This window comes from Anabrus simplex, chromosome 6, assembly GCF_040414725.1.
Source record: "Anabrus simplex isolate iqAnaSimp1 chromosome 6, ASM4041472v1, whole genome shotgun sequence".
Lineage (NCBI taxonomy): Eukaryota > Metazoa > Arthropoda > Insecta > Orthoptera > Tettigoniidae > Anabrus > Anabrus simplex.
Genome location: NC_090270.1, coordinates 271,484,722 through 271,773,079, shown reverse-complemented (window position 1 = coordinate 271,773,079; position 288,358 = coordinate 271,484,722). Strand labels below are relative to the sequence as shown.

Here is a 288,358-nt window from a genome sequence, read left to right as displayed (position 1 = left end):
GGATTCGATTCCCGGCCAGGTCAGGGATTTTTACCTGGACCTGAGGGCTGGTTCGAGGTCCACTCAGCCTACGTGATTAGAATTGAGGAGCTATCTGACGGTGAGGTAGCGGCCACGGTCTCGAAAGCCAAAAATAACGGCCGAGAAGATTCCTCGTGCTGATCACACGACACCTCGTAATCTGCAGGCCTTCGGGCTGAGCAGCGGTCGCTCCGTAGGCCAAGACCCTTCAAGGGCTGTAGTTCCATGGGGTTTGGTTTGGTTGGTTTCAATTTCTCATTGTTACGCTCTTTTCGTTTGTTTTCTTTTATTCTTTCATCATTCACTTTTCTCTTTTCAACTCTTACTTTTGCACTTTTTTGCACAATCCTCGTCAAATCTCGATTTTCTATTATTAAATTTGTTATTCTTTACAATCGACCATGATGTATTTACGACAGCTAACCTCCAGCTGAGCGCGCGAGTCAACACAGCGCCATCTTGTGACAGAGTATGCGTGTGACGTCACATATTTAGTACAAATTTTGCTTTACTTTGAAGCGCTTTTCCGTGAAAACTACGTTTCGGATTTTCAATATATTTTCTTCAACAGGTAGCCCCCTCTTTTTTCTGTCAATTGAGACATTTAACGTAATCGTAAGTTAAATACTCTTGGCGATAATCGCGTTCTACGCAAACACTCAAAGCATCCGAAAATTTTTCTTTCAGTGCACCCGTTGTCGAGGAACGTAAGTCTACGTTAAAACATTAGGAACGTGTGTTGTGACTTGATGGTTTTCTTCGTTACTTATCCACAGCTAGACGGGACTCTCGCCTTATGTTAGCTTTACAGAATTTTCATAACGTTTTGCTCAAGATGTGAATTCGGTTCCAGCCGCGGAATTGAGAAAGAAATACACGTTTCAGCTTGGCCCTTCATTCATAGAAATGTCCAAATAAAACGTACCGGGCGAGTTGGCCGTGCAATGTGCAACTGTGAACTAGCATCCGGGACATAGTGAGTTCGAACCCCACTGTCGGGAGCCCTAATTTTCCGTGGTTTCCAGTTTTCACACCAGGCAAACGACGTAAAAGCAAATTGTAAAATAATAATAATAATAAAAATAATGCTAATTAAGATCTGATGATGAAATTTACAGGAACATAGAAAACATAACAGAAACCATAAGGAAAATGAGATTGCAATTTTTTTGACATATTTTCAGAATGGATGATTCCAGATTAACAAAAAGGATTTTCAAGTACTTTTGGGACAAAAAGGCAACAACTGACTGGATTCAAGAAGTAAAGAAAGATTTAGAAAGAAATAATACAATAGAAGAAGAAATTATGGACAGAGAGATTTATACAAAGAGGGCAGTAAGTATGGAAGGATTCCAAGGAAGATAGGACAAGAAGCCTGGTGCAAAGTGGTCAGAGAACAGAAAGAAACAGCATAGTGAAAGGATGAAATGAAATGGCGTATGGCTTTTAGTGCCGGGAGTGTCCGAGGACAGGTGCAGGTCTTTCAATTTGACACCCGTAGGCAACCTGCGCGTCGTGATGTGGATGAAGACGACACATACACCCAGCCCTCGTGCCAGAGAAATTAACCAATGATTCCCGGGACCCCTGTGACCAAAGGCCACCACGCCAACCATTTAGCCATGGAGCCGGACAGTGAAAGGATGAAAGAATATTGGAAGGACCGGAAAAGAAAACAACGAAGTATGAGGAACTGAATTGAAATGTGCACGTGGCCCTTAGCAGGCTGAAAGAAGAAGAAGAAGAATACGTTTTCCTGGAAAACATTTTTTTCGTTTTGTTTGTAAAGTATTACGGAAGGGAAATCGATGATGTGTCTACGTTCTGTGAGTGGCATGTCTTCTAATATTAATGAAATTAAACAGATGCAGCACAATGGAGGCCATTGATAACAGGCCCGTGTGATAACGTTCCTCGGGTCACTCGCACGCCATTGTATGTCTTGTCTGACCGCCACACAACGACAGCGGAAATTAAGCCGGACCACGTTTACAGATAGCGCCACGTGTGACAGGACCGAGGTCACAGCCATGTCCTGGCTTATATTCTGAAAGATTTTATTTTTTTAAATATGATAAGTCCGCCTCTGTGGTGTAGTGGTTAGTGTGACTAGCTGTCAACCTCACCCCCACCCCACCCCATGGATGACCCCGGGTTCGATTCCCGGCTCTGCCACAAACATTTTAAAGTATGAGAATCGGAACGGAGTTCATCGGGAGGTCAACTGAATAGAGGAGCTCACCTCACCTCAACCATCCTACTTCAATCAATCAATCCAATCAATCAATCAATCAATCAATCAATCAGTCAGTCAGTCAATCAATCAGTCACTACTGATTTGAATTTAGGGCAGTCACCCATGTGGCAGATTCCCTATCTGTTGTTTTCCTAACCTTTTCTTAAATGATTGCAAAGAAATTGGAAATTTATTGATCATCTCCCTTGATAAGTTATTCCAATCCCTAACTCCCCTTCCTATAAACGAATATTGTCTAATTTGTACTCTTGAATTCCAGCTTTATCTTCGTATTGTGATCTTTCCTACTTTTGAAGACACCACTCAAAGTTATTCGTCTACTGATGTCCTCCCACGCCATCTCTCCACTGACAGCTCGGAACATACCACTTAGTCGAGCAGCTCGTCTCCTTTCTTCCAAGTATTCCCAGCTCAAACTTTGAAACATTTTTGTAACGCTACTCTTTTGTCGGAAATCACCCAGAACAAATCGAGCTGCTTTTCTTCGGATTTTTTCCAGTTCTCGAATCAAGTAATCCTGGTGAGGGTTCCATACACTGGAACCATACTGTATTTGTGGTCTTACCAGAGACGTACATGCCCTATCCTTTAAATCCTTACTACAACCCCTAAATATCCTCATAACAATCTGCAGAGGACTGTAACCTTTATTTACAATCATATTTATGTGATTACCCCAATGAAGATCTTTCCTTATAATAACACCCAGGTACTTCAGTCGGATAAGTATAGCAAATTTCAAGAAGGGGGTTGAATTATTGACACCAGGCAAACACCAGAAGAATAGAGTTATAGCAATAAAGGCAGATATATGTAACGTTAAAGTGAGTGAGGTTGAGAGAGAGCTTACTCATTGAGCTTGAAAACCGACTTAATTATGAATATCTTGTTTGAGCACTTACTTGGGTAAGGAAACTCTCATTATGGATCTTACCTTGAGGTTAGTTTGTTCATGGTTATCCCTAATGATTTAAATATGTAGGTAGCAAAGTTGACAGCAGTGATGAGTGATTAAAAGAAGAGAATAGGGCGACGATATTTGCTTTTCAGTGGGTAGCCTTACGTGTCGTGTATTATAGCTCACTGTGCGGTACAGATGGATTTCTGCGCGTTCTGAGTAAGTGTATTAACCTATTTTATTGCTAACTGAACTGTCGTAATCATAAACAAATGGCTGATTCACAATGGTAAAAACCGTCCCCGCGAAAGTCCTATTCTCCCAGGAAAATACCTGATGATACACGATGTGAAATTAGTTGTATATTCACCTTCCACAATCTGCTTCAACTTTCGCCGGCAAGGTTAACTACTCGACCAAAAAAAGTGCCCAATATCAAGACGATTAGGCTACGTCAAGCTAGGCTTCACTTACATTTTTGTGAATAACCACAGTGTGTTCTTTGCATGGATATTTTAGCCAGCGATAATTCGAAACCTGTAAAACGTACAAGACACTTCCAGATAAAACATCCAGAGTATGTGAGCAAACCTATCGACATGTTTAAGCGTTACAAGCGACAGTTGGGAGTAAATGTCAAATTCATAAAAAAGCATGTTACAGGTCCCAAGACAGGGCGAGTTGGCCGTGCGGTTAGGAGCGCGCAGTTGTGAGCTCGCATCCGACAGATAGTGGGTTCGAACCCCACTATGGTTTTCCGTGGTTTCCCATTTTGCCACCAGGCAAATGCTGAGGATGTACCTTAATTAAGGCCACGGCCGCTTCCTTCCCATTCCTAGGCTTTTCCTGTCCCATCGTCGCCATAAAACCTATCTGTGTCGGTGCGACGTAAAGCAACTAGAAAAAAAACAGGTCCCAAGAAAGTACTAAGAGCGTGCTTAAAGGTTTCAGTTAACATTATTTCCTGCCAGTAATTATTATTATTATTATTATTATTATCATAAACAAATAATAATTAATAATAATAATAACAGAAGTTCTCGCGAGCCGGACTTCTCTGCAATGGGTAGTAAAAGAGAGAGAAGATTTATTTTTAATTTTTTTAATTTTACAATTTGTTTTACGTCGCATTGCATCGACACAGATAGGTCTTATGGCGACGATGAGACAGGAAAGGCTAGGAGTGAGAAGAAAGCGGCTGTAGACTCAATTAACGTACACCCCAGAATTTGCCGGGTGTGAAAATGGGAAACCACGGAAAAACCGTCTTCAGGACTGCCGACAGTGAAGTTCGAACCCAATGTCTTCCGAAGGCATGCTTACAGCTGGGCGACCCTAACCGCACGGTCATTTGCGGTAGGAAAGGAAGGAAGAAAGGAAGGGTAAGTAAAGGTGGCGCAAGAAACATTATTACCGAGAAGGGGGGAACGACATAAAATGTTTGTGGAGGACTAATGATGATGATGGTGATGATATACGCAGAGGGTAAAACTTGGTGTCAGCCTGCTCCTGTCGAACAGCATCAAGGCGTCTTTTTAAGGCTTAACATCACCGTCTGACGGATAAATTACCGTCATCAGAGTCATATGTCTTCCCTCCATAAGAGCCCTTCGGAGAGGTTCTAATGGAATCTAGGCTCTTCGCACGCAATCCAGTGATGAAAAATTGAATACAGTACCACCACCTCTTCTATTCTGCCGGCCAACATTCTGACGGTGATATTCTTTTCCATCCACGGGACTCGAACTGGCTCGTCTTAAAGATCATGACCGTCGGGCGGGATATAATAATAGTAATTATTATTATTATTATTATTATTATTATTATTATTATTATTATTATTATTATTATTTTCAACGTGCACTTGAAGATCGGAAGAGAGAAAGGAAAGTACTCAGAAAAATTCTAGGCTCAAATGTAAGAAAAAATATGGAAAGGAGACTCAAATCTAACAAAGAATTGTATCAAAGAACAAAGAGTGTGTTTGAATTAATGAGGAAGAGACACTTGTTGAGGATGAGAATTTTTGAATTGTTCAGAAAGCGGAAGACAGTTTGAGTGGTGTCTTTAAAAGTAGGAAAGATCACAATATGAAGATAAAGTTGGAATTCGAGAGGACAAATTGGGGCAAATATTCGTTTATAGGAAGGGGAGTTAGGGATTGGAATAACTTACCAAGGGAGATGTTCAAAAATGTGTAATTTTTTGGTAATCATTTAAGGAAAGGCTAGGAAAACAACAGATAGGGAATCTGCCACCTGGGTGACTGCCCTAAATGCAGATCAGTATTGATTGATTGAATAACTGATTGACAGAGCTTAAATGGTTTCGAGAAGTGAGTTTGGTCTTGATTAAGGGTTCGTCTACGGAAGATGATATAATGGACAGCAATTTAGACCACTCGTCAAAAAGTTTCACGGTTTCAAAGAAATTGGGGAGACACTGTTGAGAAAAGGGAGATCCTATACAGTAGAAGGAAGCAGGAAAAAGTATGAAAAGATACTGACAGTGAGTGAAGGTAGAAAAGGCTAAAATAATGCATAGATTGTCAAATGTGGTCCAAAGAAGAAAGCAAACCACAGAACGGGAGAATAAAACAGGAAACTGATCACTTCTGTTTCATACGTGTAATTGTACGTCCAGCTGACATGGTGAGAGGAATGACCTTCAGCCTCTGGACACAAAGAGCTGTGGGCACAGACTTCTTGTAAAACGAGGCCGAAAACCACCAGTGGTCGTTCTTGACGGCACTCAAGCATCGAACTGTTGCCAATTCGACATCTGAACAAACTCAGAAAATATTCAATATGACTGCGACGTTGTCATTACCCATGTAATATGTTCCAGGAGAACGTTCACTTCTGATTGATGGACATCCCCAAGGAGAGGTCAAGGTGATCGGGACATCTCTAGGGTATCATAAATGTGAGGTTAACCTCTGTAAAGTCATCCACTCAGAATATAATAACGGTAAAGGAAATTATGGGGCCGTAGCTGAGACAGTAACAGAGGACATCGAAAATAATGTCGCAGTTATAGCCCATAAAGTTGGGTAAAACCAAAGATTATAAACCATAAAGATAGCTACCTCCCTCGCTCGATCGCTGTTACTAGCGTTCCAACTGGTCGTCTCGCAAACCAACTCCCCCTCGTGTATTTGGACATTTGAATAGATACTCGGATATCATCCATCACTGACAATTTATTTTATTCATCTGCGTGGGCGAAACTGCTATGTTAGACTCGAAACAGGATTAAGAAGCTGGACATTCAAAGATTCAAATGTCGAAACCAGATATTGACAGCAACAAGGCTACACAGGTTAGTACACGGCGCTAGTGATTGTTCCAACTTCTTTATTTTCGGAGATCATCATCAGTCTATCAATCAATCAGTCAATCAATCACCATTGATCTCTATTTAGGGCTATCGCCCAGTTGGTGGATTCCTTACCAGTTGTTTGTCTAATCATTTCTTAAATAATTTGAAATAACTTGGAACTTTATCGAACATTTCCCTTGATAAATTATTCCAGTACCTAAATACTCTTACTATGAATGACTTCTTCTTCTTCTCCTCCTCCTTAACCTTAAGGCTGGTGGACAACTTGCATGTCTTTCAAGCATTTCCGTTCTTTGGTCAGTGGCAATAGGTGTGCTTGCCTTTAATGCTGTCGATAAATTGCATTCTAGGTCTTCCTTTGGTCCTTCTACCTTCCATTTTCCCTTGAAATAGGATGGTGCACCAGTCAGAATGACAAAGCAAGATATGGCCCTGAGATTCACTCAGCCTACACCAAAAATGAGTATCAGGTTAATTTATGGGGGCAAAGGCGATCGGGCGTAGAGCTAACCACTCTACCCCATCACATGCCGAGGTTAACAATGGTGGAAGCCTTTACCTTCCACTCCTCCAAGGGCCTTCATGGCCTGTACGGAGGTGACTTTACTTTGCTTGCCATGTGTGTGAGCCATAGCTTGTAACACTTCATGCAAAACGTTTCAGGAAGTGCTTTCGTACCTTCACGCAGATGGTCTTATATGTTAGTAGAGGATTCGGGAATGCTCCCGTCACCTGTGTTATCCGAGCGTTTAGCCTACTTCTCTCGTACTTTTTCCGTCAGATGTTATCAGACTTCTTAGAGGTTTGAATTCATTTACTTGATCTAGTTTTCTTCATCCATTGGCAATTTGGTAATTATCATCTTAAATTCAAAATTTATCTTCATATTATGAGCTTTCCTCTCTTAACTCAAGCTTTTTCCTCTGCTAATGCAATTGCACGCCAGCTCTCCTCTGACAGCTCGGAACATTCCGCTTAGTCGGGCAGCTCGTTTCCTTGCTCGCAAGTTTTTCCAGCCGAAAATTTTGCAACATTTTCGTAACACTACTCTTTTGTCGGAAATCACCCAGAACAAATCAAGCTGGTTTCCTTCGGATCTTTACCAGTTCTTGGATCAAGAAATCCTGCTGTGGGTCCCATACACGGAAACAATCCTTTAATTGGGGTCTTACCAGAGACTTATATGCCCTCCCGTTTAAATCCTTACCTCAACTCCTAATTACCACCATAGCCATAATTATGAAGAGAGCTGTAACCGTTATACCTGTATTTACAATCAAGTTTATGTGATTATCCAAATAAAACTATATATTAATAACACCTAAGTACCTGCTCACCTGATGAATTACACTGAGCACTGTCCCTGCATTGCAGGAGGCCATGGCCCTTAGGAGATTCACAAGGCTATTTATTTATTTATTTATTTATTTATTTATTTATTTATTTATTTATTTATTTATTTATTTACTTAAAGTGGTCCCTGTGAGGTACTATCACCCTATCAACGCAATAATTAAAACTGAGGGGACATTTTCCCTCGGTTAAACTCACAACCTGACTGTTCACCCCGTTTAACATGGTATCATTGTCTGCTGTCTAGTTATTGTTGTTGACATTCTTGTTATGGTATTATTATTATTATTATTATTATTCATGAGTTCTATTTTTGGGCTTATGCCGTGTAAATAATTATAAACACACTCAACGTTTCAAAAGGAACCTTGCCTTTCTTCATCAGGAGACAAAAGAGAAGAGAAACGACGTATTGATGGTCGCTAGGAGAAAGCAACAAGGAAGCTTCAAATGGTGCCCAAAGATGTAAAGGGGACGCCATTTTAGCCCAATGCTAGAGACAATGAATAGTAGCAGCAAAGCATTACTCTCTAATGGTTCTGATTATAGGTAGCCATGATTCACTGAGGTTGTAACCTGTATCGCGGTTGAAATTATCTGGATGTTTACGTATTTCAACCGCCTCCCTGATAATTCTTGGGCGATATTGCTTTATACGGGCAAGAACATCCACTTCTTGGAACAAGACATCATGACCAGGTGTTAGGGCATGGTCGGCAACAGCTGATTTATTATTATTCCTTTTCTTCTTCCTTTACTATCACTTCTCTGTTTCGCTTCTCCCACATCCCGGTGAGGACCGTCGGCGTGAACTGTGCCGCACATAATGGATTTACAGTCCGCGCGGAACTAGAATGGGATTGGGAGATGCTCCGTGTTGCCAGGTCGTGTTACTCACCGACGGCCTATTCGTGGCAAAGTCAGTACCGTACGTTAAAGATGTATTTTAAAGAATTCAAGCAGATATTCAAATTCAAATATAAGAATAAGCATATGTAATGTATAAGTAAGATTAGTATTTGCGGCAAGAACAAATATTATAAATGTCAAAAAAATATAATTCTCCTACGACAGTTGCCCGTTTACAGTAATCATACTTGTCTTTTCCTATTTGAACTACAGGTTGTTTTGTTTACTCTAAGAGCAGCTGCAGTTCTATCTAAGACTTTATTTACAGAAATGAGAGGACCATTATTACCTTTCTCCCATTCAAAGTATTCTCGTGCATAACAAATTACGTCCCGAATTTGTCCCTTTAGAGAAATGCCTTTGCCGAAACGATTTCTCTCTTCACTTCCCGCTATTCGATTAAAATTAGAAGACTTCGGGAATCGAATATAAACCAACCATATATATTAGAATCTGCTTTCGTCGCACCGACACAGGTAAGTCTTATGGCGACGATGGGATAGGAAAGGGCTGGGAGTGGGAAGGAAGTGGCCGTGGCCTTTAAGGTACAGCGCCAGCATTTGCCTGGTATGAAAATGGGAAACTAGGGAAAATCATCTTCAGGATTTCCGACAGTGGGGATTGAACCTGCTCTCTCCCGAAAGCAAGCTCACAGCTGCGCGACCCCAACTGCACGGCCAACTCGCCCGGTCAAACAATACTTAAAACTTAACTGTACCACTGTAACTACGCCATTATTGTACACACACACACATCTTTAGAGAAACAGTTTCTGAATAACAGTAAAGTTATACCCACAAATACAGTGAACACTGCTGGAAAAAGTTTCTAATTGATCCACTGCAGCGCGTTGCAGTGTGATTGTGTTCGTTTCATTTTCATTTTCCTAGCGGCTGAGTTACGTCCTATCAAAGCCACTTCGTATTTCTATTGTTTGTGTGTAGCAGGCCGAGTTTCTTTCAGAATAAGGTTGTGTCTACCAAAGACGCACCGCCGGGTGATACGACGTAAAAAAAAATTAAAATATTAAAATTTGTCCTCGATGAGGCTGTTAAAGTGGTTGTAATTTGAGCTAACTGCCTTCACCGAGCTACCTGCCACTATATCATCTGACGACACCTTTACGCGGAAGACCAGCATACCTTGCTATCTACCTTGTTATCTTGTTAAGCTATTTCAGCGAGTGTGTGTATATGTTTGCTATCACTTGATGAAAAATTTAATACGAGCACTTCTTCCAACGCGTAAACATGCAGTCAAAAATTTTACGAACTTATTTTATGAGATGTTCTTATCCTGGAGGTGCGAGTGTTGTCACGCGCGACCTCAGCAACAACACCGATAATTCCCAAATAAATTTCCAATAGAGCTTATCATACATCATTAATTTGAGCCTTGGTGTTTGTTTACACGAGAGATAAAGCTCAGGTATTATCCGGTACATTTCGACACAGCTCGCCATGTCGTGTGCACACCCTAATAATTTTACACGAGGGATACTTTACGTCGGAGTCACTTAAGTGCTAGAATGTTGAATTCCCGAGTATGCTATTATTTAATGTTCGTTGTATCAACGGCCCTAACAAACGCGACGGGATTTCTTAATTTTATCCACTGCAACTACCTTTCTTTCTTTCTTTCTTTCTTTCTTTCTTTCTTTCTTTCTTTCTTTCTTTCTTTCTTTCTTTCTTAAATAGCCAACGGCCGTAGCCGTGTTGAAACAACGGATCCCGTGAGATCTACGAAGTTAAGCAACATTGGGCGTGATCAAGATTTGGATGGGTTGCCACGCGCCGTTGGTTGGGGGTAAGGGAATGGAGGAGCGGAAAGGAACTGGCCACCCTACCGCACGTAAACTCCGGCTCAGGCACTCCTCTGCGGAGGTTCGGACCTGCCTTCGGGCAGAATACACACTTACCTTTCCTTTCTTAATCCGTTTACCATCAAGAATTGTTTTTTTCCTCGGATTCAGCGAGGAATCTCACCTCTCCCGCCTCAAGGGCAGCGTTCTGAGAAGGATGACCAGTACCTCTCACAGGCGGCCTCACTTGCTACGCTGGACAGGAGAAATTGGAAACCACCGAAAACCACTTCGGGGATGGCTGAGGTGGAATCGAGACCCCCCTCTACTCAGATGACCTACCGAGGCTGAGTGGACCCCGTTCCAGCCCTCGTCGCACTTTTCAAATTTCGTGGCAGAGCCGGGAATCGAACCCGGGCCCACGGGGTTGGCAGCTAGTCACACAAACCACTACAACACAGAGGCCGAAGCAAGTTCCTTAAGGGTGGCAAAAGCGTTTTCGGTTCACCAATAAAGTCGTGGGTTCGATTCCCCACTAGAATGGAGGCTTTCAATTCTGGAGAGGTACATGTCTCTGGTTAACTCAGCCTAGATCAGAAATGGCTAAGAAGTTAACTTCTATAGAAACAAGAAAGTGGCCTCGTGGTTTGGGTCACGTAGTTATCAGCTTGCATTGAGGAAATAGTGGGTTCGAACCCCACTCTCAGCAGCCCTGAAGATGGTTTTCCGTGGTTTTGTATTTTCACACCAGGCAATTTAATTAAGGCCACGGTCACTTTTTTCCCACTCCTAGCACTTTTCCGTTCCATTGTCGCCTGTCTGTGTCGGTGCGACATACTAAAGCTGCTTGTAAAAAACATAAATGTATAAAGCCACATGGCTAACCGGTGACATTAATGTTTACCCACTTACAGATGAGCTAGAAATGTTAAGATTTTCAAACTTATCATTTTTAGCCTGTAACGGACGAAAATAGTCCAAAAACTTCAAATGTTTCAGTTGTTACCTTCCAAAAATCAAAATATCATATGCAATTTTCCAGATGAACTAGAAACTTTACATTTAGCAGAATCTTAAGTTTTAGACTGTAACTAACGAAAAAAATCCAGAAAGTTCAAATGTCTCAATTTTTATCCCCGCAAAGATCAAAATGATGGACGCAACATTAAAATCGGGCTAGACATTTCTTGGAGGTTTCTTGTGGCGTACGTAAGACGTACCAAAAACGTACTGCACAGTTGGTACCCGATATGGAGAGCTCTATAAGTTTGGTCCTGCGACCTTTTTGTCGTATCTCCATCGGTTGTACATTGGAATGAGCTACATTCTTTATGGCAACACTCCAGAGATAAAATTTATATTTTACCTAAAGCATGGATTTTCACGAAACCTTATGGAAATATCACCTACATAAGAGTAGAGATATCACGAATATTTCTTTCATATACAATTAATAGTTTTTCCAAAATATTCTTTTTTAAATTTTTAATTCCATTTTTCATGAAATTTTATTAACACGTTTATGTAAATTCGTAATTAGGTAGATAATACTTCTTTTAAATCCACTACGAATCGATTTTTCTGCACATAATTTATATAAGGAGATATATCGTACTAAAGTTTGTATTTTTTTGTTCCAAAATTTTGGACTTAAAAATCCCTACTATTTGAACAAATTCTGCAATCAAACATTCCATACGCAGGTTTCTTAATATAGCTGTGATACATATACCATACAAATTTGGTTACATTTGGCAGAATATTATGGGAGAAAAATGGGATTTAAATGTAAAATTACAATTGGCAAACAAAGCATTATTACATTGATAAGTTGTTTGAATTCAGCGGAATAACTTCTTAACAAGAAAAAAGAAATGCAATCCTTTCAATTTCAGTCATCAAAAAATTTCGCATAAATGACTAAAGTATCGATTTTTATCTGCGGATAAATTTACGTAAAATTTTGTACTTTTCCCACAAATGATTCCGTTTCTGACACACTTAGGCCAAAGACACATAGATTCATAAAACTCGGTAGGCATATTAGCACGTTCAACTATCATCGGTGTGCCAAATTTGAAGATTCTAGCTATCAAGAAAGATGGAAAATATGAAAGAATGTGTGAAAAATGAAATAAAATTAGACGAAATGTACGCTTCTAGTTCAATCCAAAGTATATCCGATGGTGATATGACAAGATTTCAAAGGACCTGAAGTGTAGATTCCTTTGTTTATGATAGATCTGCCAAGTCTGAAGACTTTTGCTGTCTATTATGTATTGCAATGTAATTTACAAACTTGTGAAAAGGTGCAATTACAACTCTGCAATGATATTAGTTTACACCCCCATACAAAGAAGAGTTACCGGGGGTTCGTGCAAAGTGATTTTTTTTTCTTGGCGTATATTCGAGTATATGTGACAAATTTCGCCGATTAGTTGACATCTCCCAACTGCTTCTTCTACTTTACTGACTTTTGTGGCGGAGTACAGTGAATAATGGATTTTCCCCAGTAAAATTTATTTTTCAAACTAACATAATTAAATAAGCGTTAAATGTTATAATATTTTGGGGATCAGAATGGGATAATATGTCAGTGAAAATTAGCATAAGTGAATAAATGATGTAGTCTTGAAGAAACTACGAAATGCTAAAAAATATTGCATTCATTCAGTGAGTGATAATTCGATTTTGTCAACATGTCCCATCGTATTCTTAGCATTCATTTTAAGTTTACGCAGTACTTATTAATACTTATCTTACTTAAATGTATGAACATTACAGAAAATGGAAACACCGGGCGAGTTGGCCGTGCGGTTAGGGGCGCGCAGCTGTGAGCATGCATCCGGGAGATAGTGGATTTGAACCCCACTGCCGACAGTCCTGAAGATGGTTTTCGGTGGTTTCCCATTTTCATACCGGGCAAATGCTGGGACTGTTCCTTAATTAAGGCCACGGCGCTTCCTTCCCACTCCTGGCCCTTTCTTATCCCATCGTCGCCATAAGACCTATCTGTGTCAGTGCGACGTAAAACAAATTATGAAAGAAAAACAAAGAAAATAAAATGGAAACATATTTACGAGTAAATTCGGCCCTCGTCTTACAGAAAAATGATTTACTTAGCTAGCCACGGTCTCTCCTAGGACAGCTCTCCTAGGGACGGTGGTTAGGCTCGGTTTCCATTGTAAGATTCGTAGAACTACGCGACTCCTAAGATGAACGATCAGCTCTGTGGTCTTTGATTCAGAGGGCCTGTGTTCGATTCCCGGCCGATGATTTTAACTGCGTATGGTTAATTAGTCTAGCTTGGGGACTACATCTACTTACAACCGCCATGGAAGCACGCGGTAGTGAAGACATCTTTCCACCTGGAGTTGGCACTGATAGGGAATTTGCTACTCGGGCGACAACACTAAATGCAGATTAGTTCGATTGCCTAATTGATTGAAGGTCGTTCGGCCAAAAAAGTTGGTTCAAATCGACATGAAGATTCATAAAATGGCTGGGAAGAAGGAAAAGAGGCGTAGACCTAGGCGAGGCCAGAGTGCTGGTTGGAAATAGTATGTTTTGAAGGCGATTTGTTAATTGACAGTCGTTTGATGGTTCAGTGCGGAAGGACATAATAGCCTACAATAAAGATGCACATTTATTTATTTATTTATTTATTTATTTATTTATTTATTTATTTATTTATGTATTTATTTATTTATTTATTTTATTTATTCTTCTTGCGTTCCAGCCTTCTAAGGACCACGTTACAATTTTAATTCTTCCTCCTTAGTTGTTCTTTCCTTTTCTTCCAGTATTCTTTCACTGTTTCACTGTGCTTATTTTTCCTGTCTTCAGTCCACTTTGTGCCTGTTTTCTTTTCCTTCCTCCCTTGAAATCCTTCCATTTGTAGGACTTTCTTCCTAAAAATCTTTCTTTCCAATAATTCTTCTTCTCGTATGTTGTTCCTTTCCAGGTCTTTCTTGACTTCTTGAATCCAGGTGGTGGTTGATTTCTTTTCCCAAAGGTACTTGAAGATTCGTTTAGTTAGTCTATTGTCATCCATTCTATAAATGTGTCCAAGAAATAGCAATCTCCTTTTCTTATTGTTTCTGATATGTTTTCTATGTTCTGGTAAATTTTATTGTTACTTCTTAATTTCCAAAACTCTGCAATTCTTAGAGGACTTCATATTTTCTTTATAATTCTTCTTTCTAATTTTTCTTATTTATCAAGCTTGTAGTTCAGTGCTAGATATTCGCTGGCATACAGGCAATCTGGTTTCACTACTGTGTTGTAGTGCTTTATTTTAAGTTTTGTTGATAAGCACTTTTTGTTGAAAGTATTCTTAGTTATACCGTAAGCTCTTTCCATCTTTTGTATCCTCTCCTCTATAGCAGATTTTCTAAACCATTTTCTTTAATTGTCTCACCCAAATATTTGAATTTATTTACCTTTTCTATTTGACCAATATCCGTTACTATAAACTTCGGGGCACTTTTTATATTCGTCAATAATTTTGTTTTCTTGGCAGAGATTCTCAAGCCTGTCATGTTGGCTGTCCTTTCAAGGAGATTGACTTGCAATGCTGCATCTGTAAGGCTTTCTGAAAGTATGGTAAAGTCATCTGCAAGTGCTGGGCAATTTATTTCAACACCTTTCTTCTTTTTCCCCAGCACGAGTGGCAATAATTTGGATTTTTTCAGTTTTTCATTCCAAATTCTTACAATTTTTTCCATGACAATTGAAAAGGAGTGGAGATAAACCATCTCCCTGCCTGACACCTGTGTTTATTTTGAAAGGTCGAGATATTTTACCCATAAATTTTACTTTCGAGATAGTGTCTGTAAGGGTTTCACGAATTAGGTTTGCAAATTTAGTTTTAGCTCCAAATTCACGGATTACTTTATCTAGGATTTCCCTATCAACAGAGTCAAAAGTTTTTTTAAAGTCAATAAATGTTACAACTATGTCTTTGGAGTTTATTAATCTGTGTCGAATCCTAGATTTTAGGTTGAAAATCTGTTCGGAGCAAGTTCTTTCCTCTCTAAATCCACCTTGATATTCACCCAATTGACTGTCCAGTGTTGATTTTACTCTGTTTAGTAGTATTGTTGAGAATATCTTGTAAGCAACTGGTAAGAGAGATATACCTCTGTAGCTGTTGACATCTTGCTTGTTACCCTTCTTGTGTAATGGGTGTATTAGAGCCATTTCCAATCCTCTGGGATAATTTCTGTTTCCCAAATTTCTTCAAAGATGATTTGTAGATCTTCTATAATTTTTAGTTCAGCCCATTTTAAAAGTTCAGCTGTTATGGAGTTTTCCCCACTAGCTTTGTTATTTTTAATGCTTCCTTAATTTCTTCCGCTGTTGGAGGTGAATCAGCTTCTAGATTTTCGTGAATTTCTGAAAATTTTAATTTATGATTTGGCTCAGGGCAGTTCAGCAGGTGTTCGAAGTGTTTTCCCACAATCTCACAATTCTCGGCATTGTTAAGGTCAATTTTACCATTTGCATCTCTGAAGCAAATACTCGAGGATTGATAACCTTTCAGGTTACTCTTAAATGTCTGATAGAAATTTAGGGAGTTATTCCTTACAAAATTATTTCAATTTCTGCTAGCTGCGATTTTTCAAAACATCTTTTAACCTGCTTTATTATTCTTGTTGTTTCTTTTCTTTGTAGTTTAAACAGCTCATGGTGTTCATTCTTTCCGGAACATTTCCATTTTTTCCACTTTTTCGTTTTTTCGATTAGTGCTTCCTCACATACGTTATTCCACCATACTTTCTTTTTAGTTTTAACTCTTCCAAATACTTTCTTTGCTGCACTGTTAATCTGTTTAGATAATTCTGACCATTTGCCATGCTGAGTTATTTTAATTTCTTCCTGAAAATTTTCTATAGTTGCTTGTGTAATGTTGAGCCTATATATGTTGTATTTCATTAATTTTCTCGGCCTTCATTGCTTCATGCGAGGTAGAAGCTTTAGCTTAATTTTAGAGAGGTAGTGATTGGAGTCAAACTCCCCACTTCTTATTACTTTAACGTTCATAATTTCCTTAATACTTTTATGAGAAATAGCTGCATGGTCCAACTGAAACTCACCTAACATCGGGTTTGGGGACACCCATGTTTTAGCGTTTCTTGGAAGTTTCTTAAAGAACGTCGACATTAATTTTAGGTGAAATGATTTACAGAGATTAATTAGTCTCATGCCATTTTTGTTTGTTCTTTTGTGTGCCGAATATGCTCCCAATGTTTTGCTGAAAACTTTTTCTTTGCCTATCTGTGCATTAAAATCGCTTAGTAGAATAATAACATTTGATTTTGGAATTTTTGATATTTCATCATCTAGAAGACTCCAGAATTCTTCAGTTTTATTTGAGTTCTCCCTATTGTCTTCCTTTATTGGTGCATGACAGTTAACAAATGTATACTTTTTGTTCTTGCATTTAAGTGTGAGAAGAGAAAAACTTTCTGAACTAGATCTGAATTCCATAACATTATCAACTATTGCTTTATGGACATAAAAGGCGGTACCTAGTAGTGGAATTCCTTTCATAATTTTGATTGCTGGTTTACCTTTAAAGATGCTATAATCTGTTACATTCTCCTCCATAAACCGTGTCTCTTGAGCTGCTAAGATCTGGATTTCATGTCTATCTAAGAAAATTTCCAATTCTTTCTGTTTGCTGGTTTTTAGCAAGGAATTTACATTAAGAGTGCCTACAAAGAATTTCCTGTTAAATTTAAGTCTGAAAGGATTCCAAGGATGCTCCGACTCACCCTTATTGCAGATGTTGGGACTCCCCAGAACTCTAGGTCCCGATGCATTGCATAACGCAATGGTGGATTTCTCTTCCGAGCTACCACCTGGGGTAGTGTTTTCATTCAGCGGACTTTCCATTCTGCAATTGAAATTGTACATTGTACAAGGTAGGAGATTAATTCCAAGATAAGATCGGATTGTTAGTGTGAAATGATTTTTTATTCGTGCTTTACTCCACTAAAGGTACGATTTGGAACATCACCGCCGTGGCCGCGCACTGCCGCTGCCAGAGGCGGCCCGACACTGGCGGCGCCGCCTGAGCAGTTGTGGTGTATTCGTTCCTCTCTTCCTCGGCAGCGCAGTTGGTGTGATTCACCCGTTCAGTACACAAATCATGTTCGAAATGTAAACAAAAAGAAGACTATTGCAGGAAGAGGAAGACGATGACAACTTGATGCTTCTAGCTTTATTGCTCCGCAAAAGGAAAAGAAAAGTGACGAACGATATGTACAAAAACCGAGAGGATGAAGGGTGCTTTAAAATATTGATTGAAAGACATCTAAAAAGAGATGGAGATCTGTTTAGACAATACTGCAGACTCAACTACGACCAATTCGAGATGGTATTGACGTTGGTTGCCGAGGATTTGAAGCCTTCTACACAGCGGAAGTGCATCAATGCCCAACAAAAACTTTTCCTAACCCTGCGGTAAGTAATAGTTATTCCGTTCAGGAAAACAGCTGAAAATAAGTGTGAATGTCTCTAAAGTTGTAATAATCAAGTAAGAATGAAATTCACATTTTATTGCATTTGTCTCTGTAACTACATTCCATTTTAAATCACATGTATCCACATTGATTTAATAACCAAAAGAGTGTACAATTTCAATGTAGGTATTTCGAAATAGTAAACAAGAGATAAAATTTTTACGACATTTCATCACTAAGTGTATAACTCCAATAGCTGTTATTAATATGGACCTTTGGAGCCTGAGAATCTTTGTCCGTATTAGCATGAAGGTGTACAGGCAGATTCATGGTAGGTATTGTTGCCGTGTGACGATGTTGTGCTCTGAGGAGAGGAGAGTTGCATAAAATCCTCGGAGACTGATGTTGACTGAGAGTTTATTCCGGCGTGCTGAAGTTCAAACTTCGTTAAAATATTAAATATTTCAGTTTTTGCCTGTATTATCGATGTTGGAGAAAGAGTATTTAACACTGCTTTAACATGTTCCCCGAAACTTTCTATCGGAGAGCTGTATCTTGTGGAATTCAAGTTCTCCATTTCTTTCTGTCGCTGCTCCTCCCTTCTTTTCATGAGCTTGATGAGTTCATTGTGTTGACCATCGTCACTGTTTGTTTTCCTTTTGAGATATCTGCGTGTATTTGTTATTTCACTGGAAATGCTCGGTATAGGTTGGTCTTCAGTACTCGGTGTTTGGGTGTCTGAAACACACTGCGTGGGTATTTCTGAACCGAGGGATGGTGTCACGTCATTACTGCTCTCTTGTGATGGCTCATGTATGTTAGAAATGCTTATTCGCTCTCTTTGTACCGCATTTAAAAATGTCAGTCGGTCGTAAAGATGTCATTTTGGTACTTTGCTAGCTGCTGAGCCCGTTACCTTCTTTTCTTTATTTTTACATCTGAAATAAGAGTCCCTCAGAGACTTCCAACGTTTCTTGCATTCATCATCTAAAATTAAAAGAAAAAGAAATTAATGGATCTGATATAAATGTAATTATGTACTCCTAAATTATACATAAGCAACTGTACACACAGTAAATTCATTGAATTTGTTTTAGGTTTATGGCAACGGGAGAGTCCTTCAAATCACTGGCATTTGCATATCGCATTTCACCATCCTATGTCAGCGTCATCCTGAAGCAAACATTACCGATAATGAGTACAAAACTCATTCCAATGTTCATACCTAATCTGACAGTGAGAGACTTCAAACGTATAGCACACGATTTCTGGTATCAGTGGGACTTTCCAAATTGCATAGCCGCAAGTGATGGTAAGCATGTTCGTATTAAGTGTCCCAATAACAGCCAGTCGCTATTCTTCAATTATAAACAATATTTTTCCATTGTTCTTCTGGCTGTTGTAAGTGCAGATTACAAATTTATAGCAGTGGATATAGGTTCCTATGGAAGAGAAGGCGACAGTGGCATTTTCAAGAAATCTGCCATGCGAAAGAAGATTGCGGCCAGGCAGTTCAATATCCCTGAAGAAAGTGCCTTACCAGGTAGTGATGCAATAGCCCCATATGTTATTGTAGGCGACGAAGCCTTCGCTTTAGATACATTTATGATGAAACCTTATTCCAGAGAGGACGCCAAACGGTGTTTAACGAAGGCAGTTTTCAATTATCGCTTAACTCGAGCAAGGAGGGTATCTGAAAACGCATTTGCAATCCTTTGCCAAGTTTTTAGAGTATTTTACACACCCATTTCCTGCTCGCCCCAAACATGTGATTATCTCATATCAGTCGCATGCTGTTTGCACAATTTATTACGGGAAGGGTACCTAGAAAAACGATGTAAACCGCATTACGTCATATCTGATACAGCTAACCTCCCATCAGATAATATGATACCTTTTCATCGAAGGGGTGGATATGCAAACGCTAGTGGCTTCGAAGTGAGGAACAAATTCAAGAGCTATTTCTCAAGTCCACTTGGGCAAGTACCTTGGCAACATGACATCGTTAACAGAACTGGCAACTAGTAAGTTTCTGCCAATGATTGTGTTCAAAGTATGCTTTGTTCCCAGTGTACGAAACGGAATGTGTCAATGAGTGTGTACAATAGTAACATATGTATATGTATAAAAAATAAATGTTCAACTTACCGGGTTTGTTTGATTTGTCTCCAATCTCCTTCCAAATATTGTCTCGCAGTACTGCGTCTTTATAACCTGCCACCTTTGCATCGTACAGAACTGGATATCTTGATACATGCTCCACGAGTTTTTCGTCATCTGACGGTGAAAAAGACATTATGAATGCTTGTTCGGCGGCGCGCGACCGAGCTGCCAGACTGCTACTGGCGCGGCTGGGCAACCCCACTCCAAACGCGGCGCTGCTTTGGCAGAGGAGTTCCAAATGCATCCCGGAAGGATACATGTGAAGCGGTAGTGAACTTCCGCCGCCATGGCAGCGGAAGCGTGCGGCCACGGCGGCGAGGTTCCAAATCGTACCATAAGTTCTTCCGCTCTCTCACCCGTTGAAACACTGAATTCCTCATTCGCCTTCGAGACCTTTGACCAGGTTTCACCTGTAACCCTAGGCAGGGGCCCTTACAGAGTGCTACCATCCGGAGCCAGATGGACCCAAGTTGTTTTTTTTTTTTTTTTTTACGAGGCTGTTACTCCACCCCTCCTCCTTCCCTATCACTTGCAAGATGAAGCCCCGGGCTTGGGACCGGCAATGGCGGAATTTATTTATTTATTTATTTATTTATTTATTTATTTATTTATTTATTTATTTATTTATTTAAGTCGGGTTGTAAGCTTCACCAAGAGTAAAATTCCTCTCTGTTTTACTTGCTGTGTCGATGAATATTGAATTTTCACGACCGCATTGTAATCGAAACCGACTTTCAACCTATTAGGTCGTAGGTTGAAAGTCGGTTTCGATTACATATTAACGATGTTGTAAATCAAGGTTAAAGATCTCTTCATATGATTGTGAGAGTATCTACGGATGTAAAGAAGAGGGTGTATTAGTAAGAACCTAATTAGAGTATGGTTCCAGTGTATGTGAACCACACCGGGCCTTTTAAAGGTAGCGAAGATCAGAATATAAAGGTAAAGTTGGAATTCAGGAGAACAAATTGAGACAAATCTGTGGCTTGGTCCTAAAAGGGCCAATGTCATTTTTTTTCCGAAATTGAGATATTAACTGATACAAACGCGTTTTATCCTGGCTCACAACATGTTAAAAGGGCCAACGTCTCCGTTAAGTACTAATCGAACAGTTACCGTTTAATTAAATAAGCCCTTGCCAATAATGTTAGATTACCAATAAAGATTAGAGACCTGGCAATTTTGAAAGAATATGATAGAAAAAATTAGCGTTTAATAAGGTATCTTCCACAAAGAAAGTATAAAGTTATTTAAAGTTAGTTGTTGAATATAAATAGTTGGAAAACTGTAAGCAAAACTTCAAATGCTTATAGCTCAAAAACAGGTTTTTTGACATTGGCCCATTTAGAACCAAGAGACAGAAATATTCATTTATGTGAAGATGACTAAGGAAATGGAAAATTTGTCAAGGGAAATTTCTAAGTTCTTTGAAAAAGTGTTTAGAAATGTACTTGGTAAACAACTGATAAGGAAATCTGACACCTGGACTACAGCCATAAATGCAGACCAGTGATGATTGATTGATTGATTGATTGATTGATTGATTGATTGATTGATTGATTGATTGATTGATTGATTGATTGATTGATTGATTGATTGATTGATTGATTGATTGATTGATTGATTGATTGATTGATTGATTGATTGATTGATTGATTGATCCTCCTCAGAAAGACCAGATGAAGTAAAATTGAAACTCGTTTATTACCATTCCTAACATCGAATGATTTAAGTAACTCATGTTTAGCATTAGTAAGCCTATTCCTTTGATAGACAGATATTCCACATTGTGTACAGAAGTATTAACATTAAATTATAATGCTTTACGATTTATTATTGAAAAAATTGCTTAATAAATTCATCTGGATGGTGGGATATACATATTTTGAAGTCACAACACCGTATAGCATTACATTACTGACTTGCTCGGAGGTATGTTTTGTCTGTGCACCATCCTGACATTACTGAATATATCCATCCAGCGTAACCAACCTCTGGTATAAGTTACCACAAGTACCTCAGTTGTTCCTACAAGTCATCCTCGAGTCGAAATTTACGTACACAGGCAGCCACTGACCAAATAATTACGAAATAATTAAGAAATAGAGTGTACACTTATGTACCGAGGCTTTCAAAAGGTTGCAGAGGTAATTGTATTATTATCAACGTATTATCCGGCTACATGGCTAAATTGTTATTAGCATGCTGGCTTTATTTCACAAAAGTCCCGGCTTTGATTCCCATCCGGGTCGGTGATTTTAACTTTCGTTAGTTAATTCCTATGGTTCGAAGGCTGGGTGCCGAATTTAGCATTAGAAATCATCATAGACAGGGGCCCATTCTCACAGACCCCCAGGTCGCCTATACGGCCTGACCTGCAACAGGCCTCTCCGAAGGTCACACGTCATTTATTGTTATATCAACGTATTTGCTGGGAGTGGACGTAGCGACCGAACACGGATTACACATTACGCAAAAAGTGTCTATTTCTGCTGCGTGCTAGCCACTGGATAATGCACGAGTCTGGTCGATTGATATACAAGGAATCACTATCCAGGCTATTATTAATTTATACTAAAAAGTTGGACATATAATCGTTTGCAATTCCCACCTACGATAAACATGTTCTGCATAAAGCTTTACTAGATGCCCTGGCATTGCTAAAAAAAGGAGTGAAAATTACACCCATTGTAGTAGAGAGGAATGAACGATGCGCGCTAGAAATAATAGAATTATTCATTTCAAAATTTGTAGTGCAGTGATGCAGTGCAGGCAGCTGACCGCTGATACTACCGTATTCGCTTTGAGGGCACATCTACATTGACAATGAGCACCATAACCTTATTTCCCTTTTCAATGATGCAACAAAGTCTGCCAACAGAACGCTAATGGCCTCTGTTTGTGGTCTGATTAGAATTAAAGAGGTAGAGGCCTGAGTGAACTTCAGTTACACTCATGAGTTAAAATAATACCAGAATTTACCTGTATATGTACTATTACAATTTTATTTCTACACTTTAAATTTTGGCAGCAAACTTTGTTGTTATATAGGTTTAATTAGGCCCTGTATAAAAGTCGAAACTTCAGTTCCAGTCTGCCTGTTAGTTTGTTTGTCGGCTCCGCGGTGTAGGGGTAGCGTACCTACCTCTCACTGAGAGGCCCCTGTTTCGATTCCCGGCCAGGTCAGGGATTTTTACTTGGATCTGAGGGCTGATTCGTGATCCACTCAGCCTACGTGATTGCAATTGAGGAGCTATCGGACAGCGAGATGGCAGCCCCGCTCTAGAGAGCCAAGAATAACGGCCGAGAGGATTCGTCGTGTTCACCACACGACACCTCGTGATCTACAGGCCTTCGGGATGAGGAGCGGTCGCGTGGTAGGCCAGGGCCCTTCGGGACGGTTGCGTCATGGGGTTTCGTTCGGGTTAGTTTGTTTTCCGTCTGTTGTTTGTTTGTTTTGTTTTTCGTTTTTACGTGGTTGGTTGGTTGGTTGGTTGGTTGGTTGGTTGGTTGGTTGGTTGGTTGGTTGGTTGGTTGGTTGGTTGGTTGGTTGGTTGGTTGGTTGGTTGGTTGGTTGGTTGGTTGGTTGGTTGGTTGGTTGGTTGGTTGGTTGGTTGGTTGGTTGGTTGGTTGGTTGGTTGGTTGGTTGGTTGGTTGGTTGGTTGGTTGGTTGGTTGGTTGGTTGGTTGGTTGGTTGGTTGGTTGGTTGGTTGGTTGGTTGGTTGGTTGGTTGGTTGGTTGGTTGGTTGGTTGGTTGGTTGGTTGGTTGGTTGGTTGGTTGGTTGGTTGGTTGGTTGGTTGGTTGGTTGGTTGGTTGGTTGGTTGGTTGGTTGGTTGGTTGGTTGGTTGGTTGGTTGGTTGGTTGGTTGGTTGGTTGGTTGGTTGGTTGGTTGGTTGGTTGGTTGGTTGGTTGGTTGGTTGGTTGGTTGGTTGGTTGGTTGGTTGGTTGGTTGGTTGGTTGGTTGGTTGGTTGGTTGGTTGGTTGGTTGGTTGGTTGGTTGGTTGGTTGGTTGGTTGGTTGGTTGGTTGGTTGGTTGGTTGGTTGGTTGGTTGGTTGGTTGGTTGGTTGGTTGGTTGGTTGGTTGGTTGGTTGGTTGGTTGGTTGGTTGGTTGGTTGGTTGGTTGGTTGGTTGGTTGGTTGGTTGGTTGGTTGGTTGGTTGGTTGGTTGGTTGGTTGGTTGGTTGGTTGGTTGGTTGGTTGGTTGGTTGGTTGGTTGGTTGGTTGGTTGGTTGGTTGGTTGGTTGGTTGGTTGGTTGGTTGGTTGGTTGGTTGGTTGGTTGGTTGGTTGGTTGGTTGGTTGGTTGGTTGGTTGGTTGGTTGGTTGGTTGGTTGGTTGGTTGGTTGGTTGGTTGGTTGGTTGGTTGGTTGGTTGGTTGGTTGGTTGGTTGGTTGGTTGGTTGGTTGGTTGGTTGGTTGGTTGGTTGGTTGGTTGGTTGGTTGGTTGGTTGGTTGGTTGGTTGGTTGGTTGGTTGGTTGGTTGGTTGGTTGGTTGGTTGGTTGGTTGGTTGGTTGGTTGGTTGGTTGGTTGGTTGGTTGGTTGGTTGGTTGGTTGGTTGGTTGGTTGGTTGGTTGGTTGGTTGGTTGGTTGGTTGGTTGGTTGGTTGGTTGGTTGGTTGGTTGGTTGGTTGGTTGGTTGGTTGGTTGGTTGGTTGGTTGGTTGGTTGGTTGGTTGGTTGGTTGGTTGGTTGGTTGGTTGGTTGGTTGGTTGGTTGGTTGGTTGGTTGGTTGGTTGGTTGGTTGGTTGGTTGGTTGGTTGGTTGGTTGGTTGGTTGGTTGGTTGGTTGGTTGGTTGGTTGGTTGGTTGGTTGGTTGGTTGGTTGGTTGGTTGGTTGGTTGGTTGGTTGGTTGGTTGGTTGGTTGGTTGGTTGGTTGGTTGGTTGGTTGGTTGGTTGGTTGGTTGGTTGGTTGGTTGGTTGGTTGGTTGGTTGGTTGGTTGGTTGGTTGGTTGGTTGGTTGGTTGGTTGGTTGGTTGGTTGGTTGGTTGGTTGGTTGGTTGGTTGGTTGGTTGGTTGGTTGGTTGGTTGGTTGGTTGGTTGGTTGGTTGGTTGGTTGGTTGGTTGGTTGGTTGGTTGGTTGGTTGGTTGGTTGGTTGGTTGGTTGGTTGGTTGGTTGGTTGGTTGGTTGGTTGGTTGGTTGGTTGGTTGGTTGGTTGGTTGGTTGGTTGGTTGGTTGGTTGGTTGGTTGGTTGGTTGGTTGGTTGGTTGGTTGGTTGGTTGGTTGGTTGGTTGGTTGGTTGGTTGGTTGGTTGGTTGGTTGGTTGGTTGGTTGGTTGGTTGGTTGGTTGGTTGGTTGGTTGGTTGGTTGGTTGGTTGGTTGGTTGGTTGGTTGGTTGGTTGGTTGGTTGGTTGGTTGGTTGGTTGGTTGGTTGGTTGGTTGGTTGGTTGGTTGGTTGGTTGGTTGGTTGGTTGGTTGGTTGGTTGGTTGGTTGGTTGGTTGGTTGGTTGGTTGGTTGGTTGGTTGGTTGGTTGGTTGGTTGGTTGGTTGGTTGGTTGGTTGGTTGGTTGGTTGGTTGGTTGGTTGGTTGGTTGGTTGGTTGGTTGGTTGGTTGGTTGGTTGGTTGGTTGGTTGGTTGGTTGGTTGGTTGGTTGGTTGGTTGGTTGGTTGGTTGGTTGGTTGGTTGGTTGGTTGGTTGGTTGGTTGGTTGGTTGGTTGGTTGGTTGGTATTTAAGTTCAGGGTTCTTTATTACGCTATATATTTTTCGATTATTATACAGAGGCGCACCAATTCAGTTAAACCTCGTTAGCACGAACTCGCTTAAGACGAACACTCGCTTAAGACGAAAATGTTTCCGTCCCGCCAGGTATATATTATTTCTAATGGCAAGTCCTATCGCTGAACACGAATTTCGATTAATACGAATTATGAATAGCTGGTTCATTCCTCGAGCTTAGCCTGTATTTAAGGTGAATTCTCTTCGTAATCGTCTTATGTATTTAAAGTCAAACTTCACAAAATCCTTCGGGAATAAAGCAGATAGCAGTATTTCCAACAAACCGTGTTTACAAATCTCTAAAAGTCAGCTAAAATATCGCTACAAAGTCGCTAAAGTATAAATAGTCCATTAAAACTACATACCGTACATAAAAACACAAGACCTAGCAAGTTGGTCGTGCAGTTAGGGGCGCGCAGCCGTGAGCTTGCCTTCGGGTGATAGTGGGTTCGAACCCCACTGTCAGCAGCCCTGAAGGTGCTCTTCCGCGGTTTCCCTTGCTCATACCAGACAAAAGCTGGGGCTATACCGTACCTTAATTAAGACCACTGCCGCTTTCTTCCCACTTCAATCAATCAATTCAATCAATCAATCAATCAATCAATACTGATCTGCATTTAGGGCAGTCGCCCAGGTGGCAGATTCCCTATCTGTTGTTTTCCTAGCCTTTTCCTAAATGATTTCAAAGAAATTGGAAATTTATTGAACGTCTCCCTTGGTAAGTTATTCCAATCCCTAACTCCCCTTCCTATAAATGAATATTTGCCCCAATTTGTCCTCTTGAATTCCAACTTTATCTTCATATTGTGATCTTTCCTACTTTTATAAACGCCACTCAAACTTATTCGTCTACTAATGTCATTCCACGCCACCTCTCCGTTGACAGCTCGGAACATACCACTTAGTCGAGCAGCTCTCCTTCTTTCTCTCAGTTCTTCCCAACCCAAACTTTGCAACATTTTTTTAACGCTACTCTTTTGTCGGAAATCACCCTGAACAAATCGAGCTGCTTTTCTTTGGATTTTTTCCCATTCTTGAATCAGGTAATCCTGGTGAGGGTCCCATACACTGGAACCATACTCTAGTTGGGGGTCTTACTAGAGACTTATATGCCCTCTCCTTTACATCATTACTACAACCCCTGAACACCCTCATAACCATGTGCAGAGATCTGTACCCTTTATTTACAATCCCATTTATGTGATTACCCCAGTGAAGATCTTTCCTTATATTAACACCTAGATACTTACAATGATCCCCAACAGGAACTTTCACCCCATCAACGCAGTAATTAAAACTGAGAGGACTTTTTCTATATGTGAAACTCACAACCTGACTTTTAACCCCGTTTATCAACATACCATTGCCTGCTGTCTATCTCACAACATTTTCGAGGTCACGTTGCAGTTGCTCACAATCTTGTAACTTATTTATCACTCTATAGAGAATAACATCATCCGCAAAGAGCCTTACCTCCGATTCCACTCCTTTACTCATATCATTTATATATATAAGAAAACATAAAGGTCCGATAATACTGCCTTGAGGAATTCCCCTCTTAATTATTACAGGGTCAGATAAAGCTTCACCTACTCTAATTCTCTGAGATCTATTTTCTAGAAATATAGCAACCCGTTCAGTCACTCTTTTGTCTAGTCCAATTGCAATCATTTTTTCCAGTAGTCTCCCATGATCCACCCTATCAAATGCTTTAGACAGGTCAATCGCGATACAGTCCATTTGACCTACAGAATCCAAGATATCTGCTATGTATTGCTGGAATCCTACAAGTTGAGCTTCAGTGGAATAACCTTTCCCAAAACCGAATTGCCTTCTATCGAACCAGTTATTCTTTCCCAAAACCGAATTGCCTTCTATCGAACCAGTTATTAATTTCACAAACATCAAACTTCTAGCCCTTTCCTTTCCTATCGTCGCCATAAGACCTATTTGTGATGGTGTGACGTAAAGTGAATTGAAAAATTTCTTGAATATTTACAACTGACTAACTACAAAAGCTGTCATTCCGTACCCTGAACGGGTATGCTGGACCTCTTGGAGGGTTTAGCCCTCTCTGAGGCCAGGGGTGGTGATATGAGGTGTGGAAAAGGTAAGGGCCTATCAAAGGATCTGCCGCGGCATTCGCCTTAGTGCAGCAGAATGGAAAACTTTATTTTTAACACCTTTTCTAAAATATATCGAACAGTGACATGCACCGTAACTGCACGCTACAATAAATAGTGACCGTTTGTTTACTTCCCTTTTATCAGTTGTGTTTAGTTCAGTCCGGCCAACACAATTGCTTGGAAAAATGACAAGCACGAAACGACAGTCCGGTCAATAGCTTTATCATAAATGAATATAAATGTTTCTATGCCGCTAAAGTTGTAATAACTGCTAAATTCCTACAAGAACACCGCAGTTTTTAAATTCCCCTTGTTAGAAACATTTGGAATCCGCTAGGTCTAGTGGAAAATTCGCTACATTGGCGCCACTGCTTTAGTTCACTCTAAAACAATGAAACCGAAATACTGCACGAACATTTCTCCTATCGGCTTATATTTTTATTCGCATTATTTTTCAGTTTCATACATTTTCTATCATGAGAAAGGTTTCTTCATTTGTGAAAGTGGGTTGGATATTTCTAGAAGAGAAAGCAAGGAATTTTTTCGACCTACGAGACTGCTCTAAAGAAAGTTATCAAAACTCTTCCTGTCACCATCTAGTGTACGGAATATCAACTATGCTGAAGATCTATACAGCGCTGAAGTGTCAAGTCTCAAAATCTTTCTGAACCTTATTGTCAGTGCCGGGCTGAGTGGCTCAGACGCTTGAGGCGCTGGCCTTCTGACCCCAACTTGGCAGGTTCGGTCCTGGCTCAGTCCGGTGGTATTTGAAGGTGCTCGAATACGACAGCCTCGTGTCGGTAGATTTACTGGCACGTAAAACAACTCCTGCGGGACTAAATCCCGGCACCTCGGCGTCTCCGGAAACCGAAAAAGTAGTTAGTGGGACTTAAAGCAAATAACATTATTACTTATTGTCAGTGGATTTTACATTAACCCCCTTCCTCCCGTCACAGCTGTGAGTAATGGTATGGTGCTGGTGAATGGGACAGAAAGTCCACAACTAGAATGTGACCATTGCTATGTCGCCAAGTTTCTTTCAGCATGCGCTAAAAGAGCGTAACACGTAAACGCTCTGAAGTGAAGCATCTATTAAATTAAAATAACGTCATAAATGCGTGTTCTTTTAAATGCTTCATGGCGGAAGGGCATGTGACCGTCTGAGCTAAGAGTAGAATCGCACCTGTTAACACTCCAGTGATTTGAATACCATCCCGAAAAGTTAAATATTAACCCCTTTTAACATAAATAAACAATTTTCCGGTCCCCCCGAGTTCGTGGTAACGAGATTTTGCTGTATTAAGGGACCAAATGAGGAAATCAAATATCGAAAAGCTCTACATAAAAGATTGTATAAAACGTAATTTCTAATTTCGTACGGTTTTGGTGTACGAAACATAACATCGGAGATACGCGCAATTATTATTAGGGTTCGGATGTTTAGGAAAAGTCATATTTTTTCCTTGTCTCTGTTTTGTTGCCTGATAGGAGTTTGGTGCAACTTAAGTGATTTTCGTCGCAATGAAGTATTTTTTGTTTGTCATATAAATGCATATTTTGGCTATTTTTGTCATAATATTATATTTTGAACTATTTTCATAGAAACGTCATATTCGGTTATATTTCGGTCATATTTTGGCAGTTTAATGACAGCTGTAGCTGTACAAAATCAACTTCAACTTACCTCATGCGAACTAGTATTCACAAAATTGCTTCTCTGTATCACATCTGCAGTTAATACAAGTGGAATACTCTGCCTCTTTTATCAAGAAGGCGCAGGAATTGTTTTCCAACAGTTTTTCAGAAAGTTTGGCATATATTAAGCCCAGCTTTGGAATTATATCGAGTGCAGTTAGTCGTTTAGAAGCTGCTAGCTTAGAAATTCATGCAAGTATCGAAATTGTGAGAACTTTCAGTACAACAATCACATGGAATAGTTGGCGACAGTGTAAAACAGAAACTTCAGAACGTGTTTAATCGAAATGACTATTTTTGCTGTGTGTGCAAGGTAAATTATGTTCTTAGAGGAGAAGTACATTTCAAGACTAGAAGAATGAAAAAGTATGTGAGTTATCACTATATGCCCTGCCACCCTACCATAACGTATTGAAAGACATCTACTTAATTCGTTTCGTGGTGCTCATTTAAACTTTAACGCATTTTGGTAATCTTAACGAAATCTGTGCTTGAACGTTCCAAAATTTTTTCAAAATATATTCATTTCTAATTTTCTAGTATTTCAAACCACCAGTTCGGGGAGTAAACATGTTTTGACTTTTAAACTGTTATGAGATCTCATTATCTTAGTGAAATTAGTACTTTACAGGTATGTATTCACAAGTGTTTGATAAATGAATCAAGGACAATAGACTGTGAATAACTGCTAAACAGGTATATTCAGAAAATTAATATGAAAGTAAGAATAAAGTTAACAAATATGTATCCAAGGAATTACCGTTTCGACTTATAACTTGTTTTAAAGTAGCCATATTTATATTAATAATTTCCAGGTCATATTTTATAGTTTGTACGTCATATTTCGTCACTTTTGAGGTCATATTTGCTTGTTTATTTGGGCTATTTTTAGGTCTAAAACATCCAAGTCCTAATTATTATATTTTTCACAAACAATCAGGCATCTCTGGAAATATTAGTTCCATCTCCATTTCACATCTTCTACAGGATGTAACAATAAGGTGCACCCAGAATTTCAGGGCACATTCCTCACACGTGGAAGAAGAAAATATTGTACCCTTTGGTCCATATTGAGGGATACCTACCTTTCTTACCTATCAGCAAAGTTCATGAGATCTGTCTCTTGGGTCGTATCGGGTTCTTCACTTGCTGAGGTAAAGGTAGGGTTCAGTAATTCTAATCTATCTACTGGAATGAAAGGTCTGTTTAAAAGATTCCTATTTATTCAGGAACTTCTGAAGCAATCTGATATGTCAACGGTATCATAGAAGTCAATTGTGTCCACTGGACACCACAATCATTTTTACATAAAGGTCAGAACACTGGTGTGAGACTTTAACGTAACTGCCTGATGGGCATTCTTACTAGAAACCATTGTCTCAATTATTAATCATTTAAGAAAGGAAAGTCTGGAAATCCTTAAATTCGGCTTCCATGTGAGACCACATGTACCATCATAGTGATTCGTTATGGTCCAGCCCTCGTAACACGAACTCCGGACTCTGGGTATAATTAAGGTAGTCTAATTGGTGTGTGCCACACAGTGGTTCTACGGCATGGACCCTTAATTGAATCGATGTGACCTGCGTCTATGTCATGGACCGACATCTAATCTTCTAAGTTACTTTAAAGTCATTGTGGATGATGACCGCAATGAAGTGATGCTACAATGGCATATGGCCCTAATCTAAGTCACTGAGGTTGATGACCCCCTGACCATCCAAGTTTCGAGGCTGAAGGCTAAACACAATTAAGTTACATCGGTTGATGACCAAAGTTTCCACTTTACTATCCCCAGCACATTCACTGCTCAATCAATCAAAGTTCAATAATTACAACAATAGCAATGCTCACAAAATTTGTGGCAGTAAAATCCATTTCCTTCGGATATGTCCCCTTAATCGTTACTTTACATTTAAATATTACCCAGAAAACAAACTAAAATTTCCAGAATGCATCTCCAAGTTATTCGCCTGATTAAAGTTATTTCAAAATGCGGTTTCACTGAATTTAATAATTAAATAAATTTAAATGATTTAACGAAATGTTAAAGAACAATAAATTTTATCTCCGCGGACTCTGGTTTCTTCACAAATTCCTACGCAGCTGTGATGTGAATTCAATCTTGTGATATTTATCTGGCTGGAAAAGAATTGTTACATAATTCATGTCCAGTTATATATCTTGTCTCATGATCTCACACTTTAAAATCTAATCTGGTCCTAACCGTTATTAACACTTGGATATCCTAAGAATCTACGTACAAACCAAACAACTTGCCATATAATTACGATGTCATATCTCGTCATACCATTTATGAATTTTGCACACCCCTCACAGATAAACCAATCATCACAACCATCGCTCTATATTTGGACAACCCTGAATTTGGTTACTCTGTTCCTTATACTCAAAGTTCGTGATTTCAAATGTTCATTACGTCCCCAATTAAACAAATTTTACAGTATTTCACAATACTCAGATTATTACCGGCTATGAATTTCAACTAAATCCAGCATTTTAACGTTCTCCTCGGCCGAGAATACAATACAATCTCAATTCCACGCCTGTCCCGTTATCACAGCTGAGGCCTGTCGTCCCCAAGTTCGCTTGGCAGTAACATTAAACACCTGGTTTGTTCCAGTTGACTGGCTTCTCAAAATGCTCACCTTTAAACTCTGCCGACATAATTAAACAAATACGATATTCTAACCACCAAAAATGCACAGATTATGCTTCAAGATGCCCACACTAATTATACGCGTCGCCAATTAATACCGCTATGGATTTCTATGTATTTCTTTCCAATCTCAACATTATAAAATATTCCTCGGGCTATCATGTCCCGGCTTCAATGACAGGTCCAACCTGATTCACACATCTCATCTCAACTCATATAAAACATTCCTCGGGCTTCCATGTCCCGGCTTCAATGACAGGTACAACCTGATTCACAAACCTCATATCAACAAAACTAACCTCTGTTTCCCAGCTCCACAATTATCATCGACAAGGAACTGGAATAAAATCCTTACTAGAAATCTTGACGCCTAATATCGCACAATGCATTAATCATGAATAACTTCGCATAAAGGATATCGTATTTAATAACTTGATTTTTACGAAAAATGACTGAAACATTCTACTAGATCTTTTTATTGTCAGCCAGACATAGTTTAAAATGGGCCTAGAAAAACGTTTCTCTCCGTGACCAAATTCATCACCCTAGATTCTCACCTGACAGCGCGCTTCCACTCGATTGAAAATGAGTAACCATGGATTCCTACATTATTAACGTCAAATTGCAGACAGGAAAAATTTACGTCGAATGAACATCTTAATTTGACATCACAAAATATAGGCAGTGCACTCACACGGATGACGATATACATTGGACGTGATATCACTTCGAAACCCTATTCAATAACTTTTTACAACATTATACGGCACTCGCAAGACTTCAAAAATTGTATCCAATTGGAAAATAAAACAAATGACTCTTTTAGGCGTATTCTCACATTTACAAAACTTAGTAGGGGTGACCACTGCGTCGTATATCCCCATTCAAATACACTTTTAGAGATCATGAGGCAAGATATAAAAGGTAGTAAGATGGAAAGTCACATTACCTTATGTAGTCACACCATTGTTCGTCATAGGGCTCACCTGCGACCCTGGCATTTTATTTAGCCATTTTTACATTCATGGCTGTACAGGTCATTATTATATTTCTCCAGGTTTCCTGGAATAAAGCATAAAAAATTACCCTTCACTTGTTTGCTGAGCGCACACGATGGACTATAATTATTTCCGCACGCGAATTACTTAATCACATTAGAATTTATTCAGTACTTTGACCGTCCTATCTGGTACAATTATTTCACTCAAGAAAACTATCTCCTCATGGAGTCAAGACCTAGCCACAATGGCTAAAATCTGCAGTTGAACTCAGTCTACTTTTGTTGTTTGATTTCGCAGAGCAGCTCAACAATTTTTCGTCCGCTTTGTATCACAAATGCCGGAGAAGGAGACTTCGTCATGGCATCCCTTCATATTTATAGCAGTTACCCCCTCTCTTCGGATATCTCCCTTTGCCGCCAAGAAAATTTCTATAAATTTTCTGACTTAACTAAACTGTAATTTCAAGAGTTTTGAAAGTGACTACATGCTTGCTACATTTCTGGCGGTAGTGTTCATGGACATTTAAAATTTTTAAGGGGTCGATTTGTGAGGCACTATAGGCACAATAGGCACTATATTTTTTTGACTTGGCTTGGGTCACGCCATGTACACGCGCTTTGAAATAGTTCACAAAACTGACTTGAGAATTCTTCCGCCGTCGACACGTGTGGCTGACGTCACGTATCCCAGAACGTGGGACCGAAGGTAATCACCCCCTCGTCACGTGTCAAATCCATGCTATCAAGAATCCAACTTTTAGTTTAATTGTTAATTTATGCATAATGTTCTTAGGGCACAAAGGTCATGGGTTCAATATCTTATATGGTTATGGATCCGGAAACTTTTTACTTCTTTGTTATAACTCATTTCTACACCTCGACATAGTATATTTATCATGGGAAACACACAAAAACAGAATGTACCAGCATATCACATGAAACTCTCTGGCTAGTTGCTTTACGTCGCACCGACACAGATAGGTCTTATGGCGACGATGGGACAGGAAAGGGCTGGGAGTGGGAAGGAAGCGGCCATGGTCTTAATTAAGGTACAGCCCCAACATTTGACTGGTGTGAAAATGGGAAACCACGGAAAACCATCTTCAGGGCTGCCGACAGTGGGGTTCGAACCTACTATCTCCCGAATACTGGATACTGGCTGCACTTAAGCGACTGCAGCTATCGAGCTCGGTATGAAACACTCTCTTACATGAACTGTTAATAATAATTTCCGTTAGGATTGATACATGAATCGACCTGCCGTCGCATTGAATCCCGGATCTCCTGATATAATTCATGCATCATGGAGCTCCTCCTCATCTAAGTGTTAATACCCGCCAGTTTCTAAATAACAGATTCGGTGACAGATGTATAGGAAGAGGTGGACTAATTGCCTGGCCTCCACGTTCTGCGAACCTAAACCCACTAGAATTTCATTTATGAGGGCATTTGAAAGCTCTTGTGTATCGAGCCCCGGTACTAGATGCAGAGAATCTTCCCCATATTGTAGAAGGCCGCGAAACAACACGCAATACCCCAGGGATACATCAGCACATCCGGGGTTAGACTAGGTTATGGAGCACCGAGCTCGATAGCTGCAGTCGCTTAAGTGCGGCCAGTATCCAGTATTCGGGAGATAGTGGGTTCGAGCCCCACTGTCGGCAGCCCTGAAGATGGATTTCCGTGGTTTCCAATTTTCACACCAGGCAAATGCTGGAGCTGTACCTTAAATGAGGCCACGGCCGCTTCCTTCCCACTTCTAGCCCTTTCCTCTCCCATCGTCGCCAGAAGACCTAGCTGTGTCAGTGCGACGTAAAGCAACTTGCAAAAAAAAAAAAAAAAAGTTACGGAGGTTAGATTTACTTTGTTTAGATATTGGGTTGAGAGAAATAGAAGATGATATTCCCTTGCTTGTTTAAATATCTGGAGTTTTGTTAGTAAAATCCTTATAAAGACAGGTTATTATACAAGTTACACGTTCCACAGTTTTTCCATTCGTATATATCTAAGTACTAGATAGATAGATAATGCCTTCTTTGGTGGCGAAGTTAGGGCTCAAGGCCTTCTCTTACACTAAACCACTAGAATAGTATACATGTACATAGCGTATGCAGTACTTACAAATACAAATAACACAAATAATATTAACAGCACAAACAATGGTAATAATATTAGTAATGACAATAATAGAATCCTTAATTTTTAAGATACACAAAGTAAAATACACTTAAATGATGTAACTACACTAACCCATTCATTCATCTCATTCATTCTTTCATTCACTCAACAATTATCCAGCAAGTCAGCAGGATCCACTGAACAAATACTCGCGGTACGCCACTCTAAACTTGCGATGAGAGGGATTGTCCCCACATCGTATAGCACTTCAAAACCCGTCCCAACTGTCACAAAGATAATACTGTATGTATGTCGAACCCTTGTCCCGTTTGTCTACGGGGTTGAGTGTGAAGAAGTCAGTTCAATCTTCGTAGCGAGTTTTTACGACCGGGTGTCATTCCTGACGTTTAACTACACTGACTTAGCAAATGTCATGGGATAGTCACCTAATAGCGTGTGGGGCCTCCTCTGGCCCTGCGACCTGCAGTAAAACGCCGTGGAAGTGAGTCGACAAGTCCCTGGTAGTCCTCTGGACCCAGCTGACACCAAATCGTTTGCAGAGCGGCCGCCATTGCTGGTCTGTTCGTGGGTGAAGGATCCATGGCACGGAGCCTACGTTAACACCGCAGAACCGTCTGGGTGCTGGAAGGCCAAAAATGGGTGGAGATGATCTCCGAGCAGCTCAACATACCGCGTACCATTCAAAGTCTCTTCCAGAACAACTAGGGGGCCCATTCCATACCAGGAAAATGCACCCCAGACCATAACAGAGACACCAGCACCCTGGACCACACCTTCGAGGCAGACGGGATACATCGCTTCATGTGGTCTGCGCCATACACGGTGCCTCCCATCGGCATGGTGCAGTTGAAATCGTCATTCGTCCGACCATATCACGTTACGCCATTGTTCCAGTGTCCATCCCTGGTGACTGGCGACAAAGTCGTTGTGCCCGATGACGTTGGGTTAACAATGGCACCCTGTGCGGCGCCGGCTCCCATACCCCATAGAACCCATGTTCCTACGGATTGTCCACTGGGAAACGTGTCCAGCACGGCCTGTGTTGAATTGAGCCGTGATTTGTTGCACGGTTGTCCGTCTGTCACTACTGACAATCCGTCTCAGATGTCACCGGTCACGGTCATCGAGGGTGGCTGGACGGCCGGTCGTTCGTCTGTTGTGGACGGTGACACCCGCATTCAACCACGGTGGTCGTGTGAAGCCGAATTCCCGCACCACTTCCGAAATCGCACTTCCCATCCGTCGGGCACCGACCACCATACCCCGTTCGAACGGTGTCAGCTCACAACGACGTTCCATGTTACACCTGTCACATGCACAGCCACTGCTCACAAGCTCTCCTATACAACTGCTGCTGGCACAGGGGGCGTGTGGTGCGCAGACAACACACCTGCACATCACTGCTCCGCTATCCCATGACATTTGCTCAGTCAGTGTACATCAGAGGAGTTAATGTGATGAAATGAATAACTGAGGTATGATATTAGTAGGAAGGGAGATGGTGAAACCCGGTGCCGGCACATAGCCTACTCCTGTCGAATAGCACCAAGCGGTATGCTTAACCTCTCCATCCAACGGACGAAACACCATCATATGCCCTTACTCCATATGAACACTGAAGACAGGTTTGGAACTGAAACCAGGTTTTTGGCACGAAATCTAGTGATTAGAAATTGTTTATCACCACCTCTCCCACCCTGCCGGCTGACATTCTGATGGTGAACATTTACCCACGAATAGGACTCGAACCGGCTAACCACTCTCTCAGAACATATAGACTTGACGCCTTAACGACTATGGCCAACAAACGAGCTAGAAAAGTCCTCAGAAAGAGGGTAAACATAACCATATAGTTTGTGACACATACAAATGGCATTACGAAATTCTTTGGCAAAGTACAGATTCACCGCAGATGACCAAGTTCAGAGTATTCTAAAAAGCGCCTGCGTTCGTACAGTTACTTATCTTTGTGCTTGATAATTTCGACTTCTTTGCCTCACGTTGTCAAGCCGACCATCACGGTGGAAACTACAATTTATCAAATACAAATTTATAACTACTTAACCCGTCCCATGAAACCAAATTATGCAGTCCGCGGCTTGTAACCATATAAGATTCACGGTTGAGGCAAAGTGGGATTCTAGCCGGATTCAAAGCTCTGCAATTTGTAACCTTTTCCGACGTCTTGCAGCGCCATTTCACAACAGAATGATATAAGGAGCCATATTCGTTTACACGTTTACTTAACCTTTTTTGCTTCTATGCTATAGAAAATAACATTTTTCTTTTAGCTACCCGCCTTTTCGGATTTCTCACTTTTCCTCTTGGGATATTGACTTCTTTTTGAGACCCCATGCATTAGCACTTTACTTTTTTCTCTATTCCCCCTACAAGTAGAAAAGAATTTCTTTCTTTATGCTCCCTTTTAAATCCTTGATCTATTTTCTTCTAGAGTCTTGTCACCTCCATATACCTTGAACCTGTCAATATCTTTTCAGTTCAGACGTACTGGGTTCACTTATATTTCACGGACCACAATCAACTCAGGTTCTGATCACCAGTATATGTTGTGTAGAGCGCGATTATTATCTGATGGCACAGAACCTTAGTTGTGCACTAAATTCGGACGAGTCCATATGATGCAGCCTGAGTGAGAGGGGAGGAACGTTCACTTCGCTGGTTGCTACGAAAGTGTTCACATCAGCTTCTAGCGACTAAGTTAGTGTGACAAGTATTCATTTCGTACCCAGTAGCACACAATTAGTTTCCCCCTAAACTAACTTCCTCCCCCTCCAAGCTCTGGATTTCGCACAGGTTTGTACTATCAGTAATCGCATTTTACCTGTCGTTGACGGGTTAGTTTTTAATGCCATCTAACAGAGTGAACCGGTAGCACCTCAATTAACAGAAATATCCAGTCGATGTATTGTTTATTTATGTATTTCCCCTCTAACGTTTGAGGTTGCCAGTCTGACAATATCATACAATACAAATTCAGTAATCAAAGTACAATTTATAATGAAAGATACAATATAATGATGTCTGTATGTATGTATGTATGTATGTATGTATGTATGTATGTATGTATGTATGTATGTATGTTCAGTCCTCAGCCCGAAGGCTGGCTGGATCCTCAACAATTCCACCTTCAGCGGTCATAGATGGCCTAGACGTCACTGAAGAGGAGTAGTAGGAAAGTGAAGAGTGAGGTAGTTTCCCGTTGCTTTCGTCAATGAGCCAGAAGTTGTCATTCCATATCAGTCTGCCAAGCCTAATGAAATGCATGCACCAACCGACCCTATGCAGGGACTGGCTGCACAAGGAATGGCATTACTAGCATCACTCTTACCTTAGTCACTTTCATATTGTCAAAGCCAAGGATAAGACTGAGACGGATCAATGACAGGAACTAAATTGCTCTAGTCCATTCCAGAAGACATAATACACTGTAAACATTGGGCCTCGCCAGCAAAAGTTTAGTCTCATTCAGCACATCAAAGCGTCGTTCATTTTACGATTTGCTTTACGTCGCACCGACACAGATAGGTCTTAAGGCGACGGCAGTATAGGAAAGAGCTAGGAGAAGGAAGTAAGTAAGGAAGGAAGCGTCTGTGGCCTTGATTAAAGTACAGGCCCGGCATTTGCCTGGTGTGAAAATGGGAAATCTCAGAAAACCGTCTTCATTGCTGCCGACAGTGGGGTTCGAACCCATTATCTCACGAATGCAAATTGACAGTTACGTCAGCCACTCGCTCGGTCTAAAGCGTCGTAAGTAGGTGACCACTAGTGCCCGTTGCACCTGGCACGAGCCCTATGACCTCGATATCCTCAAAGTTGTACTTATGGAAATTAACAGAGTAATATCAGAGGAAGTTCTACACATGCCTTCTGATCATATGATACCAAATTACAACTTTGAAAAACCATTGAGACCCAGATAATTCAAAAAAGAAGACTGCGATATCAACAAATGGAATACTGAAAAAGATATAGTGTGGTGGACTGATGGCTCAAAGACTGTGGATGGCACAGGAGGAGGGATCAACGGGGGAAGACTTGAGGGATCAATCCAGATGAGCCTGGGCAGACACACTACAGTCTTTCAAGCTGAAATGATAGCTATCACAACATGTTGTGTTGTATACAAGGAACTCGATATACAAAGCACAACACAAAAGTTTATTATTTGTAAATATTTACACAGTATATACAAAAAAGGAACGAAAACTGACTTGATGCTTGAAGCGCTGCACACGTTAAATAATGACATAAACTAGTAGGCTGATGGTCTGTGAAATATGTACAATCATTTACATTAATATTTATATGTACAATGCCGTCTATCTTGATAAGATGGGACGCTTGAAGGAACGAATGCCCGTGATAGCTGATGACTATCTGTAGTTTGTAGAGTTATACAGGGAACTTGGATTAAAGTTCGAGGTAGCAGAATGCTAGGCCGAAGTTGGGGAACTTGCAGAGAACTTGTGGTAAAGTTCATGAGTAGCAGAATGCTAGGACAAGACGCATATCGGTGATACGGGAGGCAGGTTACTTGAGGTGGAGATGTCCTCAGGTGAAACCTCCCGACCAGAATTAGTCCACCTGTTCAGAACACTTTTTTAAGAGGGTACCTCCGTGTCTGACATACGGTGTAGTCTGATCGCTGGACACTGTGGGAGTGCCTGCAGTGGAGAAGACATCGCCCAATTTATATCCGCTGACTGACTTCACACACGATTACGTCAGCGCGCAGCATTCACACCTCGTGGCATCTAGAAGCGTTGATGCTGGGCGCGTTGCGGAGCTTGCAGGCGGCGGACGACACACACAACAGTCGTGAAGAAGATCTGAAAATGAACTATATGAATAAGAACATTTTCACTTTTACGGACAGCCAAGCTGCCATTAAGGCACTAGAAGCAGTCCAGATAATATCCAGAATTGTTTGGTATTGCCAATCACTTCTCCGGAAGCTCTCAAAGTACAACATTGTCAAAATAATATGGGTACCAGGGCATGCAGGTATAGAAGGAAATAAAAAGGCAGATAAACTGGCCAGGAAAGGAGCAGAAACACATTTTGTAGGCCCAGAACCTGTATGCGGGACTTCCTATAGACAAGCCCGACACTGCGTAGAAAAATGGGTAGAAAAGAAACAAATGGAGAACTGGAAAAATACTACATGATGGAGGCTTGCAAAGGAACTGATAAAAGGACCAAACAAGAAGCATACTAAAGAACTGTTGAAACTCAGCAGAGAAAATATAAGATGGGAAGTAGGACTGCTGACAGGACACTGCAATCTAAAGAAAAAACCACCTACATAGAATTGGAGTACTAAGAGACAACATATGTAGGAAATGCAATGAAGCAGAGGAATCTGCTGAACACATACTTTTCGAATGTGAGGCGCTGGTAGAATCAGACTCTCCACTCTAGGACTACCAGGTGAAGACAGAGAAAAAGTCCAAGAAGACCCAATAAGAACAACCTGCAGCTTTGTGAAGGGAACAGGTATATCTAGGTGGGAATGAAGGAAAATCATTGTAGCAAAAGATCTTACAGGTCGACGCTAATTAAGAACTAATATTTACAGGACTCATGAAGAAAATAAGAAGAAGAATCTACTTATGGAGGTAATAGGGAAAGGTTGGTGAATATAGTCTCTTGTTTCAGGTCTCTCTTACACACTCCTCAATGAGTTAATCGGCTAAGTAGGTTTTAATCAACTAAATAGTCAGTAAATCGTTCTTTTTCAGTACCGGTAGTTAATATAATTACGCCACAAAGAGTATACCTACATCCATCACAAGCCAGGACACGTCACGTCAAACTCCGTGGTTTCGTTATTTTCACCGCATGTGGTAGCAGTGGGCGAGACATGAAGCGCGCTCTATCGGAGGCAATAGGAACTATCCTGCAGCCAATAGCAACTCAGGAAATGGCCGCACATCGCAGACTATCGTAGTAGTGTTGGATTTATTTTTTCTATATAATAAAATGTACTTCTTGGTTTGGGGTGGTTGGTTCCTGACAAACATAAAGGAATGATCTCTCCTCTCATATACTTAAGGTATCTTTTCGTATCAATTTTGTATAATGTTCACCTTCCTAAAAAAAAAAAAAAAAAAAAGCGAACTAACTAGGAAAGTGTAGCCAGTAATGGAGATATAAACTTCATTTTTATATCTCCCACTGTAAAATGTATAAGATTTAAGATATTGAGGGTGTTCAGTTAATTACAGAGGCTTGCAGGCTGAACACTGAAAGGCATAATGATGAACCTTATCCGATGAAAAGTATCCGGACATTAACCTCTAACAGAAGACAGTGTTTACACGTAACATACTCTCTAATAGTCGATATTAGTATGAAATTGTCCGCCATCACAGCCCTGACTCTGCTGGGGAGAATTTCCACCAGGTGTTGCAATGTTTCCACGGGAATGGCATCCCAATCCTCCGGAAGAGCCGTAGCCAGGAACGTGTTGATCTTCGACGGTGAGGCCTGGAACGAATCTAACCCACCCCACAGGTGTTTTATTGGGTCTCGGTCGGGACTCTGGCCCGACCAATTTAGTTGTGGATTATTACAAAGGTGCGTATTAAAAGTTCGTTGAATGATGCCATAACACAAATAAAACGGAAGTTTGAAACAAAATGAATTTAGTCTTCGAAGTATTCTCCAATGACCGCCATACACTTTCGGCAACGTATATCCAGCTTTTGGAAACTGGCAGTGTGCTTCTCAGAATTCCCTTCAGGCGGGGAAACAAACATAAAAAGTCTGCTGGCGCCAGATCGGGACAGTACGGTGGATGTGCAAGACCAAGACATAGCGTATCATCAAGCGTTTCCTCTCCATTCCAAAAGCGTTTGGATCAGTCTTAAACACATTATCTGCTCACGGCTTCTATTCCGTACCCTTGTACCAACATCACATGGGTCGCCGTCGCCAATTTGTAACAAAACTTGATTTTCTGCGTTTCTCCATTGCACGGAGACACGACTCTTCACACGCTCTACGTTTGACTGGCTGTATAATTCTAACCTGCTTCAGCTTCGTGCCTTCAACGCTACGTGGAGCTTCTCGAGATGTTCCTCTATTCACATCACGGCTGACTTGATGCGTCGCTCAAGGAGCGCAGCGAGGGATCTAGTCGGCCGTGATTCACATGAGCACTGCCTTCATCACGAAGGCAGTGACTTAAGTGTGTAAGCAGTGTTACCACGCGTTGCATTGCGATATCGGTCCATTCGCCGTACTTTTTAGACGCACCTTTACGATTCGGAGGGTTATCATATTGGTATCACGGAACTTGCATTCAAAATATGTTCATATCCTTCCGCGCTTACTGTGCCTTGCCTTCCTACAAGAGGGCCGAGTCCGCGCCATAAGAAACATCACCACACCACAATGCCACCTCTTCCAAACTTCACTGTTGTTACTAAACATTCAGGGAGATAGCGTTACTCGGTCATTCTCCGTACCGAAATTCTCCCACAGATAGCCCAAATTTATAACGCAAATTACTTGTTTCCACTGTTCTGATGAAATGAAATGTCGCATGGCTTTTAGTACCGGGATGTCCCAGGACGGGATCGGCTCGCCAGGTGCAGGTCTTTCTATTTGACTCCCGTAGGCGACCTGCGCGTCGTGATAAGGATGAAATGATGATGAAGACAACACATACATCCAGCCCCCGTGCCGTAGGAATTAAGGTTCAAATCCTCGACCCGGTCGGGAATCGAACTCGGGACCCTCTGAACCGAAGGCCAGTACGCTGACCGTTCAGCCAACGAGTCGGACACTGTTCTGGTGTCCAGTGTCGTACCTCTTTAAACCACGCCAGGCAGCCCCTTTTATTGAGAGGTGAAATGTGTGGTCTGTGGACAGGTCTCCGATGATGAAACCCTGTTCTTTTAAATTCCGACGAATAGTCATGGGACTGGCTAAATTTTCCGTAATACTTTGAAATTCTCTGGAGATTCTTTCTATAGACAAGCGACGATTTTCTCACACTACCTCTTTTAATGTTTGTTGGTTCCTGGGTATCGGTGCATGTGGCTGACCATATCGTGGTTGTGCGGTGGGTGTACCATCACGTTTCCGCTTTACCATTAAGTCACTGTCAGTCGATTTGAGTGCATTCCTAAGATTAGAAAGGTCCCTTACAGAATTCTTGGGTGCAGCTGTGAGCTTGCATGCCCAGAAAATGTAAAGTGTATTTTATGAAACCTATTTTAGGCCTATACTTGCTATTCCTGTTTTGTTTGAATGTTTGACTGTGGAGTTCACTTGTATTTTGAATGTTTATACATCCTTCTTCTTTTCATTCTTACTGAAGCACATCAACTAGCACGAGTAAGAAACTGTTAGTTTTTGGTGCAACGTTTCGAAGGACACGATAAATTGAATAATAATAGTACTAATAATAATAATAATAATAATAATAATAATAATAATAATAATAATAATAATAATAATAATAATAATAATAATAATAATAATAATAATAATATTTGCTTTACGTCCCACTAACTACTTCTTTTACGGCTTTCGGAGACGCCGAGGTGTCGGAATTTTTGTCTGCAGGAGCTTTTATATGCTGGTAAATCTACCGAAACGAGGGTGACGTATTTCAGCACCTTCAAACACCACCGGACTGAACCAGGATCGAACCTGCCAAGTTAGGGTAAGAAGGCCAGCGCCTCAACCGCCTGAGCCACTCAGCCCGGCTAAATTGAGACAAATATGGTATTGGGGCCAACGGCCGCAGCCGTGTTGAAACACCGGATCCCGTGAGATCTCCGAAGTTAAGCAACATTGGGCTTGGTCAGGAGTTGGATGGGTTGCCACGCGCTGTTGGTGGGGGGTAAGGGAATGGAGGAGCGGAAAGGAACTGGCCACCCTACCGCACGTAAACTCCGGCTCAGGAAAACCTCTGCGGAGGTTCGGACCTGCCTTCGAGCAGAATAACCCTTACCTTATGGTATTGGGATCAAGTGAGTTTCTGTCTCCCTGCACCTTTGAACAGGCAAAACGATCGCTGCTCGGTGAACATTTCAGAGAATGATCTGCTTATGGAAATTGATAAGCAATAGCCATAATGTCCTGCGGTGCGGTCTCCAGATATGGCAAAACAGAATTGCGGTTTATTGAAGCCGCTGCTGGACAAGAACATCTACCGAGGTACACAAGAAAGAAGAAACAGTAAACCAGGTTGTGTGTAGAGATGAGATGTGCACCGAAATGATTCAAGATGTAAGCAGAGTAACGGACTGAGATGAATGGACGTGGCAATAGGACGGAGCAGGGACACAATGGCATGGCTCAGAGCCGATACTCCTGACTTTATTGAAACTAAAGACAGGCCGTAAAAAAGTCCAGACCTTAAGGTCATGGATTTTAGCATTTGGGATATTCTCCTACACCAAGGTCAAGTAAAGAGGAGATGAACCACAGACATTGATTGCTTAAAGAATATGTTGTCATAAGCTTGGAACATTATTCCGCTGAAACTATCCAGAATGCCACTACAAGTTTGTTAAAACGTCTATGTCGTTATGAGGCAGCATTTTGAATATTTCAATTGAATATCGCAAAGTCTAACAAAGGTACGGTCTTTTTAAATTAGCCGAAATAAATTTCCTGGTTTTCTTGCAGGGGGGGGGGGGCACCTTGTATTTTTAACATTGATTTGCGATGTTTTACATGTGGCGTATGGCTTTTACTGCCGAGAGTGTCCGAGGACAATTTCGGCTTCCCAGGTGCAGGTCTTTTAAATTGACATTCATAGGCGACCTGCGCGTCGTGATGTCGTGGTGGTGGTGGTGATGATGATGACATGATGAGGGGGGCGACACATACACCTAGCCCCTGTGCTTGCGGAATTAATAAAAAATTCTAGACCTTACCGGTAATCGAACACGGTACCCCTGTGACCAAAGGTGAGCGCGCTTACCATTTAGCCATAGAACCGGACATTGACTTGCGATATTAGATGTACATAAATAGGGACCCTCATATACATGTGTGTGACTACTTTTATGTACAGTAAGTGAGAAAATAAATCATCATCATCATCATCATCATCTGTTTACCCTCCAGGTTCGGCTTTTCCCTCGGACTCAGCGAGGGATCCCACCTCTACTGCCTCAAGGGCAGTGTCCTGGAGCTTCAGACTCTTGGTCGGGGGATACAACTGGGGAGTATGACCAGTACCTCGCCCAGGCGGCCTCACCTGCTATGGTGAACAGGGGCCTTGTAGGGGGATGGGAAGATTGGAAGGGATAGGCAAGGATGAGGGAAGGAAGCAGCCGTGGCCTTAAATTAGGTACCATCCCAGCATTCGCCTGGAGGTGAAGTGTGAAACCACGGAAAACCACTTCGAGGATGGCTGAGGTGTGAATCGAACCCACCTCTACTCAGTTGACCTCCCGAGGCTGAGTGGACCCCGTTCCAGCCCTCGTACCACTTTTCAAATTTCGTGGCAGAGCCGGGAATCGAACCCGGACCTCCGGGGGTGGCAGCTAATCACGCTAACCACTACACCACAGAGGCGGCGAGAAAATAAATCATTATTACAATAAAGGGAAAAAATTAAAACAAAGAAACTAATTAGCTAAGAGGCCTCTCCTCCATTCTTCCTCACGAACCCATACATCCCCTTCAGCCGTCTCCTAATATGAATCACTCCTCCATAGCAGTCCCGAATCTCCTGGTCAGAAATGTGTTTCCCGTTAGGTGACCCATTCCACCCGTTCAGGATTAGAAATCATCATCATCAATCCTGTATTCTGATTTCAGTGAGCAAAGAAATGAACTAATTCACACTCGTACATTTTTTATCTATACGGAAATCATGGATATGCTTTTGAGCTTAGAAAGACGAGTGAGTGAGTACAGACTCTTTGGTTGTTACCCGCTTAATAGCCTATTTTACACGCAATGGATACAGATAATGCGTAACTTGACCCCACCCACCGGTGAGGTAAAGAGTTCCGATAAATAGACCGAAAAATAAGTATATCCACAAATTAATGGTAAGATTCATGAATTGTGACAAAATGAAAGACATTCTCATATTATTATTATTATTATTATTATTATTATTATTATTATTATTATTATTATTATTATTATTTCGTTATGACCGATTAAGGACCGTAATTAAACTTATTTAGCAGATGTCGTTGTCTTTTTCTTCTCTCAAAATATCTTCATCTTCTCGCTGTGGTTTTTCCTGGGACCTTCTGAACAGGTTTTGTTAGTGGTAGTGCTTGGATGGTGTGTTAAGCGGTGATTGTTGACTAATTTTCTGAACTTAGATCTGTCTTATACAGTGTCAGCTGTGATGCCTACTTCCTGAAGATTTTTTCCAACTTCGAGCAGCTAATTATCCTTTTTACTTCCATTGATAGGGCAAGGTTCAGAAGTATTTTGGTCAATCTCTGATTACTCGTTCTGAGAATATGTCCGTTAAAATTCAAACGTCTTCTCTGAGTGTTGGTACAGGTCATGGGATTTCTTATCATCCACATTACCCTGTACTACTGGTCCAAAACTTTTCCTTAAGATTTTTCTTTCTTGCTTTTCTAATTTATTATTATTATTATTATTATTATTATTATTATTATTATTATTATTATTATATGCGAAAAAGACCAGAAAACTGATCACGCAAAGCTCACTTAGAAGTTGTGCATTTCCTTCTTTGCCAGCCAGCCTTCAGCTTTTCTCTCATCGTGGTTCTTCGTTCTTCTGTCCACTTAGCTCCTGTCTTCTTCTTGTGGTTTCTCTCTGACTCTACTTCCCACTTGTTGATTTTTGTTCTGTAGCAGGTTCGGTTAGCGATGTCAGCCACATTGATTCCTGATTTTTTCAGGTCTTGGCGGATTTCCGTTGTCCACCTATTTGTTTTGATGTTTTCTGTTGCCTCAAGTAAGATTCTTGTCAGTCTGTTTTCTGGAAGGCGTTTGATGTGTCCGTAAAATTTCAGGCGTCTTTTTCTGATGTCGGCCGCAAGGTTTGAGAGCTCCTCGGTTTTTGTACGAGATTGCAGTCTATATCCTTCGTCAGTCAGTTTTGGGCCGAGAATTTTTCTGATGATTTTACGTTCCTCTTTCAGGATGTCTTCGAGTACTGTTTTCCTGTGGAGATCCAGTGTTTCACTCGCGTATAGTATTTCAGGTTTGATCACAGTGTTGTAATGTCGAATTTTGGTGAAACTTGAAAGGCATTTTTTGTTGTAAATGTTTTGCGTTCGGCCGAGGGCTCTCTTCATTTTCTGGATGCGGACCTCGAGGGCCTTCTGTTCTTTTCCTGTTGGTACTATAATTTCTCCGAGATATCGGAACTCAGTTACTTTTTCAATTGTGCCAAATTTCGTGTTCAAATTCTGGAGGCTGCAGTGGTTGCACATGACCTTGGTTTTTGAGAAGGAGATTTGTAGGCCGAATTTTTCTGAGCATTTCTTGAGAGTTTCGATTTGGCTGATTGCCTGTTGTTCGTTTGTTGCAAGGATCACGAGATCATCTGCGAAAGCCAGACAGGAGATTTTACATGTCTTCTTGTCATACTTAATGGTTGCCAATTTCCTTGAGCTTTTAGAGCTTGTTCCCATTCTCTCATGATTGTGTCCAGGGCTATGTTAAAGAGTAGTGGGGAAAGTCCATCTCCTTGTCGGACACCGGTTTTTATCTGAAATTTTTCAGATATATTTCCCATGAATTTTACTTGGGAGGTTGTGTTGGTGAGAGTTAGTCTGATGATTTTTTGAGTCTTGTTGTCCAGTCCGTACTCACTCAGTGTTTGGAAGAGAGATTGCCGCTCAATGGAGTCGTATGCTTTCTGGAAGTCCACGAAGGTGCAGATTGTGGGTTGTTTTCTTGTGTGTCGTAGTTTCAAGATGGGTTTCAGGTTGAGTATCTGTTCTGCACAGGATCTGTGGGGCCTGAAGCCCGCTTGGTATTCGCCTATGAGTGGTTCTAGTTGTTCCTGTGTTCTTTGAAGGAGGACTGCAGAGAGGATTTTGTATGTGACTTGCACCAGGGAAATTCCCCTGTAATTGTTCACATCTGTTCGGTCACCTTTTTTGTGAAGTGGAACGAGGAGGGCGTTTGTCCAATTTTCTGGTAGTTTTTCCGTTGTCCAAATTTCTTGTATGATTTGTGTGAGTTCTTGGAGAGAATTCTTTCCTAGATGTTTAAGAAGCTCTGCTATGATGCCGTCGTCTCCGGATGCCTTGTTGTTGTTATTATTATTATTATTATTATTATTATTATTATTATTATTATTATTATTATTATTCAGCCCTGTGGTGCAGATATATAGCTATTTCAAGATGGATATTCCACGGCCCTGGGCTCGTTTACCGGCCATTTCAAAGCTTGATACCGTAATTCTGGACTGAGAAATACAACGGGTTCACTTCATGCGAGATTTCCTCAAGCTCTTAATTACAGAAAGAAAACGCACAGTGAAAAGATGACACTACTGACCTAGTATACATAGACAAAAACTGCTTGCCATGGCTACAGTGGTGTCTGAAAATGTATGACACTAATTTCAAGTAGATCTCTTGCCCAAAAACATATGCATGTTAGAATGTCGTCTGTATCTTTTCATTCCAAGCCTTCTTAAAGGTACTTCCAGTTCACACTGTTGAAGCCTATTTCTATAATCAGTTAAACTACACAAAGTTGTACAAACACTATAGTCACACAGGTTATCAGACAAACTTTACGGTCACACGCTCTATATTCTAAGCCTTTAATTTTAAGGAACAAAACCACGAACAACTTTTTGTATCAGCAATGTCCTCATTTCGGTAACGTATGGCCTCCCTTTCATCCCGGGAGCAGACTACAGTAGCATATCAAATTAACATCTTTAAAATACCTTATCCGTTGTGTAGACAGCTCGTACGTCTTCCCCGCCACGCGCCATACTTCCACGGCCTGCCTGCTCATAATAATTAAAAGCTGCCATCTCCCGCTTCTTGCCCTGATGCATGGTGGCCTTGCTGAGGTTGCTAGGCAACGCGTAATTCACTTCTCTTATAATTAGAGAACACGGGGTTACTTCATAGCGTCTCCAGAACACGCATTTCACTGTCCCAGATGTCTTTTTATATTGTGCTATGAACCGTGCTCGCTTTTATCTTGACTTTTCAGAGAACAAAGACTTACCCATTGTCAACAATGTGTTATTACATGAAGCCGGGATGAGTAGCTCAGACTATAGAGGGCTGGCCTTCTCAGTGGTGGTGGTGGTGGTGGTGGTGATGATTATTGTTTTAAGAGGAAGTACAACTAGGCAACCATCCTCTATATAACACTAATCAGAGGGAAAAACGGAAGGGATCCGACACTTCGAAAAATGAAGATATCGGCCAAAGGAAGACAAGGGCCACGAAGGGCGTGAAAATGAAAGACTCCCTAGCCCTCGCAAACCTAATAGCGTCGGGGTCGGAAAAGAACAAGAGTTGACCAAGGAAGCTCGCATAGGATAGATGAAAGTGAGGAGCCTGGCACAAGTAAGTGGAAGCAATGCCAGGACTCAGCTAAGGGCCCCGTGGTCGCCAACCCACGCTCCAAAGTTCAGAGCCCCTGAGGCTCCTTTTAGTCGCCTCTTACGACAGGCAGGGGATACCGTGGGTGTTATTCTACCGCCCCCCAACTTCGCAGGTTCGATCCTGGCTCAGTCCGGTTTTATTTGAAGGAGCTGAAATACGCCAGCCTCGTGTCTGTAAATGAATCAGTCATCAATTATCTGCATTTAGGGCTGTCGCCCAGGTGGCAGATTCTCTGGCAGTTGTTTACTTAGTTTTTACTTAAATATTTTCAACGAACTTGGAAATTTATCAAACATTTCCCTTGATAATTTATTCCAATATTTTACTCCTCGTCCTGTAAATGAACATTTGCCCCAATCTGTCCTCTTGAATTCCAACTTTACCTTCATATTATGATATTTCCTACTGTTAAAGGCTCCACTCAAGCTTATTCTTCTACTTAGGTCATTCCACGCCAACTCAGCACTGACAGCTCGAAACATACCACATAGCCGAGCATCTCTTCTCCTTACTCCCAAGTCTTCCCAGCCCAAAGTTAGCAACATTTTCCTAACACTATTGGTACTCCTTTGTCGGAAAGCATCCAGAACAAACCGTGCTGCTTTCCTTTCAGTTTTTTCCAGTTCTCATATCAAGAAGTCCTGGTGAGGGTCCCGTACACTGGAGCCATATTATAACTGCGGTCGTACCAAAGGCTTATACCCCTCTCCTTTATATCCTTACTACAACCCTCAAATACTCATGTGAAAAGATCTATGACCTTTCTTAACAACCTCGTTAATATGACTAACTCGATGAAGATCATATGAGGTGCTATCACCCCATCAACACAATAATTAAAACTGAGAGGACTTTTCTGTCACCTAAAAGAACTCCTGTGGAACAAATTTCCGGCACCTCGGCGTCTCCGAAAACCATAAAAATGTAGTTAGAGGGGCGTAAAAACAAATAATGTTAATTAATTTACTTATATGACTTTAAGCAGACCCGGCCAACAGCTGGGAACTGCAGATGATTATGGTGATGATATGATATTATTTTATTCAGTTTAATTGTCTGATACCTACATTAGAATGTTAGCGAGATCGAATGAAGGTGTAACAAAGCTAATAATGCGAGCGCGCAGTTGTGATGAACAGGATTCTTTCAGTAAGAAATAAGACAGCATTCGGATCAAACCACCCTTACATAGGTCCATTTTCAGACCGACTTTGTTGTACAGAACTGCTCGGTGGACTCAGGATATCTTATTCATAAGTTAGAAGTGAAAGTAGCGAGAATGACTGCTGATGCAAACACGTTGGAACAAAGGCAGGAGTGTACTCGAAATGGGATATAAAGGTTAATTTAGGAATAATCTTGATTGATGAAGCTGTGGGTATAATGGGTAAAAACCGGCTTCGGTGGTGGAGTCATGTGAGGTGAATGGAGGAGGATAGGTTACCTAGGGTAATAATGAACTTGGCTATACAGGGTAAAAGAAATAGGAGGAGACAAGGTGGCGATGGTTAAATTCGATTTTAAATGATTAACTTGCAGGAGTTGTGGAATTAGCCGAGATCACAGAGCTAGTTGCAAAGAGAGTATTTTGTTGAAGGGGGGAGGGGGGGTATTTAATGTCAGTGGCTTGTGAACTGAACGTTTAACAGTCTATAATGAAGACGTATTTATCTGTGTGTATTTTAAATTAATTTCATTTCATTTCATTTCATTTTGTAATATAATATAGTCTACAATTCCACCTGTTACCATTTCTTGATGAATCCAGTATTTTTGTATTCATCTCTTGTCACAGGCCAGAGAAAAGTGTAGCTTCCACCGAAGTCCCAGTCTCATCCATGGCTGTGATAATATGGAAGCTGCTGGGGTATGGGTGGTGCTGAGTAATGACATCCAGAGCACGACTAGTGTCTGAGTGTTATGAAAGGATTTGCTCATAGGGTCAGTCGTGCTGCAATAGTACTTTCTGACCCAGTGAGGAAAGCAATGGCAAACTACCTTACTCCTCATCTTGCCTCATTTGGGTTATTTGGGTTTTTTTGCGGGCAGTTATTAGAGAGAGAGAGAGAGTGAGTGAAAGAGTGTGTGTGTGTGTGTTTTTTTGTAAATAAAAACATTGCACACAATTGACAGAATTTCGTGTGTGCATCTTTGTGAATACAAAAACCATTTAGCCATGGACCCGGAATAGTTCTAAATAAAGCACTTCCAAAGCACTATAATGCAAAGCTTTGTGCGTTGGTATCTGCACTCTTGCGGTGATTTCAAGAAACATCACTTCTCTGCGTTCGGCCAAAGCGAAGCAAGGCGAAGCATAGAGCAGGCAGTGTATAAGGGTGCAGATGGCTGTGGTATTTAAGTAGCTCTTTCACATACATTGAACAGTTTCTGATGCCATATTCTTATGTTGGTAGAAGTTCAATGTCGTAAGTAACTATAGTATCCAAATTAATTTGAAGAAAGTATACGCAAACACATAAAATCCGACAGTAAAAATAAATAAAAGTTGAACGTTTGAACAAAAAGGAAAGGCAACATTTGTCAGGAACCAGAATGTTTCTGTCAGTAGCTACTAGATGGAGCCGTAATGTATATTGTAATGCTCGATAAGAATATCTATCGGATTAAGCTCTTTACTCCTAGTTTTAGTGTTATATTTTTGTATAAAAAGAATAACAAAATATAACTGGAAGGAATACGGTCGTTGCCAATTGCTCCTTAAATATCAATGTTTAAAAGTTCTGAATACAATCACATTTCGCGAAGATGTACGGTAAGTAAAATCATATGTGTTGATAAAATTGCGAAATGAAATGCCACATTCTTCGCTGAAATGGAATTGATGTAGGCTATTTATATTGTATATCGTACTAGTTAAAGTGCTCCTCTTGTGAGAAGGAATCGAAAGTGGTTAAATCAGACGTCGGCAGGTGCAGAGTTGATCTCGGCCAGTGTTGCCAGATTGAGGGAAATTTCCCTCGAACAAGGGAAAAACGGACGTGGTAGTGGAGCCGTGGGAATAAGGGAAAACTGTTAAGAATGTACAGAAAACTGGGGAAATTCAACATCGTCTCTCTCTAGTTTCGTAAAATATTTTACTACTCCACCAGTTCAGCAGTTATTAATTGTTACCGCCCATTGTAGCAACACGAATATTAAAAGAGATTATTATTATTATGTGTGAGTTATACGACCCAACTAGAGAAAAGCTGGATATTCCGGGCGAATTATCGACTAAGGTATTGGGAGAATATCTGGTATATTAGATATAGGCCTAATATAGCAGTTACCGTTTCTGTTTAGTTTTGTTATACTGTATCAGCGAGAAGCTTAGCTTGATATTAGTTGATTATAAGCATCAGACATGTGGGAAAATGTAGATACATGAGGAATTTTTTTTTTTTTTTTTTTTTTTTTGCTAGTGGCTTTACGTCGCACCGACACAGATAGGTCTTATAAGCGACGATGGGATAGAAAAGGCCTAGGAGTGGGAAGAAAGCGGCCGTGGCCTTAATTAAGGTACAGCCCCAGCATTGCCTGGTGTGAAAATGGGAAACCACGGAAAACCATCTTCAGGGCTGCCGACAGTGGGGCTGGAACCCACTATCTCCCGGATGCAAGCTCACAGTCGCGCGCCCCTACCCGCACGGCCAACTCGCCCGGTGAAGGAATATTTAACAATGTGATTAGAATTCCAATTGTAAATATTTGGCAACACAGGTCTCGGTCCACAAGTGGCCACGGCTGCTCCGTGATCCAACAGCTCTGCACTCCAACCGGCCAACCGAGCAGAGGAGGGGTGGTCACGGCTCTACCATGACTCTACTCCTCTGTATTCGGGAGACGGAGAAGCGCTGGTCTCCACCGTCGGCTGTTCTGAGAATGGCTTTCCGTATTTTTCCACTCTTCTGCACTAAGGTGAATGCTGCGACAGTTCCTTGTATAGCCCACGGCCGCCAACCCTCTCACTTTCTCCGTACATCTCCTTCTCCGATACAAATATCCTGGCCTTGTCCAGGAGGCCCGCCTTCCCCTTTAGGGGAGGAATGAAAACATATAGTAGTGGTGGTTAAGTTATGGTGGAGGCTGATGACCTAGATGTTAGGCCCCTTTAAACAACAAGCACCATCATCATAAATTATGGTGGCCCTTAATTGTATGTAAATAATGACGAACTTGTTTTCACGTGACATCTACCTTATACGCGAAATGAGTACCTATTCATTGGAGAACCCTTGCGCAGAGGCACTAACAATGATAATACCAATATCGTCATGGAAATTCGACTTACCTGTAGAGATTTCAGAGGTCCAGTGAGGGAATGAGTCCGTACCGCGGTATTTCGCCGTGGACCACCGCTAAAAACTCAAGAAAGCTGAATTTTCTCGAAAAGGGTTACGGAGAACATGCATATGTTGTTTCTAGTAGAAACTTCAACAATCAATCAATCAATCAATCAATCAATCAATACTGATCTGCATTTAGAGCAGTCGCCCAGGTGGCAGATTCGCTATGTGTTGTTATCCTAGCCTTTTCCTAAATCATTTCAAAGAAATTGGAAATTTATTGAACATCTCCTTTGGTAAGTTATTCCAATCCGTAACTCCCCTTCCTATAAATGAATATTTGCGCCAGTTTGTCTTCTTGAATTCCAACTTTATCTTCATATTGTGATCTTTCCTACTTTTATAAACGCCACTCAAACTTATTCGTCTTCTAATGTCATTCCACGCCATACCACTTAGTCGAGCAGCTCTCCTTCTTTCTCTCAATTCTTCCCAGCCCAAACTTTGCAACATTTTTGTACGCTACTCTTTTGTCGGAAATCACCCAGAACAAATCGAGCTGCTTTTCTTTGGATGTTTCCAGTTCTTGAATCAAATAATCCTGGTGAGGGTCCCATACACTGGAACCATACTCTAGTTGGGGTCTTACCAGAGACTTATATGCCCTCTCCTTTACATCCTTACTACAACCCCTAAATACCTCATAACCATGTGCAGAGATCTGTACCCTTTATTTACAATCCCATTTATGTGATTACCCCATAGAAGGTCTTTCCTTATATTAACACCTAGATACTTACAATGATCCCCAAAAGGAACTTTCACCCCATCAACGCAGTAATTAAAACGGAGAGGACTTATCCCATTTGTGAAACTCACAACCTGACTTTTAACCCCGTTTATCAACATACCATTGTCTGCTGTCCATCTCACAACATTTTCGACGTCACGTTGCAGTTACTCACAATCTTGTAACTTATTTATTACTCTATAGAGAATAACATCATCCGTAAAAAGCCTTACCTTTGATTCCACTCCTTTACTCATATCATTTATATATATAAGAAAACATAAAGGTCCGATAATACTGCCTTGAGGAATTCTCCTCTTAATTATTACAGGGTCAGATAAAGCTTCACCTACTCTAATTCTCTGAGATCTATTTTCTAGAAATATAGCAACCCTTTCAGTCACTCTTTTGTCTAGTCCTATTGCACTCATTTTTGCCAGTGTTCTCCCATGAGACTACTGGCAACCCTTATCCCGTTTCTCTACGGGGTTGGGTGTGAAGTGAGATGACTCTGTCGTAGCGGGTTTTTATGACCGGATGTCCTTCCTGATGTCAACCTCTTTTTCCTTTCTTTACCCGTTATTTTCGTTGATGTAGGGCAAACATTGCCCAAATTTGGAGCATACCCCTGTAAAATCTCCACTATATGAAACGGTGAAATATATCAAAATCATAAATTTCCCTTGCATGATTTGGGACTTCAAGCAATATTCTTACCGTATTACAGCTCAATCGGTCCAGTAGGCCTATAGATGGTAGAATAGGAATACATTATAATTACAGTCGAATCTCGATATCTCGAACCCCCGTTATTCGAATTTTCAGCATCTCGAAGTAATTTAAATTTCCCTATTCTTCACATGTATTTATTTCTCTATTACTTGAAATTCGGTTACACGAATTTCTCGATTTCTCGAAGCAAACATTTCCTCTCTTGGAGCAAAATATACACTGTAACTTGATTTTTGTACAATATTAACTGTGCAATACAGCATTTCTGGTTTGTGAGGAACAGTTAACAAGTAAAGAAAGGGTTACGGTGATGCTGGGAGCTAAAGTTACGGGAACCGTAAACTAAAACTTCTAGTGATCTAGTGTTTCTCGGGTGTGAATAATCAGTCACGTACGAAAGCAACTGCCGAAGTCGCAGATGATAAGCTCCATTTACGAATGTCGTTTGCGTCGTATTGATGAGAAGTTCCAACGTGAAGGGAAGAAAGGTTAACCGTAACAAACAAATAGAAGAGACTAACGGATTTATTCCAAACGTGTTAACGGAGGTAAGCCCTATGTTTCTTGTTTCACAACTGTATGTACTGTATCCTGCCTTACAAGTGATAAGCTTTAACAGCTTCATTTCAAGTAACACTAATCCGGTATTGACTAAAATAAATCAATGAATATTCAAGATAAACTTCATCATCATCATCATCATCATTATCATCTGTTTACCCTCCAGGTTCGCTTTTTCCCTCGGACATAGCGAGGGATCCCACCTCTACCGCCTCAAGGGCAGTGTCCTGGAGCTTCAGACTCTTGGTCGGGGGATACAACTGGGGAGTATGACCAGTACCTCGCCCAGGCGGCCTCACCTGCTATGCTGAACAGGGGCCTTGTGGAGGGATGGGAATATTGGAAGGGACAGGCAAGGAAGAGGGAAGGAAGTGGCCGTGGCCTTAAGTTAGGTACCATCCCGGCATTCGCCTGGAGGAGAAGTGGGAAACCACGGAAAACCGCTTCCAGGATGGCTGAGGTGGGAATCGAACCCACCTCTACTCAGTTGACCTCCCGAGGCTGAGTGGACCCCGTTCCAGCCCTCGCACCACTTTTCAAATTTCGTGGCAGAGCCGGGAATCGTACCCGGACCTCCGGGGGTGGCAGCTAATCACGCTAACCACTACACCGCAGAGGCGGACACCTTCAAGATAAACTTAAATATTATAATTAAGCGGTCCGCCTTGTAAATACAATATATAATTTATTATATCTAGTACAAGTTTCGTCCCTTAAGGGACATCATCAACTAATAATAAATTAACATTACTATATCAGAAATAAATATTAAAATTGGAAAGACACCTTAAAATTTTTGACATTTAAAATAAGATCTTCGAAATTTTGTTAAAATTGTAAGTCATAAGACAGATAAAAACAGTTAAACTGTCCATATTTCTCTTGTTGATGTTCTTGGAAAATACCAGTTTTGCTTATAAAATCTTAAAATATCATTTGTTGTAAATAGCACACTTGATTTATATCTCTTGGTAAAAGAGATGCACAATTACCTCGGTAGAAGTGAGTCCTTCTCCGCATATCGGGGCCAATAATAAGGAATAAAATTATATCCATTACCACACAGAACTTTACCATCACGGCCCCGATCTGACTTTTAATTCTGAAGCATTTACATTTTATTATACCATCTAAGGAATGCTTATTAAGTTTCAACAAATCTTTTACCAAACAGAACTTTACCCTAAACAGAATAAAATGTTAAAAATAAAGAATAAAATTTTCCCACTTACCTCCACTAACAGCATGCTTCTCTGTCATGTTTGTTGTTTATCTTCATAATTCACTAATGTGTTGGTAGATGTCACTTCAACCAATTGAGAAACAAAGACAAAGCATAGAAGTCTCAACCAAGATAGAGAACTCCCCTATTCACTAATAATTCTTGGTGCTATAAGCTAATGAATTTGATGTACAGTATACTGTACACCTGGACTGAAAGGGTTAAATCAAAACTTCATTGTTAGAGAAGTCTTGATCGTGAACAGACGAGGTTTTCTTCTGAAGACGCGGAGCACGTTCTCAGCAAAACGTAAACAATTTCACCTTGTTTTCTTGATATGGCAAGAGCCCAAAAGATTATTATTATCATATCTACAATAATATTTATTAATGTGGCCGTGCGGTAGGGGCAAGCAGCTATGAGCTTGCATCTGGAAGATAGGGAGTTCGAGCCCTACTATCGGCATCCCTGAAGATGGTTTTCCGTGGTTTGCCATTTTCACACCAGGCAAATGTCCACCTCCGTAGTGTAACTCTTAGTGTTATTAGCTGCCGTCCTCGGGGGCCCGAGTTCGATTCCCGGTACTGCCAGAAATTTAAGAATGGCAGGAGGGCTGGTATGTGGTTGAAATGGTACATGCAGCTCGCCTCCATTGAGGGGAGGGGTTGCCTGAAACAAACTGCACCACCGCGGGATGAGGACACGAGTTAATTTTTTTACCAGGCAAATGCGGGGACTGTTCCTTAATTAAGGGCACGGACGATTCCTTCCCACTCCTAGGCCCTTCCTATCCCATCGTCGCCATAATACCTATCTGTGTCGGTGCGACGTAAAGCAGTGGTAAAAAAATATTTATTAAATCACCCAGTCCGCCTCTGTGGTGTAGTGGTTACTGTGATTAGCTGTCACCTCCGGAGGTCCGGGTTCGATTCCCGGCTCTGCCACGAAATTTGAAAAGTGGTACGAGGGCTGGAACGGGGTCCACTCAGCCTCGGGAGGTCAACTGAGTAGAGGGGGGTTCGATTCCCTCCTCTGCCATCCTAGAAGTGGTTTTCCGTGGTTTCCCACTTCTCCTCCAGGCAAATGCCGGGATGGTACCTAACTCAAGGCCACGGCCGCTTCCTTCCCTCTTCCTTGTCTATCCCTTCCAAATGTCCCATTCCCCCACAAGGCCCCTGTTCACCATAGCAGGCGAGGCCGCCTGGGCGGGGTACTGGTCATCCTCCCCAGTTGTATCCCCCGACCCAGAGTCTGAAGGTCCAGGACACTGCCCTTGAAGCGGTAGAGGCGGGATCCCTCTCTGAGTCCGAGGGAAAAGCCAACCCTGGAGGGTAAACAGATTAAGAAGAAGAATCACCCAAATTAACTCTTGTTCTAGCTTATAACCATTATGATCTTCTATTAAAGCATGCCATTTTACTAACACTAATGTGTACCGTAACCAATTGAACCAGTTCCAAGAGGCTCCTGTTAAGAAGTCAAGCACTTCATTATCGCCGTCTAGCACGGTGAGATGGTGTACCACAGATAACCTCATGTAGAGGAACTTTGTAATTTGCAGCAAGAACTCACATGAAGACGAGTCCAGCCCAATTACTGGAGCACAATAGGGTGCGTGTGTGTGTGTGAAGACAACACTGCACTTATCTACCACCATAGAGCAAATTGGTTAGCTCAATGGAAATATTAAAATTCCCCGAATAATGAAAAACTTTAGATAAGAGCCTTATTTCAGAAATCTAATTTGCTATCAGTTTCTGCCTGTAGAAGATGCCGCTTCATCTCTTTCTTTATAGATGAAAACTTTGTGTGGAAGGGATATCGACTCAAGAACTTCTTCGATAATGAACTCGAACAGTATGCTCGGAACGCTCTTTTCGACTTCAGAATGAACTGATTATGATCGGTATCGACAAGCAGATTTAGAAAGTATCGCCAACAAAGAGGGCATTCGGTTGGATACAAAATGTGACGTGAAGCTGTACTGTTACGATATCATCCAGCATTGGAGTTTGTTGTTGTCGGGTTATCAGTCTTGATGCAGCTTTCCATGCCGTATTAATATTTTCATTTCTAAATAACTACTATATCCTATATCTGCTCTAATCTCTTAGTCTTACCGCCTACATTTCCCTCAAAATCCAACTGAACAAGTCCTGGGAGTCTTCACATGTGACCTATCATTCTTCTTGTCAAATTTAGCCAAATAAATCTTCTCTCACCAAATCGATTCAGTATCTCTTCATTATTGATTCGATCTACCCAACTCAGCTTAAGCTTTATTCTGTAATACCACATTTCAAAAGCTTCTATTCTCTTTCCTTCTGAGCTTGTTATCGTCCATGTTTCACTTCCATACAATGCCACGCTCCAGACGAAAATCTTCAAAAATATATTTCTGATTCCGATATCAATGTTCGAGGTGAGCAAATTTCTTTCCTTAAGAAATGCCTTCCTTGCTTGTGCTAATCTGCATTTGTCGGGGCGACGACAGGTTAATATTATAGTTTGATATACCACAATAAAATAAAATGTACCATAATTGATAAGATAACGTTAGGTGATCAAACGTGCTTTATAAAAATATAATAAGAAGTAGGCTATGATGAGGAAAATCGCGCAGTAAGGAATGAACTGGGCCCAAAAGAAGATGACCAGAATAACAGTGCAAAATAATATATAAATATATTTTAACAACCATAAGCTAACAACCAGATAAAAATTTGGAAATGGAAGAAAAATCTAAAAAAGATGTGCCACATTTACAAAAGAATACAATATGCATCGAAACCAGAACCCTGAAAAGAAAAAGGACTCTTGGGAAGGGAAAAGGGGGCTAGGATGAGAAAGGATCTTCTTCACCGGGTAATTGAATAGTTTAGCAGTAGCAATAGATCATAAATGAGAACTGAAGAAGCTTTCTGTTTGCAAATAGTCCGTAGCGCAGTTCATAAGTAGAAAGAGTCTATGTGAAAGTTTTAAAGCGAAGCATTGCCACTCGACTGAGTAAAGTATTTATAATAGGCAAATGCCAGAATGAAGGTAAAGTCCAAATGTAAACAAATGTGTTATAAGCCTTGCTCACCGAGTTGTAGTAGATAATGTCCAGCTGAAGTTGACATAATAGCACAGCACACAGTTGTTAGCGTGTATAAATCCACCACTCCGCCACGAAAGCCCGACTCAAAGATGGATGGGCGGAGAGAGCTATTTAAAGAGGAAAGGAAGTTTCCAGAAACGAAGCGAAAGCTATACACATTAGCGAGTTCTAGAAAGAATAAAGTCACGTGGTGCACAGTACACAAGCACGGCAAAGTGTAGCACAGCTGACGTAATCAGTCGAGTTGACAGTATGTGAGCAGAGTACATCATGCGGCGAGCGTAGAATTGAAGCAAGCAGCGCCAAGCAAGGTAGGGAAACGTAGAGTATATAGGGAGATCGTAATACATTTTATGTCCTCTTTACTTCTGTCATCGTTAGTTATTTTACTACCCAAGTAACAATATTCATCTACTTCCTTTAAGACTTTATTTCCTAGTCTAACTTTGTCTTCATCACGAGACTTCGTTCGACTGCTCTCCATTTGTTTTGGATTAATTTATTTTTATCTCGTACTACTTCTCCAAGACTCTGTCCACAACATTCAGATCTCCAGATCTTATGCACATTTTTTCATACCAAACCCCATGGCACAACAGCGCTGAAGGACCTTGTCCTATCAAGCGTCCTCTGCTCAGACCGAAGGCCTGCGGATTACGAGATTTCGCGTGCTCTAGTGTTGGCTACTGAATGCATGATTCGAAGCAGTGTATCGATTCATTCAAGTGTCCGAGTGAATCGATTCACAGGAACGGCGAGCTCGCGCACACGATTCAGCTTACTCCCAGCGGACAGTGCTGACTGGCGCACTCACGGCTCACTAGCGGGACACTGGACATTGGCGGGGAGCCAAGCTTCTGCTGCAGCGAGACAGTGAATCATGGCACACCGAAAGAATCGTACGGCTCAGTGAGAGACAAAATATTCGCGGCTCCTTATCGGCACACTGTCCGACTCGTTGGCTGAACGGTCAGCGTACTGCCCTTCGGTTCAGAGGGTCCCGGGTTCGATTCCCGGCCGGGTCGGGGATTTTAACCTTAATTGGTTAATTCCAATGGCACGGGGGCTGGGTGTATGTGCTGTCTTCATCATCATTTCATCCTCATCACGACGCGCAGGTCACCTACGGGTGTCGAATAGAAAGACCTGCACCTGGCGAGCCGAACATGTCTTCGGACACTCCCGGCACTAAAAGCCATACGCCATTTCATTTTTTTTCATCGGCACACTGGACACTGGCGGAGAGCCGAGCTTCCGCTGCAGCGAGACATACAGTGAGCCATGGCACACCGAAAGAATCGTACGCAGTCACGGATCAGTGAGACACAACACACACACGGTTCATTATCGGTACACTGGACATTGGCGGGGAGCTGAACTTCCTCTGAAGCAATACATACAGAGCCATGGAACAATGAAAGAATCGTATGCTATAATGGACTCTCGAGCTCAGCTCATTTGAAAATAATACCCACTTGCATTCACTGTCCTCTTCTTACAGGGATATTTAAATAATAGATGGATTTATTTGCAGTGTTAAAAAGGTAGTCAAAACATAATTCTAATGTAGCTAGTAAGTAGGTAAACTATTAGGTTATACTATTTATTAGTTTAATGAATCTTAGTATTATAACTTAGTTGACATTTGACAATTAATTAAACTCGACTCTAGCCTGCCCTGTGACTATGAGTCATGCTCATGACCACTCAAAAGTACCTGTTTTATATTGAAAAGAACGGCTCAGTATTCTCTCAGTTCATATGTCACATCGCTGCACAAGACTCTAATCATATGTGAACAGTAAGTGAGCCGACTGACGCAATAACTTAACCAACAGTATGTTGAATCAGAAAACCAGTGGGCTACTGTACATCTCGGGTAGCCTATACAAAATATGACGATTTAAAAAAATCCTCTGCTGAGAGAAAAATACATATTTTCAAAAATGACTGAGTGAGTTGGACGTGCGGTTAGTATCGCGTAGCTATGCGCTTGCATTCGAGGGAAGGTGGGTTTGAATCCCATCGTCGGCAGTCGTTAAGATGGATTTCCGTAGTTTCCCCATTTTCACATCAGGAAATGCTGGGAGTGTGCCTTAATTAAGGCCATGGCTGCTACCTTCCTAATCCCAGACATTTCCCATCCTGCGTCGCCGGAAACCTTCGATGTATTAGAGCACGGCCGACTGAATCCCTCGCTGCGCTCCGAGTGACTAGCATTATGAAGACCAGATGGCAGCAGCGAGCACTGAATGCTGTTGCTGCTGTCTTACCAGTACATACTACACAGATGCAGTAGGAGTGTTGACTCTAATATGCCGTGAATCGGATCACTGTATCGATTCAGTAACGTGAACGGAATTAAATGAATCGATTCAGTAAAATGAATCAAATGTCCCATCACTAGTGTGGTCGACCCTACGTATCCTCTCGGCCGTTATTTTTGGCTTTCTAGACCGTAGCCGTTATCTCACTATCAGATAGCTCCTCAGTTGTAATCACATCGGCTGAGTGAACCTCGAACCAGCCCTCAGATGCAGGTTAACATCACTGACCTGGCCAGGCATCGAACCCGGGGACTCCAGGTAAGAGGCAGCCACGCTACCCTTATATCACGGGGCCGACCAACTGATCCTCTAGGAATAATAAAAATACAAAATGGAATGTGTATTATTTGCTGTCACCTTTACGTATCCTGCCAGAACTGTAAAAATAGACTCAATACTTCAGGGACGACTGATAAAATACATTATTTGGAAATTTTAAAGAGGCAACTAAAAACTGGAGTACGAAAGTAGTTTTACAAGAAGCAGTAAAGTAGCAGCAAGTCTGATCCCAACACCTGTATTTTCAAGCATAGTTTTGTCCGCTTTCTTAATTTTTAGTTCAGTCATTTCTAACAGCGTGTAGAAATCTTGTGAGGACGTGCGAGTACAATTAAGAAATAAAATATCTACATGTCCGCCTCTGTGGTGTAGTTGTTGGTGTAATTAGCTGCCACCTTCGGTGTTCGATTCCCGGCTCCGCCAAAAGCAAAGCAAAGCAAAGTCATCTCCGTACAGGCCATGAAGCCCCTTGGAGGGGTGGAAGGTAAAGGCTTCCACTATCCGTAACCTCGGCACTTGATGGGGTAGAGTGGTTAGCTCTACGCCCGGCCACCTTTGCCCCCAGGAATTACCCTGGTACTCATTTTTGGTGTAGGCTGAGTGAACCTCAGGGACATATGCACCTCCGGAAGTGGAAATCTCATTTCTTAAACTTTACAACTTCCTGACGGGGATTCGAACCCACGTCCTTCCGGGCGAGCCGAGCACGCCTTTACCGCCTCGCCCAGGCAGCCCCTTCCCGGCTCTGCCGCAAAATGAAAAATGTGGTAAGAGGATTGGAATGGGGTCTACTCAGCCTCGGGAGGTCAACTGAGTGGAGGGGAGTTCGATTACGACCTCAGCTATCCTCGAAGTGGTTTTGAATCGTTCCCACTTCTCCTCCAGGCAAATGCCGGGATGGTACCTAACTGAAGGTCACGGTCGCTTCCTTCCCTCTTCCTTGCCTATCCCTTCCAGTCTTCCCAGCCCCCACATGATCTCTGTTCAGCATAGCAGGTGAGGCCACCAGGGCGAGGTACTAGTCCTCATTACCCAATTATATCCCCGACTAAACTTCGCACACTTCAGGATACTGCCCTCGAGGGGATAAAGGTGGAGTCCCTCGCTGAATCCGAAGGGGGCAGGGAGGGAGGGAATCAACCCTGGAGGGTAAACGAATTAAATAATTAAAATGTATTTGTTTATTGTTTTACAAATGGCTTTACGTCGCACCGACACAGATAGGTTTTGTGACGACGATGTGATAGGAAAGGATAGGAGTGGGAAGGGAGCAGCCGTGGTCTTAAGTAAGGTACAGTCCCACAATTTGCCTGGTGTCAAAATGGAAAACCACGGAAGACCATCTTCAGGACTGCCGACAGTGAGGTTCGAACTCACTACTATATATATATATATATATAATTTCTGTTCACCCTAAAGTAATTCTTAACCCATAAAAAGCAAAGCAAAGTCATCTCCGTACAGGCCACGAAGGCCCTTGGAGTGGTAAAAACTTCCACTATCCGTAACCTCGGCACTTGGTTGGGTGAGAAGGCTAGCCCTACGCCCGGCCGCCTTTGTCCCCAAGAATTAACCTGGTACCCAGTTTTGATGTGGCCTGAGTGAACCTCAGGGCCATGTGAACCTCCGGAAATGGAAATGCGGACTTCCTGACCGGAAGTCGAACCCAAGTCCTTCCGGGTGAACCGAGCGCGCCTTTACCGCCTCGGCCAGGCAGCCCCTTCTTAACTCTTCTTTGCGGAATTTCTTAATCTCGTGCTCGCTTTATTATCAGATAAGCAGCACCTGACAGCATTCGCATCGCCCATCGCGATATAACTGACGATGCGGGGCACTGGATGTTCACGTCCAGTGCGCACGCTACGATTTATTTTCCGTCCGTGCGTTCTTATTTCAAGAGGCATGCACTTTTGCGTGCGCCTCCATTCTAATGTCTTCCACGCTGCCCTCTGCTGTGTCCAGTTCCTCCTGGCATGACGTTGAATGACATCATGTCATCGTGTCTGTGGTCGGCAAGCGCTTCTCCTTAACATTCAGGTTATCCGCAGTACTACAGGTTTGGACCACTCGAAGTTATTACTTCTTGTCACATGATTCGCCCACTGCCACCCGCTCCACCACAACTGCGATTCCTTTCCTTCTCATCTCCTCATTCCGGATTCGGCCACGTAAGCTGACCCCCAGCATCACCCGCTCCATTGCTCGCTGCCAGACTCTTGAATCTCTTGACACTTTTCTTCGTGACAGTAGCAGGTTCGAGCCCATGTCGGAAGTTGGAAGAGGCCTACATTCAAGAGTGGATGACAACCGACTGAAATGAAATGGCGTATGCTTTTAGTGCCGGGGGTGTCCGAGGACATGTTTGGCTCACCAGGTACAGGTATTTTGATTTGACGCCCGTAGGATGAAATTATGATGAAGACGGCACATATACCCAGCACCCGTGCCAGCGAAATTAACCAATGATGGTTAAAATTCCCCACTCTGCTGCCGGGAATCGAACCCGGGACCCCTGTGGCCAAAGGCCAGCACGTTAACCATTTAGCCATGGAGCGGAACACAGCAGACCGAAGAAGGAGAAGAAAGCACTTCCTAATAGAACAGAATAGAATACTCCTATCTCCTAGTTTCGGATCGCCAGGAACTGGAGAGAGAGAGTAATCATGTATTGCAATCCAAATGATTTGATACATGAATGGTTTTGCTCGGCTTAATTTTATATTGCTGCCTTACTCACTAATTACACCCGATCTCTAAATTTTAGTTTTTAAGATTTATTTTTTAATATTTTTGTCCTAGACATTAACATTGTTATACAGAATGTCCGAAAATAAGTTACGAAAAAATATATTGGCATAATAAAGCCAATAATATAGGAGAGAATCCGTCATTCATATTTTCCTGAAACGTTTGGTTAATCGTCAGGGGTAACTGCTACATATCCCTTATGCCACTGAATTCGCTATTGTGGACCGCACGGCATCGGCTGTTTACATGTGATGTGTAGTAGGCAAGCAATGCAGTAGAGTGTATTGAGTGATGCAGCACATGTAGGGGAGGAGAGGGGAGTGGACAAGGAAGGCAGTGGGAAGAAGAAATGTAAAGCACCTGTAACTTCTCGCGCTGGTGCTCTGCGCCAGGTGAAACAAACTGCAAAAATGAAAAAAAGAAATAACGTACATAATAGACTATGTACGTTACATAAACAATTAAGAGAAATAAATATTATCACCAAATATATTTCCTCGAGCATCCGTGGCTCAGGCGGCAGCGCGCCGGCTTCTCACCGCTGGGTTCCGTGGTTTAAATCCCGTTCAATCCATGTGAGATTTGCGTTGGAAAAGGCGGAGGCGGGACAGGTTTTCTGCGGGTACTCCGGTTTTCCCTGTCATATTTCATTCCAGCAACACTCTCCATTATTTCATCTGTCATTCATTCATAATTGCCCCAGAGGAGTGCGACAGGCTTAAGCAGCCGGCACAATTCCTACCCTCGCCGCTAGATGGGGCTTGATTCATCCCATTCCTGCCCCAGTCCAATGACTGGAAACAGGCTGTGGATTTTCACTAAATATATTTCTTCAATGGTCTAAGGAATACAAAGTCGATCGGGCGAGTTGGCCGTCTGGTTAGGAGCGCGCAGCTGTGTGCTTGCATCCGGGAGATAGTGGATTCGAATCCCATTGTCGGCAGCCCTGAAGATTGTTTTCCGTGTTTTCCCATTTTCACACCAGGCAAACGCTGGGGCTGTACTTTAATTAAGGCCATGGCCGCTTCCTTCCAACTCCTAGCCCTTTTCTATCCCATCGTCGCCATAAGACCTATCTGTGTCGGTGCGACGTAAAGCCATTAGCAAAAAAATCCAGAGTCGAACTGTAAAGACCCAACCTCTTGTGTCAGGATATCTAAATAACGTAAAGGTGATGTTTGGCATTAATACTGATGTACATGTATAATTATTAACATTTATGGTAGCGCACCAGGCAAGGTTATCAAGAAGAGAGCTTGCACAGGCTGACACAGAAGTTGCCCACGATTGAACTTACAATTTCTTTGTCGGTTTTCTGGTGAGTTTTTCAATAGGAGGAAATAAATTACGCCAGAAATCCATTTTTGATTCAGAACACTATGTCCTCTTGCAATTTCAATAACATTTATTTCCCTGATACACGGTGATTACTAACCAGTACCGTAGTTATGAACGTGTAATGTACACCTCTCCAGGCTTGCGCTATCTGTCCTGGCCTAGCGCTCGTAACAGGTGTTTCTCGTGCACGCAGAGTTGTCACTTAGTTGACATGACTGCGGCCTGACTATAAGGATGGAAACTTTCCTTTCGGTCTACACGGGAGTTTCCACGGCGGGCTCCATAGGCGTTTAAACAGCTACAGGCGGTGGCAACGCTTTCGGAGGCGTTGCAACTGCTGGCGGCAGGAACGCGAATCATTCTACACGAGGAAGTAACAGGTAGTTACGGTGACACTCCCGAGGTAAAGAGATATTTTTACCTAATGCATGAATTTTCACGAAACTTTGCGGGAATTTCACCCACATAAAAATAGAGATATCGCGAACATTTCTTTCATATTCGTACAATTAATAGTTTTTCCGAAATAAATTTTTGAAATTTTTTATTCCATTTTTGCATCAAATGTAATTAACATGGTAATTTAAATTCGTGATTAGGTAGCTAATACGTCTTTTAAAAGCAGTACGTATCGATTTTTTTTCTTCTTCTTCTTCTTAATCTGCTTACCCTCCAGGGTTGGCTTTTCCCTCGGACTCAGCGAGGGATCCCACCTCTACCGCCTCAAGGGCAGTGTCCTAGAGCTTCAGACTCTGGATCGGGGGATACAACTGGGGAGGATGACCAGTACCTCGCCCAGGCGGCCTCACCTGCTATGCTGAACAGGAGCCTTGCGGGGGGATGGGAAAATTGGAAGGGATAGACAAGGAAGAGGGAAGGAAGCGTCCGTCGCCTTAAGTTAGGTACCTTCTCGGCATTTGCCTGGAGGAGAAGTGGGAAACCACGGAAAACCACTTCCAGGATGGCTGAGGTGGGAATCGAACCCACCTCTACTCATTTGACCTCCCAAGGCTGAGTGGACCCCGTTCCAGCCCTCGTACCATTTTTCAAATTTCGTGGAATCGGACCTCCGGGGATGGCAGCTAATCACACTAACCACTACACCACAGAGGCGGACACGTATCGATTTTTCTGTACATAGTTCATATAAGGAGATATTATATCCTATTAAATTTTGTGTAACTTTACGTTCTAAAATTTTGGACTTAATAGTCCCTACTACTTGAAAAAATTCTGTAATCAAAAATTCCATTGGCAGGTTTCTCAATATAGCTGTAATACATGTATCATGCAGATTTTGTTACATTTGGCAGAATATTTTGGGAAAAAATGGAATTTAAATGTAAAATTACAATTGGCAAACAAAGCATTATTACAGTGATAAATTGTTTGAATTCAGCGGAATAACTTCGTGACAAGAAAAAAGAAACTCAATACTTTCAATTTCAGTCATAAAAAATCACCAATGTGACGAAAATATTGATTTTTATCTCCGAAGTGTCGTCGTAAGCAGCTTCCGCACAGTATCTGTCGTCTGCTGGAGTGCTACTGTTCCTCATAACGGTATCAGGTTTAGCAGTATTATCACCCACAAAATGAAGTAGTTCACCGTATGAAGAAACTGACATCCTATAGAACTGAAAGAACTAACCTGGATACATTCTACTTTACCGAAAATGAGAAGAAATTGTCCCCCAGCGAGTGTCTGCACTATTTCGGTAACGTAGCTCTCAGCTTGCGTTCGGGAGATGGTGGGTTCGAGCCCCACTGTCGGCAGCCCTGTTATTTCCAATTTCACACCAAGTAAATGCTGGGACTATACCTTAATTAAGGCTACAGCCACTTCCTTTCCACTCCTAGCCCTTTTGTATCCCATCTTCGCTGTAAGACCTATTATATGTGTCAGTGCGACGTAAAACAATTTTTTTTTTCATGAAAGGCGGTTAGATAATGTGGGGTGAGTGCACCAACGTCTCTCTTCACGAAAGATTTCTCTGCAAATTTCTTCCACCGAAATAAATCCCGCAATTCGCTCGATATGCGCAGAATCCTTTTTGAAAGTGACCTGCTCAATATCAGTGCTGTAACTATTCGTGTAGAATAACCGAGTGTTTTGATCGCTGTTTAACAGGCGAGTTTTGGCGATCACATGTAGTTTTCAAATTCCAGCCGGCCGTAAAATTTACTTTGATACTGTTATAGTTTCAGGAATTGCCGAGATGCTGGAATTTCGTCCCACAAGATTTATTTTACTTTCCGACAAATCTGTCAACACAAGGCTAGAGTATTTCAGCACCTTTAAATATCAACAGACTGAGGCAGGTTCGAACAGGCTAACTTAAGCTCCGAAAACCAGTGCTTTACTGCCAATATTAAGGTTCATTGTCCATTATACTTGCTTTTAGTACAACAATCACAAACTCGCATTTCTTCGTCTTTCAACTTTAACCGCGTCATTGTTCGAAAGACCACAGTACCCCTCTTCATTAATATGAGTAATGACCTTGATAAGCTGATCGTTAAGATTCCATTCTCTTCTCATTAAGTTAATGTAACTTCCTCAGCCGTCCAATATTAACAAGTATGGAGTGGAGGAGGAATTCTGGTTACAGCAGACATTATATCCTGTAGACGTCTTGACGCTAGTGAACGCTAGGGGATAGAAGTAGGTCATTTCATCGAGACGCTTTAATTAATATTTATTACTTTTGCTCCCGCCAGGGTTGGAATCTAGGTCAGATACTGTTTGCAGCCCCTGTAGCACCTTCTGTCATCGCACTCAGAAATACATTAATCTACAAGGTGGTAAACAGAGTTGTAGGCCGGGTCTGTCAAAAGTAAGTACGAGGTCCATTCATCCGGGTGAGTTGGTCGTGCGGTTAGAGGCGCACAGCTGTGAGCTTGCATCCGGGTGATAGTGGGTTCGAGCCCTATTGTCGGCAACCCTGAAGATAGTTTTCCATGGTTTCCCATTTTTCACACCTGGTAAATGCCGGGGCTGTATCATAAATAAGGTTGCGATCGGTTCCTTCCCATTCGTAGCCCTTTCCTATCCTATCGTCGCCATAAGATCTATCTGTGTCTGTGTGACGTAAAGCACTGTAAGTATAAACAAGAAAATTAGCATCAGAATGTTGACCAGAGGGTTGAAGAGATGGTGGCATACAACTTCTAATCACTAGATTGCGTGCCAAAAACCTGGATTCAATTCCAAAATTCTCCGGAGTGTTTTTATTTTGTTTTACAATTTGTTGAACGTCCCTCCGAAGCGAATAGGTATCACGGCGACGAAGGGTTAGAGAAAGGGTAGAAGCGGGAAGGAAACGAAAATGTCCGTAACTAGGGTACGGCCCCGGCATTTGCCTGGTATAAAAATGAGAAACCACGGAAAACCATCGTCATTGTAGCCGGCAGTGGGGTTCGAAGCCACTATTATCTCCCGAATACAAGCTGACAGCTACATGACTGAAACCTTGAAGCCACTCGCACGGTTTCGGCAGTGTTCATATGGAGCGAGGATGGTGATTCGTCCGTCGGATGGTGACGTTAAACTTTGAGCAGACCGCTTGATGTTATTCGACAGGAGTAGACTGGTGGTGGTGGTGATTATTGTTTAAAGAGGAAGTACAACTAGGCAACCATCCTCAGGAGTAGACTGTGTGCCGACACTGGGTTTCACCCTATCCCTACATCATCATCATCATCTCCTCACAGCCACATGCGCAGGTCGGCCATGGGCATCAAATAGAATAACCTGCACCAGGTTAGTAGAACATATCTTAGGAAATAAATAAAAGTGTGTCCCTAATTTCCGCAGCGAACACATCTCACTCTTACAAATAATATGAGGTAAGATTTATATGATTTACGAGCCACCATGGCTCGGGCGGTAGCGTGCCTGCCTCTCATCGCTGAATTCATTGGTTGAAATCCCGGTGACTCCATGTGAGATTTGTGATGCACAAAGCGGAGGCCGAGCAGATTTTTTCCGAGTACTCAGGTGTTCCCTATCATCTTTCATTCCAGCGATATTCTCCAGTATTATTTCATGTTATCTGTCAATCATTAATCATTGCCCAGAGGAGCGCGATAGGCTTCGGCAGTCGGCACAATTTTTATCCTCGCCGCTAGATGGGGGCTCCGTTCATTCCATTCCTTGCCCGGTCAAATGACTGGAAACAGATTTTCATTTATATGATTTACCTTTCAAACTAGTATAGTTTATGCTGTGGTCACTAATAAACTTTTACCCGTCTTCTCACCAATTTCTGGAATGCCCTTATATGATATCTTGCTTTACTGTTTCTGACAAACTGCACAGCATTCCAGTATTGGAGCACAATGTGTAAAGCTAGGGGCGAAATATATTGTATGTTTACTAGCTAATTTATATAGATCATGTTATCACAGCGATAAAACAAAGTTATAACACGGGACAAAACAGTTTTTCGCATATATCAACTTCACTTCGTTTACCTACCAACAAGTTTATCATACTGTTCAGCGAAACAGGTGATGTTATCATTAGTATCAGTCACGGAACTTGTATCAGTTGATAAGACTGCTGATAGAGCGACCGGGAGTCATGTTTCACGCTCTACTCAAGGATCGTATAGTGCGCCTCTGCCTTCAAATGCAGTAACTTATGCATTAAATGGGGCGCACTGATTCCAGATCTAATGCACATACAAGACCAGGCACATGACGTGACAAAACAGGCGTGATTTTAGTCAAGAACCTCGAAATTTCCGACATATTTGTTTGTTGTATATATCAGTACCTCATGCCCTACAGATCGAATGATGGTACAGTTATTTAGGCTTGATACGGCAAAGTTCAGAGCGCAGTTTCAATGCACACATTGTATTAAATTGTAATGTTAAAATTGATTAATAATAATAATAATAATTATTATAATAATAATGCAGTGATACAAATCAAGCGCTTGGAAGAAATAGCCAACAGAACACGTTTAAGATTTCTGTATAAAAAAACAAATTTATAACAAATATAAAATATGCTAGTCCGCCTCTGTAGTGTAGTGATTAGTGTGATTAGCTGCCACCCCCTGAGGCCCGGGTTCGATTCCCGGCTCTGCCACGAAATTTGAAAAGTGGTATGAGGACTGGAACGGGATCCACTCAGCCTCGGGAGGTCAACTGAGTAGAGGTGGGTTCGATTCCACCTCAGCCATCCTGGAAGTGGTTTTTCGTGGTTTCCTACTTCTCTTCCAGGCAAATGCCGGGATGGTACCTAACTTAAGGCCACGGCCGCTTCCTTCCCTCTTCATTGTCTATTCCTTCCAATCTTCCTATCCCCCCGCAAGGCCCCTGTTCAGCATAGCAGGTGAGGCCGCCTGGGCGAGGTACTGGTCATCCTCCCCAGTTGTATCCACGACCCAATGTCTCTGGCTCCAGGACACTGCCCTTGAGGCGGTAGAGGTGGGATACCTCGGTGAGTCCGAGGGAAGAACCAACCCTGGAGGGTAATCCGATTAAGAAAGAAAGAAAGAAAGAAAGAAAGAAAGAAAGAAATGCTCCATAATTTCTATTAGCAGAAATTGGTCGAATAAGGGAGGTGAAGGAATTAGGACAAGAATTGTGTCCGTGTATTCACCATGTGAGGGTGCAGATGAGGATGAAGTTGACAAGTTTTATGAAGCATTGAGTGACATCGTGGTCAGGGTGAACAGCAAGGATAGAATAGTCCTAATGGGCGATTTCAATGCGAGAGTTGGGAATAGAACTGAAGGATACGAAAGGGTGATTGGTAAATGTGGGGAAGATATGGAAGCTAATGGGAATGGGAAGCGTTTGCTGGACTTCTGTGCTAGTATGGGTTTAGCTGTTACGAATACATTCTTCAAGCATAAGGCTATTCACCGCTACACATGGGAGGCTAGGGGTACCAGATCCATAATAGACTATATCTTAACAGACTTTGAATTCAGGAAATCTTTTAGGAATGTACGAGTTTTTCGGGGATTTTTCGATGATACAGACCATTATCTGATCTGTAGTGAACTAAGTATCTCTAGGCCTAGGCTAGAGAAAGTGAAATCTGTCTGCAAACGAATAAGGGTAGAAAATCTCCAGGACGAGGAAATTAGACAGAAGTACATGGATATGATTAGTGAGAAGTTTCGAACAGTAGACAGTAGGCAGGTTCAGGATATAGAAAGTGAATGGGTGGCATACAGGGATGCTGTAGTAGAAACAGCAAGGGAATGCCTAGGAACAACTGTGTGTAAAGATGGGAAAAGGCGAACATCTTGGTGGAATGATGAAGTGAGGGCAGCCTGTAAACGTAAAAAGGAGGCTTATCAGAAATGGCTCCAAACAAGGGCCGAGGCAGACAGGGATTGGTACGTAGATGAAAGAAACAGAGCGAAACAAATAGTTGTTGAATCCAAAAAGAAGTCATGGGAAGATTTTGGTAATAACCTGGAAAGGCTAGGTCAAGCAGCAGGGAAACCTTTCTGGACAGTAATAAAGAATCTTAGGAAGGGAGGGAAAAAGGAAATGAACAGTGTTTTGAGTAATTCAGGTGAACTCATAACAGATCCCAGGGAATCACTGGAGAGGTGGAGGGAATATTTTGAACATCTTCTCAATGTAAAAGGAAATCATCATGGTGGTGTTGCAAACAGTCAAGCTCACGGGGAGGAGGAAAATGATGTTGGTGAAATCATGCTTGAGGAAGTGGAAAGGATAGTAAATAAACTCCATTGTCATAAGGCAGCAGGAATAGATGAAATTAGACCTGAAATGGTGAAGTATAGTGGGAAGGCAGGGATGAAATGTCTTCATAGAGTAGTCAAATTAGCGTGGAGTGTTGGTAAGGTACCTTCAGATTGGACAAAAGCAGTAATTGCACCTATCTATAAGCAAGGGAACAGGAAGGATTGCAACAACTATCGAGGTATCTCATTGATTAGTATACCAGGCAAAGTATTCACAGGCATCTTGGAAGGGAGGGTGCGATCAGTCGTTGAGAGGAAGTTGGATGGAAACCAGTGTGGTTTCAGACCACAGAGAGGCTGTCAGGATCAGATTTTCAGTATGCGCCAGGTAATTGAAAAATGCTACGAGAGGAATAGGCAGTTGTGTTTATGTTTCGTAGATCTAGAGAAAGCATATGACAGGGTACCGAGGGAAAAGATGTTCGCTATACTGGGGGACTATGGAATTAAAGGTAGATTATTAAAATCAATCAAAGGCATTTATGTTGACAATTGGGCTTCAGTGAGAATTGATGGTAGAATGAGTTCTTGGTTCAGGGTACTTACAGGAGTTAGACAAGGCTGCAATCTTTCACCTTTGCTGTTTGTAGTTTACATGGATCATATGCTGAAAGGTATAAAATGGCAGGGAGGGATTCGGTTAGGTGGAAATGTAGTAAGCAGCCTGGCCTATGCTGACGACTTGGTCTTAATGGCAGACTGTGCCGAAAACCTGCAGTCTAACATGTTGGAACTTGAAAATAGGTGCAATGAGTATGGTATGAAAATTAGCCTCTCGAAGACTAAATTGATGTCAGTAGGTAAGAAATCCAACAGAATTGAATATCAGATTGGTGATACAAAGCTAGAACAGGTCGATAATTTCAAGTATTTAGGTTGTGTGTTCTCCCAGGATGGTAATATAGTAAGTGAGATTGAATCAAGGTGTAGTAAAGCTAATGCAGTGAGCTCGCAGTTGCGATCAGCAGTATTCTGTAAGAAGGAAGTCAGCTCCCAGACGAAACTATCTTTACATCGGTCTGTTTTCAGACCAACTTTGCTTTACGGGAGCGAAAGCTGGGTTGACTCAGGATATCTTATTCATAAGTTAGAATTAACAGACATGAAAGTAGCAAGAATGATTGCTGGTACAAACAGGTGGGAACAATGGCAGGAGGGAACTCGGAATGAGGAGATAAAGGCTAATTTAGGAATGAACTCGATGGATGAAGCTGTACGCATAAACCGGCTTCGGTGGTGGGGTCATGTGAGGCGAATGGAGGAGGATAGGTTACCTAGGAGAATAATGGACTCTGTTATGGAGGGTAAGAGAAGTAGAGGGAGACCAAGACGACGATGGTTAGACTCTGTTTCTAACGATTTAAAGATAAGAGGTATAGAACTAAATGAGACCACAACACTAGTTGCAAATCGAGGATTGTGGCGACGTTTAGTAAATTCTCAGAGGCTTGCAGACTGAACGCTGAAAGGCATAACAGTCTAAAATGATAATGTATGTATGTATGTATGTATGTATGTATGTATGTATGTATGTATGTATGTATGTATGTATGTATGTAAGAAATTCAGATGTTTGGTAGAAACAATTCAAGAAGATGGTTTGGAAAAATACGCTGTAGAAGAAAAAATACACAAAATTGTAAGATCATGCGGTATAACTAGGAATATCTACAACAAAATGTGTTTTTCTAAAAAGCTCAAACTACAACACAGTAATCAAACCGGAATACCTGTACACGAATGAATGTCTAGTATTAAATTTCAAGCTGAATAAATTAGAAGTAGGCTACTGGAAAGAAACATTATACGGAAAATACTCGGTCCACTATGCACTACAGAACTCTGGAATTTGAGAAGTAAATATGAAATATACCGGAATATAGAAAGCGTAATAGAAACAATGCGGAAGAGGCAATTGATATTTTTTTGGACATTTATACAAGTGAACGAAATAGATCTTCAAACATGTTTGGAACAAGAGTCCTGCTCCATGGCTAAATTGTTAGCGTGCTGGCCTTTGGTCACAGGGGTCCCGGGTTCGATTCCCGGTAGAGTCGTGAATTTTAACCATCACTGGATCATTTCGCTGGCACGGGGGCAGGATGTATGTGTCGTCTTCGTCATCATTCCATGTTCATCACGAAGCGCAGGTCGCCTGTGGGAGTCAAATCAAAATACCTGCACCTGCCGAGCCGAACATGTCCTCGAACACTCTCGACACTAAAAGCCATACGCCATTTCATTTCATTTTGGAACAAGAAATCAACAACAACCTGGATTTATGAAGTCAAGAAATATTTATTTTAGAAGGAAAATGTTAAAAATAGAAGGATTCCAAGATCGGGAGGGAAAGAAAACAGGCTCAAAGTGGTCCGAGAAGAGGAAAAGTAGACGTAGTAAGCAGATGAAGGAGTATTGGAAGAAGAAGAAGAACGAACAACAAACGGTGAAGCATTGGAATTGTCACGTGGTCCCGAAAGATCCTAACGGATAAATAATAATAGTAACTGAGGTAAGGGGAAAATGGTCAACGGCCTCGAAGGCAGAAGAGGATGTATCCCAATGGCAGAGAGGACGGAAGAGCCAGCTCAAAACCACTTCGCGTCTGACTTGCAGCAAGCGCAAAAAAGTCAGCGTCTGATCACCAGAGGTGCGGCTGGAAATTCATGTTCTGGAACTCTCCCCTCCAGTCCCAAGAACTGGACCTAGGTCCAAACTTGTGATGACTGATGATCAAGTACCATCAGGCGTGTTAGAAATCAAACTTTTACCCCAGGTGGTAACCAATCCACTGATGTCAAGAACAGTACAACCAGACTGTCGGATTCCGGGGAGTCTGGACTGACACGCAAACAGAGGGAGTCGAAGAACTCGGCCCAAACAGCAAAACCTTTTTCGGAACACTAAACGAGCGGGAAAATTGTATGAATTAAAGCAAACCTTAAACGAACAAGAAATACAGATACTGGCACTACAAGAAACAAGACTGCTGACGAGAAGATAATGGATTTCGGAAAGTACAGACTATTCAAAAGTAAAACATACAAACGAATTCTCAACAACACGCTACTTTTAGGAGTCGCTTTTGCAATCAAGAAAAACATGCTCAACTCAATAACAAACGTGAAGCCTGTAAACAAGACTAATGACTAATGACATTCGCCGTAAACTGTGCAAATAAAACATACACTCTAATTAACGCACACATGCCAATCGACGAGGACAATAAAACAGACCGCGAAAAAGACAAATACTGGGAAACTCTAGAAGAAATAATATCCAAAATTCCTACAAACCACGTCCAAGTCTTATTAGATGAGTTCAATGCACACAATTAGGCAAAGAAAAAAACACGAAAAAAATAGGAAAACTTCTAGCACATAAATGAACCAACCAAAATGGACAAAGATTAGTCGAACTCTGCAGGATATTCAACCTTAAATCATGTCAGCACACTTCAAAAAGAAACCATCGGAACAAATGACATGGGGATGCATGAGTAACCACTTCTTAGTCTTATTCTGTGTCTAATGAATGGTAGTTCTTTCAGATCTGGTGACAGTTCACTGAACATGTTTAACACCACAATTCAATTGCAATACATAATGCCCTTTTCTGGAGAGGCAAAACTTCAGAAATCCGGCTGTAGTTTTTCCATAGTAGAATTCTATCCCGAACCTGTCTTTTATATCCTATAACGAGGTACATAGACTTGTCCGACTCATTGGCTGAACGGTCAGAGTCGAGGCCTTCGGTTCAGAGGGTCCCGGCCGGGTCGGGGATTTCAATCGTGTTTGATTAATTCTTCTGGATCGGGGGACTGGGTGTTTGTGTTTGTGGTTGTTCCAACATTTTACTCTTCATATTCAGACAACACACTACACTAACAACCACCACAGAAACACGTAATAGTGATTACATCCTTTCATATAAGGTTGGCGTCAGGAAGACAATCCGGCCGTAAAACAGGGCCAAATCCGCATGTGCGATACAGTCAGCGCTCGCGACCCCACAGGTGTGGGAAAAGCGGTAGAAGGAGAAGGAGAAGAAGAAGAAACGGGCTACATAGACTTGATTATTGAACATCACTTCTGAGCTTGATTTTACCGATTTCTCCGTGGACCTTCAAAACTGCATTACAAATATGTCTTCACAGTGGAGAATTTTAATAAAAAGAGAGTCCTACAATGGACAGTCATAGGCGTTACAGTTAGAAGTGAGCTCTTCGGGAGAAGTAAAACTTTAGAAATCTGGATGAAACTTCCGCACAGTAAAATTTAATAGTAAATAATTCCGTACTGGAAGAATAGAAATGGAAATCCACAGTCTATTTCCAGTTATTCGACTAGGTCAGGAATGGAATGAATGAAGCACCAATCTGGCGTCGAGGATAGGAACTGTGCCGGCTGCCGAAGCCTGTCGCACTCCTCTGGGTCAATGATTTAATGATGGACGGATGAAATGATACTGGAGAGTGTTGCTGGAATGAAAGATGACAGGAAATCCCGGAGTACCCGTAGAAAAACCTGCCCCGCTTCCGATTTGTCCAGCACAAATCTAACATGGAACCACGGAACACAGCGGTGAGAGGCCGACGCGCTTCCGCTTAAGCCACGGATGTTCTTGTGTAAGAATGCAAAGTAGGCATTTAGAAGTTATTTAGTGGCAAATTTATTTCTAAAGACTTTCAAGAGATACACTACTCTCAATACTTTAGGTCCTACTTGAAATATGTCAGCATTCCAGTTTAAGTTTGGATTTCAATGTATTCCTAGTAATTTCACTTGTTCCCAATCATGATTTAATTACTTTTTATTTAAATGAAATATAATTGAATGCGTATTTTAATCATTTACCGACAGCTTGTTGCCAGAGAACCGTTGGCTGAAGAGCATAAGAGGAGCGTGAGATATACTGCCCCGATGTCAAAGCCGGAAGACGAACGTAATCTAAACGATGAAAATAATATTTGTCATTAACACGCTGGCCATAGAGGCTCGATCCTAACGACGAAAATGTATTGAATGATTTGGAATGCTGGTATTTGAAGTTGCTCGAATACGTCAGCCTCGTGTCGATAGATTTGCTGGTACGTGAAAGACCTCCTGCGGGACAAAATTCCGGGACCTCAGCGTATCTGAAAACCGCGAAAATTAGTCACGTAGAAACGACAACATTATTATTATTATTATTATTATTATTATTATTATTATTATTATTATTATTATTATTATTATTATTATTATTATTATTATTATTATTATTATTATTATAGGAAATATTTTCTTTGAGGTAATCACCTTAATGAGATTGTAAATATATTTTACAGATCTCTTCGTGTGGTTATGGCGGTATTTAGGGATTGTAGTAAGTATGTAAAGGAGAGGGCTTATTAGTCACTGGTAAGACCCCAGTTAGAGTATGGTTCCAGTGTATGGGAACCACACCAAGATTATTTGATACGAAAACTGAAAACTATCCAAAGGAAAACAGTACAATTTGTTCTGGGTGACTTTCGATAAAAGAGGGGTGTTACGAAAATGTTCCAAACTTTGGTGTGGGAAGACTTGAGAGTAAGGAGACGAGCTGCTCGACTAAACGGTATGTTCCGAGCTGTCAATGGAGACGTGGAAGCGGATAACGTTGGTAGACGATTAAGCCAGAGTGGAGCTTTTAAAGGTAGGAGAGATTATACTATGAATATTAAATTGGAATTCAAGAGGATAAATTGGGGTAAATATCCATTGATAGGAAGAGGAATAAGGGATTTATCAAAGGAAATATTCTTTAAATTTCCAAGTTCTTTGAAATCGTTTAAACAAAGAGTGGGTAAATAATAATAATAATAATAATAATAATAATAATAATAATAATAATAATAATAATAATAATAATCGTATAGCCTCAGTTACCAGGCGCAGACATTTTAATTTGACACCGTCTGGCTCTGCTCGTCACTTTCGACGTTCTGCTTCACTCCATTAATCTCTACTAGATGGCAGACTAAACCAAATCTCTCTTGGGCGTCAATGACTGAGATTTAGTTATTTCTTTCGGCTAAACACCAAATCTGTCACCAGAGATATTTTACACGCCGACATCGTACATGGAGTGTCGAATGGACTTTTTTCCGCTCTTTAAAAATTCAACTGCCTCTGCCGGGTTTAAACCTGCTTTCCTGCGATCCAGAGGCCGACACTACCTCTGATCCACAGAGGCAGCTAGTACGGAAATAACTGGTAGGGAATCTGCCACTTGGGCGACAGCCCTAAGTGCAGATCAATGTTGATTGATTGATTGATTGATTGATTGATTGATTGATTGATTGATTGATTGATTGATTGATTGATTGATTGATTGATTGATTGATTGATTGATTGATTGATTGATTGATTGATTGATTGATTGATTGATTGATTGATTGATTGATTGATTGATTGATTGATTGATTGATTGATTGATTGATTGATTGATTGATTGATTGATTGATTGATTGATTGATTGATTGATTGATTGATTGATTGATTGATTGATTGATTGATTGATTGATTGATTGATTGATTGATTGATTGATTGATTGATTGATTGATTGATTGATTGATTGATTGATTGATTGATTGATTGATTGATTGATTGATTGATTGATTGATTGATTGATTGATTGATTGATTGATTGATTGATTGATTGATTGATTGATTGATTGATTGATTGATTGATTGATTGATTGATTGATTGATTGATTGATTGATTGATTGATTGATTGATTGATTGATTGATTGATACAACACGAACACCAAGGCAGACACGTTTTCCGTGATGCTCAGTATAAGAACAGTCTGAGGCTAAAAAAAATACTGCCTGTTGTCTCATTTAAAACACAAGCTCAGCATGTTTTTGGCGTGAAAATGGTAACAAAGAAAGGAACTCGGTCATGTAAGCTGCCGATGATAGGGTTCGAGCCACCGTCTCCTGAGCCAGCTAACATAATGGAAACATACTGCTTTTTCGTTCTTGATAATATAAAAACTAACTGTCTGGGTAGATTTCGCCTTGCCAAGCAAGTTGGCCGTGCGGTTACGGTCGCGCAGCTGTGAGCTTACATTCGGGAGATAGTGGGACTCGAACCTCACTGTCGAGTAGCCCTGAAGATGGTTTTCCGTGGTTTACCGTTTTCACACCAGGCAGATGCTGGAGCAGTACCTTATTTAAGGCCACGACCGCTTCCTTCCCACTCCTCGCCCTTTCCTATCCTTTCTGTGTCGGTGCGACTTAAAACAAATTGTACATACATCTTCATTATAGACTGCTATGCCTTCCAGGGTTCAGTCTGCAAGCCACTGTGAATCCTCTATTAGTGACTAGTCCTGTGGCCTCGTTTCGTTACATTCCCCTTATCTTTAAATCGTTAGAAACTGAGTCTAACCATCTACGTCTTGGTCCCTCTCTACTTCTCTTACCCTCCATTACCGAGTCCATTAATCTCTTACATAACTTATCCTCCTCCATTCACCTCACATTAACACACCACCGAAGCTGGTAGAGCTTCATCCATCGACTGCATTCCTAATTTATCGTTTGTCTCCCCATTCTGAGTTCCCTCCTGCCGTTGTTATCACCAGTTTGTACCAGCAGTCATTCTCGCTACTTTCATGCCTGTTACTTTTAATTTATGAATAAGATATCCTGAGTCCATCCAGCTTTCACTCCCGCAAAGCAAATTTCGTCTGAAAACAGACCGATGTAAAGATAGTTTGGTTCGGTAACTGACTTCCTTCTAAGAGATTACTGTTGATCGCAACTGGGAGCTCACTGCATAATTTTTACTTCACGTTGATTCAAACTCACTTATTATACCACCATCCTGGGAGAACACAAATCCTAAATACTTGAAATTATCTACCAGTTCCAGCTCTGTTTCCCAATCTGATGCTCTATACTCTTGGATTTCTTACCTACAGACATTACTTTAGTCTTTTGGAAAAAAGGAAAAAAAGAATTTAGCTATAAAGGTTAAAGTTACGACGTCAAAAAGGGTGATTGTTCATTAAAGGCCATGGCCAGGACCGCCTCTTCTTCAAAATAATGTTACATTGATCGATGTAGTTTATGGAAACCGAGAGGCGGCAACAAGTGACTCCAGCTATGCGGCCAGATCACCATCGGAGCTGCTGTAATAAGAGCACTGCGGTCACTAACTTGAGCACACGACCACAGGAAGGAAGGTGATAGTAAACTTGCCCAGGCATTAGGAGAGGTTGAGGGGGAACTTGAAGCCTCTACAGGTAACCTCGTGTTCCTTGGTAAAACTAGCCAGCCTTTGTCGGACACCACATAACACACAAGCCATAAAAATGCAACGTTTTGAAGTGATAACTTCTTAGGACGCATATTACTCTTTTTTAAAATATAAGTACCGATATTAATTTTCGGAGATACAAAACACGATTTTGAAAATATTTTCGTTGGATTCTACATGCCCTAAACACCTTTTTCACATTGTCGCACTTGTTATAACGGGGCGCCAATTTTTGTATGCATTTTCGTAATGTTACTCTTTAGTCGGAAATCACCTATAACAAATCGAGCTTTTTTTTCTTTTTTGGATTTTTGCAATTCTCAAATCAAGTAAATCTGGTGAGGATCCCATACACTGGAACCATACTCTAATTTTGTCCTTTCCTTTACATCCTTACAAGAACTCCTAAATACCCTTATAACCATGTGAAGAGATACGTATGTAACTTTTATTTACAGTCCCATTTACCTTAATGGCGTATGGCTTTTAGTGCCGGGATGTGTGTGAGGACTTCGGCTTGCCAGGTGCAGGTCTTTTGATTTGACTCCCACAGGTGACCTGCTCGCCGTGGTGTGGATGAAATGATGATGAAGACGACACACACACCCAGCCGCCGTGCCAGCGAAGTTAACCAATAATGGTTAAAATTCAGGACCATGCCGGCAATCGAACCCGCGACTCCTGTGACCAAAGACCAGCACGCTAACCCTTTAGCCACGAAGTCCGTAGAAGTACACACACACACACACACACACACACAGTACTCTAAGGCAGTACACAGTCTTCTGTCCCGTACTCCAACTTCAGTCCAGCTACTCATTCGATGCTCCGACGTAGTAACAACAACAACTCCTCATTCAGACCTTGATGGGGCACTAGCGACACTCAACACCTCTGTCGCTCTCAGCCCAGCCGCCGAATCCCAACTCACTGAGTTTCACATTGACTCCACCACGGAGTCCAACACTGACTGATTGACTGACTGTCCGCGGCTAGTCTCCTTTTTTATAGCTCGGGTGATGTGTACCAGAATATTCGCGACGTGGCTAGAGACGGAATATTCTCGTTTTATCTCCCAGAAACTTCCAGGAAGTACCGAAATAAGCTATCAAAAGGCCTGCACGTAACAATATATATATGTTTTAAAGATTTCTATGTGGAGCGTAGCATTTTATGCAAGTGGAACGTGGACAGTAGCTAGCGTCGAGAGAGAGAATAGAATCCTTTGAAATGTACTGTTACAAAAGAATGCTGAAGGTGAGATGGGAATATTGAACTGTAAATTAACTGGATCGAGTTTGTGAGGGGAGAAAGATTGGGCGAAATTCGATTAGAAGAAATGATGGACTGAGGCACTCTGGACTTGTTCAATGAGATTTGTTGAGGGAAGTGTTGGCGGACAAGGATGGTAGGGTAGATCAGGACATGAATATGACAAACAGACTGGGGTAGATAGAATGTAGCACTTATATAGAAACGGAGAGCTGCATCAAACCAGTCTATAGACTGATGTCACACACATCAACTTAACAACTTTACTGCTTCGGCCCCGTGTTGACTTGAAATTCCTAAGCGTTCAATCTTAGATACAATTTAGGTAATGTCTATCAAAGATCTTAAGGACCTTTTATCAAGAAATATTTTAAATCATAGGTTTTTATTCACAACGACGATCATTTTACGATTTTATTAATACAACTGTTAGTTCCCACGAACTTGATCATCGGAAGTTTAATGAACAATTCAGCCAGTTTTATTGACTATATGACTTGCAACTTTAACAAAATGCTGCTAATAATTTATTTTAAATGTATTTGCGGGGTGTTTTTAATTTATCTTTCCAGTCTAGTAACGTAATTTTTGTATTCTGATATATTATTATTGTAATTTATTCTATCTGATGATGTCCCTTAGGGGAAGAAACATGCCCTAGTTGTAATAAATTATATATGCATGAAAGGCGGATGACTTAAATACAATAATTCCGCTATTCTTAAATATTCTCTACTTGAACTTATGCTAAAGCAGTTCTTAATAATGCAGCTAATTCTAAAGATATTCTCCTCAGACAGGCTTTTGGTGATGGTGGTATAGGAAAGAGCTGGGATTAGGAAAGATGCGACTGTGTCCTTCAGTAAGGTAGAACCGCAACATGGGAAACGACGAAAGAAAAAAAGATATATTCACAGCCGGTTATAGTGTGGTTCGAACTCACCCACAACTACATGCCTCAAACCACGCAGCTAACTCACGCCGTAGGTGTTTATCTCAATACGTACCCCTTAATATCTTACATCATACTGCACTACGTACCACCACAGAAACACGCAGTAGGGAATATATCCCTCCAAATAGGATTGCAGTCAGGAAGGGCATCCGGTCGTAAAGCAGGACCACATCAACATCTTGGACACAGTTCGTACACGTAACCCCGCCATGGTGTAGGAAACGTGACGGGAGAAAATGATACATTTCAAAGCGAGTATTTATTACAGGCATGTGTGTTAACATGTCTAGTTCGGATTTGTGTGTAGTATTTTTCATAGGGGAGATTTAAACTCGCTCGAAGGAAATCGATAATTAGAATCTGACGTGTGTATTCGTTCGCGTTCGCAAAAAGTGTCATAATATAATAACGATGTAAGCTCGTCCGCATGCATAAGAGAACCCCGAACATTTTCCATCCCATTTCATCCAGGCTTAGACTGGCAGCTTGTATTATGAAGACCTCCACGATAAAACAATGTTTGCTCGTGTCGGCCTTTATGTTGTAATTTTACAGGCCTTTGTCAATGTATGGCAAAATGATAAGTTATTTTAATACCTATAAAATGTATCAGAGAACTTAGTCAGTATAAATTAAAAGAAGAACTCCAACTGAATATAAACTTGCTGGATATTTCAAATTTTCCCTACATTGCAGTTCATTTTCTCCTCTGGACATCTAATGAAATTAATAATAATTTTATTGGTTTTACGTCCCTCTAACGGCTTTTACGGTTTTCGGAGACGCCGATATGCCGGAATTTTGTCCCGCATGAATCTACCAGTAAATGTGCCGACACGACTCTGACGTATTAGAGTACCTTTAAATATCACCGGACTGAGCCAGAATGGAACCTGCCAAGGTGGGCTCCGAAGACCAGCCCTCTACCGTTTGAGCTGCTCGGCATTATGAAAATAATGCTTATAATAATACCAGCAGTCACCCGCGGGCTCCACACGCATTGTATCATGTTATTCATTAACGTCCCCACATATCGTGATATGCAGTCCTTCAGAACAATTTTCGTGGAGTTCATTTTCCTATGCGCATGAGTAAAGGAAAATGAACCTTAAATACGTCATACTCTAGGAGTGGGGCAGCATGTCATGCAAACATGCATTCCTACAGTACGGTGCAATAAGGTTCGTTTTCATTTATAGACGCGCGTAGGAATACGAATCAACGAAAATTGTTCTGATGAACTCTATTTATGAATACTACGTACGTGGCTGGGAGGCGTAACCAGTCCTAGGGGAAATATTGGATAGGAAGAACATTGTCACATTCGTGGTTTTGGCATAAGAGCGACGATATATCCTTGCAGATTTTCGAGGTTCCAGTTATGAAATACGTAGTAGACTCATTATGTTCGTGGATTGGCCGTCTGGTGTCGCTGTGGCGCACTATAGCGGAGAGTTTATACCACAGGATATTCCCATGATAGTTCCTCGCTAGTTCTTCTCAAGAGGCAGTTGCGTGCATACAGTATAAGTAGAACTAGGTCTCTATTGTGAAGGGTAGTTGAATGTCAGCGGAAGAACTAGACAATGTCGTAGTTTGAGCAACGGGCGAATTTCAATTTCTGCCAAATATTATGCAAATTCGCTATCGAAATGTTTGAAATGATCAAGTCGAAATCGCCCGGTTCACCACGACGGGTAAAAGACGCGAAAAGACAGGTCAAAAGACTATGTGATCCTTGAACTGTTAGTGCCAGTCCACGAACATGTTGACTGTAGTACGTACACTCGTGTACACTGCGTTGCCTACATTGTAGGCGTCAGTCCAAGAAGTTATTGGCTGTAGTAAATGTATGTACGCTGTGTTACCTGTACTGTAGGCGTTAGTCTACGAATTTACTGACTGTAGTAGTAATACATAATATAAACTCATGGAGCAATAGAATTTAATACTATATCAACACACACTTGAAAATAAATTGAATTACATTATTTTTTCTTCAGTTTCGTAATTTTTTGAACATATTATGAATTACTAATATCGATTCGTTAAATTTGTCCATCTTTTCTAACAGTGAAATCATTCAGTGCTGTGCGATAAACAGTATTACATGTAACAATATTAGGAGCTTAAATGTATAAACTCTTTCAGTTTTTAAAAACCGTTAATAACTGTAAATAAAAAAATATTTGTGCGCACATTAACTTTTTTGTTATAAATCTGTTGAAAACTTTCCTTCGTACCGTACGCAAAACATCAAAAGAGGTAAATGAATGCTTTTTTTTTTGTTTAGTGCCCTCCTTAAACATTTACTGTTTTGTGCCCCGTTACTACATGGAGCTCACATTTGAATTTGACAATATAACTTCCTATACGATCCATCCGAGTGTCGGATGTACCTTGATGTAAATGTTTATACTGATCAATAGAATGATGCAGATCTGATAGATAGAAAATCAGACAAACATAGCAACAGAAAATGGTGTACTGAAATTCTTTCCTCAATTGACATGATTAATCAGACACTTGACAGCTTCAAAGAAGAGTGAATGTGTTCGATTGATGTTCCACAACCTTGTACTGGTAAGCAGAATTTTCGTCACGCTGTACTTATAATTTCTCCTAATGATGAAGTTGAAGTGAAAGATTCAGAGATGACTTTCCAATTGCTGCAGTCTACGACTAAAATGAAGTCCAGCTGTGAGCTTGCATCCGAGAGATAGTGGGTTCGAATCCCACTGTCGGCAGTCCTGAAAATGGTTTTCCGTGGTTTCCCATTTTCAAACCATTTTATATATTTATTTAATGCAGCCAAATAGTCATAACTGAGAATATAGATTACATTTATGGGTTACATATTTGCATAATCACTTATAGACATTGTTGTTCTTGTACAGAATTCAATGTGGCACTGTTCACACGTTCTTCCACATAGTGTGCACTCACAGTCTATACTTGGGTCATGGAAATGTTTTGATTTGCAGAGTAGGTGATGGAAACCGTGAACTGCTAATCTTGTAATGACATGTCTTAATTAGCTTTGTCCAAGAGCGATCTATCATTGCCCCTGTACCATAGAAGTCTGATTGGACTTCTTCTCTCTTCTCCGTCAGTTTTTCCAGCAGATTCTCTGATGCACCGGTGTTCGGTAGGGGCATACTTGTCCTGAGATCTTCTACGAGAAATGATTCCCTTGTCAGGAGATATACAAGTCTAGATCGTGTCGTTTTTTATACACCTATCATCTTCTTTATATAGTTCGCTTTCACCCTTTCCAAGATTGATAGGTTCCTCATTGTTAAATGTGACCAGATAATTTCAATTCCATAAGTCATTATTGGAAGAATTTTTACTCTTAATAGCAACATTGCTGTCTCCAGACTGAGTGACCTAATGTCTTTTATTTCATGCATTGCCACCATTGCTTGAAGTGCATTTTCTGTGACATGTTTTGTGAAACAGTATGCGCTTGTTTGCAGGGTGAAGCGTAAATATTTGAAGTCTGGTACTATCTTTAATTTTTTATCCCGAATGAAGATGTCTGCTCAGGCGGGTACTCTCCCTCCTTTCCTGAAGATCATGGTGTCTGTTTTCTAGATACCTTAATTAAGGCCTTTCCTATCCTATCGTCACCATAAGACCTATCTGTGTCGGCGTGACGTGAAGCAAATAACAAAAAATGAAGTTTCTTCAGATTGGAATAAAGAGAGTCAAGAAAATATGTACAAAGACATCATTTTAGAAAAGAAGAAGAATGCAAAACATTGGCACATACGATTTTAGCAAGTAATCCGCGCCTGAAAGCAATCATTACATAGTCATTCGTGGAAATGACGTTAATTTTCTATAGAATGAATTGCTAATGGTATCGTTTTAGAATTAGGAAATAAGTGAAATACAAATCTATGAATCATACGATTGAAGCAAGTAATCTGTACCTGAAAGCAATCATCCCATATTCGTTCATGGGACTGAGGTACCTCTTCTAACAAATTATTTTTATCTTTATTTTTACAATTTTGCTTTACATCGCACTGGCACAGATAGGTCTTTGGCGTCGATGGGACAGGAAAGGCCTAGGGGTGGGAAGGAAGCGGCTCTGGCCTTAATTAAGGTAAAGCCCCAGCATTTGCCTGGTGTGAAAATTGTAAACCACGGGAAACCATGTTCAGGACTGCTGACAGTGGGGTTCGCACCCACTATCTCCTGGATGTAAGCTCACAGATGCGCGCCCCTAACCACACGGCCAACTCGCCCGGTGATAAATGAATAGGTCCGCTCTGTCAGTATCCAGTGTTATAAAGTTCCTCCTCACGATTCCCTATAATAACTGAATTTCCTCACGCCAGCAGTTAGCACTAAATACCGGGTATCCTTTAGGGTCTATTTACTCTTTTAAGTAGGTTTGTTTATTTTACTTGTATACTGGTTTGGTTTACATAATGTAGTCGCCACTGTAATTGGGACAGTAAATCCTGTAGTGAGCTAATAAATATTACGCATTGCTTACTATCAAGTTCCTAATTTTGTACACTTATTTCACTCGTATATGTTTCTAGAACCCCCGCTCTCTTCTTCAGCGATTTATACCTCATAAAACAAGAGATCTCATATAGATCTAATATTATTCAGCTATACATAAATCATTCTCAATATATAACCTTATTTTAACACATACACAATAAACATTTCTTGATAATATTTCTTATGTAATATTATATTTTAAACCCGTATAAAAGTCGAAAAGAACAGAAATTGATCAAATTTGACGAATCTGAATTTGCTAAACTGTATCATAAAGAATAATCCAGCTGTGAAGTAAGCTATCACAGCATGCCTTGAAGACTTAAGGAAGCGCTTTTAGAGGACGTCGAGAGATGGCACCACAAACATACAGTTGTTGGAATTAGCTCCGCCATTTATGGTCACTGACCTCTTACGGAGATAGAGGGAAAGTTGAATGGGACAGCCTTACTATGATTACGGCTGACCATTCCTTGATCCGCTTCCAAGAGTGGGGAGTTTTCTTGGGAATATATTGAAAATGGCTGATTTTAGGGCCTTAAAATGATATTTTCAGGGTTCGTAAGGACTCGCCAATTGTTATCTCTTGCAGTGAGGGACGTAAAATGAACTATGTCCGGTCGTTGTACGACACGGGTGTCGAATTCTGTCCGCCGTAAACGTAGTGCCTGTGCTACAAATACCTGTGCACGCGGGCGCAAGTCTCCTCCCTTCACTCGGCTTGTACGTCCCCACGTTGCACAACTATCGAAAGCAGACTCCAGGTACTTGGTTTGGTCTACACGTAATGGTCAAAACATACAGTTACACAGGTTGCAGCATAAGGATTGGCACAGTAATTTGTTAATGTGTGTCTGTATTTGTGTAATTTTGTATCAACACGGTTGCTTGAGAAGATTCTACTTTTATCGAAGACTACTTTTTTTATACTTTATAAAAGCATGACATTTTACCACAGCTAGGTCTAATGGCCGTAGTATTCGGCATTATTCTGCTTCATAATGAAATTGTTCGTAGGAAAGTTGAGCATGTTAAGCCAAAACAAAAAGAGGCGTTTTATTTTTCACTTCATATTTTATGGCACACTTCATATTTTATGGCAACCCTTGAAGCAGTTACAGTCGAAATCAGTTATAACGTCAATCAATGGTCGTTATAGCCAATAGTCGCACAAACCAGTTTTTTTTTTTCGTTGCTAAAAATATCATATTTTCTAATCTCAATATTATGTGTGACTTTTCTACAATATTACACACTTTCCGTTTTCTTCGCGACGTCTTCACAGCGGTGCCTGCCTTGACTGTTTAACATACAGATTGATCTGAAGTGTACAATAATAAGCGTTACATTGTTGTCAGCAATCCCTCATACGTAACAAACAAAAATCAACATTTGACGTTATAGCCGATATATTTGTCCGAAAATGTTATTGAAATACTTCGTTATGTACGATATGTCGTAATAAGCGACGTCGTACTAAGCAGCGTTTTAAATAACTTATTTATATAGGATTTGTACGGGACCGTTAGATTTCGCGGTCATACCCAATACGTCGTTAAAAGCGATGACGCAATAAAGGGTTTCGACTGTATTTATTTCCCTAGTACAGGGTGATTACAAAGCATGGTGTTTTTCCCATTTTATGCAAACGCCGTGTTGAACACATTTAATTATGAATGTCCCTGTAAAAAAGAAAGAAAACATATACATGTATTTGGCGAGTACCGTGGTTATGAACGTGTATTATACACTCCCCCAGGCTTGCGCTGTCTGATAACGTCCTGGGCTAGCGCTCGTGACAGCTGTTTCTCGTGCAAGCAGAGCTGTCAGTCAACTCGTGACCATAACATGTCTATTCTACGAACAACTTCGCTATTCTGCCTATTTATTTGTGTCATTTCCCATTATAAAGTGGAGTCCAAATTTGAATTTGACAATATCACTCCCTCTACGACCCGTCCGAGTGCCTCACCTCCCTTGGTGCATATTTTGGTAGTGATCAGTGTAAACGTGTGGATTTGTATAACACAGTAACTTTTGATTTTATAGATGTGGAAGAAGATCAGTTGACTCTCACCTCTTTGACTCGCTTCCATAGCCTCTACTTTGCTTCGTTACAACATTACAACGCTGTTGCTACTCTTACAGCCACCAGGAAGATTGATTAATGAATTAATGAATTACACGAATTTACATGTCCCCTTTTGATAGGGGGATTTATTTTTTATTCTAGGACTTAAATCTTGAAAATTGGTTCTTACATGGCGCGCCTGTAACTTTGATGGTTACTTCTTCTGGCCACATTACCTCGTCCGTTGATACCTCAGAATTTCCGAATCTAGCGACTGAACCTGACCTCATTAACAAATGATCACAGACGCGGAGACCGGAAATTGCAGACTTAGAATAATTCAGTATCTTGAGGAACTCTACCTGGAACTCAGATTCAACTGCTGCCACCTCCAAAGTTTCTGCTTCGCAAACTTGTCCCCTGTCCCCTCCTCCTTGAAAGCACTTTGATGTGGTTCTACACTCCCACAAGTTCAGACAATGGACCACCATCGCTAACTATCTGCCCTGTCCGAACATTGGCCAAGACCTTCCTCCTTAATAGACGATAGAGGAGTCGTCTTACATTACACCGAGCTCGATAGCTCCAGTCGCTTAATAGCGACCAGTATCCAGTATTCGAGAGATAGTGAGTGCGAACCCTACTGCCGGCAGCCATGAGTATGGTTTTCCATTGTTTTCCATTTTTCACACCAGAAAATGCTGGGGCGGTACCTTACCTAAAGCCACGGCCGCTTCCTTTCTACTCCTAGCCCTTTCCTGTCCTGTCGTCGCCTGTCGGTGTGACGTAAAGAAACATCTTACATTTCTGTACGAACGACTATAATTAAAATACTTTATTCAAATTTGGTATATTTAGTGCCTTTTAAGCAAAAAGGTGGTGGTACTCATCCGAACTTCTTAATAAACTGTATCTCACATTTTGTTGATCTCTCCAGATGTACGGCCTTCTTCTCTTCCAAAGGAAGCCTACTAATTTTACTACTAGCCAACTCTGAAAAAATTTTCACTTCCATCTGGGTTTTTTCGTCGTAAACTTGTAAAATCTTGGCACACCTTGCAACGAGGAATTTTTATTTTTCGCATAAAGCCACTTAAAATAAACAATTTTCTGAGTTAATCGGTACTTACGATGTTTTCTTCACATTCACTTGATTCACTGTCCGACTCGTTGGCTGGATGGTCTGCGTACTGCCCTTCGGTTCAGAGGGTCCCGGGTTCGATTCGCGGCCGGGTCGGGGATTTTAACCATCATTGATTAATTCCAGTGGCTCGGGGCTGGGTGTTTGTGTTGTCCCCAACACCCCAGCAACTCACACAGACCACACATAACACTATCCTCCACCACAGCTACCTATATATGGCAGATGACGCCCACCCTCAACGGAGGGTCTGTCTTTCAAGGGCTGCACCGGCTAGAAATAGCCACACAAAATTACTAATTTTTATACTTGATTCACTGTTCGCAGGTCCAGGAGAAACGTCAAAAGAATCGCCTTGCTTTCTTTTATTGCGCATCAGTACAAAATAATTATTTATTTTATTCACTTCACTTCTCTAACTTATGAACCATGAGCACCCCTTGCTTGCTCCTACTAAAAACAACAATGAACTCGCTTGCCTCGGCAGCACAAAACAAGTGCTTTTTGCTTTTAAAATTACTCAAGAACAACGAAAGCAGTAAATTTAAACAAATATTACCTCCACATTAACTATGACGGTTACCTGTTTACTAGTTGTGTTGTACTACACTCGTACAATATGGATACGGATTGTCCGGATCCATGGCTAAATGGTTAGCGTCCTGGCCTTTGGCCACAGGGGTCCCGGGTTCGATTCCCGGCAGGGTCGGGAATTTTAACCATAATTGGTTAATTTCGCTGGCATGGGGGCAGGGTGTATGTGTCGTCTTCATCATCATTTCATCCTCATCACGACGCGCAGGTCGCCTTTGGGTGTCAAATCAAAAGACCTGCATCTAGCGAGCCGAACTTGTCCTCGGACACTCCCGGCACTAAAAGATTGTCTTTGATAAAAACAGTTTGTTTACTGCAGTGTCAGAAAACCAACCCCTTACTCTATTTTATTGTAGTAGCCAAAAATGTGGAAGGATAAGAAAGACCAGGACGAAGATTATCTCTTTCTTGTTCCGTTGCGTACCACCACAAAGAAAAAGCACAGTGCAAATGCATCTTTATAAAAGGCAATGCTGTAACAAAATAATTAGAATTGTAATTTCACTTGCATAGTACATCACACAGTGCAACAAGATATAACAGTAGAACACTGACAATGGAAGTGTGTGGTTTGCATGAAATTTGATAGGATAATCAATTAGGACATCAGAACATCGCTGCCCACCTGCTTTTGTTACATGGGCTAGCCACAAAATGGAGAGACTCTGAACAGGAATCCATCAGTTTCCTGGTTTATGCTAATAAAATATAATATTAGTTACATGGGTTTTTATATACAGAGTGCCCCACCCACGCCTTGCGATCTAGTTTTATGCAACCTGTCACGTTTACTAGAGTTCTGAAAAACATCGGCCCCTCTCCCTTAATCCGGGATAATACAGGGTGAGCAAAATAAGAGTGGCACGGAAAATATTTATAAGACTGACGCGGAATTGACCCTTGTTAATGAACAGGAGAAATTCCCATCACAGGAAATGCTGGAAACCGTGATGCTGATGCACCAATCTGCTGCTGTCAGATGTCTGCTAGTGCACAACTTCCTCATACTCCGTCTCGAGTACGTCGCTGAGTCATTCCGTGTGGGTGAGTGAGTGAGAGGAGCAAACGTGTTTAGCGACCAGTTGAAAGCAACACAAAATGGTGTAAAACTGCGCGTGTTCATTGTCGAATGTTGTGCGAAGTACGATTCGTGGAAAACCTGTACGGAACTGTTTTACGCAAGTGTTTACGACTGGAAGCGTTTTGGCAAACCCTCCAGCCAAGTCTGCAATGCAAAACTTAGTGGTAAAATGGCGTGAAATTGGCTCTGTAGCTAACGAAAACCGTAACTATCCCAAAAGAGTTCGAACACAAGAAAAAAGCCTGGAACAAAGTCTGACAAAATCTCAACGCCGTTTATCTGTACAAGTCGGAATTTAGAAATCGTCGTGTCGAAACATTATAAAAAAGGGCCTGCATCTGTATCCTTACAAATTTACTGTTGTGCATCCGTTAAAGCGTTCAGACGAACCTTCACGTGTTGAGTTCTGCCGATTGTTTCTCAGCGAAGTGGAGTCAGGACTTTGGGATTCTCATTTTTAAATGTCTTCAGATGAGGCCATTTCCAGCATAATCTGTGATGTTCACTAACGAGGGTCAATCTCGCGTCAGTTCTATTGCCAGTTCTATTGGCCACCCTGTATAATGAGATGCGTGTTTGCGGGCTAGAAAACAGCAGGGATCGTGATCGCTAGAGCCCGGATTTTGATGCATTAATACGTTAGAATGCAAACTTACTGAAGCGAGTAGCAAGTATAGTCTACCTCCACAACGACTATGCTATGAGGTTTGCATAAATATTAGGGGCACGGCCCATCAGAACCCCTACAATTTATGTTACTCTTGCTACATTATTGAAGAGCGGGTGGCCGACACTTCGTACCAATAAATTAGTTTGCAATCTAACCTGTTACTGCATACAAATCCGGGCTTTAGTGATCGTCATTATTAGTTCGTTATGGATAACCCGAATGAATCCATGGAACGAGCACAGATACGAAGAACACGTACGTTACAACAGGAGGTGCACACACAAACCAGGAGCAGGTATTGTGTAGGCTGGGAACTTCCCCGGGCCGTCGGTATCGTGGTATAGGATGTGAAGCTGGGTTGGACGAGGATGAGAAGGTGATTCCTGTAGGCTGTCGCTAGGACACAGGCAAGCAACATTCCAGTTAGTCACGTCGTGCCTGTTCCAAGCTTATTAGGACACAGATAGGTGTGCGACGGCAGGTAGGTATGTAGCGTCATAGCCTGAATCCCGCCATATGAAATAAGATAAATAAATAAATAGTCGAAGAATGTCCCTGTATTCCTACTTTGGAAATTTCATTGATGCTATTCTACTACTACTACCGCAAAATGTTTTCATTCCTCCCCTGAAGGGAGACGGTGACTCCATCTCTCAGGCCAAAAGATATTGTACGTATCGGGGAAGGAAATGTGCTGAGAAGGTGGGAGAGTGGCATTGTATTTCGTTTGTAAATGAGGACTAGAACAGAGGAACGAATAGTTTGATCATTGATCTGTTCAACTTTGTTTTGTTATTAGGTAATGGCGAATATTGCCGGCCCCGTGGTGTAGGGGTAGCGTGCCTGCCTCTCGCCCGGAGGCTCCGGGTTGCATTCCCGGCCCTCGACCTGAGGGCTGGTTCGAGTTCCACTCATCCTACGTGATTAGAATTGAGGAGCTATCTGACGGTGAGATGGCAGCCCCGGTCTCGAAAGCTCAGAATAACGGCCGACAGGATGCGTCGTGCTGACCACACTGCCCCTCGTAATCTGCAGGCCTTTGGGCTGAGCAGCGGTCTCTCGGTAGGCCAAAGCCCTTTCAAGGGCGTTGAGTGCCGTGGGGTTTGGTTTTTAATGGCGAATATTAGCATATCTAATCGATGTCGGGATCAGTAGAAGGTCTTCCCAGGAACTGTCCCGGCATTCGCCTTAATGCAGGAGAACGAATAACCACGGGAAACCATTCTCAAGACAGCCGTCTTTGGGGACCATCCCATATCCGTCTCCTAAATACAGAGGCGTAGAACCTTGCTCGGTTGGTCAGTCGGAGTACAGAGCTGTCGGACCACGGACCAGCCATGGCCACTTGTTGGCCGAAACCTGTTCTGCAACTGTCGGGCCTTTAGTATCGTGCCTTAGGGTGTAGAGCTGGGTTGGAAGAGGATGAAGAGAGGATAGTCTGTGACTAGGTCACAGGCAACGAGCATTCCATTTAGTTACTATACGCCGTGCGTGTTCCAAGCTTCGTGCGACACACGTAGGGCAAAGTGTGAGATGGCAGGTAGGTATGCAGCTTCACAGCCTGATTTCAGCTATATAAAATAAGGTACTTAATAAATAAATAAATAAATAAATAAATAAATAAATAAATAAATAAATAAATAAATAAATAAATAAATAAATAAATAAATAAATGTATTCAATTAGTTTTCAAGTCCATGTTACATCCAATGATTCTACGCATTCGTATACACACTTCTTGCACACAATTTACGGTACCAGGACCGCCTCCATCTGGTCCATCATTCTTTGCAAGTCTTCCGTCCACAACTCGTTATCCAAGTTGCCTCGTCTGAAGTCGATTAACACACTCTCACACGTTCTTTTTAGTACGATGGTCTGTAGGTAGGCCTGTAGCTGTTTGCTCACTTCCAATTTGTCCATGTGCTTCTTGAACAAGTTGGTTACTAGCCCGTCCCACGTTATTACCACAGGGACCATCGTCACCTTGGCCCCATTGTACATAAGTGAGAGTTCGTTGGCTAGCATCTCGTACTTTCTTCCTTTAGTGGTTTCAGGACATTTTTGTTTGTGATTACAACTTCAATTAATAGGACTTCATTCTTTACAAGGTCATGTATCATCAGATCCGGTTTACTGTGTTCAATGCGAAGCTCAGTCTGTATGATGACGTCTGACTTTATACTAATCCACTGATTGGATATGTCATTTTCTACTTTATAGTTCTTTATTTTCTTAGAATTATTCAGCCCATACTTTTTGGTGAACATGAAATGCAAGCATCTGACAACGTCATTGTGGCGTTTCCTGTAGTCCAAATTAAGCATTCGTCCACATTGTGTTGCCAGGTGATCTAGTGTCTTATTGCCCTGGTTGCAGTGTGGGCACCTCTGGAATATACTCCCATGACTAAAGAAGATGATTCTGTCTTGTATCTTACAGAACATTCCTTCTTCCTGTCGAGATATATTCCCCCTCATTAACCATAACGATGACTGTTTTACGTCAACAAATTTCTCCTGTTGTTCACGGAACAATGTGGAATGCATTGACTTAGCCATGATTCGATAAATTGTCGAAGAAAGTCCCAGTATTCCTACCATAGAAATTTCCTGGTTGTTTTGATGTCATTCCAGAGAATCTACAACATGTTCCAAGGGCCAGGCGAGCCGAACATGTCCTCGCACACTCCCGACACTAAAAGCCATGCGCTAAGTGAAAGCTCCATGAGGTGTCCGATTACACTAGCCTGCAAAATAAAACATTTTTTGTGCGGTAAAAACGAAACTAGGTTAGTTTTATGAATTTCCTAACGCAGAATTCGAGAAAAAATTTAGTTTTGGCGAATCACGTCTGGTTTGGTGGCAATTTTACAAAATATTATTTTGTTCTTACGTAAAATTGTTGATACTTGGTATTGATTAAATTTGATGTATTAATGTAAATTTCAGCTTGCAAAACGTAATCATATTTTTCATGCATTGAATACACATAAATGCTGCTTTGTAAGCAAGTAGATAGTATGTATTATATTTTTAATGTATATTGAAATTCGTGAAACTGAAGTATAAAGCGCCTATTTAGTTTCGACTGTTCACTTGCTTTTAAATTAATATAACCGTACCTTGAATAAAAATTACATGGTTAAACATACATAGTTATGTTACTTACATTATGTGCAGGTTAGATTCACACCTCCGTCTTTTCCCGTTTTCCGTGGAATTTCCGGGTTTTTGAAGTTCTTGAATGATCTCTAGAAGGGTCGTCTCGTGCAATCCTGATAGCGTCGTTCTGCATCTTTGAGATCCTGGTGAAACCTTTCACCTTGTTCTTCATTGACAGCTCCTAAATTTAGAGGGAAATAATCCAGATGCGAAGCTAAGAAATGAAGCTTAAGGCTCATATTACAACCGAGTTCCTTAAACTTTACCAACATTTTCTCTACAATTTCTTTACATTGAGGGTCCTTAATGTTGCCAAGGAATTTAGTCACTACATCTTTGAATGCGTTCCATACCTCTTTCTCAATTTTGGTCATCGTGTCTGTGAAAATTTTATCCTTCATCTGTTTACGAATCTGTGGTCCATCAAATACACCTTCTTTGATTTTTTCATCTAATAATGAGGGAAATTTAGTGGATAAATATTGGAAGCATAGGCTACTTTTATCTAATGCCTCGACATACAGTTTCATCAATCCAAATTTGATGTGCAAGGGTGGAAGTAGAATTTTTTCTCGGTCAATAAGACTTACTTTCAAGACATTTTTGTATTCTGGTTGTAGTTGTTTTCTTTCTGTCCAATTCACTGTATCCCAAAGTTTATCCCGTGCCCTGCTATCCCATTCGCGTAGGAAACTGGGACATTTTGTATAGCCTTTTTGTTGTCCCAGCAACAATCCAATGATCTTCAAATCACTGCAAGCACCAACTTCAAGGTCTCGTACGTTTCAGACATTTTTGTGGAGTGTGCAAGTGGACGGATGCCAGAACATTTGTATTATGAAGCAAAACAGCCTTTAAACTTATTTTGGAAGAGTCAGTAAAAACACGCCAGTTACTAGGATCATACTCTTTCTCTCCCAATCGACGTAGAAGATTTGAAACATCCGTACAAAATACAAGTTCATCTTCTTGAGTATAATACTTTCGGACTGTTATCTTTGAAAGGAAACTGCTTTATCAGTCCATCATAAACATTGCATAAGGGCTGGGGCTTTTAACATGTCTGATTATTCAAGTGGTCTAAGATGAAAGACAAACTCTCAACTGTCTTATCTTCAATCCTACATACCTCGCGGTCTATTGCGTATCTGGGGGAGTTTGTTATGAATTTACCAGGAAATCCACAACTACAAAATGAAAATTTAGACAGCAATAAACCTATAATAAAATGCAAACAATAACAAATCAAATCACATAATTATATTCTTAAAAAAGTTACGCGAGAACATCTCTCAACATTACATCTTACGAATTCATGCAGATACTAAAACACCAAATTGCGTCAAAACTAGACGTGATAGGAAAAAAAAGCATCATTTTCGGAATCAGGGCAGCGATTTCCATAAGAATTACATACCGCAAAATCATGTTGGCTAGTGTTATAGAAACTAATGTCAAAGAATATTGTCATTCTGTCATTGTGATGCTCGGAATTGTACGCTGGGGCACAGTGCACGAACGAAACGAAAGATACATTATACGACATAAGGGAGCATATTCTGTACAACAACAGAAAATATACAGGGTGGTCGAAAGGAACGTAAACCGGGTATATGAGCGTTAGAGGATGGTCATAATGATACATAATTTGAAAGAAGTAATTCGATATCCCGCGCCATTGCCATTTTATCAGCTGCTGAAGTTACCCAATCGGATTGCTTCGCGGGCGAATTCAGATGGGCTTTGCGAGGCGGTGTTTCCAAATCTGCACGTGACTTAGACCAGCTTTAGAGTACCAATCGAAGAAAAACAACTTTTGCCAGGGGAGGGTCATGAACACGGACCTCCCAGTTGACAGGATCGCGTCATATCAAGTACACCACGGTGACACCGGCTGAAACACACGGTGTGTTTGATGCTGATTTCTCGTCATGGCTCTATTCCCGGCCAACTCGGTGATTTTAACCTTAAATGGCTCATTTCTCTGGCTAGGGGACTGGGTGTGTGTGTGCCGTCTTCAACATTAGATTTAATCAGATGTAGGCCTCCATCTTCACAGACATGCAGCTCGCTGACAGTCGTCATATCAAAGGACCAGCAATAATCATCTCCGAAGGCAATACGTCATTATTAATAATAATAATAATAATAATAATAATAATAATAATAATAATAATAATAATAATAATAATTGTTTATGTTAATACTGACATATGGCATCGACCACGTTTGGGAGCACCGTATGGTAGGAAATCTAAACACCCTGGAAAAAGAAAAGTTGAGGTCCTTGAAACGAATATTAAAAAACAGCACTTTCAATATTGTCATATGACCTGGCTAAGGAAAGTTTGTTCGCGGATGTTTTGAGACTCAGCCTACACCTACTACCAACGCCCGAAGCTATAGAACTACTCCAGAGATGAACGGAGAAGCCGGACGAAATATGGCTAGACTATTATACAACAAACGCTATGACTGTATGGGCTCAAACCAGACAATCAGCAGTGCAATCACAAGGCTCGCTATACACGGCTTCCGTCACAAAATGTGTATAGAAACGAATTACCATGAACCTTGTGAACAGTGTGTGTGAAAAATGTGCCTCGAGAGCTGCGGACGTTAGCATTTCCCCATGTGCTCGAAAAGAGAGAAGACTCTAAACCCAGTACAATAATTAGTGAACTTTCTGCATATTCGAGCACATTTCCGTTGTTAATTAAAAGCTATCCATTTCTGAACATTTTCTCAGAATCTTTCCACTCCTGTTTGAAGCCTCTCATGCCTTGTTTGTTTGTCAGCCTTGTTTAATAGGGCATATAAATGCATATTTTATCGTTCTTCCTTGTTTTGGTCACTTTTGGTCATTTTGGTTGTATATTTTTTAGGGAAAATGTATTTACTTTCACTATCATGCCCGATGTTGCTTGTGTAAATGCCTTTATGCCATTGTGACGAAACTTGAAGCTCCCAAAATTGAGTAGCTGACGCTTATCGTCTGAGTTCATATCACTAGTTTTAGAGTAACTTCCTTTGGAGATTTTTTTTTTTTGCTAGGGGCTTTACGTCGCACCGACACAGATAGGTCTTATGGCGACGATGGGATAGGGAAGGCTTAGGAGTTGGAAGGAAGCGGCCGTGGCCTTAATTAAGGTACAGCCCCAGCATTTTCCTGGTGTGAAAATGGGAAACCACAGAAAACCATTTTCAGGGCTGCCGATAGTGGGATTCGAACCTACTATCTCCCGGATGCAAGCTCACAGCCGCGCGCCTCTACGCGCACGGTCAACTCGCCCGGTTTCTTTTGGAGTAAGACTTACCGTGCGCGTATTTATGCTCATTGGAAAGTCACTCTTGTTAAGAGACCACGTATCAGTCTCAACACTTGTGGCTCGTGACCACTGCAGGAAGCGCCTAAATTACATTTCTTCTCTCACCTTTCTTGAACATTTTAACGGAGACAATTTTCAAGGATCTATTGTTACACTAACAGCGATAGAGCTGACACAAGGATACATAAAGGAAGTGTTAAATTAAGAAATTACGTTAGTGAGTTCGGGGAGTAGAGGTTCTCTATTGAAGGAAAAATCCTCTTCTGCAAAGTGTGCGAAGTTAAAATAAGTGCTATGTTCAGTAGCATAGACACACTGCTAGACAAAAATGCTGAGATGAATGGGGAATAAGGAGTTTTCCTATGTTATACTTCAATGAAATATTTGCCCCCACGGAAAGTTTCGGTACATTTTTTATTAAAATAACTAATACTAATTTCACTGGTTTGCATGAGCAGCAATAGGGTCTCAGTTACCATTGTGTAAGACTGACCACTGCTGGAGGGAACCGAGAAATACGATAAACTCAAAAATGTCAATTTTCGTTTTTGATCTTAAAACTTCTGCAGTCTTTTCTGAAGAATTAATTTTGGTGTATTGATTATTGTGCTTATGTTATATTTGATGCAATAAAATTAGGTTTAAACATAAGTCTGCATGCAGAATGTCATTATATCAGTCAAACATTATTTTTGGATTTTCCATAATTTATATTTTTTGAACCTCTGTGTACCTTTTTCTCATAAGCTGTTACATCAATGTATTTGAAACTTGGTAGACTCCTAGACACTTTATAGATTTGCTTGTGGAAGTAAATGTAACCAGATATCTTGATTAGTTCATGGAGGCCAGCTTGAAGAGTACTGAATTGCTTGCAGAAAATTTCAGTTTCCAACTAGGATATTAAAAAAATTCTCAACTCCTGTAGACTATAGGACATACTTCAGCAGATCAGACAAAAGGTTGATATACTATGCGTCCAAAGTCTCTTGGGTCTGGTTTTGAGTATTTTCTCAGAGAAAGGCAGATAAATTAAGGGAATTTGAACAAAAAATATTTTTATAATATTATTTCTGACTCAAAATATTAAATATAGGAGCTTCATATTGTAACCAAGCAATGACGAATATATTCTGAATATATGAAAAGAACATTCAAGGAAATACCTATTTGGGTTTCTGAGATATGTAACTAATCATCGGATGTTACATTTATCTATCGTTTCACAGTTACCGATTCCCTTAATGACTCATAATGAATTTATGATAGAGACTAGTGGAATTACATTTAGGCCTAAACAACTAGTAAGGAAATTAATTGAAGTAGTGTAATACGATTGTACAATGATTAGGGCCCGAATTTTCAGGTAATAATAGGTTAGAATGCAAGCCTAATGAAGCGGGTTAGGAAGTATACTCTATCCTGCATAACGGTTATGCTATGAGGTTTGCCTAAACGTTAGGAGTATGGCCCATCAGAACCCCTAAAATATATGTTACTCTCGCTACATAACAGAAGAACGAGCTAGGCTACACATTCTTATAACCAAATTAATTTGCATTCTAACCTATTACAGCCTAAAAATCCGAAGTCGGTAATAATTAATTGTATATTTAGTATAATAAATAATTCGTTGGAATTACATATCTACCTATACCTGCATATTTGAGCGACTTTTATTTCCTAAATATCCAAACCTAATTAAAATATGTTGTTTGGAATGGACGGTGCCTCCGTGGCTCAGGTGGCAGCGCGTCGGCCTCTCACAGCTGAGTTCCGTGGTTCAAATCCCGGTCACTTCATGTGAGATTTGTGCTGGACAAAACGGAGGCGGGACAGGTTTTTCTCCGCCTACTCCTGTTTTTCCTGTTACCTTTCATTCCAGCAACACTGTCCAATATAATTTCATTTCACCGGTCAGTCATTAATCATTGCCCCAGAGGAGTGCGACAGGCTTCGGCAGCCGGCACAATTCCCATCCTCGCTTTATTCATTTCATTCCTGACCCGGTCGAATGACTGGAAACAGGCTTTGGATTTTCATTTTCATTTGGAATGGCTTCCCTACTCATTTCCTTTTCCCTACCTGGTTTAATAATCTTCCTCAGTTTCTTCCCAATTGACGTCATTTTATTCTCGAAAATGCTAAATTTAGTTTCCCTTACTGCCAGCAGCTTTTAATCTATGATAATAATTTGTTATTCAATGTAGAACATACCCTGAAGACTTTTTGTGCAATACAGCGTCCCCTTTTGGCTATGAAAAAGATCAAGTGCCTTGGGCTTGTAATACTCTGAAACGAGGCATTTCAGTGGTTAGCAACATGAAGCCTGTCGCTCCAGGTGCATTCCTTCCACCATAGTGTCCTCAACCCGCACAGACGCTATCGACCTCGACGCTCGGTGATGTCAAGCGCCGAGACGCCTCGCCAGCCATTCAGCACTCTACTTCATACCACACAACAACTGAGAAGTTCGAAGCAAGAACTCTCATTAGGTTCTTGTTTACTTCAACATGAGCATCCTTTTATCCCCCCACTAGATGCGGAAAGAAACAGAAAATGTTATTATTAATACAGACCTTAGCCTCCGTGGCTCAGGCGGCAGCACTTCGGCCTCTCATCGCTTTGTCCCATGGTTCAAATCCCGGTCACTCCATGTGAGATTTGTGCTAGATAAGGTGGAGGCGGGACACGTTTTCCTCCAGGTATTCCAGTTTTCGCTGTCATCTTTCATACAGCAACACTCTCCAATACAATTTCATTTCACCTGTCAGTCATTAATCATTTTCCTAGAGGAGTGCGACAGGCTTCGGCAGCCGGCACAGTTCCTGTCCTCGCCGCTAGAACGGGGCTTCATTCATTTCATTCCTGACCCGGTCGAATGACTGAAAGCAGGCTGTGGATGTTTCAGTACAGACCGTGCAACGTCCCGCTTCTTGAGCGTACTCATCTTCAATTCAGAGGGTCCATGGTTCGATTTTTGGTCGGACCGAGATTTTAACTTCATATGCTTAATTCCTCTAGCTAGGTGACTTGGTGTTTGTGTTCATCTTAATATACTCCTCTTCATTTAAACACCTGTCCGACTCGTTGGCTGAATGATCAGCGTACTAGCCTTCGGTTCAGAGGGTCCCGGGTTCGATTCCCGGCTGGGTCGGGGATTTTAACCTTCATTGGTTAATTCCAATGGCCCGGGGGCTGGTTGTTTGTGCTGTCCCCAACATCCCTGCAACTCACACACCACACATAACACAATCCTCCACCACAATAACACGCAGTTACCTACCAATGGCAGATGCCGCCCACCCTCATCGGAGGGTCTGCCTTACAAGGGCTGCACTCGGCTAGAAATAGCCACACGAAATTAAATTTAATTTAAACACCTCACTACTAATCACCACGGATAAACACAATAAAACATTCCTGCACTTAGGGTTGGTGTCAGGAAGAGCACGAAGCCGTAAAACTAGGCCAGTTACTTTCATTTACCTACCCCAATAAATCTGAATTAAGTCCGGGAAGAATAAGAATACAGATCGTGGAGTGGAACACGAAATGGGCACGAAATATCCCGTCGCCATGTCGCCATTGGCGATCAAAAGTTTTAATATGGATAAGATGTTGACTCTTAAGCGTTCGTGATTACTATATGCCGGTATTTTAGGCAGTAATAGGTTAGAATGCAAACTAATTTGGTAGGAAGCATCATTATGCTTTTGGCTTTATGTCCCACTATATACTTTTACGGTTTTCGGAGACACTAACGTGCCGGAATATAGTCCCTTTCTTCCTTTCTTGATCCGTTTACCCTCCAGAACTTACGCTCCCGTCTTAATTCATTAGTGTGTTAAAAATTAATTGAAAGATAACAATGTGTATTATTATCATTTCTGTTTGTTGCTTTTTTGAGAGTTGTAAGATGCCTCTGAATAACACATTTTAATATCTGAAAAATGTTAACGTCTATATCTCAATTTCATGTTTTCGAAGTTACGGGTTTTTACTCAATTTTCAGTTATTTCTCGCCGAGGAAGAAGGAACACATAATCTGAAATGGGTGTTGGTGTATTTCCTGGTGTGCTAGTATGAATTTACTTCCCCAGAGATATCCTGTACTTCCTAATGGATGAGACTTCCTTTGTAAAATAGTGAGGGTCTAACACGTGCACGAGCGCTACTCGATCTTCTATTGTCACCTCACAAATCGCAGTGCACTCCAGCGGCAGAGATATCTCAATTCGTGCAGCCCGCTTTGTTTCAACAAATTTCGTGGCAGGGCGTCCTGTCGGGAGAAAACATTGGATGTGTGGCCGTTACAGAGTTCCAAGTTCGAATAGTTAAACTTTTAGCGGATCGAAAGCAACACATCCATTCAGGATCTGTCCAGGATTTGAACCTTCAGTCAAAAATATTACCATATCTTATTAACAAAGAATTATTGCATATACATCGAGTGAGTTCACCATGTTGCACGAGTCATAAAGCTATGAGCTTACATTCATTTACTGAAAACGTCCTGGGTATCTTATGATGTGTCCATCATTTTACCTCTTCTTCTGGTCAAACTTTCGCAAAATATTTCTCCTCTCACCAGTTCGATTCAGTATCTCTTCATTCGTGATTCTATCTACCCACCTCACCTTCAGCGTTCTTCTGTAACACCAAATTTCAAGCGCTTCTATTATTTTTCTTTCTCAGCAAGTTATCCTTCATAGTTATCGTACTTTCATGCAATGCCACGCTAGAAGCAAACGTCATCAGAACATATTTTTAATAATAATAATAATAATAATAATAATAATAATAATAATAATAATAATAATAAAACCGAGCTCGATAGCTGCAGTCGCTTAAGTGCGGCCAATATCAAGTATTCGAGAGATTGTGGGTTCGAACCCCACTGTTGGCAGCCCTGAGGATGGTTTTCCGTGGTTTCCCATTTTTACACCAGCCAGGGGCTGTACCTTAATTAAGACCACGTCCACTTCCTTCGCACTACTATCCCCTTCCTGTCCCATCGTCGCCATAAGACCTATGTGTGTCGGTGTGACGTAAAGCAACTAGTAAAATAATAATAATAATAATAATAATAATAATAATAATAATAATAATGTCCGCGTCTGTGGTTAGTGTGATTAGCTGCCACCTCCCGGAGGGCCGGGTTCGACTCCCGGCCCTGCCGTGAAATTTGAAACGTGGTACGAGGACTGGAACGGGGTCCACTGAGCATCGGCAGAAGAAATGAGTAGAGGGAATTCAGTTCCCGTCTCAACCTTGCTCGAAGTGGTTTTCCGTGGTTTCCCACTTCTCCTCCAGGCATATGCCGGAATGGTAGCTAACTTAAGGCCACGGCCGCTTTCTTCCCTTTTTCTTGTCTCTCCTTTCCAATCATCCATCCCCTCCACAAGGCCCCTGTTCATTATAGCCGGTGAGGCCACATGGGCGAGATACTGGCCCTCTCCCCAGTTGTATCCCCGACCCAAAATCTCACGATCCAGGGCACTGCTCTTGAGGCGGTAGAGGTGAAATCCCTCGCTGAGTCCGAGGGAAAAACCTATCCAGGAGGGTAAACAGATTAAGAAAGAAAGAAATAATTAAATATGTTACATAATAATAATAATAATAATAATAATAATAATAATAATAATAATAATAATAATAATCAATATAAACTACACCAGGTGATCCCAATGTGTCAGTAGATAAATTCTAATATAAATTTCATTATCGTATGATGAGGAATGCCAGGTGCTCCTTTCATCCGTCTTCAAAGTTCCTGTGCTCTCTGCTTAGTTTGCACCCGCAAGCACGGGATGCCGAAGCCTCTGATGCACAGAGGCATTTTGCAACTGGAGAGTCAGTTATACTGTCTCCTATCTTAAATGTATCAATCTGGGAACTTTCTGGACAGTGCTTATGAATGCAAGTTACTGGTCCACCCTGAGATATATCTTGGATATCTAATATTCAGTTCACTTCTTGCTCTTCATAAGTTGGTACATAGCGCTCTTGAAAAGTTTTGAAATTAGCTTCGGCGAATATGAATGGAAAGCAGTATGAGAATCAATGCCTTTTCAACTAAAGTTCTTACATCAAAGCTCTGTGAACTTGTTGATTCATCGCTTTGCAAAACGCTACTCGTCCGGTATTAGGCGTCTGTGGAAGTGCCTGACTCATCAGATGCGCCACATTGAGAAACTCTATTATAAATGGACGGTCAGTCCATTTCTGGGGAACCTGTGTTATTACTGCTGCATGTTGACCAGTGATGATCACGTGGTCAAAGGGCGGCCCTGTATCTGCGGTTCTACTTGGCTGCGGGTTAGAATTAGAGCTAGGCATGAATGTGGATTTTATTTTATTTTATGTCTACAATTTTGCCTTACGTCGCACCGACACAGATAGGTCACATGGCGATGATGGGATAGGAAAGGGCTAGTAGTGGGAAGGAATCGGCCGTGGCCTTAATTAAAGTACATCCCCAATATTTGCCTGGTGTGAAAATGGGAAACCACGGAAAACCACCTCAGGGCTGCCGACAGTGGGATTCGAACCCACTATCTCCCGGAGGAAAGATCAAAGCTGCACGTCCCGAACTGCACGGACAACTGACTCCGTATTTTGTGTTTATTGATTAATACTTACTTACTTACTTCCTCTTCATGGATTAGGCTAATAGCCTGTTCCGACCTCAGATTTCATTCCATCTCTTCATAGGACGACCAATATCTCTTCTTCCTGTAGGATAGTATTCCAGGGCAAGTTTTGGGATTCTGTCGTTATCCATCCTCACGACGTGGTTTTTCCAATTTATCCTGTTTTGGAATATTCTTTCATTCATTGAGAATATATTTAATTTTTTTCTTATCTCTTCATTTCGTATTTTATCTTTTAGGGAGTATCCTTTCACTGAGCTTAGGAATCTCATTTCAGATGATTGTATTTTATTCCTATAGCTTATTTTATCTACCCATGTCTCACTTCATATAGCAAAGTTGGTACAGCCATAGTCTTATAGAATTTAAGTTGAGTATCTTCTCTTACTTTTCCTTCCAGTGTTCGGCGAATTTTCCCACACATATATTGAAATCGATGAAGCTTCTTCTTCACCTCGTCATCATCATTAAAAGATATTTCACAACCAAGGTACTTAAAATTTGTGACTTGTTCTACTGGTTGATTGTCGATTACTATCTTCGCTCTGATAGGATATTTCCCTTGCCATGCCATAACGTTGGTTTTTGTTCTGGATAGCCGAAGATTATAACTTTTACAAATGGTGTTTGACTGATGTATTGATTTCTGGAGTTTATCTTCATCATCCTGCAAGATAAATTGATCATCTGCAAAGAGCATAGTATTTATGTATGTTTTTGTGTTCAATTTTATTCCAGTGTGCACAATTCGTTTCCAAATTTCTGATTACTTCACCTATATATATATTGAATAGTGTTGGAGAGAGGCTGCATCCCTGACGTACACCTTGATTAATTAATATTTCTTCCGTTAGTTTGTATCCTAAATCTAACACAATTCCCGTCCTTTTGTACAGACTTTGGATAACTTGAATAAGATGTTTAGGGTATCCATTTTTTACCATTATATTCCATAACTGTTCTCTATCTACCCTATCAAAAGCCTTTTCATACTCGACAAAAGCGACATAAGTATTCAAGTTAAATTCTCTTCTCTTCTCCAGTATCTGTTTGAGGCTAAATATATTATCTGTACAGGATCTGCCTTTCCTAAATCCACATTGTTCTTCCAATAAGAGATTGTGTGCAATGATTTTAAGTCTATTATTTATTATTTTAGCATATATTTTATAGCCAACATTTAATAAACTTATTCCTCGATAGTTACTGCAAAACCTTCGATTTCCTTTCTTGAAAAGTGATATTATTTTAGCTTTCTCCATTCTTCGGGTATATTTCTTCTTTTCCAACAAAGATTAATTAAATGTAACGTTCTAAATTTAAGAATGATCCCACCATATTTGAACAACTCCATATTTATGTTGTCCAACCCTGGTGCTTTTCTATTTTTGAAAGATTTCAGAACAGTATCAAGTTCTTCTATATCTATTAGGTCAGTTCCTTCAATGTCGATATCTATATCTTCTTCCTGACTCTCTCCATACTCTCCGTTATACCACAATTCTTTGTAGTGTTGTATCCACGATTCTTCTTCGATTACATTTATATTAGCAGTTTCTCTTTCATCATTGTTGAGGTGCTTCATTAATTGATATGCCATCTCTTGCCTACCATGGATATCATCCTCTATTGAGTTTATTAACCTATCCCATGATTCTTGCTTGAGTTTTCTCGTTAGTGACTTGACCTTGTTCCTGCTGTTTTTATATTCTTTCTCATTTTGTGGGGTGCGATGCTGTATCATTTTCAGGTATAATATTTGTTTTTGCTTGACAGCTTCTGAAATTTCTTTATTCCATATTTTAAGCCCAGTTTTTCTCCTAAATTTCTTTTTCACTCCAATGGCTTCATCTGCTGCCCTCTGAATTGCTGAGGTTATGATTTCCCATTCTTTGTTAATATCAGTACTTGTCGGAATCTGACCTAAATACTGTTTCAGCCGATTTTGATATCAGTATTTTATTCCATCATCCTGTAGTAAATATACCTTATAGATCTCTTGGTTTCTGTGTATATTTCTATTCAGCCTTTTCCTCCATTTAGCAAGAATTCTGATTTTTGCAATGACCAGATAATGATCTGTATATAAATCGCTGCCTCTATGTATTCTGACATCTGTTACATCTGGGCCTAACTTTTTATTGACCATTATATAGTCAATAATTGATCGCTGTCCTCTTGCAGTCCATGTGAATTTATGTATATCTTTCTTCTCAAAGAAGGTGTTAGTAATTTTTAATTGATTATAGGATGAAAATTCTATCAATAATTTACCATTTTCATTCAAAGTTGGTTCACCTTTATTTCCCACTATTTCTGCAATTGGTTTGTTTCCTACTCGAGCATTGAGATCACCAGCCAGAACAACAAAGTCACTTTTACATATGTTATCCAACACTGATTGAAGAACTTCATAAAACTGTTCAGATTCTTCCTGTTTGTTTTCTTCAGGAGCATACACGGCTACCAAGGTTAATTTCCCTCTCTCTACCTTCAACCTCAGCACCAAAATCCTTTCATTTATAATGGTGTACCTTTCTATTTTGTTTTTCCACTTCCTGTCTATTAATATTGCGACTCCTGCTGCAGCTCTTTTATCCTGTGTAACTCCGCTATAAATCATAGTGTATTTATCAATTTCTTTTGTTCCTTGTAATTTCTTTTTTGTCTCAGTAATTACAGCAACATTAATTTCTTTCCTAGCCAGCTCTCTATCCAGTTCTTCTTCTTTTCCTTTTATGCCTCTCACGTTCCAAGTTCCCAACTTCAATGTATCTCTAATTCCATATCGTTTGGCCTTTGATCTTGCCTTTGTCGTCATCATAGAATCCGTCCGGTTATTCATCTGAGATTTATGAGTGAGGTAAGTTTTTAAGTGGAAGAGTTACCAGCCCTTCGCACAACCCCCAACCTGGAGGACCAGGGACTCTTCTGTAGGGGTTACCATACCTTAGCCGAGGGACCCAGTTTTAAGGCGCCAGGTACTCGCCCTCACCCATCCCCATGAGGGGTAGGATTTGCTGGTTACATTGACAGATGGACTGTCAACTAAAGCATTTCTTGAGTTTTAATGGCAGCACTTACTCGACATCAGTGCAACCCCCAAGACTCAACAACCAGCCATTGACCCTCCTCCTTTACCGGGCTTGGGACCGGCACTAGGAAATCCGAGTCATTCCTAGTGGCGGAGTTGTTTATTGATTAATAATGAACAATATTTATGTCACAAGTCTGTACAGAGCTATTCTCCAGATAACAAACAATATGTTTTCCCCCATCCAGGGATTTCAGCAAAGCCTCCTGAACAATATTAAGGCACATTAAGAGAATTTGGAAGATTTTAAAAAAATGAATGTAATTTAGGGTCCGTTGAAGTGATTACGTATGATTGAAATTACATCCCGTATAGTATAAAATCATTATCTAGATGGAAATCCTCGCAGAACTTTCGAAGGAGGCAGATCACAGGAGGTGTTTTTCCCATTAATGGATTCTGTTAACGCCCGAGGATTATTCGATTTGGCAACGGCACTATTTTGAGCTTATAAATGCTTGTTGCATTCCTGCATGCCAAGATTGTAACTCCGACCTTATTTCTTCTCTAGACTGGGGCTGATTTTCCTACCCTGGATAGAAGCTTCTTCGAAGGCTTTGAAAATTTAAACCAGATTCATCACAGCTGTAAATTTGAACCACAGATAGACCCTCCTTTAATTGAAATGTACCTATACTGTTCGTAATGTTTATATAATGTCAGAGATAACAGTAGTTTTACGTGTTAGCTATTAATAGACCACAATATTACAATGATAATATTCTACTTGGCCAGCGAAAATCATTTAGCGATTAAAAGCGTAAGAAAAAATAGTACCCGTCGGAATGTTGAGTTATCGGAAGTCAAGTCAGCGGGATTCTACTGTACTGCCTCTGCCCACCAGCCTACCATTGTGTTTATCTTATAATGTACCTATTTATCAACAAATGACAGTAGTAGACAATTCTTAGCTACTGAAATTTTGCGACTATTTTACCAAGATTTTCAATTTTAATCTTAAAAAATCCCCGACTCTTCTTCTCCCAAATCCCATTATCACTTTTGCTGTCCGGCTCTATGGCTAAATGGTTAGAGTGCTGGCCTTTGGATATAGAGGTCCCGGGTTCGATTCCCTGCAGGGTCGGGAATTTTAACCATAATTGGTTAATTTCGCTGGCACGGGGGCACGGTGTATGTGTCGTCTTCATCATCATTTCAGTCTCATCACGACGCGTCGGGCGTCAAATCAAAAGACCTGCATCTGGCGAGCCGAACTTGTCCTCGGACACTCCCGGCACTAAAAGCCATACGCAATTTCATTTCATCAATATTTTGCCCTAACGTCATTTTTACATGCCGGATTTAAAGAGTACAGAGCATACGCTCCTTTCTCTTACGTTGTCGGAGAATAGTGGCTTCAAAGTTCCTTCGGACTACCAATTCAATAACCCCGCTGTAATATATTTACCTTGTAGTACGCCCACGCTGTGCACAAGAGAAGAGCGAGTAACTTACAGTTCAGAGCACTTTCAATCCAATTAAAACTTTCAATTACATTTTTCTAGCCCAAAATATTATCAGTTCATTGCCATGTATAAACTGCTCTTTGCGACAGAGTTCTTATCAGATTCACCTGAAATTTTCTGATAAAGTTTAAATATGCACAGGAATGAAAAGTACCGAGCTCGGTAGCTGCAGTCGCTTAAGTGCGGCCAGTATCCAGTATTCGGGAGATAGTAGGTTCGAACCCCACTGTCGGCAGCCCTGAAGATGGTTTTCCGTGGTTTCCCATTTTCACACCAGGCAAATGCTGGGGCTATACCTTAATTAAGGCCACGGCCGCTTCTTTCCCACTCCTAGCCCTTCCCTGCCCCATCGTCACCATAAGACCTATCTGTGTCGGTGCGACGTAAAGCAACTAGCAAAAAAAAATGTAAAAGTAGTTCTGTGTTTCATTATCAAATAAATAAAACTTTCATATTTTTGTTCCTAAAATAGCCTATTGTATGAATAATGGAAACATTTTTATCTCTAATTGTTTATACCTGACTGCAAAATACAGACTTATTATTAAATGTATAACTATTTTTGATAAGTCTGTCAAATCATAACACAAAACTAATGGAAACGGTAGAGCAACAAGCATTTTCTATCCAACATATAAAAATAATATTATTTGTTAATAACTTTTGCAACAAATCAACTAATCAGTTTCAAATGTTGTGTGATGCTCTATCTTATTAATATGCGGTTGTCTTTCAAATTTAGTTCTTATAAGTGATAAATTGCAGAAGTTCCGTATTTCAGTTATGACTCCCCTTGAAAATCCACAGCCTGTTTCCAGTCATTTAACCGGGACAAGAATTGAATGAATGAAGGCCCGTTCTAGCGGTGAGGATAGGAACTGTGCCGGCTGCCGAACCCTATCGCACTTCTCTGGGGCAATGATTAATGAATGACAGATGAAATGAAATGATATTGGAGAGTGTTGCTGGAATGAAAGGTAACAGGGAAAACCAAAGTACCCGGAGAAAAATCTGTCTCGCCTCCGCTTTGTCCAGCACAAATCGCACATGGGGTGACCGGAATTTGGATCAAGGAACCCGGCGGTGAGAGGCCGGTGCGCTGCCGCCCGAGCCACGGAGGCTTGCAGTTATGACTCCCCTTATTATCCATAATTACCGAGCAAGTTGGCATCACGGTTTGAATAACGTAGCTGTGAGCTTTCATTCGGGCGATGTTGGGCTCGATCCCTACCGTTGGCAACTCTGAAGATGATTTCTCCGGTCTTTCTCAATTTCACACCAGGAAAATGATGAATCTGTACCTAAATTAAGGTCTCATACGCTTCCTATTCCGTCGTCACCAAGAGACCTAACTGAGACAGTGCAACGTTAATACACAAACAAAAAATCCACAGTTCTATCCCTTCATGCAAGCAACTCAGTGTTGAAAACATCCTACGGAGATGAGCTACGAAGTTTAGGTAAATAAAATATAATAAAGTATTACAATCTATAATTCATTTATTCCTTTTCTTAGTCATAGGTATCCGGTCGAGTAGGTTAGCAGTTTGCCTTTTTTTAGCACTACAAGCACTAATGTGAGTCAATGCAGAGCTTCACTTAAGTCCTTATAACTACATTAGGTTATGAATCTTCTTTCTGATAACCATCGGGACATATTTCTCAAAATTCAAAAAAAATCCTGAGGGTATTGAACCAAGGAACACATCACAGAAAGAATTATGTAAATAAGTTAATTTGGCTAGGATTTGAATAAAAAGAAAACGAGTAAGGAAACAAGCGATTTAGGCTGTTTTCCGAAATTGCATTTAGGCCGCAAGTTATTTTCGAAATTAGTTTTCTTGGTTTGATAGAACTATCCAATATTCAAAATTTGAAACCTTTCCGGGCCCTTTAGCCCTTTACCTTTCGGTACAATTGAGTAAATTGCTTAATTTCAAGTTTTTCGTAGTGTAGGGACCCCTACTTTGTCTGCTCAGAAATGTTTTCAAACTTAAAAAAGAATTTAAATGTTATATGTAAAGCCCGTATTTTTATGCAGTAACAGGTTAGATTGCAATCTAATGTGGTTAGTAGGAAGTGCCGGCCACCCGATCTTCCATAATGTAGCAAGAGTAACATAAATTATAGGGGTTCTGACGGGCCGTACCCCTAATGTTTATGCAAACCTCATAGCACAGTCGTTGTGAAGGTAGACTATACTTGCCACTCTCTTCAGTAAGTTTGCATTCTAACTTATTAATACATCAAAATCCGGGCTCTAGTTTATATGCTACCATACTGGAAAAGTAGAGCGGCACATAAGCCTACTCTTGTAGCGTACAACGAAGATGGCCGTACATCCACTAATGACAATGCCACTGGCGCAGAGGCGGCATTAAACCACCCCTGTGGATTTAGCTGAATAAAACAGGGGCTGTTTGTGTGTGTTGTATGCGACAGCGCCGATAGATTTGTCAAGGGAGAACCGAATGGCATGGTTTAATAAAATCATATCACAAACTGTTCGTTAAAAAACATAAATAGGACGCCTGTGATGACAGGAGCGGGCGAGTGGTAATTAGGTTATGTGTTCAATTCCCGACTGGAATAAACACACGCACGTCATGCATCATGAGTTATGAATCTTCTTTCTAATAACCATCGGGACATATCTCTGAGAACTGGAACAGCAGTAAAGGAACCCTAGTGAATTCATCTCTACTTGAATTCCTAGCCGTCTCCATAGACGCTAGTAAGTTCCCTGAAGGAACTGAAGTTGAAAGCTGCCTTTGTTCACACAAATGAATCCCGTTGTATCTTCTAAATTTGATCGAATGAATCCACGACCATGTACCTTTCCAGGGGAACCAATGACAACAATCTAATGGGCACGTGTCTTAAGCACAGTGAAGAATTCTGCTTCGGTCAGTCAGTCAATCAATCAACTCCTAAGTTTTTTATAACCAGGCGAGTTGGCCGTGCGGTTAGGACAACGCAGCTGTGAGTTTGCATCCGGGAGATAGTGGGTTTGAACACCACTGTCGGCAGCCCTGAGTATGATTTTACGTGGTTTCCCATTTTTCACACCAGCCGGGGCTATACCTTAATTAAGGCCACTGCCGCTTCCTTCTCACTCCCAGGCCTTTCCTAACCCACCGTCACCATAAACCCTAACTGCGTCGGTGTAACGTAAAGCAAATTGTAAAAAAAAAGAGTTGTTATATTTTATAACTTCCCTATTCATAGGGTTGTTACTAGGACAAAGTATATAACCTTCTTCATTTTCCAATATGCCACTTATCATCATTGCCTATGACGTTATAAAACTTATCAACCAATAAATCATATTAGTATTGGATCTGAAAATATTCTTCACGTAAAATAGAAAGAGGTACTAAGAAGCAATTCAACAAAGAGTACTCACACGATACTGTTGACTGTATAAATCATTTATCAAAATTACCATTGAACCGTGGATGATGGCTACTACATTGTATTTCAACAGAGGTTTCTCTATGCATAGGGATGCCCATGATACCCATGCGTTACTTGAACACCATCGACACAGTAATTAGAACTGAAAACTCAACGCCTGCAGGCCTAATTTTCCACCAGTGATTGCGCTTCTTTCCTAAAAGAGCTATACAGCGTGTCTCAGGAGGAAAGTCAGTATTCAGGGATATGACAGAAACGATCAGTTGAAGAAAAAAATTCATTTGGTCAAACACCCTATTCCGAGATAGAACACATTTTATTGATATTGATATTGATATTTATTATTGAAGAATATTACAGGCTTTCGGCCCAAATACATGTTCCTGTTACAAAGGGGAAAAAATAAAATTTATGAACTAAATCTACCATAAGGACGCAAGATAAAATAAAAACGCTCACATGGACGGAAAACCGGGTCACATGCAAGCGCCACCCTTATAACTACCTTACTGACCGGCCGTGCCTCCCCCCCCCCCTCATCCACTGGTGAGAAAAGAGAGGAGCCGCCCTCCCTGGAACGACATGTCCGGCCCTTTACACAGTTGACAAAGCTATATCCTCACCATTCCGTTTGATTACAGGCCACCAGCGTGCTGGAATCCAGCACCTCAGGCGCCCCGCCTCTCTCTCTCTCCCTCTCGACCTGCATCTATTCACCTTTGTCAACAACATTTGGGATAGGCCTGCCCTATCCCTCCCTCTTGTGGCATTCCCTTCCTCCCCCGTTCCTACAAAAATTAATAATAAAAAAACAAATATGCAATGTCTACTACGTGGACGCTCACTAGGGCGGAAACCAATACTCATGTGAGAGCCACCCCTATACAAAGTAGAACACATTTAATGTACATTGGTTTGGGGGGTAATGGCCCCCACGTATGTGTCTTACTCACCCAAATTATTTAATGTTTTATTCTCTGCCCAACTTACCTCGTTACTTTCAACCTCTTTGCTCGATTGCCTTTAAAGTAGCCCTTTCAATGCGCAGTTGTCCATTGTGTGTTGTAAGGGGAAGTAGTGCGAGTGATTGAGAGAAGCATCGGTTAACTTTGTTTGTACACGCGCTGACTAAAGTGCCACACATCTACACTAATGGAGAATGTGCAGATATGGTGTATGTTTACAGCTTCTGCGATGGTAGTGCCCCTACTGCTGTCGAGAAATACCGTCGGCTCTTTCCGACATCTCGAGTTTCTGATCGTAGACAGTTTACCAGAGTTTTCAGCACATTGGGTGGAAGAGTTATTCTTCCAATTTTCTATTTTTCTTCTGAACGTATAGTTCAACAATTATTGCATGAACAGTAATACATCGTTGAAATATTGGACCGTAGTCCTACTATCAAAACACGGCGAATTACTGCGCGTATCAACATCGCGCAAACACGTGTATGGCGAACATTACTTGCTGAAAACTTGTATCCATTTCAAAACGTCAAAATGGTTGTGTCGGTAATAGACATACGTGCGCGCCACTAGCCCAAAAGCAAATGTACATTAAATGTGTTCTGTCCCGGAAGCCCTTCGGACAGGGCATATGTCCATGTGAAGTTTTTTTGCTTCAAATGATCGTTCCTGCCATATTCCTGAATATTGACCATTCTTCCTGGGAAACACTGTATATTTCTTGCCTGGAATACTGATTAAGAAATGCATGGATAGTTGTTGAAATTTTCCCAACCCCTTGGTAGTAGATAGATACAATTAATGTTTTTGTCCAATTAGAATGTAACTTATCCAAATCCGGTGTTTAATATTTGACCTGTATTTTTCAGAGTACATTGTTGAGTGTTCTAAATAAGATGAGTAAATCGAACTGTCTTCTGTGTGTTGCAGGCGAGCTGTGGGGCAACAGCAGCCTCTTCCTCAGGGATCGCAGCAGCAAGGGTCACCGGGCAGCGCGGCTTTACCGCAGCAGCAACAACAGAAACAGCAGCAGCAGCAGCAACAACAGCAGCAACTGCAGCAACAACAACAGCAACAGCAACAGCAACAACTGCAGCAGCAGCAGCAGCAACAACAACAACAACAACAGCAGCAGCAGCAGGATCAACAGCAGCAGCAACCACCACCACAACCACAAGTGCTGCCTGCACCCGCCGCCCAACCTCTTCCGCAGCCCGCCCCCACCACCCAGCAACCCGCACCGGTCGGTCCTCCAGCCCCTCATGCAGGTAAACAACACTATTTAATAAACTATGTAGCTACTGTATTTACACCTATCACCTTCATCTCCACATAACTACTGGATCCTACATCTACTATAATTTGATTCTCTTGTTCAATATTTCCAGATCCTTCGAAATTTCGGAAGAACTTATGATGTTTTAAATATTCCAGAAAAAGAGAGGATACACTTGCGGAAAATGAAATCCCAACACCAAGAAGGAGTTCTTCTAGATAAGCGAAATTCGGGAGGCGTGTTAGCACATCTGAAAGATGGCGCCTATTCGAATTTGCGCGCTACTCGACGAAGAGAAGTGCCAGAAGTGCCACCATGACCCTTGCAAAGCAAGCTTTCAATACGCTCTATACACTTCGTGAGCGTTAGTCATCGTTCGGTATTGACGTTGTGAGGTAGGTACGAGCTAAACATCCCTTTAAGGAAACAAAGTGAGTTTAGAGTCCGTGTAATAGGACTACGAGAAGGTGGATGTTTTTTTTTCCCCACGATATTCCAGAATGACTTGGCAGGAATGTATCCTTAGTGCATCGTTCTTGGCAACAATGATCACGGAAAGGCACTGTCTCGAGAATACAGGGTTTCGGCCCCACACGGGCCACTACCTAGAGGGAAGACCGCCGTATTCGCTGCATGACTCTGGTGGGTTCTACTGAATCTGCAGCAGTCATTTGAGTTTCATTTGACAACAGAGTGACAGAAAACTGTAACAAATCCTTCATTTGAGGGACAACTCCGAGGCAGACGTCCTCTAGCGGTCATGCCAAAAACTCTGAATCACTGCCATCTCTAACTTCAGCGATATCAAGCTAGACCTCATTACAGGATGGAGTGGAGATCTGTTGTGATCTCAGTGCCAGTGATGACTGTAGGTTGGTAAGGAGGAGACCAGGTGAGGGCTTGAAACCAAGCCGCCTGTGGCGTCGACACACTGGACCTTCACCAGGAATTATGGTTTGGGGAGTAATTTCCTTTGACAGCGGGAGCACTCTAGTCGTTATTCCAAGAACCTTGACCGCGGATTTGTACGTCAGACTGGTGACTGAACCGGTTGGGCTGCCATCCATTCGGAGTATGCAAGGGGATACTGATAACGCTTGTCCTCTTACCGATGCTGTCACCCATAGAGTTAAGACCAGTTACCTCAGCCTGTGATAGCACCAAACCTTTCACCCATTGAGCACGCATGAGACATTATAGGACGACAAATCCAGCAACATCGAATACAGCATTAACCGTGTCTGATATGACTGACCAAGTGCAAAAGGCGTGGGACTCCATCTCACAAAATGACATACGGCATCTGTAAGACTTAATGCATGCATTCAAAATCGTGGTGATTACCTGGAAACTGTAATCATATAAATGTCTTACCTAGACAGTTGCTTAGAAATTGCATTCTTCTAAATTAACGTCTTCTTGGTGTTGGTGTGTCATTTTTCCATCAGTATATATGTAAATTTCTCCACTGCACGGAAAAGCACAGAATCATGGATACGTTTTGGGGCTTAGACTACGAGAAAGCGAGTACATATTATATGGTTGTTCCCCTCTTAACGGCCGTAGCCGTGTTGACACACCGGATCACGTGAGATCTCCGAAGTTAAGCAACATTGGGTGTGGTCAAGAAGTGGATGGGTTACCAAGCGCTGTTGGTGGGGGTAAGGGAATATTGGAGCGGAAAGGAACTGGGCACCCTACCGTACGTAAACTTCGGCTCAGGCACACCTCTGCGGAGATTCGGACCTGCCTTCGGGCTGAATACACCCTTAACTTACCTTTCCATCTTAGTAGCTTCATACGGCATGTATGGGATACAGATATTCATTCCTTTACTCCAGCTGATCCAGCAGACAACACTCCCACACCATGTTACAAGATAGCCCCACCTATCGAGATCTACGCCCAATAAAATGGTCGCTAATTTAGCACACAATTTTATAGCGATAAATATTCCCAAGATACGTATCATGAGAAAAAGTCTGCTGCCATTGGCGACGATACCGCGTATAGGGGGCTTTGCCAGTCAAAGACAGTGAAAACTCGCTTAAAACCCGGCGCCGTTTTTACCTACTGTATATAGAAGGCAGTGTTCTGACACACAGTAACAAAGTGAAGAAGAAGATGATGAACACCAACCACATTAAAAATATAGACTGCTAATCTGATGGCCATCTTTGGATCTACTTGAACCACTGGCAGCCATGGCACTTGAAGGCAAAACATATGCTTATTTCCTTTGAATCTGCCATAGAAAGGATCTAGAGAAGTTGTTGTGTGATGGAGTACAGTCTTTGAGAAGGTGTGCATGGTTAAACTAAATGAATGCATAAATAAATAAATAAAATAAAATAAATAAATAAATAAATAAATAAATAAATAAATAAATAAATAAATGTAGGCTATGAATTCAGTAGAATGAAGTCAGGCGAGGATTGACCAAGAGAGGTCCGGTAGAAATATTAAAGTGGTAAAGCTTGTAGGATATCGTATGTGGAAGGAATGCTACACTCAACAAGGGGTCCGGTGGTCTCAACTTTAGAATCTGGGTTTACCTCATTTAGTGGCCTTTTACGACAAGCAGAGGATGCCGTAGAGATATTCTACACCGCAACCAACGGACGTATGTGCTGCATGTTGCACAGCAGTTCTTAGAAAGTAGCCATAAGTAGCAAAAACAAACCATACCAAGAAGCAAAATTAAAAAATTATACCAGAATGACAGTGAAGGTATGTCATGAAAAGGCAGTGGTATCTTTCTCTACGCGTGTGCATTCCTCCATTAACTGGTGTACGTATAACATGTCTTTCTGTAGTGAATGACTTTATTGTTAGTGCATGACGCCGAATTATCCATCCTTCTACATACATAATTCTTGTTTTGACAAAGCAAATGCTCACCATTTTCACTGCGCTTATTTCATTATAACATCAATGCAACATTAAGCATGTTTGAAAATGTCGTGTTTATTCTTAAATAAATATTTAATTTGCAATAACATATAATCTCATCAATTCATTGAACTGATAAGGGCTAATTGTCAAGACCAAGAAGTGGCAGCCGCCATGACAGTTACAGGCAAAAGTTAGTTTGCTGTGCTTCACCCAGGAGCGCTGTAACAAGTATGTTTAGCAGTCTATATCTTTCATGTCGTTGATGAACACTGGTTGCCTGGTTACTACGGTGTCGGCTTTCTGCCCACGCAAAATTGCCCACGCTAAATTGATGATGCTTATTCCAGATAGACTCCCAGCTCAAAATATATCTATGTTAAAACGAAATTAGATGGAAATCTTCTGACTTTTCCCTGCTCACTTTATAGATACAAGCTGCTAGGAAGTAGTATTTTACACCATACAATATTGTGTGTTTAACTTCCCTTCATTTGGGGTGCTCGGATGAATTCTTTAACGTGCGAATGGCACAGGCTTCTCGCATGTAACCATTCTAATATGAGAGCTGACTGAGCTGCGATATCAGTGCGTGACCTATCACACTACTCTTATGGGCAATCGAAGAGTAAAATTTTGCTAGAATTATGAACTTAGTATGGCTTATCATTGTCTGACGAAGAATCACATCTACGAGGGCAAGGAGAAAGAGGAAGGGAACGAGGTGGGGTGTTGATTACTTAAATGTTGGGTTACTTAAATGTTGGGCACATTTTTAACGACCATCATCACCATCATCATCATCATCATCAGACAGACGAAGATAGCTGAATTATCGCCAAATGCTAACTGTAGGTTTACTTAATTGCCGTTAAAATTGGCATATTCCTAAAAATCTTCCAAACTTGTCTATCCCAATCTGCTATTTCATCATAGCTCTGCACCACTGAACCCAGATAACTGTCAATGGCAAAGGTTTCCCTTGGAGATGTACCAATGCAGTTTCTCCATGGCACTACAGCCCTTGAAGGGCCTTTGCCTACCAAGCGACCGCTGCTCAGCCCGAAGGCCTGCAGATTACGAGGTGTCGTGTGGTCAGCACGACGAATGCTCTCGGCCGTTATTCTTGGCTTTCTAGACCGGATCCGCTATCTCACCGTCAGATACCTCCTCAATTCTAATCATGTAGGCTGAGTGGACCTCGAACCAGCCCTCAGGTCCAGTTAAAAATCCTGGCCTGGCCAGGAATCGAACCCGGGGTCTCCGGGTAAGAGGCAGGCACACCACCCTTACACCACGGGGCCGGCAAATTCAGTTTTTGTCCTACTCAGTCACATGCCTCTGCCCTCCAGTGCAGACCTCCATTTTCCCAATGAAATATACAGTTCTTCAGATGATTCAGCACCCAACACAATGCTATCAGCATACATCATGGTCTAAGCAGCTTGTCATCGGATTCCATAAGGATGGCAAAAAATAGCAGACTAAGTGATGAACCCTGTTGAAGTCCGATTTCAACTATGAAGCTTTTTGTATTTCCTGCCCCATACCTTACATATTACATATGTTCTGCTGTTAGTGTACATATTTTGTATTACTCTCTTATACTTCTCTGGCCCTACTTCATCTCGCAGACAATTCCAAACCTCCTGTCGTGGAACACTGTCGTATGCTTTCTCCAAGTCGATAAACACACAGTGCAACACTTTCTGCCCTTCACAGAAACGTTACACCAGTTGATGCAGGGCAAAGATAGCATCTGTCGTCTCTCGTCCAGGCATGAAACTAAACTGTTCTTCACTAATCAAAACATCATCCCTGATCCTTCTTTCAAGGACTCCCTCAAAACGTTAATTGTCATCAACTTGATCCCTCTGTAGTTATTGCACGAGGAAACATCTCCCTTAATCAATTAAATTGACTACGACCACTGCTTATAAACCCAGCATGACAAATGAAGTATACATTTCCAGCAAATTCTTCAATGGCCTGCAGACAAGTTATGAAAAAAATTTTGATGTTTAGTTGTTGTATTTACATTCTATATCTTATTTTTCCAAGCTAATATCCTTAGAATTAAGTAGAAAAACCAGTGTTATAAATAATATAGGTCCTACAAAGAAAGTGAACTAATTGAAACAAGCTTGTGTCAACAACTGTCTGAATTATGATAATCAATAGTGGCAAAATCTGTAATTTTCGTCACTTCTACGATAAATAACACTACCCAGCATGATTTTTGCGGCAAAGCATCTGATACGTGATTTTAACTAAATAAGGTATCCTGATTTCAGAAATGTCATTGGTGCTATTGTATCACATCTAGTTTTCGTGTTATTTGCTATTTACTGTCTGAAAATGTGTCATTCGGCACAGTGCTGCTTTGTGATAACAACGAATCGGCTGTTGCTAGAGTGGTCGTGGTTTGCTTAAGGGGGGAGACCTAGCTCAACACGGGGAAAATAGGCCAATATTTATTCGATTGTTATATATGCTACAAACGTTGTTGACAAATGTTGCACATACCACAGGATTGCCATGCTTAAGAGCAATCAGAAGCAACTTCAACAATGTCAAAATTCTAATTATAACATTTTAAAATAAAATGTTCAAAATTTCCCACCTTTTTAACAATATATCACGGTTCCTTTCATAACTCTCTTACTGATTCACGGATAATTACGATTTTTTCAGAGTTTTCTCCCATAATGTTGTACTACAATCTATATCTCATTCAGATCAATAGGATTTAAATTCGATTTTATATAACATTTTTATTTTAAAAGCTATTAATATTTTCTGCTGCTCGGAATAAAAACGCGACAAAAAATCCAAATCACAGTCTATGTTAATGATTGAGGTTCATTTTGTAGCTTGAGGTTTGATATACACTTTAAAAAAAGGAAAAGTACGAAAATTCTTATAAACTTGGAATTTATAAGGGAAACAGTGATATATTGTTAAAAAGGCGGGAAATTTTGAATATCTTTTAAAATATTAAAATTATTAAAATTCTGACATTATTGAAGTTGCTTCTGGTTGCCAGGAAGCATGCCAATGCTGGGATGTGTGCAGCAATTGTCAACAACAATTGTAGCGTATTTAACAATCGAATGAATATTAACCTATTTTTTTCTTTGTTAAGCTGGGTCTCCCCCCCCCCCCCTTAAAGGCTGTACTACTTCATAACAGAAAAAATTCCAGCTTCGATTCCTGTGGCACATTCCGCTTCATTAAAAGAAAATTATATCACAATGCAAACTATTTTAGATAAAATCAAATATCATGAGCACCGTTGGGATGTGTGTAGTGACTTGAAGGTGTGTGGTATTCTATTAGGACAACAAGCCGGCTACACTAAATTCTCTTGTTATTTATGTGAATGGCACAGCAGAGCTAGGGACAAACACAGGTCTACACTTTCCTGTCCCAAGAGACAAGTTTTGACAGCTGTGAAAAATGTTACAAATGATGCCTTAGTTGAGCCACAAAAAATTATTTTGCCACTACTACACAACAAACTGGGAATCATGAATTAGTTTGTTAAGGCCTTGGACAAAAGTAGCCCCTGTTTCAAGTACACTGCAAGCAAAATTTCCACATTTATCTGATGTAAAAGTCAAGGAAGGCATTTTTAATGGACCACAAATTAGAAAGCTCCTGAAAGACAGAAACTTCGAACAGACGATGAATGCTGTGGAACTTGTTATATGGAATTCAATAAGAGACGTCATAATGAAGTTCCTAAGAAACAATAGTGAAAACGATGTTGGATGATATCAAAGAGTTGGGATGTGGAATGAGTCTGAAGCTGCACTTTCTTCATTCTCATCTCGATCACTTTCCGGAAAATCTTGGGGCTGTTAGTTAAGAGGTGGGAGAGGGGTTCCACCAGGACATCAAGGAGGCAGAAAAAAGATACCAGGGGAGGTGGGATGAACCAATGATGACCGACTACGGTTGGTGTTTGTAAAGAGAAGACAAACTTGATGCAGTCAGACGCTGGGCAGCCAAGCGTTCATTCCAAGGGGACATCTAGGACTGTTCACATTTATGAATTCATAAAGATACTGCATGAAAGTTACATTGTTTGCTTGTAAATCACGTTAAATTGTCAAAATAAATTGCTTTCATTGCCTCAGAGTTGTTTGTTTGTGTTTTGTGTAAATCAGTATTATATTACAATAAAACATTGTAATTATATACTCAGTAATTATTCATTGTTTATAATAATTCAAGACAATATTCAACTATTTCAACATATATATATATAATAATACAAAAAATTAGAAATATTTCCAAAATTATCAACATTTGTCAGTACTTTTTATATGCAATAATCAGGTCTATCTCTTATATTGATATACCTATTGCGAGAAAACGTGACGTGATACGTTGAAACGGACAACGGATTCGTGTTCAACGATCCAAAATTAGTTAAGATCACCTATCACACCTCTTGCCGCAAAAGGAAAGTTTGAAAATGCTGGGTTGTGTAATTTACTAACAATTACAAAATAAAGTAAAATACTTCTCTGTGATTGAAATAAAGAATTTTGACTTTCAGGAGTTGGATTTGATAAATGCCAACAGTTATGTTCTCTAAAGTAAATAATCAATAGAAACATTCACGAGTGAGGCGCTTAAGTTGTCAATAACTGTACGTCTTACCCTACCTACCAACAGGGATCACTACATTATTTATTAGTGTATTGTGATGTTGTTTAGTTAACATTGTGGACAATTGTATTACATTGTAATGTTTTACACGCAATGTGTTTGGACGTTGTCGTAATGCAGCTGAACCCAATTACAGTGAATACAGATAGACAACCCACAGATGTAAAATATTTGAAATTACCTAGTATTCCTCACTGGTTCACTCTTTGTATATTTATGACCTAACCTCGACTATGTGACCAAAAATGCTTCGTACGTATTTTAGAGTTACCGTATGCTTTACATCACACCGACACACATGGGTTTTATGGCGACGATGGGACAGGAAAGGGTTAGAAGTGAGAAGGAAGCAACCATGGCTTTACTTCAAGTATAGCCTCAGCATTTTTCTGGTGTGAAAATCGGAAACAACGGAAAACCATCTTCAGGGCTGCCGAGGGTGGGGTTCGAACCCATTACCACCCGAATTCAAGCTCGCATGGTCCGTATGGCTTTTATTTAGTTGCCGCATGGGCCTTATTTTCATTCCTGTTTTTACATCCATTCCTGAATTGTATTTCTACCCCGTAGTCTCATGTTCTGATACTGGGTCAGGATAAGGTGAAAAGAAATTATATGGCATGTTTTTATGGCCGAATGCCCCACCTACCGCCAACATCATTTGAGGAGCTAACGAATACAGCTATAATAATCCATTCCTCAATATTAAAATATTTATTAAATCCTGTCGAGTTGTTCCACTTTTAGCTTACCAATCATACTTATCTATAGTCTCCTTTATCCCTTCAGCTGTGTTCTTGACGAAAAAAATCGCATTCACGTTCCGAATATATTGCTTGACTAGAATTTAAGGTACAGTATTTCGAGTAATACAGGACATACTGAAATATTAGTGAAATGATCTGAATGTTATGATGATGTGTTGCAGTACTGTTGGAACATCCTGTGCAGCGGTCACTCTCCGCCCCCACGCCGCAGCATCAGCCGCCCCTCGCGCACCTCGATCGCACAATGTCCCATCCCGCACCGGGACCGCCTCAACCATCTGCGCCGCCCCTTCAGCGGTCGAGGACGAGAATGGACATCGTTAAAGAGTGAGTGTAACTTCTGATTCATTGTGTATACGGTTAAATAGCTCTTAGCCACTGTTCATTCCAGTCTGCGATGTCAGGACACTGGACGTTTGTTTGAGACTTCTCAATACATCGTAACCACAATTAATATTTGATTTAGTAGGCCTATACTGAAGGAATAAGGCCTATTAAGTCCGGCTCCATGGCTAAACGGTTAGCGTGCTGGCCTTTGGTCACAGGAGTCCCGGGTTTGATTCCCGGCAGGGTGGGGAATTTTAACCACCATTGGTTAATTTCGCTGGCACGAGGGCTGGGTGTATGTGTCGTCTTCATCGTTATTTTATCCTCATCACGACGCGCAGGTCGCCTACCGGAGTCAAATCAAAAGACCTGCACCTGGCAAGCCGAACATGTCCTCGGACACTCCCGGCACTAAAAGGCGTACGTCAATTCATTTCAGCGCTTATAAACTGAACACTTAGCAACCATAATCACTGATTAAATTCAACGAAACGCAACCATAATCATAATTTGAATAAACTCAACACACAGCAACTATGATCACAATTTGACTAACACAACACACAGCAACTATAAACAGTGCAATTTTCAGTACAAGTGGTCTTGGGGGCATAGTACCAACTGGTGGTACGATAAATTCACCAAAATATACTGAAATTCCAAAGCGTTTAATGTCATTACTGCAGGCGTTAGCATATGGCAAAGGGACATTTCAACCAGATCTGGTCTTGTGTCACTCTTCGAGAAGTTCATGGAAGAAAACAAAATCAACGTGCTTCATTGGCATTGTAATTCTCTAATTCTCTACGCTTGAACTGTATCGAACATTTGTGAAGTACTGTGCAGAAACGTCTTGGTAAAATGGACTGTTCGACAAAAATGCTTCTTAACAAATGTAGTGGACATGTGGTTCCAGGACAACGAACCAAAAAAACATTTGCTGTAAACTAGTACAGTCGATACCAAAACGTGCTCAGGAGATTATTGGACACACATTCATTATTAATATCCGTAAGTTAACTGTATTTATAGCCATAGCAATAGTATATGGAAATATTGTAAATTTTGGCTTTGTCTCAGTTAATTTACAAGGGCAAAAGTGTTTCAAGTATTCGTTTTAAAATTCTCAATCAAGCGTAAAATCCCATTCTGAGTTGACAACTACCACAACATATCCTTCACAACCAATAGCCTACTATATAGAAGCTAAGTATTGACCAAAAGTTTTATTTTATGTTCTGAAACACGCATGGTGTCAGTTACAAGGACTCTTCCTTTTATGGAGCATTGCTTTGTCTTCTTTTCCAAATCATCGTTTAAACTTATATCGATGACGAGACAAAGGCCCTCTGTGTTGCCAGGTTCATCCGGCGCGAGACGGCGGTGTTCTTCGGCGTGGAGGAGAGCCACGAAGGAGGAACAGAGGGCGCGCTGCTGGACCGACGGAAGAGGCTGGCTATGCGGAAGTACGGCCAGCTCAAGGAAGAGTATGCAACTCCCGCCCCTAGACCACACCCTCGACACCGGACTACAAGTGCCTATGCAACGCAACAGGTAAACACTGTCATCCTCCTATTTATTTATTTATTTATTTATTTATTTATTTATTTATTTATTTATTTATTTATTTATTTATTTATTTATTTATTTATTTATTTATTTATTTATTTATGTATTTATGTATTTATTTATTTATTTATTTATTTATTTATTTATTTATTTATTTATTTATTTATTTATTTATTTATTTATTTATTTATTTATTTATTTATTTATTATTTATTTATTTATTTATTTATTTATTTATTTATTTATTTATTTATTTATTTATTTATTTATTTATTTATTTATTTATTTATTTATTTATTTATTTATTTATTTATTTATTTATTTATTTATTTATTTATTTATTTATTTATTTATTTATTTATTTATTTATTTATTTATTTATTTATTTATTTATTTATTTATTTATTTATTTATTTATTATTTATTTATTTATTTATTTATTTATTTATTTATTTATTTATTTATTTATTTATTTATTTATTTATTTATTTATTTATTTATTTATTTATTTATTTATTTATTTATTTATTTATTTATTTATTTATTTATTTATTTATTTATTTATTTATTATTTATTTATTTATTTATTTATTTATTTATTTATTTATTTATTTATTTATTTATTTATTTATTTATTTATTTATTTATTTATTTATTTATTTATTTATTTATTTATTATTTATTTATTTATTTATTTATTTATTTATTTATTTATTTATTTATTTATTTATTTATTTATTTATTTATTTATTTATTTATTTATTTATTTATTTATTTATTTATTTATTTATTTATTTATTTATTTATTTATTTATTTATTTATTTATTTATTTATTTATTTATTTATTTATTTATTTATTTATTTATTTATTTATTTATTTATTTATTTATTTATTTATTTATTTATTTATTTATTTATTTATTTATTTGGGATTACGCTTTTTCAGCGCTTAGGTTTTGATCTTAGTCCCTCGTATTGTCGTATCTTCAACGGTGTAGCTCCTTCCTTACTTCCGACCAGGGGCACCTTTATTCTTCAGTGGTCTTTCGTGGAAATCACGGACTTTCTTCGAGATCTGTCAATACTAACACTGCCATAAATATGTGTTCAATGACCTGGATCTTCTTATCTTGGATGGGCGCCAGAACCCCTTTACTTTAGTCATCATCTAAATAATACTCAATAAGTTTCATTTTTGCCCTCGATATTCGAACATTCTTCTGTACAAATACAACTCGAAAGCTTCGATTCGCCGTTGCAGTGGTGGACTGAAGGTATAAACTTCTCTAACTCATCATTGAGGCCAAAATCGAAGGAAGACATCTCTAGGAAGATGCAGATACTTTCTTTTAAAACTATAATCACCATTCTTCACCACCACCACAGAAGACGCAGGAATTCCTGACTCAAGGACCTGTGCCGTCGAACTGGTCATACCAGCTGTTTAACGGGTATTCTTAATAAACTGAATGGCCAACCTCCTGAGAGAGACGACATCCTAACACGCAGGTTACTGAGTGTTAGTGTTAGTACACAATAAGCCGTCAACCATATCAAAAATACATAATAGTTAAATATATCCCTCCACATACGGTTGACGTCGGGAAGAGCATCCTGCCGTAAAACTGGGCCAAGTCCAAACATACTACACAGATCGCACCCGCCACTCCACCAGAGTATGTGAACATGCAGTAGGAAAAGAAGTAAATAAATTCTCCTTCAAAATCGAGATGTGTGGATACTCGTTCCTCATGAAACATGTGTTTTATAGGATTTCTGGTTACTAAATATCTTGTTGTCTGTTTTAGCCCCCGGGCGTTCTTCCCGCGGGCCGCGACACGACGGACGACGGACAATTGGCCACCCCGCGCTGGGCTGAGCCTCCAGGCCGCCGGAAAGAGTCCGTCGCCAGGATGACCTTCAGCGGACTAGCCTACGTCGTGGCGGTGAGTAGACAGCAGCTGTGTTGTACAAACAGAGGGCTGCCAAACTAAATTTTTAAGCCCCTACCAAACACTTTCCGTTAAACTAAACGATTTTACTGTGCCTTGTTGTTGTTGTTGTTGTTGATGTTGTTGTTTTTGTTGTTCGGTCATCAGTTCATAGACTGAAATTGCCAATAACGGTGAAAAGCAATTCAAAATTTATAATTCATATTTTATAAAATGTAAAATAGTAATATAGGAAATAATGTAAGTTTAGTAAAATGTTGAATTTTACCATTTACAAGTTTTTATACATTTAATATAACCCTAATAAATAGAGTCCGGATTATTAGGTACTGATAGGTTAGAATGCAAACTTACTTAAGCCAGTAACAAGTATACCCTACACTGTACAACGGTTATGCTATGAGATTTGCATAGATGTTAGCCCTCTCATGCATGGTGTCCTCATATGTGGACATCCGAATTTTTAGGCATTATTTATTCCCTGGAGTATCCAAAGACGGAGGTAAAGTTATTAAAAGATTATTCTAGGTTAGTAAGAGTGGAAAACATCAGTTTCTAAAAGAACCAGCGGGTGGCAGCATTCAATTGGCATCATTGAAAACATGATATTCATGGTTCGCCATTTTGTGAGAAGTCATCATATTTTACTATTGTTTTGGGCTGTTCCTGTCTTGAAAATGCCCAAGGTAAGTATGTAGTTCTTCATTTTGTACATTCTACTATCATTACCACTATAATTCAGCTTATTCTGGTTTGTAGTCTTTACACAATATTGGTATAATACGGGCGTCCACATATGAGGACATCATGCATCAAACTACCATGTGTTATTTTTGAGGTTAGCTTGTATTCTCAACTGCTTCATCCAATATTTATTTTCCAGGATTGTCCAAATGGTTTGTAATGTCATCAGATGAGCGAGTGATGTTTGTAGGACAAGATTATAGTAGTTTACAACATTCCCACCAGATAGCAGCATTTAACTTACCCTTTGTGCTGAAACTGAAAGAACTTGATACCTGGTTTGTAGGGCCCTTCAGAGAAAATAGGCTGAAGGATACTACTAAAAACTGAAAGATGTCAAGAACCTAAGGAAGGAGGGTCGAGGAAGCTCATCAGTTACAACATGAACAGATGGCATCACAGTAATTCGGAGGATTGATAATTCGGCAGTTCATATCATTTCTTCATATGCAGGCTTAGAACCAGTTGGAAAGGCCAGAGGATGGTATAGAAAGGAGAAGAAATTCATTGAAATTGACAGAACGAAGGGTATATAAATACATAACGGCCATATGGGTGGTGTTGATCTCATGGACTCCGTGGTGGCTTTTACAGGTATGATATAAGGAACTGCAGATGGTACATGAGGATTTTTTTACCATGTGCTAAATGTCACAGTAGTAAATGCTTGGTTGCTATGGTAAATGGACTATAAGACCCCTATGGACCTGCTCGAGTTCAAGAGTCGAGTGGCAACAGGACTTACCTTCAGTGGTAAGGCAGAAGAAGCACCAAGGAAGAGGGGACGGCCAAGCAAAAATGGCCCATCACCACCACTCAAGAAACAAGCTGCACAGACTGTGCCTGCTGAAAAGAGGATGGTGTAGAACACTATCCGCAGAAAACAGAGGTAGAAATGCTAATAGACGCCGTGACAAATACTGCGCAAGTAAAACCCTGTGTCTTCTTCTTCATAGTACCGTATCAGGTCCCCCTGACGTTGGCGATCACTGTGGCGAATGCAGAACGATCTCTAGCTAGGTGGAAAAGTCTTTCAACACTGTGAATTCCAGTCCATTCTTTGATGTTTCAAAGCCATGATGTTCGCCTCCTCCCGACACCTCTTCGACCCTGTATTTTGCCTTGTACTATCCGCTGTAAGATGAGGTAACGGTCATTTCTAAGGATGTGGCCAAGGTAAGAGATCTTCCGGAGTTTTATTGTTTGAACGAGTTCCCGACTTGCTCTTGCCCTTCTGAGTACTTCTTGGTTCGTTAGTCGTGCAACCCACGAAATCCTGAGCATCCTACGGTGGATCCACATTTCAAAGGCTTCCAAGCGTTTCACTGATATGTTCTTGAGAGTCCATGTTTCCACACCATATAGCAAGGCTGACCATATATAGCACTTGACCATCCTCTGTCTAAGTTTTAAATTTAAGTAGTCATTGCAAAAGAAAGATTTCATTTTTGTAAATATTTTTCGTGCTATTGCTATCCTCTGTTTCACTTCTTTCTCGGGATCAAGTTGTTCAGTGACAATGGCACCCAGATATTTGTGGAAAATATAATGTACCACTATGTCCAGAGTGCTTTCAGTGTTTCCATACCATTGCCTGAAATATGAACATGTGAAGTACATCAGTTACATATAAATGCCCCAGTAGGACCAGTGTGATTTCGCTGTACTCACACAATTGCCTCAGGTGTAAACATTTCTTGTAAATACCAGCATAATAAACCAAAGTAGTAAATGTATGACGTGTTGACATTATTCCACTAAATGCATGATGTCCTCATATGAACTCCTTGAATTTATTCTACTCTTCCTACACTATGGTACAACGGGTTGCGTGACACTTCCTACAAACCAAATTACTTTGCATTCTAACCTATTACCACGTAAAAATCTGAGGTATACTAATAAATTGTAATAAAAATAAGACAATACGGTGATACTTATGTTCATAACGGTGGAGCCTCCGTGGCTCAGACGGCAACGCGTCGGCCTCTCACCGCTGGATACAGTGGTTCAAATCCCGGTCACTCCATGTGAGATTTGTGCTGGACAAAGCGGAGGCGGGACAGGTTTTTCTCCGGGTACTCCCGTTTTCCCTGTCATCTTTCATTCCAGCAACACTCTCCATTCTCATTTCATAGCATCTATCAGTCATTAACATATCACTTTGGGAGTGGCGACCCCATCGTACCAATAGCCTATATAGGCTATGGTTCATTCATTACATCCCTGGCGCGGTCAAAGACTGGAAAACAGGTTGTAGGTTTTCATTTTCATTTATGTTTATAGCGATAGTATAAAGGTAAGATCGTATCAAAGTGAAAGGTTCCATTTCAGTAAATTATACACAGTTCAAAAAAATTAGGGGAACATGTTTTGTAACGTCTGGTATGTGAACGTTAATTTCGTAGATGGGGTTCCAATGGTCGTACAGCATACCTTGAGACCTTAGCTACTCAGGGTATGCCAAATCGAAGTTATACTCCATCTGTAGGCGTAGCCACGCATTAAACTGTCAGGTGACCCCTCAAAACAAAGTGAATAGCGGTGCGTCCGTGTGTTGATGTGAGGTACACAGACTACTCCGGTCATTTGAGCGCTTGTACGTAAACCAGCACATCCCATGAGACATCTTAACGAGGTTCAAGTCGCAACGGCCGTCACTTTGATCCAGGAAGGATGGACTTTTCGTCGTGTTGCTCATTGTCTTTCCGTCAGTTATTCAACGCTTATGGAATCGCTACAATGAGACAGGCCAATTCACAAGGAGGGTTGGATAAGGTCGTGGACGCATGACAACCCCACAGGATGATCGATATCTCACCATCTGTGCGTTGCGGCGTCATTCAACAACTGCCAGAGAACTGCAACAAGACCTCAGTAGGGTCACTGGAGTCACGGTGTCTGACCTGACAGTAAGGAACAGGTTAAGAGAAGTATCCTTACGACCCAGACGTCCTGTTCGAGTGCCCCGTTTAACGCAGCAACATCGCGCAGCTCGCCTTCTGTTTGACCTACCCATGTCAACTGGCAACTTCACCAATGGAGACCTCTCTTGTACACGGACGAGTCCACATCGTGATGGACGTCGACGTGTATGGATACGCCGTGGTGAGCAATATATGCCAAATATTGTCCAGGAAGGCGACCGATTCGGACAAGGTTCTGTGGTGGTGTGGGATGACATTGGTTTTGGTGGCCGTACGGATCTTGTCGTTGTCCGTGATAATCTTACCGCTGCGGGGTACATCGAGCAAATACTGCTACAGCATGTGTTGGTCATTGCATATGGTGTTGGCCCTGAATTCGTACTCATGCACAACAATGCCAGGTCTCATGTAGCGCGCAACACCGGAGCTCTCTTGCGAGAACTGGACATTCAAGAGATGGAATGACCATTAGTGAGTCCCGACCTTAATCCCATAGAGCATGTGTGGGACAGGCTTTACAGAAGTGTTCGTAGGCGTCCTGTTCCACCACAGACTCTCCAAGACCTCGAACAGGCTCTCATAGGAGAATGGGACCTTATACCGCAACGTGACCTTCGTCCCTTCGTCAACTTATACGGAGCATGCCACGTAGGTGCCAAGCTGTGATAATTGCTCGTGGAGGACATACACCATACCGAAGCTCTCCAACTGTGATAAAAATCCACAGTGGAGTACTGTTATCACTTGGTTTTCATCCGTAATTGGACATCTCCGTTTGTGTTCTGAAAATGAACGCGAATCCATTGATGTCCTTTTGTGTACAGTACGTCAACGGTAAAGAATAAAGGTTTAGTTGGTAATATACCTGGGTGTGAGGTATGTTTTCATCCGTAATTGGACATCTCCGTTTGTGTTCTGAAAATGAACGCGAATCCATTGATGTTCTTTTGTGTACAGTACGTCAACGGTCCTGAAGAGTATGTAAGCTGGGTGCAACTTCTGTATCGCAATTCCACTAGTGTCGTCCGGAGTCGTGCTGGAATCTCTCCGCCTTTCGATATCACTGTGGGTGTTCATCAAGGTTCTTCCCTTTCACCATTGCTATTCATCCTCTGCATGGATACGGCAACAGCTGACATACAGACTTCACATCCCTGGACCCTTCTTTATGCCGATGATGTGGTACTTGCACAAGAAACCCGTCCTGAACTCCAGCATCAGGTTCAAACGTGGAAGGACAGACTGGCTGAAGATGGACTGCACCTTAATATCCAGAAGACAGAATACCTGGAATGTGGCTCCCAAACCAGAGGTACCATAAGTATCAGTGAAGAAGACCTGCAGAAGACAATGCAATTTAAGTACTTGGGATCCGTCGTCACCTCAAACTGTGACACCACTCCTAAGACTCGGATAAGGGTAAATGCAGCTTGGCTCAAGTGGAGACAAGTCACTGGAGTCCTCTGTGATAAAAAGATGCCTCAATATCTAAAGGCAAAAGTTTATAAGAGTGTGGTACGGCCAGCAGCGATCTATGGGACTGAATGTCGCCCCATGACGAAACAACAGGAGCAAATGTTGACAACCATGGAGATGAAGATGCTTCGATGGTCCATGGGGCTGACCCGATGTGACCACATAAGGAACACGGACGTCCGGCAAAGGTTTGGTGTCGCGCCCATCATAGACAAAGTGAGGGAAGCCCGTCTCCGCTGGTACGGCCACGTCATGAGAAAACAGGACGACTCAGTTGCCAAAACAGCGCTCCACATCAACCCAGAGGGAACAAGACCACGAGGAAGACCGGCAAAGAGATGGACTGACAACATCAGGGCAGACATGCACAGTGTTGGCTTAACACCAGAAGATGTCAACGACAGACAGAAATGGATGAGATGTAGCAAAGCAGCAGACCCTGCAAGTCGGGATTAATGATAAGAAAGAGAGATACCTGGGTGTGAGGTATTGTTTTATGAAACATGGCATACGTTCAAAAACATGTTCCCCTAATTTTTATGAACTGTGTATATTGTTTGGAATAATGTTTCTTGCAAAGATGGGTAGAAATGATAAACCGGGTGGTCCACCAGCACCTTGTGGTCTAGTTTTATGCATCCCGCCGTTTTATTACAGTTCTGAAATAGATTGCTCCTTCTCCCTAAACCGGGGTAATATAACGAGATGTGTGGATACTGGATAGAAAACTGCAGGAATTACGAGCTCCGTTCTGAATTCATTGTGGTTACCTGAAATGACCCCTAAAACGAGCGTAGATACGAAGCACACGTATGTTACAACAGGAGATGCACACACAGACCAGGAGCAAGTATTGTCTAGGCTGGGAATTGCGCACTGCATGTCAAGCCTCGCAGTAGCTCACATGGCAAGGGTGCGGTGGTAGATGTGATAGTGGACAGACAACGCAAGAATATTTACTCGCTCTCTCGTCTTTTAAGCCCAAACACATATCCATGATTCTATGCTTTTCTTTGTAGCGGAGAAATTGTACGTGGGCAAAAAGTCATGATTTGCCTGGCTGAAGTACTGGCAGGTCACTGGGTCATCTGTAACCGCAGAATACTCACCCATCTGAAATCCACGTTCTACAAGGATGTCGACGAAGCACCCAGTCCCTTTCATGTATCCAAATATTGGCTGGTCGCCGACTAACAAGAGATAACATTTGCATGTCATGGAAATGCGCATCCTCCTGTAGATGCTGCTTCTCACGAAACTGGGCTGTTCTTGGAGTGGTGCTCATACAAGAGAAAACGGGAGAGGCTCGTATACGTTGGTATACACACGTTATGAGCAGTCTGTGGCCAGAAAGACGTTCAGCTTCAGCCCAGAAGGAGGCCAACCCAAGAAACGCTAGCCAGATCGGCGGATGGACATGAAACTCTTCAGTGTCACCTTCAGTGATACCGTCGATCGGCAGAAGTTTCTGCTACCACTTTAAAAAAGCAAACTCTGCACCTAGTTGCGACGAATACTAGGAAAAGATTTTCCTTACAGATGCAATGCCCTTGGCCTCGTAAATGAAGTCCAGCATCACACTAAATCGCGGTCGCCTTCAATAACGAATCATTTTTTAATCACTAGTGACGAGATGGACGACCTCACGTAATCATTGTCTGTGGATAAACTAATTTTTACAAGACAACGTTTTCATAACAAAGCCCTGATCAAGATTGTACAAATTTCCAAGACTGGTTTTAAACAAGTGGAAATACTGATCCACAACAAACACATCATTACGAATACTAGTGTATCACTGATAATGATGACTAATTGGCTCCAATGATCAGTCTAATATAAGAATTCCACGAACTTCATCAAATCAACAGCTGTGTATCACCACAGAATTATCGTTTCCGTATTATTACCCACTACCTCCCTCAGAAACATCTTTATATCTCCTTTGCTCTAATATGCTTCAGTTGTCTTCGGTAAGACATTTACGTAAAGCGAAATGGTCGTGCAATTAGGGTCGCGCAGCTGTGAGCTTGCATTCGGGAGATAGTGGGTTCAAATCCCAGCGACGGTATATCTGAAGATTGTTTCCCGTGGTTTCCCATTTTCGCACCAGGCAAGTCCTGGGGCTGTACCTTAATTAACGTTATTGAGATGAAGCCGACAGCCGAGATTGGGTCCCAAAGAATTTAAATGTAAAAGTAAAAAACGTTGCAGAAGATGCGAGTTCAAAACTTACCTGATGAGTTAGGGTTCTGTGGTGTCCGACTCTATGGCTAAATGGTTAGCGTTCAGGTCGTTGGTCACAGGGGTCCCGGGTTCGGTTCCAGGCGCGTTCGGGAATTTTAACCATAATTGGTTAATTCTCCTGGCACACGGACTGGGTGTATGTGCTGTCTTCATCACCATTTCATTCTCATTACGACGCGCAGGTCGCCTACGGGAGTCACAAGGCTTCTCCGAACACCACGCGGCATTTCATTTCATTCTGTGGTAAGGTAGAACTATTGAGTATCAATTTGCACAATACAGTTCGCGCGTTGACTGCTGGAGGTCTCCATTTAACAACACTTGGAGGTCTATGAAGAAATTGAATGTCTTTCCTGAAATGGATCCACAAAACGAGCTGATATTGTTGTCACTGATCGGGCAAAAGATTCAAGAATAGTAATTGATCCCACTATGAATTTCGAGAAAAATATATAGCAGCCTCGATTAGTGTACGAAGAACAAGCCATATATGAACCATGCACTGAGGATCTCCGAAGCAGAAATGGGATTAGAGAATGGAAAGTCATTAGGCTTATGGTTAGCGCTAGAGAGACAATTCTTAAGGAGACGCAGAACTTTCTAAGAATTTAAACATTCCCGGACATTATCATCCAAACCATAACGGACTCTGTGCTTTTGGCGATTGTTAGATACCATTTGTACTCTTTGACCTGAAATACCATGCAATGGATTTTCTTTTCTCCAGTAAAATGAGAAAGTCCACTTGATGTTTGACAATTCGAATTTTGAGTCATAATTCAAATCCAGCTTGTGTCTAAACGTCAGAAAAGAAAGTAATTAAATATGTTCATATGAACTTACTAGGAGGCTGATCATTTGAGCCGTCACGTGGTGTAAACTTTCCTAACTGTCTGACTATTTTTACAAATATTATAAATCTGCATTTAACTTGAAAAATCTGAATATTTACATTCATTAAATAAAATACACACTCGTCGGACCTTGTACTCACACTTACTTGTTACCTGCTTACTTACACATACGTTATTTGAAGGGCGCCAGCTGCCACTCAGTGCAGCAATAATAGAATGAGACTCTTGACTATCTCTAGGGTGTGGGGTAATAAGCTTACTTTTGACAACATACCATATAAGTTCTGGGAAAAGGAGATTGGCGTTCGGTTTCCCCATTAATTTTGAGGTTAAGATATTTTACTTTCATTGAAATAAAACCATGAATTCGTTTGATAGAACAATATATATATATATATTTCTTTAAATAATATATCAAAAAATAGTGAGTCTTGTTGCGATAAAACAGATGAGAATATGAAATTATGATATTGCAACTGAAAGAAACTAGGCATGAATTTGAATTCTTCTTGACCGGACATTTAACAATTTATACGAAATATTTCCCTCACTGATTCACATGACTGTACCTTCAACACTTTTAGTGTAATTACGACGTATTCCTTTGATCTGGTGTTTACTGTAGATGTGTCACGCCTAACTTGGTGATACATCCTTGTGACTGCTTCTTCTCCATATCATCTGACTTCTTTGTAAGTCAATATGGTATTACCTCTTGGCAGGTCCAGGGTTGCCCTCTCTGACTCCATGGTAAGCCCTTGCGTCCGTGTCTTCAACTGAGTGAGCGACCAACCTTTTGGTCTCACTCTCTCAATGACCAATAATTAATGGCTCACTGAGTCTTCACCATCTCTCGTTCACACTCGTTGACTGACCAACTAAGGCCTCTTGATCTAGTAGACTTCTTCACTGTACTGCATCCGTATAACTAATGACTAACGCTACAATATGCACCCACCTTATATAGACGTTGGTTGACACAGCTACGTAATCTCCAGAAATAACAATGACATACTCCCACAACGCGGCAAATATTACATACAGTTGTGAAATAGCCCGAGGCGGCCGACTCTCTGAGCGCATATCTAAATAAATACGATGACGTAGCCATGGAGTGGCGATGACTTGGCAGAATCCCCAGTGGTATAGCAATATAACAACGTCACTTCCACATCTGATACATCGAAACTCTCACTGTACAGGTATTTAATGATAATCTACACATACGTATATATGTATACATCTAAGTACAATCTTGCAAGCAACAGGCATTGCAAAATTGAATTAAATAAGACTGATAATCACAATAATAGTAACAATATCACAGATAACATAATAATAATACTGACATAATAATAATAATAATAATAATAATAATAATAATAATAATAATAATAATAAAATACTGATAAAATCATAGAATAATAAAAATACAGATATCATCTTGTAACGGGATTTGAACCGTTACAGTGGATTATATTTATTTTATGAACATATTGTTTTCTGTATAGGTTATAAACTGGATTTGTTTTATATTTATGCACCTTTATCATCACAACTCACAGAATTCCGTAGTTATTCGCTAAACAATCCAAATAAATACTCTCGAGCTCCAGATTATCTCGAGATAAATACACTCGCAATGTGTCGATAAAATCCCGAGCTCACGTTATATTGTTACGAACAATTCTCCTCTAACGTCATTTTCCCTTATACAGCCTCAGTACGTCTCCCTCTTACCGGTAACTACGGTCCACAGCGTTATGAAAGTTTGGTATACTTCTGGCTACTGTACTTACTAGGAGCTATACACGTGACATTAAAAGAAGCGTTTTGACAGATAGGGCTGGAGGGAGGAGCATTTAACGTGCCATTCCATGGTGCTGCTACATTACTGCAATCCTTTCTCCTTCCCTTCGCTTCCGACTCACCTGTACTTTCGTTCTGACTACTGTGTTCTGTTGTACGTAACTCAGAAGAGAGAGGGAGAGGTTTGGCAACACCAAGCAACACAAGCCGGCCAGCGGGCTTATCTCCAGGGCAACCGTGTGGGTCCGCCAACGTTTCCATGGCAACCCTACTCATTTCTCCCCGTCCAGGCAGACAGTAAACGGACCTACCTCTAAGAACTGTCAAAATCCATATTTTAATATTACGACTGTAGTAAGCTGATTCGGTGCGTCATAGGTACTCTGTTGGTCTCCTGATACTAATTTATACAACTTCAAATCACAACAGCACACAGAGAGAAAGTGAAGTAAAAGAAAACTTCAACGAAGGAAATCATAGATCTTCTCGTTTTCTTTCTCTGGGCGTCCCAAAACCAACGTACATTATGTCATTTTTCTTATATATAAATGATAAGCGAAGCTGCTATTAAAAGAACCATCCGTGCGAAGAACGGATAATTTTGTTGCCAGTGTAATAAGATTAATAAAAATAATCGATGGTGAACATAAGCTGATAAAATGGCTGTGCAGAGGCCGTAATTAGGAAGTAAAGATAATTAACGTGACAGATGGGAGATGGGAGCTTTATGACGCTAATGGGTGGGAGAAGAGTGTCTAGAAGATTAATCACATCGAAAAAAAGTAAAGCAAGACTTGAAGCCTATCGTTAGACTCTGTATTTATTTTCCAATGTTATAATATGCAAAGGGATTGCACCTCTGTTTTGTACTAAGAGGCTCTTCCTTTCCCAGCTCGTACATGACCTTCACATGTTGGTGGAAACGTTCACTTTTGTAACAAGGGACTGAACAGTGTTATTGTTTACCCTTCTTCTTCTTCTTCTTCTTCTTCTTCTTCTTCTTCTTCTGCTATGTGTCATTGCCATGCCCAGTCCCCCGGATATTAGCGGTCAACAAGCTAATGGTTCTAGATCCTCCGCAACACAATGCAGTTGTTCAGTGGTCTGCATACCAGTCTTACAAGGAAGTGGTAATGACGGAATGTGTGAATGACAGTGAAGATAACTTGTAACTGCTGAATAATAATCATTAACGCAGATGTTAGAATAAACGAAGATTGAAATTTTATGGACACGTTCAAGGACTCCCAGCAACAAGATCATGACCCGCTGTGGATCGAAAAAACAAAAACGACCTAGAGAAAGCCCTGATAGGTATATCAGAAATTTCAGACAGAAACCTGTTTCGTAAAAAAATTAAACAGATGGATAGTCCAGCCAGAGAATGAATTTCCAAGGAGAACAGGAACCAAGTGAACTGGAGAAACGAAGAGAGCCCACGGAGAAAAAATGAAAGCCATGTGGAAGATCAGAAAGGTGAATCATAAAAGCACTGCGCGATCCAACAGGTTCTACACGACAATAACAACAATAATAATAATAATAATAATAATAATAATAATAATAATAATAATAATAATAATAATAATAATAATAATAATCAGTAACGCAGGCAGTAACCTCGTCAATGGTGCTAGAGGCCTGGTGGGCCTTGGCCTACTAAACGACCGCTGTTCATCCCGAAGGCTTGCAGATTGCTAGCTAAGGCAAGAAGTTCATCTTCTTCCCCTTCCTATTTGTCCTTCGATTTTTCCCAACAATATTATGGTTTATTTATGTTTTTACAAGTTGATTTACGTCGCAGGGACACAGATAAGTATTAAGTCGAACATGGGATAGGAAATGCCTAGGAGATGGAAAGAAGCTGCCGTGGCCTTAATTAAGGTACAGTCCCAGCATTTGCCTGGTGTGAAAGTGGGGAAACCACGGAAAACCATATTCAGGGCTGCCGAGAGTGGGGTTCGAACCCACTATCTTCCGAATGCAAGGTCACAGCTGCACGCCCTTAACTGCACGGCCAAATCACTCGGTCGAACAAAATGAGCTATAGAAGTTTACAGACTTCACCTCGAAGTGCATGTCCTAGGTAGGCTACATTTCTGTTCCGCATAACAAGCGGTAGTTCTCTTTTAAAGCCAGCGCGTTTTGAAACCTGTTTCTTGCTTGTTGAACCTAGAAGATTTTTAACATGTTTCTGTGTAGCCGCATTTTGAAAGCTTCCAACTTCTTAAATGTCTCTACATGATAGAGCAGGGTGTATCTCGCATACCATTTTTCCATGCGCTGATGGAAGTAAACGCTTCGATTGCACAGACTAACGAAGGTCTCTCAAAAAAGAACTGTCTACTAACATGTAAGACCATTAGCGTGGCGGTACTTTAACACTTCGTGAAACATTCTGTGTGGAGTATTGTAAGCTATGGTTCAGAAACAAAGACCTACACCTGTGAAAAGCGGAAGTATTGAAACTCAGGGCATTTGAAATATGGTGCTGGCGTTGACTCCTAAGAAAACCTTGAACGGATAGAGTCCCAAAAGAGAACGTTTTCTAAAGAGACATGTACCTTCGTTAAAACATCAAACAGGAGAAGAAATTGCTTCTTTTGCTCATTGTCTCGTCATTCTGACTACTGTACAATTTTGTTTGAAGGGAAGCTGGAAGATAGAAGGAGCAAAGGAAGACCAGGAGTACAATGCAATTTATAGACCAAAGAATGGAAAAGCTCGGAAGACATGCATGTTACCTACCAACCTTACGGTTGAAGAGCAGAAGAAGAAGAAGAGGAAGACGAAGAAAAATCGCATTTTCTACAAACACACAGTCTCTCTGTTTTGTCATGCATGGAGGATAATCATTTCGTCTCTGTATATTTACAAACACTGCAGTTGACAAATAGACACAGCCCAGCTAAGTGGCTCAGACGGTTGAGGCACTAGCCTTCTGACCCCAACTTGGCAGGTTCGATCCTGGCTCAGTCCGGTGGTAGTTAAAGGTGCTTAAATACGTCAGTCACGTGTGGGTAGCTTTACTGTCACGTAAAAGAACTCCTGGGAGACTAAATTCCGGCTTCTTGGCGTCTGCGTAACCCGTAAAAGTAGTTAGTGGGGTAAAAAGCTATTATTATTATTATTATTATTATTATTATTATTATTATTATTATTATTATTATTATTATTATTATTATTATTATTATTACCGTGGTTTGGTGGATCAGCAGAGGTGAAAGAAGGTTCCGGGGTGAATGGGTCTAACTACCAAATCAAAGTTACTTTAAAAATTTAACAAAGGTTATATTTTCTGAGTTTTAACAATTAATAACAACAAAATCTAACAACCTTTGATTAGGTGAAGAAACAAGACTAGGAAGGATCCAAGATTTCAGAATTATAACACTTTTGGGCTACAAGCCTCTAGTTTCACAAGTTTGAGCTTCTAGCTCAGCATTACCAAACAATGATTTGTTCAAAGGGCAGTAATCCCCTAAAACATGGAGCACCAGCTCCGTAATTTACAATGTCAAGCCTCCTAGGGTCACTTTTACAATACTAGAAAAGAGCTGACACGCTCTCAGTTTTTCAAGTCTATTCAAGGCAATACCAGACCTTACAATAACTTGCCATCGAGGCACAATTTACGAAAATGGAACAGGGATATCTCGTACCCAACCTACAGGGCCTTCGTGTAAAAGAAATAACAGTTAAATAAATGGCCCAAGCACAAAATTAAAGGAGGCGAATACTTGCACTCCTCTATGCAGCTTCTTGAAACCTAACAGGCACTAGGCCGATGAAACAGGGGCTATTCCCAAACTATGGAGGTGACTCGTCTAAGAAAGAAATTTAAAACATTAAGGAAGAGAACCAGTTACCAAAACGTAGTCACCTCAAACCAAAATGAAGGGGAGCTCGAGAGGGTAAATCACTCTCTATCCCCGAATTACACCTACAGATTTTATGAAGTTTTTACATCAAACGGCAGAAAATTACATGTTGGAAACATAGGTTACATTGTAAAGTTTTCGGACCTTTCCCGCGGGTTAAACTGCTGAGCTAGCAAGAAATAAAGATGTTAAACGGCCATTACCTTACTGAAGACCTGCTGTCTGATGAAAGAGGCACCTCCCGTCTCCTGCTACACGTCCACACGCTAAGTTAGATGTTGATCAAGTGGCTAAGAGACGCGAAAATCAGCAGTTTATAAACCCTTGGGGAAAGTTCGAGACCTTTCATGAATAAAACAGCCACACCCTCTCACGTTTATTGGGTCGCTTAAAGTTACACATCAAAATCGAAGAAGAAACCTGTGATTGGTAGGAAATTAATTAGGCTATAGAAATTCTTGATTGGTTAAAATCAAAACAGGCGGAAAGGCAGGATAAATATTGCCAACTCAAAAATGAATGAACGAAATTTAGTAAAGGAAAAACTTATGAAAACAAAATTTCTTCTGAAAGGTTCTTTCACTTCGCACCAGGGTGCATGATCATAGTTTCTGCAGTGACCTCTATGAGAGAATGTCCAAACTTTTTGATGAATGGAAAACAAAAACAAGTAGAATTTCACACAGTTCAGGAAAGATTCACCATAAAAAAATTACGGTAGTGACATCTGAGAAAATTTACCAAGTTGGTCCAGTTTTACGTTCAGAGTTCCTCCTGTAGAGGAGGTTTTATTGGCGCAAGATTTAAAAGTGCGGCGTAGGGGTGTACCTCCCGGTACAATTATTATTATTATTATTATTATTATTATTATTATTATTATTATTATTATTATTGTCAAAGTGACTCAGTTACAGTATAGGCCTAATCATTCTTACAGTACAAGAATTCATTTTTTTCCACAATTTGCTTTACATCACACCGACACAGAAAGGTTTTATGGTGACGAGGGAATAGGAAAGGGGTAGGAGCGGGAAGGAAGTGACTCTGGCATTAATTAAGGTACAGCCGCAGCATTTCCCTGGTGTGAAAGTGTGAAACCACGGGGAAAAAAAATCTTCATGGCTGCCGACCAGTGTTATTCGAACTCATCATCTCCCTAATACAAGCTTACAGCTAAGCGACCCTAACCGTGCAGTCAACTCGCTCGATCCCAAAATTCAAGTTCATTTTCAATTTTAATAGTTTAATGTAATTTCATTACATTTTTTCACTTTGGTTCTAACGTATAATTTTTCTTCTGAGTTGTCCGGTCACAAACAAACACACACACACAAGGAAATATGAATGTCGGTCCGTGTTTGGTAACATAACCTGCTGGATGTTGAAGTATATATTATTCTACTTATTTTCTTTTCTTTTCTACGTACAACAAGACATTCGTACGATTTCAAAGACTACAATGGGAAAAGGAAGTAAAATGTTTGGTTTTTACTAGTCCATGAACACGGAATTTTTTCGTAATGTATGAATATAATACGGCAACTGCTTTTCTGGCTTCACTTACGGGACATCCCGTACAATACGGAATACGTTGTAACCTCGAAACCGCCAATATTTTATCATTCTATGCAATGAGTGCTTTTGTCGAAATAAATTTCAGCAAGTGCCGCCACTGTAGTGTAGTGGTTCGTGTGATTAACTGCCACCCCCGGAAGCTCAGGTTCTATTCCCAACTCTGCCACGGAATTTGAAAAACAGGGTCGATTCAGCCTCGGGAGGTCAACTGAATAGAGGGGTTTCGATTCCCACCTTAGCCATCCTCGAAGTGGTTTTCCGTGGTTTTCCACTTCTCCAGGAAAATGCAGGGATGATACCTAACTTAAGGCCACGGCTGCTTCCTTCCCTCTTCCTTGTCTTTCCCTTCCGACCTTCCCATCCACCCACAAGGCCCCTGTTCAGCATTGCAGGTGAGGCCGCCTGGGCTAGATACTGCTTCTCCTCCCCAGTTGTATCCCCACGACACAAAGTCTCACGCTCCAGGACTCTGCCCTTGAGGCGACAGAGGTGGGATCCTTTGCGGAGTCCGAGGTAAAAACCAACCCTAGAGGGTAAACGGATTAAGAAAGAAATAAAGAAGAAATTTCAGAAGTCATTCAGCTGACCATTCAGCCAAAGAGTTGGACGTAAATAGAGCAAACTACAGCGGGACCGCGATTATCGAGCATGCTCGGGAATCTGCCAATGCCGGATTATCAAGGTAATTTTTAAAAACCCGATTTAAACAAAGGGATATAAATAAAAACTACAGTTTTAACGTACAAAAACGAATGATTATTATTTATTTAACACAACAGAAAATATTAGCCTATAGCATTAACAAATTAAAAGGATGTAGTACTGAACTGTATAAATAAAACAATTTTAAATCAAATGCTGTCATGCACTGTTGAATTATTTAAGGCTCAAAGTGTTAGCACTGCTCAATATAAATAAATGTTTGTAGGCCTATTATGAAACAAAAAAGACCGGACGAGTTGGTTGTGCGGTTAGGGCCGCGCAACTGTGAGCTTGCATTAGGGAGATAGTAGGTTTGAACCCCACTTTCAGCAGCTCTGAAGATGGTTTTCCGTGGTTTCCCATTTTCACTTACTTTAATTAAGTCCACGGCCTGTTCCTTCCAACACCTAGGCCTTTCCTGTCCCATCGTCGCCATAAGACCTATCTGTGTCGGTGCGACCTAAAGGAAATTATAAACAGAAAATCCCCATGATATTGAAAAACCAAGAAAAAAATTCATAAAATAAAATGTGTTAAATACCAAGAATGTGGTACAGTTCAATCTGAATCGCTGTTCATAGACCTACTGTAGGCGCCTGATGATGTCCAGGGCATGGAACATGTCGGAATGGTTTCTTGGATTGAGCTTTTTTGACAAAAAAAAAAATCGTAACTTCAGCAACGTCGGATTGTTGGCTCCTCTCTGCGAATTTCACAAAGGTATTTAAGGTCTGCGAAGCTTCATTCCATGAGATGTGAGATGTACGAGAAAATTACGGGGGGAATCGATCTGATGTGTGTCGGACTACTGGGTGCCGGATCGCGGTCCTACTGTAGCTTATATTTTACGTGGAGTCCGGACCACAGGACGTAACTTTACTTTTCAAAATTCCTGCCTGCATTGAGTGGAATTCGAATAAGAGCCACCTTACTTAGATATCAGTGATAATGTCACTTCCCTCTCATGTCCCAGAACGCAGTTTACTCAGCCCCGTAAACGAAGTTCAGCAACAGCAGGGTTAAATCAAGACTATCCTTGATAGTGATCTGTGAGATAACTAAATACTGTAATTACTCGGTTGGGAGCACTGATTAATGAGTTCGCGCAAGACACGAATCCAAGCACTTCTTGCAACTCCCATTGCCCTTCAATTACGAGGTAAACTGCTTCGTATGCAACCCGCAACACAATGGGCTACATAACCTGTGGCATCTCCCCCAAGGAGAATACAAAGATTTATTCCTGCGATACAAGTGTTTGGCTTCTTGGGTGACTGTTGAGCTTCGAGGATTTCGGTTCAGAGGGCCCTGGGTTCGATTCGCGTCTATGTCGGGTATTTGAATCGCGTTCGGTTAATTTCACTGATTCGGGGACTGGGTATTTGTGTTTGTCCCAACACATTCCTCCTCATAGGAATGGCATCCGAACGCAAAACAAGTTTAATTCGAAAAGTGCAACACAGTTCGCATCCTCGACTCCACCAAAGTGGTGGGGAAGTGGTAAGAGAATACGATACCTATTACCGAGTGAGTTGGCCGTGCGGTTATGGTCGCACAACTGTTAGGTTGAATTCGGGAGATAGTGGGTTCGAACCCCACTGTCGGCAGCCCTGAAGATGGTTTTCCGTGGTTTCCCATTTTCACATCAGGCGAATGCTGGGGCTGTACCTTAATTAAGATCATGGCCGCTCCCTTCGCACTCCTGGTCTTTTTCTGCCCCATTGTCGCCATCAGACATATCTGTATCGGTGCGACGTAAAACAAATTGAAAAGAAGGTACCTGCTATGTAGGAATAACAGCTGTACATGATACATTGGACAGTGCAACTTCCCCAGATGACCACCCCTTCAAGCCTACCGCCCCTATTCGCAACCACTTCTAACCCTCTCCAGCCCAAATTTATTTGCCCTACGAAAAACATTTTTTTTTCTTGAAAATCCCCTTCAAATAGGTATGAATGAAGTTTGTGTGTCAAAATCCTTCCATTTTTTGAAAAAATAAGGAAAATGGAAAAGTGATTCCAATTGGAATCATTGGGCAATACGAATGCGAAAGTTCTGAAATAACAGGCAATATGAAACCTAATATTATGTAATATATTAGAAAATAGTATTACGTGCAATGTCGAAGTATGTCCTTTTTTTAGCTGTTGGCTTTACGTCGCACCGACACAGATAGGTCTTATGGCGACGATGGGACAGGAAAGGGCTAGGACTTGGAAGGAAGCGGCCGTGGCCTTACTTAAGGTACAGCCCCAGCATTCGCCTGATGTGAAAATGGGAAACCACGGAAAACCATCTTCAGGGCTGCCGACAGTGGGGTTCGAACCCAGTATCTTCCGATTACTGGATACTGGCCGCACTTTAGCCACTGCAGCTATCGAACTCGGTGAAGTTTTTTTTTCTTCTTTTGCTATTTGCTTTACGTCGCACCGACACAGATATGTCTTATGGCTACGATGGGATAGGAAAGGCCTAGGAATGGGAAGGAAGCGGCCGTGGCCTTAATTAAGGTACAGCCTAGCATTTGCCTGGTGTGAAAATGGGCTGCCGACAGTGGGGTTCGAACCCACTATCTTCCGATTACTGGATACTGGCCGCACTTAAGCGACTGCAAAGAATGTTCTAAATATGTAATAGCGTGCCATAGTATGTTATGAAGAGTGGGGGAAATGTTAAATTGTGAATATCAGTTATACAATATGCAGTGTACAACATTATTTCGATATGTCACCTGTGCACACACAATTTAGAAATGAAGCGTATTGTCACTTCTCGTCCATATTGACAACATGCTAGAAGTTAATTTTTTCATGTGCAATCCTTAAAACTTTCTTTTATGAACGACAGAGTTCAACGCAACGTTTTGAGCATCAGAACCTTGAATAGGACTTGATAAGCAGCTTACACCTGCTCTTTTGCTTCGAATATTCAGGCCAGTGACCAATCTGGTCAAAACATGAGTCCACTAATGGACGTTTCGGAGCAGGCGGAGGTACCCGATCTGAAGAATGATGCCCATTTTCCTTTTATTCGATTTTTCCAGCAGTCATCAATGCAGACGCTATAGAAGCCTAGAACTCAAGGAGTGACATAACCTTTTTACGTTCTTTTGCTTGCAATGTCAACTTTTTTAAAAAAAATTGTGTGGCTATTTTTAGCCGAGTGCAGCCCTTGTAAGGCAGATCCTCCGATGAGGGTGGGTGGCGTCTGCCATGTGTAGGTAACTGCGTTTTATAGTGGTGGAGGATAGTGCTATGTGTTGTGTGGGAGTTGCAGGGATGTTGGGGACAGCACAATCACCCAGCCCTCGGGCCACTGGAATTAACCAATGAAGATTAAAATCTCCGACCCGGCCGGGAATAGAACCCGGGACCCTCTGAACCGTAGGCCAGTACGCTGACCATTCAGCCAACGAGTCGGACGCAATGTCCCCTGTAAAGAAGACAGCACACACGTCCAGGACAGAAAACACAACTCTCAAACTCTTACGATAGAAGGACGTCATTGAATTTGACAACACTACATGTGTAAGAATACCACACACCAGAAAAACCCATTGATTCCAATTGGAATCATAAACTCTTTGATTAATATATCATTCCTGTTTTGAAACAATGGTCAAATAAGATGCTGTTCGTAAAAATTCAGCAGCAAATCATATTTTTCTAGCTTCACAGAGTTAATATATTAACTGTAGAAGAAGTGTAGAATATCACAAATCAAGAAGTAGCAGATAACCTTGACAGAGTACAACACTCACTGCCATTACGTGCAAAACCTTCTGACAGCTTGACCCATGTCTTCACATGAAACCTTTCCGTGGTTTCCCATTTTCACACCAGGCAAATGCTGGGGCTGTACCTTAATTAAGGCCACGGCCGCTTCCTTCCAACTCCTAGGCCTTTCCTATCCCATCGTCGCCATAAGACCTATCTGTGTCGGTGCGACGTAAAGCCGCTAGCAAAAAAAAAAAAAAAAAAAAAAAATTCACATGAAACCAAAGCTTTCAAGGAATAAAAGATATCTGGCAAAGGGTTACTTTGTAAACTCATAGATACGAAGGTTGATGATTCCAGTTGGAATAATATTCTCCTACTGCCATAGTATTTTCAAGTTTTTAAGATGACCATCCCTTTCCCCAACGAACGATCATGATTTTAGTAAAATTTGGCACTAAATCTCCTTTCGGACAACCAGAAAATTCATCATCATCATCTGTTTACCCTCCAGGTTCGGCTTTTCCCTCGGACTCAGCGAGGGATCCCACCTCTACCGCCTCAAGGGCAGTGTCCTGGAGCTTCAGACTCTTGGTCGGGGTATACAACTGGGGAGTATGACCAGTACCTCGCCCAGGCGGCCTCACCTGCTATGGTGAACAAGGGCCTTGTAGGGGGATGGGAAGATTGGAAGGGATAGGCAAGGAATAGGGAAGGAAGCGGCCGTGGCCTTAAGTTAGGTACCATCCCGGCATTTGCCTGGAGGAGAAGTGGGAAACCACGGAAAACCACTTCCAGGATGGCTGAGGTGGGAATCGAACCCACCTCTACTCAGTTGAACTCCCGAGGCTGAGTGGACCCCGTTCCAGCCCTCGTACCACTTTTCAAATTTCGTGGCAGAGCCGGGAATCGAACCCGGATCTCCGGGGGTGGCAGCTAATCACGCTAACCACTACACCACAGAGGCGGACAACCAGAAAATTGAAAAAAAATGTTCAGTACGGAATTGTACATCCCTTATACACTCATACGCTTTATTCTTGAAATATTTGATTCTCATTGTTACTGAAGTTGAGTGTCTATAGGAGCAAAATCAATGTTCTTTCATTGGAACAATGATTTCCTGTAATGATGGAGAATGATAAACGAAGATATCAATGTGATATATCAAACGAGTTTAAGTGTAGAAAAATCAAATTCAAAACTGCAATCAGTACTTTAAAAAATGAAGAAATTGCGAGTAAAGAAATTAAGAAAAAACGATGGAAGTCATGCGAAGAAGGGGGAATGCAGTTGGCGAGTGGTTCAGTCGAACTTCAGCTTAGTCAAGGAAAAGCTCCCAAATTCGCTTCAAATCTAGGTGTAATTAATTTATTCGCAAGTAAGGGAAGTTTGGATAAATTTCCCCGGCACAATGTCGTATTGCGAGCAGGTTGTGGAATATTGCGATGCATAATGTATTATTAGTAGTAGTAATTATTACAATTAATAGTTCGTCTGACTCTTTGGCTGAATAGTCAGCGTTGAGACCTTCGCTTCAGAAGGTTCAGGGTTCGATTCCCGCCCGACTCTGGGATTATAATCGTGTGTGAATAATTCTTCTGGCTCGCGGACTGGTTGTTTTGTTTGTCCCAACACTCTCCTCTTTATATTCAGACAACACACTACACTACCAACCACCACAGAAACACGCAATAGTGATTACATCCCTCCATATAGAGTTGGCAACAGGAAGGGCATCCGGCGGTAAAATAGGGCCAGATCCATCTGTGCTACACAGTTCGTATCCACGAACCCACAAGGTGTGGGAAAATCAGTAGAAGAAGAAGAAGAAGTTTGTAGTTAATAGTTCGATATTCCCTTTAAAAAGACCACCCCTCTAAAAGACCGATCGTTGGTTATGCATCATCTGGTCGGCTTAAAGACGTTTCACTCTACTTATGTTTTATGGTGCCCAGTAGCAACCCTCCTCAGCTTCACACAGGATATTATTTGGGTTACGTGAATGACGAATATCCCAATAATTTCATACTTTTCTTCTCTTAAATAGAAGAACATAGTGGGTTTAGGGTAACCCAAGAGTAAAATTTGATGACCCTTAATAAATATTGTAAGTCATTATTAATACATGAGTATTCCGGCCCCGGGTTCGATTCCCGGCTGGGTCAGGGGGCTTTAATTGTAAATGATTAATACTCCTGGCCTGGGGACTGGGTGTTTTTGTAGTCCTTAGCGTTCCTTTCCTCACATTCCACACTCGACACTCCCTCCATTCCAATTACACGCAGGTTTATGTCACATGGTGCAAGTAGGGGCAAAAGATCTCTTAGAGGTCGACGCCCAGAGCAAATAGCATTTTAAAATATATATATATATATATGAGTACATTTGTACATCACACATAATTTTATTTAGTACGTCACTGCGCTTTGTTATGATTTTTGTTTGTAAGATTTAGAGTGTCTACCACCTATGAAGTTCTTTTGTTTTTGTTACCGTGTTTTGGTGGATCAGCAGAGGTGAAAGAAGGTGCGGGCTGGAATGGGTCTAACTACAAGGCCGAAAGATGAATTAAAATTTCAATAAAGGTTATATTTTCAAAACTTAACAATTTTCACATAAAAAAATTCGGATTTTTAACAAATAACAACAAGTCAAATCAGGTACAAGACCAAGAAAGCCGAGATTTAGATAGACTTTAACAATCTGGGCCACAAGCCCTAATTTTTACAATTCCTGAGCTCTCAGCTCACAACCAACATATTACCAAAGGGCAGAAATTCCCTCAATACAATGGAGCGTTTGCTCGCACCTTTAAATCTCAAGCCTCTCTGAGGCACATTTACCACAAGTGAAAAAGCTAACTCGCTCTCAATTTTCCGAGCCTATCAAAGGCAACAACTAACATTACTATCAACTGCCCTCAAGGCACACCTACAAAGAAACAGGGGTATCTAGTACCCAATCTACTGGGCCTTCGTGGAAAAGGAACAGATTAATTAAATGGCCCAAAAAATATCAAGATGAATGGAGGCGTGTACTTGCACTCCTACATGAAAGCTTGTTAAAACCTAAGTGGCGCCTCAACTCAGAAATGAAAGGGAGCTCGAGAGGGTAAAGCACTCTCTATCCCCGATTTACATTTAAAGATATATTAAGTCTTACAAAGATGAAAAAAAAATTTACATGTTTTAAGTTATAGGTTACATATTAAAGGTTTCGGACCTGCCCTGCGGGTTAAACTGCTGAGCTATCAAGGAAAAAAACGATGTTAAACGGCCATTACCTTGTTGAAGAGCTGCTGCCCGAAGGAAGAGGCGCTACCCGCCCCCTGCTATACTACCACACACTAAGCTAGATGTTGTTGAAGTGGCCGGGAGACAAGAAAATCAGCAGTTTTTATACCCTCGTGAAAGATTCGAGACCTCTCATGAATAATTAAGACACACCCACAGACGTTTATTGGTCGTCTAAAAGTTACAGATCAAAAATTGATGAAGAAGGACACGATTGGTCCAAAATTAATTAAAGAAATTCGGGATAGGCTAAGTTCAAAACTGGCGGAAAGAAAAATTAATATTGCCAACCCATAGGTGAAAGAACAACATTTAGTAAAGACCAAAACTTCTGAATACAAAATTTCGTCAAAAAAAGTTCCTTCACTTCGCACCAGGGTGCATGATCATAGGTTTTTTTTTTTTTTTTTTTTTTTTTTTTTTTTTTTTTTTTTTTTTTTTGCAGTGACCTCTATAAGAGAACGTCCAGACTTCTTGATCAATGAAAACCAAAACAAATCGAAATACACACAGTGACATCTTCTGAGAAACAGTTGAGTTGATTCGGTTTTTAAAGTTCAGAGTTTCTCCAGTAGAGGATTACTTTAAGGCGGAAAATTCAAATGTGCGGCGTATAGGTGTACCAACCGGTACAGTTTTCTTAATCGATTTTCGAAATGACGACATACAAAACTTAATAGACATAGCCATAATTTGTTAATTACTCTTACTATTTGCCCAGGGCTGTCAAACGGTGGAGGTTATGTAATACTAGAAGATCATAATCGTTTGAGGCTTAAAAACACTGTAACTGGACAAAAGATCTTCCGACTTCACAGACATAGTACGCGACATTCTTTTGTGTCAGCTATGTACCTCAACAGGTAACAAAAGCGCAGTGCCACAGAAGAAAGTTTGTGTGTACAGCGAAATAGTCGTAGGTACATGTGTACATATTAATAATGTTTATTAATGGTCACCAAAATTTTCTCTTAATGTCCCCTAAAACAATTATGATCTTCTATTCTAATCACATATCCTTCTATTCGCATTATCTTGTAATTGTTATCCTCTAGATAGACATCCCTGTCCAAAAACATGTCCATGTTGAAAAGAGAGGAGTTAGCTGAATTCTACATTTATTACTTCTTCCTTGCTCTGCCATTTAACAACGGGCAATTCAGGCTGCACCATATTGGTTTCAAAAATAAAAAGGAACCATGGCGCAGCAGCCCCGAAGATCCATGTCCTACCAAGCGACCGGTGCTCAGCCCGCAGGTCTGCAGGTTTCGAGGTGTCGCGTGGTCGGCACGACAAATCCTCTCGGCTGTTATTCTTGGATTTCTAGACCGGGACCACTATCTCACCTTCAGATAGTTCCTCAGTTGTTATCAATTAAGCGCCGGGCTGAGTGGCTCAGACGGTTAAGGCGCTGGCCTTCTAACCCCAACTTGGCAGGTTCGATCCTGGCTCAGTCCGGTGGTATTTGAAGGTGCTCAAATACGACAGCCCCGTGTCGGTAGATTTACTGGCACGTTAAAGAACTCCTGCGGGACTAAATTCCGGCACCTCGGCGTCTCCGAAGACCTTAAAAAGTAGTTAGTGGGACGTAAAACAAATAACATTATTATTGTTATTATTATCAATTAAGCCGAGCGGACCTCGAACAATACATCAGATCCAGGTATAAATCCTTGACCTGGCTGGGAATTGAACCCGGGGCCTCTGGATAAGAGGCAGGCACGCTACCGTACACCGCGAGGCCAGTTTAAAAATTTTATTTTAATTTTAATTATTAATTATATCAATTTAATTAATTATATTAATTAAATATTAATTTTAAATGTTATTTAAAATACAGTAGTTTAATATTTCAAAGGAGGTATTCAAAATCCTAAATCAGTCTAGGAAGGAATAATTCTCTTTCTTGGCGAGTGGTATGTCGCTTGAACTCAGACAAGTTTCTTGGCAACGCTGGTGTAGGGGACAGGGCTAGGACTAGGAAGGATGTGACCTGGTGAAAATGGGAGACTACGGAAAACCGTCTTGAGAGCTGTTGATAGTAAAGCTCGAACCCACCATCTCCCAAATGCTAGCTAACAGCTACATGGTCGGAAGCGCGCAGCCAGCTCGCTCGGTCGAAGGAGTAACGTACTATAATACTGTAGAGTCCCTTCACTTGCAATAGATCATATCTCCTAGAGTGATAAATAATCTCATTTTCTTCTCGCTGAACAATAAAACTCGGTGATCGTTGAGAGATGACGTCACGCAGAGACGCACGCTATAAAAACACAACACTGACGATAACCAGTGGTGCCACCTCGAGAGCGCTTCTCCCTTCCCTGCCCCTCCTCCAGCGAGGGATGAGATCGATCTCTTGCCGCCAATACATGACCCTCTCCTACCAGCAACAAATTGAAGACATTTTTCTCTGTTGTTAACGATAAGGTCGAGTTTCCCAGTTACGGCAATATATCAGAGAATGGTTTAATGAAGTGGAGTGACCCTTAGGAGTCTTTCTTTTTTAGATAGGCGTGAAGCGGCGCGCGCGTGTGTGCTAAAACAGCCACGTTTCTGGCAGAGGGTTTTGCTCTCGATAAAGAGCAGGTTATGTTTATTCTCTGTTAGACCACAAGAGAAATAGCCGTAGTACAAATAACAGAGAGAGGGGGAGGTATATATAACTTATATATATTTGCCGCCATTATATAAACAGAAAAATACCACCGGTAGACTTCCTAAACGAAAACAGTTGTCTATCTTGTGCTAAATAATATTTCGTTAAGAAAATATTTTCCACTTTCTTGTTCATATTTTCTTTCTTAGCCCGTCTACCGTCCAGAGTTGGCTTTTCCCTCGGACTCAGCGAGAGATCCCATCTCTACCGCATCAGGGGCATGAAACCGGGGAGGAGGACCAGTACTTCGCCCAGGCTGCCTCCCCTGAGCAGGGGAGTTGTGGGGATGGAAAAATTGGAAGGGATAGGCAAGGAAGAGGGAAGAAGGTGGCCGTTGCCTTAAGTTAGGTACCATCCCGGCATTTGCCTGGAGGAGAAGTGGGAAACCACGGAAAACCACTTCGAGAATGGCTGACGTGGTAATCGAAACCCTCTCTACTCACTTCACCTCCCGAGGCTGAGCGGACCTCATTCCAGCCCTCGTACCACTTTTTAAATTTCGTGGCAGAGCCGAGAATCGAACCCGGGCCTCCGGAGGTGGCAGCTAATCACATGAACCACTACACCACGGAGGCAGACATCTATTTTCTGCTAAATAATACAATTCTATAAAAAGTATTTTCCGCCTTACATTAATGTTCATATATTTTACGCAAAAATATTCAAGCTGTAGACCACTGATCAAAATTACATTGACGAAAATCCCCAGCATTTTTCCAGTTTCAACCTGGTCCGGAATCTAGTGTTGAGGATAGGAACTATGACGGCTGTCGAAGCTTGTCGTATTCCTCAGGGGCAATGATTAATGACTGACAGATGAAATGAAATGATATTGGACTGTGTTGCTGGAATGAAAGATGACAGGGAAAACCAGAGTACCCGGAGTAAAACCTGTCCCGCCTACTCTTTGTCCATCATAAATCTCATATGAAGTGCCCGGGATTTGAACCGCGGAACACAGCGGTAAGAGCCTGTCTGATCTATGGAGGACTATAATAATAAGAATAAGAAGAAGAATTCATATCGTCATCCCGAGGCAGTGCAGCTCTTTTTAGGGACGACTCTGATGGAGGTGATTTGCATGTACACTCAGTACTACAAAAATTGGCCGTCAAAGAAATATATAATTTTATATAGCCTATTTCGAAATTCGAGAATATTCATAAACTGTGAATATCCAGTGGCCGAAGAGATGATACTTAAATCTACCACCTGCACAATATGTTCATCTCATTCCAAACATGATGATTTTGTGTGGTTGAGTGCACAGTTTCAATCACATACGAGCCCCTCCTGTCAATCTTGAATTTCAATCATTGCCAGGAATTGAACCTGGTCTTCCAAGAAAGGTAGCTATTTATTCCAGTTACGCTACGGAGGTGAATAATAATAATAATAATAATAATAATAATAATAATAATAATAATAATAATAATAATAATAATAATAATAATAATAAATAAAAACTTGGAAATGTACAAGTAATACAGGAGTGGCGTCAGATACTACAAGGTAGAAACGTGTTCAGACCGTTAAGGATTGGAACGAAGAACTACTCCTACTAAACTGTTTTCATCCCTCCCCTGAAGGGGGAGGCGGGCCTCTTAGACGGTAACGCCGTCTCTCAGGCCGGGAGATTTGTTACGGTGAAGGAGATGCTCGGAGAAGGTGAGGGGATTGGCGGCCGTGGCTTATACTAGGAACTGTCTTGGCATTCGCCTTAGTGCAGGAGAATGGAAAACTACGGAAAACCATTCTCAGGACAGCCGAAGGTTGGGGCCAGCCGTGAGGTCCAGCCCTACCCTCCTTCCGAATGCAGAGGCGTAGAGCCGTGGCCACCCCTCCTTTGCTCGGTTGGCCGGTCAGAGTGCAGACCTGTTGGACCACGGACCAGCCGTGGCCATTTATGGACCGAGACCCAGTCTACATCTACCGCCCGTACGAAGAAGAACAGAGTAGACATTGACTGCTTAGCTTTTACAGATGATATAGCAGTAATGCCAGAAAATTTCAAAACGGCAACAGAATAAATTAATGTGCTGAAAGAGGTAGCAAAACAAACAGGCTTGCAAATATCGGTAACTCTTTATGCGTCAGAATGCCTAATCCTCTCTCAGAAATGTGCGCTTGCTAAGTTAGAGCAAAAAGATAAAAAGATTCTCCACAACATTCTTGGCTCAAACTACAAAAACGGGATGTACATAGGAGAACCAAGACAAGAGAAATCCACTCTAAGAGAAGATCACGGACACAATGCGCAAACGTAGGGCAAGATTCTACGGTCACCTACGACGGATGGACGACTCTCGATGGACAAAACGCATTCTTAACCATTTTGTCTCAAAACAAAAACCAGGAGTTCCCTGGTATGTAAACGTCAAGAAAGACCTCGAAGGAATGGGCCTACAACCAGATGATGTGCACAAACGAGACCTTTCCAGAACAAGCATCGTGACTTTTGGGACTTCCCGGGATGTAAAGTGGACAACTGGTGCAGTGGTCGGATGAACGCCGTGCTCGACAATGAAAACCTACGGGAACAATCGAAAACTGAGTAAATGCCAGAATGTACAGTGGAACTTATCGTGGTCCCTAGTTGGCTGATTAGCAAATAATATGGCGTGATAGCCGAGTGGCACAATCACTGCCTTCAGACCAAAGCGGTCGCGGTTCGAATCTCAGCCAACGAGCGTGGATTCTTTAAATTGAAAAGTTAAATCTCTGTGATCCGAATTCCTCGGAAAACTGAAGGTCCTGTGGCTATGATCACAATATCAACAGTCACATAACACTGGAGTTCCTGAGGCTGTGATCACGATATCAACAGTCACATAACACTGGAGTTCCTGAGGCTGTGATCACGATATCAACAGTCACATAACACTGGAGTTCCTGTGGCTGTGAAGACGATATCAAGAGTCACGTAACACTGGAGTTCCTGTGGCTATGATCACAATATCAACAGTCACATAACACTGGAGTACCTGTGGCTGTGATTACGATATCAACAGTCACATAACACTGGAGTTCTGTGGCTGTGAACAAGATATCAACAGTCACATAACACTAGAGTTCCTGTGGCTGTGAACAAGATATCAACAGTCACATAACACTGGAGTTCCTGTGGCTATGATCACGATATCAACAGTCACATAACACTGGAGTTCCTGAGGCTGTGAACAAGATATCAACAGTCACATAACACTGGAGTTCGTGGCTATGATCACGATATCAACAGTCACATAACACTGGAGTTCCTGTGGCTGTGATTACAATATCAACAGTCACATAACACTGGAGTTCCTGTGGCTGTGATCACGATATCAACAGTCACATAACACTGGAGTTCCTGTGGCTGTGATCATGATATCAACAGTCACATAACACTGGAGTTCCTGTGGCTGTGATTACGATATCAACTGTCAGGTAAAATTACAAGGATGCTTAGATTTATTCCTCGATTTGTGTTCTTAGAGATGTCAGTTAATGATATGGTATATTGAAATTAATGAGCAACACTCAATGCTTCGTTAACAGAAACTCATGAAATTCCAAGAGCATGAAATTCCTCCGATTTGTTGTTATCTGTCTCAATCTCTCCAGCAATAATGCCAGTGTGACACTCGTGTCAAGTTCTTTGGCATACATACAACTGTCGATAAATAAAAGAGGTGACTCCTCTAATGGAACATTTTTTTTAAAAATTCAGATAAGATCAAAGGAAAATGATTGGCTTCGTGGATCAGCTGTAAATTATTCAGTATTCGTGATTGTATTGTGGACGGATTATACACGTCACGCGGTTGAAACAGAAATAATGAAGTATTTGAAATATTCAAGGGGAGGCTTTGAACTCCCTCTTTTCTAACAATGACGAAACAAGTGCATTGAAAATTCAATTTATTCTGAAAAATGCCTTGTTTAAGGTACGTTCTCTGCTGCTGTAAAGAAGAAATATTCATTGTTTCTTCAGAAGCCTAATACTTCTACGGCTTATAGACATTCAGTATTGCATATTTTTATGGGGTGCTTTGACGTGTGAGGCGAATGTTTGTAGCATTACGATACTACATTTTGATCTGCTGAAATTAAGGCTCCTATTACATTACTTTCATCATCTGCAAAGCGTTCGATAAATCCCGTGACTCCATCAGAGTGTTCTTTTTATAATCAGAAGTCGGACTGGAAACTTGTCAAATCGTCTTTAAATACTCTAACAAGTCACTGATGTAATCCATCGGCTGCCCATTGAAGTTTCTCTAATGAATGGTAGATATTTACACTGACTGATAGAGCAAATGCAACACCAAGGAGGAGTGGTTCGAAAGGGATGAAAGTTGGCGAAAAAACAGAGTCGGCACGGAAGAATAATTGATGTTTATTTCAGACCGATATGCAGGTTACACAATGCGCACGGCATCGACTCAGTAGGATGTAGGACCACCGCGAGCGGCGATGCACGCAGAAACACGTCGAGGTACAGAGTCAATAAGAGTGCGGATGGTGTCCTGAGGGATGGTTCTCCATTCTCTGTCAACCATTTGCCACAGTTGGTCGTCCGTACGAGGCTGGGGCAGAGTTTGCAAACGGCGTCCAATGAGATCCCACACGTGTTCGATTGGTGAGAGATCCGGAGAGTACGCTGGCCACGGAAGCATCTGTACACCTCGTAGAGCCTGTTGGGAGATGCGAGCAGTGTGTGGGCGGGCATTATCCTGCTGAAACAGATTATTGGGCAGCCCCTGAAGGTACGGGAGTGCCACCGGCCGCAGCACATGCTGCACGTAGCGGTGGGCATTTAACGTGCCTTGAATACGCACTAGAGGTGACGTGGAATCATACGCAATAGCGCCCCAAACCATGATGCCGCGTTGTCTAGCGGTAGGGCGCTCCACAGTTACTGCCGGATTTGACCTTTCTCCACGCCGACGCCACACTCGTCTGCGGTGACTATCACTGACAGAACAGAAGCGTGACTCATCGGAGAACACGACGTTCCGCCATTCCCTCATCCAAGTCGCTCTAGCCAGGCACCATGCCAGGCGTGCACGTCTATGCTGTGGAGTCAATGGTAGTCTTCTGAGCGGACACCGGGAGTGCAGGCCTCCTTCAACCAATCGACGGGAAATTGTTCTGGTCGATATTGGAACAGCCAGGGTGTCTTGCACATGCTGAAGAATGGCGGTTGATGTGGCGTGCGGGGCTGCCACCGCTTGGCGGCGGATGCGCCGATCCTCGCGTGCTGACGTCACTCGGGCTACGCCTGGACCCCTCGCACGTGCCACATGTCCCTGCACCAACCATCTTCGCCACAGGCGCTGCACCGTGGACACATCCCTATGGGTATGGGCTGCGATTTGACGAAGCGACCAACCTGCCCTTCTCAGCCCGATCACCATACCCCTCGTAAAGTCGTCTGTCTGCTGGAAATGCCTCCGTTGACGGCGGCCTGGCATTCTTAGCTATACACGTGTCCTGTGGCACACGACAACACGTTCTACAATGACTGTCGGCTGAGAAATCACGGTACGAAGTGGGCCATTCGCCAACGCCGTGTCCCATTTATCGTTCGCTACGTGCGCAGCACAGCGGCGCATTTCACATCATGAGCATACCTCAGTGACGTCAGTCTACCCTGCAATTGGCATAAAGTTCTGACCACTCCTTCTTGGTGTTGCATTTGCTCTGTCAGTCAGTGTATATTAAGTTATCGAAGTTAGAGGTGTGACAAACGGTTATTTTTGTGTAACTGCTACATTTTTCACTACTACAATAAAGTAACTGAAAAGTAACAGTTAAAAATAACGTCCAACGTTACTCACCTTTTATTGGTCACATCCTTGTTACGGCTTCAAGCTTGTCTCGTTCAAGCTGTGTTGTGAAGTCCCGTTCATTCACTCGCACATGCGCACACGCATCACTACACTGTTGAAAGTCGGTGGAGCAAAACACGCATTGCTGTTTGCTATAAAGTTAACGAGAGGCAGACAGCGGATGAAATGAGAAGACAACATAGCATCTTTTCTGAAATCTAGAGGAGTGAGTTAGACAATTCCCCGATCAAAGATAGAAGACAAGAAAACATGATGATCAGTCTACCGAACCCTGACACAAACCGCTACAAGAGGATCGATTAAAAAATTGAAGTAATGTTATGCTATCTATAATATCAATATGGAAAGTTAGCTTACTAATTTACTTATGGTACAAGAAAAATTATACGGTTAAAACGGATAATAATATTGTAATGTAGGTAGCCCTGCGTCCGCCTCTGTGGTGTAGTGGTTAGTGTGATTAGCTGCCACCCCCGGACGTCCGCGTTCGATTCCCGGCTCTGCCACGAAATTTTTTGAAAAGTGGTACGAGGGCTGGAACGGGGTTCACTCAGCCTCGGGAGGTCAACTGAGTAGATGTGGGTTCGATTCCCACCTCAGCCATCCTAGAAGTGGTTTTCCGTGGTTTCCCACTTCTCCTCCAGACAAATGCCGGGATGGTACCTAAGGCCACGGCCGCTTCCTTCCCTCTTCCTTGTCTATCCCTTCCAATCTTGCCATCCCCCCACAAGGCCCCTGTTCAGCATAGGAGGTGAGGCCGTCTGGGCGAGATACTGGTCATCCTCCCCGGTTGTATCCCCCGACGCAGAGTCTGAAGCTCCAAGGCACTGCCCTTGAGGCTGTAGAGGTGGGATCCCTCGCTGAGGGAAAAGCCAACCATGGAGGGTAAGCAGATTAAGAAGAGAATAAGAAGAAGAAGAAGGTAGCCCTGCGCGATGTCTAAGTCAACGATTACCCCTGAGCAGTTGAATATGTTATAACAGTTTACACTTTAGTTACCAGATGACAGAAGCAACTTACGTATAATATACTCTATAGTGTATTTGACTTACAGCAATCTCTTACAAAAGCGCTCTCACTTCGAAGACATGCGTACTATCTGAACTCTGAAGGTCACATTCTGTGTCTGTAAGCTGCTACTAGTGACAGTTTCCACTTCTCAGTTACTGTTTTCACCAGTACGTTATTCTGTTGTCGTTACTCGGTAACGGGTTATTTTTGTCCTCGTTACATTTGTAACAGTGACAAGCATGTAACTGTGACAAAGTAACTGCTACGTTATTTTTCAGCCATCTCTAATCGAAATACAGTAAACAGATCTTACAATTGGATCTACTTAAATTGATTTGTGCAAATATTACTGAATCTGCAGTCAGCTTTGGAATCGTCTTTTGAAAGCGATAGGGAATAAAAATATTTCTTTACATTATTATACAGGGTGGGCAAAATAAGAGTGGCACGGAAAGTATTTATAAGACTGACGTGGAATTGACCCTTCTTAATGAACAGGAGAAATTCCCATCACAGGAAATGCTGGAAATCGTGATTTCGATGCACCAATCGGTTGCTGTCATATGACTGCGCGTGCGAATCTCCCGTATGCTCTGTCCCGAGTACATTACTGTGTCATTACGTATGAGTGAGAGGAGCAGACGTGTTTAGCGACCGTTCCGGCCGGGAATCAAACTCGGAATCCTTCGAACCGAAGGCTACAGCGCTGACCATTCATTTATTGAGCGGACTTCTAACTCCTAATTCATAAGGTAAATTCATATTATTCCTATTAAATTCTTAGCCAGGGAGGTTGTATAGCTGAGACAATGAATGTGTAGAAGTGATATTTCACTTGGGGTTGTTTGTTTAGTGTAAAATGATGCAGTAGTTGAAAAGAAAGTCTACAGATGAATATGTAGACGTACCTTCGTTTATACGATATGAGTCAAAATAAATGACATTGAAATTATTGGTCATCTGTTACCTGGGTGACAGCCCTTAATGAAGATCAATGGTGATTGATGATGATTGATTGAAAGGCATAGTGAAGGAATTATTATTTGTACTTCTCAGTATACTGCATAAGAGACTAGTTCTCCATTTTTTTACAGTATATCGAATAAACCACAGTATTGAGTGGATGAGACGATAGAGCGCTGGGCTTCCGAGACTAGGTTGGCGGGTTCGATCCTGGCTCAGTCCGGTCGTTTTTGAAGGCGCTCAGATACGTCATCCTCATGACGGTAGATGTATTAGCGCGTACAAAGAGAACTGCGGGGTCAAAATTCCTTCGCTTCGGCGTCTCTGAAATTATTATTATTTTTATTATTAATATTATTAGAGATTATTTATTTATTTATTTATTTATTTATTTATTTATTTATTTATTTATTTATTTATTTATTTATTTATTTATCACATGCCTTTTAGTGCTGGGAGTGTCCGAGGACGTGTTCGGCTCGCCTGGTGCAAACTTTCTATTTGACTCCTATGGGTGACCTGCGCGTCTGGATGAAAGATGGTACCTAAGGCAGGGAGGGGGTGAAATTCGGTGTCGACACATAGCCTACTCCTGTCGAATAATACCAAGGGTTCTGCTCAAGGCTTTACGTCCCCATCCGACGAACGAATCACCACCAACAGCGTCATATGCCTTCACTGCATATGAACACTGAGGAGAGGTTTGGAATTGAATCATAAGTGCGGCCAGTATCCAGTATTCGGGAGATAGTAGGTTCGAGCCCCACTGTCGGTTTTCCGTGGTTTCCCATTTTCACACCAGGCAAATGCTGGGACTGTACCTTAATTAAGGCCACGGCCGGTTCCCTTCCACTCCTAGCCATTTCCTATCCCATCGTCGCCGTAAGACCTATCTGTGTCGGTGCGACGTAAAGCCAATTGTAAAAAATTGTGGAATTGAATCAAGGTTTTTGACACCCATTCAGTGATTAGAAACGATATACCACCACCTCTCCTACCCTGCCGAATAACATTCTGATGGTGTGCATTTTTGTGATCAATGGGACTCGAACCGGATAATCATGGTGTCAGACTTTATAGACTCGACACCTTAACGATCGTAACCACCAGGCGGGCTATTATAGAGATAAAATAATAATATTCGTCAGACTGTATATACAGCTCAACACAAGGGTTCAGAATAACTATAAAATTATTATTACAATTTTAATCACAATCTGATATAATATCGACAAATCATTTGTAAAGATGTGGAACACTCTCTATAAGTTAAAAATGCAGATAATGAAGAAAAGTGTTCAGAGAGTTCCTTATTATCAGACACGACGATATTACGCGGAAAGCCTGCAGAGAAACCCACTTTTGTCAGGATCCCAGCGGCGGCTCGTGACCAAATTTTCAGGGCGTTCCAAAATTTGTGTTCACGTCTGAAATATACCAAAGTAGAATGCAAATAAGTACAAAATACTTACATAAATAATTTCGCTAAAAGTTCCTTGCACGGTTGCTTCTCTACTCATAATATGGTAGAGCCCTTATAACAGAGGATGCATTTTCCCGCTCAGGCTTTGGCTGAGGCTCTGGCTTTCTGATCCAGTAATTACGAAAACCTGTTCAGAATAAGCTATTAGCGAAATCTTCCGGCGTAATGCAATAGTAACTCCTGGGAGCTGTGGCCAACAGTAACAGGGGAGGTGGCGGTCCCTTGTGGTCAACTGTAATACTATCTCTGGTTTGAGGGTGGTTGTAGACGGAAAGGCACATTCCTTACCGTGCTCCTCGCTTATGGGTATATCTGTGCATAATCTATGACGTCATCTCCATGCGCATGCGTATAGTCTTAAGGTTCTTAGCAAAGTCTCCAGTGTGCTCCCTGGCATTGCCAGTTGAAATGAACAGCTGTCATTGTAACGGAGGTTCGATATAATTCGAATGCTTTCGATCGATTGACGAAATCAGGTCGAAAAAAGGAAACAATTTTGAATTGCCGGTATCCATGAATGCGTGAATATGCGTTACAACTGGGTGCTCATGTGCTCCTGAGAGCCCACCGCCACTGCAGGACCCCACACACAAATGTCAATCCGCATCTTGCACCAAAGAGTAATCCATGTAGCATAGCTCTGGAACACAAGGATCAATTTCCACCAAACTTAGGAGACGTATGACTCTCTGAAAGAATTATACTGTGGGGGTAAGACACCACTGGCGCTGCCAGGGGGGGGGGGGGGGAGGAGGGGGGAGATATAAAATAATAGTAGTGTCGAACCCATAGTTTTCGGGGTCACTGAGATGAATAGTGACAATCTTGATGTCGTTTAGTGTCAAGTTCACCCCCCAAATGGCATGGAGGGTGAGAAGGAATGAAAAAGAAAATGCCCAAAATGACCGAGACAGTGCTGAATTCACAGTTTTTGGAGGCGCTAGGCTGATTTGTGACATTCCCAATGACAGTTATCACGTATTTTTATCGTTTATATATTTGAAAGTATCAACTATTTCCCAAATAATCCGGGCTGCCATAAGAACAAAGTTTAACCCGAAACAAAATAATCTGAAACTAAAATTTAAATTTAAACACATAACAATAACTCTAAAACTTCAAAATAGTTCATAAAATGTCAATAAACGTACCGTAACAATAAAGAAACTAGAAAAGTACACTTCACACATTATTAAGAGATAATGCAAATCTTAAAAGTAAATATTCAAAAAAGTACCCGGGCAGTGCTGGGTACTGCAGCTAGATAAGAGAAACATCACCCCGGCTCTTGGCTGAATGATCAGCGTACAGGTCGTCGGTTCAGAGGGCCTTTCTTTCGATTCCCGGCCGAGGTAGGGTTTTAACTGTGTATGGTTAATTCCTCTAACTCAAAGGCTGGGTATTTATGTTCGTCTTTTTACATACAAACTACCACTGAAACACGCAATAGTGAATGCATCCTTCCATGTACGGTTGGTGTCAGGAAGCGCATACAGCCGTAAAATAGGGACAAACTTACACGAAGTGCCTACCACAAAATATTAGGGAAGAATATGTTGAGAAATAAACATAAACACAGAGCATTTGAGCGAGAGGAATTAATCAGACGTGGATAAAATCCCCATCCCGGCCAGGAATCTAACTTTAAAGCCTCTGAACCGAAGGTACAACACGACATTGGCCATTTAACTAAGGAGTCAGATGAAAAAATGTAAATCCACAGCCTGTTTTCAGTCATTCGACCGCGTCAGGAGTGGAATGAATGAGGTCCCCATCTAGCGGCGAGAATAGAAATTGTGCCGGCTGCCGAATCCTGTCGCACTCCTTTAGGGCAATGATTAATGACTGACAGATGAAATGAAATTATATTGGAGAGTGTTTCTGGAATTAAAGATGACAGGGAAAACTGGAGTACCCGAAGAAAAACCCGCCCCGCCTCCGCTTTGTCCAGCAAGAATCTCACATGGAGTGATTGGGATTTGAACCACGCAACCCAGCGGTGAGAGACCGGCGCGCTGCCGCCTGAATCACGGAAGCTTCAGATTACAGACATAACTAAAATAAATTTCCTTCTGTGCACATATGCAATTACTGAACGATAAATCACTGATTGATTCGATAGCGAATGAAATGTTCGCCCTTATTCTGCTATTGCTCTTGTTCCCCCACACATGTATATCTGTCCACCTCCTTTCAGATGAAGTTCTGATGAACTGTAGACTGGTTTATACGCTGAAAGACCAATTGCTAACTCCATAGAAGTCAGAGAAATAATAATCCTCCATATGCAACTCCCATCTCACACTCGCGATCTCTGAGTCAGTTTGCAGAGCGCAAATTTTGTACAGTATCATTCTGCTCCATTCCGTTGTGGAAGTAACTTCTCTGATCTCCTCACCTTCTGTCTTCATCTAGTAGGAGCATGCTTACTTTTAACGATCAGGTCATCTGACATGAACTTGTTTAAATCTGCAGACGCTGAGTAGACGCCGCCCCCGCCCTGGCGCTCGCAGCCGACAGAGATCCCGCAGCTTCGCGCCCTCGGCAGTGCCGCCACCCTCGTCGACGGAAGAGCACTCCTCGTCATCGCTCGTCGACGAAGTAAGACAACTTCAACTGCTCCCAGATATACATGTGCTTATTCTAACTTGAGAATTGCTTAAAGATGTATTCTTTCCCTCAGGTGTTCTTCGAGAAGACTGTGTCTGCACCGAACAGCAGTTCTGTCAACGTCGCCCCTGGCCCATCCACCGCGGACTACGTGGAAGGAAGTGGGGGCACAGCTGAACCCTCAGGGGAGGGAGGCTTCGCCACGAGTAGGGACCAACCAGACCATCCCCACCACGTCAGGGAGCACTACACCACAAGAGAAAGGTAGGCCTCTTTTTTATTATATCCCGTTTCTGTAATAATAACAGTGAAATTAAATGGCGTTTGGCTTTTAGTGCCGGGAGTGTCCGAGGACATGTTCGGCTCGCCAGGTGCAGCTCTTTCGATATGACGCCCGTAGACGACCTATGCGTCGTGATGAGGATGAAATGGTGATGAAGATGACACATACACCCAGCCCCCGTGCCAGCGAAATTAATCAATGGTTAAAATTCCCGACCCTGGCAGGAATCGAACCCGGGACCCCTCTGACCAAAGACCAGCACGCTAACCATTTAGTCATGGAGCCGGACAGAATAACAGTAAATTATGTATATATTTAGGGTATGACCAAAGCGAATAGAAATAGCAAGTAAGAGAACTTTAACTTGCTTTCCATTACAGCAATGGAGAAACTAGTGGCTGTGAGTTGTGTGCTGTTCTGTTCTGTTCTGTTACAGTTCAGTATAATTTAATATGTTTACTATATCACAGCATGTTCTTACTCGTACTTAGTCAGCCTGTCCAGTCGAGTTCAAACACCTTTGATGAAAGACAAACACAGTTTCAAGAAAGATTCCCAAGTGTAAAATTTCTAGGTCGTATAACAATCCATATATTCTTTGCAGCAATCCATGCAACATTTATATCTGGTATATTTTAAAAATTGTGTACCATAACCATCCCACACCCTAGAACTGAGGTAAAATATTGGCATTACATAACGTAAACTTGTATAGTTTCTTAAAGAGGTCTTCTTCTTCTGTGAATTTTTCTTGAGACAGGTAACAACTGGACAGCCTGAGCATCTTGCTTCAGTTGTTCATAGCTTCTCCCTTGTTTGACATCTGTTAACATTCCAAACCTTCTTCTTCCTCTTCGTTTTCTTCCATCTATTTTTCCCTCCATCACCCTCTGTTGAAGACAATTTCTACGTAGTATGTGACCCAACTAGGATATTTCCCTCTTCTTTATCGTTTTCATCAGGTGTCTCTTCTCTACTGCTTTTTCTTAGCACTTCATCATTTCTCACTTTATCTGTCCATTCTTCTCCACAACCATATTTCAAAACTTCCCAAATACTTTGTTTCTTTCTTAATTTCCATGTTTCAGCACCATATGACAATACACTCCACACAAAACACTTTGCGAACCTCTTTCTTAAATCAATAGGGATTTCCTTAGATGTCAATGGCCTTCTCATCTTTCCAAAAGCTTCTTTTCTCTTATATATTCTACTTATTTCTTCTTTGCAGCTTCCATTCCATGTCAACAAACTTCCTAAATATCTGAATGACTTTACTTGTTCTAATTTCTTTCCCTCTAGTGTTATATTAATAGCAATCTCCTCCTTTCCTATTCTCATCACCTTAGTCTTCCCAATGTTTTATCTTCATTCCGAACTCTTAGCCCACTATCTCAATATTTTCTAACATGACTTGCAGATCTTTTTCTGATTCCGCTAATACCGCCACATCAACTCCGTATTTTATAGTCTTTATTGGTTCTCTCCCACTACAACGCCTCTTGCTTTTTATCAGTTCCTTCTGTAACAATTTTTCGGCATATGTATTGAGCAGAGCCGGTGACATGCAACATCCCTGTTTCACTCCTCTTCTGTTTCATATTCATCTACTCTAACCATCACCTTCTGATTCTTATACAACTCTTTTATCAGTCTTCTGTACCAAAAATATGTGCACAATGAAGGCGGGCAGTTTCAGCATCTCCTTTCATAAAGTTTGTAAACAACAAACTTCTTGAAATAGTTCTTCATACTGTTGCATGGTTACATAGAGGGTGTGGTTAGCTCAGTGGCTTGGCTGCTGACTTTCCACATGGATGGCAGTCCTGGGTTGGAATTTTGAAATGAAAAATTGCGTATAATCTGGAAGGACATTCGGCCTTAAACACTTAACCAAAACCAAAATGGACCTGGGTAGCTCCAGCGACCTGAGAAATATCTTGGATATGCTGAAGAAATCTTTCTATGTTGAATGGTTGCATTACCAACACTGAACTCTACCAACACACAGCAACGTCTGTCCTGCTCGCAGAAAGGAAAAACTCCGTGTGGCTAGATCTTAGTTCAAATACATGTAATATTTTACATGATAAAGACATAATTTCGAATTCTGGGACAATACTCTGTTTCTTTTTATATTGAAAACTTCATCAATTAAGGTTTTCATTTTTTCTGTAATTTCTATCCTCTAAACTCTGTCGTTTTCTTTCAAGTGTTTATATCATGTACTTACAAGTTGTTTAATGTATGTCTTTCTTATCAGTTTCTGATGATTTGATTAGAAAATCTCTTTTATATCGTTTATATTGATCACCCACTCAAATAAATTTGGAACTGGGTTGCATGTTGACCGACTGAAAGATCAACAGGTTTATAAGCTTGAATGATATTTTAAATAGTTGTCCTCATATTCCTTCCCATTGTTTGTCATCAGAGCACCTAGCTGGCGGCGAACACCAGATCGGTTCGAGTCTGTGACAGAGTCTGGACCGGAAGTGGGTTGTTCTCGGATATGGAGTCGGGTTCTCGACAGAGTGTTTGACAACTCAGACCGCCGTCAGTATGGCATGGGGATCATGGGGCGCATGTTTGGGTAAGTACAAAACATCTTGATAAATTGCTTTGGTTGATTTTCCTGTGTACTATAGCAAATGATGATCACTTTTATCATTTACAAAGGGATATTTTAGGCCCATTGATATGCTATTTAAGCCCCATACTTCTATAATATTGTTCTCTCCTAAATAAGATTCAGATATCAAGACTGAAGTGGTTTGGTCACATGAAGAGGATGCCAGTAAACAGAACTGCAAGGAAGGAATTTGACAGAAAGGTAGAAGGAAGACGACCCGTGGGAAGGCCACGAAGGAAATGGATAGATTTAGTTAAGAGCGATGTAATGCTGAGAGGTCATGATTGGGACAAGTTGGTGGAGGAAGAATGGTACAAGGACAGAATGAGATGGAGGAGGCTCATATACCACACCCGGGAAACTGGAGATGGTTTAGGATGATGATGATGATGATGACTTCTATAATATTGTTAAATCCTGAGGGTTTAACGTTGGAAGACATTTGTGTTCTAACTCAGCTCCATCCGAGACTCCTGTTGATTAAAGTATTCATAGGACAGGTTCCATTAAAAGGAATGGTATAGTAGTAATGAAGAAGTCATACTTGAACAGAGACATAGGATAGCAGGAACCAAGCGAGTTGACTACTTGGTATGAGTTGTGTTACTGTAAGCTTGTATTTAGGAGACGGTGGATTCAAAGCTCATCATTGGCAAACCTGAAGATGCTTTTCCATGGTTTTCACCTTAATTAAGACTGCTAATTTCCCCTCCTATCCCTTTCCTATCACATTATCACAGAAAACTATTTGCATTAGTGTAATGTTGAATATATAGCTTTCTTTCTTTCTTTCTTTCTTTCTTTCTTTCTTTCTTAATCCATTTACCCTCCAGGATTGGTTTCTCCCTCGGCCTCAGTGATCCTACCTCTACCGCCTCAAGGGCAGTGCCCTGGAGCGTGAGACTTTTGGTCGGACGATACATCTGGGGAGGAAGACCAGTACCTTGTCCAGTAAAATATATAACAAGAAGTAAAATATTCAGGAGATGAGAAGCATGTAGTTAAAATACTAAGGACCTACCAACAGTCCCAATTATGGTACTATACTTATTTAAATATAAAATATAAGACAACTTTGAGACAACCATCACACTTGACATGGAGAACATAAGTGTAGCTACCGTAGGTTTTTTGTAGGTACGTGTGGTGCTTCATTACAGGCACAGTGCCAGTGGGGATGGTTGTCTTTAGTGGAATTCATCATGGCAGTGCTCCTTCTGATATCACAAATGTAAGAATCATTGTTGGACTGCATATCAACATACAGAAAACCAAAATTTATGATAGATGACAGAACTAATAAATTTATCATCAAAAATTTCTGACAGAAGAGCAGCATTACAAAAATTTTGTGAAGTTTGGGTTGGGAAGATTTGGGAGAAAGGAGACAAGCTGCTTGAGTAAGTGGTATATTCCGAGCTGTCAGTGAAGAGATGGCGTGGAATAATGTTAGTGGACGAATACGTTTGAGTGGTGTTTTTAAAAGTAGGAAAGATCATAATATGAAGATAAAGTTGGAATTCAAGAGGACAAATTGGGCCAAATATTTGTTTATAGGAGGAGGAGATAGGGATTGGAATAATTTACCAATAAATTTTCAATTTCAAATTTTCAATATATTTCTGAAATGCTTTGCAATTATGTAAGAAAAAGCTAGGTAAATAATTGATAGGGAATCTGCACCTGGGCAGCAGTCCTAATGCCAATCATTGATTGATTGATTGAATATTCAGTCTTCAAGCCAAGATAATTTTCTCATTAATTAGCAACAGTTTCATGTTTGCAATTAATAATCGGTATCATTGAGTCATCATTATCCACTTCCTTTGTCCAGCCCCTGCCGGGTTAGGATGTTTGAGGCACATTTCCACCTTCCTAAATCCTACCACTGTTGTTTCTCTTTTACTGTGATCCAGTCAAGGTTTCTTCTAATTATGCTGTTCTTGATTGTTTTCAATTACCTTAGTCTTGGTCTCCCCCTTGCCCTCCCTCCTTTTATCTGGGCCTCTATCATCTGCTTCGATATCCTTCCCTATTCCATCCTTTTAACATGTCCAAACCATCAAAGTTTATCCCTCTTCATTCTGTTGAAAAAATTGTCCACTCTGATTTCCTTTCTGACATCCCTATACCTTAATCTGTCCTTTCTTCTCTTTTCTATCATACTTCTTAAGAATTTCACTTCCCTAGCCTGGATTTTATTCTCCTGCATTTTTGTCAGCATCCAGGTCTACACTGCTGCATATGTCATTATTGGGCAATAGTACATGTTATACATCACCTCTTTATACTTCATTGGTACTTCCTTCCTCCACACCACGTTTCTCACACTCTGGTAGAATCCATTCCTCTGCTGAATCCTTTTAATGATCTCCATATCCCACCGTGCATCCTGCATCACTTCACTTCCCAAGTGCTTGCAGCTTTCCACAATTTCAAGGTTTTCTCCTTTTATTTTTATTAATAATTTCTCTTCCCTGTCTCCTCTGTTCTGTGTCTATGTAAAATAAGATAATGGTGATTTTTACAGTGATGACTTCAGAATGATCTGTAGTGATAGTACAAGTGGAGGCAGTAATGGAGTAAGGCTGCTAATTAGATGTAACTGGGCAAGAAATGTGACTAACACCTATCACATTAATGAGAGAATTCTAGTTACAACAATCAAAACAAATTCCAGAAATCTGGTTCTTGTTCAAGTGTACTTTCCAATATCAAACAACTCAGATGAAGTTATAGAAGAAATGTATGAGAACATTGATGAAATATGGAATCTGACAAAGGAATCAGATAATGTGATAATCATGGGAGATTTCAGTGCTCTTGTTGGAATGTAACCAGACCGAGAAGGAATTGGGGAAGTTTGGTCTAGGTGTCAGGAACAAATGAGGGGAGAGCTTACTAGACGTCTGTGATCAGTACAATATGATTGTGACAAACACGTTATTTGATATTCCATTATGCAGGAGATACACATGGAAAGCCCCAGGTAATGCTGTACGTTATCAAAATGAGTATATCCTTGTAAAGATATTGCAATCAAGTCAAAACAAGTCACAGCTATCCTGGGGCAGAGACTGACAGTAACCATTGCCTAGTTATGGTCAAATGCAGTATCCAACTGAAAAGAATTGATCATCAAAAAGCAAAACCTTTAGATTTAGCCAAGCTAACAGACCATCAAACTACGGATGTAAGAATTTAAAACAAAAATAAAACAAATGAATTAACCAAAGGAAATGAAGAATTGAAATGGTATACAGTACTATAAAAGGAAGCTTGCCAGGTGTAGCACATGAGACAATGGGAGCAAGAAGACTGGAACCAAGAAAACCATGGATTACCAGAGAAATATTGGATCTGATAGCAAAAGGAAATCAGTACAGGGGAGGTAACATAATAGAAAGCCAAGAACTATACAGAGAAGTCATAAATCAAATGACAATTCTGTGTAAAAGAGCAAAAGAGGCGTGGATGGTCGAGGTAACTGAGAATATTAGAAAATATATTGTTGAAGGAGAGTCGGGCAGAGCATATAGGAGCATTAAAGTATTAAACTGGAAACCTAAAGTGAAAAGCTCTGTCGTAAGAGAAAAATGGGAAAATATTAAGAGATAATGATGACATCAGTGCATAGTGGAAGGAACACCTTAAACAACAGCATGAAGGAGATATTGTGCTGAATGACCTAAGGTGTATTGAACTAGAACCTGAAGAAGATGAAGATAATAAAAGTCCTACAATCACAAGGAGTATGAATCAACACTTCAGCGATTACATGAAAATAAAGCTACTGGTCCAGATAATATATCTGGAGAACTGCTAAAGAATATGGGAGAGAAATTGAAAGAACTTCTATATGCCATGATATACAGATGCCATGATGATGGTGAAATTCCAGAAGATTTCATCAAAAGCAAAAGGGTCATGATACGAAAGAAGGGAAGTAGTGCAGAATGTTCTGATCACAGAACCATACATCTGCTCTGTCATACACTGACTGACAGAGCAAATGCAACACCAAGAAGGAGTGGTCAGACCTTTATGCCAATTGCAGGGTAGACTGACGTCACTGAGGTATGCTCATGATGTGAAATGCGCCGCTGTGCTGCGCACGTAGCGAACGATAAATAGGACACGGCGTTGGCGAATGGCCCACTTCGTACCGTGATTTCTCAGCCGACAGTCATTGTAGAACGTGTTGTCGTGTGCCACAGGACATGTGTATAGCTAAGAATGCCAGGCCGCCATCAACGGAGGAATTTCCAGCAGACAGACGACTTTACGAGGGGTATGGTGATCGGGCTGAGAAGGGCAGGTTGGTCGCTTCGTCAAATCGCAGCCCATACCCATAGGGATGTGTCCACGGTGCAGCACCTGTGGCGAAGATGGTTGGCGCAGGGACATGTGGCACGTGCGAGGGGTCCAGGCGCAGCCCGAGTGACGTCAGCACGCGAGGATCGGCGCATCCGCCGCCAAGCGGTGGCAGCCCCGCACGCCACATCAACCGCCATTCTTCAGCATGTGCAAGACAGCATGTTCCAATATCGACCAGAACAATTTCCCGTCGATTGGTTGAAGGAGGCCTGCACTCCCGGCGTCCGCTCAGAAGACTACCATTGACTCCACAGCATAGACGTGCACGCCTGGCATGGTGCCGGGCTAGAGCGACTTGGATGAGGGAATGGCGGAACGTCGTGTTCTCCGATGAGTCACGCTTCTGTTCTGTCAGTGATAGTCACCGCAGACGAGTGTGGCGTCGGCGTGGAGAAAGGTCAAATCCGGCAGTAACTGTGGAGCGCCCTACCGCTAGACAACGCGGCATCATGGTTTGGGGCGCTATTGCGTATGATTCCATGTCACCTCTAGTGCGTATTCAAGGCACGTTAAATGCCCACCGCTATGTGCAGCATGTGCTGCGGCCGGTGGCACTCCCGTACCTTCAGGGGCTGCCCAATGCTCTGTTTCAGCAGGATAATGCCCGCCCACACACTGCTCGCATCTCCCAACAGGCTCTACGAAGTGTACAGATGCTTCCGTGGCCAGCGTACTCTCCGGATCTCTCACCAATCGAACACGTGTGGGATCTCATTGGACGCCGTTTGCAAACTCTGCCCCAGCCTCGTACGGACGACCAACTGTGGCAAATGGTTGACAGAGAATGGAGAACCATCCCTCAGGACACCATCCACACTCTTATTGACTCTGTACCTCGACGTGTTTCTGCGTGCATCGCCGCTCGCAGTGGTCCTACATCCTACTGAGTCGATGCCATGCGCATTGTGTAATCTGCATATCGGTTTGAAATAAACATCAATTATTCGTCCGTGCCGTCTCTGTTTTTTCCCCAACTTTCATCCCTTTAGAACCACTCCTTCTTGGTGTTGCATTTGCTCTGTTAGTCAGTGTATATCCAAAATACTACTATCAATTATAAAGAAACAGGATAAATAACAAATTAAATTTACAAATTGATCACAAGTTCGTCTTTAGGACAGGGATGGGAACAAGAGAAGCCACCTTAGCTCTTCGAACAATATTAGAAAGGATGTTGGAGATGAATAGGAACACCTATGTAGCATATGTAAATATTGAAAAGGCTTTCAATAATGTGAGCTAGTACAAACTGTTTAAAATTCTTAAAGCTATGGGTTTGGACTGGAAAGACAAGAGACTCATACTGCTACTCTATAAAGGACAAAAGACAGATCACGATGGTAGATATCGGAGGAAGTATCCAGATAGCAAAAATTGGTAAAGGTGTAAGGCAAGGCTTCTCTCTCTCACCACTACCTCTTTAATGTGTTCATTGAAGAAGCCTTAAATAAGTATAAGGCAAATACAAAAGGAGTTAAAATAAATGGGCACCATATCCAATGCATTCGATTTGCAGATGACATAGCAGTTGTATCAGACTCCAAGAAGGAACTGTCCAAGATGCTTAATGTATTGTCATCAGCATTGTCAGATTCATACTTAAACATTAATCTTTAAAAAAACTAAGGTATTAGGTATGAGTAAACATCCTGAACGAATTCACACCAACATCAAGCTTGGTGATGAGATAGTGGAACAAGTCACCGGTTTCCCATATCTAAGAAGTCTGGTCACCAATGACAGCAAGTGCAGCAAAGAGATCAAAAGGCGAATAGTAATAAGAGAAATATTTTAATCAGTGCAAATTTAGATTTTGGAATTAGGAAAAATTGAGATTTCTCTTGTATGGAGTGTGCTATTGTATGACTGTGAATCTTGGACAATCAGAGATCAGGATTGTAAATGACTGGAAGCATTTGAGATGCGGGTCTGGAGACAAATGCTATGGATTAAATGGATTGAAAAGAGAACAAACGAAATCATTCTGCAAGAAATTCAGGAAATCTAATGATACAGAAAAGAAGAGCTAAATTCACAGGCCACATCTTGCAACACAATACATTTCTTACCAATCTGATGGAAGGGGAAAAGCACAGGGAAGAAAGGCCAAAGATGACCGAGGAAAAATTCCTTCAAGATTTGGCACAGTCTTCATTATGGCTGGTAATATGAAATGAAGTGAGGAGCTGAGGGCAGAGAACAATGGTTGCATAGACAAGGCATTGCCTTTAGACACTAATGATGATCTCCTCTAGTCAACACCATTGTCTTACTCTTTTCCACACTGATTTTCATTCCATAATTTTCAATAATCTCACACAGTATGTCAAATTTCCCCTCTGTGCTCCCCACACCACAATATCTACAAACAGCATTACCTTCAGCTCCCTGTCCCCATGTTTTACCTTTGTCTTCTTCACCATGTCATCCATAACCATTATGAATAACAGTGGTGATGGTACACTTCCCTGTCGTACTCTAGTTTCATTCCAAAACCACCGCGTCCTCCTCACATGTGTCTGGACACAGTTGCAATAATTTTTGTACATTGCTTGCTCAAGTTCTATCACTTGTTTTCCAAATCTTTTCTATTGCATTCCTTACCATGCCATATCATTGAGTACCGGTAATGAGTTTGTTTTCTTTTTCACTCTCAACAGCTGGGTCTAGAGATTTCCTCAAATGAAACACATAAATACATATTATATTACCTGGTACATTCTATATATTCCCCTTTCATTCCTTCCACATGTCCACATGTCACCTCGATATAATCTTAATCCAGTTTAGTTTACGTGTGTTGTATTTGTTCCAGGCGCTCCATGAAGCGCTCGGTGGCGAATAAACCAGCCGTGAGAGAACAGCTCGATGACATGGAGGACCACCGTCCATTCTTCACCTACTGGGTCACCACAGTGCAGGTGCTCATTCTCATCATATCACTGGCTTGCTACGGAATGGGGCCCGTTGGCATCGACCTCTACAGCCGTTCTGGCCAGGTCAGTACTGTAATAGCTTTCTACAGCTTATCCCGGTTATTTCTGGAATCACTAGAGCAACCCAGGCTCATTTTCATTTTGCCTTGCAGTTTAAGACTTGATACCTTCCTGATGCCATGTGAATTTTTTGATTAAAATCTCCGTCCAGGATCAGCTGGTATTCGAATCTCAGCCTTCCGGATCGGAAGCTAGCAGATAAGCCACTGAGCTAATCACATACTGAAGAGCTCAATATAAATTCTTATTACTGGAATGTTTCAAATCATAGCTTTGTTTTCCAAAGTCACGATACATCAGTATACTCAATCCGAGGAAGGAAAATACAGAGGAAGGCTGACTTTTCAAAACTATTTTACTTTATGTCATCATCAGTCTGTAAGGAAATGGAAGAAGTACAGTGTCATCTCACCTTTGACTCCTCTTTCTCACTGACTGTCCATAAAAATATTCCTTACTTTTTCATCTTGAATCTTGGCAGAATAAGTTAACATTGAAGTGTTCATAAATGCAAGATATCCATGATAGTAGATTTACTGACCCATTACAGAGCACTCCTCTGGACTAGAGATCTTTTTTCTGTATGCAAGTACTTGTCCACCAACATTGCTTAGAACTGAACAAGAACATCTGTGCATGTTTCATAGACTATGAAAAGACATTCAACAAAGTCCAGCATGAGAAGACGATGGAGATCCTGCAGAACATTGGACTTGACACCCAAGTCAAGTCAAGAGTAGGCAAAGCTTTATCTGACCCTGTAACAATTAAGAGGGGAATTCCTCAAGACAGTATTATTGGACTTTTATATTTTCTTCAATATATATACCGGTATGTATAAAATAAGAGTTTTTTCTGTACATTGCTCAGAATTTTAAAACAATGGTATTTCTGTATCGGCCGTGTCCACAGTAACAAGGAAATGCACTGTTTACTTTTCCGTAATGTCTGTCTGTATGTCTGTATGTACACGAATCACGAGAAAACGACTGAAGAGAATTTAGTGAAAATCGGTATGTAAAGTCAGGGAATGAGCCACTACAGTCTAGGCTATAAATAATTTTATTCACGCTGAGCAAAATGGTAGTTATGGGGAGGGCCAAAAATTTAATTCTCAAATATTTATGTTATTAGTTGTCCTAGCGATAAATACTGCATATCTAAAGTTAAATAGAATTAAATTTCTGATCATTTATGTTTTAGTCAGTTTTACCACACTGACTGTGATAGGAGTGGTATTTCAGAGTCGGAAGAAAACTAAATGTGAAGGCCTACAATATCGAAAGCTCATGAAATTCATCAACAATAACATTACGTTGACCATTGTTTGTTATAATGTTCTTTGTCTCTTATGATGCCACTCATCTGTAATAGATAAGATTCTGCGTAACGAGTATAACAGTCTGCCTGAATATTGGCAGGAAATAGCAGGGAAGTTAGATAACTTTCTTCTCTAGCCTACCAATTCTGTCCTTCATACATTTTCTGATACTGCTGGTACGTAACACACTGGGTCATCATGGCATTCCAGCTATTCAATCCTTAATCTGAGGCACTGATCAGAATGAGCAGTGTGCAAATTTAAGGGAATAATGGCAGAGGAGTGTTCAGGGCTGCCTGCGGCCTGGTCATTCAATCTCTGGAACTTTGGACTGTTAGATCGGCAGCATACTACTGTTCGTTAAAAGTGAGAAAATGTGGGGTTTTTCATTTGATCGAGTATTTCATATGATACCATTGCTTTTCATCATGACATTCCTACTGGCGTCATTGTAATGATCTGTGTTGATTTCAGTTGGGAAAACCACTAAGATAGTCTTTCTGAGGATGTAAAAAGGCAGGTGGAGAGTGAGAGTCTGCCATTATAAGGAAAATTCCTCAACTTGATTGTGACTGATGGTAGGCTAGAAGGTCTACCATTATAATGAAAATTCCCTAACCCAGTTTTCACATAAAAAAAGACATTTGGCGACTTCCCCGTTGCATTTCTAGGGTAACATTAAGAGATGTGCAATTTAAGACAATCTTACTTACAACGTGTACAGTACGTAACCTAAAAATCTGTACAAAATGTAGAATTCCATAGCGAAACACGGCTACATCAGCTAGTATATGTATAAATGATATGAGTAAAGAAGTGGAATCAGAGATTAAGCTTTTTGCGGATGATGTTATTCTGTATAGAGTGTTAAATAAGTTACAAGATTGTGAGCAACAGCAAAATGACCTTGATAATGTTGTGAGATGGACAGTAGGCAATTGTTGTTGTTGTTGTTTTTGTTATTGTTATTGTTATTATTGTTATTATTTATTTATTTATTTATTTATTTATTTATTTATTTATTTATTTATTTATTTATTTATTTATTTATTTATTTATTTATTTATTTATTTATTTATTTATTTATTATATGATGCTTACAAGACAATAAGAATTACATTAAATTATATTCTTACATATATACATTTTACAGCATTAGGACCATTTTCAAATATGCATAGACAGGTCTGCAATTCATCTAATTCCTTCTGGAGATGCTGAGTGGAGTTCATCGAAAGAGCTGGGATATGCACGTAGAGGGCACTCCTGCACAATATGCTGATGGTTTGTAATTTAAAACTGCAGTCACATTGGGGAGAATTTATCCAATCCCATTGATATAGGGCTGCACCAGTTCGACCAGTACGACATCGAATCCTGTTTAACCTTGACCAGACTGTTTGAGTTAGATTAAAGCCAGCAAGCCTTGTAGTGGGATCACTGATTGAAAGTAGGCCATGAGGTGTCAAGTTTAACCATTCATCTCTCCAGGTATTTCGGAGGTTGAACCTGGTTGACGTAAGATCTACAGCTGTCTTGCCGTCTTGCAAGCTGGCTTTCTTGATTTCAATCTCGGTTTCGAAAGACGTTTGACATCATAATTAATTGGAAGAGCATCATTTTCCATGTTCCTGCACCACAGGTGAACAAGATCTTGCTGTCTGCTAAGATGGGGTGGAGCGATGTAACATAGTACAGGCAACCACTTGGAGGGAGTACAACGCAGAGTACCAGAGATGATACGCATTGTCTGGCGAAGTTGAATATCCACTAGTTGGCACTGAGAGCTATTTAACCAAATGCCTGCACAATATTCAGCTGGGGAATATACAACAGCCAAAGCAGTAGTTCTGTGTGTACTGGTGCCGGCACCTCCATGATACTGCAGCTAACCTACTAAGTATGTTGTTACGACTTTTCAGTTTTGCAGCCGTTTTTCCAATATGATTTTGGTAGGTCAGTGTCCTGTCCAATGTCACAACTAAGTACTTAGGACAGCTATTGTGCTTTAGGTATTGATTCCTAAACTTCACTCTAGGTTGATGGTTTGCTTGTAGGTGACTAAGGTGAAATGGCAACCTCAGATTTTGAGGCATTTGGCTGGAGCCGCCAGTTTCTGAAGTACTCATCCATCTTCCCAAGATCTGCATTTAATATATCCTTCAGCTTCATCAAAGGTGTTAGCTTGAATTGTAAGATTTATATCATCTGCATAGATGAATTTGCGAGATAGAGTTTCGGGTAAATCATGAGTATACAAGTTGAATAGCAGAGGGGATAGAACGAATCCCTGTGGTAGGCCATTATTGATTGTATGGAACCTGTTCCGAACATTTTCAGTTAGAACTTGGAATAGCCTGTTACTCAGCATATTGCCAATCACTGTGATTATTTTAAGGCAAGGAACTGCCTTTATAAGTTCGAGGAGAATTCCACTTCTCCAGACTGTGTCATACGCTGCTGAGAGATCCAGGAAGGTAGAAGCACTTTTGAGCTTCTTCTCAAAACCAACTTCTAGGTAGGAAGACAGGGCAAGAACTTGATCACTGCAGTCTCGTTTTTAGCGAAATCCAGCTTGTTCAATAGGAATCAGTGACTCAATTGCAGGAGCAATTCTAATCAGTAAGAGCCTTTCAAGTCATTTGTAGGTGACACTAAGTAAGGAAATTGATCTGTAGCTTTGAGGTATCTTTGGATCCTTCCCTGGTTTTAATATTGCAATAATTTTGGCCTTCTTGAAAGATGGAGGCAGATGTCCCAAATTCAAAATGGAACTGAAGAAGGTCGTAAGCCATTGCTTGGTTGCTGGGCCACACTTCTTAAGGAACTCTGGATAAACACCAACAAATCCTGCTGCTTTGCCTGTCTGGAGACCATCTAAACCCTTTTGTATCTCTTCTAAAGTGAATAGCTGTGGTTTGACTTCCTGTTTTAACATTGAATTTCAATCATATCTTTCTACTGAACTTCTTGTGTCCTACAGTTTTAGATGTAGAAATGAGGTGGTTAAATATGGATTCTACATTGATACATGAATTCTTTCTCGGTGGTATAGATGTTGGGTCCAGTTTTCGTATGAGGGACCATGCAGTAGGCAATGGTATGATGATAAACAGGGTTAAAAGTCAGGTTATGAGTTTCACAAATAGGAAACGTCCACTCACTTTTAATTACTGCATTGATGGGGTGAAAGTTTCTTATGGGGATCACTGTAAGTACTTAGGTGTTAATATAAGGAAAAATCTTCATTGGGGTAATCACATAAATGGGACTATAAATAAAGGGTACAGATCTCTGCACATGGTTATGAGGGTGTTTAGGGGTTGTAGAAAGGATGTAAAGGAGAGGGCATATAAGTTTCTGGTAAGGTTCCAACTAGAGTATGGTTCCTGTGTATGGGACGCTCGCCAGGATTACTTGATTCAAGAACTGGAAAAAATCCAAAGAAAAGCAGCTTGATTTGTTGTGTGTGATTTCTGACAAAAGAGTAGCGTTACAAAAATGTTGCAAAGTTTGGGCTGGGAAGACTTGGGAGCAAGGAGACGAGCTGCTCGACTAAGTGGTATGTTACAAACCATTATTCTTGTCATGATTCCATATTTAAAATAGCTAATCACAAAGTTTACACAAATGTGTATTTGACCACACAATATTGGAATAAATTGTATTGAATAGGTGGTATTAAAATTACTCCTTGTGTAAACTTTGTGATAAGAGGTATGTTCCGAGCTGTCAGCGGAGAGTTGGCATGGAATGACATTAGTAGATGAATAAATTTGAGTAGTGTCTTTAAAGTAGGAAAGATCAAAATATGAAGATAAAGTTGGAATTCAAGAGGACAAATTGGGGCAAATATTTGTTTATAGGAAGGGGAGTTAGGGATTGGAATAACTTACCAAGGGGGATGTTCAATAAATTTCCAATTTCCTTGAAATCATTTAAGAAAATGCTAGGAAAACAACAGATAGGGAATCTGCCACCTGGGCGACTGCCCTAAATGCAAATCAGTAGTGATTGACTGAAGTCATTTGGATCATTGCCAGTTTGTGCTGGGGTCAAAAAGCAGCAAACAGAATTGAGGAAAACCTGTCAGAAGAAACAGATACCCACCGCGGGATTCGACAAGGCTGTGTATTAACACCTCTACTCTTCAACATTTACTCAGAGTTTAACTTCTCAGAAGCTCTAGAAGAACCATCTACCATAGGTATTATTATCAGTGGAGAGCGTCTGAACAACCTCCATTACGCGAATGACACAATGTTGCTAGCAGACAATGTAGAGGGCCTTCAGGTATTATGAAACAAAGTGAGCGTGGCTTGCAACAGTAGAAGATTGAAGATAAACATTAAGAAAACTCTGTTTTTGGTCATCAGTAAACAGCAAAATGTCCACACCAACTCACTCTCGGCAATGGGACCAACACTAAGATAAACCAATATCAGTACCTAGGATGTTACCTCAAGAAGACTGAAGTCATGTTAAGCATCAAAAAGCTCTGCTGAGATTGCAGCCAAGAAATTTGAGTTTCCATTGAAAGTGTGAGAACCATCTTCATGCAGATGAGGAAATTGCCCACCAACCACAACCTGCAACTGAACCTAAGGCTCCATTAGGTCTGTGCCTACATCTTTCCGACACTACTGTATGGAATGGATGGATGGACACTTACTCAGGCTCCCTGCAAGAGACTGGACGCATTCGAAATGTGGGTGTACAGAAGGATGCTTCGCATTTTGTAGACAGACAGAATTCAGAATTCTAAAGAATTGGATTGGCTGGGAAAGACCAAAGTCATGTTAACCATCAAAAAGTGGAAGCTGGAATACTTCGGCCATGTAATGCGGAATGACGAGTACAGAATCCTCCAACTTGTCACAGAAGAATAGAAGGACATAGAAGACCTCACAATTGATATGTGGTATGTTTCGAGCTGTCAGTGGTGAGTTGGTGTGGAATGACGTAAGAAGACAAATGAGCTTGAGTGGAGCTTTCAAATGTAGGAAAGATCATAATGTGAAGATAAAGTTGGAATTCAAGAGGACAGATTGGGGCAAGTATTCATTTATAGGATGAGGAGTAAGGAACTTGAATAAATTATCAAGGGGAGTGTTCGATAAATTTCCAAGTTCGTTGAAAATGTTCACCTGAATTTTTCTCAAATAAATTATAGGGAATCTGCCACCTGGGTTACAGCCCTAAATGCAGATCATTGATGATTGATTGAACACTCATTGATGGGCTATCTTGACAGAGATGTAGGAGGTAAGGGAAAAGAATAAATCTAGGTACATACACGAAAAGTGAAGAAACATAAGAAAAAGATAAATACAGACAGTAAAAGTTAGGAACAGACACAAAAGGAGAAAAGGTTCCTAACATAATAATGTAAACATTGGAAAGGGCCAAACATGTGTCAAATCAAGTCAACATTTAAGTTATAGAAAGGTTTCAAAAGTAGACCCCAATCAGTTGATGGCAAAACCAACTCTATGGCTGTGGGTAACATCTATGTTCTTCTGTACCCAATAAAATGTAAAATCTCCTCCATGCTTCTTGAAGGTTTATCACTTCTCTCTTATGAACTCATTTCATCAAAATTATTAATACAATTGCATTCTACCATGAAATGTGTGATGTTCTTTTTTATTTCCTTCCTTTCTTCTGAGTGCTTAAACTTTTCATGATATGGTCCTTATTTCTGTCAGGTAAAAGCATCTGTGTGCTACGTTTCAGGTGTTGGTGACGAGCCTATCCTTGCAGCAGGTAGACTACCAGGAACCTGCTAACTTCTGGATTGGACCAAGAGCAGTAAGCATCTCTCATATATCTTATTGGCGTACATCTGCAGCTCAGCTCCGCCTGCATGTTATAACAATAGACTGTTGGCATACTGATGACTAAACATGGACAGTCAGTTAAAATTTGTTATGTAGCAAATAATCTACACCATTGAATAACCCTCAATTGTAAGAGTAGAAATCAAGAAAACTATACCCTATATCTTACCTTTAATTTAATACAGTCGAGTTTTAATTTAATACAGGAAAATTCACCATCTTTTCTTTGTAACCACCTGGAAATCATTGAGCAGTGCTCATTTTCTTCCAGAAGACAAATTCATTGTGATTATAAATCTTGTTACCCAGCCCGACTAGATTTGAAGCCTGTGATGCCGAGCTCCCTGGCTATAACTAAAATGTTTAGCTGACACATTTCACTTGTAACTGCATATCCATATTGCCTCTTTTCATTCACATAGTTGCATAGCCTATTTTTGACATTTGGATACTTTGCTTTTTGGCTGCGAAACACCTGTTGTTTACTGAATGTTCCGTGGAGTCAAGTTTTTCTTTTTGCCAGTTACGAATAGCTTTCACTCATATAATAATTTTGTGTTTTCCAATATTCTCTACATCTTCATTAATGTGAACATTTTCTTTAGCCATGAGTGAGCAATAGTTTGTTGCACTTGCAACCAAACTTAACATCCTTCACACCTCTCTTCTAACTAGGTAACTGACACCATGTATTCTGCTGAGGTATAATGGGACTCGCCCTTATCCTAAGTAATGTGCGCACTTGCTTCATTTTGGTGCCAGCATTTGAAAAAATATGCACAGAGTATTCATACACATATAGACAGTAATTTAAAGCAGACCCAACCAACAGCTGGAAACTGCAGATGATGATGATGATGATGATGATGATGATGATGATGATGATGATGATGATGATGATGATGATATACAGTAATTTCTGTCCTTGGGTTATTAAAACTCACCCTGAAAATTTGATGCTGGGAGATCAGATTAACTAATTTACAAAATGTCAATTGTATTGTGTGCACACACTATTTTTGGTCAAAATTGTGCAAGGAGAAATAAGAGGGGAACTTGTCCACTGATGGAATCAGAAACTGGCCTTGACCTAGTGTGGGCTATGTTTAGCTGAATGAAGCCTAACATAACTCACTGTGTAATACAGTGGAGTATTGCATAATTGTCTCCTGAGTTCAGTGTTAGAAGTACTGGTATGTTCATGGCTTACTCAGCGCAGAAATACATTTGACAAAAATTAAATGCTTATCACACAGCTGTAAACTACAAGGAAAACATTGAATGATATGTAAACCAACAGTTCACAACACACAGGACAGTGTGCCACAACAACAAAGAAAAATATGCCCTTCTGCAAACCTAATAACAGTATGTCATCCCAGTGGAGGGGCATATAAATGGTGGATTTGAAGATAAAATATCTTTGGAAATCATCTAGGAATGAAATTATAACCTGAAATATCTTTCAGTATTAAGCAATGATACACCTCAGTGTTAACATTTTAAGTGGATTCTTTTCCCCTAATGGAGGAAATACCACTAAAATCTATCATGCAGCATCTGTTCTCCAGGCCTCATTGAAATTTGGTGATTACTGATTAGGTATAAAACACCTGTGGGTGTGGTGGACCCACTATAATCTTCCATAATCTACGAAAATGAAAATGAAAGTCCACAGCCTATTTCCAGTCATTCGATTGGGTCAGGAATGGAATGAATGAAGCCCCACCTAGCGGCGAGGATAGGAATTGCGTTGGCTGTGGAAGCCTGTCGCACTCCTCTGGGGCAATGACTGACAGATGAAATGAAATGGCATTGGATAATGTTGCTGGAATTAAAGATAACAGGGAAAACCAGAGTACACAGACAAAAACCTGTTGGAAGTGTTGTTGCTGTGTGTCGTTGAGGTGAAGAGTGCCGATTTTACCGCTCTAAATCATCTTTTCAAAAGGTAATCAGTGATCGTGAATTAAAATCCACATTGCCGTCGACAAAAATGCATCAGAATGTTATCAAGGATTATGTGAAACCCGTTGGCGAGAATGTATTACCGTATAAGATGGTTGCACAATAGGTCGAGGCGTTTCGTACGGTTTAGGATGAGGTCTTGCAGCACATTCCATACTCACCAGACACGAGTCCTTGTGACTTCGACCTGTTTCCGAAGTTGAAGGAACCCCTCTGAGGCCACCAATTTCCTGACGTGACATCTGTACATTGCACAGTAGAGTGCTCCGTCGCTGTAATCAACAGAGAACGCCTTGCCAACGGTCCCTAACAACTCCTCGACATTTGGCAAAAGGTAACAGACTTTGTGGGTGACTGCACGGAAGGAATGTAATGCAGTTATACTTGTTAGTTCATTAAATATTGCATTCTGTCAATATTGCCAAAACGATATTTGCAGCTGTGGTAATGTCCAAGTATCGGCTTAATATTTAAAAATACGTACAGAAAGTCGGAGCCATTTCCTGAAGGTCGTTGGAGCAGTGGAAGGTAAAGGCTTTTATTATTCATAAGTTCACAACTGTCCAGCTCCATGGTCAAGCGGTCAGTATCTTTGCCTTTAGTTTCAAGGCCCCAGGTTCAATTCCCAGCCGGGTGGAAGGATTTTAATCTTACACATATAATTCCTTTGTCTCAGGGACTGGGTGTTTGTGCTGTTTCCAATATTCCTGTAAATTTCATACCACACACAACACTATCCTCCACCACATTAGCATGCAATTTCCAGTACACAGCAGATGCCATCCACCCTTGTCAGAGGGTTTACCTTACAATAGCCACATGAAATCATTAGTTTACAACTAAGTTGGATATAGTGTTTAACACTCCGGTGGTCGCGCGAAGAAAAGTCACATCAGTGGTCATGTGGATCACAATTGTGATCCATACTTCCTTTGTGATATAAGGCTATTCTATGCTATTTATTCAATTAATATGAGTATGCCTCATTTTGGTGCTGCCATTGGTTTTTGCGGTTTCCCTATAACTGCATAGCCTTTGATGGTGCTGTTTGAGGATCCAACCAGCCTTTGGGCTGATGACCTAACAGACAGATACAGGATTATGTATTGTGAAATGAACTTTATTTTCTGTACAATATAATATAATTATGCATGCATTTATAAAAAAACTTGAAAAATTACTGGACATTGTGATTTGTCTCACTTACTCCCTCCATAATGTTTTTGAGGTAGCTCACTGTCTGGTTCATTCAGCCATCAATTTATATTCTCTGACATCCATTTTGTACATATGTACCAATAATTAATATAAACTCATAAAACGGAGTAGATATATGCACATGATCTGAGATTAGACACCGTAATAAGAAAACAAACAAAATCAAAAGAAGTCACGCTATTGGTCACACGGATCACAGTTGTGAAGAATAAATTGCTTTATAATGCAACAACCATCAGTCAAGGTTAGCAGACTACTGCATTATCAGAGAGGGGATGTGGCGCGAGGAAGGTACACAGATGCTCAAGGTCAACAGCCATACCAAGAAACAGGAGCGAAAAAAAAATTAACGGCTGGATCACTATTGTGATCCACGTGACCACTGGAGTGTTAATTCTATGCTTATCTGCCTTCCTCCCCCAGAAATGAACCTGGTACTCATTTTTTGGTGTAGGCTGGTGAACTCCACAGCCATTTGCCATGCCAATTGTGGAAGTCCTGTTTCCAATTTCTTTTCTTTTTTTTTTACTTCCTGACAGGGAAGTTCATTACCTGTAATCCGGACAGGGAATTGAACCTCCATCTCTGTGGATGAACTATGCACATCTCTAATTCTAGGCAACCCTCGCTACCTGCCCAGAAGAAGACACATTTTTGTAAAACAGTTTCAATACTGGTCTATATCAGTGACTAGTTTTCTTCATTATTTTTTATTACTTTATCTTGTGTCAGTACTAAGTACCTGATGTCTTGCTGAAATGATCCTTTTTAACTGTCTAATTGTTCAGTACTTAATTGCTTACAGGCTGACTTAATTCATCTTGGTACGTATTTCCAAATGTCTAATTTGTATTTGATTGCATTTACAGGCAGACTTAATCCATCTTGGGGCGAAGTTTGCACCGTGCATGAGGAAAGACGCAAAGATCATCAAAGAAATAGAGAAAGGAAGGGAAAAAGAGCGTGAGACAGCTTGCTGCATCCGTAACGATGATTCCGGATGTGTGCAGTCCTCCCAGGCCGACTGTTCAGTAAGTTGAAGACTTAGACAGATGTGTACTAAGGATGTAACCAATACTACATTTTGTTAGTCTCAGGTAGTTATTATTACTCTCCGTCACTTGAGTTTGGTGAAACTGTAATACAACCAAGTTCATCAATCTCTTGAAATGGATATGAGTTCCATGTAATAATGTCTTGTTAACCAATCTCCTTCTGATACACAATTCTGTGATAGAGTGGGTTGAAATGTACCATCAGGACTCTATTGCATTGTATCTGCAATATAATTTCTAAGCACTATGATTGCTAAAATTAATTTTGTCATAATCATGCTAATGAGGTTCGAGTTGCCTGGTTACTCATCCTTTTAATATTCATACTGTTTATTAAAGTTTGTGCCCTTTGTTGATAATATGAATTCAAGAATTTAGTTAAATACCCTGTCATCATCAAAGTTATCAGCCTTAAGACCAGTTGAGTTCCATGACGTCCCTCCATGTTTTGTGATCCTTCACATTTGTTTTCATTGCTGCATTCCTGTTTAGAGTCAACAACCTGCATTGTCATTTTATACACAGTCGAGCCTCTCTTCTGTAAACACCATCAATTCCATGGAAAAATGTCCAGTATGAGAGGTGTCTGCTGAAATAAGGTTGTAAAAATTAACCTATCAGTCAATCAATCAATACTGATCTGCATTTAGGGCAGTCGCCCAGGTGGCAGATTCCCTATCTGTTGTTTTCTTAGCCTTTTCTTAAATGATCGCAAAGAAATTGGAAAATTATTGAACATTTCCCTTGATAAGTTATTCCAATCCCTAACTCCCCTTCCTATAAATGAATATTTGCCCCAATTTGTCCTCTTGAATTCCAACTTTATCTTCATATTGTGATCTTTCCTACTTTTAAAGACACCACTCAAACTTATTCGTTTACTGATATCCTCCCACGCCATCTCTCCACTGACAGCTCGGAACATACCACTTAATCGAGCAGCTCATCTCCTTTCTCCCAAGTCTTCCCAGCCCAAACTTTGCAACATTTTTGTAACACTACTCTTTTGTCGGAAATCACCCAGAACAAATTGAGCTGCTTTTCTTTGGAAGTTTTCCAATTCTTGAATCAAGTAATCCTGGTGAGGGTCCCATACACTGGAACCATACTCTAGTTGGGGTCTTACCAGAGACTTATATGCCCTCTCTTTTACATCCTTACTAATCATCATCATCATCATCATTTCCCAACTCCAGTTTCCCGGGTGTGGTGTACAAGTGCTCGCCATCTCCTTGTGTCGCCATACATCTTCTGATCCAGTACGTCCTCCCATTTGTATCCTCTATCCTCCACATCTGATCTTACAGTCTCTATCCAACGTTTTCTCGGTCTTCCCTGTGGTCTTCTTCCTACGAGATTAATGTTGAAATATTTTCTGGCAGGTCTTTCCCTGTTCATTCTCATTATGTGCCCGTACCACTGAAGTCTGTGTTTCTTTATGACACTGATAATAGGAACCTCAATACCAGCTAATTTCCTATTTACTTCATTTCTGATTGTTTGGTTCATGGTTCTAATGAATCTCATTTCAGTTGCTTGGATTCTACTGAAGTCTTTGTTTAGTAGGGTACATGTCTCTAAACCGTACGTGAGGATTGGTATGAAGTAAGTGTGGTTCATGATTGTTTTCACTTTCTGTGGTATTTTGCAGTCCCAGGGAAGATTTCTGACTTGACTGTAGAAGTTCGATCATTTCTGTGTCCTGCTGAGTATTTTCTGCCTAACAGTGTTGTCTTTTGAGATTGTGCTTCCGAGGTACTTGAAGTGGGAAGCTGATTCAATTTTTGCTCCTTCCAGAAATATATTTGAGCTTGTTCCTTCCCTGTTGATGGTCATTTCTACTGTCTTTGTTTTGCTCATCTTCAGTCCAAAATTTTTGAATGTGTTGTTCCTTTCATTAAGTTTCTTCTGAACTTCAGCTTCTGTCTCCCCCATAAAAGCACATCATCAGCAAATACCAGGGCATTTGGTTCACTGTCCATTTTCTTGATAGATTTGATGACCTTGTCCATTACTATTATGAACAGGAGTGGTGACAGAGCACTTCCTTGTTGGACACCTCTCTTTGTTTCAAACCATTTTGATCATCCGTTGCCTATCTGGACACAGCTGTAGCACTTCTGGTATAGCATCTTGACTTTGTCAATTAAGTACTTTGGCACCTTTAGGTCTTCCAGACATTCCCATATCTTGTTTTGAGGAACACTATCATCCTTACTACAACCCCTAAATACCCTCACAACCATGTGCAGAGATCTGTACTCTTTATTAACAATCATATTTATGTGATTGCCCCTATGAAGGTCTTTTCTTATATTAACACCTAGGTACTTACAATGATCTCCAAAAGGAACTTTCACCCCATCAATGCAGTAATTAAAACTGAGAGGACTTTTCCTATTTGTGAAACTCACAACCTGACTTTTAACCCCGTTTATCATTATACCATTGCCCACTGTCCATCTCACAACACTATCGAGGTCACCCTGCAGCCGCTCACAGTCTTGTAACTTATTTATTACTCCATACAGAATAACATCATCTGAAAACAGCCTTATCTCTGATTCCACTTGTTTATACATATCATTGATATATATAAGAAAACCTAAAGGTTCAATAATACTGCCTTGAGGAATTCCCATCTTAATTATTACAGGGTCAGATAAAGCTTCGCCTACTCTAATTCTCTGAGTTCTATTTTCTAGATACATAGCCACTCATTCAGTCACTCTTTTGTCAAGTCCACTTGCACTCATTTTTGCCAGTAGTCTTCCATGATCTACCCTATCAAATGCCTTAGATAGGTCAATCGCAGTACAGTCCATTTGGCCTCCTGAATTCAGGATATCTGCTATATATTGCTGAAATCCTACAAGCTGAGCTTCAGTGGAATAACCTTTCCTAAACCCAAACTGCCTTCTGTAAAACCAGTTATTTATTTCATAAACATGTCTAATATAATCAGAAAGAATGCTTTCCCATTTTAACGACAACAAACATCCACCTTAAATATAAGGATACATCTATATTTTGATTATTCTAAACCATTTCTTTGTGGAGGAGGTACAAGAAGTGCTTTTACAGCCTTTACAAACATTACGGCTTCAGGAAGTAACCATTCAGAGTTGTTTGGGAAAATTTAGCACAATTTTGTCTTTGCTGCAATATTAAGGGAATAAAGTCTGTTAAAAGGTTCCAATGTATTATCCTCATACTTGCAATCCAGTGTGATACACAAATTCTTCATTTGTTTCAGAATTTCAACTTTCAGATTGTTTTCAATTTCTCATGTTTTTCTTTCCAACATTGACCCATTCACACACAGTTTTCTTGCTCGAACACACTTGACCCACTCATATACTGTTGTAAAAATTAATTCCCGCTTTCTTTTTAATCCTCAGTTCCTATTTTCCTCCCACTAGCTTAAAATGTTGATTTCATTCTTCACAATTGTGTTTTCCTGCAATTGAGTTTTTCTGTGATGTTTCTCACTGAAGTCCTTTTGCCCTTTCTGCAATTCTTGTCTCAAGATCTAAACATGCTTGTCCCTTGTAAATGTCCTCCTTGTCAAGTTCAACTGAACTGCTTGACCTCAACCTTATCAGCAACAATCTGAGTTATAAATAGAGTGATGCAAGCTGGGTAAGAAAATTCCTTTGATACTAGTGAGTTAACAGTCACTGGCAGCATTCCTATGAATATTTTTGTGGAACAGTTAAATTTTGTGAGTTTCTTTGTGCAAGCAGCCTGCATGTATTCTACAGGATTAAAGTCAGAGGAGTTCCCTGATCATTCTAAGACGCAAATATTGCTCTCACGGAAATATGTCTTCACTTTCTTAGAAGTATGGCAAGGAGCCAAATCTTGTTGAAAAATTCTGTCACCACCTGAAAACCTCTGCTGCAGCCCACCTACACTTCCTTTTTCCAGTATTTAGATGTTCTGGTCAGATTTCATCATCCCATCGACTGGTACTAAAGGTCCTGGTTCTTCTTTATCTTCACAGGGGGTTTTACAGTCTGTTGCAAATGTGCTGAAATTGTTGTTGCACATATTGAAACCTCTGCCCCAGCACTTCAAGGTGGCTCTCATCAGAGAAAATAACTTTCTTCCAGTGATCCATTGTCCATTCCTGATGACTATGTGCCTACTAGAGACATTTCCTGCACTTTTCTCCTATTAGAAGGTTTGTAGGATTTCTTTCCTGCTGTCAGAAATCTAAAATGAATATTAGAAATTTGTAGGTTCAATCCCCTTTTTACCAGTACATATGAGGCAAGTTCACAGCAGTGAGCCTAGGGTTTGATTTGCTTCTTCTGAGGAGAAAATGTTCATCAGTTGACATGGTTTTCATTTTGCTGCCATGGTTTCCCTTTTTCTTCAACCCAGTCTTTCTGAGGTGCTGAATAGTTCTACTTATAGTGCCTACATGACACCAAATTTATTAGCTAACTCTCTTTGTGCCATGAAAGTATTGTGAGGTCATTCAATCACACTACGGTACGCTTCCTGAGAGCTGTATCCATTGTAGACATAGGTATTATTAATCACATAAAGAAACCTCAAAATTCCTCAAAATTGACACAAATGGAAATAAATACACTTTTAATCTAATGCAATCATCACACAGATTCGTTACCAATGAACAAGTGTGCAATAAATGCATAGAAAGCCCGGGATCTACGAATAAGCCATATGTTGCACACTGTTGCCAACCATTGGGAAAATTATGAAAAGCCTTGTTCAGATTAATTTGCAGAATACTGTGAAACAATAATGTCACTCTGTCCTTTCGATACCTTTCTTGCAGCAATTTTAGATTTTTGTATGTTTCAGATCTTTTGAAATTGAATGGTGAATTGTTTCATGTCTAACATATGTGTGTGTTTGTTCCAACACAAGAACCACTGAAGATATTTTGTTAGACTAATAGCATTTGTCACTATCTTCAACTAGTCAGAAGATATTTGAGGTGTGGGCATTTGATGTGTGGGCCAATGACCTAGATGATAGATCCTTTCAAACAACAAGCATCATCATCATCATCATCATCATCATCATCATCATCATCATCATCATCATCATCATCATCATTATCATTATCATCATTGTCTTTGAGGTGGAAAACTTAGATCAGCTAACCTGTGTATATACCAAAAGTCCAACATTTTCTGAAAGGATGTCCTGAATTTGAAAATTGTGACATGGCAGTCTTCTTCTTCTTCCTCTTCTTCTTCTTCTTCTTCTTCTTCTTCTTCTTCTTCTTCTTCCAGAGTTCCTAGCATTCTCCACTCATTTTAGTGAATGAACATAAAGAGTTTGATAAGTCCATCATCTCAGGAATATTCCCGTAGAGGAACATTTCGGCTAGTTCCTGGATCTGATTATGAGTGAAATAATTAAGTGTAAAAATGTCATGTAATGGAGAAGAATATCTCACATACTTCATGGTGTTGCAAAACAGCAGCCATTAGCCTTATGTATTAGCTTAGGAAGTAACAAGGGATAAGAGAATTTATAATTTTATGAATAGTTTTGGTTCTTTGTAGAGAGAGATTGTATTATTGTGAAGTTAAGACTTTTAATATTATAAGATTATCATAAAATGTATTGTGTGATGGGCATTATGTAACCTGTTTTTCTTGTTTTCTTCCTACCAACTGGTGCGGGGACTAAGACCAACGGTACGTTATCCTGTCAGACTTGTGTGTCTCGTTATGTGCATGAGCATGCATTAAATGTGCACGTAGGAGCTGATGATCTTGATATTGATACCCCTTAAACTCAAACATTCGGAGAGCTAGTTGTACATGGACACCATTAAATTCTCCTTCAGATATACTTGTAATGGTATTACCATCTGTATGTGCCTGTTTTGTACAATGTAGTCTTTATTTTTTATATATTTATTTATTGGATACAGCCTATGGAGGGCTATTTTACACTAATAATATAACAAATTTAAATAAGTGTAATAAGACAACAATTGGTATAAATAACAATATCAACATAACAAGAATGACAATGATAACTGGCAAGGGTTGGTCACAGAGTTAGCAAGATGAAAGGTCATAGGTTGGAACGATGGAAGAAAATGAAAACCTGGAGAGGACTTCTAAGGATTCTTTTAATTTTGTGTTTGAAAGATGCAAAATATTGGTTAGTGAGTTACCAACAGTTGGAAGACGGTGGAAGATAGAGCATTGTTGTAATGTTAGGTGCGGACGGGACACATGATGAATATGCTGGTTGCGCATTGGGCAAGGGGGGAAACGTGTATAGGGAAGTACGTAGGAAGAGTATTGCATTTGGTATAGTATTGATTATTTTATTTTATCTTTTAAACATCTTTTTAATGTCAGTGCTGGTGGCAAGTGGTTAACATGGAGCCCAAGACTGCAGGCAAGTTCATGGAATTTTTAAGACAGGAAAATCTATATCAGACCTCTCTCTAACTTGTGGCCAGAGATGAGAAGAGTACAAGAGAAAAGTAACAGTTACCTGAGTTCGACCCCACGGTGTAGAGGGAAACGCGTCCGCCTGTCACCTGGCGGCCCCGGGTTCAATTCCCGGCCGGGTCAGGGGTTTTTAATTGTAATGATTAATATCCCTGGCCTGGGGACTGGGTGTTTGTGACGTCCTTAATCTTCCTTTCCTTACACACAACATTCCACACTACGGCTATTCCAATTACATGCAGGTTCATACAATATGGTGCCAGTAGGGGCACACTGAACAAATAGCATTTTTATAAACATAAAATTTAAAAAACAGTTACCTGAAAAATATTTTACTCAATTACAATTACAAATTACTTTTTCAACAAGTAATCAGTATTCTTTTTTTTTTTTTTGCATCGGGCTAGAATAATCCAAACGTTTGCAAGGAAAAGATATTACTCAGTGGCATTGCGCTCTCAGGAGCACATGAGCACGTGAACACCCAGTTCTAATGCATATTCAAGCATTCATAGATAATTCAAAATTGTTTCCTTTGTTTCTGCCTGATTTCATCAATCGATCAAAAGTATTCGACTTAAATCAAAGCTCCGTTACACTGACAGCTGTTCGTTTCAACTGACAATGCAGGGAGCACGCTGGAGATTTTGCTATGAGCCTGAAGACTATACGCATGCGCATGGAGATGATGTCATGGTTTATGCACAGATATCTCCATAAATGAGGAGCATGGTAAGGTATGTGCCTTTCAGTCTACAACTATCCTCAAACAAGTGATAGTATTACCATTGACCACAAGGGTCCGCCACTTCCCCTGTTACTGTTGGCCACAGCTCCCAGAAGTTACTATTGCATTACATCGCTGGTAATTCTGAACACACGGGAAGAAGTTTGCTTTACATTGTGGGTGGAGAATCATTTCAGTTTGAGTACTGGTAAATGTGGTAATTGCAAGCACTATTTTTATGCTTGTTATCATATTTAGGTGAACTTCATGCTACGTAAATCCAAGAATAGTGTTCGCATCTGTTAATATTTGCTACAATACAGCATTTTAGCAAAGTTGCTGTGAATTTTACTTTTACCGTGCTGAGTATTGAACCTGCCAACTTGGGGTCAGAAATCCGTCTGAGCCCCTCAGCCCGGCAGTCGTAATTTTAGTTTTGTTGTGCACTCACTGATTAGTCTCAGAAAAATGCATCCTCGATTATAGGGGTTCTACCAAATTATGAGTTGAGAAGCAACCGTACAAGGAACTTTTAGTGAAATGATTTATTTTGTACTGATTTGCATTCTACTTTGGTATATTTGAGACGTGAACACACATTTTGTTTTGAACCCCCTGAAAATTTTGTCACGAGCCGCCACTGATAATACTTCATTTTTTGTTCTTTTAGCATAGAGACGTTAAGTGGCTATCATTACTGTGTGAGACTAAACATGATACCTTCAATCTCTCTAAATGATCTTTCCCCATAATTAATGACTTTTATTGACAAATAATTTGCCATTGACTTTGCAAATAAATTAATTGCTTCTTAAAATACTCATCGCTAATACTCGACTTTTTAACCCGCCATCGGTATCGTTGTCCGCACTTACGCGAGAGGTAGCGTGTATAGGGGCTCCCTAACATCGACTTGGAATATGATTTTAGTTCTTATACAAGCTCTTCTCGGCAGTTTGAATAAATTATACTAGTATTTGGTTATTTAGTATATATACTTACATAGTTGTATATATCCACAATTATTTATTACCTAAATACTTGCTACTACAATTTCGACTCTTACACTGTTTTCGTTCTTTTAGAAGGTAATTATAATTTGGTTTTAACAGACTGGTTTTGTGTTAACTATTTACATAAATTTACATAACTATTACTAAATATTATGAAAAGTAACAAAAATCCTTGGCATTACAAATACATATTACAGTACAAAACAAATGTTAACATGATTTGTAAACCTCATTATTTTGTATCATTGTCCTGTTCACTTATTTCTTTCAACTTCTTGCGAAAAACATTCACTGCATACTACTTTTGTTAGTCCAGTGTGCTCTTTGCACGTTGAGTGTTTGCACGCATCACAGCGAGCTGACGTAAATCGGTTTTTTCGAACTGGGAGTAGGCATATCTTGATTTCCGCCCGAAACGTCTGAAAATATATACAGTAAACACTATAGCTTTTTTTTGGTAATGATTATAAACAAGTTTTACAAAGTGTTCAATTAGATACTTGTAAAAATGTAGAAGTGAGAACTGTTAGCAATACTTACCTAGGGCTGCTAGTGTCGCATTTCTGACGGGAAGTTCTTGTCCAAAGATATTTTTGATGGAATTTCTGAGACCAATTGACAGAACATCGACTAAAGCACGTCTCAACAGATGTGGCTTTACGATTTCCAGGGCAAGATTCTTCAATCCAGCTCAAAATAAGAGATTCACTAGGCCTATTAGCCATTATAATTTCACTGTGATACTGTTTACTAAAACATTACACCAGCACGGAATGCGCAAAAACTGTGACGCCAAAGGTATCGAGGCTAGAATGCTCCTAACACTGCCTGTGACGCGACCGGTATCGTAGCGAGGCGCGGACTAACACTCCAGACAGAACGCACTTCCCCCACTCCTCCACGTGACACGTGTGCGTGAATAATCGCGTAACGAAGGAAAACATGTGACTCATAAACTCATTTGAGGATACCTGGAGTTTGAAAAGTTTGAGTCTTAAACCAAAAAACTTTTCTTAATAAGGAATGTTTTTGTTAGGGGCTACCTAACAACGATACCGATGGCGGGTTAAAGGGAAGTTCATATTTGCATTTACTGAAAAAACACCGAATAGGGGCAATAGAAGGGATATCTGTGCTTAATTTTAAGAACATTGTTGGGATGTCTTTTTAAGTACCAACTAGAGAGGTAAGAAATTACCTCATCCTGAGTTGGTGAAGCTACTGGAAAAGTTATCTTCATCATCATTTATTAGATTAGAGTTTTATTTCAAGAAGTAAATTACAAGTAAAAATGACCAACAATGTAATTGTTACAAGTAATCCGATTACTTTTACACAGTTTCTTCCCAACTCTGCTTGCGGTCCACGGATGGCTGCAAAATGAGATAGATTATGAACGTATTTGGTACTGTCATCTTCTGTACCCATTGAAATTTTGCATGTTCATGCTGTCATTGCAAGCTAGTGACTCTGGTTGTAAGTTATCACACTTATGACAAAGGACACAGCATCCATTTGCATTAGAGATTTAGTTTCGGGAAATTTTTAATTTTTAGATTTCTGACACGCAGTGGGTGTTGAGATCACAGTCACGCATTAGCCAGCCTTCATTTGTTTAGATGCTTCAAGTTGTGTATGTATTTTCCTCATTTCTTCTGGAATTGTTTACATGCCTAAAATTCTATAGGCTGTGTCTGTCCTTTCTTGAAGTTGTTCAAGAATTTTTGAACAGTAAGAAGAGGAAGATTCAAGATGAAAACAGAAGCTTCAAAGGAGCATAGGAGTTGGGTTATTTTGTTGCTCGCAATAATGAAAGACTTCAATATGTATGCAACTAGTGAGTATGTTTGTTAGAAGACATGACATCACTACATATGAGGAAAAATTGAAGAAATATGAGGGAGTTGCATGCGTTGCAGTTTTACAAGATTTTAAGAATAATCACAAATATCACAGAAGTATTGTTCTTTTTACCAATATTTTGTGTACCCAAACTGACTTCATATGTTACATCCTTGGAACAAGAAGGCTTACATTGCCAGTGAAATAATGAAAGAAATGTGTAATTACAATGGCAAATAATTTATGTACAAAATTTGCAAACAATCTCCAGAAGAGTACAGAGTATAAGAGAACAAATAACAGAAGAAGGTACTGTAGGAGGTGCAGTAGGAAAATGCAGCTATGTTTCCTTGTATTTGAATGACATTTTTGACCAGACTCATATCAGCCAACTTGTAATTTTCTTATGCATGCAATTTCTCAACACAAGAAAAACTGCTTGATTTGTGTCTGTAATTAGAAGCATCAAGGCTGAAGATATCCTTAAATAAATAAAACAGTGCAACAATATGGCAGATTTGAAAAATGTTCCTGTATTGCGACTTTTGACATGAGGAGATTAAGGACTGGTTAGACCTAATCATGAATGCCTAACCCTGCATCATTTGTCAAGAGACCCTGTACAGAAAATCAGAAAAGCAAATTTTTGAAGTCAGCCTTATCAAAAAGTAATTTGACACATTTTCCATCCTGTCCAGAGCCATCAAGTGAAATAGAAGATGGTGTTTCTCTGAATTTAGTGAAATTTATTAATGAAGTATTAATGAATATGATCATTTTATGAATTTAACAATATGAAGGACAAACTGCTGCTTTTTAAAGTACCTTTTAAAGTGAACATTGAGGATCGACAAAGTATAAACTTGAACTCAGTGATCTTCAAGGTGATCCATATTTTCAAACCAGGATTGAAAACTCCTGAAATTTTTCAAGTTTCTTTCAGCAGAGAGATATTCCATCTTAGAGGCTTTGGTTTTCAGATCACTTCCATTTTTTGAAGCACATATCTCTTTGCAAAAGCACTTTCACTAATATGAAATTCACTAAAAATAAATATATAAGCTTCCTCAATGATGTTTCATTGCAACACTTCTTGAGACTAGCAATTGCTAAGTGCTTTGGTGAAAGAGTTAGAATACTTGCAGTGCTCTCACTGACATCTACTGGTCAGTATATTATTAATGTTTGCATAGAATAATTTTATTTTGCTGCTATTTTAATTTAATTTTTCCCTATTGTAAGGTGTTATAGAAATCTTAACTAATGGAATAATATTGACAAATCAATTACTCAGAAAAAAAAAAACCTACAGCCTGTTTTTCCAGTCATTGACCGGGTCAGGGATGTAATGAATGAAACGTATATAGGCTGTTATTACAATGGGTTCGCCACTCCCAAGGTGATATGTATTAATGAGTGATAAATGCTATGAAATGATAATGGAGAGTGTTGCTGGAATGAAAGATGACAGGGAAAACCAGAGTACCCGGAGAAAAACCTGTCCCGCCTCCGCTTTGTCCAGCACAGATCTCACATGGAGTCACCGGGATTTGAACCACGGTACCCAGCGGTGAGAGGCCGACACGCTGCCGTCTGAGCCATGGAGGCTCTCAATTACTCAGAACCATGTGATATTGTCAAATCAATTACTCAGAACCATGTGAAAATATATTGAATTTTAAAATCTAAATTAAAATATCTTGTTTGTTGCCCATAACTAGAATTACATATGTAAGTTTGGCCCCCAGTCCCTAGAAGTTGCATAGGCCTAATCTACAGAATGCAATATGTAAACTAACTAAACCAACAAATTCATAAAGTGATCAAATTTATTAATAATCTCTGTATATTCATTCAGCTATAAACTCAGACTGATCTCATAAATAGTTTGTTGTATATGTTAGACATTAATGCTCCCCCCATCACCATCAGAGTGTCCGACTCGTTGGCTGAATGGTCAGTGTACTGGCCTTCGGTTCAGAGGGTCCCGGGTTCGATTCCCGGCCGGGTCGGGGATTTTAACCTTAATTGGTTAATTTCAGTGGCCCGGGGGCTGGGTGTTTGTGCTGTCCGCAACATCCCTGCAACTCACACACCACACATAACACTATCCTCCACCACAATAACACGCAGTTACCTACACATGGCAGATGCCGTCCACCCTCATCGGAGGGTCTGCCTTACAAGGACTGCACTCGGCTAGAAATAGCCACACAAAATTATTTACCTTCAGAGTAATCCCCTTTCGAGGCTAGTTATTAATTCTAGTGTGGCTGCTCTGATCAGAAGGATTCTAGGAAGATATTTTCTCTCAGTGTGTTCAAAACAGACCAAGATTCAGTCTGAATTTCGTCCATATTCTGAAATCTTCACCACTTCAGCTACATTTTCAGTTTTGGGAATAGGAGGAAGTCACAGGATGCAAGGTTGGGTGAATAAGGAGGATGTGGCACCAAGATCACGTTGTTCTTGGCCAAAAACTGTTCAGTCAGGAGAACACATGTGCAGGTGCATTGTCGTGGCATATGACCCACGTGTTGTTTCACTATTGATCGGGTCACTTTCTCCTCACATTATCTTAAGACTTACAAAACTTCAACAAAAAAAAGCATCATTAAATGTTTGTTCAGGTGGAAAAAACTCCTTGGGAACAATTCTTTTATGATCTTAAAAAAAACAAGTGAACATGCACTTGGTGTTGGTTTTGACTTCCCTCACATTCTAAGGTCAAGTATCCATATACTTTTCCATTGACTTGATTATCATTTGTAGGTTTCATCACACATTATAACAATGGAAGGAAAAGAACAATCTTTGACAACTTTTCTTTGAGGTGTGAGTAAACATCAAGATCTTGTTGCTTTTGGTCTGGGTGCAAACTTAGATGCAACATGACACATGTGGAAATCTTCTGTTAGAATTTTGTGGCAGGTTCCATGTTTGATTCATGTAGTGCACCACCTTCGTCAGTGGTTCAGCAACTGTCTTCATGGATAGTCTCACACACTTTTGCAATCATTTCTGGCATTGAAGTGGACACTGGGCAACCAGGATGCACATCATCATCAGTCAATGTTCTGCCCCACTGAAAACAGGAAAACCACAAGATATTTTGAAAGGTCCCATAGTCTAATCCCCAAAATGCATCCTGGCACCCATTGACAATGGAAATTATGAGGAAACTAGAGGGTGTCCAGCGATGAGCAGAACTTTCAATTAACAAACACATCCCTTTAAACACAGCCAGGTCATTGCCACCAGTGAACTCGTTATGTGCACAAATAGACATAGCCTTCCTTAAGAAATTCCTGATGGATAACACATACCTCTCCCCTTTCCACCATCTGCAGCTTAATTACCGTTCTGTTAAGAGAGGCCAAGGAGTTACTCTTGTCCCTCCCCTTGCCAAAACAACCTCATATTTAAATGGATTTTACGCAAGGTCTGCTCGTATCTGGAATCTTCTACCATCTGAGGTAAAACTGCTTCCTCTTCCTCACTTCCTCCATGCAGTAAAGAAAATGCATATGTAAATAGAAACCCATATGTGATGTATATAACTTGTATAAATTAGAATTGCAAGAAAGATGGGTGTAAGTACAGTTGAATGTGGGTGAATATGTATGTGTGCCCGTGTGGAGTGGTTGTTAATGAGTGTGTGTACAGGGGCATGAATAAGAGTATAAATGACTGGATCTTCTTATTCTAATATGTATATAATAAATCAATATAATTATTATTCTAAGACTAAATTTAAATTTGAATGTAAATTTAAAATTGTCTACGTGTATGTAAATATTTAGTAGAGTTTATGTACACATATATGTGGAGATGGAAACACTTCCATGTATATGGGGCTTGCCTTTTCTCCATCTACCACCCCTAGATTGTACATGTACAATTTAAGGAAAACAAACAAACAAACAAACAAACAAACAAATAAACAAACAAACAAACAAACAAACAAACAATTTTCTTTTTTTAAACAGAATTTTTATTTTTGTAACTACTACAGAGATTAGAAACTTTAGAAATGTTATTAGTTTTAACATAAATCCAGAAATATAGGATAAAAGGAAGAAAGGGAAGCACAATAAGTGGGAGATGTATGTACACAGTAAAATGAAAACTCACTTTTCAAACCATGACTAAACATGTGTAACTAACTGTGAAACCACATACATCTGTATACACGTTTATTCATTTACACAGCTAATCAGGTGCCCTAAGAATTATCATGTCACCATATTAACATGGAAACCTGCTAATGTTTCCTGAACGATGAGGAAAATAAAAAATTATTAAAGTCATTACACTGAGAGAGGGGCGTGTGTTATTCCATAAAGTAAAATATCAACTCAGAAATAAAAATCACTCAATTTAATCTTCATTACTCTCAGTTTTGGTGCTATATCAGTAAATGACATGATTGTTTGGCTAATAATTCTTTTTCTTTATAACCTTTAACTCTAGGGCAAACAAAGTCAATTTTTCCAACAAACATAAAATAGAATATTTATTATAATAAAACTGTTGAATCAAAACTAATACTAGTATTGGAATTGTATCTGATTTGCTGAATCTTCTAAACTATTTTTAATGAAGCACATCAATTATAATACTGTTATCCTGCTTTTAGAGAGTAATACCGAGTTCATGACTTGAGTTACGGTACTTATGTACCAGCAAAAAATTAAAGGTCCAAATACAGAACCCTGTGAGTGCTTATTTTGCATCATTGGGCAATGCGTGCACTGTTATTCTGTGTGAAATTTCTGTTGTTCTGTGCGTTTAATGTTATTTTTGAAAATATTCTCCAGTTCTCCAGTATTTGATGATGTAGTTTGGCTGTCAAAATTCACACACATTTCCAGTAATATCCAAAATTTTACTTGGTTTTGGACACATTGAACTGACATACTGTAATTTGCACAGATAGACCAACATGTATAATTATGAACATGATCAAACTATTAATTGCTATGTGCCTTGCACATCAGTGACAACAGACTCAGCCAACAATTAGAGAATGATGATTCAGTGTGAAAATGTGTGAAATGTGTGAATACTAAATGAGCAGAATTTGATATTTAAAAAATATACAGGAGAATTTGGTTATAACAACATCCAAAGGACTAGGAAAATTGTGTTGTTATAAACGAGTGTTGTAGTAACCAAGATTTGTATTATCAGTCCATTGAGGTGAATAATGAAAAATACAATAACATAAACTTAATTAGGCTTCATTAATGTCGCTTCGTTCAGGTTTTCATAGCTGCTTAATTTCCAAAACATGCTGTTCAAATGCAACAACATTTTTATCCTTGCTCTTCCAAATCATTTTGACTGTGGAATTAACAAAGCCAAACTCACGACACATGTGAGCTTTTTTAATTCCATTCTCAATTTGGTGAATCACTTTAACTTTTTCTTCTAACGTTAAAACTTTTCTTTTAGTAGTTATACTGCATTAAAATGCACTTAGAGAAAACTTCTAGTTGAAACTGACCGCACACAAGTACCGTTAATACCACAAGAATTTGGATGGGGTTACAATGGGGTGGGAAATCTGCCTGCATTCTGAAGGTCTCTGAAAAAAAGGGACTGGAAAGAATTTGCCAGATTCCCAGATTTCAATACTTAAAATACTTTGGTTCTTAGAAAATCTTATTCCAAACTGAGGTTGAAAATGACGTTATATGCAAGGTCGATGCATATACGTTTGTCATATTAAGCAAGGCTGAAAAGCACATTTCTTATAAGGAATGTGTTCGTACCACAGAAAACATGACATTATAGATGAGTTGTAACTGAAACCGATGTCTTTATAACAGAGTTCAACTGTAATTGCGTAATGATATCATAGGCCTTGTGTATATTCTATAGCTATACTTGTGAATTTACAATTAAGATATAGTAAATTATCTAGTTTATATATTTTTCAGTGAGTGAGAAATAATTTTCCCTGGTTGAAATGGCTTGTTTATAACCAGATGAATAACCCCCTTAAAATCTCACACTTTTTCTAGTTAGTTCATCCATGTGGCCAAAGATCTGGAAGTGTGTCTGTGTAGAAGATAGAGAATTTGAATTATCTGTAGAACAGACTTTCATCTGGCATATTTTAACACGTTGAGTGCCAGACCGATTTTCAAAGGATTGCCGTCTAGTGCCGTGAGCTAATAACATCGAGTTACTCCCTGGTGCCAAAACGTTCACAGGCTTAACCAAGCAAATGATCGCTGAAATGAAGATGTATTTATGATATATTAGGTTAACTTATTATGTATATTAGGTAAAATATTGCGACCCCATATGGGGTCGTATTGGTCATTACGAACTGTACACGTACACGCGCACCCATATGGGATTGTACTTATACAGTAGTTACTGACACGAACCTCGGTAATATTTACCTTTTCCTTTGCAGGGACACGTTAAATGCTGTTGATTATGAGAGATGTGTTAGGTTGTTCAAACTGGAGCCCTAAAATGTACGATCCCCCATTTTAGGCCAGGAAATGTTTGTAAATGACGATATTCTGATTTTTGGTTAGGAAATTTTCGTATAGAATGTAGTTATATAAAGTAGTGAAAATCATGTGAATTTGGTAAATTAGGATGTAGCAGAATAATATTATAAGGAGAATTAGTAGTTACGGGAAACTGAACAAGTACATAATTTTGTTTGTATAACTTTTAATTTGAATAAGAGAACCTAGCAGCGATGATTGTGCAAATCGGGAAACCAGTGACTACTGTATATTGTTGAAGACGGTCATAATTGTTGCAACAGCTGGCTTGGAAACCCGGAGTACAGTGGTGATGTGTATGCTGAAGACAGTAGATCATCAATGTGGATGAACGTGCGAGATCGCTGGTTGCTCTGTACTGGGTTCAAAATCACTGTAACTGTATACTTCGTCTACATCATCATTGTCCGTCTTGCTCGATATATCGTCCAGACTATCTGCACTAAGTCTTTTACTGCTCGATTTACTCGTAACGACTTAAAAAAGAAAAGGAAACTCACCGCACTGCACACTTACATAAACAATACGTGCGCGAGATAGACAATGACTTTGTCACCCTACAAAACACTCTTGATGTACCCATATGGGGTCGCGCCAAATCAGGAATTGAGGAATGGAATATGGACTATGCACGTACTTAAATAGACGACCAACAGATGGCAGGAAGGGACTTTATACAGCTTCAAAACACATACTTACTGCGCACCCAAATGGGTTCGCACAGTTCTCGATTTAGAACGAACGTACGACCCCATATGGGGACGTGAAGTTCAAAAACTTGACTACTCTCACGTACCCAAATGGGGTCGCTTGGCACTCAACGTGTTAACTCTCTGTGATAAAATGTTGGAGTGAACAGTTTGCCTGCATAGGTCATTCACTATAGAATTGATCTACAAGGGGTGGAGTTATGCAGAGCTGACAGTGGGTCAAAAGATTTTAAAGGGCCATGAGAAAAGGATAAGATGATTTAAAACCCTTGGTGACTACTGCTACTAAATTGTTTTTGTTCCTCCCCTGAATGGGGAAGCAAGCCTCCTAGATGGTGATGCTGTCTCTCAGGTCAGGAGATTTGTTACGGTGAAGGAGATGCTCGGAGAAGGTGAGGGGACTGGCGGCTGTGGCCTATACTAGAAACTGTCCCAGCATTTGTCTTAGTGCAGGAGAATGGAAAACCACAGAAAACCATTCTCAGGACAACTGACGGTAGCGACCAGCCCCTCTCAATCTCCCGAATACCCACGGTAGAGTCCTTTGCTCAGTTATTCAGTCAGAGTGCAGAGATTTTGGACCACGGACCAGCTGTGGCCACTTGTAGGCCAAAGCCTACTCGTCAACTGCAGGAATTCTTTGCTGAGATTTTATCAATAGGAGGACAGAACATTTCAGTGAAACAAATCCACTTACCTTACTCATGTGGCAAGTCTGTGTGGCAGAGAATATTTCACATGGTTAGGGTGAAAGCTATCAAACTGAAATCCCATACATTATTTGAAGCATATGTTTGTTTTTTGTTTTTTTAATATACTTTCCTCAAAGTTGCAAACATTATAAGTTCTGACTGTAGATTTTCACAATGAATATACTTTTAAGCTTCCCAGATAAAGTCAACAATTTCTTCCTGAATGGACTGTCTGAAATTATGTCTTTCCCACAAAAATACTTCAATCAATCAATAAATCAATCAGTCAACCAATCAATCAATCAATCAATTAATCATCTGCATTTAGGGCTGTCACCCAGGTGGTAAATTCCCTATGAATTATTTACGTAGTCTTGATAGGGAATCTTAGAAGAATAATCATCTGTTCGTATTTCAAACTCCTGGGAGAATTTAATCTACCTCACTAAATAACAGCCTGTAAGGAAAGTGTGTATCCATGAATGACGAATCATATGCATGTCAGACTGGAATGAGAGAAACGAATGAATTAGAAAACTGTAGCCTATATAACCTCAAGCATGTTCCAATGGAATTAGATTATTTCCTCAGTATATGTGTTATCATTAGGGTTCCCAGATGATTTGTTAAAAAAGAAATATCCTGCTTGTTGCTCATTGTGAGCAACCGACGGTAGGGACCAGCCCCTCTCAATCTCCCGAATACCCACGGTAGAGTCGCCATTGTGACTGGGATGGGTTTTTATTCCATATTTTGTAGTTCGAGACTGAAAGACATGAGGGAATAACAATCCTCATTCTGTGGCCAAGATTGTTGTCCATCATCATAGATGGACTATTTTCCTATTATTGTGTTTTTAAAATGATTTTCTTGAGGCTATCAATGAATCAATCAGTCAGTCACCACTGATCTGCATTTAGGATTATCACCCAGGTGGCAGATTCTCTATCAATTGTGTACCTAGTCTTTTCTTAAATGATTTCAAAGACTTTGGAAATCTATCAAACATCTCCCTTGGAAATCTTTCCAATCCCTAATTCCTCTTCCTTTACACAAATATTTGCCCTGGTTTTCCTCTTGAATTCCAACTCCAAGTTCTTGATTCACCAAATTTCATCATTTAAGCTATTCATCATTCACAAATGCATTTTAAAGCTACTGCCAACAGTTGATCAGGCTACTCTTACATTGGAGTACAGCACCTCTTGCAGCCACCCCTGTCCTAGGATAGTTGGCTCCAGTGATAACTTCATCAAACTGCAGGGTAAGAGAGGTGGTGATATGCAATTTCTAATTAGTAGATTGCTTACCAAAAGTCTGGATTCATTTCCAGAATTCTTCACGATGTTCATACAGAGTGAGGGCATATGGCGCTGTTGATGGTGATTCATCCATGTTAAGCCTTGAGCAGACCCCTTGGTGCTGGCCAACATTCTAATGATGACATTCTTTTTTTTCACCTACGGAACTCGAACCAGCTAATCACAGTGTCAGACCATATAGACTTCACAGTTTAATAATCATGGCCATCAGGCAGGCTAATTAATCCATTCTGTAACTTTTTCATATTAGATTTGCCAGTCTTGTATCATGAACATTCGTTTTATTCTTTAACTATTCATGTGAATTATACATCATTTGTTGTGTTTTACAACATAAAGAAGTCAGTAATTAAAATTATGAATTAAATCTTCTCTCATCTTATATTTTTTTGTACAGTATTATCCTGTGTCCCATATTTTTTTAAATTTATCTGGGAACCCTAGGTATCATATTTTTAGAACTGTGATGACAATGATGATTTTGTGTATCACCATTGCTTTTGCTTGTGTGATAGAAATCTAAAATTTGTACTTACTTGAATGTTTCCATTAAAAATGTCATGTGCTGAATATTTTTGGGAATATATTCATAAATTGCTGATAATTTTCTTCTTCTGAGTATTATTATTATTATTATTATTATTATTATTATTATTATTATTATTATTATTATTATTATTATTATTATTATTATTATTATTATTATTATTTATTTATTTATTTATTTATTTATTTATTTATTTATTTATTTATTTATTTATTTTCCCCGTTCAGGTTTCTCGATTGTTCTGCCACTCCTCATTCGCTACAGTGGTCCAGTCCTTTTTTTGTTTTCTAAGGCTGTTCTTCATAATCCATCCGTTTTATTCTTGGTCATCTATGACCTCTCTTCCCCTCCAGCTACAGTTCCAAAATCTGTTTTGTCATCCTTTCTCTGCTCATACATTTGGTATGGCTTAAACATCTCAACCTGTTCCTCTTTATCTTATCATTCAGCTTCTGCAGTTTAGTTGCTTTTCTTGTCTTTGTTTTTTTAATTCTGTCCCTTTTTGTCTCCTGAACCATGCTCCTGCAAAACTTCATTTCAGCTGCTTTGATATGGCTTACATATCTTCTTTCTCATAGGCTAAATCTCTGCCTTGTTTGTTGTTATAGGGATGAAATAAGACTTGTACATTATTTCCATTACATTCATTGATATATCTTTATTCTACAGCAGGTTTCATATTTTTAAAATTTTGTTTTACATTGCATTGACACACACAGGTTTTATAGTGACAATAGGACAGGAAAGGGCTAGGAGCAGGGAGGAAGCAGCCATGGCCTTAATTAAGGTACAGCCCCAGCATTTGTCCGGTGTGAAAATAGGAAACCACAGAAAACCTTCTTCAGGGCCACCAACAGTGGGATTCAAACCCACTATCTCCCAAATGCAAGCTGACAGCTACATGCCCCAAACCATGTGGCCACATGCTCGGTACAGCAGGTTTCATGCATTGTGATTGTGATTACTACTAATTAATATTATTTTTATTGTCAGCCTTTCTGGATTTTGAGTACTCCCTCATTTTGATGGAGAATAGAGTCTCTTGTTCTTCAGATGACTTTGTACCAGGTTGTCTTCTCACTCTTTCCAGAAGATAATTTACCCCATGTACCCAAGTCCTGAACATACTTTGTTTTTGAGCCAGTGTCTCAGAGGTACTAGCCAGATCCTCCTTCACAACAGTTCCCTATGGAGTGATACATTCCCAAGTCATGAGAAGATGGAGAATTCTTCGAGATATTCTGGTGTTAGGCATTCGAGACAGATGACTGTAAAACATAAGATAGTGTTTCCTCATAACAAGTGAAAGTTTTTCGATTTAGAGTACAGATCTGCATTTGGCTTTGCCATTGTCCATCTAGTGGCTCTTCCGCCTTTAGGGGCAGTTTCCCACCCCAAGGGCAAGAGAGTGCCTTGAACCTCAACCCACTCATCCACCCTCCGAAGAGGCCATTGGCACTTGGTAGAGGAGGACCACTTATACCGGTGGTTACTCGGTTTGTGGACGCAGTTATTATTATGATTATTATTATTATTATTATTATTATTATTATTATTATTATTATTATTATTATTATTATTATTATTAATGACATATGTGGGAATCAAACTGGACTAATTGGGTTGGCATCTACAGAGCTAATCCAGACCACACGAGCAGACTAAATCATTATGTTATCACAGGTGAACGGCTCCTCATGAAAAACTGTTGGCAGTTCATGGGATTGGCATTTTGTATTATAAATCATTTTAGATATGAGTTCTTCATGCAACTAACCACTGTAGTTTTGAGTATTGCATATTTGATGCATGGCAATAAATTTGTACAAAATAAATATGTTTTGTAGGAATTTTATGCATAATTTATGCACATGAATTTTTTGGCCTACATCTTCTATCTAAACTATGTGCAAAATTATGAGAGTAAATTCAGTATTATTCAAGAATACTATTGTATATATTATTCCACTTCCTGTACTTTATATCTCTGGTGATATTAATGAGATTAAGAAGGTATTTCAATTTTTCTATATAAATTGGAGTATTGCTTCTAGCAGTGTTAATTAACTGTTGGAAATTAAATTTCAATAGATAAATGAATGTTGGTGATAGTTGATGGGTCCAAACTATACAATCCCTTTTAGCTGGTGTCATGGATTTTGTCTACTGTCAGTCTGATCCTTCTTTTTCTGTTAATACAGGATTTTATCCTTTTTAATGGTGCCCTTTTATTGTACACGTTCTGCCTTTCTTACTAATCTCTGCCTGTTCTGTGTGTGTTAACTTTCCCACTATATAACCTTCTAATAATCATTTTCTTGGATTCAAGCACTCCATTTTCGCATTGCAGAATACAATATCTACATGGAAGAAATGGTCGGCTGGAGATGCGGGGCCTGGGGGGAGAATATCAGGATCAGTATGCGGACTTGACCCCAAGTAAGTATGTTCATCAGTGAGTGAGTTCATCAGCTGAGTGAGATTCAGCTTTTGATATGTGCGACTTGTAAGCTAAGAGAACAAAAATTATTACGGATATTAAGTGAAGCAAGCCCATCTCTGTCCAGGCTATGGAGGCTGTTGGAGGGAAGACAAATAACCACAACATTAAGTGTGATAGAGTGGTTAACTTCAAGTTAGGTTGTCTTTGCCCCTAGGAATTAATTACTCATTTTTGCCACAGGCTAAATGAATCCCAAAATTGGAATGTAGGTATTAAGCAATGATCCAAATATATATTAAGTTTATATCTGTCTTTCATATTAAACAAAAGGCAGTGTTGAAAGAGTATAACTAAGATTTAGTAACTTTTTTTTTTTTTTTTTTTAATATGTACTAAAAGTACTGGAGACTCTAGGAAAAGCTGTTAAGGTCCTAAAGTCAATGAAAAGAAAATCCTGACATTCACCTCCCCATGGGAGAGAGGGTCAAGTTTGCACAGCAAGCGTCTGACATATACACATGTCTCCCGGGATAAGCATACCCCCTTTACTAAGGCCTCATAGAAAGGCAGACAAGTGGGTATAGGGTAGGGCACTCTCTTGGTTTTGGAGTGAGAAATTGCTTCTAAAGGCAGATGAACCAGCATGCTCAATGGCATCAGATAGAGGGAAACCTTTCCATTAAAGATCCACTGCAACAATGATGGTGAGACCGGGCGAGTTGGCCGTGCGCGTAGAGGCGCGCGGCTGTGAGCTTGCATCCGGGAGATAGTAGGTTCGAATCCCACTATCGGCAGCCCTGAAAATGGTTTTCCGTGGTTTCCCATTTTCACACCAGGCAAATGCTGGGGCTGTACCTTAATTAAGGCCACGGCCGCTTCCTTCCAACTCCTAGGCCTTTCCTATCCCATCGTCGCCATAAGACCTATCTGTGTCGGCGCGACGTAAAGCCCCTAGCAAAAAAAAAAAATTGATGGTGAGCTTTGGAAGTAAATGTAATTCTGGAGGTAAAATAGTTCCCAGTTCGGATCTCTAGCATGAGTCAAGGACAAATCATAATCATGGTATTGAATAGGTGGACCCTTCTCTACTGTTTGATAGTGAAAGTTAAAGCGTGATCATAGGAAATTTTGTGGAAAGCTAGAGAACATAAAAATGGAGGTGGCCAAATATGACATAGACATACTAAGAGTAAGCAAATAAAATGGCCTGAGAGAGGGGACTTTTGGAGTGGTAATTTTAGTATTTTATACTCTGGAAGGAAAGGTATGCAAGTGTAGGGATGGTACTAACAAGGGAAGTATCATGTAAGACAGGTCGAAACCTACATTGAAATTTTTTTGACACAACCGTCATTCTCTCAGAGGACAGCGTGCGGAAAATCAGCCTTCAGTTTTAACTGCAAGTCTCTGAAATCATGTGTTGAATCTCTCATACAGATTAATGCGATGTGGGGTGAGTAATGTACATGTTGGCTGGAGTGGACAGCCCTGGTGGGTGATGTACTCATGGCCAATGATAAGCAGAGCTGCACATGCTAGTCATCTGTGGTGTGTTTTGCTGTATTCAGCAATAATGTAACAGTTTTGATGGTTGTTTTAAAGAGAGCAAGACAGTGAGAATGGGTTCCACATAGGATGATGTTTTAATGAGCTTGTAATGAGTTATTTCCACAAAAAGGCATTTTTTTTTTCAGGAAAAATTAGCTCCAGAGAAAATGAAATAGGACAATATATGATTAATTTCTGCCTGCTGTCATTTCTTGATGGTTACAGTACTTTTGCATCCATCTCTTGGCACAGGCCAGAGCAAAGTGTAGCTTCCACTGAAGTCCCAGTCTCATCCATGGCTGTGACAATATAGAAGCTGCTGGGGTATGGGCGGTGCTGATTAATGACATTCAGAGCACAACCAGTGTGTCTAAGTGTCATGAAAGGTGTTGCTCATAGGGTTAGTTATGCTACAATAGCACTGTCTGGCCCAGTGAGGAAAGTAATGGCAAACTACCTCACACCTCATCTTGCCTAGTATGCCTCATTGTGGTACTGCCATTGGTTTTTGTGGTTTCCCCATAACTGCATAGCCTTTGGTGATGCTATTTGAGGATCCAACCAGCCTCTGGGCTGATGACCTAACAGACAGACTTGATTGATTTGATGGAAGATAATTAATCATAGAGGAGTTGCAACATATTTAGGAGGTTTCTCCATAATGAAGACAGTAAAGGCGATTCAAGTGATTCCATTTGTCAAAACCTTCTGCTGATCGCAAGTGAAGCTCCGGGTCCCAGTTTGAAACTAGAATATGACTCCCCGGAATCTAGTGATGCTTTGAGTCCACTGCCATGCAAATCATTCTAGTTATGTTTCTAGTCATGTAAAAACTGTGCCAGAAAATATCATTATGGAGTAAAAGAAAAGAGCTGTAAGATTCTGGCTTAACAAAAGTGGTTAAAAAGAAATTATCACTTTCACACATCCACAAATATTTTGGCTTAGTAAAGTCAGAGCGATATCTTTACTTGTGGAAGAAGCAGTTGAAAAATACAAGTATGTTGGCAAGTCTGACTGAACATAGAAATATTATGTATGAAAAACTCTGTTCCTGCTTCCAGGAGGCAAGAAGGGGAGGGCAAACTGTGTGAGGAATATTTACGACTGTGGGCTTTGGAAACTGCCCATGAACTATCTATCAAAGAAAGTAATTTCTCCAACTCTCATGCCTGGATCAGCCCTTTCAAGAAACAACACAGAATTTGCAGCAGGTAAATTATGACATATGTATCCCGTTTGCATATTAAGAACAAAAAACAAAAGAATAAGGCTGCAGAAGAATTTCTAGAGGCGGCTCAAGAACGATTCTCCATTACACCCTGTCCACTGTTGACAGCAACTATCAAAGCAGGTTTGAGCGCAAAATGGGATCGAAAAGAACTCTATCTTTTGTAAGTGAGAAAATCATGTACACGATAGCCCAATCGGTTAGTACACTCATATATTCATACACCATAATACTAACAATCAGTATGGACAGTTCTTTGTTCCCTAAATTATTTAATGTACTGTAGGAGCTGACCAGAACATTTGGTTCTCTGCTTCCCAGAAATTCTTTGGAAATTGTAGAGAAGGATGAGGGTCTGATACAGGCAGCCAAAATGAAGTTCTTAAGGAGTATGATACAGAAGAGTAGAAGAGACAAAATGAGGAATGAGAAAATCTGGGAAGAAATTGGAGAGGAAAAAATGAATGATAGAATAGAGAAGAGGTGATTAAGATGGTTTGGGCACATAAAGCAAATGAGTGATGAAAGAATGCCAAAAAAGGTGATAGAAATGCAGGTGCAAGGAAGGAGAGGCCATGGAAGACCACGATTGAGATGGAAGACAAAATCCAATGCAGTATTAGAAAAAGAAACCTGGACTGGGACACAGTGTTGGAGGAGGAGTAGTGGAAAGATCAAAGAAAGTGGAGAGGAATCCTATTTGCCCCTACCCAGCTACAGCTGGATAATGATGATGATGATGATGATGATGATAACAGAAATTCTAACTTTTCTTAATTATGTTAATAATAATGTTATTTGCTTTATGTCCCACTAACTACTTTTGTGGTCTTCGAAGACACTGAGGTGCCGGAATTTAGTCCCGCAGGAGTTCTTTTATGTGCCAGTAAATCTACCGACATGAGGCTGTCGTATTTGAGCACCTTCAAATACCACCGGACTGAGCCAGGATCAAACCTGCCAAGTTGGGGTTAGAAGGCCAGCGCCTTAACCGACTGAGCCACTCAGCCCGGCACTTAATTATGTTAAAGTTGAGGTTCACCACAGAGACACAATAGTTAAACTCCGGTCCATCTTATATTTTCAGTTTTCATCTCCACAATTTCGGGTGTGGCACTGGTCCATCATTTCCTGTGGGCATGTCTTCTCTTCTCGATGCCAGGTGCCTAGTAGATATCGTAGACTCTCAGCCATCAGGATACAGGAGTAGGGCATAGTCGTGATTACCATCTGGGAGGGTAACTTCTTCAACCACTAGATCAAATTTAGATTAACGATTGAAGCAATGGAGTAGTATACAAGGGTTGGAACTTAAATAGCGGCAACACTGCTGTGGAGATGCTATGCAACGGAATCTAATGTTGTCACTGATAGCACACGTTGGTTACATAACTACCTTACCTCAGAGCAAGTGGACTCGCCCTTCCCTCATTACCTGAGTGCGCACAAGTGAGAGAAAAACAGTCACGTGTGAGCTAGTGGTCTAACGTAACGTTGTCACTATGTTTTCCAAACGGGAACAACGGAGTTGGATCAAGATTGATTGTGCCAGAGGTCGTACAGCACGACAGTGTCATCAAGGTCTTCAAGAGGTTTGCGGAGAATCTGCATTGCCTTACAGAACAGTGGGACATTGGGTAAAAGCCTTCAACGATGGTCAACAAACTGTGGCGGACATTCATTGGGCAGGTCGCCCTTCGAATGAAGAAGAAGTGCATGCTCTTGCCGCGTTACTGGACAGTGATCAAAATCAGATGATTTGTGAACATTCGCTTCAGAACTGTTGCAGAGATTCGAAAGGCAGTAGACTGCTCCATTCGCATCATCAACAGAACAGGCTCTGCCAAAGGTATACTACGACTTCCACATCGCTGGCAACGGGTTATATACACAATGTTGGTGACTACATTGAAGGACAGTAAAGGTTGCTAACATCTAACTCTTTTGTATCGGTTGTAAATAAATAGTTGCCACTATTTAAGTTCCGATCTTCTTAGTACCAGATTTCAATAGCCATGTAGGAGTGAAGTAGCCACTGCTACTGTGTTGTGGGTGGCCAAACATGCACTTGTGAGGGGTAGCATTTGTGGCGGTGCAGAGCAGAGACCAAATGGTGTGAAGCACTTTTTGAAGTACAGATTCTCGCTTGGTGATTGACAAACTTTTATCTTTAAGGGCAAGTTGAATTGTTCTCCAGATTATCCCATTAAATCGTTCAACCTGGCCGTTACCCTGTGGGTTGTAGGGTGTAGTGCAGCTGGTGGCCACTCCAAACGAAGCGAGAAATTTCTTGAGATCCTAAGACATAAAAGATGAGCCTCGAACTGTATATATGTCGGATGGGGCTCCAAATATGCTGAAAAGTTGAGTTAGGCAGGAGATGACAGTTGAGGCACTCGTGTCACGACAAGTGAGGGCAAAGGGGAAACGAGAAAATTCATCAGTTATAGTGAGAATGCAGCGATTTCGAGTCTTAGTGGGCAACAGTCCCTTGAAGTCCAGATTTAAAAGTTCAAAAGGGACTGTAGCCTTGATAAGAGAGCTTTGTTGTCTGAAAAGCTGAGGCTTTACCTCAGCGCATATCTCGCATGCAGATGTGACACATCAGATATCTTCTGTTGAGAAGGGAAGATTCTTAATCCATATCCAATGACTATTTTTGTGATGCCTGGATGACAAAGAGATTGATGAAAAAACAATAGTTTTTCATAATCTGTATTGTAATTGATGGAACTGACTCTCAAGAGGGCATCAGCGTTTAGTTATGGTTGCCTGGTCAATATACAATTTCATATGAATAAGAAGCTGATTCCAAATGCCAGCACATTATATTCTCATTTTTTTAATTTTTCCGGGACATTTTGAATCAAACATGAATGTTACGGAGCACTGGTCTGTGATAAGGTGGAAATGACAGCCCATGAGGAAGTGCCTCCATGTACAGATGGCTTCAACAATAGCATAAATAAATAAATAAATTAGCTTCCACAATGCAGGGTTAGTGCTCATTTTAACTCATCAGGTGAGCAGGACCTGAAGAGCATTATTATATTGGTTAATCTCTAGTTTGTTTCATGATAATGTATTACCGCATATTGTACACTTGTATAGTCTCACCCCCGAGTGAATGCAATTGAGTTTTTCTGGATCATAGTAATTAATGTTATTTGCTTTACGTCCCACTAACTACTTTTTAAGGTCTTCAGAGACGCCAAGGTGCCGGAATTTAGTCCCACAGGAGTTCTTTTACGTGCCAGTAAATCTACCGACACGGGGCTGTCGTATTTGAGCACCTTCAGATACCACTGGACTGAGCCAGTTTTTCTGGATCAACAATTTGCAAAAACGCACTGTTACATTATTGACATGTGTACATTCTTTTCCCCAGGGAGGGTTAGGTTCCTTCTTGGTGAAAGCGTAAACTTGCACTCTTCGTTCTTCCATAGCTTCTTCTCCGAATGTTGTATACTTTTCTTGTAATTTCTTGAGCTTATCCTCCGTTGAAATTCTCTTGACATACATTACATGTGCATATCCTCCTTCCACTATGTGTTCTGTGATGAGTTATCACATCGCTACTTCATGCAAACGTTTTAATGTCTGTTTGACATCAGTCTTGCTATTCTCCCAAGTGATCAGAAGATGACCATCACGGTATCCTCTTCGTCGAAGTGTACAATTGTATGTTGTATATTTCACCCCTAGACTACCAATAGCATAGGCTTCCTTTTTTGATTGCTAAATGGTGGCACTCAGAACTTAAGAGAGCTGGAGAGAAAAATGCAGCTGGGCATTTATTTTGGGAGGGGGTATCAGCAATAGTAGAATCAGATGCATCAGTCTCGATGTGAAGGGGCATTGTTGTCTACGCTGCCAAGCATGGCATTTTCTTTAGCAGACTTGATATCTTCAAAAGCCTTAACAGCAGTGGCAGATAGAGGTTCCCTATGGGAATCAACATCTTTATCAGAGGAAGTGAGGCCTGGCACAGAGGTTGAATTTTTGCCGAGAAGTTTGACACAAAGGATGAATAATGTGAAAACATGTCAAGCACTCTCCTAAGAGATTGGTGGTCACATGAAATAGGATAGTCTCTGAGCAGTTTCAGTAGACCAGGATCAGGCCTAATAGTCTTGTTACTGATTGTATATCCCAAAAGTCTCATGCATTTGTGTGAGAAGTAGCTTTTCTCAGAGTTGATTGTTAAATTATACTTGATGGCTACTTTAAGGAACTTGTTAAGGTTCACATTGTGTTTATCTTGGTTTGCGCCACATACTGTGACATCATCTAGGTAAGCGTACGTATCCTTAAGACCTTCACCTTGAATGATCTCATCAATTACTTTCTGGAATGCTACTGCTGAATGGTATTCTGGTGAACTGGAACAATTTTCCATAAGCCTCGAAAGCAGTAAAAGGGCAATCGTGCTCAGGGATGGGTACCTGATGGTAAGCACTACATAAATCAGTGGTACTAAAAACTTCATATCTTACCACCTGTGTAGTTATATTGTTGATTTGTGGCAGGGGGTAGGCATTTGAAAAGGTGAACTTATTAATAGTCCAAGAATAATAGACTACCATGCAACGTTTGTGATTAGTTGCCAATATGACACATACCTGTGCTCTTCAAGGGGAAATATTACTCTCAATTATACCTTCTTTCAGTAGTGTTTGAATCTCAGCCACAATGAATTTTGAATAACTATCAGAATAGTGATGATATTTAACAACTATAGGTTTACAATCAGGCAAAGTTAGAAAATAGTACAGCAGGCTTAACTTTGGTTGCCACTAGTTCACAAAGAAGGAGAGAGTCTTTAGAACCTCTGAAGTCGAACTGGACAAAGGAATGCATCTTCATTAATGAAATTGAAAACCTACAACCTGTTTTCCAGTCAATGACCAGGTCAGGGATGGGATGAATGAAGCCCCCAATTTGCGGCGAGGATAGGAATTGTGCCAGCTGCCGAGGCCTGTCGCATTCCTCTGGGACAATGATTAATGACTGACAGATGACATGAAATTATAGTGGAGAGTGTTGCTGGAATGAAAGATGACAGGGAAAACTGGAGTACCTGGAGAAAAACCTGTCCCGCCTCTCCTTTGTCCAGCACAAATCTCACATGGAGTGACCGGGATTTGAAACACGGTATCCAGCGGTGAGAGGCCAGTGCACTGCCGCCTGAGCCATGGAGGGTACTGCATCTTCATTAAGTCACGACCAATTATCAGATTACAGCAAAAGTTAGGCAGGATCGACAATACTGTTTTTGAATAATGGTGCCCACACATTTTAATATAGCCATGCGGTTAGTAGTGCGCGGCTGTAAACTTGCATCCGGGAGATAGTGGGTTCGAACCCCACTGTCGGCTGCCCTGAAGATGGTTTTCCGTGGTTTCCCATTTTCACACCAGGCAAATGCTGGGGCTGTACCTTAATTAAGGCCACAGCCGCTTCCTTCCAACTCCTGGACCTTTCCTACCCCATCGTCACCATAAGACCTATCTGGTACCGTGCTCGATAGCTGCAGTCGCTTAAGTGCGGCCAGTATCCAGTATTTGGGAGATAGTAGGTTCGAACCCCACTTTTGGCAGCCCTGAAAATGGTTTTCCGTGGTTTCCCATTTTCACACTAGGCAAATGCTGGGGCTGTACCTTAATTAAGGCCACGGCCGCTTCCTTCCCACTCCTAGCCCTTCCCTGTCCCATCATCGCCGTAAGACCTATCTGTGTCGGTGCGACGTAAAACAACTAGCAAAATAAAAAAAGAAAGACCTATCTGAGTCAATGTGACGTAAAACCACTAGCAAAAATAAAATTTAATATCTATGGTACATTGACAAATGATTTTTGCTTTACGTGTGGTAGAAGCAAGACCCACTTCTACAGAGGTAGGATGCATTTTTAAATTCAGTTCTCGAATTATATAGTTGTCTATAAAGACCACTACAAGAGTTGAGCATGCCAGAAATAGAATGTCCGTTAATTATCATGTCAGTCGTAACTTTAGATATTTGAGAAGGTACAGAGCATGATGTGATCATTGACAATGGTGCAGTTTGTTTTAATTTGCTAGGTTTAACCGAGGTAGACCTACAAACTGTTGCCCAATGTCCAGGTTTTCCACAGGAATTGCAAATAAAATCTTTGGCAGGGCTTCTGCTCCTGGGATGCCTATGCAAACCACAAAAGTTGCATTTAGAGAGCGATGTTGCCACTGCAGAATCGGGAGGAAGGACATTTTCCGCAACTGGAGAGTGATTATTTACTTTTCGACAGATATTATCTGTATCATCAACAGTATTAATTGAGGGCAAAGCACTGTCGTATAAGTGAGAGTGCAATTGGGCCTGTTTTAAAGGACGTGCCTGAGTGTAAGCATCCAAAGGGTAAGCATCGTGTTCTCTAACAAGTGTTGGCGAATAATAGGACTGACTAATCCTCTAATAAACGCATCTCTTATGCAGTCATCACAATTAGTTTCAGCAGTCACAGCTTTAATTTGACAATCTCTACTGAGAATTCTTAGCAATTCTAGATAGCGGTCGATTGATTCGGTAGGTTCTTGATGTCTACCGAGTATTTCATTTACTGGCTTAACATATAGGATCTTAAGGATATATATTGAGTCATTATAAGAACGACAATGACTTACATGTTCATATACAACAGGAGATGTATAGTTTATTAGCAGACAGAGTTTTTGCTCTTCTGTAGGTTCCAGAAATTCCCTTAGGAAGTTTTGGAACATTTGGGACCAATGATTGCAGTGAGTTGTGGCTTTAGTGAATCCGGATCCAAGTTGAGTATAGTTGGCTTCAGGTGGTGATCCATAAGATTTAATAAATTGTTAAAATTAGAAATGACTTTTACCTTTAAGTAGGTTTTATTAAACAGATCTCAGCATATAGGTATGGGGCTCTCACTGTTATGTAATAAATGAATTAGGTTAATAAGTCAAAGAGCATTACAGATATATCCAGAAAGTTCTAGTATGCTATGTTGCATAGAACTTTTATCACCACAGTGACGGACAAGTGAGTTAAACAATACAGCTTCACAGCGGGTCGAGAGACTGCATGCATATACAAAGGGGGATCAAATATAAAGAGGATTCTATTTTTTATTTAAATTAATTTTTGAAAAACACAAGGCAATTACAATTTATTTTTCCACATAGTTTCCTGCTTTGTAAATGCATTTGTCCCAGCATATGGGCAGCTTTTTGATGCCATCGCCATAAAAAAGCAGGGTCGTGTCACCAGCCAGTTGCGCACGAAATCTTCCACACTCTCGTCATCTTCAAATCGTTGCCCTCCTAGAACTTCTGTAAGCGGTCTGAACAAATGGAAATGGCAGGGCGATAAGTCCAGGCTGTAAGGAGGATGATCAAGTATAGTCCAGTGCATTTCCTGTACGTATATAGCTTGGAGACAGTTAGAGCTGCAGTATGGGGACCCATCTGGAACACACTTTACGGAACTGTAGGTCATTTGTGATGATTGCTTGATAGCTCCCATAACTGATTAAAACTTGTTCTGCAATTTTTTATAGTCTTGCCCATCGCTCGTCATCAATAATGTCTTTAATCGCATGAATGTTTTCATCTGTAATGCTGGTCCGAGACGGTGATCGTGTTGCTGATTTTCCACACGTTCTCGTCCTTCCTTGAATTTTTTATTTTATTTTTGCTAGGGGCTTTACGTCGCACCGACACAGATAGGTCTTATGGCGACGATGGGATAGGAAAGGCCTAGGAGTTGGAAGGAAGCGGCCGTGGCCTTAATTAAGGTACAGCCCCAGCATTTGCCTGGTGTGAAAATGGGAAACCACGGAAAACCATTTTCAGGGCCTTGAATTTTTTATGCCAGGCAAACACATGCGTCCTTGACAATGTTTGATCACCGAACTGTGCCGTCAATCTCTGGCAAATTTCTGCTGCTGTAACTCCTTCACGAGCAGGAAATTTTATAATTATGCGTTGCGCAGTGGAGGGGTGCACCTATTGCTCTGACATCATGAGCATTACTGATAAAACTGTGCAAAATATCTAACAGCATGCTCTCCCCACTCCTAACGGTCCCGCCTAAGGGTAGCAGAAGTGCGGGGCCAGTCCTACCAACTGTTGATGTTCAGGAACAAAAATCCTCTTTATATTTGATCGACCTTCACACCATAACTCCGAGGTCCAGCTGCGCCACAGGATTCCAGGTGCGATTTTGGGGGCCTTGCAGTTAAATCTGGAAGCCGATTCTCAACACACTATCCTCTTACAGTACAAATATTGTATCAAAAGAATTTCAGGGTAGGTTTCGACCTTTCTTACCTGATTCTTCCCTTGTAAGTAAAATCGTAGGCATATGAGTTAAGAGCTATATGCAATACAGAGATAGAATTGTTAGGGTGAGAATAGAGAATGAACCAGTTGACACAGTAATAATACAGGTGTACATGCCAACAACGAGTCATTCAGATGAAGAAGTGGACCAAGTATACGATTAGTTAGAAGAAATGATGGAAACAATTAAGGACAACAAGAACCTTATTTTTCTTGGAGACTGGAATGTTTTTTTATAGTGAATACTGTGGTTCAGTATGGTCTTGGTGTGAGAAATGGTTTACAAAACATATGCTTGAACTTCTGGAGGAAAGGAGGAAATTCGAAAACTCAAAGAATGAAGAAGGAATTAGAAACTATAAATAACTTCAAAATCTAGTCAACAGAGAAGCAAAGAAGGCTAAGGAAGAATGTATAATGAGATGATGCAAGGAAATAGAGAAAAGAATGGAAAAAGGAAATATAGAAATAGCTTGTGAATTGATCAAGAAACAATTCGAAACTGTCATTGGCCATAGTAGCAACATATTAAATGAACATAGGAAATTGTTGTTTGAGAGCAAAGAAGTGGGAGAAAGATGAAAGTCATACATAGAAAAATTATGTGAAGATCCAGCTGACATAAACAATCTTGAAAATGAAGATAGCATTAGAGATGCTCAACTGGGACCCTCTTTAACAAAGGAAGAGTATCTTAAAGCTGTGAAAGAACTGAAGACTAATACAGCATTGGGATGCTATGAAGTGACTGTGGAAATAATACAGGGATTAGATGATGAAACACATGGCTAGATTTTTAAACTGATCACAGAAATACTGTATCTGAAATAAGAGAAATTCCATAAGATTTTAAGATATGCCTCATAATCCCCATACGAGAGAAACTTGGAACTCTAAAATGTGAAGAACAGTGTACCCTGAGGCTGTGTCGCAAAATATTGACAATGATAATACAAAATAAATAAGCACTAAAATTGAACCAAATTTTGCTGAAGACCAGTTTGGATTTAGATGGAATAGAGGTATAAGGGAAGCTATCTTAATGTTATGACAGGTTATACACAAAATGCTGCTTATAAGAAAATCATTGTTTGTTACTGGATTTAGAAAAAGCTTTTGATAATGTGAACTGGAATACATTAATGATGATTATGGCTAACGTTGGTGTAGATTTTAGAAAAGGCGAATAGTGGCCTTACAAAAGGCTGAACATATGCTAAACACATCTGATCTTGAAGGAAATTATACAAATGTTACCACTGATGCTTTCACGGCCCATAATTGTAGACATGATACAGGCTTTTTGGGCTTATACCATGTCAAGAAAATAAGGTGAAATTCTTTACATTTTGCAGAGAACTTTGCTCAGCATCTTCAGAAGAAAATCTTGACTGTTAATGAGGAAGACTTCTCCATGAATGAGGTTTGAATTTGGCCATTAGTAATCTGAAATGGTAGTTCATTCGTCAACAGATGGGTCACTGTTCGCTGGCACAACACTAGCATTCCAAGTGGCAACTGATGACACCATCTAGAGTTGGTCTGGAAGGGGGAGCACAACAGGTGTACATACGTTATAAAAGTATTACACTAACACAGGTCTGGAATGGAACATCTTGTGATTAGGAATGTACAAATTTGGGAAAACACCAAATTCAAACGTACAAATTTTAACGCTTTCTGTAGGTCACACGAGTTAGTTGCTGAAAGAAGTATTATGACCATTGTGTTATTCTTGGCTTATTTAATGGGTGTGAAAAATTTACATAAGATTGTCGATTTCCCAGTACGCACCCTTCCCTTGTTAGTACTTGTCAGTGCTGAATACTGACTACAGCGTGGAAAGTGAAGGACAGGAAATGATCCAGGCAGCCAGGTGGGCCGCATTTGAGTGGTCAAATTATATATGGAAAACCCTGTATCTAAAATGTATACAAAACAAAAAAATAGAAAATCATAGCCGCTAGATACTATTACAGCAACAGTTGTTCAAAATATAACCTGTCAACAATGGGTATATACCGTATATACAATATTTTAGAATCTGTGCCTTTTGTTGTATATATTTTGCATGATATTCTATGATATGGCATTGCCTGGCAACTGTAATTTCTAAAAATTGTGGTTTTAGTTTCTAATATTGTAAGGTCCTGAACATTTTAGATAATATATAAATATAGGTACTATTTAGAAACCTTCCTAAATTGCTGTCCCTTTTTTAATATTTTTTCAGATTCTGCGAAGCACCAGCCTCAATTGCACCATATGAGTGGCCAGATGACATCACTAAATGGCCCATCTGTCGAAAAACTAATTCCTTTACACAGCGCTTCCGGTACAAAGACAAGATGGCCGAACACATGGTGTGTGAAGTCATCGGACATCCATGTTGCATCGGAATCCATGGCACATGCCGCATCACAACCAAGGAGTACTGTGATTTTGTACGAGGGTACTTCCATGAGGAGGCTTCCCTCTGCTCTCAGGTGAGACTTCTCTCTTCTCTTCTTCAGCAATCACGAGGTTTACATTAGAAGTGTCCAGTGGCAAGAGATATGAAGTATTAGGACAGCCCTTTTAAGAGCTCTCAATGGTGAGGTGATGGGGGCAGTGGGGGAGGAAACAAAGTTAATGTTAGACGTAAGGCAATGTTGCCAACTGTATAATGAAAGATTTCACGGGGGAGACTTCACATATTTCTACCTAGCAATAGAAATAAATTCAAAAGTAAGGAAAATAGCTGCTGGGAAGCATGATCATTATGACTCTTTTGGATAAAATTATGGCCAAATCATAAAAATATTAAATACCTTATGTAAGGTACCAGAAATTCATCCATTAGCATCTCTATGAGAATCATCTGAGTCCAAATCATCTTCAAGATTGGGATTATTATTCATAGTGACAATCAGGTCATCACCTGCTACTTTCATGATGCAATCCTTTCTCTAGTATTCATTCTCAGTTATCTCCACATGCCTGCAGTAATCTTCCTAGTCAGAAGCAATGACCTCAGAGAATGCACTGACATCCTTTACCTTTAATTGGTGGAATGACATATCCCCTGTCTCATTACCTATGTAAAAAGTTTCCAAGAAACAGCTTTGTCCAGTCCGACTGACTGTTCTACTGGACCGATTTGCTTCATTCTTTATTTATTCTCTCTGGAATTACCTGCTGGTGAATCATCAGATATTGATAGGTCTGTAAGTTCAGTCAAGTTTGAGTAATCATAAAATCAAGTTACTAAATGACTGTACTTAGTGGGTTGCGCACAATTAAGGAGCAATATCTGTACATAAAATTATCGGTGAAGCTAAGCTTAGTGATTAAAAATGGCAGGCGTCTATAGGCTAACTGTAATTTCAACCAAACTTGGTACACATATGATTTAATACTATCTGGAGAGAAATGCTGTTGCTAAGACACCCCTACCACCTTAGTATCGCTAGGGCTGGCGTGGAGAGGGAGTGACATGACAAAATAATCGAAAACAACCGATATTAGTGTCAAGATCCATACTTTTCAAGGTCACTTAGATGAATAGTAGCACTCTGTATGCCTTTTAAGTTTCCATCAGCAGTGGAGGGGATTGAAAATGAGCAAAAAAGAAAATGCCCAAAATGACAGAGATATTGATGTATGTGTGTATGTTTCAGCATATTTCTCAACCAAACTTGGTATACAGATGACTTAATACTCATCATCATCATCATCATCATCATCATCATCATCATCATCATCATCAGTTTGCACTTCCAGCGAACTGAGTAGGGTGTTTGAAAATGAGCGTCTTTCAAAGTTGTCTATTCAAAAAGATTTTGTTGTCCATGACAGATTCCCAATTCCATCCTCTTCTCTCCATGTCTTTCCTCAGTTGGTCCATCCATCTTCTTCTTGGTCTTCCAGCTGGTCTTCTACCTGTTATTCTCTTTTCCAAATAAGCACATGGTAACCTTGTGCTATTCATTCGTTTAACATGCCCAAACCATTTAAGTCTAGATAACCTAAGTATTTCCTCCATCAATTAATACTATCTGAAGTAAAATACTCAGGTGGTAAGACACTCCTAACACCCATATAGTTGAGAACTGGGAGGGAGTGACATGAAAATAAATCATCGAAAACCGGGCGAGTTGACCGTGTGTACAGAGGCGCGCGGCTGTGAGCTTGCATCCGGGAGATAGTAGGTTTGAATCCCACTATCGGCAGCCCTGAAGATGGTTTTCCATGGTTTCCCATTTTCACACCAGGCAAATGCTGGGGCTGTACCTTAATTAAGGCCACGGCCGCTTCCTTCCAACTCCTAGGCCTTTCCCATCCTATCGTCGCCATAAGACCTATCTGTGTCGGTGCGACGTAAAGCCCCTAGCAAAAAAAAAAAAAAATCATCGAAAATGACCGATATTAGTGTCGAATCCATAATTTTTGGGGTCCCTGAGATGAATTTAAGTCCAATTTCAGCCTTCATTGACATGGGAGTCAGAAGGACTGCAAACAAAAATGTTGAAAATGGCCGCGATTTGTGTTGAATCCACAGATTTCGGGTTTGTTAGGCTAATTGGTGGCAGACCCAATAACAGTTGGAATCACATACATCATATTGATAGCACGATGTGTAAATACATATAATTATTACTTATTTCATTATTTGTCTGAAGCCGAGCCGAGTGGCTCAGACGGTTCAGGTGCTGGCCTTCTGACCCCAACTTGGTAGGTTCGATCCTGGCTCAGTCCAGTGGTATTTGAAGGTGCTCAGGTACGTCAGCCTTGTGTCAGTAGATTTACTGGCACATAAAAGAACTTCTGCGGGAAAAAATTCTGGCACCTTGGCACCTCCGAAAACTTAAAAAGTAGTTAATGGGACGTAAAAACAATAGCATTATTTATTATTATTATATTTGTCTGAAAGGATCATCTACTTCATAGACAATACGTTCTTTAACATGGACAAACTTCTACACAAATCAAAATAATCAAAAAAACTGAAACTTTTAACTCACAACAATAACTATAAAATTACAAAAACTGGGTGAGTTGGCTGTGCGATTAGGAGTGCGCAGCTGTGAGCTCGCATCCAGGAGATAGTGGGTTCAAACCCCACTGTCGGCAGCCCTGAAAACGGTTTCCCGTGGTTTCCCATTTTCACACCAGGCAAATACCGGGGCTTTACCTTAATGAAGGCCACGGCCTCTTCCTGCCGATTCGTAGGCCTTTCCTATCCCTTCGTCACCATAAGACCTATCTGTGTCAGTGCGACGTAAAGCAACTAGAAAAAACAAACTACAAAATTGTTTGTAAAATACCAATTAACATCACAAATAAGAAATGTACAAAAACTCGCTTGACACATAATTAACAGGTAATATAAATCATAAATGCAAACATTCAACAAAGTACCCAGGCAACACATGAAGCAATCTCATATCAAAGCCTGTTATTTGTTATATATAACAAATTGTGTACCGAATTAAAAAATTGAGAAGTATGGCATGAAAATCAGTACAGAAAAAAGTAAGGCTATGGTGATGCTGAGAGGAGAAATGAAGATGTTAGGAAGGAAGTTGGGATAGGAAAGCTAAATAGATGAGTTCTAGGGGTATGCAGATTGCTGCAGTTCTAGTGTTAACCTAGTATGTAAATATACAAAAAACCATCCACAGAGCTGCCGATGGAGGGGATCAAACCTGCCATTTCCTGAATACAAGCTTACAGCTACAGGGCCTATACTGCATAGCCAACTCGCTTGTTAGTAACTTAGTTTCTTCTTTTGATCAGTCCTTCTACTATCTAAAAACGATTTCAGATCTTGAAGTAAGCCTCCATGACTCAGACAGCAGCATGCTGGCCTCTCACTGCAGTGTTGCACGGTTCAAATCCCAGTTATTACATGTGAGATTTGCGCTGGACAAAGCAGAGGCAGGACAGGATTGTCTCCAGGTACTTCAGTTTTCCCTGTCAACTTTCATTCCAGCACCACTCTCCCATATCATTTCATTTCATCTGTCAGTCATTAATCATTGCTTTGGCAGCCGGCACAGTTTCTATCCTCCCTGCTAGATGAGGCTTCATTCCATTCCTGACCTGGTCGAGTGATGAAAACAGGCTGTGGATTTTCATTTTTCAGATCAAGGTCAAGACTGTAGCGAATAAGTCTCCTTATACAAATAAAATTTCTTCTTCTTCTTCTTCTTCTGTTACCCTTATCCAGAGAGCTCCTAGGTCAAGCAGTGTATCATTGACCTCCATCCACTTCTCACACCTCCCTGGAGTCACAAGAGTTATGCGTATCGTCTGGGGTATTCCTTAGCTCTTTGTCCTGATCCACTTTGATTCTTCATATAGGCAATAATTACAATAGGCTTGCCACATCCAAAGGCATTTTATACCTAACTGCAAGGTTTCAATCTGGCCAGCCCTAACCTGGAAAACAGACGCTACCTGCTGGATTTCAGTGACACATTCCCTCCATTAGGGGACCAGCATCCAACTAGTGGGGCTCCTCCACCCAAACCCATTAGCCCATTTATAGAGTTATGTTATTTAGCACCACCCAACATTCAGTGTTGAATTATTGTCTGTACTTTGTTAAAAGCAAGCCATACTTTTCCAGTGTTAACTTAGTTAAGTATAACTACGGAGTCCACCCCTAGAGTCGAGAGCTGGACTCCGTTGTCAGAGAACACGGGTTATAGAAGCGGGCCACGTAACACTAGTAATCAGATGGTTCAACTTCACTAATAACTTACGTACTTCAGCCTATGACTGAACATAACAACTAAGCCAACAGGGTACAGATGTCAATTGACCTATGTCAAAGAACAACAAAAACATTGAATCAAAAAGCTTCCAGCTCAAGACTGTTTTAACGATCACCACCTCACATTTTAAAATTTTTATTACTGTATGTTTTTAAGAATAAACTTTTTAACTAACACTTCATATTGTGCGTCTGATGTTTTTAAGTTATTTTACACGTCTTAGTGAGGATGACCCTATGCCAGGTCAAAACATGTCTATGTAAAATTTTGTCTTAATTGGATGTAAATATTATAGTATTGACTAGGAGGATAATCCAAATAATTTTATACAATTTTGTGAGAAGTTCAACCGTCAACACGGATCTAACATGAGATTTATAGTCTGTAATTGCTTTTTAATCTGTTGAACACAAAAGTTCAAAATATAATATACAACACTATAACACAGCTGTATACATACAGTGGAACCTTGATATCTCGAATTTATTTCAAGTTACTGAAATTTTGAGATACAGAGAACATCATTTTTTGAGCATGTGTAGCACAATTGAATCATAAGTATCTATGGACTTATACTGAATACAATAATTTTAACAGTATTTAAAAATATACAAACAAATTTGTATTTGATGATATCAGTTTAATAATAACCCTTATTATAGTAACTTTTAGAAAACAGAATACAATACATACAGTAGTGAATAAAGTAACATACCTCTCTTAACACCCTTCGAAAAATCAGTTTGTCTCTTCTGCTTTTTTACTGTTAAACTTATTTTCTTCCACATACTTTTGATGATGATGATGATGATGATTATGATGATGCTTGTTGTTTAAAGGGGCCTAACATCGAAGGTCATCGGCCCCTCCACATTCTTTTCAACAACATATATTGCTGTGAAAACACTGTCATTTACATTCGACTGACTCTGTACGTACAATCAATAAGTAGCCACTGCATTTAACATCTGGTCTGCTGACGGTACAGGAGAAGGCAGTTTCAACTCTTCTTGTTGGGAATGTTCTTCTTCTTCTACTTGCTCGGCAGCAGCGTTGACAGTAGTTGTAACAGGTTCGGCCACTGTAACACCAGAGTCCACCTTTATGTAATCCTCGAAATCAGTTTCGCAGTTAACAACCTGCTGATACTCCACTCCCCTCTTCGTGTTCTGAAGCTCCTAAGTCACCTTAAAAAATCCTGCTTTATGGAAGTTGTTTAATTGTTTCCAGCTTCACATCAGCCCATGATTTACTCAGCATTTTTATTGACTGTAGTACATTAATGTCTGTTAATGGCTCTTCGTATTCAGCTCCTCTCAGAATTCTCTGAACAGTGCTCTTCCTATGGAAGTTCTTCAAGTTTTTAATCACCCCTTGGCCCATGGACTGTGGTTCGGATGTTAAGTTCGGTGGCAAGAAAACCACACACACTGCCTTTAATTCCTGAACGATCATCGTGGAATGAGCAGAGCAATTGTTGAAACTTCTCATCAGTACCACGCAGCTAAGATTCGTAAATGGAGCTTGTCATCCAAAACTTCTGGGGTTGCTTTTGTACATGACCGGTAATTAATTCACACCTGAGAAACAGCAAGGCTTTGCCAATTTTCTGATCACTAGAAGTTTTTAGTTTTTGGTTCACGTCATATTAGCTCCCAGCATCACTGTAACCCTTCCCTTACTTGTTACCTCTTCCTCACAAACCACAAATGCTGTATGCAACTAGTGGCTTTAAATGATAATGTTGAGAAATATGGTAAGAAAATCAGCATGGAGAAGAGCAAAGTGATGGTGATGACAAGAGGAGAAAGAATAGGAAACTGAATCATTAGTATCAGGGGACAAAAACCTTGAGGTTGTTGAATGCTTCAAATATTTGGGAAGTGAAATACAAAGTAATATAAGCTGCAAGGTTAGATAAGGATATCAGCAGAAGAGTACAAGTGGGAAATAATATATTCTACCTGAATGTAAGGAACTTGGTGTGCAGCAGAGAAATTCCTTTACAATGTAAAGAGATAATGTACTGGAGAAGTGCTATCAACATCCCGACCTGCCAGGAGCTGGACATGGGAAAATGAAAATGATGATCATATTATATTTTGAACTTGTGTGTTTGCCTGAAATTCTTTTAAGTTATATTCATTGTCTGTATGGTGTTCTCCATTCCACAGCAGGTAATCCTGGACAGACTAAAGTTTCACCTTAGTGAAGATCCTAGTAGTTACATACTTGCTTGTTATTAATCCAGATGCATAACCTCTCAAAGTTTATTTCAAAACCTTTCCAATAATCTGTTAAGCTGTTGTTCAAGCCTTATTGCACCGTATCCTGTCACAAATTCAGCTAAGATCAGGGTAAAAGCGTGCAGTACGACCAGATGTGGGCAACAGCAAAAATCTCTAATTACTAACTTATACTAAAAAGCATATGGACAGGAAATACAGACACATATCTGAATGAGAACTCAGGCATACAAGTAAGATGGATTTCTTATCTAAAAACATAAATTTAGCGCATACTAATCAAAATAGAGAAATGAAAACAATGTAAAATGGACCTCAAATCGGTCAGAAAGGTGATACGCACATAGCCATTATTTACATGTTAGCAAAATTTATATGATTATAAACATCTACATGGAAATTGGAATGCTTTTTGTTTATTCTGGATGGTGTGACTGCTTTGTTAAATCCCTAAGTGCGTTGCCCGTAGGCTCGATTTAAAACCGTCCATTAGATGCATCGGTAATAATCGATACACTAGTAAATGGTCTGACTAAGATATATACACTCCAAAATACTCGGACACTAAGAAATAAAACACTTGTTCAAGGCTGTCCCTAATCAACCCTTCCAAAATAATGCTGACTCTAATAATATGGGTCCGTACCCATTAGGAAATGAATTAGGACAGAACCTGCTTCCTTTAAATTAGCCAGCGAGCTAATATATCCCATTACACAACACAGGACAATGTCACAAAACAAATGGTATAACACAAGACAATAATAAACAACACAAGGTGCACACACAGAATCACCTAAAAATAAATTGCATTCAGTCTCCGAAGATTTTTGTCTTAACAAGACACAACATCACAGTCTCTAGCCACATGGCCTGGGCGATCAGCTGTAGGACAACAAACATTTAAATAACTGGGGCAGGAATGCAGGAGTTCATGGAAATAATGGACACACTCATAAAATACTTTCACTCATAGAGGCTCACAGCATAACAGCTGACAAGGGCTACATTCCCGGGAGCTTAACAATGGTCGGAACACTTTTTCTCTACAGTAAGGCACGAATTCTCTCTGACAACATTTTACGCACAGCCAATGTATTTTCAAGCATAATCACAAGCTGGGTCATTAACACATACAAATCAGAGCTCCCAGTAAACATTACGGCTTTCTTGCCTATCTCGCATTAATTCATTCCTATCAACATCTCACAGCATTTCCAGCCTCTCACATAATATATCCTCGGTTTGATATCCTTATGTTCCTGAACTCGCCTTCCCTGAATATCAAAGATCCTGCTCTGTTTTCAATGGTGAATACAACTCTACTGCACAACTCATTACAGCTGAAACATTCATGCTTCATGCATAGAAATACATCCTGATCTACTGCTGTCTTTAATCTATTCTTTAAATCACGCAATGCTGATGGTATTCAGCCTAATTAATACTGTGAAGATTCTACCCAACATCTCTATCACAATCAACTCACAAATGAAATAGAACACACTAAGTTAAACAAAAGTAACACAGCTATAACTAACCTATCTTATCCTTTGTCCCCATCTGATTAAAATATATACACTTATTTCAGGCTTAAAAATTCATTGCAGCCCTGAGCGTTTTCACTCTTACAAAAAAAAAAAAAAAATCTGAATGAAACAAGTGCCACCCTGGCTTACATTTAATCAATAATTAATTTACTTGAAAATCCCTACACTAGTGTTCGACTATCACACTCTGCATGCTTAATAGAACTTAGGAGCTTAACTTTGCAGCCATCTCTCCACCAGCGATGAATCACATGACCGCTATGTCATGGTCGCCTAACCCATCACAACTGCAAACATCATGGGCTGAATGGTCATCCTCTCGAATCCTCGTGACGCCATGTTTGTCGTCTGCTTGATCCTGGAATCATCTTCAATGGTGTTAAATTTCAGTACATCTGCTTCACCACTTGGTGTGATCGTACACAAGATTTCCCCCTTAGTGATAGACTGCCATTTACTACAGCCTGCACACAAATAATTTGTCCCGATTTGTGCGTCACTAATTTATGGGAACTAACCCGGTCTAAATCATTCTTTCTCGGTGGTAATATCTGTATAGAATGCACATGTTACCAGCACAATCTGCGAACATGTTTTGAATGTTTTATGCTAGTTGATAGCATTATTAACTCTTGTGAGTTCCCTCCCAGTTATCGAGTACTAGTCTTATAAAACTCACAATTAAATGTATCTATCAATATTTTTAATTTTGCAGGCCGCATTTGGCATTGCATTATTGTTAATAAAGTCAAGTTAGAAATAACTGTCTCCAAATACTGAGAGTCACAAAGCAATGATAATTAACAAGTTTCTGTAACACACACACACACACACACACACACACACACACACACACACACACACACACACACACACACACACACACACACACACACACACACACACACACACACACACACACACACACACACACACACACACACACACACACACACACACACAACGTGCAGCTGAATTCAAATAACAGAATGAGCTTCATTGTGAGAATGACTAAACTGAGCTTCAACACGAGAATGAGAAAACTGAGAATGAGAGTGCTTTCCCCTCCAGGCAAGCTTATATAGCCTTCCAGTGATGCCGCTGTCTAGGTGAGCTAACATTGGCTCTGGCTTCATAACGCTGAGTGAGTGTCAAAGGCCTCACCTTTAAATGCCCATTTCTTTCAATAGAGCACAAGTAATCATTATTACCGATTCTTGGTATATGATCATTCTATTCTTGATTTCCTATCAGGTCGGACCTGTGGAATGTAGCTCAGTGGCAGGTATATTGGCTTAAGTTCAGATGATTGCAGCCCTGGGAAAGTGATGTTTATAAACCTGATACAACTGTTATGTGGATCCCCACGTTCAAATGACCTCCCCTCCAGCTTGTAGTGATAGAACTTGATGCTATAGTAGAGGTCTACATGACTGAATTCACAGCTAACAGCTCGATTCAAACTTGAAGAGTCCGTTCCTACTGCATCGGTAGGGGGTTCACATAGCCTATGGCATGGCCTCCAGGGTTCCTGCCTTCACACATAAATTTTTAATAAAGCCTAGGTTCAAACAATGTATTTATATCATTCAATCACCATTGATCTGCATTTAGAGCAGTCGCCAAGTGGTATATTTCCTATCAGTTGTTTACGTAGTCCTTTCTTTATTTTCATGAGGCTATCACATACAAACTCCATAACATTGAGCAAAATTAAACTTTTGGCCATGCAGATGTGCTGCAGTCGGGGGATGGACAAAAAAAGTGACTCAAACTTTGCAACTGTGTATTAACATCACTTACATAAAAAATGTTATTACTTCATGAGCAAATTAAGCCTGCCTGGTGGCCATGATCGTTAAGGTATTGAAGTCTAAGTGGTCGGACACCGTGGTTAGCCAGTTTGAGTCCCATTGGTCAAAAAAATTTCACGCTCAGAATGTTGGCTGGCAGGGTTGGGAAGGTAGTGGTATACAATTTCTAATCACTAGATTGCATGCCAAAAGCCTGGATTAAATTCCAAATTTCTCTACAATGTTCATACAGAATGAAGGCATATGACGCTGCTGATGGTAACGTTAATCCTTGGTGCTATTCAACAGGAGTAGGCTATGACCCGGCATCAGGTTGCACCCTCTTGCTTCCTACCATCATGTATCATGTCATTCATTTCATCTCATTAACTCCTCTAATATGGTTGATGTGAGGAAGGGCAATTGGTCATAAAAACCCACCAAGACAGATTTCATTGCACCTTTACAAGATATTAGACACAGACAGACTGTCAGTCTGAATTTTCAACACAGTGATTTCATCTTGTTTTTTGAATTGTTTTCAAACTAAAATTTTTTATACTAAGAGGTCCGCAACTTCATTATTAACACTTATTGTTTTGTTTACATCTGATTTCATTTATTTTATTTTATTTTCTCAGGTTTAGGACATTTTTTGAATTCAATTATGTATTACCTTTTTTCACTGAATTTGTCTCAGCGAGTTATTTATTGCTCCATCCAGTGATGTAAATATTGTATATTGATATTGTTTTTATTTCAGTCATGTCTCTTTTGTTTTTGTTTTGTTTCCTTCATTATGTTTTTAGCACGTTTTTAGCTTGTATTATGTGGATTACTTTAACTCCACTTATTTCACTGATGATGACTCAAATGAGTTGAAATGTGTTTGAATTTTATTGCTCCATCTAATGATGGAATTGTTTTTTTTTTTTTTTTCTTTGTACAGTTCATTTCACCTCACGCAACCCTGTAGAGAAACAGGACAAGGGTCAAACAAATAAACTTTATGTGAAAAAAAAAAAAAAAAAAAAATAATAATAATCATATGGCCCCAGCTACCGTGTGCAGACATTTCGATTTGACGCCACCTGGCTGTCTGCTCATCAATTTCGATGTTCCGTTTTACTCTAGGTCCGTTAGTTGGCAGACAGAGTAAACCGGATCTCTCTTGGGCGTCTATGGCTAAGATTTAATTAATTTTGTCGGGTAAATACCAAATGTATCACCAGAGATCTTTTGCATGCCGACATCGTACGACATGGAGTGTCGAATGGACTTTTCTCCGCCCTTCAAAAATCTGACTACCTCTGCTGGGTTTGAACCCGCTGTCTTGGGATCCGGAGGCCGACACTCTACCACGGATCCACAGAGGCAGCTTTTATGTGAAAATTAATACTGTAGAAGTGAAAAGACTTAAAACTGTCATCTGTATATGTAATATTGTAAAGATACAAGGACTTGAGTGTTACGTATTTGTTTCTAAAAGTTACAAGCTATAGTACCACATTATCAACGTATATTCCAGAGAACCTGACATCTCTAGTACATGGACACATTACTAGATGGCAGTGTTATCTTCTGTGATCACTCAGAGGGCAGTGGTAATTCAGTGATGAGTCAGCCACATGCAAAATCGGCATAACTTGGTGTAAATGATGTTCTTATAATAAAATGACCATTTTCCCTGGGGAAGAAATACCTACCAGAGCATGACACAGGGAAGTGGTGAAAACTGCAGGGAATAATCCTCTTCTGTACAAAATTATTATGAGGTAGGCAGAAGATTTTCAGCGAGAATATTAAACAACCAGTGACCTACAAGCATTGGGGTGACCTTTGAGTGTTTGGAATGATATGTTTCACACGGTAATTCCATGGAAACGACAGCAGATAGTGTGTGAAATTTACTCAAGTACGCAAAATCATCTACACCTGCCAGATTCTCTTCGTGTGATTTCGACCTGATACTCACAGAGGAAGAACCTTTCATGGAGATGGTTTGGGATCTATGAAGATATTGACAACACTGTGAGATACGACATATCCCAATTCACGCATGTTGAGATCATGTGAGTTGTAAAGTTTAGGTTACGTAGCTGTCAGGTAGCATTGAGGAGATTGTGGGTCTGTACTCCATTATCTGAAGCCATGAAGGTAGTTTTCTGTGGTTTTCCATTTTCACATCAGGATTTTCCTTAATTAAGTCCAGTGTTACTACCTTTTCAGTCTCATAGTGTCTCATAACATCTATATATATAAAATAACTTGTCCTGACTGACTGACTGACTGATTGATTCATCATCGCTGAGCCAAAACTACTGGACATAAGGAAATTAAATTTTGGGGATACATTCATATTAAGATGTAGGTGCTCGCTAAGAGAGGATTTTTGGATATTCCGTCGCTAAGGGCTGTGAAAAGGGGGGTGAAATTTTAAAATGAGTGTATCTATATCTCAAAATTTTAAAAGTTTACAGATGTAAAAATTGGTATTTAGAATCATCTTTAAAAATAAGGGAACACGTATTTTTTTGTTTTTGGAAAATCCCAATAGGAGGGGTGAAAAAGGGGTTGAATGCCTTTAACCAGGATACCGGTACATATATATATCAGAAACTGAAGATTTTACAGACCTCAAAATTGGTACTTTTGATCTCTTTTAAAAATGAACACGTATTTTTTGTTTTTGGAAAATCCAATTAATGGGAGGGTGAAAAGGGGGTTGAATTTTTAAAATGAATGTTTCTATATCTTAAATTTTGAAAGTTTACAGATGCAAACATTGGTATTTAGAATCTTCATTAAAAATAAAGAAACACATATTTTATTGTTTTTGGAAAATCCCAATAGGAGGGGTGAAAAGGGGTGAAAAAGTGGTTGATTGCCTTTAATGAAGATACTTATATCTCAGAAACTGAAGATATTACAGACCTGAAAATTGGTGTTTGGGATCTCCTTTAAAAATAAAGAAACATGTATTTTTTGCTTTTGGAAAATCCAATTAATGGGGGGAGGTGAAAAGGGGCTGAAATTTTAAAATGAGTGTATCTATATCTCAAAACTTTTAAAGTTTATAGATGTAAAAATTGGTATTTAGAATCTCTTTTAAAAATAAAGAAACCTGTATTTTTTTGTTTTTGGAAAATTCCAATAGGAAGGGTGGAAAAGGGTGAAAAAGGGGTTGAATGCCTTTAATGTGGATACTTATATCTCAGAAACTGAAGATATTATGGACCTGAAAATTGGTATTTGGGATTTCCTTTAAAAAATAAAGAAACACACATTATTTGTTTTTGAAAAATCCAATTAATGGGGGGGGGGGGTTGAAAAGGGAGTGAATTTTTAAAAAGAGTGTATATATATCAAAACTTTGAAAGTGTGCAGGTGTAAAAATGGGTATTTAGAATCCCCTTTAAAAATAGAGAAACACTTCTTTTTTGTTTTCATAAAATGCCAATAGGAGGGGTAAAAAAGGGTGGAAAGGGGTTGAATGTCTTAAATGAGGATACTTATATCTCAGAAACAGAAGATATTACAGACCTGAAAATTGGTATTTGGGATCACCTTTCAAAATAAAGAAACACTTATTTTTTTTGTTTTTGGAAAATCTAATTAATGGGAGTTAAACAGGAGTGACAAATTGGAGTGAATTTTTAGAAACACTATATCTACAGTATATCTCAGAAATGTAAAATGTTACAGACGTAAAAATTGGTATTTGGAATCTCCTGTAAAAGTAAAGAAACATAGGTGCTTTGTTTTTGGAAACTCCACTTAAGGGGAACTAAAAAGGGGGTGAAATTTTAAAATGAGCATTTCTACAGTATATCTCAAAAACTTAACACATCACCGAAGTGAAAAATAGTATTTTTTATCTCTGTTGAAAATAAAGAAACATGTATTTTTTGTTTTCTGCAAAACCACTTGGGTGGAGAGGTAAAAGTGACTGAAAAATGGGGTTGAATTCTTTTAATTAGGATACTGATATCTCAAAAGCTGAAGATGTTACAGACATGAAAGTTGGTAAAGGAATACGTATTTCTTGTTTTCGGAAATCCACCTAAAGGGAGGAGGGAAATTGAAAAATTAGTTGAATTATTTGTATGAGGATACTATTATCTCAAAAACAAAAGATTTTGCAGACATGAAAATTTGTATTTGGAATCTGCTTTAAAATTAAACAAACACGTATTCTCGGAAAATCGAATGAAGGGGGGGGGGAGGGGTGAAAAATTGAAAAATGAATTGATTTAATTGTATGAGGATACTTACATCTAATAAAAACTAAAGTTGTTACAGACGTAAAAATTGATATTTGGACCTCCTTTAAAAACAAAGATAACGTTTTTGGGCAAAATCATTTTGGGGGCGGGGGTGAAAAGGAGTTGAATTCCTTTCATGTGGACACATATCTCAAAAAGTGAAGACATTAGAGTCGTGATAATTGATTGGTATTTAGAAGATCCTTTACTATTAAAGAAACAAGTAGTTTTTGTCGGAAAATTAACTGGAGGGGGGGGGCGGGGAGTGTGAAAGGAAGTGAAAAAGTGATTTTTTTTTTTTTTTTTTATGGGGATACTCATATCTCAAAGCTGAAGGAGAGGCGTGAACAGTGGTATTTGGAATCTCTTTTAACATAAAGAAACACACCTTCTTTATTCTTGGCGGAGAGGGTGAAATCAATTTAATGGTGGTGGGGTGAAAACGGAGTTGAGACCAATTGATTTTATTGTTCATAATGTACTTATTCTGATTATAAACTGATCATTTTAAATCTTTCCTGGGTTCGTTTTCAAGAACCACCTTTTCCTTTGGAGTATATAGATTACAGTAGATTCTCCTGGCATATAAATAAAAAATTAAACACATTTGAAATAAATGATATGAATGATATTGACCATGCAATTGTTCACCTCTATAATAAGGTCAATAATTCACGGAAGTATAGACTATCATTCGTGTCACCAGAAATCTCACACACTCGCGCGCGACAATTGTGCTGGTCACATTGTCAGCAATGACAATGGCAGAGGATATAATTTACTGCCAAGTAGTGGTCTTGCATCTTGCTGTGGGTTCCAGACCAATAATAATAATAATAATAATAATAATAATAATAATAATAATAATAATAATAATAATAATAATAATAATAATAATAATAATAATCATATAATAATGTTCTGGACCATCGTCAAAATGTGCAGACCGCACTGGAAATGGGTCCTGACCGAGTAACGACTATGACTGCAGTCCGGCCACGGGTTCAGTACCGCCAAGGCATCCAAGACGACACCATGCCAGATCTCCTCAAGGATTTGATCCATATTAAAATGCTTATAGCAAAAGATGGCAAAGATTTAGGGACCCAGCTGGCCAGGTGGAATACCTGGATCTAGCCTGGAAGTACAAAATCGATTGCTGGAAGGAAAGATTAAAAAATGGGAGGAACTTTGCCGTAATCTCTCAGAAAACGAGTCAGATCATGAAGGTTGGCGGATTCTCTCAGAAAACGAGTTAGATCGCAAATTTTGGCAGATTATATATATAAAACGTTAAGCATTCAACTATAAATTTCATTATAATACCGTAGTGAAGCACGGGTATCTTGCTAGTTTTGTAATAAGAATCAAATGTTAACAGTTGCAATTTTCTTTTTCAGGTATCATGCCTTGATGATGTGTGTGGAATGATTCCCTTCTATGCCCCTGAAGTTCCTGACCAGTTCTATCGGCTCTGGACGTCTCTCTTCCTTCATGCAGGGTGAGTATAGTTCCTTTATTTTATGCTGATAGAAAATTATCTTTCTCATTCAGTTGCAATGATTATTGCATGATGTACATTGATTCGGATTGAGTGAAGGATTCAAATAACTCTAACATACAACTATATATGTAATGCAACAATTAATTTTAAATTAAAATTCAGCTTGACATAGGCATTTGTGAGAAATATGGCCCATTAGGTGGGGAGCAGCCCCAAAATGCCATAGGGGTATTAAATGTAACCATCAGCATTGTAGTAGTCTTTCACAGGCACAGAATTGAAATTAATTTCTTTCTTTCTTTCTTTCTTTCTTTCTTTCTTTCTTTCTTTCTTTCTTTCTTTCTTTTTTTCTTTCTTTCCATAGAGTCTATGCAGAGGTCACCTCCAACTTAGACCCTGTGTTGTTAGTATTGAACAAAACAAATATATAGTTATAATAAACAAACATGCTGTGATAGGTAAAGTAGACCCTCCACGCAGCGACCACTGCCCGGTGGGGCCCAGATTATTGGACCCTCCATCCAGTGATCACTGTGTTTAGGAGTCTGGCAAATATTATGGTGCAACTTATCATCATCATTATGATGCAGGTTAACAGAAAATAACCAACTCACCTATAAGCTTAACTGCAGGCCTAAGGCATGTGACTCTACAAAGAAGGTGATTATTTTGGAGTTGATTACTTTTACATGACAGTGTATGTACGGGAGTGCAAATCTGAGGAGCCTGTCCTGTCCAGTGGTGCTCCTCAAGTAAGTTTTGAGGAGTCTCAGTGTAGAGAAGCTCCCCTCCACTGTTGCTGTGGTCATGGACAAGATGGCCAAGATGTGGAGCAAATTAAAAATATATTAGGGGAATTGTGATGAAGGGCAGGCTGCTAGTCCATCTGTGGCTATTCTTGGAAGTTCTGTGCTGCTCTGCCACTTCAGTCTCCACAAGTACCACTCCACTTTAACCATATGCTTATGTCTGTAAGCGGACCAAAAATATGACAAATTTTATCAAACACTAGCTATAAACATTCATATATATGTAATATTAATTACTTACCGGTACCTTGAATATTATGCCTTTGCTGGCAGTACCTAGTGTTTACAGTGCACTATGTCTTCTGGTATAGGCTAGAGCAATTTTGTTACTTTCATAGATCTGTCTCTGTCTTATCCTTGGCTTTGACAATATGAAAGTGACTGAGGTATGAGCGATGCTAGTAATGCCAATCCTTATGCAGCCAGTCCCTGCTATGAATGGTGTGAAAATGTTGCTCATAGGGTCAGTTGGTGTATGCATTTCAGTGGGCTTGGCAGACTGATATGTTATAGCAACTCTGGCTCGGTGAGGAAAGCAACGGGAAACGATCTCACTCCTCATTTCCCTAGTATGCCTCTTCAGTGATGCCTAGGCCATCTATGACAGCTGATGGCAGAGCTGTTGAGGATCCCACCAGCGAAATTGCTGATGGACTGAACATACATACCTTGAATATTGGATGTACTCCATTGCAGAAGTGTGTAGGATACTAACAATATTTTTCACAGCAGCATGTTAATGCATAAAAGACATAAGAGTCATTCCACAAATAAGTTATTACACCAATCAAAGCCCTTGTATCAGATACCGTTGTAGATGACCAGTCATCGATTCTACATCTTCTAGTTGAGATGTTGCTTATTGTTGCCATTTGTTTTCCTGAATTACTGTTTCCTGGTCAATTATGTCAAAATTTTGATATTTTGGGTACTGCCATCATTGTAGGCTCAGTCACCATCTCAAAATATGAATGTAAAATTGTTTCCAGATTAATATTGTATATCAGAGTGGTATTTGGAGGTCCTGGGTCTAAGTTACCCACGTCAGTCTATTTGTCAGCTGTTTCGTTCTCCAGGCAATGTGAGTCGCTCTTGTGCTGAGAAGACTCACTGCTTGAATTTCTGTCTTCGGACTCTTCTAATGAAAAATCACTTTCATCTACATCCGTGGAGTCCAAAATTGAAGCAATCTATTGCTCGCCGACTCTCTTCTTACTAACCATATCGCAAAGTAGCTCTATAAATTGCAAAATGCCAGTGTCAAAACTCATGACACACATTTGATTGAACATGATAGCCTCTCACAGCTTGTAGAAAAGCTAGCATGGAGATAACGCAACTCTATTTAAGGATTCCCCTTTCAGCCAGACCTAAAGTTTTGTTTACTGCCATCTGTTGAGTGTTTTCATTACTACATGTGCTGGTGCTGGGAATGCTGGATCTGCGGCCATATAATATATTAAATTCCGCTAGTGGGAAACCTGTTATGTGATTCAATATATTAAAAACTGCCCTCTAAGAGTTAACATGATCTTCCATTGGGGTACCAAGATCTTCCTTGTAGAAGTTGGCACAACACATGACATATTCTAACGGAACATCAGAGAAGTGAGGGATGACGGTTTGCTGGGATGAAATGATTTCGTCATGATATAGAACTCATTCTTCCACAGTCGAGATGCTTTCAGAAATGGTATAAAGGTTGAAATATGATAGTAGACCTGTGGGTCTGTAGTAGAGATGTTTGATCAATTGTTCTGAAGGTTATTGACTCGCCACATAATTCTTTCACCCAGTATCAGTTATTCAGAATAAAGACTAAGTTATATTGTTAAAGCATTGTTATGATAGTGTTTACGAACTTAAGTTCTATTACATGAAATAAACACTGCTATGCACAGCTTTACTGTGGCAAGTTCTTTAAAATCTCACATTCTTTAAAATATTCCATAGTCCAGCTCCAAGGTAATTTAGTGGGGGGTAAGAGGAGCATGACCTCCAAACCCCTTGGATACAGGCCGGTGATAAATATTTGAGCAAGGGGTTGTAAAGCAAAATGTTTACAATAAACCAGTGTAAGTGAAAGTACTGAAGGTTAAAAAGTAAGAATAATAGAAGTCATTTCTGTGACTTTTTTGAAAATTATGCTCATTATTTGGCAATGGATCTTCTTTATTTCTTCTCTTTGGCTTTTCTCAACTACTTGGGGTTGGCACTATTTGGGAATTAAGCCCAGTTTTACAGCCAGATGCCCTTCCTAATGCCAACCCCATGTAGAGGGATGTATTTACTGTTGTGTATTTCTATGGTGGTTGGTAGTGTGATGTGCTGAATGTAAATGAAGATGTGTATTAGACGAACACAAATACACAATCCCCAAGCTAGAGGAATCACAGTTAAAATCCTCACCCCAGTCCGGAATCAATCCCCCTGAACCGAAGGCCGGTACGCTGACCATTCAGCCAAGGAGTGGTGCTGATTATTGTTTTAAGAGGAAGTACAGCTGGGCAACCATCCTCTATTAACACTAATCAGAGGGAAAAATAGAAGAGGTCCGACACATTGAAGAATGAGGGTATCGGCAAAAGAAAGGGAAGAGCATAGAAATGAAAGACTCCCTACATCTTGCAAATATAATACCACCAGGGTTGTAAAAGAACTAGGGTGACCAACCATCCCGCATTTTAAGGTATTTTGTGAATGTCCCGCGCTGAATGTCATTTGTCCCACAGTTGTTTTGTTTTCTGTCTGAATGAATTTTCTTTTTTTTTTTGCTAGTGGCTTTATGTTGCACCGACACAGATAGGTCTTATGGTGACGATGGGATAGGAAAATCCTAGGAGTGGGAAGGAAGCGGCCGTGGCGTTAATTAAGGTACAGCCCCAGCATTTGCCTGGTGTGAAAATGGGAAACCACGGAAAACCATCTTCAGGGCTGCCGACAGTGGGATTCGAACCCACTATCTCCTGGATGCAAGCTCATAGCCGCGCGCCCCTAACCGCACAGCAAATTTTCATGTTAGTGTCATCAGTACGAATTTTCTCAATATGCAATTGTCCTGCCATCTACCTTCAACTACACAAAGTGTAATTTTTGCCAACTGTATGATATTTGAAAGCGCAAAGAAGTAGGTTATAGCATCTTTGAAGAAGCATTCCAGTTGTACCTTCCGACTTCCAAGTTACTGCTAGTCCTTGGCGTGGCATGTGTGGCCATTCTGTAGCACGAAATGCATCAGCATTGAGGTGTTGCATTATGTGGAGTTCTTTAAATTTTTGTGATTGTGATTGTGGATGATGATGACTGTACTTCTACATTGTCACAAAAAAGAAAGCCATCATTTAAATCCGAGAAGGCAAAAGGGAAAAATAAATGCGTATGCAAAGCTGGAAACCAACTCGCCATATTTATCTCCTGATCGAAGTAATGTCCACAAGACATTCTGTCAACTTTGCAAGAAGACGTTCAGTATATCTTATGGATGAAGGGTCTTCAACCCACACACTGAAGAAGAAATTCTACAATAAAGATGAATGAAATGTGTTTTGTTTTTTTTGTGTGTTAATATTTCAGTAAGAGTATTCTGGGTCAAAACAAATGGAATTGGCAACACAAAGCTTTTAAAATGTTAAAATGTCTGTTGTTTTAAAATTACTGCTAAAAATGTAAATGCCCCCAAAAATTGTGGAAAGTCCTTTTTTTTTTTTTACTGTCTTGTCCCTCATTCCTTCCTTCAACAGTTCGTCACCCTAAAAAGAAGAATAGTTGGCCAGGGAAGGTCAAAGCAAATGAACTGGATGATTATTTGACAATAGGCAATCTACAGAATAATTTTTAATCCAAGGATGGATAATAATCAATGTTCTACTATAATTTTCTGTTATTGAATGGCTCTGCAACATTTACTACAGTGTTCTTGATTCAATCTTTTGACAAATTCTTTATTATATGATTATTTTCCTAATCTTAATGAGTTTTTAAGTTACTAAATAACAGTCCAACTCACATGCTTCTGGTGTTCAGTCTCATTAGAAAAGACAGCTTGTATAAGAGTAGGAGTTTTCCTTTTTTTTAATGAGGGTACGTTTTGAAATGTAGTCTGTGATTTGTCATAGTTCTTCTTCAGGTGGGATCACTTTACAGCTCTTACTTTTAGTTGTACTCTTATAGCATGTTTTGGCTCAGTGAGAAAATAAATAATAAACTAGGCCTATTTCACTCTGCAATATGGAATGAAATTTTTAAGAACATAGGTTAAAAAGACAAGAAGAGATAGAATTCAAAATATTAAAATCAGAGAAGCGCTAAATATAGAACCCTTAGTACAGAAGATACAGAAAGCAAGACTGAGGAGGTTCGGACATGTAAAAAGAATGGGAAAGGAACGGGAAGCAAGAAGGGAATTGGAAAGAGAAGTTAAGGGAAAGAGACCAGCTGGAAGACCGAGAAGGAGGTGGATGGATCAGATTTGGAAGGACATTAGAGAAGCTGGATTGGATGTGGCAGAAGTAATGGAGCAGGAGAAGCGGAAGGACAGAAAGGAGTGGAGGAGGCTTGTTAACCATACCCGGGTGACTGGAGTGGGACATTGATGATGATGATGATGATGATAAGAGGCAGTCAAATGAAAACTCAACATCTACTTTATCACACATTCTGTGCAAAAGGCAGCAATACTGTTGTTACATATTGATATTGCCATCGCTGTGGTAGAAGAACTGCATAGTGACAACTCACAGGTGCACGCAGTTGTTGGGTTGTGACTTTGTTGGTGCGCGGACTGGTGTAGTGTGTTCGTCCAGCTGTAGAAGTGGAGACAAACAAAGAAGAGCAGAGAAGTGTGGTTCATTTTCTGGTGACGCAGCACTATGAAGACACTTTGCAGAAACTGTGATGTGCCATAAAGTCAAAATGCCCTGGAATGCTGTCCGATGAAGTCATCCTTTAGCATGATAATGTCGCCCCCATACTTCCAATCTGGTGAAGGCTATGCTTCAGCGATTTGGTCGGGAAACACTTCAACACCCTCCATACATACTGGATCTTTCACCTTGTGTTTTTTACACTTTTGTTGACCTGATGAAAGACATGGGGTCGTCGGTTTCATTTGGAAGAGGAAGTGCAAGAGTGGGTGCAGTTATGCTTTTGGTAATTACTTTTGAATAAAACCATTCCGTGGTCACATTGTAGTGAGTGTTTGGTTTTCATTTGACTGCCCCATATACATAACTATCAGTGGTGTTATTTCAGGATCCAACTGGCCTCCAAGCTGATGACTTAAAAGACAGACTTTACTAATTTACAACAACATGTAAGTAAATTCAAATAAGGTCTCTTCCAAAACAGAATGGAGAAGAAGACTAACTGACTGACTGACTGACTGACTGACTGACTGACTGACTGACTGACTGACTGACTACAAAAGTTTTCATTCCATACCCTGAAGGAATACAGCGGGCCACTTAGAGGGTATCACCCGCTCTCAAGCCAGAGAGATTTGGAGCGGTGAAGGTGATGTATGGAGTAGATGAGGGTGGCCTTTACAGGAACTGTGTCTACCTTTGCCTTAGTGCAGCAGAGCGGAAAACTTCAGAAAACCACTCTCAGGACAGCTGATGGTGGGAACCAGCCCCTCTCTGTCTCTCGAATACGGAGGCGTAGAGCCACGGTATAGCCGTAGCCACCCCTCGTCTGCTCAGTTGGTTGTTTGGAATGCAGAGTGACCAGCTGGGGTCACTTGTAAGCCAAAACCTACTCTGCACCTACCAACAAGAATACATAAGTAACGAGTTACCTATCACCTATTGCTGAGACAACATCTAGAGGTTTTTCAATCTTCTATAGGGTTTTCCAGTCATGTTCCATATGATTAACACACTGAACACACTGAACTGCCATATATGGTGCCCAAGCAGCACTCAGACTTTGTTTTTGTAAATAATAAATCATCACATGCTGGAAATACATCTGTGTCCCTTCTATTAAACATGACTGACAGCATTACAGTTCCACATACTGCTGCTAGATGGGAGCACTGACCCTTGCTGGATAATATACAAATGCTTGTTTTGAAGAGTAGCAAGGATGTGTTCCACACACTTTGTTTTACTGCTCATTCCTATAATGGCATCATGGTGTCTTGATTCCCTCAGCGCTGGACTGAGTGGCTCCGATGGTTGAGACGCTGGCCTTTTGACCCCAACTTGGCAGGTTCAATCCTGGCTCATTCCAGTGGTATTTGAAGGTGCTCAAATACGTCAGCCTGATGTTGTTAGATTTACTGGCATGTAAAAGAACTCCTGCGGGACTAAATTCCGGCACCTCGGCGTCTCCAAAACCATAAAAAAATTAGTTAGTGGAACATAAAGACAATAACATTATTATTATTATTATTATTATTATTATTATTATTATTATTATTATTATTATTATTGATTCTCTCAGCAATAGTGTGATAGATTTACAAATTTTTTCTTCTCATATGAACATAGTGACACTAATCTAACAATATTAGGTGTAAATATGAACAAAAACAACATAAATTTAAATAAGTAAATAAATAAAAGAGCTCAAAAACACAATCAATCAATCAATCAATCAATCAATCAATCAATCAATCAATCAATCAATCAATCAATCAATCAATCAATCAATCAATCAATCAATCAATCAATCAATCAATCAATCAATCAATCAATCAATCAATCAATCAATCAATCAGGCACTACTGATCTGCATTTAGGGCAGTCGCCCAGGAAGCAGATTCCCTATCTGTTGTTTTCCTAGCCTTTTCTTAAATTATTGCAAAGAAATTGGAAATTATTGAACATCTCCCTTGGTAAGTTATACCAATCTGTAACTCCCCTTCCTATAAACAAATATTTGCCCCAATTTGTTATCTTGAATTCCACCTTCATCTTCATATTGTGATCTTTCCTACTTTTAAAGACACCACTAAAACTTATTCGTCTACTAATGTCATTCCACCCCATCTCTCCACTGACAGCTCAGAACATATCACTTAGATGTTGATTCACTTAGGGAACCTGATGGCCAGGAAGGCATCAATTTTTGAAAATGAGACAAAGTCTCTCATAGTGCATTGGCACTGCCGGTGGCTCCATGTAGCCTACACCGTGGCCTCCACGGTATGCACTAGCTATGCGTCTTGGTAGGTGTGCTATTTACCGACTGATGAGCCCAATTTGGCACACTGGGGCAAAACACTAGCAACCAGGAATGAGTTAGCTGTAAAATTTATAATGTCCAATAATGGACCAACTATATTGGTATTACATACCATTTAGTCAAGCAGCTCGTCTCCTTTCTCCCAAGTCTTCCCAGCCCAAATTTTGCAACATTTTTGTAACGCTACTCTTTTGTCGGAAATCATTCAGAACAAATCGAGCTGCTTTTCTTTGGACTTTTTCCAGTTCTTGAATCAAGTAATCCTGGTGAGGGTCCCATACTCTAGAACCATACTCTAGTTGTGGTCTTACCAGAGACTTATATGCCCTCTCCTTTACATCCTTACTACAACCCCTAAGTACACTCATAATCATGTGCAGGGATTTGTACCTTTTATTTACAATCATATTTATGTGATTACTCCAATTAAGATCTTTCCTTATATTAACACCAAGGTACTTACAATGAACCCCAAAAGGAACTTTCACCCCATCAATGCAGTAATTAAAACTGAGAGGACTTTTCCTATTAGTGAAACTCACAACCTGACTTTTAACCCTGTTTATTATCATACCATTGCCTACTGTCCATCTCACAACATTGAGGTCATTTTGCAGTTGTTCTCAATCTTGTAAATTATTTATTACTCTGTACAGAATAACATCATCTGCAAACAGGCTTATCTCTGATTCCACTTCTTTACACATATCCTTGATATATATATAAGAAAATATAAAGGTCCAATACTACTGTCTTGAGGAATTCCTCTCTTAATTATTACAGGGACAGGTAAAGCATTGCATACAGTACTCTATATTGGCCCCCTTTCATATTTCAGTGCCAAAAATCAAAGAAGCAAGAATAATTCATTTATCTCAAAATGCATTGAAATTATATAACCTAAAAATGTGCTTACAATGCTCAGTATACAGCAGTTAACTCACTACAAATATGCCAGTGTTCAAAGTGTTAATACTTTTTTTTTTTTTTTTTTACAATGGATTTACTTCCCACCAACACAGTTAGGTCTTACAGCAACGATGGGACAGGAAAGGGCTAGGAGTGGTAAGGAAGCAGATATGCCCTTAATTAAAGTACAGCACCAGCATGTGCATGGTATAAAAATGCAAAACCACGAAAAACCATCTTCCAGGCTGCCGACAGTGGGATTCAAACCCATTATCTCCCGAATGCAAGCTCACAGTTGGGCACCCCTAACCACCTGTCCAACTCACTTGGTAGTTTTAATAATAAAACCATATGATCTGCAAACGCAAAGAATTAATATTCTTTGCATCTGATGCTCTTTAATACTGTGTCCATCACAACGATGAATAATAATAGAGATAGCTGCTGTATACCACATCTAGTCATGAACCATTTTGAATAATCATCACCTATTTGGACACAGTTCTGGCTGTGCTTATAATTTGTTAATTAAAGATATGACTACATTTCTAGTAGTCAGACATTTCCATTGTTTGTCCTTCACACATTTTTGTATGCCTTTTGAATATCCACTGGAAACAAAGATTGTCCTGCTTATTCTTTATAAGTTAACATTATGTGCAGGATACTTCACCTCGCCTTAACTCTGGTGATCCAGTACTTCCTCATGAGGGACTTAGAGAAGTTGACGGGCTCTCTCAGGATTGCCATCATCTATATGGGCTCGGGAGTGGCAGGAAACTTAGCTAGTGCCATCTTTGTTCCATACCGTGCTGAAGTAAGTACTGTATTTTAAGTTTTCTTTTTTTTTAACTACCTAATTTAAATTACTGATATTATGTTTAAGGAATTGTGGACTTTTGTGTTCAACAATGATGTACATAGAAAAAATACTATATTGGCTAAAATATAAGATTAAGGCTATATTCTTTACATTAAAATGTACTTATAGAAACTAGTTGCCTTATAAATACAGCATAACATTGAAGAAAATTGATTTTTGTTTTATTCCTCAACTGTACGAGCTTGTGTTAGTGGGAGTCACTACATGCATGCTGAGTTCAAGTATCATATGAAATAATCTTCATGTTGATCTGTATTGATGAACAATCATAATTAGAATGAAAAAGAAAATCCACCTAATCAATTCAATTTATTGATGTAACTATATAAACATCACATTTTGTGGGACTATTTCAACCTTAAAGCTAGGTCATCTTCAGCCACATGGTCTAAAATTGACAAATATATTCACAAGTAAATTATATGAGATATTCTTATTCCTATATAAGATGAATACAGAACAAACAGAAATTATAATCCTCATCAATATAATCATTTCCATCTACCCTTCCTGAAACCTCCCACTCCATCACACCCACCAGCTCCATCCTAGGCATAAACAAGTACCTACTTCCCCTTTCTCCCTCCCTACTTTACCCCTTTTTCCTTCTGTTTGCACTCGCTCCCGCTAAGACCATTGTGATTTATGTCATGACATTGATTACATCTGGTTGTTTGTGCTTTAAATGGGGTGAGTTTCATAAACAATATTATACTTTTAACTTTTTTTCTTCTTCAAATCATAGTTCACAAGTTTTATTATGTTAATACATATAACTTTCTTTCAGACACCTCTGTTGTCCAACAGCAGCATCATCATCATAATCATCATCATAATCATCATCATCATCATCATCATCATCATCATCATCATCATCATCATCATCATCATCATCATCATCATCATCATCCCACTCCAGTCGCCCAGGTGCGGTTAACAAGCCTCCTCCACTCCTTTCTATCCTTCCACTTTTCCTGCTCCATTACTTCCGCCACATCCAATCCAGCCTCTCTAATGTCCTTCCAAATCTGATCCATCTACTTTCTTCTTGGTCTTCCAACTGGTCTCTTTCACTTAACTTCTCTTTCCAATTCCCTTCTTGCTACCCGTTCCTTTCCCATTCGTTTTTACATATCCAAACCATCTCTGTCTTGCTTTCTGTATGTTCTGTACTAATGGTTCTATATTTAGCTCTTCTCTGATTTTAATATTTTGAATTCTATCTCTTCTTGACTTTTTACCGGATGTTCTTAAAAATTTCATTTCTACCGCTTGGATCTTACTGTATTGTCTCTTGTTAGTTACCTGCGTTTCTAGTCCGTATGTTACTATTGGTATGAAATACGGTTTATATAATGTTAATTTCATTCTCTTGGGTACTTTGTCATCCCATAAAAGCTCTCTGACTTGATGATAAAATGTTGTACCTTTACTTAGCCTGTTATTAATTTCAGGATTGATTTCATTACTTCCATTAATAATGCTACCCAGATATATAAACTCTCTAACCGTTCTCCGTCTATGTTCACTTGGCTTCTATTTTTCTCTTTTCCACAGTGCATGACTACGGATTCCTTTTTACTAATTACCATTCCAAACTCCTTCAGATTTTCATTCCAAACGTCCAGTCTCTTTTGTACTTCCTTCTCTCCCTTTCCCCAAATCACCACATCATCTGCAAATACCAAAGCATTCACTTCATCACTACTGATACTCTGTTTTACACGTTTTATGACTTCATCCATCAATAAAATAAACAATAATGGTGACAGTGCACTTCCTTGCTTGAGACTTTTTTTTGTATAAAATGTTTCAAGAGTCACCACTCCCCACTTGTACACTGCTTTTACTCTCATGGAAAAACATTTTTATCTTGTTAAGTAACTCAATTTAAATATATTGGAGAAGTAATAACACATAACCTAAATGAAAAAATCTCAATCCAAATAAGAACAAATAGATTAGCTAAAGCACAAAAATGAACATGGGATATCTACAAAAAGAAATGTCTATCAATAAATACAGAAATAAAACACTACAACACAGTTATAAAACCAGAAGCTACATATGCAGCAGAAACACTCTTTTACCTGAATAAACAATCAAAGACTGACAGACTTCAGAAAATTGAAAGGAGGATTGGAAGAACCTGCATCAACAAAAAATACCAGAAAGATGGACAGTGGCGGTTAATACCTAACAAAGTCGTGTACAAAGAGCTAGAACCCATTACAGATACTATGCGTAATAGGAGACTGGGATTCTTTGGACATATCATGAGGATGCAGGATTCGAGACTTCTGAAACAACTAGTACAACACAATCTCGTCTCAAAAAATACCACAACAGGATGTAAATGGATCAGAGAAGTAAGAGAGGATCTGAAGGAAATAGGCCTTACAACAGAAAACACCACAAATAACATAAAATTGAATATAAAACTCAAGAATACAAACCTCCGCTTTACCCTTACACAAAACAAACCAACAACACGCACATTTTCAACTGAGGAAAGGGCACGAAGATCGGAGCGTCTGAAGAAGTACTGGGAGGACCGCAAAGACCGAACAATCCCTTCAAAGAGACCTGAACGACGGACTGACTAAAGTGTTCCTATGTGGTCATAAAAGAAGAAGAAGAAGAATGCTTTTGGTACATTCCTTTTTCATAGGCATTCCAATACATGTTTTCTCTTAACTGTATCGTAAGTGTTTTCCTAATCCAAAAGTATGAAGATGATTTCCTTGTTCCTTTCCAGGTATTTTTCCATTATTGTTCACACAGTAAATATCAAGTCTATTGCTGATCTACTCAGTCTAAAGCCATATTGTTCTTCCTCTGTGTTTCTATTATATCCCTCATTCTTTTGTCTATGACTTTCTCCTTTATTTTTAGCCCAGGTGATAATAGGGTTATACCTCTATAATTTTTACATTTCTTCCTATTTCCTTTATTGAACAATGGTACAATGCTTCCTTGTTGCCAAACTTCAGGTATCCTTTCATCCTTCCATATGGCATTGAGGGCTCGGTATAGCCACTGTAGTCCAATGCTTCCCGCTGCCTTAATCATATCAGCATTGAATTTGTCTTTTCCACTTGCTTTACCTTTGGTAATTGCATTCACTGCCCTTTCAAGTTCCAACCATGTTATTGGGTTCTCTTCTTTTTCTCCATCTATTATTTCTATTTTCTTATCTCCTTCTTCCTCCGAGCAGTCATTCTCCTTATAAAGTTTTTCAAAATACCTTGCCATCACCTTCTGAAGACCCTTTTCATCATGTACTATGGATTCATCTTCTCTCTCTAATGCCTTAATTTTTTCCTGATTTATTCTTTTTTATTTTATTACTCTGTATAATAGTTTCTGAGTTACTCGACTATCCTGCTCAATTTTGTTGGTAAACTCTCCCCATCATTTCTCCTTTTCTTCCTTGATACTCCTTTTTACTTGTAGTTTCAATCTCTTGTATTCCACATGTAACCTTTCTATCTTATGCCCATCCATCTGATACATTTTTTATTTTTCCTTATCCATTTCTTTCTTCACTTCGTTCCTTTCTTATATTTCTTTTTTTTTTTTAATTTTGTCTGTCCACCACCATGTCTCCTTTCCCTTAACCTTTGCTTTTGTTTTTCCGCATACCTCAATTGCTGCTTCCACAAATGTCTGTCTTAAATTGTTCCACTTTTCTTCTCCACTTCGTATTTCTGTGTTAGGCAACTTCCATTTTATACAATCTTGGAATGCCATTCTTTTTTCCTCCTCCTTCTCCAATTCCCAAATTCTGATATTTGGTTTCTTTTTCAATACAATTTTAGGGATTTTTTACTTGTTTTAATTCCACAATTAATAATCTATGATCACCCTCCATACTTTCACTGGGGATTACCTTCATATTCATGACATATCTTCCCCATTCTCGGTCTGTTATTATAAAATCGATAAGTGTTCCATACTGTCCATCCCAACTACTGTATATTGGCTGATCTTATGGCTATTCCTCTTCATAAACCATGTGTCCTTTATTATCAGGTTATTTCTGATACAAAAGTCCAACAGTTTCTCTCCATCTTCATACCTATTGCCATACCCATGTGGGCCCCGAACATTCTCATATCCCATTCTATCAGTTCCTACTTGAACATTCAGATCTCTCCCATTATCATGATCCCATCTCCAACAATATGTGTTTCCAGTTCATTTGAGGAACTCTTATTTTTCTTCCATGCTACATCCTGTCTGTGGAGCATACACCTGTACTATCTTCAGTAGTTCCTTGTTTACATGTATGTGCATTATTATAATTCTTTCATTTACATACTCAACTTCAGCTATTGGTTCAACATTCTGATTGACTATAAATCCCACTCCATTTCATTTCTCTTTACTGTTACTCATCCAGTACAAAGTGTACTCTTATCTTAGTTTCATCATTCCTTTCCCTTTCCATTTTACTTCCCTTAATCCCAGGATGTCCAATTTTTGTCTCTGTGTTAGGTCAATCAATTCATTTTCCTTCCTATTCATTGTTATTCATTGTATCCATGTTATGAACAAATCATCTTTAACGATTTATAATTCTTATGGTTCAACAACAAAATTCTACTTGATGAGATAAATCATAACATTTTATGAGAAGTCAAATATACGTAATTTTAATATGGAAGAATTGAACTTTAATTTATGTTCCTTAACATAACATGTACCATTAAATTTTAAGACTGAGTTTCACAATTGTTTTTAAGAAACATGTTAATATATTTGTCAATTATAGATTATGTGGCTGAAAGTGACCTAGGTTTAAGGTTGAAATATTTTATCAGTAGCAGCAATTTTTGTGGAGAAAACATTACTTTTTATTCCATTTTAGCTTGCTGAAACCAGGAATTACAGGAATTATTTTTTAAAAAAAAAAGCAATTTGTACAAGCCCTGTTGTCTTATCAGCTAATTATTTCCTCTATTTTCTGTAATTATTAACAAAATTATTAGCGGAAATACGCAAAAGTATCGTTTGTCATGACTAACCGATTTGTATACCACCACAGCAAACAGTGGAGTCTTTGCATGTGCTGTGAGGAGGGTAGCAGGGGTATAATTTTTTGCCAAGGTCATGGACACTGAGGTAAGATTCACGCATTTGCCACGCGCATTCGTAAGTCTGCTAGTCTCTTTAAAGTCTGTTAGTTTCAGGGTGTAGTCAAACACAAAATGATTTTTAACTGTATAATCACACTGTACTTCAATTTAATTGTAATACATGTGTAATATTGTTCCTTTGGCGAAGGTGTTATTGAACAGTATTGAATCAATATCTCATACAACTTTTATTATGACACTTAAGTTGGTTGATTGTGAACCTTTACCTCTCTGTCAAAATTTGCTCAGCGAGCACCAAAAAACTTACGATTTTGTAGCTGTTTTTCAGTTTTAATGTATATACTACCCCCCCTTCCTCATCGCCCAGTTCCAACTCCCAATCACCGCTACTGTATTTTATGGCAACTGATCATTCTTAGAACTGTAAACCAATGATGATATTCAACTCCTCAGAAATATTCATTTGCCTAATTCTACCAAACAACCTGTATGGTTAAGAAAAAGTGCCTGAACCTCCTATTTGGAGGTGACCGATGATACAGCCACAGCATTATCTGACTTGGAAGAAAAAAGCAATGTTAAGTTAACCAATGATATGAATAGATCTTATTTAGCAATCTAAGAGTTAAATAGTGTCATAAAAGTCATAGCGTTTAAAAGAAAAAAATTATTCTACAGCAATATAATCTTATGCAAGTATTAAAAATAATCAAATAAGTGTCAAATCAGGTGGTAATAATAATAATAATAATAATAATAATAATAATAATAATAATAATAATAATAATAATAATAATAATAATAATAATGTCCGCCTCTGTGGTGTAGTGGTTAGCGTGATTAGCTGCCACTCCCGGAGGTCTGGGTTCGATTCCCGCCTCTGCCATGAAATTTGAAAAGTGATACGAGGGCTGGAACGGGGTCCACTCAGCCTCGGGAGGTCAACTGAGTAGAGATGGGTTCGATTCCCACCTCAGCCATCCTGGAAGTGGTTTTCTGTGGTTTCTCACTTCTCCTCCAGGCAAATGCTGGGATGGTACCTAACTTACGGTCACAGCCGCTTCCTTCTCTCTTCCTTACCTGTCCCATCCAATCTTCCCATCCCTCCACAAGGCTCCTGTTCAGCATAGCAGGTGAGGCCGTCTGGGCGAGGTACTGGTCATTCTCCCCAGTTGTATCCCCTGACTCAAAGTCTGAAGCTCCAGGACAGTGCCCTTGAGGTGGTAGAGGTGGGATCCCTCACTGAGTCTGAGGGAAAAACCGACCCTGGAGGATAAACAGATTAATAATAATATTATTAATAATAATAATAATAATAATAATAATAATAATAAAGGAGAAGTTGGTAATGTAAATATAAAATTATCTCATTATACAATATTACAGGACAAATAGGCTTGGTTACCTAATTATTATGATTTTAATACATTTAATTTTCTAGCATTATTCAAAAGTTGGGAGTGTGAACATTCAAATATCTCTTTATCCACCTTATTCACATTTCTCATCATTCTTTGCATGTGACTATGGAAAGCATAGTTTGTTCTGTGCCAGACTGATTTCATCTCATGTACCGAGGAGGAACATAAATATACGCTTTTTCCAATAATTCAGATCAGTTTATAAATATGAGAATTTAGTAATTTATAAATGAAACTAACATTGAATTTCTCACATCTATCCTGAAGATATTGTAATTCCAGATCTTTTTCCAATTTTTTATATTCTTGCAGTTGTATGGGATACCCATTCTGTAAGAATAAATACCAGTACATAAAAATTTATGTTGTGCAGACTCTATCCTAGATATGGAAACAGTATGGTTAAGATTCCATATCTGAGTGCAATATTGTAATAATCAGTGTACCAATGATATATACACGTGTAAAAATTAGCAAGTTGGAAAATTCTCTGGTATACCTTGTTATGCAACCAAGTCTTTGCAAGGATATTTTTTTTTTACATATCTGTTTTGTCCACCTCCGTAGCGTAACGGTTAGTGTTATTAGCTGCCGTCCTCGGGGGCCTGGGTTCGATTCCCGGCACTGCCAGAAATTTAAGAATGGCAGGAGGGCTGGTAAGTTGTTACAATGGTACATGCAGCTCACCTCCAACGGAGGTGTGCCTGAAAAGAGCTGCACCACCTCGGAACGAGGACACGAGTTTACATTTTCACCCTCATCGGAGGGTCTGCCTTACAAGGGCTGCACTCGGCTAGAAATAGCCACATGAAATTATACATATCTGTTCAATGTGAACACTGAAGTTTAGGGTATTTGTGAACAATACACTTAAGTCATTTATTTTTTTAACAGTACTCACAGGCATTTTGGAATTTAATTTATAATCAAAGAAGATATTTCTTTTAGAAAATCAGATTATCTTACACTTTTCTTGATTGAGCTTTAAAATCATTAGAACAATAAATTTCAAGTTGGTTTAAGTCTTTTTATAATCTAAGGCAATCACTATGCGAATCGATTCTTGTAAAGAATTTTACATTGTCTGCAAACATTAGGAATTTAGAATTTGCAAAAGCCTCCTTAATATTATTAATGTATACCAAAATTATCAATGGAGCGAGGTGGGCACTTTGTGGCACAACATTTATAGTAGCAATACAACGGTTAGAAAGGTGATTGTGTATCTTAACTCTAAGTGTATGGCCTTGGAGATATGATGGAGGAGGAACAGGAAAAGGAACACATAATATGATGAATTTTCTGTGTCAGTTTGTGCATTCATATTTGCCTTCGTTTCCTCTTTCTATTGCCTCTCTTCTCACACTAGCCTGCCATTGTGTTTATTTCTGTGTTCCTTTTCAAGTCCCTTTCTTTAAATAAGTTATCATTCAAGTAGTTGGTGAATACTATTTATTACATATTCACTATCAGTAGCAGCGATTGGAAATTAAAAGTACGGGGGCAAAAAAATATACTGATAATAATAATAATAATAATAATAATAATAATAATAATAATAATAATAATAATAATAATAATAATAATAATAATAATAATGTTATTTGCTTTATGTCCCACTAACTACTTTTACGGTTTTCGGAGATGTCGAGGTGCCGGAATTAAGTCCCACAGGAGTTCTTTTACGTGCCAGTAAATCTACCGACACAAGGCTGATGTATTTGAGCGCCTTTAAATACCACTGGACTGAGTCAGAAACGAACCTGCCAAGTTGGGTTCAGAAGGCCTGCACCTCAACCGTCTGAGCCACTCAGCCTGGCTATATGCAGAGAACAAACAGTAGCCAGGTTTATAGGATATAGAGGGCGGGGGTGAGGGTGTGGGGCGTTTATACAATAAAACTGAAGAAACAAGGCACAAAATGGTAAGCTTTTTGATGCTTTCTGAGCAAATTTCAACAGAGAGGTAAAGGTTGAGTGTTCACAAATTTAAGTGCGGTAATAATAGCTTTTTTTTTAAGATCTTGATTCAATACTACACAAAATACTTTCACCAAAGGAACAATATTACGCATTTATTACAATTAAATATAAGTACGGCATGAATATACAATTAAAATAATTCAGTATTTGACTACACACTAAGAAACTAATAGACATTAAAGAGAATGCCAGACTGATGAATGCATGTGGCAAGTGAGAGAAACATACCTCAGAGTCCATTATCTTCACAGAAAAATATACCCCTGCTATCCTTTCTCACAGCATATGCAAAGTCTATACTACTTGCTGTTGCGCTATACAAATTGGTTAGCCAGGATGAACAACATTTTGTGCGTATTTCCGCTAATAATTTTGTTAATAATTAAAGAAAATACAGGAAAGAATTAGCAGATAAGACAACAGGGATTGTACAAATTGATTTTTTAAAATAATTGCTATAATTCCTAGTTTCAGCCAGCTAAAATGTGAATAAAAATGTAATATTTTATCCAAAATGTGGTGGGGAGTGACTGTCCGCCGTCCCCGCCAATCGCCGCTACTGTTCACTATGCATACATGTTTTGTCCTATTTTGTATGCTTCTTCAGTGCATCACTTCAAATCATTCACCATTGATCTGTATTTAGGGCTGTTGCCCATATGGCAGATTCCCTATCAATTGTTTTCTTATATTTCAAAGAAGTTGTAAATAATGAACATCTTCTTTGGTAAAATATTCCAATCCCTAATTTCTCTTCTGTAAAGAAGTATCTGCTGCAGTTTGTCCTGTTGAATATCTTGATATTATGATCCTTCCTATTTTCAAGAACTCCACTGAGGAATGCCTTCTACTAATATCATTTCATACTGCCTCTCCACTGACAGCTTGAAACTTACCCCTTAGTCGAGCGGCTCGCCTCCTTGCTCCCGAGTCTTCCAGGCTGCAACATTTTTGCAACACTACTGTTTTGTTGGAAATCAACCAGAACAAATCATGCTGCTTTCCTTTGGATCTTTTGCAGTTTTTGAATCAAGTAATGATGGTTGAACTATATCAGTGTATATGCTGCATTATGAATAGGGTAATTAACAATATTAAGTGGCTGATTGCATGTTGGCTTTATGTAAGATTAACAAGTCAAAAATTCCTTTGGTTGTCTGCTCATCCATTCATGCACCACATACATCACTTTCACTCAGTTACTCCTTGAGTGTCCCAAACACTAAGGGTGAGGTCTGGTGAATATGGAAGACACTCAAAATGCAGATCTTGAATGGTCGCAACTGATGCATTGGCAGTGTGTTGTTGAGCATTGTCATGCTGATGCTGTGACAGGCATACATCATCAAACTGAATCATCATTCATCCATGAATTTCAATAGGTTTCACACCTTTAATAGTCAGAAACCAAACGACAGACAACTATTCTTTTTTCATGCAATTCTGAAGTAGGGTGGCCATTTTTACACTAGTACTTTGATGACTTTTGCTTGTCTATACAGTGCTGTCACCTATACAATATTTATTAAAGCCTTTGTAACAGTACTGACAACTGACAGAGCCCTGGCATGACATTTTGAATTTTTATTGCATTTTGTAAGGTTTGTATTTGACTCACCCATGTAGTGTATTTACCTTAATTCTCCACATGTAAATGTTGTATTTTCTGGTTAGATGGAAGAGAGGGTCTAATGACTTTAATCTTGCCAGACAAACTAAATCCATTGTATTGTATTGTACTTTAGGTTCAGAAAAGTATCTTGTGTTTTGGCTGTCTCTGTTTTTACTTTGTTAGTTGGACATGATTTAAATTGTTAACTAACTGATCATTCATCTCACAGGTGGGGCCTGCAGGAGCTCATTTTGGCCTGCTGGCGTGCCTCATAGTCGAGGTGTTGCAAGTGTGGCAAATGCTGAAACATCCCGACTACGCTATCTTCAAGCTAGGAGCCATCACCGTCGTCTTGTTTGCGTTTGGCTTCCTTCCATGGGTCGATAATTATGCCCATCTCTTCGGTTTCATCTTTGGCTTCCTTCTCTCCTATGCCCTCCTGCCGTTCATTTCTTTCGGAGAGTATGATCACCATAAGAAGATTGCGCTTATCTGGGTATGCCTTCTCTCTTCCCTCTTCCTATTTGCAGCACTTGTTATCCTGTTCTACGTTATCCCTGTGTACGACTGTGAGGTATGTACCTACTTCAACTGTCTACCCTTCACACGAGACTTTTGTGCGAGTCAGAACATCAATTTCAAGAGAGAGATACCCGTGGTATGACGAATGTGGCTACGGTTGGTCGTAACCGTACGCACATACCTTCTTCTTTCTCCTGGCTACAACATGATTGGAAACTGTCCATCGACGTCAGAGCTAGCTTTTTGGATCACCCTACGATGGTGGTCTTTCTTTAATCGTATGTTGCTGCTGAATATTTTGTCTCCTTTTTGTTATTCAGTCGTGTGTGCAACTAAACTTGTATCAAAGTGTAAGAACAAGTTACAAAGAGAAGTGTCTGTTCTCCTTCCACTTTTGTTTGTTCGAACATGGCCATATATGAATGTGAAAAAAGACATAACATTTCTTTTTCTAATTTTGAAATTATTTTTTCATACTTGTGTGAATAATGGCCGATCATATTCAGTGATACTGTGTATAGGACGACACCGACCCCTGCACAATATCTCGGAACAGTGTCCGAGTTTGGAGTGTCATTTATATCTAAAACAGGGAATGTACCGTTTGATTAAGAAACAAAAATGTGTCCTACCACGTTTAGTTTTGATGCCTCCTTCCTCGTTGAATTTACAATCAGTGTCAGTGAAAGGACAAATTGTCAAGAATGCGTGAGTGAAGCTTTCAACTTTGATGTTAATTTTTTTTAATGGATGGGATATAAGGTGAAATGTTAGAAAGACACTGAGAACGTGCCAATTTTCATACTTAAATAAAAAGAAAAATTGAATGTTGTCTTGTATTTCTGTTAAAGTATGACAAGGTGTGCCTAGGGATGGGTTCTGTTTTATGAGACCAATATGATAACCTTGACTTGTGCACTTTAGCTTCTCAAAACAAACCAGCAAGAGCTGCACCCTTGGCAGCACAAGATGTAATAAGACTCCCCCTCACACCCTTCCACACAGTGGTTATCCATCCCTAGTGCACACTGAGTTGTCTGTGAACTGCTGGAGTTAAAAGTGAACAATTCAAAATACTCAACATCAATTGAACTGTTCCATCGGTTGGCTTTCAGGACACATTTTTTTAACTTAAAGAAACAATGTGAGCCAACTATTTTGTGCAGCTGAAATAAAAAAAGAGAAATCATTTTATATTTAGTTGTTAATTTTTTCCTCTCTCCTCAATAAATTTTTGCAGTCGTTGCTACCATATTTGCTTGGAAACAATATTATGTGTATCATATGTCCCTCTGCCCACCCTGACACCCCACTAACAACTCTTAATTCTATCTGAGTGTCAAAGCCTCTAGGATGGGGTGGAAAACAGACCTAGCTATAAATCTGAAAATGTCAACAAACTCTTTTGCAATGTCCCCAATTTTTCTATTCAACTATTTTAAATAAATCAGAAAATATTGCATTTAAAAATCTACAAACACACACACAAGTGTCTATATAACAGTAGAATATTATGTACAGTTTGATATTTTTTCCATCAGTCAGAATGCTTGTTGGAACACATGAGATGTTGAAGTGAAATTTCAGGTATTCCTCAACAAGCAGTGTAAATGTGTTCTTCACAGTTTATGGGTGATTATGCTATACTTACAGTATTTGTTATTCTGTGCTATGTCTCTATAAAAGAGGCATTAAAAATTATTTTATTATTCCAATATTGTGTTGAAGACTGAGAGCAAGCAAGGACAGTGAAGCATTAATGAAATGTACCAGTTTGATTAATGTTATTGCTTGAAGAAAAACAAGTTTAATATTTCTTTGGAAACAACTTTTAACAGTTATTTATCCAAATTACCATAAATAGAAACATTCTCCTCTCAAAATGTGTTTCATAAAAGCATATACAGGTGCCGTTTGATTGAACTTTAAAATGTCTCTCAAAGAAAGCATTGATACAAACTTGAAAGCAATGTGATGAACAGTTTTTCCTTTTGGAATGATAACAGGTTCACTACTGTACCTTGTATGGTCCTTGAAATCAACTAATTCAAACTGAAAAACTTGTAGTGTCTTCTAATATTCCTTCCATTATGCTATTATACTGAAGCAGCATTTAATATTAATTGTTTGACTCCATGGCTGAGTGGACAGTATCTTGGCCTTCAAGTCTTGGAGTCTTGGGTTTGATTACTGGATAGGTTGTGGGAATTTGATCATACATACATCTTCATAATAGACTGTTATGCCTGTCAAGTGAAGCAGCCTCCGTGGCTCAGACTGCAGCGTGTCGGCCTCTCACCGCTGGATACCATGGTTCAAATCCCGGTCACTCCATGTGAGATTTGTGCTGGACAAAGCGGAGGCAGGACAGGTTTTTCTCCGGGTATTCCAGTTTTCCCTACACTGCTACACTGGGGTGAAGTGCTGGTAATTTCATGATTGAAAAAACCTAAAGAGCTTAAATGTTTTTAACTGTACAGTACATTTTCGACTTCAGGTATATCGGCATTCTCTTGTCACAGATTACTCCCATTTACATCCCTCCATGTCTGCCTCTGTAGCACAACAGTTAGTATTATTAGCTGCCATCCTCGGTGGCATGAGTTTGATTCCCAGTACTGCCAGAAATTTATGAATGGCAGGAGGGCTGGTATGTGATTAAAATGGTACATGCAGCTCACCTCCATTGGGGGTGTGCCTGGAAAGAGCTCTACCACCACGGGGCAAGGACACAAGTTTACTTACCTTCCTCCATCACATCCATCCAGCATTTTTCCTTGCCCGCACTTCAGCATTGATGTTAATGTTACTGCATAAATGAGATCCTAAGTAATGGTAGGTACTCACCATTGACTTCAATATCTCTGTGACTCTTGTTTGTCAGATATTCTGTCTTCTTGATGTTAAGACAAAGACCACATCAGCTGAGGATATTATTGCAGGCTTGGACCTGGTGTTGCAGATCGTATTTGGAGGTGCTGGCAAACATGACATCATCTGCAAAGAGTTAGTTCCATGGAACTTCACGTTGTACCTCTTAAATGATTGTGTCTGTTATAGAAATAAAAAGCACAGGTGACAAGGCTAAACCTTGATAGACACTAACTTTGATCATTGAGTATATTGGTATTATTTATTAGCAACTGGCTAATACAGACACATGTTAGAAAATAATCTTAATAATACAATATATATGCAGGTCTGTACCTAATAGCCAAGAAGCAAGGAATCTAGTTCACTATAACTGAATGCCGAGGTTCTCAATCCACCAGACAGCTTGTTGCCATAAGGAATTCTTCTTGACTTTCTTGATATGCCCAGATGGTACATTCGTTGACAATGTGATGAATGGTTGGACATGGAGCTCCACGGACAAACAAGGGAATCTGTAGCTTGTTATATTTATGCAGCATGTCCCTGTACCTGACATGGCTTCTTCTATTCAGGGCAGATGAGGTCCTGCATGGTAGCTGAAATCCACTTGTAAGTTTGTTATGTTGGTGCAACTTTGTTACTGCTTCCCATTGAGCCTTCCACTCATTGTGAGAGTTAAAACTTCTTGTAAGTACATCAGTGTCATCATGTAGAAGTGGGCAACATGACTTTAACCTGCTGGGATTATGGGGGTTCATTTCTCTACGTACAGGTAGCTCAGGATTCTCACAGATTTTATTAACACTAGAACTGCCGTAGGTTTTTCTGTCAAATGCTGCAGTTATTTTCCTCAGTACACACCATGAAAATAAAACGGTGCCTGTAATCGCATATTAATCCTAATAAATCCATATTATACACCACTAGAAAGCTGAAAGACTGATCTGCATGATGATGACAGAAATAAAAAAATATTGTCTTGATTTCGAACTATCGTAAAATACAATTTCAAAACTTTTTGAACAAAGGAAATTGTTGAAATATTTTGCTAAAAAAAAAGAAGGAATTTCTGATAGATAATTTGTTCCTTAAACATTGTTGTATTTTGAAACACACAAGTACGTTCTTACATATTCCCCCACAGTTCTCCACTTTTCATTTCAACTGCTGAGTAAAACACTTTTTTAACAAAAGAGATTTTGAGTTCTTGTCATGAATTTCAAACCTATAGCTTGTGATATAGGTGTTGGTTCCCATAGGGAACCTGCAATATTTGTCCCAAATGAGTAAATTTACAATACCAATATAATTGGTCCGTTATTGGACATTAAAAATCTAAGCTAACTCATTCATTTCCCATTACTTTCAAGGCACCTTGTACTTCAGTGTGACCAAGCAAGTTTGGCTGTGCAGTTAGGGTCATGAGGCTGTGGGCTTGCATTCAGGAGATAGTGGGTTCGAACCCTGCTGTCGGCAACCCTGAAGATGGTTTTCCATGGTTTCCCATTTTCACACCTTAATTAAGATCATGGCCCAATCCTAACCCTTTCCTATCCCTTCATCACCATAAGACCTATCTGTGTCGGTGTGACATAAAGCAAATTGTGAAAAGTATATACTTCACTGTCACTTTCTCTACTTTCAGGAATAATTTCCTTGTCAGAATTAACAATAATCACTGTAACCATCAGTACTGTCACTAAAGATCTTCAAAAACATGTGCTCAATTTCAAAATCATCAACAAAGCGGGCTGCCATCTTGATTCTAAGAACATATAAAAGTACTTTCACTTCTACACCTAAATAAATTTCTTCAGACGGTTGCTTACTTTTCAAAGACTTTCCAAAGAGAAGATAAAAGTATCCGTATTCAGTGGGTATCTATATTAGTGCCATCTGGTCTCCAATTATAAACATATGTCGGATAAAAAAGAAAGACACCATCTCTTAGAAAGATGATCGCACTTGATGAAACAATGTACCATCTTCCAGAAAGATGGTCTGTAGTTCAGGGTTAAATTCCCTTATAATGCATTATTCCTGTAAGTAGTGGGAGCCAATGCACTGCTGCAGTTGGCTTAGATAACATAACTGAGGCATCTTTAAATTTTGAGATTGTAGAAACAAATAATGTACAGTCACTCAAAAAAAATATGAGTGCATGGTATTGTATAAGTTTGTTGTGGGTTTTCAGAAGGTTTGTCTCTACTTGGGAGGTGAATTATATTTTGATAATAGTTAAAATTTGGTCTGAATAAAATATTAAATGCGAGGAACATGCAAGTCTCTTTTTTGCATGACTATACGTACGTACAGTTTTGATACAGGAGACCAAGTGTTGCTTTCCATTGAAGTCTGTCTAATACTATAGAAGAAATTCTTCATATTCTTAATAATTCCTTGTGCACTTTGTTTGGATATAATGTCATTAATATCATAGACAGCAAGGTCAACTATAAAACATTTTTCTGGAAGAAGCATTTTTTCAAAGAAGATAACTTAAGTAGAACTACCTGTGCACAAAGTGCAATCAAGCAGCATGCAAGTACAACAGGAGATCACGGTGTTGGCGGTCGGCTTTTGCAGAGCGGGTCTCGGCCCACAAGTGGCCACGGCTGGTCCGTGGTCCGACAGCTCTGCACTCCGACTGGCCAACTGAGCAAAGGAGGGGTGGCCGCAGCTCTACCGTGGTTCTACACCTCTGTGTTCAGGAGACAGACAGGGGCTGGTCACCACTGTCGGCTGTCCTGAGAATGATTTTCCGTGGTTTTCCATTCTCACGCGCTAAGGCGAATGCCAGGACAGTTCCTAGTATAGACCAGGGCTGCCAATCCTGTCACCTTCTCTGCAAATCACCTTCCCCAATACAAATCTCCCCACCTGAGAGACAGCATCACCGTCCAGGAGGCCCGTCTCCTAGTTCAGCGGAAGAATGAAAACATTTAATAGTAGTACTACGATGTTGGAACACGTCCAACATACATGAACAAAGGGTTGAATTGTATGAGTCTTTACTTATTTTCATCAACTGCTTGTTACTGCAGCATTGCAAACTTGAAATTGACAATTCAGGGCAATACTATTGTAAGCAGCATTTTTTACATCTTACAGTGAAGCAAATTAAAAGTTTGTGTATGCCAGAAATCACCATAGAGACTTTTGATTGCAGTAGTCCACAACTGTCACCTTATTAACTTATGTTGCTTCTCTTCGAGAGACATGAATTCAGTTCAATAGATGGCACATACTGAGTCCTGATAAACATTACATTGAAAGGCAGTTACATGTGTTTACGGCATTCAAATATTTTTAAAAAACTGATTCTAATCAATGTAAGAATCAATGGAATAGAAATGAGAACTGGTCTCACTTTCTCTGAGTCATGTATGACAATGTTTCATTTCAGAAAGAAGATGAATGTTGATATCATATCCATTGTGATAACTATTGCAGCAGCTATGTCGTATTGTGGCTGAAAGAAGAATTTTTTTGCTTTCCAGAAGCCATTAAAGACTGAACGAGAAGCATGTTGCATGGTGGATATAATCTGCTTTTGTATTTCCAGTAGTGTTCACAAGATTTTTAGTATACATATATATTATATATATATTATATTAAACTGAAAGTGTAATTGTGATTTTTTCCTCCCCAACCTAGATTTTTATATGACAAAATAAACAAATGGGGTAATTTTTATGTAATCATGAAATAAATGACTATTACAATAAATATGACCCCCATTTTCTCATATCAATAACATGTGTTGGGATGAGAAAAAGGACAACTATTTTTTCTTCAGAACCATATGTTTGATTTATCCTCTTTTGTACCTTTCTCCTCAGTCCTTTTAGTTGTTTCTTGTCTCAATTACAGGAGCTTGTCTTACCATCATCTTCTAGCATAGCCTTCAGAGTGAAGGGTATGCATAGGTACTTCAAGGCAGAAACAGGTTCCAGAAATCATAAACGACCAAGGGGAATGTATATGAAAGGATTTACAGAAGGCAGAAGTATTTAGTCAGCAGTATGTTAAGATAGTTGGACATTTGCATACTATCCAGGTAGGGGAGTTGACTAATACTACCAAAGTTCTGATTTTCTTTTTTTTTTTTTTTTTTTTTTGCTATTTGCTTTACGTCGCACCGACGCAGATAGGTCTTATGGCGACGATGGGACAGGAGTGGGAAGGAAGCGGCCATGGCCTTAATTAAGGTACAGCCCCAGCATTTGCCTGGTGTGAAAATGTGAAACCACGGAAAACCATTTTCAGGGCTGCCGACAGTGGGGTCCGAACCTACTATCTCTCGAATACTGGATACTGGCCGCACTTAAGCGACTGCAGCTATCAAGCTCGGTGTTCTGATATTTATGTATGGTAATAAAGATACTGTATTTACAACAAATGATTCAAAAATTGAAATCTAGAAGTAGCTGGAATTGATACCATTTCTGGGGATAAACTAAACGCAATGTGTTGGCATATAATGTCATATCTGAAGTACTTATTTCATTACTGTTTGCATGAAGGAGCTATTCCAAATGAATAAAGAGTTGCTATAATAGCCCCAGTGCAGGTATGAAAGACAGGCTGACAAACACAAAGCAGATAATTACAGGTCAGTAGCTTGATATGTGTTAAATAAAAATATTTTTTGGGATTATATTAGAGACGTTTGCAAATTAACTGTTTTTAGAGGAGGCAGTTGAGGTGTAGGAAAGGTTATTCCAGTGAGGCTCAACTTACATGATTCCAGCAAGATAGAGCAGGTAGTTTATTCAGGGGGTCAAATGGACTGTTTCTTATGTTAAAAAAAAAATGGATGTATCGCTATCGACCTATCCAAAGTGTTTCATAGGGTAGATCATGGGAGACTATTGACAAAAATGAGGATTAATGGATTAGAGAAAAGAATGATTGAATGGGTGGCTAAATTCGTAGAAAACAGATCTCAGAGAATTAGAGTAAGGGAAGCATTATCTGATTATAATGATTAAGAAGGGAGTTCCACAAGCCAGTGTTATTGGACCTTTATGTTTAATTATGGTCACCCTGTCCACAAAGAGCTGAAGGCTGGTGCTGCTGGGTCATAACAAGTTACACTCCATTCTTGCCAAACTAGTTTTGTTCATGTGTTTGGCAGCCTGTCCAAGATAACAGCTGAAGGCTGGTGCTATTGGTTCATGACAAATTACACCCATTCTTGACAAACCGGTTTTGTTTACAGGTATGTACATTCTGTCCAAGATAACAGCTGAAGGCTGGTGTTACTGGTTCATGATATGTTACGTAACATTCTTCCTGAACCAGTTTTGTTTATTTACGGGCAGCCTGTCCACGATAAATCGTTCGCATTTTGTTTCCATTTCAAGATCTTCAGACACACTTGGTCATCGACCTCGGTTAATGGAGATGTATTGAATAGCCAGTGTTAATTTGGGTTCTGTTGCTGTTAGGTCCTTTAGGGATTGGGATATCCATGTTCAACAGCCCCATGCTCTAGTGAGTGTGGAAATGGCCTGACCATCTGTGTCAGTTCGGGGTCTGTAAGATTGTGTAGTATTATAATTATTCGAGCGTAGTGTTGGGATAGGCACTCCAGGACATGAAGTATGCTACTATCCCCATTTTGCATTGCATAAAGGCAGAATGAACAAGGCAAAATCATGTTGACGTATACATAAAAAATGTTCCTTTCATCTAGGGAAATAATACATGGAATAGAATATCCATATGAGTAGTATTGAAAGTGAATCAAACGTTTCGTTTCAAATGGATAATGTACATGTTATTACACTACATAAATTAAACGTATGTACAGTTTGCGCTTCCAAATGAAGAGAACATGTATAATGGTAAAATAAAGCATTATAACTTATTACTGCATTTGCAGTGCTTAGTAACCATATCAAAACAAAAGTTCACGGCTGAGTGGCTCAGACAGTTAAAGCACTGGCTTCTTGGTCCTTACTTGGCAGGATTAATCCTGGCTCAGTCTGGTGGTATTTGAAGCTGCTCAAATCCATCTGGTTCCTATCAGTAGACTTACTGGCATGTTGAAGAATACATGTGGTACAAAATTGTGGCACCTCGGAGTCTCCGGACAAAATTCTGGTGCTCTGGAGTCTCCAAAAACCTGTAAAAAGAAGTTAGTGAGATGCAAGCAAATATCATTATTATTATTATTATTATTATTATTATTAAAACAAAAGTTAACCATCACACTCAAACTTTGTAGCTCTTAATTTGTCAGAATACACAAACTAGAAAATAGTGAACTGTCAACAACTCTGAATTATTAATCATAACTCTGAACATGACTCCGAAATTACTGGAACATGTACCTTAACATCTGAAGTTACTGTTCTATTCTTCCATAGGAAATACTTGAAATGTCATCTGTTAACTCGACAACGGACTTCCATGCGGTGACACCATGAAGCCCTCACCTGCCTCCACACCTCCACGTCAGCTCTCACAGTTGCGACAGTATCCCAAATACGTTGTCTTAGAGTTACTTCATTAGCAATTTCTACTTGGTACATGAAGTCTTTGAGGTGCCTCCAGAAATAAAAATCTAGTGGATTTAAATAGGAGGACCTCAATTGCCAGCTGACGGGACTATACTGACCAACCCATCGATTGGGGAAATGATATTCTAGCGATCTACAATGTCCCATCGTGCATGAGCCACATCCATTAACGTGTCTGTAGTAGAACGTGTTGTACACGAAGAAGCAGATTTGTACATCACAAATAAAATGTTTATTGTTGTAGCATTTTTACTCTGTACAAAATATAAGTTTCTCTAACTTGCTTCTTTTGCTGAATATACATTAAATCCATAATCTGAAGAAGCTTGAGGATGTCTTGGACAATGATACATATATACAAACCTAACCTAATATGCACAATAAGTTTCTCATTGCCAGAACACAATGCAAATCAATATCCCTATAATTGACTGCCTAAGTTGATCATGAGAAGATTTATAGCAGAAGGCTATATGATAGCGAACACTCGTAATTGAGTAGGTTTGTCTTCCAGGCAGGATGCCTCTTCATCTATGTGTTCGGAGGTGACTATACAGTCCAATGCGGGAGTTACACAATTTGCCACAGTGACGACAGGTAGTCCCAGGTGGAGCAGTCATGTTATTTCTATGTTTCCTCAGCACTTCTTTTACTTTCCTACGTTGCCTCTTGTCATTCGCTGTACGTCAGCGGTTTTCTTCAAAAGACAGTGTGCCGTAATGGACTAGTGACCTCCAGGATGAACGGTGAAGGGCTATGTTCTCCCAGTTATCAACATCAATGTTACATCTCTTCGAGTTAGCCTTGATTACATCTTTAAATCGCTTCCTCTGACTGCCTACACAGCGTTTACCTACTGATAGCTCAGAGTAAAACACTTGTTTGGGAATGCGATTGTTGGGCATGCGAACTACGTGGCCTGTCCAACGTAGCTGGCATCTTAAAACCATGAATTCTATACTGGTGGTGTGTGCCTCTTCAAGAACGCTGATATTTGTGCGCCTGTCTTGCCAAGTTATTTGCAATATTCTCCTCAAGCAACGTTGATGATACTGTTCCAGCTCTTTAAGGTGTCGACTGTAGCACGTCCAGGATTCAGATCCGTAGAGTAAGGTTGGAACTACAACAAAATTGTACACAAGAATCTTTGTTGTGATATTGACATCATGATTGTCAAAAACTCGAGATCGTAACTTAGCAAAGGATGCTCCTGCATGGTTAATTCTGTGTTGGATTTCTGAATCTATATTTGCGCTTGATGAGAGGGTGCTGCCAAGGTATGGGAAGGTGTTTACAACTTGAAGGCTCACTCCATCAATTGTGACAGTGATATCTCTTTGACCTTCGCCAGGGGCTGGTTGGTATAGGATCTGTGTTTTGCTGGTATTCAGTTTGAGTCCCATCTTGTTGTACGCAGCAGAAAAAGCATTCAGGATTATCACAAGCTCTTCTTGTGTCTGAGCTACAACAGCATTATCATCGGCGTACTGTAACTCAACTAATGCCTTTAAACGGCTCAAATTAAAAAGTTTACCATCCGTACTGTAAGTTATATGAATTCCTGGAGGGAGGTCATCTCTGACAAGTTCCATGACAGCACATGCAAGGAAAACAAAGTGGGGGCTATCACACAGCCTTGCTTAACACCGGTATTGATATGGAATGGCTCTCCAATAGAGCCGTTGCCAATGACAGCTGCCATCATATCAGTGTAGAGCAATTTCAAGATGGCAATAAATTTCTGCGGAAAGCCATATAGAACTAAGATTTTCCACAAAGCTTCTCGGTTCACAGAGTCAAATGCCTTAGTAAGATCAATAAAGGCAATATAAAGAGGTCTATTTTGTTCTCTGCATTTTTCTTGGAGTTGACGAGCTGTGAATATCATATCTGTGGTTCCTCTAGAAGGCCTAAAGCCACACTGACTCTCTGGAAGTATTTTCTCCACCAGGGGTACCATACGATTTGCCAAGATTCGAGCAATAAGCTTTCCCAGGCACGACAGTAAGGATATTCCCCGATAGTTATTGCAGTTTGTTCGATCCCCTTTCTTAAATATGGGAACTACCAGACTGTCTCTGAAATCAGGAGGCATTTCTTTTGTGCTCCAAATTTTGACAATCAGTTCATGTATGTGTCTTATTAGTTCCTCACCTCCTTCTTTGAGAGCTTCCACTGGTATACCATCAGGACCAGAGGCTTTGTGATGCTTTGCTTGATTGACAGCATGCTTAACTTCATCTAGTGTTGGTGGGGAGTCAAGTTCTTCATTGATGGGAGCTTGTTTTAATATATCATACACCTGTTCATCAATAATCGAATCCTGGTTCAAGAGGTCTTCAAAATGCTCTTTCCACCTATTCATGATGGAGTACTGATCTTTTAAAAGTGTACTCTTATCCCTGGACCAAAGAGGATTCCTCCCAAAGGTGGTGGGACCATAAACTGCTTTTGTCACTTGGAAGAACTGCCGTGAATCTTTATCTGCTAGATATTCCAAATCTTTTGCCTTTGCTGTCCACCATGCATTCTTGAGCTCCTGGGTTTTTCTTTGGACATTTGCTTTGGCAATACTTACAGACTGTTTCTTAGAGCGGGAGTTCATGTCCCTTCGCCATGCTTGCAAGGCTTTTCTCTTCTCTGAGATCAGTGCTTCAATTTCTTCATCATTTTCATCAAACCAGTCCTGATATTTTCTGGTCTTATATCCTACTGTTTCTTTGCAAGCATCTTGAATAGTGGTCTTTGGACTCTCCCAATGTTACATCAGGTTGATATTCCTTTGGCAAAGTCCGATGAAGGAGCTCTCTGTATCTTGAAGTAATTTCTGTATTGCCAAACTTCTTGGTGTCGAAAGTATGTCTGAAGCTCTTCTGTTGTTTCCTCCTCTGGGTGGACAGTGACAAATGCATCACTGATCTAATAAGTCTGTGATCTGTCCAACAATCATCAGCTCCCGTCATTGCTTTGGTAATGAGAACATTGCGTAGATCTTGCTTGCAGACGATTACATAGTCAATGAGGTGCCAGTGTTTTGATCTAGGATGCTGCCATGATGTTTTGAAGTGATCCCTTTGGCGAAAGATGGTGTTGGTGATTATCAACCCATGCTCAGCACATTTTGAGAGGAGTCTAATACCATTGGAGTTTTCACTGCCAACTCCCTCCTTGCCAATGATACCATTCCATACTTTATGGTCCTTTCCCACTCTAGCATTAAAATTACCAAGCAATATGATTTTATCTAGGCGATTGATGTTTGATAGGATGTCATCCAGATCTGAATAGAATGTTTCTCTGATGTCATCATCAGAGTCTAATGTGGGGGCATATGCGCAAATTACTGTGGCATGCTGATTGCCATTTAATCGAAGTCTTAATGTCATGATGCGTTATTACGTCCAGTTGGAAACTCCAGCAGGTCACTGAGAAGCTTATTCTTGATAGCAAAGCCTACTCCATGTGTTCGTTGTTCACTGATAGGTTTACCCTTCCAGAAGAAAGTGTATCCTGCTCCGTTTTCATTCAACTGAAGAAGGCTAGCAGAAGGCTATATAAGTTTACACTCTTAATATGACTGATGTCAGTAAAGAAATTGTGTCAAGTGGTAGAGCCATGCAAAGGAGATAGGATGAGGCTAGAGAGCTTATCCTGAGGTGAAACCTCCCAGCTAGTGTTAGTCCACCAGTTCGGTGCACAAGTCCATGCCCGACTTACGGTATAGACTTAGTCGGTGGACAGCTGCTAACAGCCTGCCTGTCTCTTCTGCCTGCTCGCCTATATATATACTGCAGGCTAGCTGACGTCACAGTCTCATCAGCGTGCTGGCTGGAAAATACGTCATGTTCCTGAAGACTCACTATGTAACGCGCTGACTTCAAACAGGTGAGGTGGCACCACAAAAGAGGCTCTGGCAGAGAAGAATGCAGAAAATGGAGATAACTATAATCAGTCAGTCATGCAGGCAGCTCCAATGGTCCACGAAACTGATCTCCAAAAATTACAGCCCTAATAGTTTTAGAAAACCTGTGCTGGAAATGACCTTGGTGACTGACATGAGGGTCTTCTTCTGCTCATGTATGGGCATTGTGAAAATTAATTATACCCTCTCAGGTAAAGGATGCCTCATCTGTAACCAATACACTGCGCAGAACGTCTGCATTACATTAACATTGTTACAAGACCAAGCTACAGAATTCAGATCTTGGTAGGTAATCCGCTTCTTGGAGATGCTCACTTTTTAAAAAAAAAAGTCGCACTGACACAGATAGGTATTACTGCAATAATGGGATAGGAAGGGACTAGGAATGGGAAAGAAGCAACTCTGGCCTTAAGTAAGGTATGGCCCAAGCATTTACCTGATGTGAAAATGAGAAAGCACAGAAAACCATCTTTAGGGCTGCCAACAGTGGGGTTTGAATCCACTATCTCCCAAATGCAAACTGATAGCTATGTGACCCAAACCATGCGGCTACTTGCTCTGTGAGATGCTGAACTCTGTGGTAGTTCTGTGGGTATAATAGCTGTTCATGCAATGCATGATGAGCAGACTAGTTAGATGTACCTACTTGTCTTGTCAATCACCTTGTGCTCATAGTTGGCCTCCCTTCGACAAGTTTTGAAAGAATTCTTTCTTCCTGCCAAAGCTCCGAGTGATCGCAATGTGGTCCGCAACACTCAATCCGAGGACGAAGCGAGCCTGAGTCCCAGATCCTTTGGCACACAGTAATGAACGTTTGGCTGTTGGAAATACGGTGGTTTGGAAATCGTTGTCTATATACGAGGCGTGTTTTTTAAGTAAGGGCCATTTTGTTGTAGACACTAATAGTTTGCACACGCGTCACGAGTGCCTGCGTTGTGTGGCGGCGTGCCTCAGGAACAATGGTGCTTAGTTGCAGCTCTCTTGCTAACCTGTGCGGTTCTGTTCTGTGCTTGCTTAAATGTTAATGATTTTCAACTCGCCAGTCCCGTGCGAGGTTCGGTCAGTAATACGGTTTTTGTCGGTAAGGAACCTGTCTGCTGCACACATTCACTGACAGATTTGCGAAGTATACGGTGCTAATGCTACGAGTGAAGGCAAAGTGCATAAGTGGGTATGAGACTTCAAAGATGGCCGTGACAACGTCCATGATGAGGCCCATTCCATTTGTCCATCTCTGATCACAGACAATTTGTTGGCTTCAATTGAAGCGAAGATTCATGAGGACAGACGCTTCACAATAACAGTTCTCTCAAACGCCTTTCTTGATGTGTCTAGGTCAGTGCTTTACAAAATTGTTTCTGTAAACCTAAACTTTAGGAAACTATGCTCCTGTTGGGTCCCTGAACTCCTAACGGAGGACAACAAAAAACAAAAGATTTGAGTGTTCGATGACGTTTTTGACTCGTTATAACGGAGAAGGTGATGACATGTTGAGTAAGATCATAACAGGAGACAAAACATGGGTTTCGCATATCACACCCAAATCGAAGCAACAGAGCATGGAATGGAGACACATTCGCCAGTAAAGGTGAAGGCCAAATAGACTCTGTCCCAGCGCAAGATCGACTCTTGGTTATTGGAGCAGGCGGCAAGTTTCTATGAACAGGGTATTCAAAACTTAGTTTTAAGATATGATACGTGTTTAAACAAACCTGGCGGCTATATTGGAAAATAGAGTAAAATATGTAGAATTTGCAAATAAATGGTGTTTGAAAATCATCTTTTGTTGTGTAGTTATTTTCAAGCAGCCCTTACTTAAGAAACATGCCTTATAGTTTCCTTGCCACACGTGCAGTTTCTCCAGCTGCTCCGTAAACGAGGTGAATATCAGCTGATTTGGCACATTTAAATGTTTTCATTTATGTAATCAATTGGCTACAGTGATGTTAGCTCTGCAACTGTCCCACGACTGCAAGACAGACAGCAACTACTTGCCAGCAATGAAAGTGCGGCAGGTAGCATGGAGCCTACATCCAGTGCCGCATTCATTTGTTCACTGAGTGTAACATCACTCGGATTGCTTGTACAAAACAGCAGCATCAGATTGTTTTTCATCTGATAGGTATACATAGAGTTAACAGTGTCTTGAGGTTAAAACATAGTACATTTAAAATAAAAACAAGAATACATTTTGGAATGAAACAATGGAGCGAATAATAATAATAAGAATTGACTACTTGTAATTAATGCTCTGTCTAGAAAACACTTGTCAACGTTTATAACATTTATATGTTTATATCCTCTAATACTGGGTTGATTAGCTGGATGGTAGAGCTCAGGTCTTCTGATCGCAACTTGGCAGGTTCGATCCGGCTCAGTCTGGTGATATTTGAAGGCGCTCAAATACGTCAGCCTCGCATTGGTAGATTTAGTAGTAGGTAAAAGAACTCTTATGGGACAAAATTCTGGCATCAAAGCATCTCCAAAAACTGTAAAAGTAGTTAGTGGGACGTAAAACCTAATAACATTATTATTATTATTATTATTATTATTATTATTATTATTATTATTATTATTATTATTACAAAAGCTAGACTGGTTTACGAGTACAGCAAGACCTCGCCTTGCATGTGCACTGCCACGCCTCTTCTCCAGTGACTAGGGAAAGAGCATAGCAACATGAGTTGGCCTACAATAGCAAACAGGTTCAACAACCCCTATACTCTGCTACTGTAGTTGAACACGTGGCTCAACGACACACGGACAGCATGACATAACCGGCGTTTCCTACTATGGCAATTCAAGACACATTAGGTCCTGAAATATTTGACTCGTTTATGGGGAAACTAATAGGACAAGGCAAAACGTACATAGCATGTGTTGTGAGATGAATTTTACTTTACCGACTAGAAAATATCTGCACGTATACCTCTAACACTCTGTATATATAGTTGATATGAGTAACGAAGTTTTGAAGATGATTTTAAATTGTATAGAGTAATAAATATATTATAGGAATGCGAGTAACTACAAAGAGATCTCGATTAAGTTGCAAGATGGGTAGCAGACAATGGGGAAAAGTCAGGTTGTAATTTTCACTGAGAAGAAAAGTCCTCTCAGTTTTAATATTACTGTGTTGATGGAGTAAAAGGACCTCATAGAGATCAATGTAGGTACCTAGATGTTAATATAAGGAGAGATATTCATTGATAAATGTAACTTAAAAGCTTTTTAGTCTGCCGAACACACAAGATCAATGACATGTTTTATTCTTAAAAGAGCATCATCATATTCTATCAAGTCATACCCAGTATTTGTAAATATTTATATTTATTTCTGTCCAAACACCTAAGAATTTGAAATTTGGAACTTATCTTAATGAAGATCTGCTTTGTCTCCACTTCAGCATTCAATGTGAGGTGTTTCAAAAACCTTTGCTCTTTCATTGGCCCAAATCCAACCGGCTGCCATTCTGCTGATGCTCCATTGTCATTCTTTGTTTAAAAGTGAGTATGTTTATTCCTTGTTTAATAGTTGGTTTTTTATACAGGTATATATATATATATTGAACTTGTGTGTTTGACAGACTGAAAAGCTATAAAGTTACATCTCTGAGTTGACTCTGGAAAGTATGGCTTCCTTCTTAACAAAAAAAGAAAATTAATTGGGGTGGTCACATAATGAGGGACTGCCTGGCCGAGGCAGTAAAGGCGTGCTCGGTTCGCCCGGAAGGACGTGGGTTCAAATCCCCATCAGGAAGTCGTAAAATTTAAGAAACAAGATTTCCACTTCTGGATGTGCATATGGCACTGAGGTTCACTCAGCCTACACCAAAATTGAGTACCAGGTTAATTCCTGGGGGCAAAGGCGGCTGGGCGTAGAGCTAACCACTCTACTCTATCTCATGCCGAGGTTAACAATGGTGGAAGCCTTTACCTTTCACTCCTCCAAGGGCCTTCATGGCCTGTACGGAGGTGACTTTGCTTTGCTTTTTAGTCACATAATGAGGTTTTAAATATGGTTATGAGGGTATTTAGGGATTGCCTAGTAGATAAACAAGCTTGAATGGAGTTTTAAAAAGTATAATGGATCATCTATATATATATAAAATAACTTGTCCTGACTGACTGACTGACTGACTGACTGATTCATCATCGCCAAGCCAAAACTACGGGACATAAAGAAATGAAATTTTGGGCATAGTTTCATATTAAGATGTAGGTGCTCGCTAAGAGAGGATTTTTGGATATTCCTTTGCTAAGGGGGTGAAAAGGGAGTTGAAAGTTTAAAATGAGTGTATCTATATCTCAAAACTTTAAAAGTTTACAGACGTAAAAATTGGTATTTAGAATCTTCTTTAAAAATAAGGAAACACGTATTTTTGTGTTTTCAGAAAATCGCAATAGGAGGGGTGAAAAAGGGTGAAAAAGTGGTTGAATGCCTTTAATGAGGATACCGGTACTTATATCTCAGAAACTGAAGATATTACAGACCTGAAAATTGGTACTTTTGATCTCTTTTAAAAATAAAGAAACACGTATTTTTTGTTTTTGGAAAATCCAATTAATGGGAGGGTGAAAAGGGGGGAGAATTTTTAAAATGAGTGCATCTATATCTCAAAACCTTTAAAGTTTACAGATGTAAAAATTGGTATTTAGAATCATCATTACAAATAAAGAAACAAGTATTTTTTGTTTTCGGAAAATCCCCATACGAGGGGTGAAAAGGGGTGAAAAATGGGTTGAATGCCTTTAATGAGAATATTTATATCTCAGAAAATGAAGATATTACAGACCTGAAAATTGGTGTTTGGGTTCTCCTTTAATAATAAAGAAACACGTATTTTTTTGTTTATGGAATATCCAATTAATGGGAGGGTGAAAAGGGGGGTGAATTTTTAAAATGAGTGCATCTATATCTCAAAACTTTTAAAGTTTACAGATGTAAAAATTGGTATTTAGAATCCTCATTAAAAATAAAGAAACACGTATTTTTTGTTTTCGGAAAATCCCCATACGAGGGGTGAAAAGGGGTGAAAAATGGGTTGAATGCCTTTAATGAGGATACTTATATCTCAGAAACTGAAGTTATTACAGACCTGAAAATTGGTGCTTGGGATCTCCTTTAAAAACAAAGAAACACGTACTTTTTTGGTTTTTTGAAAATACAATTAATGGGGGGTGAAAAGGGTGTGAATTTTTAAAATGAGTGTATCTATATCTCAAAACTTTTAAAGTTTATAGATGTAAAAATTGGTATTTAGAATCTCCTTTAAAAATAAAGAAACACGAATTTTTTTTGTTTTTGGAAAATCCAATTAATGGGGGTTAAACAGGATTGACAAATTGGGGTGAATTTTTCGAAAGACTATATCTACAGAATATCTGAGAAAGGTAAAATGTTACAGACGTAAAAATTGGGTATTTGTAATTTCCTGTAAATGTAAAGAAACATGGGTGATTTGTTTTTGGAAACTCCCCTTAAGGGGAAATACAAAGGGGTGAGATTTTAAAATTTGAATTTCTGCAGTATGTATCAAAAAACTTAACATGTTACAGAAGAGAAAATGAAAGAAACATGCATTTTTAGTTTTTGGAAATACCACTTGGGTATATTAATGACTGAGAATGGTGTTGATTTCTTTTAATTAGACTAATGATATCTCAAAAATGAAGATGTTACAGACGTGAAATTTGATATGTGGAATCTGCTTTAAAAGTAAAGAAACACGTATTTTCAGAAAATCCAATGAAGGGGGGGGGGGGGGGGGTGAAAGAATTGAAGAATTAATTGACTTAATTGTATGAGAATACATACATCTAATAAATATAAAGTTGTTACAGACGTGAAAATTGGTAATTGGATTTCCTTTAAAAACAAAGAAAAACATGTTTGGAGGGAGGGGACATCTTGCGGGGCGGGAGTGAAAAGGAGTTGAATATCTTTCACGAGGACACATAAATCAAAAACTGAAATAGTTAGAGTCGTGATAATTGGTATTTAGAAGATCCTTTACTATAGAAACAAGTAATATTTTGCCGGAAAATTCACTTGGTGGGGGGGGGGGGGGGATGTGAGAGGAAGTGAAAAAAGTTAATTATATTTATGAGGATATTTATATCTCAAATCTGAAGGTAATAGATGTGAACATTTGTGTTTAGAATCTCCTTTAAACATAAAGAAACACGCCTTCTTTTAATTTTTCTTTGGGGGTAAATAAACCTAACGGCGGTCGGGTGTGAAAGGAGGTGAGACCAATTGATTTTACTGTTCATAATGTACTTATAAGGAGCCTCCGTTGCTCAGGCTGCAGTGCGCCGGCCTCTCACAGCTGGGTTCCGTGGTTCAAATCCCGGTCACTCCATGTGACATTCGTGCTGGACAAATCAGATGCGGGACAGGTTTTCCTCCGGATACTCCGGTTTACCCTGTCATCATTCATTCCAGCAATACTGTCCAATATTTAATTTCATTTGTCATTCATCACTCATTGCCCCAGAGGACTGCTTCAGCAGCCAGCAAAATTCCTACTGTCGCCGCAGCATGGGGCTTTATTCATTCCATTCCTGACCCTGTCGAATGACTGGAAACAGGCTGTAGATTTTCGATGTACTTATTCCGATCATAAACCAATCATTTTTAATCTTTCCTGGGTTCCATTTCAACAGCCATCTTTTCTTTCGGAGAACGTTCTTAGATTACAGTAGACTCGCCTGGCATATAAATAAAAATTTAAACACATTTGAAATAAACGATAGGAATGAGATTGACCTTCAAATCGTTCACCTCTATAATAAGGTCAATAATGCACGGAAGTATGTCATTCGTATCGCTAGAAATCCCGCACACTTGCCTACGCGCGACAATGGTGCTGGTCACATTGTCAACAATGACAATGGCAGATGCAATTTACCGCCAAGTAGCGGTCTTGCACCTTGCTGGGGTGTCCAGAACATTTAATACTAATAATAATAATAATAATAATAATAATAATAATAATAATAATAATAATAATAATGTTCTTGACCGTCGTCAAATTGTGCGGACCGCGCTGGAAACGGGTCCTAGCCTGGTAATGACTACGAATACAGTCCAGCCGCGGGTTCAGTACTGCAAGCCACCCAAGACGACGCCAACGCCGGATCTCCTTCAGGATTTGATCCACACTAAAAATGCTTATAGGAAAAGATGGCAAAGATTTAGGGACCCAACTGACCGCGTGTAATAACTAGACCTACCCCGGGAGGTACGAAATCGATTGCTGCAAAGAAAAATTGAAAAATGTGAGGAACTTTGCCGTAATCTCTCAGAAAACAAGTCAAATCGCGAATTTCGGAGGATTATATATAAAACGTTAAGCATTCAATTATAAAATTCAATATAATACCGTAGCGAAGCACGGGTATCTTGCTAGTCTATATATATAAAGTAACTTGTCCTAACTGACTGACTGACTGATTCATCATCGCCGAGCCAAAACTACTGGACATAAAGGAATGAAATTTTGAGGATATATTCATATTAAGATGTAGGTGCTCACTAAGAGAGGATTTTTGGATATTCCCTCACTAAGGGGGCGAAAAGGGGGTGTGAAATTTTAAAATGAGTGTATCTATATCTCAAAACTTTAAAAGTTTACAGATAAGAAAATTGCTATTTAGAATCTTCTTTAAAAATAAGGAAACCTGTATTTTTTTATTTTCAGAAAATCCCAATAGGATGGGTGAAAGAGGGTGAAAAAGGGGTTGAATGCCTTTTAATCAGGATACCGGTACTTAAATCTCAGAAACCGCAGACATTACAGACCTGAAAATTGGAACTTTTGTTCGCTTTTAAAAACAAAGAAGCACGTATTTTTTTGTTTTTGGAAAATCCAATTAATGGGAGGGTGAAAAGGGGGGTGAATTTTTGAAATGAGTGCATCTATATCTCAAAACTTTTAAAGTTTACAGATGTAAAAATTGGTATTTAGAATCTTCATTAAAAATAAAGAAGCACGTATTTCTTTGTTTTCAGAAAATCCCAATAGGAGGGGTGAAAAGAGATGAAAAAGGTGTTGAATGCCTTTAAAGAGAATACTTATATCTCAGAAACTGAAGATATTACAGTCCTGAAAATTGGTGTTTGGGATCTCCTTTAAAAATAAGAAAACACGTATTTTTTGTTTGTGGAAAACACAATTCATGGTGGGGCTGAAAAGGGGGTGAAATTTTAAAATGAGTGTATCTATATCCCATAACTTTTAAAGCTTATAGATGTAAAAATTGGTATTTAGAATCTCCTTTAAAAATAAAGAAACACATATTTTTTTTTTTGTTTTTGGAAAATCCCAATAGGAAGGGTGGAAAAGGGTGAAAAAGGGGTTGAATGCCTTTAATGTAGCTACTTATATTTCAGAACCTGAAGATATTACAGGCCTGAAAACTGGTGTTTGGGATCTCCTTTAAAAATAAAGAAACACGTATTATTTTGGTTTCGGAAAATGCAATTAATGGGGGCGTGAAAAGGGGGCGAATTTTTAAAATGAGTGTATCTATATCTCAAAACTTTTAAAGTTCATAGATGTAAAAATTGGTATTTAGAATCTCCTTTAAAAATAAAGAAACATGTACTTTTTTGTTTTCGGAAAATCTCAATAGGAAGGGTGGAAAAGGGTGAAAAAAAGGTTGAATGCCTTTAATGAGGCTACTTATATTTCAGAACCTGGAGATATTACAGACCTGAAAATTGGTATTTGGGATCTACTTTAAAACTAAAGAAGCAGGTATTTTTTTGTTTTTGAAAATCCAAATAATGGGGGGGTGAAAAGGGGGGGTGAATTTTTAAAATAAGTGTGTCTACATCTTAAAACTTTAAAAGTTTACAGATGTAAAAATTGGTATTTAGAATCTCCCTTAAAAATAAAGGAAAACATATTTTTTTGTTTTCTGTAAATCCCAATAGGAGGGGTTTAAAAGGGTGAATAATTGGTTGAATGCCTTTAATGAGGATACATATATCTCAGAAACTGAAGATATTACAGAACTGAAAATTTGTATATGGGATCTCCTTTAAAAACAAAGAAACACGTATTTTTTTTTTTTTGCTTTTGGAAAATCCAATTAATGGTGGTTAAACAAGAGTGACAAATTGGGGTGAATATTTTGAAAGACTATATCTACAGAATATCTGAGAAAAGTAAAATGTTGCAGACGTAAAAAGTGTGTATTTGGAATCTCCTGTAAATGTAAAGAAACATAGGTGATTTGTTTTTGGAAACTCCAATTAAGGGGAACTAAAAGTGGTGAAATTTTAAAATGAGAATTTCTACAGTATATCTCAAAAAAGTTAACATGTTACAGAAGTGAAAAACTGTATTTTTTATCTTATTAAAATAAATAAACGTGTATTTTTAGTTTTCGGAAATACCACTTGGGTGGAGAGGGGGGGGGTAAAATTGACTGAAGATAGTGTTGATTTCTTTTAATTAGGCTACTGATATCTCAAAAATGAAGATGTTACAGACATGAAATTTGATATTTGGAATCTGCTTTAAAAAGTAAAGAAACGCGTGTTCTCGGAAAATCCAATGGGGGGGGGGTTTAAATTATTGAAAAATTAATTGACTTAATTGTATGAGAATACTTACCTCTAATAAAAACTACATTTGTTACAGGCGTGAAAATTGGTATTTGGATCTCCTTTAAAATCAAGGAAAAACGCGTTTTGGGGGGGAATAATCTTGGGGGGTGGGAGTGAAAAGGAGTTGAATTCCTTTCATGAGGACACATAAATCAAAAAGTGAAGAAGTTAGAGTCGTGATAACTGGTATTTAGAAGATCCTTTACTATTAAAGAAACGAGTCTGTTGCAGGAAAATTCTCTTGGGGGGGGGGGGAGTGTGAAAGATGTGAAAAAAGTGAATTATTTTTATGGGGATACTTATATCTCAAAACTGAAGGTTATAGACGTGAACATTGGTGTTTGGAATCTCTTTTAAACATAAAGAAACACGCCTTCTTTTCTTTTTTGCAGGGGGGGAAATGAAACTAACGACGGTGGGGTGTAAAAGGAGGTTAGACCAATTGATTTTACTGTTTATTCATTCCATTCTTGACCCTGTCGAATGACTGGAAACAGGCTGTGGATTTTCGATGTACTTATTCTGATCATAAACCGATCATTTTTAATCTTTCCTGGGTTCGTTTTCAAGAGCCATCTTTTCCTTGGGAGAACGTTCTTAGATTACAGTAGATTCTCCTGGCATATAAATAAAAATTTAAAACATTTGAAATAAACGATAGGAATGAGATTGACTGTCCAGTTGTTCACCTCTATAATAAGGTCAATAATGCACGGAAGTATGTCATTCGTATCACCAGAAATTCCGCGTACTTGCCTACACGCGACAATGGTGCTGGTCACAATGTCAAAAATGACAGTGGCAGCAGATGGAATTTACCGCCAATTAGCGGTCTTGCATCTTTCTGTGGGGTCCAGAACATCTATAATAATAATAATAATAATAATAATAATAACAATATTCTGGACCGTCGTCAAATGTGCGGACCGCGCTGGAAACGGGTCTGGACAGGTAATGACTACAAATGCAGTCCGGCCATGGCTTCAGTACTGCCAAGGCACCCAAGAAGACACCATGCCGAATTTCCTCAAGAATTTGATCCATATTAAAAATGCTTATAGGAAAAGATGGCAAACATTTAGGGACCGAACTGACCGGGTGAAATACGTGGTCCTAGCCCGGGAGGTATGAAATCGATTGCTGGAAAGAAAGATTGAAAAATGGGTGGGAACTTGCCGTAATCTCTCAGAAAACGAGTCAGATCTCGAATTTTGACGGATTATATATAAATCGATATCCATTCAATTATATATTTCAGTATAATACCGTAGCGAAGCACAGGTATCTTGCTAGTAATCTATATGTATAAAATAAGATTTTTGTCTTACATTGGTCAGAATTTAAAACGAATGGTATTTTTGTGTCGGAATAAGGAAAAGCACTCTTTAATTTTCTGTCATTTCTGCCTGTCCATATGTATGTATGCGCATCACGAGAAAATGGCTGAAGAGAATTTAATGAAAATCAGAATTAAAATCAGGTAATGAGCCACTACAATCTAGGCTATAAATAATTTTATTCACACTGAGTGAAATGGAAGTTTAGGGGATGCCCTAAAATTTAATTCTCAAATATCTATGTTATTAGTGGCCCAATCAATAAATACTACATAACTGAAGTTACATAGAATTAAATTTCTGATCATTTACCGGTATGCCTTATACATTTTTACTGTTCTGGCTATGATAACTGAGAAGTTCATGAATTTTAAATTTTGTTGCTAAGTTCATATCAATGCCATGCCACAAATAAATGGCTGAACAGAATTTAATGAAAATTGGTATGTTAAGTCAGGGAATAAAGCACCACAATCTAGTCTATAAATAATTTTATACACACTGCAAGAAATGGTAGATTAGAGGATGGGGCTTAAAATTTCATTTTTAAATACCTATATCATAGGTCCCATCGAAAAGTATTACATAAAAAATGATACAGAGAATACAATTTCTGATCACTTATATCTTAATACAGTTTTGTCTTACTGACTATGATAACAGAATAAAATTCATGAATTGTGAGATTATTGTAAAAATAAAAATCGTAAAGGAACGATCCCTTGAGGAATATGACAAGAGGTAGTCGTGAAAGAATGAAGAACTCTCTTTACATTAGATACCCTAATATCACAGAGTCGGGAGAAGACTAAATGTGCAGCCCTACAATATCAGAAGCTCATAAAGTTGATCAACAATAACATTACATTGACCATTGGTTGTTGTGATGTGCTTTGACTTTCCTGCTGCCATTCATCTCCGATAGATGAGATTATTGCTGTGCCCTGAGTAAAACAGCCTGCCTGAATATTGGCAGAAAGTAGCTGGGGAGTTAGATCATTTTGATTTAGCATGCCATTACTCTGGTTTATAAATTTCCTGATAACTATTGGTACATAACACACTGGTTCATCATAGTATTCCAGCTATTCAATCCCTATTCTGAAGTGCTGATTGGAATGAGTAGTGCGCAAGCTTATTGTAATATGGCAGAGGAGTGTTCACAGCTGTCTGCAGCCTGCTTATTCCGTAGCAAAGCACTAGCTCATCGGCTAGTATGAATGTAAAGTTGGAATTCAAAATAGGGCAAATACTCATTTATAAGAAGAGGAATTAGAGATTGGAATAATTTACCAACGGAGATGTTATGTAAATTTCCGACTTCTTTGGTATCATTTAAGAAAATATTAGATAAAAAACTTTTACCGAATCTGCCACCTGGGCGACAGCACTGAATGCAGAACAATGGTGACTGACTGATATGAATGGGCAGAGGTACTTAATGAGGCCATTTTTGTCATTTTCAGCCACTGGTAATTGCTCAACAGCTGATAAAAAAAATGAGATTATCTTCCACAAGTAGCTACATCCGCAGTAAGTCCGCCAGAGTAGAGGGACTTTTGAAGAAGTAGAAGGTGCACCATATGCACTAAACAGAGATATGAAAGTGCTCTGTGTTGGTGGGAGGAAAGTGATCTGTTGATGACATTATGGAAGTGACAGCTTTTCTTATGATGCCCATTTAGTTCTTTCATTTCTATTATCAAGGTCTTTTGTTTTCAATACTTTATTCTTTAAATGTATAATACATTGGTAAATAAATATAATAACCTTGAATCTGCTATTATGCAGAAGTTTTGTCTTTGTGTTGATACAGACTGAATAACACTATTTACATACTATCTGACGTGACATGATCTACACCAGGGCATTGTTTCCACTGCTCACAAGAACAATGCCTCCTGATTTATACAGATCTATTGCCCTTGTTGGGGAATTTCAAAAAATCTGTAAGAATTCTGAACATAAAGAACTGCAGACTTTCAATCTCAATAGGCTTAAATCACAGTGCCCACTTCTGGTGGATGCCCCTAACAAACTGCAGTTACGAGACCTACAAGACTGGAAGGATTGGTGGGAAGCAGTAACAGAGGTGCTTCTTCTCAGGTGCCCAACTTTCAAGTAGATTCCTAGTTACCACTTAAGACCTTGATTTCCCTGAATGAAATCAGAACAGGCCACAGAAGGTGCAGGGAAGTGATACA

At 40.0% G+C, this 288,358-nt stretch overlaps 1 protein-coding gene across 3 annotated transcripts; it reads left to right on the top strand.

The window, feature by feature from the left end:
* Positions 1-118,069: 118,069 nt before the first annotated feature.
* rho-5 (rhomboid-5) lies at positions 118,070-263,066 on the top strand. 3 transcript variants are annotated; one of them, XM_068228439.1, is made up of 16 exons: positions 118,070-118,238; positions 126,747-126,912; positions 128,274-128,466; positions 130,291-130,428; positions 168,090-168,215; positions 168,298-168,488; positions 170,942-171,100; positions 178,332-178,515; positions 185,570-185,644; positions 189,729-189,892; positions 195,580-195,598; positions 212,088-212,197; positions 225,557-225,809; positions 241,339-241,439; positions 251,012-251,165; positions 261,578-263,066. In XM_068228439.1, exons 2-16 carry the CDS (start codon positions 126,830-126,832, stop codon positions 262,010-262,012), a joined length of 2,385 nt encoding a protein of 794 aa, XP_068084540.1. In that variant the 5' UTR covers positions 118,070-118,238; positions 126,747-126,829; the 3' UTR covers positions 262,013-263,066. The 3 variants fall into 3 exon arrangements, with proteins under 3 accessions (XP_068084540.1, XP_068084542.1, XP_068084541.1); XM_068228441.1 differs by lacking the exon at positions 195,580-195,598 and having other exon boundaries at positions 189,729-189,890; positions 212,109-212,197; XM_068228440.1 differs by lacking the exon at positions 195,580-195,598 and having other exon boundaries at positions 189,729-189,890.
* Positions 263,067-288,358: the final 25,292 nt, after the last annotated feature.

Bases quoted from the DNA above. Each gene is read 5' to 3' on its own strand.
- rho-5 (XM_068228439.1), top strand. From the start codon at position 126,830: ATGTCCCATCCCGCACCGGGACCGCCTCAACCATCTGCGCCGCCCCTT. The intron at 241,440-251,011 runs GTGAGTATAGTT...CATTATGTGCAG, and splicing joins TCTCTCTTCCTTCATGCAGG to GATACTTCACCTCGCCTTAA. The intron at 251,166-261,577 runs GTAAGTACTGTA...TTCATCTCACAG, and splicing joins TTGTTCCATACCGTGCTGAA to GTGGGGCCTGCAGGAGCTCA.